A 288,358-nucleotide genomic window follows, 5' to 3' on the forward strand; every position below is an offset into this window, starting at 1 on the left:
GAGCCACTGAGCCCAGGCTCCCTTGTATTTTTAATAGAAAAGGTACACAGAAGAAGTTCAGTGATGGGAGGGAAGGAAGAATATTCCTCAAGTGTAATTAAAGGTAATAAAAACGACAGTTCTTTTGGAATCCAAGTTTGAAAATATTTGTTTTTAATGTGGTAGGATAAAACAACGCATAACATTAAATTGACCGTTTAACCATTGTCAGGTGATAGTTCAGTGGCTAAGTACATTCACACTGCTGTTCATCCGTCATCAGCACCTCCAGAACGTTTTTGTCATCCCATACTGAGCTCTGTACTCATTACACACGGAATCCCCATTTCCTCTCCCTACCCCTGGCAATCACCACTCACTTTCTATTATATCTCTGTGACTGCTCTAGGTACCTCACATAACTGGAAACCTACAGTATTTGTTTTTTGTGTGTCTAGCTTAGTTTAGCATAACATCTTCAAGGTTCATTCCTATTGTAGCATATGTCCAAATTTAATTCCTTTTTAAGGCTGAATAATATATATTATAATTATATATAATGTGTAACGTATACACATACATATATGTATGCATAACATATACACAACATACATATATATACACACATAATATATGCACACCATATTTTGTTTATCCATTCATCTGTTGATAAACATTTGGGTTATTTCTTTTTCTTTCTTTCTTTTTTTTTTTTTAGAGTTTCGCTCTTGTCGCCCAGGCTGGGGTGCAATGGCTTGATCTCAGCTCACTGCAACTTCCACCTCCCGGGTTCAAGCGATTCTCCTGCCTCAGCCTCCCGAGTAGCTGGGATTACAAGCGTGCACCACCACACCTGGCTAGTTTTTGTATTTTCAGTAGAGATGGGATTTCGCCATGTTGGCCAGGCTGGTCTCCAACTCCTGGCCTAAGTGATCTGCCTGCCTCAGCCTCCGAAAGTAGATAATCTTTATATAACCTGAATATTTTTTCTTTTATCTATTGTATATGTGGCAAATTATACACATTTAAAAATGTTTCCACATCATTCCAGATGAAAGTGCTTGTCGTGAGCTCTTCGATACTTTAAGGAATACTTATTGATTAGAATTATTATTATTATTATTATTATTTTTGAGAAGGAGTCTCGCTTTGTCACCCAGGGTGGACAGTGGCATGATCTCATCTCACTGAAGCCTCTGCCTCCTAGGTTAAAACAATTCTCCTGCCTCAGCCTCCCAAGTAGCTGGGATTACAGGCATGTGCCACCATGCCAGGCTAATTTTTTTTTTTTTTTTAGTAGAGACGGAGTTTCACCATGTTGGCCAGGCTGGTCTTGAACTTCTGACCTCAGGTGATCCACCTGCTTCAGCCTCCCAAAGTACTGGGATTACAGTCGTGAGCCACCGTGCCTAGCCATTATTATTATTATTGAGACGGAGTCTTGCTCTGTCGCCCAGAAACTCCACCTCCTGGGTTCAAGTGATTCTCCTGCCTTAGCCTCCTGAGTAGCTGGGATTACAGGCATGTGTCACCATACCAGGCTAATTTATTTTTTATTTTTCATTTTTAATTTTTTTTTTTTAGTAGAGACGGGGTTTCACCATGTTGGCCAGGCTGGTCTTGAACTTCTGACCTCAGGTGATCCACCCGCTTCAGCCTCCCAAAGTGCTAGGATTACAAGCATGAGCCAATGTGCCCGGCCATTATTATTATTTTTTTGAGACGGAGTCTCGCTCTGTCGCCTAGGCTGGAGTACGGTGGCGTGATCTCGGCTCACTGCAACCTCTGCCTCCTGGGTTCAAGTGATTCTCCTGCCTCAGCCTCCCGAGTAGGTGGGATTACAGGGGCCCACCAGCAGGCCTGGCTAGTTTTTGTATTTTTAGTAGAGACAAGGTTTTACCATGTTGGCCAGGCTGGTCTAGAACTCCTGATGTCAGTTGATCCATCTGCCTTAGCCTCCCAAAGTATTGGGATTACAGGCGTGAGCCACTATGCCCGGCTAAGAATTTTTATTATTATAAAAACAAAAGCACAGAAACAGGCAGCCATCTGTATGTGGCATAGGGCCTGCCTTATGGTAGGTGCTCCGTACATGTTTGCTGAATGACTAAATTCCTTTTGGAGGACACATGGTTTCATTTGTGTTTCTTTTTTTAGGATTTGCTATGATCAGTCAAATCCAGAAACTAAGTTAAGTTCTTCATAACTCTCTACACAGTTTTCCCTAAGTTTAACCTGGTCTACCACTCTCAGAAAAAGAAAATAAATTTTAGGCCAGGCATGGTGGCTCAAGCCTGTAATCCCAGCACTTTGGGAGGCCGAGATGGGCGGATCACGAGGTCAGGAGATCGAGACCATCCTGGCTAACACGGTGAAACCTCGTCTCTACTAAAAAATACAAAAAACTAGCCGGGCAAGGTGGCGGGCGCCTGTAGTCCCAGCTACTCGGGAGGCTGAGGCAGGAGAATGGCGTGAACCCGGGAGGCAGAGCTTGCAGTGAGTTGAGATCCGGCCACTGCACTCCAGCCTGGGCAACAGAGCAAGACTGTCTCAAAAAAAAAAAAAGAAAATAAATTTTTAAAAATCTGCTATAAAAATAGTCGATAATTCAAGTTTCTGCTATTTGAAAAGCAGTACAGGGAAACTGTACTGCAAATGGATTTGTCAAAATGAGAAGAGTTGGTGATCAAGTAACCCATAAATTTAAAAAAACCATGGTGGCAAAGGGACAGAGGTTCTTAACTTGTCCTCCCACCAATGTTTGGGGAAGGGTAATTCCAGTTGTAATGGCTACCATGTATTACAGGCTTACTATGTTAATGCCAAATAATTTGCTGAACACTAAGGAGCTATTATTTAATATCTGATTGAGTCTTCATAATAATCCTGCAAGTGAAGTATCATCATCCCCATTTAACAGTGTGGAGGGCTCAGGACAGCTGAGTCCCACGCTGAAGGTCACCATTGTGATAGACAGCGGAGCTGGGAATTCAGCCCTGTCCCTTTGGTGGAGGCACTGTTATCCTATTCTGTGCTCATGGAATCCCTGACACTGGATCTGGGGTATTACAAGAACCATGGCCAGGAATGGGTGACTTTGCAAGCATGTGTGTGTGCAGAAGGAGACAGCAAGGGGGTCCTGTGGTTTTGCTTGGGGCCCTGTGGTTGGATGCGGGAGCCCAGGTTGGGGTGGCTATGTGTCCATGAGCCCCAAAAGTCCACAGCCTCACTGGCGGAGCACCTCCTCCTTCTGGGACTGCCCTGGGGCTGGAGGAGCCTCGGTGACTGCACCGTGTCTCCAGGTTATCATTCCTTGGGAATGGTTCTGCTTATCTCCTCTGTGAAGCTGCCTCCTAACTGTAGCCCATGGAGATCTTTGTCTTTTCCAACCCTAACCACACCAGTTTGTAACCCATACTTAACCCTTTTCCCACTTGCCCTGAGAATACTCGCAGGCAGCGCTTGTGCAGTGTTTACCCCCAAGATAACTTTGCCACAATGTATCTTGCTTTTATTACTATTTTTGCATCGCTCTAATATATTGACTTTGGAAACAAAAGACGCCATTCTATTTTTAACATTCTGTTTTTAGTAATAGTATTTCCATTTACAAAATATAGTAATTCTCACTGAAAATGTCAAATCCTAGAAAACACAGCATTCCTACGTGTGATGTTAACATCATTCTGGAACAGTTGTTGGCTGGATGGTTTTGATGAATCCGATTTTTCTGAAATAGATAATTCTGATGATTCAGACAATTCTGATGTTAGTTCTATTTAGAAATAACTCTGAGAACAGCTTTTTTTTTTTTTTTTTCTTTTGAGACAGACTCTGACTTTGTACACCAGGCTGGAGTGCAGTGACGTGATCTTGGCTCACTGCAACTTCTGATTCCTTGGTTCAAGCTATTCTCCTGCCTCAGCCTCGCAAGTAGCTGGGATTATAGATGTGCACCACGAGGCCCGGCTATTTTTTTTTTTTAGTAGAGATGGGGTTTCACCATGTTGGCCAGGCTGGTCCTGAACTCCTGACCTCAAGTGATCCATCCTCCTCAGCCTCCCAAAGTGCTGGGATTACAGGCATGAGCTACTGTGCCGGCCTGAGAACAGTTTTTATATTTTATTTTTACATTGAAGTCAGTCAGATTTGCTTCAGCCTCAAACATCATGTTTATGTAAAATGAAATGAGTGCTGGCTGCGAGCTGCACTTTTGTTTCTAAATGGGAAAGAGTTAATAAGGGCTCATGTTCATTCTTGTATTGCTCTCTAAACTTTGTTCCTTGTCACAAAAGAAAAATAGTCACCCCTTTGAGGCCAGAGACCTGCGTTACATTTTTTTTTTTTTTTGTACACAACCCTTCCTAAATAGAGCACTAGACTCAACTATTAGTTGAGTACATTTGTAGTGGACAGCCATCTCAGAGCTTCTGGAAGAGTCAGCTAAGAATAATTGGTATGAACAGCTGTTCTCATAGAAGAGGAAAAAGAGGAGGACAAACCCCTCAAACTCAATGTTATGATTCCGGAACGAATGAAAGAATGCTGTGTATCTGTATTTATTTATTTATTTATTTATTTATTTATTTATTTATTTATGAGACTGGGATCAAGGTCCCACCAGCGCTCAGGCTGGAGGGGAGTGGCACGATCATGGCTCACTGCAGCCTCAACTTATTGGGCTCCAGTGGTCTTCCTGTCCCAGCCTGCCGGCTAGCTGGGACTACAGGTGCATGCCACAATGCATGACTCATTTTAAAATTTTTATTATGTAGAGTCAGAGGTCTTGCTTTCTTGCCCAGGCTAGTCTGGAACTCCTGGCCTCAAGAGACTCTCCTGTCTTGGCCTCCCAAAGTACTGGGATTATAGGCAAGAGCCACCATACCCAGCCTGTATCTATTTTTAAACGCAACCAGCAGAGCTTTAAGGGAAACCCTACCCCTCTTCACCCAACACACAATTTCAGCTATCATTTCTGTTGTTCTCATCCTAACTTCTGGGATGTAGCTAGTTTTCTAGCACCTCCTATGAAAACAGGGAGTGCCTTAGGGAATCTAGAAGCCATGGTGGCGGGAGTGGTGGCAGGAAGGTGAAGGGAAGGACCAGCATTTTCCTTGGAGCCCTGCAAATTATTTTATGCTTTTTTTTTTTTTTTTTTTTTTTTTTTTTTTGAGAGGGAGTCTTGCTCTGTCACCCAGGCTAGAGTGCAGTGGCACGATCTTGGCTCATTACAACCTCTGCCTCTTGGGTTCAAGCAATTCCTCTGCCTCAGCCTCCCAAGTAGCTGGGACTACAAGCATGCACCACCATGCCCGGCTAATTTTTCTTTTTTTTTTTTTTAGTAGAGACTGGGTTTCGCCATGTTGGCCAGGCTGGTCTAGAACTCCTGAGCTCGTGTGATCCACCTGCCTTGGCCTCCCACAGTGCTGGGATTACAGGCGTGAGCCACCCCGCGCCCAGCCTATTTTATCCTTTTGATGATCATAATTTAAAATAGTATATAGAATTATAATTCAAATCCTGTAGGGGTTTTCTCTTTTTTCAACTTTGTGAAACATTTGTTTTATTTTCTTTTTCAGACCACATTTTCCTTTTTGTGTGTGTGTGATTAAAAAATTTTTTTTTTTTTTTAATTTCCATAGGTTTTTAGGGAACAGGTGGTATTTGATTACATGAGTAAGTTATTTTGTGGCAATTTGTGAGATTTTGGTGCACCCATCACCAGAGCAGTATACAGTGAACCCAATTTGTAGTCTTTTATCCCTCTCTTCCCACCTGCTTCCCACCCTTTCCCCGCAGGTCCCCAAAGTCCATTGTGAGGCTGATGGGGGACTTGCTTTTCTGTGATTTGCTTGCAGATTTTTGGCCATAGAGATTTGTTGTGATTTCTAAGCCAGCTGCTCTCATCTGTGAAATTGTCCCCAGGCAATCTTCTGTTACCTGTATCAGTTACAGAAGTCCTCACTGAAAGAAGCAATGCACCTTGAAAATGGAATCCTCGCCAGGCACGGTGGCTCACGCCTGTAATCCCAGTACTTTGGGAGGCTGAGGCGGGTGGATCACCTGAGGTTGGGAGTTCGAGACCAGCCTGACCAACATGATGAAACCCCGTCTCTACTAAAAATACAAAATTAGCCAGGCATGGTTGTGCATGCCTGTAATCCCAGTTACTGGGGAGGCTGAGGCAGGAGAATCACTTGAACCCAGGAAGTGGAGGTTGCGGTGAGCCGAGATCGCACCACGGCACTCCAGCCTGGGCGACAAGAGTGAAACTCCATCTCAAAAAAAGAGAAGAAAAGGGAATCCTCTTTCTCTCCCCTTCACTCAGTCTTTAATAACCCAGTGTCTGAGGAGCCTCTTCCACATCGTCCTGCTCAGTACTGCACTCCTGACAGCACAGGCCCTGTGGCGCTATGATTAACCTTGCTAGGAATCCTTTGAAAACTTCGTAGCAAAGGAGTGGAGACCGGTCTTATTGCCTGTGGTAGCCATAACAGAAATATCTGACCCTTGCCCAGGCGTGGTGGCTCACACCTGTAATCCCAGCACTTTGGGAGGCCAAGGTGGGCGGATCACCTGAGGTCGGGAGTTTGAGGCCAGCCTGGCCAACATGGAGAAACCCCATCTCTACTAAAAATACAAAATTAGCCAGGCGTGGTGGCGCATACCTGTAATCCCAGCTACTCAGAGGCTGAGGCAGGAGAATCGCTTGAACCTGGGAGGTGGAGGTTGCAGTGAGCCGAGACGGCATCACTGCACTCCAGCCTGGGCAACAAGAATGAAACTCCATCTCAAATAAAGAAAAAAGAAAAGAAAAAAGAAATACCTGACCTCAACATGTATTTCCCTCCCAGGTGTGGAAGGCTCTTCCCCTTCAATTCACAGAGAACAAGGCCAAGTATATCTGATACTGGTGGGCTGGGGGAGGTCCCCAAATGCCAGTGGTGTCCAGGCTCTTGACATCCTGGTGAGAAGGAATTCAAGGATGAGTCAGAAAACAGTGAAAGTACAGAGATTTGTCTCAAAGTGAAAAATATACTCGCAAGAAAGGGAGGGCGGTGGACTCACGAGAGTCTCACAGTGAGGCTTAGGGTTTCTATTTTTATGGGGTTCTTTAACTAAGTGATGGATTTTTCATGAAGATTTCTGGAAAAAGATGGAGATTTCTTGGAATTGTGGGGCCATCTTTTTTTTTTTTTTTTTTTTTTTTTTTTTTTTTTTTGGTGAGGCGGAGTCTCGCTCTGTCGCCCAGGCTGGAGTGTAATGGTGTGATCATGGTTCACTGCAACCTCCGCCTCCTGGGTTCAAGCAATTCTCCTGCCTCAGCCTCCCCAGTAGCTGGGATTACAGGCGCCTGCCACCACGCCTGGCTTTTTTTTTTTGTATTTTTAGTTAGTAGAGGTGGGGTTTCACCATGTTGGCCAAGCTGATCTCGAAGTCCTGACCTCAAATGATCCGCCCACCTCGGCCTCCCAAAGTGCTGGGATTATAGGCATGAGCCATTGCACCCAGTCCAGGGCCACCCATTTTTACATCAAATATGGGTGTTCCCGGAGCCGTGCTGGTGCTGGTGGTGGGTGTGCATTTAGTATGTTAATGAGCATATAATGAGGTCCTAGGAGAAACCGAGGTCAAACCCAGTGCCATGTTAGACCCAGTCAGTCTTAGCCAGCATGGTCCACACCCCGGTTTCTCAGGGGCTTAGCTGTCCCTACCTTCTGCAGCTATTTCAGCAGTTTCCTCTTGCTAGTCATGTGAAATTGTTGCCTAGAATTTTCTATTCTCCTGCAACCATCCTGTCCTGTCTCATATTTACGCCATATTTGCCCAAACTGTGGTCCGCAGCAGAATGTGTGTGGAGAGACGTTGCCGGGATCAATCAAGGAAAACAGAAAAGACTGTGTTTCTTTTCATTGAAAAACCGCCTCAGGAGGTACTCAAAGGCTGGTAACTTGCAAAGAAGTCTTTCTGAAGCAACAAGGTTTCTGAGCTGACTTGTTCCCTGGCTCATAGCAAAGATCAGTCACGTCATAAAAGATGGGGCCTCCAATGTGAGAGCCACTAGCCACACGAGGCTACTGAAATTTAAATCAATTAAAGTGAAGTCAAATCAAACATTCAGTTCTTCAGTTGCATTAGCTACATTTCAAGTGCTCAAAAGCTCATGTGACTAGTGACTGCTGTGCTGGACAGAACAGCTATAGGGTACTTCCATCATTCCAGAATGTTCTACTGGACAGTGTTATTCAAAGGCAAACCACTCAGCAGAGGCTGTCTTACTGGTCCCAGCAGTGGTGAGCTGCACCATGGCCCCAGGACCCCTAGTGAGGCTAGAGTGAGATGTGGAGTCACAGTAATGCTACATGGATAGCACAGGTTTGGCCACTGGAATGAACACTTAATGACACTTTCAACTAACACCTATTTCTTAAACGTAGCACTTAGTTATATGTTATTCCAACAAGCATCAGAAACCCCAGTACTGTGCAAGACACAATTTCTGTCCCTTGGAGTTCATAACCTTCAAGTTGAGGTAGGAAATAAATAATAATAAGCTGTGATAAGCTGAAAAGTGAGCATTTGCCAAGGGGCAATAGATTTTTTGGAGAAAGGGATCAAGGAAGATTCTTAAAGAAAGGGCTATGTGAGCAGTTTAGAAGAGTGGCTAGAAATTTGTTAATAGGCTGGGCCCGGGACGCGGTGGCTCACGCCTGTAATCCCAGCACTTTGGGAGGCAAAGGCGGGCAGATCATGAGGTCAAGAGATCGAGACCATCCTGGCCAACATGGTGAAACCCCGTCGCTACTAAAAATACAACAATTAGCTGGGTGTGGTCGAATGCGCCTGTAGTCACAGCTACTCAGGAGACTGAGGCAGGAGAATCGCTGGAACCAGGGAGGTGGAAGTTGCAGTGAGCCAAGATGGTGCCACTGCACTCCAGCCTGGCAACAGAGTGAGACTCCATTTAAAAAAAAAAAAAAAAATTGGGGGGAGGGGGGAGGGATTGCATTGGGAGTTATACCTGATGTAAATGATGAGTTGATGGGTGCAGCACACCAACATGGCACAAGTATACATATGTAACAAACCTGCACGTTATGCACATGTACCCTACAACTTAAAGTATAATAATAATAATAAAAAAAAAAATTGTTAATAGGCTGGGGGAAATGTTCCTAGCACTTTGGGCGAATCACGAGGTCAGGAGATCGCGACCATACTGGCCAACATGGTAAAACCCCGTCTCTACTAAAAAATACAAAAATTAGCTGGGCATGGTGGCCCATGCCTGTAATCTCAGCACTGTGGGAGGCCGAGGTGGGTGGATCATGAGGTCAGGAGATCGAGACCATCCTGGCCAACTTGGTAAAACCCCCTACTAAAAAATCCAAAATTAGCTGGGCATGGTGGCGCATGCCTGTAATCCCAGTTACTCGGGAGGCTGAGGCAGGAGAATTGCTTGAATCAGGGAGTTGGAGGTTGCAGTGAGCCGAGATTGTGCCACTGCACTCCAGCCTGGCGACAAAGCAAGACTCTATCTCAAAAAACAAAACAAAAAAAAGTTTGGTGTTAGAGGAATGTGGAACAGGAGTGAGAGTGGCAAGATCGGCCACCACATTTGCGGGGCCTGTGCAAAACGCAAACTTGGAGACCCTTTTGCTCAAAAATTATTCAGAATTTCAAGATGGAGACAGGTGAGCATTAAATCCAGTGAGCACACAGGTTGCATGTTCATGAACCAAGCTATCCTGGTGGCAGGAGATGAAGTTAAAGAGAGGAAGGTAGGCCCATATTATCAAGGGCTTTCCCAGTCATGCTTTGGAGCGTGGGCTGTGTCCCGAAGGTGACAGAGCCATAAGAGATTCTTAAGCTGGGGTGAGGCAAGATCGGGCTTGCATTTTTACAAAGACCATGTTGGGGCAGCACGGAAGGAGCTGTCAGGAAGGCGGGCTCAGAAGTGATTGGAATGGTCTGGAGAGACAGGATGAGAACAAGAGGATGTCCCACCCTCCATGGGACAGAGAGGTGCTGAGGCTCTGAGAGCTATGTAGGTGGTGAACTTGATGCCAGGCCCCAGCTTGGAGAGCATACGTGCAGCCAGCTGCCTCCTGTTGAGATTTCTCGTGCCTCCTTTGCAAACTCTGGAGTCTTTGGGTTCCCACTGCCCACGCAGGGCAAAGGCCAAGGGTGCAGGGACAATGGGAAGGGCTGATGCCGCACTTGCCACAAACCCCTTGCCAGTAACTCTTTCAGGAATCCCCCTATTCTGTTTTCCAAGACCTTTTGGACTTTCCAAACCCTTTGGAAAACAGAGTAAATCTAAACGGAGCCAAAGAATGCCCCCTGTCCTCTCCAGCCCTGGAAATACAGCATTTTGAGGAAGCCAAATCATCGTCGCTTCAATAACCCCTCCCCTGGATTTGCATTTCCTGACTTGGATATTTGTGACATTCCAGGGGTCATTATCAGAAGGTTTCACTTTTCATTTCCTGGTGGAATCAGGACGTGCCCCTTTTGCGGGGAGTGGTGGTGTTGAGGGAGCCTGTGTGCAATGAGGTGTCCGCCAAGAGCACAGGGCAATTCCACAACACAGGAGAGAGGGGTGAAAAGGAAGTGAACGTGCCCTCCTCGACTACCAGACAAAAAAGGAAGCCAGTGTGTATTCAGTGCCAGGACTCCTCCCTTTTGATAACATCTCTCTCCTAATCCTCATTACAATGCCTGAAGGTGTGCATAACGAGCCTTTTACACATGAACGCACTCAGGCTGTCCCAGGACTGGAGCTACCTGCCCATTGTCACTTGTTGATGGGATGTGGATTAGAACTCTTGTCTTCACATTTCCGGATGGCCGCCCCACCCCCAACTGCCCCTCCCAGCTGGAGTCAGTGCCTAGGAACAACCATGGGTCATCCTGGGTACAAAATTAACCAGGCGTGGTGGCACATGCGCCTGTAATCTCAGCTACTCGGTAGGCTGAGGCAGGAGAATCACTTGAACCTAGGAGGTGGATCACCATTGCACTCCAGTCTGGGCAACAAGAGCGAAACTCCGTCTCAAAAAAAACTAAGAGGTGCAACTGTGAGACTGTCTTGGGTAAATTCTGATTGTCTTGTTTCTTTCTTTTTTTTTTTTTTTTGAGACGGAGTCTCGCTCTGTCGCCCAGGCTGGAGTGCAGTGGCCGGATCTCAGTTCACTGCAAGCTCTGCCTCCCGGGTTTACGCCATTCTCCTGCCTTAGCCTCCTGAGTAGCTGGGACTACAGGCGCCCGCCACCTCGCCCGGCTAGTTTTTTGTATTTTTCAGTAGAGACGGGGTTTCACCATGTTCGCCAGGATAGTCTCGATCTCCTGACCTCGTGATCCGCCCATCTCGGCCTCCGAAAGTGCTGGGATTACAGGTTTGAGCCACCGCGCCCAGCCTGATTGTCTTGTTTCTAAGATGAGGGAGACTTTATTTGAACCTTGCATGGAGTGGATGTCTCCATTAGGTATTTGTTTTGCTTTGTTTTTGAGACGCAGTCTCACTTTGTTGCCCAGGCTGGAGTGCAGTGGCGTGAGTGGCAGTGGAGTGCAGTGGTGGCTCGCTGCAACCTCCACCTCCTGGGTTCAAGAGATTCTCCTGCCTCAGCCTTCCAAGTAGCTGGGATTACAGGCGCACGCCACCACGCCCAGCTAATTTTTAACTTCTTAGTAGAGATAGAGTTTCACCATGTTGGCCAGGCTGCTCTTGAACTCCTGTCCTCAGGTGATCTGTCTGCCTTGGCCTCCCAAAGTGCTGGGATTACAGGCGTGAGTCACCGCGCCCAGCTCCGTTAGCTTATTTGTAAAAAAGAAATGAATAAGTAAAAGCTAGGAGTCCGGTCTGACCCGGAGAGAGGGAAAGGGGAGGCATAGTTAAAGCATTTGAGGGGAAATAAGAAGCACAAGCAACAGAGTGAAGCAGGTGTAAGTTGTGAATTGGCTGCACTGGGCTAGGTTGTTGGTTGAAATTTTTAAAGAAAAATGCATGAATGTGCTTGTAAGTTTGAGGTGGTGAGGTAATTCTGGACTTTCTAGAAATGTGGGGATGTGGTGGGGGCAAGTGGGAGAGGGAGAATGAACTTGGACAATTATGAGACCAGCCTAACTTCAGGGCGGCTCCCTTCCCCACAGATCGTTCCCTGTACCTTGAGCTCTAACAAGCAGGGGCCGGATCCGATTGTTGTAGGGATCTGGGGGGAGGAAGAGAGAGGGGGGAACGCCAGGAGAGAGGTGGTGTTTCCAGCAGGAGGGCTATCTGCGCGGATGCTCAGAGGAGAAGGTTGCTTTCTCAGGCCAATCGCTCATTTAAACTGGGATATTAATTTTACAGGTAGGAAAAGATCTCCTAGACATAAAAGTTTTGCTGACAGAAAAAGTCTACTACCCATGGGCTCTGGACGAAAGGCCTGGGCCTCTGGGGTTATCTTCTGGGCTGCAAAAAGGGCTAGGCTGCTCGAAAGGTACTTGAAACAAATAAAACAGTGACTCTAAAACGCACCCATATGTCACATTCTTAGAGAAAAGACCTTCTGTAATTAGTTACAAGCTTTAGAGAATAAAATCCAATTTACCTGTCAAAGAGAAAGGCTGAATTGCACCCCTCCCACACTGATTGTTGGCGGGGGGTGGGGGATATAGCTTGTAGGCCCCTCCCTCCCTATCCCCTACCTTTCTCCTCCCATCCCCTTTATTGGTGAAGACTGAAAAAAAAAAGTTGGAAAAATCCTCTAAAGACACACAGTGTTCCAAGCACAATCAGACCACTAATTACTGTTAAGCTCGAGCCCCTTTTTGTGCTCTGAGGGGGACTTCAGTGTGTAGCAACCACTTGGGTCTTTTCATGAGTTCGGGCTAACTCCTGAATAGCTGATTTTTTTTTCCTTCCCCTTTCAACATTTGCTTGCCACCGCCTTTCTTTTCCTTCATCTTCATCTTCACCTTCTTTTTTCTTTCTCTTTTCTTTTTCTTTTTTTTTTTTTTTTGTGCTTTTTTTCCCTTTCTCCTCCACCCCTGCCCCACCACCCCCCCCCTTTTTTTTTTTTTGCTTTTGGCTTTTCTGATAGCGTTTTTCTTCTGGCGTTGTGTTTTAAGTCTCTAAATGAAACTTGACTGTCCCCACGGCCGGTTGGAGAAGCACAAAGGCCTCCCATTCCACTGGCTACAGTAACGCCATTGTGTGTCCTAACAATGCACTAATTGGCGGTGACAATTGTGGAGCTGGGGAGGAAGAAGGGGGCCGCCTCTTCCAATCAGGGGGCCGCCTCTTCCAATCAGGGAGCCACCGAAATAAAAGGAGAGGAGGAGAAGGAGGAGGAGGACGGGAGGCCCAGGTTCCTGATAGTGAGGGGAATAGACCCACAGAGAGGGCGCAGGGCTCTGGTTTGTACTGGGCTTTCTAAATGAATAATAAAAACAAAGGAGAAAATCTTTTCTTTGGAAAAAAATATATTTAGATTTTTGCTACAGACAGCTTTAGACCCCTGGTGGCGGGGATGGGTGAACACCCCTCCAGGACAAGCCTATGGGAAGCGGGGTCTGAACAGAGCTGACTTCCATGGCCAGCGCTCCTGGGTCTCTGCAAGCCCATGGAAAAGTGGAAAGGCTGGTGAGAAAAGGCTCCAGGGAAAGTTCTCGACAGGATGGTGGAAGGTCAGGATGTTGAGGGGCATGGAGAAGTCCCCATTTCAACCACATTTCCGAATGGGGGGCAAGGCAGACAGGGTAAGGGTTTTGTCATTTGTTTTATGGTGTATTAGACTCCCAGGAAGTCCAGGAGATGTGGGAGGCTAATCTGACCTTTAAAATGACCGTAAAGAGGAGTGGGGTTGGATGGTAGATAAGAACAAATTCGTGGCCAGATCATGCTGCTGGGGTTCAGGGCCTGCTGGAGAATGCCGGAGAAGCCCTGCAAGGTCACCTGGAGTGACCTTCACACGTGAAGGTCACCTGAAGTCAGAGACTTCTAGTTCCAGCCTATGCCCTCCTTCACACGTGGTGACTCACCTTCCCAGACCAGCCCCCAGCGTGTCTCTCCGGGGCGGGGGGCTTTCCCTGGTTGGCTGCATCGACTCCCATCCTTTTCCATGCTCTCCCACTGCACCCTGAAAATAACAGACCCTGACATCGAATCCTTCCTGAGTGCCAGGCCTGGTGCCAAGTGTCTTTATTTCACTTAAATCTCACGACAGCCCCGTAACTTGATAACAGCTATTATCCCTACAGAAACGGCAAATGGGGAAACTGAGGCCTCTTAACCCCTTTCAGAAGTCAAGTAACTTGCTCAAGCTTACCCAGCATGAAAGTAGAAGAGCCAAGTGGTGGCTCATGCCTGTAATCCCAGCACTTTGGGAGGCCGAGGCGGGCAGGTCACCTGAAGTTAGGAGTTCAAGACCAGGCAGGAGTTCTCTGCCACCCAGGCTGAAGTGCAGTGGTGCAATCTCGGCTCACTGCAGCCTCCACCTCCTGGGTTCAGGCAATTCTCCTGCCTCAGCCTCCCCAGTAGCTGGGATTACAGGGACATGCCACCACGCCTGGCTAATTTTGTATTTTTAGTAGAGATGGGGTTTCACCATGTTGGCCAGGCTGGTCTCGGAACTTCCTACCTCAAGTGATCTGCCCGCCTCAGCCTCCCAAAGTGCTGGGATTACAGCCGTGAGCCACCGCACCTGGCCTAAAAATATTTTTTTTTGTAGAGACAGGGTTTCACCATGTTGCCCAGGCTGGTCTTGAACTCCTGAGCTCATGCAATCTGTCCCCCTTGGCCTCCCAAAGTGTTGGGATTCCAGGCCGGATCCACCACACCCAGCCTGTGCCTTTAAATTTCATTTCACGAATATTTAATACTCTAAACTCAAATACTCATCCAATTCAAGAGCTAAATAGCACTTGAATCCTAAACTCTTTTGGTGGGGGCAGCGCTGGACACAGGTCAGGAATTGGCTCAGGACGCCTGGGATCTCAACGTGGCGCGAAGGAACAGAGAGGCACTTTTGCACCCTGAGGTTCTCTTTCCACTCAGCTCTGGAGGAACCAACCCTACTTCTTGAGTAGATCGTTTCAATGAATCAAGTTATTTAACAGCCTTGCTAAGTCCCTGTGACTGTGTCAGCAATGTCGCAAGCTTCTGAAGTAGGATGTCTTCTCCATTAAAGAAAAAAAAAAAGCCGGGCGCAGTGGCTCACGCCTGTAATCCCAGCACTTTGGGAGGCCGAGGCGTGCAGATCACGAGGTCAGGAGATCGAGACCACCCTGGCTAACACGGTGAAACCCCGTCTCTACTAAAAATACAAAAGATTAGCCAGGCGTGGTGGCGGGCACCTGTAGTCCCAGCTACTTGGGAGGCAGAGGCGGGAGAATGGTGTGAACCCGGGAGGCGGAGCTTGCAGTGAGCTGAGATCGTGCCACTGCACTCCAGCCTGGGGGACAGGGCGAGACTCCGTCTCAAAAAAAAAGAGAAAGTTTTCCTGGCCCTGTTATAGCTTTGTGAATACAGAGGCCAGGAATGGTGTACCCTGGCAGGGTTCACTCTTGTTTTTTTTTTTTGTTTTTTTTTTTTGAGACGGAGTTTAACTCTTGTTGCTCAGGCTGGAGTGCAATGGCGCAATCTTGGCTCACTGCAACCTCTGCCTCCCAGGTTCAAGCAATTCTCCTGCCTCAGCTTCCCGAGTAGCTGGGATTACAGGCATGTACCACCATGCCTGGCTAATTTTGTATTTTTAGTAGAGATTAGGTTTCTACATGTTGGTCAGGCTGGTCTTGAGCTCCTCACCTCAGGTGATCCACCCGCCTCAGCCTCCCAAAGTGCTGGGATTAAAGGTGTGAGCCACCGTGCCCGGCTCACTCTTGTTGAATGTTCATGCTGCTGTGTCTATTGAGTGCATAGGCCAGAGTGAGACTGCAAAAACATAGAGCCAGGAAGGAAATCATAGTGAGAAATTGTACAGGAAAGCCATTGGGCTGGCTGACTTAAAGAGAGAACTATTTGTTGCGCAGTTGACACAATTTACGGAATAAAAAAATCAGGTCTTTGGAAGAAGAGAATTCAGGCAGTTTCAAGGGAGCAGAAACCAATGGACAACCTCTTCGCAGGCTGCAGTCAATGCATGTCCTTAGTGCTCACAAGATTCAAATTCCTGCTGGCCAAGCTTGAGCTATGGGTCCCACCCTGAAGGCAGGGGACTTTGCTGACAGGCCACCAGGACTACGTGGAATAAGGGTGGGATGGCTACTGCCTTCTGAGGGCAAAGTGGGGTGCCATTACCTTCAAGAAGGGGGTAGCATGCTGGGGAGACCCCACAGCCTATTACATTTTATCAAGCCTTCAGGAGGGGTACTCATTTTCCTACATTTATTTATTTATTCATTTATTTTTGAGACAGAGTCTCACTCTGTCACCCAGACTGGAATGCAGTGGCACAATCTTGGTTTACTGCAGCCTCTGCCTCCTGGGTTCAAGCGATTCTCCTGTCTCAGCCTCCCAAGTAGCTGGGATTACAGGTGCACACTACCACGCCCGGCTAATTTTTATATTTTTAGTAGAGACGGGGTTTTGCTGTGTTGGCCAGGCTGGTCTCGAACTCCTGACCTCAGGTGATCTGCCTGCCTCAGCCTCCCAAAGGCCTGTGATTACAGGCATGATCCACCTGTGCTGGCCTAGAAAAGACCATTTTTGATGCAATTAGATAAATTTGATTTGGAACTGAGATGATAGAAGGAATTATTATTCATTTGTTAGGTGTGTAATGGCATTGTGACTACACAGGAAAAAACCCATATTTTAGATGCATACTGAGGGATGTGGGGATAAAATGCCATTATATCTGGGATTTGCTTTGTAATATATCCTTAGAGAAGTAGAAAAAAAAAAAAAAGAAAAACGAGTAGATAAAACAAGGTGAAAAACTGAATAAACCTTGTTTTTGAAAATATCTATTGAAAACACCTTGTGTGGACTACATTTGAGCTGTTTCGGTGCCTGGGGGACTGGTTTGGGGCAATTTTGGTAGCACTAGTTTCTGGGGTTTGTCCACACACGCTGACCACAGCACTGGCATTTGGCAGTCTGTGAACTGGTGTCTGGCCTCTGATTTCCCCTTGTCGTGGAATTAAACACGCGTGAGCAGGAGCTCCTCCCTGAGACATCGGCTGTCAGGAATCTCTTCCGAGCACTACGGCTGCCCACAGCTGCTTCCTAGGTTGCCTCACTCATGGGCAGCAGTGAGAAAGCCGTTTGGGACGGTTGACCCAGTTTAGAATTCAAATTCATTCCCTGTCTGTGCAATTGGAATTTATTTCCTCTGCAAAAGGCTTGAATCTCAGAGCAAAATACCTGTAGCTGGGCTTGGGTGTGCATGTGGTGATCCTAATGGAGAAAAACCCTGGTTTATTTTCCTAACAACGTGTACCTTGCAGTATCCTCAGAGCCTGACATTATTAAGAGTGTGTTATCACAATACAGCACAAAATCTAAGGCAATTTGGATGTCCTTGGTCCTAGAATTAATATGTGCTTTGTATAGTCTTGTAATTTGGGAGGCAATTTTCCATAACACAGTGAGAGATGTTCCTTTATACATTTGAGATAATTTAGCTCAGTGTTCATTTGGAAAAATTACTGTGCTAATAGCAGCTCTTCAGCCTCCGAACAACAGACCGTGTTGGGAGAGTCTGGACAAAAGCTGGAGGAATTTCCCCCAGACCAACAGCTGCCTGAGGTTGTATGGCAGGATCTGAAATACTGTATGAACTCATGAACTCTAGCTGATTTGCTTAAAATCAATAGCCCTTAATGGAGGAATATGAAATAAAGGTGGAAAAATAATGAATTTCCCCATTGTCCAGGTAAACTGGATGTCAGTGCACATAAATCAGAATCTCTGTATGTTCAGCTATGGGAAAAATCTGGTCTTCCTGCCAGACTTCTCTGCCCAAGCTACAAGAGAATAGATGCAAATGAGGGAGAATAAACTATATCTTTCTCTTAGGTGTGTTTTGTCTCAGGCTTCCTAAGTATTGCGTACCAGGGACCTTTGTTATGTGGGGGAGGAATCTTCTACCCCAATTAGAATCCAATATAATAATGTAATAAATGCAAAATACTTTTTTCTCAATGAGGAATGTGGTTTCTAATGATGCTGCTTTGGAACAAGTCCCAGGTAAAGCCCCAGTAGACCCAAGTTCATTTCTAGTTGCATATCTGCCCTTTGGCACTTGCTTCCTACGAGGACTGAGAATCCAGTTGTTGCTGCTGTGGCTGCACCTGATATGCTCAGCATTGTGGGCATGGAGATAGAATAGCATCTTTGGTAGGAGACTCTGAACTCTGGCGAACTATTCCATCCATGAGGAATATTTGTCATTAGTTATTGACCTCATAAAGGGAGGAAAGGGAAAGAACTGCCTTTCTAAGTATCTATTCACCTGTAGCTGGCAGTTGAAGTTGAAAATCATCAGTTCAACAGATGCCTGGATGTGAATGAACTCTGGTTCTTTTTTTTTTTTTTTTCGAGACGAAGTCTTGCTCTGTTGCCCAGGCTAGAGTGCAGTGGTGCGATCTCTGCTCACTGCAAGCTCCGCCACCTCCCTGGTTCATGCCATTCTCCTGCTTCAGCCTCCCTAGAAGCTGGGACTACAGGCGCCTGCCACCACGCCCGGCTAATTTTTTTTGTATTTTTAGTAGAGACGGGGTTTCACTGTGTTCGCCAGGATGGTCTTGATCTCCTGACCTCGTGATCCGCCCGCCTCGGCCTCCCAAAGTGCTGGGATTACAGGCGTGAGCCACCGTGCCTGGCCAGGCTGGCTAATTTTTGTACTTTTAGTAGAGATGGGGTTTCACTATGCTGGCCAGGCAGGTCTCGAACTCCTGACCTCAGGTGATCCAACCACCTCAGCCTCCTGAAGTGCTGAGATTACTGCAACCTCCATCTCCTGAATTCAAATGATTCTCCTGCCTCAGCCTCCCGAGTAGCTGGAATTACAAGCATGAGCCACCACGCCCAGCTAATTTTTTTTTTTTTTTTTTTTTTTTAAGACGGAGTTTCACTCTTGTTGCCCAGGCTGGAGTGCAATGGTGTGATCTCCAGCTCACCGCAACCTCTGCCTCCCGGGTTCAAGGGATTCTCCTGTCTCAGCCTCCCGAGAAGCTGGGATTACAGGCATGTGCCACCACACCTGACTAATTTTGTATTTTTAGTGGAGACGGGGTTTCTCCATGTTTGTCAGGGTGGTCTCGCCTGGTGGTCTCGCCAGATGAATCTGGACATAGCTCAAGATTTTCTGAATTTCCTAAGCCTTTCTGGGCAAGAAGCACCTAGTGATTTTCTATTTTGTTTAATTAATTAATTTTTTTGAGATGGAGTTTTGTTCTTGTTGCCCAGGCTGGAGTTGAGTGGCACGATCTCAGCTCACTGCAGCCTCCGCCTCCCAAGTTCAAGCGATTCTCCTGCCTCAGCCTCCTGAGTAGCTGGGATTACAGGCACACACTACCACGCCCGGCTAATTTTTGTATTTTTAGTAGAGACGGGGTGTCACCATGTTGCCCAGGCTGGTCTTGAACTCCTGACCTCAGGTGATCCACTTGCCTTGGCCTCCCAAAGTGCTAGGATTACAGGCATGAGCCACCTTGTCCGGTGTGATTTTCTGTTTTAAAAACCACCATCCAGAGTGGTGAGGTTCACATTCATTGGATGGGCCTGAACTGGGAGCGGACTCTCACATGCATTTGAGGACCAATCACAGGATAACTAGGAGGAATGGAAAAATGAATGGGAGTGTACAAAGCTCCCTTTTTAGGCCAGCTTAGTTGCCTGCAGCTGTGACCTGGACACTTCTATTCACTAATGCTCTCTGGCAACGAGATATACTGATAAACACACACTAATCACACCCTGGAAGAAAATAAAGGGGGTGTAAAGGTAAGGTTTTATGTAAACAATTACAGTCCATGAGCAGCAAGTTCTAAAGTGCTGTGACTTTTGGGAAGAAGAGAAGCAACAGCTGTTAACTGCAGGGCAGCTACCGCCGTTCATCCCAATTCCTCTTGGCACTGTTCCCACTGAGGACCATGGATACAGCAAACAAATGTTTATTTCAAGGCAACTCGCTTCATTTAAACTAGTGGTTCTTCACTTCCAGAATGCATCGGGTCACCCAGGGAGCTTTTAAAAAATACAAATACTCAAGCCCTATCCAGAGAGATTCTGAGTCAATTGTCTGTAATGAGGCCCTGAGATTTTGCTTTTATTTCTGTGTTTCAAATGCAGGAACCATGGATTTAAACCATCATCTTGAGTCATCATCAAAGGACAGGACATGGGAAACAATTAAGGGAGATTCAATCATCCTCGTCTCCTGAGGTAAGAGATGAACAAAATAGTGTCTCTCTCCATGCTTCTGACATTTTTGCCTATCTCCTCTTTGATGTCAAAACTTCCTGGAGTTATCCAGCCTCGCCAGCTTCCTACAACTGGGGGAGAGCTAACCTGTCTTGTGTGATTCATCTGATTATGAATCCGGGCTCTGACTACATCGTATGTCTAGTTTGGTTCAGTGAAACATTAACCCGCTTCTCTTTATCGTGGATTGTGGCAGGTTTCGTGTGACGATGAAGTCCAGTTATTTCTTGGACAGAGTGGGTATGCGCCCAGGCTGATTTCCTGAGGGTGGAGTGGGAGGGGCTGGGCATAAACTTGTTTAGGTGTGTCTTAGGGTGTAAGGCTCAGGGTTCATCTTGGTAAATGTTTTACCACAAGAACCTGTTCTAGTCTCTTTTCCATGTCTTCCTTTGGGAAAGTGAGTTTAAACGGAGCCTTCTAAAGTTTCCAAGTGGATAGTTGTTGTACCCCTGGCTTTCTGAGTGGGTGAGGGTCAGCCCAGGCATGAGGCTGTGCAGATATTTCTGATCGTTTCTCAACTCCCAGAGAGCTGCCGTCTCAAGGAGGAAGTTTCTCTTTACTCTCCACTCTTTGCTTCTTCTTTGCTCCCAAAATATGGTCCCCGAAGGAAGGACCAGTGCTTTTGCCTAGCTGGCCACCTGGCACTTGGCCATCTAATTTGGAGAGTGCAGGAATGGTGAAATGGAATCAGGGCCAGAAGGCTTGGAGAAAAGCTTTGGTGGGAGAACATCCATGCATGAGCTTTGGCAGCTTTGTCTTGGAACTGAAAGTAATCATGCTTAGATTCAGCAAATAACACCCATGACACTACATCTGCATCTTTTTAAAAGTTACACTACATTTTTCATAAGCATGGAAACGGCTGATGAGAATGTTGTAGGTTGATGAATTTTTTAAAAAGTTTATCTGTGAGATATTAGGAGATACATTAAAAGTGGCTCATTTTCTTTTTTTTTTTTCTTTTTTTTGAGATGGAGTCGTGCTATCACCCAGGCTGGAGTGCAGTGGCATGATCTCAGCTCACTGCAGCCTCTGCCTCCCAGGATCAAGCAATTCTCCCTGCTTCAGCCTCCCCCGAGTAGCTGGGATTACAGCACCATGCCCAGCTAATTTTTGTATTTTCAGTAGAGAGGGAGTTTCCCCATGTTGGCCGAGGCTGGTCTCGAACTTTCAACTTTAGGTGATCCGCCTGCCTCGGGCTCTGCACCCGGCTGTGACTCATTTTCAATAAAGCTCAAATCTTGACTTTGAATTAATATATAGGGCTCACCTTGGGCTTTCACCACCCCCTCTACAGCAGTGTTTTAATGAAGTTGTTATGAGAAAGGAAAGTATTTTCTGCATTGTTTATTGAGAGAGAGAGAACTTTATACATTAGGAACTAGTGCACTTAAATTATGTGACAGATGACCTTAAAAACTAGAGGTATTGTCAACAATACAACTTCAATTTTATATTATTACAGTTACTGATGTTTTTAAAATAATGTAAACAAAAATGTAGATAAGTTATGCCAAAACAAAAGGAAATAACATCAAAAAAACAGAGAGAACACATATAAGTTAGCACATTAGTTACTACAAATAACTTAACACAAAGTGATATAACAACCCAGACCCAAAATTTTAGTCATTTCTGTACTGTGTGAGCAGATATAAGAAAAAATGGCATAGATCAGACCCAGGAGCTAGAGAACAAGTTGTGCAGAAGTTTTTTATGTCACCGTGTTCAATACTCTCCATTTGCAACCTAAGCATTTTCTTTTTTTTGCAACCTAAGCGTTGTTTTTTTTTTTTTTTTAAAGAGATGGGGTCTCGCTATCTTGCCCAGACTTGTCTTGAACTCCTGGGCTCCAGTGATCCTCCCACCCTGGCCTCCCAAAGAGCTGGGATTACAGGCGTGAGCCACTGTGGCCAGTCACTTTCCCTCCTTTGACCATTCCTTCTTTTAGCTACTATTCCTAAGAAACAGATTTAAAATATATATCTTCTAGGGTAGGCTAGTAGCTCTTCACATTAAGATTCTACTTCTTTTTTTGTTTGTTTTTTTGAGATGGGTCTCACCATATTGTGTAGGCTCCTGGGCTCAAGCCATCTACCCACCTCAGCCTCCCAAATAGCTGGGACTGTAGGCACATGCCACCATGCCCAGCGTAACAGTAAGATTCTGATAGGTGACCAAAGCTAGAACCTAGGCCTCCAGCAGCCAAAGCCTAATTTGATAGCTCAGTGGACACACAAAGCTAATTTGATAGCTCAGTGGACACACAAAGCTAATTTGATAGCTCACGCCACACAAAGAGACATTTTTATCACAATTTAGCTAAGAGGCTTCCCACTTCTTATTTGGAAAACAGGTGGCAAAATAAAAAGAAAACCTTCGAAAGGTGAAGGATAAGAAAATCCTTGTGTTTGTGTAATTTTGAACCTGAAAAGGTTAAGTTCACTGACTTTACAGATTCAATTCTGGATGGCTGGTTTTTATTTCTCTACCCATTGGCCTTGGTGACATCATGACATTCCCCAGTTTGGTTAATGAAAGCAAACAAACAAATAAACAAAAGAGCGATTTAAGAACAGCATAAAACAAAGTGAAAACATTACGTGGTTGCATCTATTTCCTGGTAAAAGTGCTAACGGCACTAAGAAGCCAATGTTTCTACCATTCCACTTTAACGATGTGTTTCCGACATGATTCCCTTTACTCCTTTACTCCTGAGGTTAAGGCACACCAGGCTGAACAAGGTGAGAGGTCTGACATGCATCACAGAATGCACAGGCTCCAAGAGCATCTATGTGAAGACTAGCCAGTGGGGAAGAAGCAAAGGGATCCAGGCTTTGCTTGGATCCCTTGAAGGGTCCTGCAGGCTTCAAGTGGTTCAGACAGACTAGACTAGAAGCATGAGACAATACTATAAGGCACTCCTACAAGAGACACAAGGGAAGGCCAACATGGAGAAGGAGCCACAGGTCCCAGCTGTCCACTAGCTGGTTTATTAGCCATGAGGCCTGCCTCTGGGCTGGGGCTCAGAACTAGGGGCAAGGAAGATCTGGGGAAAACAGAGAGGCTGGTTTGCAGCTTCACGGCTAATAGGAAGGAGGGAGCCCTCCCAAGAGTTAGGAGTTGCTGTGAGTTGCTGTAGGTGCCTGAATCTTCTACTCTGGGCAACAACCAGCTTCATTCAACGTCTCGAACTTCATTCAATGTCTTGTCTTTCTGACAAGACGAGCAGTCAATGGCTTCCCTTTTCACCGGGACAATCCGAAGCAAAATAGCAGTTGTCTCACTTGAGTTTAGCAATGCCTTCTGTCACACCAGTGGCCACTTACGAGGACAGTGCCACAAAACATGATCATTTGGAACCTTTTTTTTTGTTTTTTTTTGAGACCGAGCCTTGCACTGTCACCCAGGCTGGAGTGCAGTGGCGCGATCTCGGCTCACTACAACCTCCACCTCCCAGGTTCAAGCGATTCTCCTGCCTCAGTCTCCCAAGTAGCTGGGATTACAGGCATCCACCACAACGCTTGGCTAATTTTTGTATTTTTAGTAAAGAGGGGGTTTCACCATGTTGGCCAGGCTGGCCTCAAACTCCTGACCTCAAGTGATCCACCCACCTTGGCCTTCAAAGTGCTCGGATTACAGGCATGAGCCACCACGCACAGCCTAATTTTTGTACTTTTAGTAGAGACCTGATTTCACCATTTTTTGGCCCGGCTGGTCTTAAAACTCCTGCCCCCAAAGTGCTGGGATTACAGGCGTGCCACCAATCCTGGCCAAGTGGAACCCACTTTAAATAAAACTGACAACTACCGGCATGCTTAGGAGGGTATCCCATACTCTTGTCTTTTACCTAGAGTTTAACAATGACTTGGATTTTGCCTCACCCATGCATCCATTAAAAAGCACTAAGGAAAGACCCTTGAGTCAGAGATTTTTGAATCCAGTGAAATTAGAATCGTCTACCAATAAGGAGACTGCTGGGTGCTAGACTAAAGGAGACTGCTGGGTGCTAGACTTAACTGTCGAAACACCGTTCCACGTGACAGAAATCAACACTTGTCTGTTTACATTAACTCAGCAGAGCTTATTCACGCGTCACTGGATTCGACCTACTTGACTCAGGGTCGGAAGAGTGGTACAAGGTGTGCGACATACGAAGCTCCTAATGCCTGTCACTAACAAGTGACACGGAGGCAGGGGAAACGGAGAGTGCCGCTACGGATTCAGGTCATGCCAGGGAGGGGGGCTCTTTCAGTCTTGCTCCAACCTTTCCACATTTTCACATTATTTCAGAGTAAGAAAAGAAGTGGTGCAGCAAACTCAAGAAATAAAGTGGGCAAAAGTTATACACATCTCTATTTACTAGGAGAAGTAAAAAAAATAAAATAACCCCTGTGTTGAAACCAGGCAGTATTGGAATCAGGAGGTGAAGATTTGTTTCATAATCTAGTGATTTCAGGAGAGTGTCAGATCAACGGAGATGAATAATTCTGCACAAACACACGAGCAACAGCATTGGCTTGACTCTAAAGGAGGAGCAGAATGCCCTCTACTTCCTCTGCTAATGCCCCTCTGCAGAAAATGTTCAGTGTGTGTGGCATCAAAATTAATTTATGGACGGCCTTTTTTAGCCAATGGGTAGAGAACCAACTCCCAGATTTGCAAGCCCAACCTCTCTGAGGAAGCACAGAAAATAACTATCCAATGTCCACGTTCAGTGTGTACACACGACACACAGAGACAAAAACAGAGGCCAGGCTCCGTCAAACGACACACTCTGGCTGAGCAAAGGCTGCATTCGGCAACTAGCGTGGTATAAACACCTCGGATCTCACTGCAGCCGGAAGGAAGTCACGGCATAGTCCCTTTTCAGGAGTCTGAGGCAAACCACAGATCCCAAGTATTAGACGTATTCCCTTCTTGGTGGAGGCCTACTCTAGAAGAATCAAAAGTGATGACCCTCTCAGTGAATCCAATGGTAAAGCTCCTAACTAGGTGACACTTTAGCACTATAGACGTAAAAATGACTATGGTGCAGTCCCTAGAAAAGGCAGTGAAGCAAAGGGGGCCGCTGAGAGTTTACATGGTTTTCATATAAAGAGGCTTTTAACTTTGGAAAAAGCGGGCCTGGAAAGAACACTACTCCCATTCCAGTTGACTGCTTTTTAAGTACTTTGTGGCCTTCCTGCCGCGGTGCAAAATGAGGTCTATTTTAGGAACTGGCTTCTTTACTGCGGGGTTAGATGCCAACATTTCACCAGGGTTGGACGATCTCACACGAGTTTCTGGCACTTTTAGGAGGGATTTCCTCAAGTGATACACTAGGGAGTGAGCCTTTCAGCAAAAAGCGGTTCCCCGGAGTCAGTTGCCAGCTCCGGGAGATTAATTGGCCATTTTTTCATGTTTTATGTGCAAGATATTTAATATGGGATGAAAAATGGAACACGAGGAAAAGCAGGTATTAGTTGGGTCTGAAAGAGGTGGTAATCCACAGATTTGCTTTTGTTTCGACAGTTTCTAAGCAGTGGAACAATTACCTAACAGTGCACCAAATAATTTGTTAAGAGTTGAAAACAGTAAGGGCGTTCATGTGCGCCAAGGCATTCTGGGCTGAAAACAGCAATTCTGAATTTTCATGGCAGACCCAACTCCTAAGCTGGCTCCACTCTGTCCTATCAGATTTTGGTGGTGGTGGCAGAGAATGTCACAGGCTTGTGGCTGGCACCGACCAAGCTGTCAGGGTTGTATGAAAAGGAGAGGAAACAGGAGTAGCTGGACATGGATCCAGCTCTGGGTAGCTGATAGTGATAACACATCGATTTTTTTTCGCTTTTGAAAATAAGTAGAAAATGATGTGGATGGAAAGTCCTCGTTAGGAGTTTACAGGGACTGCTCATATTTAGCAGGGCCCTCTGAATGGGGACTGGTGAAAACAAAGATGTTTTGAACAGGGATCCAGAATTTCGCCCTTGACTCTCGGCAGGTATGACCCTGGGTGCCTGTGAGCTAGGAGAGGAAATTCTGTACGTTGGGCAGACTTGTTACAAGGGGAGGAGATGGCCCTGCACTTCAGGTCTCCAGATGTAGTGTGCTGGGAACGGCCTCGCTGACAGTTGGAATCACGGATACATTAATTACAGCGAAGGCAAAAGTAAGCTACAGTGACAGGGAACTGGGGGCGGAGGGAGAAGGCACTTTGCCATGGGAGCACATCTGTTTTATAATAAGCAGGTCTATAATTCTCTTGTGAAAGATCATGTTCTGCTATCTTCTCTGAGGCTGGAAAATATAAATACTGTATTTTACCAAGGGGAGGAGGAAAGGAGATGATCAAATTTGTTTGCCTGTTGCCAAGTGTTTGAGATTTTCCACCCTTTTTCTTTTGTGTGCAACGTTCTCTTTAACTAGAGTGGGGGGAAAGTCAACCTGCTTTTCTAAGGGTAAAAGGCACCGTGAGGCGTCTCATGAATAGGGCCCTGGCCTTTTAACAAGTTTTCAAGCCTTGGTTGCTGCTACTGTATAGTCAGAAAATAAATGCATGTGTGGTGCTGAGCTATTAAGGTGAAATGTGTGGTCTGGGGCCAAAGGAACTGGTGTGGGTTGAGAGGTAAAATGCTTACATCTAACTGCATGAAAGTCAGTCTGAAATATCACATCTCTAGATGGACGGAAGTATCATGAGTTGGGGTCTTGGGGAAGCGGGGTGTGGGGGAAAGCAGCAATGGGGTTGAATGTACCAAGTATTTTGTGAGCCACTGATCCTAATAGCAGCAAAACTACTAAACCATGAAGACATAGAAGGCATCTGCTCAGCACGAAAGATACAGAATCTTCTCATAACGTCTACTGAGAACTGTTTCATTATAAATGTATTTTCCTGCTCTAGAGAGAGTTAAGGGGAAAGAATGGGAGCTGTCAGGGTCCCAGGGCTATCCTACCTGCCGTTTTGGTCACAGTGACTGCCACGCGCTCTTCCAAGGGCACTGCAGCGGGAGAACGCTACCTGCCAAATAGCAAAGCAGCTCTCTCTCTTACTCCTATTGTTTATTTTAGCACTCTTTGCTTTACTTCAAGGTGGCAATTATATATGTGTGTGTGTACATACATATTTATTTAAATAATATTAGATCTAATTCATTAATTATACTTGTAAGTTTGGTATTTTCTTAATAGTCCAAAGTTGATATTTTGAAGTTCTACATTACTCTGATTTTTTAAACAAAAAAATGAGAAAGCAGGAACGGTTACATTGACAAAGGTCAAAATGAAAGTGCAGGAAGAACAATGAGAAATAAAGCACTTAAAACGAATAGGTAGGAACTGCCTACACAGGATTCTGAGAAAAGAAACTAAAACGACCCTCTCTGTGAATATACGTACCGTACAGCCCTATCTACCAGTCTACACGCCGATGTCTTTAATAACACTCCCAGGACATTTCCTCCGGCCAGCATCATGAGAATCATAAATACCAACCATGGTCACCCGTTGAAAACTGTTCTTCAGAAAGCCATGTGTACAGCCTGGAAAACATGGTGGAGTGTCACATCATCAGGCAGGTGTTGGGATTCGTACCGGCAAACAGACGGACAACACGCAGTTATTGGTCGCAGAGGTTTCTTCTCTTCTCGGGGAAAAAAATTCTGAGATTAACTTCAAAACCAGAACCAGCTCTCCTCATAAATTAGGGGTGTATGCTTTCTGTCAGAGGGAGCTTGGCTCCTGTTTCCAGCCATTCGGCTCTGCTTAGGTGATTCCCCGCCTCCGCGGGAGGAACTGAGGCGGGAGCGCCAGGGACAGCAGGTCCTGGAAGGACCCAGCCGTCTCTTGTGTTTTGAAGGTTTTCTTATGAAACAGATGATGATGGGTGCCTGCCTCAGTTACCTCAGCCTCTGTGAAGGCTAAAAATAAATAACACAAAAATAACCTAAATCACTGTTTTGTGCAGGAAATGCTTCCTCTTGTGTCTTGGGTAATAAAATGTCCCGAGAGACAGAAAAAAACGTCTGAACTATAAAGCATTGTGTAGACCACGTTTTGTCTGGGAGCAAGCAGCTGAAATTCTTGGCTAAGTGTAATCCAGCTATTGGTAGTTTCTCAAGCCACAGAGGTTCTGTGGATCGTTTGGACAATGATGTACACAGAGCATACGTACAGGACGTATAGGTATTTGTGCATATATAAATAAATATATATATCTCTCTATATCTAGCTGAAGAGGAGACATACTCTTCTTCCAAAGGGGTCTAACTGGCTAGTTAGGAAGCCGCTCTGGGGCTGATGGGTTGTTGACTGGTGCATCCCCGGCCTTCGGGGCGGCCGGAGTCAGGTGTTCTGGTAGGACAGCTCGAACATGGTGCAAGCCTCCTCTAGACTCTCGTCCATGTTCAGTCTCTGCCAGAAAGACTTCTGCTTCTTCTGCAGCTCTCGGCGAACACACCTCGGGCAGGGGACAGACTTTTCTTTGCATTCAGAATGGAAAACGGCTCCACAGCTTTCACACCTGCAAAAGTCAACCATGGATATGATGAGCAAGACTGAAGCCAGCAAGACAAACGGGAAGCCCTGTGGCCTCGGGTGCAGCTGGCGGCAGAATCTACTGTTCTGGACAACCCTGCCAATGGGAAGAGAAATGACTCACTGAAATGAACTGTTTGCTTTTCCAAAATGCTCAAGGTTGAATTTCACTTGAAAAACATTTTTGCTTTTCTGATCTGAACTAAGGCTTATGAGTCGGGGGGAGTCCGCAGTCACCCAGCAATTCTGGTCATAGTGACAATGGACAGAACACCAGAAGCTCTCCACTGAGAAGGGAGTGGGGCAGTGACTCTAGGGTGAAGTCACCCTAGAAATGAGGGGGGAGTGCCTCGTGAAAACGCTCGGCACACCAGTGACAGCCACCGCGTTACATCTGTGGCAAGGTAGCTTTCTACATCCGTTAACACGAGCTAAGTGGTTCTGTTAACTAGCTGCCTTTATTTGACAGTTTGAAAAGATAAAATGACACATTTTCATTTTCTGAATGACATCCTGTGGTCTATGAAATCTTGTGAGTTTTTTAAAAATTAGGAAAAAACTCCTACCTTTGTAAGTCTACTTTTATAACATGAGCGTGAACATTAAAGCAGGAGACAGTGGGGAGAACACATTTTCCCAACAATATGACAGATATTGTCATTTGTAGAGAGGAAACATTCCAGGTGGATGACTCGTTTGTTGTTCGGCTTGGTGGAAACCTGCACGGGAGTCTGAATAACTTGTTTTTACAGCGAAGTTTTTATTTATTTATTTATTTTTTTGGAGATAGTGTCTCATTCTGTCACTCAGGCTGGAGTCCAGTGGTATGACCTCAGCTCACTGCACCCTCCACCTCCTGGGCTCACGTGATCCTCCCACCTCAGCCTTCTGAGTAGCTGGGACTATAGGCACCCACCACCAAACCTGGCTAATTTTTGTATTTTTAGTAGAGACGGAGTTTTGCCATGTTGGCCAGGCTGGTCTGGAACTCCTGACTTCAGGTGATCCACCCGCCTTGGTCTCCCAAAGTGCTGGGATTACAGGCATGAGCCACTGCATTTGGTCTGCAAAGCTTTTAATAATGAGTAACTGACAAGCTCAAATACAGCTGCTCCAGTGAGTGGTTTGCCGATATGGACTGAGTTTTCATCCTTCCATAAGGGTAACAGGAAACTTGTACCAAGTCCTAGGAGCCCAGGGAATTGTGCCCGCGTAATTTTGTTCAGCCTGCAGCATTCAGGGAGGGTCCAGAACTGGACTGGGTTCAAAGAGGGTTGCGAAGGAACCAGTCCCGAGGGCTCAGCCTCAGGCTTCTTTTGCTTTTTCCATAGGTCTTGAGTTTCAGTGTTGGGTGCAGGATGGTCTTGGGGACATTATCTCCTAGTCTGCCACTGACATACCCCAGCACCATTCAGGACCCAGAGGGCTTAGTGAAAGGAAGATCTTTCTACCCACTCTCATACCTTGGAGAGGAGGCAGTGACTTGGATGGAGAGACACTGTTGTGAGGAGTGGGGGTTGGAAGGGGGAGAAAGAGAGAGAGTGTGTGCGTGTATGTGTGTATGTGCGTGTACACCTATTCCAGCGGAGGGACAGGAAGACAGGACTTCCTTCACCCAGCAGCTCTACCCCCAGCTTAGCTCTCTGGGTCAAGTGAGGCGAGCCGGCAAGGAGCTTCACATCAATTTCTGGCTGTGTGACTGCTATGAACTGAACTGTGTCTCTGTTATTCATATGTTGAACCCCTTACCCACAATGTGACTATATTTGGAGACACTGTGCTTAGGAGGCAATTAAGATTAAATGAGGTTGGCCAGGCGTGGCAGCTCACGCCTATAATCTCAGCACTTTGGGAGGTTGAAGCAAGCGGATCACCTGAGGTCAGGAGTTTGAGACCAGCCTCGCCAACATGGTGAAACTGCGACTCTACTGAAAATACAAAATTAGTAGGGTGTGGTGACGCACGCCTGTAATCCCAGCTACCTGGGAGGCTGAGGCAGGAGAATTGCTTAAACCCGGGAGGTGTTGGTTTGTGGAGAGTCAAGATCACGCCACTGCACTCTAGCCTAGGTGACAAGGGCAAAACTGTGTCTCAAAAACAAAAAAAGATTAAATGAGGTCATGAGGGTGAGACCCTGATCCAAGCTCATAAGTGTCCTTAGAAGAAGAGCACGGGGAGCTTGCTCTCCCCAACTCCGCATGCCTCAGAGGCAGTGCCATGTGGGCACACACAGAGAAGGGGTCCTCTGCAAGCCAGGAGGAGAGGCCTCGCCAGAAACCAACCCTGCTGGCACCTTGATCTGAAACTTCCAGCCTCCAGAACTGGGGGCAACACATTTCTGTTGTCTAAGCCACCCAGTCTGTCGTATTCCATGTGACAGTCTGAGTAGACTAATGACCTTAAGCAAGTCACGTTGCCTTTCTGAGCTTCCTGCGCTTCAGTGTCCTTATCAGCTAATTGGAGACTACATAGCACCCACCTCTTGCGGTGCTGCGAGCCTCAGGTAACATCATGGATGCAGTGTATTCCCAGTTCCTGGCCGTGGTGGGAAGTGCTTAGCAAACAGCAAGGACTGTTCCGGCCAGGGTGCCCCTCAGGCTGCCTGCTGCCTTCTGTATGGCTGCATTGCAGCCTGACTTCACCCGTGTCACTATGGAGACCTGAGGACATCTCAGTCAACCCCCTCCTTGCCTAGATGAGAAAAGAGACTCCAAGAGGGTTAGGGATTGCCTACCGGAGACACGGTGAGTTGGAGACAGAGTTGTGACTGGATCCCAGGGCTCCTGGCAGCCCAGCCAAGGCTCTTACCGAGCGCCACACTGCCTGGCTGAGGCCTGGCCATCCCAACGAGAGCAGGGAGTTATGGCATAGGGAAACGTGGGGCTTCTGGTCAGAACACCTGTGTCAAACCACAAATCCTTCTTTGTAGCTGAGTGACAGTGGGCAAGTTACCACTTAAGTTCTCGGTGCTTTGGTTTTCTCATTTGTAAAATGCTGCTCATGGTGAACCCTTTCCTACTCACTGGGTTGCTGTGAGACTAAAATGAGAAACATACTTGTGGCTCACGCCTATAATCCCAGCATTTTGGGAGGCCGAGGCGAGTGGATCACGAGGTCAGGTGATCCAGACTATCCTGGCTGACGTGGTGAAACCCCGTCTCAGCTAAAAATACCAAAAAAAAAAAAAAATTAGCCGGGCGTGGTGGCGGGCACCTGTAGTCCCAGCTACTCGGGAGGCTGTGGCAGAAGAATGGCGTGAACCAAGGAGGCGGAGCTTGCAGTGAGATGAGATCGCGTCACTGCACTCCAGCCTGGGTGACAAAGTGAGACTCCATCTCAAAAAAAATTTTAAAAAAATAAAAAAAAAAAATAAAGAGAAACATACTTGTAAGTGGAAGGACTATGCAAAGGCTGTGACGCCACCCCTCACAGGTGACTCTAGTACCCATCTCCTTGACACAGGCGCTATCCTGGACATGGCAGGGTCACCTCTAGCATCTTCCTCTTCCCAGTCCCCTCCTCCTTCCAGTGAGGATAAAGGTCAGACCCATGTCTTCTAGAGCCTCTCTCATCTGGGCCAGCTCCTTCCTAGTGGCAATGGCTTTGTCCCCACTGGTCACACCTCTGTAACCTTCTATCACTAAAGTGACACTAATGGTAGCTTTATCATATAAATTTCCTCCTTTCAGCCCCCTTTCCCCTGCTGGGTTAGTCAGTGATTTATACACCTAGGGATGTAGCCCCAGGGCAGTGATTGATAAGGAGGAAAACCCCTGGGTTCCTTCAGTACCACTCCCTTATCTCTGCTGATACCAGGCTCCAGTGAGTGAACAGATTGAGTCTTATCGGATATTTCTGGTGCGACAAACACCCATGGGGTGATGGAAGAGCTGAGCGCACCTGCTCTTTCTAACCAAAGGTCAGGAACTGAAAAAAAAGCATGAGATAAAAAAAAAAAATTAATGATTTCAAAATAGAACAAAATCCTATTTTCTAACAATTTGTAACCCAGCAGGTATCTTTTAAACTGTAGTATGGATAGATTGATCAATGACCTTTCCAAATTCTGAGAATCTATAGTTAATCCCTCCCCCAACCCTTTTCTCTTTAAAGGAAAAGAATAAGACGAGGAAAAGGAAGGAGAAAGGGAAATTGTTCTCTTACATAAGATTTATGGAGCCCTGTAATAAAAATGTAAAGTTCAGGATAAATATTTACATTAAAAAATGTAATATATGGGAGTGTTCCTCTTTGAGAATAGGATTTTATTTTCTTACTTTAAAAAGATTCATTGGCCGGGTGCAGTGGCTCACGCCTGTAATCCCAGCACTTTGGGAGGCCGAGGCAGGCGGATCACCTGAGGTCAGGAGATCAAGACCAGCCTGGCCAACATGGTGAAACCCCGTCTCTACTAAAAATACAAAAATTAGCTGGGCATGGTGGCGGGTGCCTGTAGTCCCAGCTACTCGGGAGGCTGAGGCAGGAGAATCGCTGAAACCCGGGAGGCAGAGGCTGTAGTGAGCTGAGATTGCACCACTGCACTCCAGCCTGGGCGACAGAGCAAGACACCATCTCAGGAAAAAAAAAAAAAAAAAAAAAAAAGATTCGTTGGTCCTCCTTAGTGCTCACTGAGTTCCTTGACTGTATTTAAAATATGATTTAGCACATACAACTTTTCAGGAACACATCTTTCATATAAGGCAAATCTGCCAATGTAATCATCTCTGCTGAAAATTGCAACAGGTAATGAAAGAGAAATGTCCCTTTGGTGTTCCTGTGTGATACATCAAATGAAAGCTGGTTTCTTCATTTCTGAGTCATCCAGTCCAGCGATGAGCAGTTCACTGCTTGCTGGATGTTGCTGAACATCACAGCAAACAAAGACCGACGTCCTCCCTTTGCAGTGTCCGTAACTGCAGGGAGACATTTGTTATTGACCAAAGTCACCCAATGTGTTTTTCTTTTTTTTTTCTTCTTGAAAACATTCATGGCCGGGCGCAGTGGCTCAAGCCTGTAATCCCAGCACTTTGGGAGGCCGAGGCGGGTGGATCACGAGGTCAGGAGATCGAGACTATCCTGGCTAACATGGTGAAACCCCGTCTCTACTAAAAATACAAAAAACTAGCCGGGCGTGGTGGCGGGCGCCTGTAGTCTCAGCTACTTGGGAGGCTGAGGCGGGAGAATGGCGTGAACCCGGGAGGCGGAGCTTGCAGTGAGCCGAGATCACGCCACTGCACTCCAGCCTGGGAGACACAGCGAGACTCCGCCTCAAAAAAAAAAAAAAACAAAAAACAAAAAGAAAACATTCATTGCTTCACTTTTTTTCACACCTAGGGATCTCAGTCTTGGCACCACTGACATTTTGGGTGATAATCCTTTGATGTGATGGGGTGTCCTGTGTATCAGAGGATGTGTAGCAGTAACCCTGGCCTCTATCGACTAGATGCCAGTAGCCACATCACCCCCTCCTCCCAGTTATGACAACCAGCAATATCTCCAAACACTGCCAAATGCCTCTGGAGGGCAAAACCATCCCTGTGGACAACCTTGACCTAATCTAGTGAAAAATGCATCACAGAGGGGGTACCCAGGTACACCATACTGAATTTGCAAGTGTCACCTGCTGGCTTACGTTCTTACCAACCAATAAGGTCCAGTGTACTGTACTTATTCATTTAACTTTCACAAATACATATGTTAAACACATCATTTGATAAAATAGTTGAAACCACTAATATTTTTTTTTTTTTTTTTTTTTTTTTGAGACAGAGTCTCGCTGTGTCTCCCAGGCTGGAGTGCAGTGGCGTGATCTCGGCTCACTGCAAGCTCTGCCTCCCGGGTTCACGCCATTCTCCCGCCTCAGCCTCCCAAGTAGCTGAGACTACAGGCGCCCGCCACCACGCCCGGCTAGTTTTTTGTATTTTTAGTAGAGACGGGGTTTCACCATGTTAGCCAGGATAGTCTCGATCTCCTGACCTCGTGATCCACCCGCCTCGGCCTCCCAAAGTGCTGGGATTACAGGCTTGAGCCACCGCGCCCGGCCGAAACCACTAATATTAATATTAACCAAACAGTGATTTCTGTTACTTCTAATGGCAAAAACCGCACTTGCTGTCGCACGAACCTAAATGGAAATCATTTAGAACATCATTTAAGAAGTCAATATCAGTGACACAATTCTGTGCATCACTCAGTCACTCCCTATTGACCCACTCTGATTTTTCTTTTTTTTTTTTTTGAGATGAAGTTTTGCTCTTGAGGTTAGAGTGCAATGGTGCAATCTTGGCTCACGGCAACCTCCACCTCCTGGGTTCAAGCGATTCTCCTGCCTCAGTCCCCCCAGTAGCTGGGATTACAGGCATGCGCCACCATGCCCAGATAATTTTGTATTTTTATTTTTATTTATTTATTTATTTATTTATTTATTTTTTTGAGACGGAGTCTCGCTCTGCCGCCCAGGCTGGAGTGCAGTGGCCGGATCTCAGCTCACTGCAGGCTCCGCCTCCCGGGTTCACGCAATTCTCCTGCCTCAGCCTCCCCAGTAGCTGGGACTACAGGCGCCCGCCACCTCACCTGGCTAGTTCTTTTTGTATTTTTTAGTAGAGACGGGGTTTCACCGTGTCAGCCAGGATGGTCTCGATCTCCTGACCTCGTGATCCGCCCGCCTCGGCCTCCCAAAGTGCTGGGATTACAGGCTTGAGCCACCGCGCCCGGCCAATTTTGTATTTTTAGTAGAGACGAGGTTTCTCCATGTTGGTTAGGCTGGTCTCGAACTCCTGACCTCAGGTGATCCGCCCACCTCGGCCTCCGAAAGTGCTGGGATTACAAGAGTAAGCCACTGCGCCCAGCCTGACTTTTCAATTCTATCTAAAAGCCGTCTTGGTAGCACATCTTAGTCCCATGTATTTGCTCTTTGGCCAGGAACCTCTGGGCTGTTTCTCTGTGGTATTTTCTGCTTCTTTATGTCCTACCTGGGCCATCTAGCAAATCAAAGCTAAAACTTTTACATCTACTTCATAAAATAAATTGCTTTTACGCAACTGTGAAGTTGGTTTCAACAGCTTTTTTTTTTTTTTTCTTTTTTTGAGGTGGAGTTTCACTGTTGTTGCCCAGGCTGGAGTGCAGTGGTGCGATCTCGGCTCACTGCAACCTCTGCCTTCCGGTTTCAAGCGATTCTCCTGCCTCAACCTCCCGAGTAGCTGAGATTACAGGTGCCCGCCACCACGCCCGGCTAATTTTTTTTGTATTTTTAGTAGAGACGGGGTTTCACTGTGTCATGTTGGCCAGGCTGGTCTTGAACTCCTGACCTCGTGATCCATTCGCCTTGGCTTCCCAAAGTGCTGGGATTATAGGTGTGAGCCACTACGCCTGGCCAGTTTCAACAACTTCTGCAATAAAACGGAGACCAATACTACTTCAATGGGGTGCTTACTGCAGAGAAGAGACCTCAGCTTGAGTGAGGAGCCCCGAGTCCTCGGCCCAGGTTGGCCTTGGTGTCATAGGGGTCTTCGGTAAGTTACTTTATCTCTAAACCTCACTCTCCACAGAAGTAAAAGAGAAGCTTGGGTTAGATGATATCTAAAGTTTCTTCCAACTTGCAGATTTTGTGCAGGATTTGAGGGGCTGAGGGAGCTACTCTGGGTCATACTCTCCTCTCTCCAAACTGTCTTGCTCCAAGGTCTGTGGGTGAATGAGTAGGAACGTAGCTTTGCCACCTCCCCAGAGAGTCTCAAACTCATAAGCTGAGACTGCATGAGATAAACCTTAAGGGGTAAAGTATTACTTTTTATTTTATTTATTTGCACTGATTAATCAAGCTATGAAATAGCTTATATGAACTAGTATATACAGCTCTGACTCTCAGGAATTTGGCCAAAAGGAACTGACTTTGCCCCTATTTAATAAAATTTCAATTAAAAATTAAGGGTTCCTTTTTAAGCCTTCTCCCAATCCTCATCAGTACCCCTTCTTCCCAAGCAAAAAAAAGGTAATTGTTAAATGTTGTCAAGTTTTTTTGGGGGGGTGGGGACGAGGAGGGCCAGCTAGAGACGACAGCCATTTACCAGCCTATGTGGAAGTATGTTTGTGTTTTAACTGTTGGGACAGCTGCACCAGAGTTAACTGGGTGCATGTCAACACTGGATACACCACAAGACATGGGACCAGGAAGCGGGGACTGGAGTTCGGCTTCTGTGGATGCTCTTGGGGGCACTCCTAATTATCTGTGTGTGCCCTGTCAAACTGGTCCCCTTCCTTGGGATAGGAGCAGCGGAATATCTCCCCCATTTTGGGGTAGCATAAATCTCACTTTGAATTTCAATAAAAGCACCATATGCATGCCTGGAATCCCAGCTACTTAGGAGGCTGAGGCAGGAGAATCACTTGAACCCAGGAGGCAGAGGTTGCAGTGAGCCGAGATCATGCCACTGCACTCCAGCTTGGGCGACAGAGAGAGACTCTGTCTAAAAAAAAAAAAGCACCATGGAATGAGACTATATATTTTATGAAGTCTTTGACCCAAACATTAGCTTACTGACCCATAGCAAGTGAAGAAGAAGTTCATACCCTGGAAATCTAATAGTCCATCACCAAGAGATAGGCCAGACATGATGCTCTTATTGTAGCTATTGAAACCAGGAAAATGAACCTGCTGCAAACTAGCAGAACTAAGTATGTGCAGGGGGAAAAGGTTTGCTTCTCAAATATTATGGCAAAGAAGCAAGAATTCCTGGCTGCAGACAGTTTCCTGTTGTGGAATGCTGATGATGTGAGACCAGTTAGAGACAGGCCCAATGGCTTTGTCTGCACCCTTCCAGATTCTAGCTGCACACAGGGAGGCCACAGGAAACTGCTAAAGGCCCCTGCCCCGTGTTGAGGTCACTGAAATGCTTCTGCTATGTTCATGTTGGGTTCTTCTCCTGCTGCATTTTTATTTTTGGCTCAGGCAATGGCCTCAGATATTTCACTTGGATTGAAATTCAGGCTTCAGTTTGGTTGGATCTCTGACAAGCAAAAGGACAGGCCTGCAGAGCAGGGCAGAGCCTTGGCTGGTTTCCACTCTGCAGAGCCCACAACGAATGGGGTGGGGCTCAGAAATAAGTGCACGTTATCAGGCATGTGAGTGCGGTTTTGCGTATGGTTACTATGCAAGGCACCCCATACAGTCACTAGCTATTGTTTTTTCCAAAAAACCAAGATGATTACTTAAATCTCTTAGCTAAGGAGGGTACTTACTGGATCCTGGTTATTTAAATGTTTTGGGTTGGTGTTTTCTTTTGTTATTGTGTAAGTAAACATAAGCAAGCAATTTTTAATTTGCTTGAATAGGAAATCAGCCAATATCATGTATAGTTTATGCTTCCATGTGAACCTATGTGCTATGCATGTACTTATAGACATATACAGGATACTAGACATTCTAAGGTAAAATGAATTAAATATGATTAATAGGATTAATTTAGCTGTGCCTGGCTAAATTAAGCCATAATTCCAGCACTTTGGGAGGCTGCAGCAGGCAGATTGCCTGAGATCAGGAGCTCGAGATCAGCCTGGCCAACATGGTGAAACCCTGTCTCTACTAAAAATACAAAAATTAGCCGGCATGGTGGCTCATGTTTGTAATCCCAGCTACTTGGGAACCTGACGCAGGAGAATCGCTTGAACCTGGGAGGCGGAGGTGGCAGTGAGCCGAGATTGCACTACTGCACTCCAGTCTGGGCAACAGAGTGAGACTTCATCTCAAAAAAATAAAATAAAATAAAATTACAACAGTTCTCCCATTGTGTGTGTGTGTGTTTTTTTTTTTTTGAGATGGAGTCAGGCTGGTCTTGTACTCCTGACTTCGTGATCCGCCCACCTTGGCCTCCCGAAGTGCTGGGATTGCAGGTGTGAGCCACGGTGCCCAGCAAGTTCTCCCTTTTTGTTTTTTTTGTTGAGATTACGTCTCGTTCTGTCGCCCAGGCTGGAGTGCAATGGTGAGATCTCAGCTCACTGCAACCTCCGCATCCCAGGTTCAAGCGATTCTCCTGCCTTAGCCTCCTGAGTAGCTGGGATTACAGGCGCGTGCCACCACACCCAGCTAATTTTTGTATTTTTAGTAGAGACGGAGTTTCACCATGTTGGTCAGACTGGTCTCAAACTTCTGACCTCGTGATCTGCCCGCCTTGGCCTTCCAAAGTGCTGGGATTACAGGCGTGAGCCACTGTGCCTGAGTTCTCCCTTTTTTTTTTTTTTTTTTCCTGAGACAGAGTTTCATTCTTGTTGCCCAGGCTGGAGTGCTGTGGCACAATCTCAGCTCACTGCAACCTCCACCTCCTGGGTTCAAGTGATTCTCGTGCCTCAGCCTCCTAAGTAGCTGGGATTACAGGCACCTGCCACCACACCCGGCTAATTTTTTGTATTTTTAGTAGAGACGGGGTTTTCCATGTTGGTCAGGCTGGTCTCAAACTCCCGACCTCAGGTGATCCGCCTGCCTTGGCCTCCCAAAGTGCTGAGATTACAGGCGTGAGCAATTTTTCCATTTTTATTAAGTCAGTCAGTAAGAAAATAATAGATATAATATAATATAATATAATATAATATAATATAATAACTGGAGGTTTATCTGGTTCCAGAGCTAGTAAGCCTACTTGATTCCAGTGTTCTCGTGAATGTGGCCCTATTTCTGTTACTAGCAACTTGGTCCTTTAAGTTACTCAACACGTGCCCAAATACCTGCTAAGACCCAAATCCGGGAAGAACAATTGGTATGTCCTGCAATGATCTTTTTATCTACACTTTAAGCCCCAGAGTTAATTAAGGAGAGGCTTTCCCTGATGGCAGCCCACAAAGCATTTGCACTTTTAGTTTGTAAACCAAGTTCAGCTAAATAACTTTGACAAAAGCTTTACTTAAATCTTGGCTTTAAAATAGAATGTAAATAAGGGTTAATTAATTCATTTGTTAATTTTGCTACCCTACTGGGGACGTTAACTCACTGTCATCTTTTGTGCAAATGCTTAATGAGTGCTTCTTGCTAATTTGTGGATGGTGACTGAACTTCTCAGTTATATTCTAAGAATGTGTATAAAATTATAATAGATTTCACCTTGATGAAATAGTTTTCTTGGGATAGGGAAAATGAATATTTCTGATGCTTCTAAGTTTTTATTTTAAGGTTCATCTGGTAATTAATATAATTCTCAAGAAACAAATACCCATCTTGGTATTTAGGCAAATCTGTTTAATATTAGACAAAGTAAAGGAACTGATGGAGGATTTAAACATTTTCAACCATTTCTGGGAAAAAGCTAGACTATATTATAATTGTAGCCATAGAGAACTATAAACAAGAGAAATGGTTTTCTGTAGAAATTCCTAAAGTGGTTTAAAATGCCTAAGAGCCCAAGGGGTGTTTAGAATTGTCTTGCTACATCTAAGATGAAGGGAGTGAATATGAGATTATTAGGCCAATGCAGATTCCAACAAATGATGTTGGTTTACATATGAACTTCTCATGATTTACCAGTCTACCTTTTTAATGTAAAATTGAAACATTTACCTGGCAAGTTTTTGAGGTAAGTCTTTTAAAAAGAAATAATAGAGTCCCATTCAGAGTCTTGGGTGGGTATCTTCCTGTTACATTATTATTTCTTTTTATGAGCAGCATGATTAGTTGCTTAGGAATAAGTTACTGGTTACTGATGTAAATTTAGGAGAAAGGCATTTAAATAAAAGACCTAAACTGTTTTGCCATTACTTTAGCTTATTCTATTTGTCTCTCTAAGACAATGCTCTTAAAAGATGGTAACTATAATTTTCTAATACTCAATTTATTCTAGGCTGGTTGTGCTGAAAGTGTGGTCCCTGGACCAAATGTGATGCAGCCAAGCCAGCATCACTAGAGAATGTGTTAGAAAGGAGTTCAAAACCTGGGCAACATAGGGAGATCCCATGTCTACAAAAATAGAAAAAAATTAGCTGGGTATGGTAGTGCACACCTGTGGTCCCAGCTCCTGGGGAGGCTGAGGTGGGAAGATTGCTTGAGACTGGGAGGTCGAGGCTACAGTGAGCCATGATGGTGCCACTGCATTCCAGCCTGGGCAACAGAGTGAGACCCTGTCTCTAAATAAATAAATAAATAAAATAAAGGCTAATTATTGGGTCTCCCTCTAGACTTAGTGAATCATAAACTCTGGGGTGGGGCCCAGCAATCTGTGTTTTAACAAGTCCTCCTCGGAATTCTGATGAACACAAAAGTTTGAGAACTACACTTCTAAGTCAATCATTGGTAAGGACAGCAAGACTCTTATTTGTCATATAATACATTTAAAACAAAAAATATGAACTTTGCAAAATGAAAATAGGAGGTGATATTAACTAATGTGGGTTTTGTTTTTTGTTTTAGAGACAGGGTCTTGCTCTGTTGCCCAGGCTGGAGTGCAAGTGTGATCATAGTTCACTGCAGCCTCGAACTGCTGGACTCAAGGGGTCCTCCCACCTCCGCCTCCCAAGTATTAATAGCTAGGACTACAAGTGTGTGCCACTACGACTGGCTAATTAAAGAAAACATTGTTTTTGCAGAGACAAGTTTCTGCTATATTGCCCAGGCTGGGCTCAAACTCCTGGCTTCAGTGGATCTCCTGCCTTGGCCTCCCCTAGTGTTGTGATAACAGGTGTGAGCCACCATGCCCGGCCAACTATTGTTTTTACATAGGACTTTACATTTCATATCTATTAATATTTTCTCATCATAGGTTAAAATCTAATTTTGCTTTAATTATAATATGGAGTTGTTCATGCAGTTTTTGGCCATTTGCATATTCTTTCAGTAAATCGGTTCATGTTCTCCACCCATTTTCTATTGATATTTTACAAATTTTTATTATTTATTTATTTATTTTTGAGACCGAGTCTCGCTCTGTCACCCAAGCTGGAGTGCAATGGTGCGATCTCGGCTCACTGCAACCTCCACCTCCCAGGTTCAAGCGATTCTCCTGTCTCGCCCTCCCCCAGTAGCTGGGACTACAGGCGCATGCCACCACACCCAGCTGATTTTTTATTTTTATTTTTAGTGGAGACGGGGTTTCACCATGTTAGCCAGGATGGTCTCGATCTACTGACCTCGTGATCCGCCCACCTCGGCCTCCCAAAGTGCTAGGATTACAGGTGTGAGCCACCGCACCCGGCTATTTTACTAATTTTTAAATATATCTTTCATATTAAGGAAATCAATACTTCGTCATGTGTTGAAATTATTTCTCCAAGTTTCCTGTTTGTGTTTGTCTTTACCTATAGAATTTTAAGCATTTAACACTTTTTATGTTTTTGTTTTTGTTTTTCAGACAGAGTCTCCGTTACTCAGGCTGGAGTGCAATAGTGTGATCTCGGCTCACTGCAACCTCCGCCTCCCGGGTTCAAGTGATTCTCATGTCTCAGCCTCTCAGGTAGCTGGGATTATAGGTGTGTGCCACCATCCCTGGCTAATTTTTGTATTTTTTTTTTTTGAGACGGAGTCTCGCTCTGTCACCCAGGCTGGAGTGCAGTGGCGGGATCTCAGCTCACTGCAAGCTCCGCCTCCCGGGTTTACGCCATTCTCCTGCCTCAGCCTCCCGAGTAGCTGGGACTACAGGCGCCCGCCACCTCGCCCGGCTAGTTTTTTTTGTATTTTTTTAGTAGAGACGGGGTTTCACCGCTTTAGCCAGGATGGTCTCGATCTCCTGACCTCGTGATCCGCCCGTCTCGGCCTCCCAAAGTGCTGGGATTACAGGCTTGAGCCACCGCGCCCGGCCTATTTTTGTATTTTTAGTAAAGACAGGGTTTCACCATGTTGGCCAGGCAGGTCTCAAACTCCTGACCTCAACTGATCCACCCGCTTTGGCTTCCCAAAGTGCTGGGATTACAGGCACCCGGACAACTTTTTATGTATTTAAAAGCATTTTGCTTCCATGGCTTAGAAAGTCCTTTCACACTTTAATATTTTAAAAATAATAGGCCAGGAGTGGAGGCTCATGCCTGTAATCCCAGCCCTTTCGGAGGCTGAGGTGGGTGGATCACGAGGTCAGGAGTTTGAGACCAGCCTGACCAACATGGTGAAACCCCGTCTCTACTAAAAATACAAAAATTAGCCAGGCGTGGTGATGCGCGCTTGTGATCCCAGCTACTTGGGAGGCTGAGGCATGAGAATGGCTTCAACCCCAGAGGTGGAGGTTGCAGTGAGCCAAGGTCGTGCCATTGCACTCCAGCCTGGGTGACAGAGCGAGACTCCATCTCAAAAAAAAAAAAAAAAAAAAAAAAAAAATATATATATATATATATATATATTCACCACCGTTTCTTTCTAGTACATTTCTAGTACTTTGTGGGCTTCATTTATTTTTACATTAAAATCTTTGATCCACCTAGAATTTATCTTGATGTAAGGAGTATGGGCAGCATTATTTTTCTTTTTCCAAATGGCTAATTAGTTCCCAATTCCTTTTATGGAATAATACATTTTTTTGTTCCACCAATTTGCTATGCCACCTTTATCATGGATTAAATTACCATATTACTTGGGTCTATTTCCATACTTTCTGAATCTTTTTGACTCTTGTCTAGTGATCTTTGTATCCTTATTCCCATTATATTGTTTGACAATACATTTTTATATCTGATAGAAAGTCTCCCTTCATGTACATAAAACTTCAAGAAGTCAAATTCTATATAATTGTATATTAAATATACTAGGGAAGTTTACTGCCCCGATCTTTATATTATAGTTTTATTTATAAGGTTTATTTAAAATGAGATGCATCTGTATAATAAACACTTCAGGTAGTTAAGAATTAATCTTGGCTTTAGATATTGGACTTTCTGAAAATCTCAGATGCTTTTCATTTTTATATAAGGATAAAGGTACAAGTTTGGTGGGTTAAACTAATTAGACTGATTGTTTATATGTTTATAAAATTAGCAAACATGGTTCAATTGTTTAATAATGTATACACTTTTAATAATTAAAATTACTCTACTTTGCATGAACCAAACATGTATTACCTTGGAAAAATACTGCAATAATGCTTTCAGCCTGATATATATTAACATTGAAGGAGGGAAGAAGGGACAGCAAAGCATGTTTTAGCAGTCCCTTTCATTTAGTGAGAACATTCGTTGGAACTTTTGTTTCCATTCTGCGTATTGGTAAATGTTGGATGGAACTGATAGTCACAATAATAAGAACAGTTCTGCTGCATGCCCAAGCCATAAGCTGATATGTAAGAAGTCACTGAAAACCTTATTTTTTTCAACACCACACATACTCATAAAACAGAAATATGACAGAGAAGGCTAAATAGCAGTATTTCAGCAAAGGAATCTCTCAAAGGGAGCAGCAGTCACATTGGGAGGCCAATTTGAGCTTCTAACTTAGGCTGAAACATCCAGCTGTGCTAAGTAAGAACTAAGTTTTTTCTATTTTATTGAGATAGGGTCCCATTCCATCGCCCAAGCTGGAGTGCAGTGGTGCGATCACGGCTCACAGCAACCTCCGCCTCCTGGGCTCAAGTGATCTTCCCTCCCACCCCAGCTACCAGGGTAGCTGAAGCTACAGGTGCACACCACCACGGCTGGCTCATTTTTGTATTTTTTTGAGAGATGGGGTCTCACCATGTTGCCCAGGCTGGTCTCAAACTCCTAGGCTCAAGTGATCCGCCTGTCTCAGCCTCACAAAGTGTTGGCCTCCTTTGGCCTCCGAAAGTGTTGACCTCCCAAAGTGTTGAGCCACCGGTGGCACCAGGGGCTTTTCCTTTTCATTGTCTTTGGGTAGCAGCCTGCCTGAGCAAACTCCCCAGACCGCTCTCTGAGAAAAAGTGAGGTAACAAACTAATGGCGGGGGGGTTAGCCTGGGAGAAGGAGACTTGAGTACTGCTTGTAGGTACTTTGTAAGTATTAAAGTCCCCCTAATTAGATCTCTCACTTTTAAACAGTATATCTTAAATGTGCTTTTAGGGAAGCCAGAGGAAGGGAAAAGTCATCTTGCTTGCTGCTTTGACATTCACATCATCTCTGTCCCTAAGCCCCTGAGCTGGTGCTTATGTCAAGCACTGCAGGAAAACCACGCTCCGCCCAAGAGGCTGTTACCTCAGGCCTCTGAGCTCATTCCATGCCGTGCTCCCTCCCCGACTCCTGTGTCTTCTGCTACCAAGGGAAATTTGCTTGTCTCTTTGCAATCTATAGAGTTTGAAGATTTTCTTTCCAATCATTGATATAAATTGCTTTTTCCTCAGTCTTTTCATTTAAATTTCCTTTCTCTCCACCATCAAACATTTGCTTTCTAGAAAAAAACGTGGAATTTGGGGCGGGAGTGGTGGCTCATTCCTGTAATCCCAGCAATTTGGGAGGCCAGGGCAGGAGGATTGCTTGAGCCCAGGAGTTGGAGACCAGTCTGAGCAACATATTGAGATCTTGTCTCCACAGATAAATTAACCAAGCATGGTGGCGTGCATTTGTAGTCCCTGTTACCTGGGAGGCTGAGGCTGGAGGGTCACCTAAGCCTGGGAGGTGGAGGTTGCAGTGAGCCCTGATAGTGCCACTGCACTCAAGTCTGGGCAACAGAGTAAAACCCTGTCTCAAAAAAAAAAAAAAAAAAAAAAAAAAAAAAAGAAAAGAAAAGAAAAAAAAAGTAGGACTTAACTCCATTCTCAAAGAATGGTCTTAAGATACTTCAACCTCCCAATTCTCAGAGCCAAACTAGATCTTTCAGTCTAAGTTAAATCAGTTCAAGTTAGTGGCTTCCAATATTTCCAAGGCAGTCTTTGAACCAGGTTCATTATTTGTGTACTCTATCATGCTATTGGTTTTATAAAATAACAATTCACACATTTATTTGTCATATGAATTACTTTTTAATGCTATCTTCCCTTGTTTTCTCATCAAAAGGCTACAAAATTCTCCCCATTAAATGTGGTGGTGATGATCCCAACTACACATCAACCACCACCGTAAGTGAGACTAGTTAAAGGTAGGGGGCAGAATCCTTTACCCTCTCCGGCTGGTTTGTGGGTTCCCAGATTTCAGCGCTACTGCAGTGACAAGAGGGTAGGGCAGAAAGGATTCAGAAGCCTGAATCTTCCAGTAGCTCCAGGTGTGGTTTGGAGGGGGATTCTGGCTTCCAAGGAGGTGGGAGACATGGGCAGAACATTGCTAAGCTCCCCCGGCTCTACAAACGTTCTATGCTCTAACTTCGTACACAGAGTTAACACGGGTTGCACCTTTCTCTCTATTTTAAGTGCTCTGAAAGCATCAGGAGCTGAAAAGATAATTATTAATGGTAGCTCTAGATAGTTGTGAAGATGTTTCCTGAAGTAGCATTGTTGAGTGGTTTAAATATTCAGAATTCTGCAGGGGCTTAGTAAAGGTATGATAATATATATTAGATACTTAAAAAAGATTTTCTTGAAAGACAAATTTAATGAGGTATTACTATTTGAACTCCTATAATTGGTTGTATGAAAGAAGTCTCAAAAATAACAAACATATGTTGACAAAACCAAGATACTATTGTATCCTTTGTAATTCTAAAGCATAGAACAGTTCATTTCAGAACATTTTGGTCAGTCCGAAAAGTCAACACATTTTGTTTGGAAAGGTAAATACTCCTTCTCTTCCCTATTGTGTGTTCAGGTTACTTATTTACAGTCCCATGGGGAAGAAAAAGCACATGCTAAGAACCGACCTAAAAGATGTTTTGAAAATGAAATTATCTGAGTAGCTTAGCAAAGCTTACATTTTTTACATCATCTCTCTCCTGACATTAAAGTCTCCATTGACCCAGTAAAACACATCTGTCTCTAACATATGATAAGAATGTTAGCCATCACTCAACAAAGTCACATATCTTGGTAATGCCTACTTAAATAATGAATTTCCTGAAATCACTTTAAAAGCCATTTAAAAGAAAATATGTTAATAACTACAGATTATAGTTAAAATTACAGAATAAAGCAAACGCTCTATTCATTCATGAATTATTTATTGAGCAGTTACTAAGTGTTGTCTTAGAGCAGTGACCAAAATATAAAAAGTCTATTTCCTCATGGTGCTTACATTATTTCAAAACGGTGGACTGAATTGCAATTTGGATTTGTATCTAAATCCCTTTTGGTAAATAGAATAAAAATCAGCCAACTTTACTGACAACATCATGACAAACTATGAAACACAAATACAAAATGCTGAGCAATGGAGCGGAAGCCAAGATCTTACTCCTTTTGTCAATAAAAGCTTAAAACAGTGCCATATGACCGCTATGAAGGTCCAGAGGAGTGGTGGCTTGTCAAAGGTCACACAACAAGTTAGTGGCTAGGAATGACATCGAGACTTCTTTGTTCCTATTCCAGTGATTTTTTTTTTTTTTTGAGATGGAGTCTTGCTCTGTTGCCCAGGCTGGAATGCAGTGGTACGATCTTGGCTCACTGCAACCTCCGCCTCCCGGGTTCAAGCAGTTCTCTGCCTCAGCCTCCCAGGTAGTTGGGATTACAGGTACCCGCCATCACACCCAGCTAATTTTTGTATTTTTAGTGGCGATGGGGTTTCACCATATTGGCCAGGCTGGTCTTGAACTCCTGACCTCATGTTCCACCTGCCTTGGCCTCCCAAAGTGCTGGGATTACAGGCGTGAGCCACTGTGCCCGGCCCAGTGATCTTTTTATGGACTGGCGTGCTTGTGTTTTATTTGACGGATCTTAATGATTTTAGAGCCAATTAAAATTGTTTTCCTCCAGCCTGGGCAACATGGTGAAAACCCATCTCTACAAAAAAATACAAAAATTATCTGGGTGTGGTGGAGAGCACCTGTAGCCCCAGCTACTTGGCAGGCTGAGGTGAGAAGATCGTTTGAGCCTGGGAGGCAGAGGTTGCAGCAAGCCGAGATGGTGCCACTGCACTCCAGCCTGGATGACAGAGCCAGATCCTGTCTCAAAAAAAAAAAAAAAAAAAATATATATATATATATATTTTTTTTCCTTTAAAAGTACCCATTAATATAAGTTTATAGATTAAATGTGACTATTTTTCTGGTTCTGATACAATGTGATAAAAAATGCTGGATATAAAATTGTATATTCAATATGATTCCAACTTCATTTAAAAATACAGATGTGTAGAAAAAATGGAGAAATAATGGAGAATATTTTCTTTAATTGTGTGTACTTTTCAAATTTTCTATAATAAATATCAACTAATTTTATAGTTAGAAACTTAAAATGAGTTAAACGATGAACAGCAAAAAAATTAAGCTGCCTGAAATGCGCAAAGCTAAGATGATCAACACAATATTAACCAGACACCTAACTAGAAGCTTGGTAAGAAATGTATCTAGGTGACAGCCATTTATTCAAGTGACCAGATGGCCTCAAAACACAATGGTGGCTTCAGCAGCTAGGACTGTGTTTATAAATGCACCATATTTATCAAGTGGCTTACTGGCATAAAGGGCCAGGTCAACCCTGAGGGTTTCACAAAAGTCTCAGCTATGTTAGCAGACATTCTGAAACATTTTGACGTGTGAATACAGAAGCCACCAGGCCAAGGTGAAATGTTATTTACCAAGTTACTCTTTGACCAAAGTTTAAAATCCAGAAAAACTAGCATTGTGCTGAAGCATTTTCATTAAAGAAAACTGTCATTGACACAATAAACACACTTAGGAGTGGGCAGTCAGAGCTGAAGAAGGGTCAAATTCCATCTGGGGAGTCATCACCCTGCCTCTGCCATGCACAAGACATGTGAGCTGTCTGGGCTTCAAGTTTCCCACCTCCAAAATGTCTAAAGGGTCCCCACAGTCCCTTCTATCTCTGTTAGTTTATAATTCTAAAACACAAGCAGGAGTCTGGTCCTCCACCACTGGTATTAGAGAACCACTGAGAAAGTTCCTCTTCAATTCCACAGAAAGAAAAGAACGATTAGAAACAAACAGCTCCTCTGAAAAGGTACTCTACAGAGGAGCACAAGTTTCCTTTAGCTGCTTCTAGGATCCCACACCTCACTGCAATACTCACTGAGTGGCTGCTTCCCAAGAAAAGCCACAGAAAGGAAATATCATTAAAAAATGGCATATACATTGGGGGAAGCTGCTCCCTCCCTGAAGCCCGGCCTAGCCAAGGCTGTTGTTCTCTATTGTTGAACAGGATGTAACAAGACTGCCAAGCGCAGCCCACAAACCTGCTAATTAGGTGCCCTGACAGTGTTTGTTTTGGAACCATTTACCAACAAAGGAATGTGTCAGGCTGATTAGGGAGAAAAGGGTATGTAATGTATGTGTATTTGAGTCCAGATGAGGGCATAATCCAGGTATTCAGTCTGTTTGTGCAAGGACTCACAAAAACGAAGGCCGAGCAAATAGGAAGCCATGGGGAAAGCCCAGCTTCTGGGCAGTGCTTCTCTCCCCTTCTCCTCAGGAGTTTTGTCCACCTGCCTCTGTCTCCACCCCTTCCCCACCAAAAAATTCTTGCCTAAACACTTAACATGAAAGTCTCTTTCAAAAAGTGACAAACTACAACTGGTTCCTCAGAAAAATGAAAGAGTCTTTGTAAGGTTACTGACACATCTGGGGCTTGATGGTTTTTTTGGCACCTATGTGACAACTTTAGGCAAAACCATCTCCACATTCAGCCTCCCTGGAGCCTTCTCCATGCCTTGTGCCCGGGGCAAATCTACGGGTAACAGGGCAACAGAAAATACAGCTCTTGACGGATTGATTGTTCAAGCTGTGCTGAGAACAATTAGGCATCTCAGCATCATCTATGGGAAGAAGTAGTTCTACATTTTATAATAAAGCAGATTCCTCTTTTTAAACAAGGCTTTAAAAGGTTTGAGTACAATTAGGTATTTGAAGCTTCATGTGTACATGAGCCTTAAAGAAGGGAAGAAAGTGCCAAGGCAAAGAACAAAGTCCATGCCCCAACAAGTTTAGGTCCTCAGAAGCAGGGTGGTATGGATTGCAGTGAAACGGAAAATGACAAAGACCAATTCAAAGCGTCGAGCGTGTTGGGAGGAGTCTCCATGTTCTTCAGGACAACCTGGACATTTCTGAAGTTTGGCCAGATGGATGAAAGCAATGGGGCTTGGACTAAGGTTCATGGGAGGCCTTCTTTTTTGGTAAGATTACCTGACAAAATAGATTTTAAAAATGAAAAAGCAGATAAACTCTGTTAGAAGCTCATCTGCTATGCACTTCTCCATGAGGCTGATGTTTGTTCTCAAGACTGATGTAGAAAATATTCTTTAAATGTGTGCAGGCTGGGCGTGGTGGCTTACACCTGGAATCCCAGCACTTCGGGGGGCCGAGGCGGGCAGATCACTGGAGGCCAGGAGCTTGAGACCAGCCTGGCCAACATGGCGAAACTCCGTCTGTACTAAAAATACAAAAACTAGCCAGGCGTGGATGTGCCCAATTGTAATCCCAGCTACTCAGGGGGCTAAGGCAGGAGAACTGCTTGAACCTGGGAGGTGGAGGTTGCAGTGAGCCGAGATCATGCCACTGCACTCCAGCCTGGGCCATGGAGCGAGACTCTGTCTCAAAAAAAAAAAAAAAAAAAGAGGTGTACAGACTAGATGTAGTAGTAGAGTATGCTAACTCAAGTGGTAAGCGGGTAAGAATTTGGTGTTAGTAAGTTCAATGCCCTGTGTGCCACCATTATTTCTTGGAAGAGGGGATGGAGTGCTCAGTTACTTGTGCATAAAGAAAAACTGGCAAGCAATGCTCAGTCTACACCTCTGAATTCCAGCGCTTTAAAAAACAACCCTTTTTCGAAGAGTAACCACGGAGCTGCCGATGCCCTGCTAACACAGAATACCTCCTCTGATGCCTTCCCTGGTGTCAGCGAATGTTGCTGACCAGGGCAGGCTTGTGCTGTCACCAGAGAAACACCTTAAATGGTACACCAATTGCTTCAACCTTATATAGAAAGCTGCAGTGTTACCTCAGACTTGTGTTATGCTCCTCTATCTTTGGAGGTATTTTATATTCCCTTAACTAATTAGTTTATTTAAAAAACACTGTCAGTGTTCTTATGACTGCATATATACTTAGGCAAGCTTAAACCAAACAGTAAGTATTTATGTAATGCTTAGTCCATTTCGTGTTGGTAAAACAGAATACCTGAGACAGGGAAAATTTATTTTTAAAGTTTATTTGGCTCCTGATTCTGGAGGCTGGGAGGTCTAGGAAACATGGCACTGGCATCTGCTCAGCTTTTGGTGAGCCCTCGAGCTGCATCACAAACGGCAGGGAAGTGGAAGGGGAAGCAGGCACGTGGAAAAGGACCGAACGCAGGAGGCAACTCGCTTTCTAACAACCCCCTATCACCGAACTAACCCATTCCCTCCAGAACTCATCCATTCCTGTCAGAAGGAGATTAATCCATGTTAACGACCTCATCACCTCTTAAAGGCACCACCTCCCAACACCTCTACACTGGGGACCAAGCTTCAACAAGTTTTTCTGGGGACAAACCATATTCAAACCATAGAAAATGCCTACCAGCTGGAGGATACTAAAATCAGTTTCAGTAGAATCTTCTCATAGAATACTCACATTTAAATACAGTGCCAAGTGGCATAAAGGTCATAAAGTCTTTAAGTGCAACATTCTTCAGAGTGAAAACCCTAAGAGGATGAGTTACATGTCACATGAAAACTCATGAAAGCCAAATGGACAGGACAGAAATGATGAAACTGATTTATCACAGTTGGTTTACTTTGTAAGTCCTATGTTAAAAATGCACACTGAGGGTTTTTAAGATGAAGTGTTTATGTACTTGTAATCTCGAAGCATTTTAAGATTCAGAAATAGCATCTTCGCAGAAATGTAGAAAGCAGGATTGTCTTCTTAGCAGCATTAGGAAGGGGATCTTAATAACGAGAGAAGATTAGGGATGTGTAAAGATGTCAGAAAGAAAGCTGCATAGGAGGCAATTTAAGGATTAAAAAAAAATCTAAATCCTGGGTCATTTTGCGGATGTATGTGACTTTTTTGCTTTTATATTCATTGTTTTCCCTTAAATTGTAGAGCAGTGTCAGGCTAATCTTCTGATTTGCAATTCTTAAAAGTTAGAGCCCTTCCTTCTTATTCTCAATCAAGGAGGGCATGTTTCGTCATTTCTATTTTTTTAGGACATGGAATTTTATCATTGTTTTATCAAAATGTTTATCTCTCCCAAGGCTATGCTTTCCTTGTAATCCTCTAGGAGGATAAACGCTTGATTAGGCTTTAGCAAAGCAGTTTTATGATTCAGGATATTCTTATTGTATTTAAAAATCTTGCAATCTGGGTTTTAGGGTTTTTCTATTTAGGTTAAAGAGAGGTATGTATTTAATTTGTGTTTGAGGTCCGGTGGAGTGGCTCATGTCTATAGTCCCAGTACTTTGGGAGGCCGAGGCAGGTGGATCACCTGAGGTTAGGAGTTCGAGACCAGCCTGGTCAACATGATGAAACCCAGTCTCTACTAAAAATACAAAAAAATTAGTGGGGCGTGGTGGTGGGTGCCTGTAATCCCAGATACACCGGAGGCTGAGTCAGGAGAATCGCTTGAACCCAGGAGGCAGAGGTTGCAGTTAGCTGAGGTCGCGCCATTGCACCCCAGCCTGGGCAAGAAGAGTGAAACCATCTCAAAAAAAAAAGTGTGTTTGAGAAGAAAGGATATCTCAAGGTAAAACTGTCAGCATTATCTTCTGAATGGAGGGGAGTTTGCTTTGGTGCAACAAACAGGGATTTGCCTATGGAAGTCCAGTTTAGGCAGATCCTCAGCTTCATAGGCACCCCTTGCAAAACCTGACCTGCCAAGGGATGCACAGGAGGTGGAAGCTCTGCTGTTGTCTCCACAACACTACGTTGGACATTTTACAGAAGGAAGGCATATCTTTCCCCCAAACCAATCTAATCATGGCTTACTGCTCCGAGTGTAAAGACTCCCAAGGCAGCAAATAAAATGACATTTCAAAATAGCAGTTTTGGAGAAGACTTCTTTAATGACAGAGGTACATACTTTTTTCAAATTGATTTGAGGGGGTATATGGCAAAATGTTTTGAAGACTTCAGGTACAGAAGGAGCAGTGAGATATAATGGAAAAAACATGGATTTTGGAGTCAGATGTATTTGGATTCAAGTTTTGGCCTTATCTCTAGGGCCAAGTTAATTGACTTCTCTGAACCTAGGTTTCTTCATTATTAAAATGAAAGTAACACTATTTCCTCAGAGGACTGGCAGAAAAATTAGATAAGATATATAAGTTGCTGGCACTAGTACTAATAAATGTTAGTGGCATTCCCTTACAATCCCAGCACCTTCTCTATATCTGCCAGAGGTGGGGTCCTAAAATACTAGGGGTATATTTTCAAATTACATAGTCATGAAACTTCCTCCTGCATAATAATTAATTTAACACGGAAAAGAAAGCCTGAAGGAGTTGACGAATGTTTGCTATATAGTCATAATCAAATGAACACGTTAAAACTGTGTATATTCTAGTACTGAAGAACATAAATCAGTGACTCAGAGTTCAACATAGACAGAGGGAACAATAGACACTGGGGACTCAAAAGAGGGGAGGGAGACAGGGAAAGGCTGAAAAACTTCCTGTTGGGTACTATGTTCACTATATAGGTGACGGGATCAATGAAAACCCAAACCTCGGCATCATGCCACATATCCTTGTAATAAATCCGCATATGGGTCTCCGAATCTAAAATTTAAAAAGAAAAAAGAAAAAACAAAACCAAAAAAACCTCCAAACCTAAAAAACACAGAGCTCCCTAATACTTTTAGAAACTGTGGAACGTCTTTCTCACTCAACATGCACATCACTTCTGTGGATGATGGAGCCCTTCTGGGAGCTTCGGGTCCATCCCTCTACTGTGCTCCTCCCACACGTTCATAGAACTGCCTACTGGCCTGTCTGTCCCTACTAAACTCAACTCTTTGTTGAGTTCACAGTTCATGCTGTGTTCACTGTGTCTCCAGAACCTAGCCCAATGCACATTACGTGATATACTCCATAAATTATTTATTAGGGTCAGGCTCACATTTGTAATCCCAGCACTTTGGGAGGCCGAGGCGGGTGGATCACCAGAGGTCAGGAGTTTGAGACCAGCCTGACCAACATGGTGAAACCTCGTCTCTACTAAAAATACAAAATTAGCCGAGTGTGGTGGCACATGCCTGTAATCCCAGCTACTTGGGAGGCTGAGGCAGGAGAATCACTTGAACCCAGGAGGCAGAGGTTGCAGTGAGCCAAGATCATGCCATTGTACTCCAGTCTGGGCAACAAGAGTGATACTTCGTCTCAAAAAAAAAAAAAAAAAATCATTTATTAAAAGTACAGGGCCGGGTGTGGTGGCTCACACCTATAATCCCAGCACTTTGGGAGGTTGAGGTGGGCAGATCACCTGAGGTCAGGAGTTTGAGACTAGCCTGGCCAACATGGTGAAACTCTGTCTCTACTAAAAATACAAAAATTAGCCAGGTGTGGTGGTGGGTGCCTGTAATCCCAGCTACTTGGGAGGTTGAGGCAGGAGAACCACTTGAACCCAGGAGGTGGAAGTTGCAGTGATCTGAGATCATGCCACCACACTCCAGCCCTGGCGACAGAGCAAGACTCCGTCTCAAAAAACAAACAAACAAAAACAAACCAACAAACAAGTACAAACCGTTATCATGCTTGTGAAATTTTTTTTTTTTTTTTGACAGAGTCTTACTCTGTTGCCCCGGCTGGAGTGCAGTGGCATGAGCTTGGCTCACTGCAGCCTCCGCCTGCTGAGTTTGAGTGATTCTCATGCCTCAGCCTTCCGAGTAGCTGGGATTACAGGTGTGTGCTACCACACCCAGCTAATTTTTGTATTTTTATTAGAGACAGGGTTTCACCATGTTGACTAGGTTGGTCTCGAACTTCTGACCTCAAGTGATCCAGCCTAGGCCTCCCAAAATGCTGGGATTTACAGGCATGAGCCACCGCGCCCAACCCTGAATTTTTTTTTTTTTAAACTGAACTGTAATTATGCTATTCAAGTGATATTTGGACCTGAAAGGATATTAAGTATATCTCTGAGGACACAAAAATGCCAAATTTAGCAGGATAGTCAAGGGTATGTGGTAACAAATTCACTAAATACCTTATTTCTAAAATTTTTACATACAGATTTTAAAACTTTTTTTTTATGGAAAATTTCAAACATATCCAAAAGTACAGAGAATAGTATATAACAAATCCCTGTGTACCTATCACCTAGCTGCCACAATTATTAATACACTGAAATTTCTTTTTTCTTTTTTTTTTTTGAGACGGAGTCTTGCTCTGTCGCCCAGGCTGAAGTGCAGTGGTGCGATATTGGCTCACTGCAAGCTCTGCCTCCTGGGTTCACGCCATTCTCCTGCCTCAACCTCCCGAGTAGCTGGGACTACAGGACTCCTGCCACCGCACCCTGCTAATTTTTTGTATTTTTAGTAGAGACAGGGTTTCACCACGTTAGCCAGGATGGTCTCAATCTCCTGACCTCGTGATCTGCCCGCCTCGGCCTCCCAAAGTGCTGGGATTACAGGCGTGAGCCACCGCGCCCGGCCAACACATTGAAATTTCTTTCATCTGTATCATCCCCCTACCCCATCATCAGATAATCCTGAAGCAAATCCCAGACATCATATTACTTAATCCATAAAGATTTCAATTACACTGAGATTTTAAAATTTACTTCACTATTCAAATCTATTTTTATTTATCACATTTATTTAAAACATTTTTATAGACATGTTTTGAATCAGCAACTCTATTTCTGACTAAAATTTTCTTTTAATAAATTTTTTATTAGTGTTTCCTTTTGCCTTGTCACAGGGTTGTATAAACCACTCTTGGTGTTTAACCGGAAACTGAACACCACCAAGAGAAAGCTCAACAGGTTTCTGAAAAGTGTTAACCTGGAATTCCAGGAAAGCTGGTCAATGTTCCTTCTGACTCAGACATTTGTACAAGCTTAGAGAACTGCATCTGATCAAGGAAGAAGGAGGATTCTCCATAGTTTTTACTACTGAGTAAAGGCCCCTATGAACCTACAGCTATGATAATGTGGTTATTTTGGTGAGAATCCAGCATCTTAACTATGACCACAGCTACCTTAGAGGAGTGATTCTTTTTTTTGGGGTGATTCATAATCATACAGAATCCTTGAAGATACAGATTCTGGAGTTTTAAAAGCCAAGTCTCAAAAAAGATTCTGATGTACAGTCAGAGGGCAGCACCTCTGCCCCAGTCAAGGCACAAGTCCAGGAACTGAGGGCTTTAAACATGTGTGCAAAACCCAGTGCCTAGATCTCAGTTTCTAATGTCATTCTTTAACAAAAGAAACCAAGGCTCCTTGGACACATGTCTGTTCCTAGGATTAGGGCAGGAAATAAGTAAGATGAGCCTGGTGCATCTGGTGGTGCCAAAAAGTAAGGAAATGCTGAAAACCAAACCAAATCAAAAACAAAATCCCATTTTTGCTCCCCCCAGCAAAAATCCCATAATGAGTGGGGTATGTCAAGGGAACAAAGGAGCCTGCTGAGAGCTTGAACGGCCAAAGCTGGGACAGTCTGAACAATAAAATATAGAACTGGACTGTAACCCAAAGTATAAATGAACTATGCACAAGTCCATACTGATATAAACAACTGAAAAAAATAAGTGAGGAAGAGACACATCTCCCGTGTGGAAGGATTCTAAATAACTTTATCCATACTTGGCTCCCAAGGGGGTGGAACATAACTCCCCACTCCTTAAGTGTGAGCTACACATAGTGACTTCCTTCCACAGGGAACAGCATGGAAAGAGGGGGAGGAAGAGGAACTTCACGTGGAGCATCCTGACACAAACACTACAGTGATAAGTCATGTTGATTGTATGCTCCCTTGATATGATGTGATGAAAATGGCACTACCTCTACGGCCTTCCTCCTCAAGCCCATAAAACCGACTCTACATGTAAGAAAAACATCAGGCATATCCAACAGAGATATTCTAGAAAATACTGACCAGTACTCCTCAAAACTGTCAAGGTCATCAAAAACAAGGTCTGAGAAACTGTCACAGCCAAGAGGAGCCTAGGGAGGTGTGACAACTAAATATAATGTGGTATCCTGGAACAGAAGGAGGATGGTAGGTGAAAACTAAGGAAATCTGAAAAAACTATGAACTTTAGCTACTAATAATGTATCAATATTGGTTCATTAATTGTAACAAATGTACTATACTAACGTAAAATATTAATAGGGGAAACTGAGTGTGTGGTATATGGGAACTCTGTACTATTTCTGTGATTTCTCCATGAGCCTAAAATTGCTCCAATAAGGTTTGGTAAAAATTGTTCATGTTTGATCTTAGAGTCAACTGTTCTATTGAACAACTTTTAAATTTTTATTAATAATAGACTAATTTTTAGAATAGTTTTAGATTTACAGAAAAATTGGGCAGAGTTCCCATATTCCACCCCACCACCTCCTGTTGTGTTGTCTTTATTAACAACATTTTGCAATCCTATGATACATTTGTTAGAAAATTAGTGAACCAATATTGATATATCATTATTAACTAAAGTCTGCCATTTAGGTTAAGGCTCACTCTGTGATGTATGAAACCACAGGTTCTGACAAATGTATAATGTCATGTATACACCACTGAAGCATCATATAGAATAGTTTCACTGTCCTACAAATCTCCTGTGTTTCACCTAGTCATCCCTCCCCAGCCCCCAAATCCCTGTGACCACTGATCTTTTTACTGTCTGTATAGTTTTGTCTTTTCCAAAATGTCATATAGTTGGAATCACATAGTACAGTGTGTAGCCTTCTCAGAATGGCTTTGCTCACTTGTGATATACGTTTAGGTTTCCTCCATGTCTCTTTGTGGCCTGACAGCTCATTTCTTTTGTTGCTGAATAATATTCCATTGTACGGATATGCCACAGTTTATGCGTTCAGGTACTGAAGGACATCTTGGCTGCTTCCAGTTTTCAGTGATTATGAATAAAGCATATGCTATAAACATCCATATGCACGCTTTTGTGTGGATATACGTTATCAACTTGTGTTACTTCGAGGTATTTTGTTTAATGTCCAAATATTTTGGGATTTTCCAGGTATCTTTGTTACTGATTTCTAGTTTAATTTCATTATGGTTTGAGAGCATACTTTGCATAATTTCTACTCTTTTAAATTTGTTCAGATTTTTTTTTATGTCCCAGAATGTGGTCTCTCTTGGTAACTGTTCCATGTGACCTTGAGAAGAATGTATATTTTGTTGTTCAATGAAGTATTCTAGAGATGTCAATTAGATCGGGTTAGTTGACAGTGCTGTTGAGTTTAACTATATGCTTACTGATTTTCTGCCTGTTGGACCTGTCAGTTATGAACAGAGAAGTGTTGAAGGCTCTAACTACAACAGTAAACTTGTCTCTCTCTTCTTTCAGTTCCATCAGTTTTTGTCTTACATATTTTGACTCTATTCATACATTAAGGATTGTTACATCTTTTTTGGAGAACTGACCCATCTTTATCCTTGGGGATTCTTTCTCTCTAATCTTCATTCTAAAAATGAATCTGGACACTCTTTGTTACCTAATATGGTGGAGTCAGGCAATTTTTTTTTTGCAACTCTAGTATCTCATTCTGAATATTTTACTCTGGATATCTCATTCTGGAGATAAAAGTAGTGAGTGAAAGTTTGTTATTATTCCTTTCAATATTCCGTAGCATTCACTGGTGAAGCCATCTGGCCTCTCTGTGGGAAGATTTCAGAATTACTAATTCAATTTCTTTACTTGTTTTAGGTCTATTCATATTTCTACTTCTTGTTGAGTCAGTTTTGGTAATTTGTCTTTCTAGTCATTTGTCCATTTCATCTAAATTTGTCTAATTTGCTGGTATAACATTGTTTATAATACTTTTATAATTCTTTTAATTTCTGTACCTCTTTTCATTCCTGATTTTTGCAATTTGTATCTTCTCTTTTAATTTCTTGATCAGGGTAGCTAAAAGGTTGGTAACTTTGTTGATCTCTCAAAGAATGAACTTGTGATTTTTCTGTTTACTATCTCATTGATAACTGCCTTAATCTTTATTCTTTCCTCTTTCTGCTTGCTTTGGATTTAGTTTGCTCTTTTTTTATCTAGTTTCGTAAGGTGAAATTTTATGATATTGATTTCAGAGCTTTCTTCTTTTCTGATACAGGTATTTATAGTTATAAATTTCATTCTAAGTGCTACTTCAGCAGTTTTTTATATGTTTTATATTTCATTTTCATTCATTTCAAAATATTTTAAAATTTCCCTTGTGTATCCTTCTTTGACCCATGAGTTGCTTAGAAATATATTGTCTAATTTCCAAATGTTTTGGGGTTTCATATATATTCATGTGTGTGTGTGTGTGTGTGTGTGTGTATGTATATATATATATTTTTTTGAGATGAAGTCTCACTCTGTTGCCCAGATTGGAGTGCAGTCGTGTGATCTTGGCTCACTGCAACCTTTGCCTCCTGGGTTTAAGTGATTCTGCTGCTTCAGCCTCCTGAGTACCTGGGATTACAGGTGTGCGCCACCATGCCTAACTAATCGTATTTTTTTCTACTGTGAATCTTTAATTCCATGTGCCAGAGAACATACTTGGTATAGTCTCAAAATTAATTGAGATTTGTTTTGTGGCCCAGTGTATTGGATATACTCAGTTAGAAGCATTTAGGCATTTAGAAATTCTTTACTAAACATGATTTTTTTTTTTTTTTTTGAGACAGTTTTGCTGTTACCCAGCCTGGAGTGCAGTGACGTGATCTCCACTCACTACAACCTCAGCCTCCAGGTTCAAGTGATTCCTGTGCCTCAGCCTCCTGAGTAGCTGGGATTACAGGAATTTGCCACCACGCCCAGCTAATTTTGTATTTTTAGTAGAGATGGGGTTTTGCCATGTTGGTCAGGCTGGTCTCAAACTCTTTTCCTCTAGTGATCCACCCACCTGCGCCTCCTAAAGCACTGGGATTATAGGTGTGAGTCACCATGCCCAGCCATTAAACATATTTTATTGCAATATAATTCACGTACCATAAAACTCACCCCTTTAAAGTATACAATTCACTAATTTTTAGTGTACTCATAAGACCACGCAACCATTACCACAATCTAATTCCAGAACATTTTCTTCACCCCAAAAAGAAATGTATACCCACGAGTAGTAACTCCTTTTCCTCCTTCCCCCAAGCCCTAGACAACCACTAATCTATTCTCTGTTTCTATGGATTTGTCTATTTTGGACATTTTATATAAATAGAATCATGTACTATGTGGTTTGTATCTGGCTTCTTTCCGTTAGCATGTTTTCAATGTTAATACATGTTGCAGCATGTATCAGTACTTTTTTTCTTTTTATAGCTGAATAATTTTCCATTGTCTGGATATCCTACATTTTGTTTATCCATTCATCAGTTGATAGACAATTAAGTTGTTTCTACTTTTTAGCTATTACGAATGCTGCTGCTGTGAGCATTTGTGTACAAGTTTTATGTGGTGTGCATTTTTTTTGAGACGGAGTCTCGCTCTGTCGCCCAGGCTGGAGTGCAGTGGCATGATCTTGGCTCACTGCAAGCTCTGCCTCCCGGGTTCACGCCATTCTCCTGACTCAGCCTCCTGAGTAGCTGGGACTACAGGCACCTGCCACCACGCCCGGCTAATTTTTTGTATTTTTAGTAGAGACGGGGTTTCACCATGTTAGCCAGGATGGTCTCAATCTCCTGACCTTGTGATCCACCCGCCTCAGCCTCCCAAAGTGCTGGGATTACAGACATGAGCTATTGTGCCCAGCCGCATTTTGTGTTTTTTTTTTTAGACAGAGTCTTGCTGTGTTGCCCAGGCTAGAGTGCAGTAGCATAATCTCAACTCACTATAGCCTCTGCCTCCTGGGTTCAAGCGATTCTCCTGCCTCAGCCTCCTGAGTAGCTGGGGTTACAGGTGCCTGCCACCATGCCCAGCTAATTTTTGTATTTTCAGTAGAGATGGGGTTTCACCATGTTGGACAGGCTGGTGTTGAACTCCTGACCTCAGTGATCTTCCTGCCCTGGCCTCTCAAAGTGCTAGGATTACAGGTGTGAGCCACCACACCTGGCCTGGTGTACATTTTTTAGAGGTAACTAATCTCTAGGCTATGGGCTAAGTTACTGTTCACCAGTGTCTTCTAATTTTACTCCTAGTGGTTCGTCCAGTTTGGGCCTTCCTCTGAGACTGCAATTTCCCACTGTGTCTCACTTGGCCCTAAAAAGGCTGTGAGGAGTTTCCTTCCTTTAAGAGGTAGCTAATCTCTAGGCTATATAAGCTCTATAAGCTAAGTACCTGCTCAGGAAACTGGAGGCTGAACTCTGCCTCTGTGTGTATGTGTGTGTGTGTGTGTGTGTACGTGTGTGTTTGTGTATCTGCATGTCTATGTGTTTACGTGTCTGTTTTTCTGTGTGTGGGCCAACCCAAATTCCTGCATGTTTACAAACAGTCTTTAGGTTTTAGGAGAGGCCAAAAGGGCTGAGTCAACTCTCAATATCTTAGCTCTACTCTACATGCTTCAACTCTCCCTGGCTACATGCCTTACCTTCTGTTCTGAACCACAGTATAAGTGAGCCCTGCAGGGTGGGAAATGAGCCATGACATTTATACCCAAAGAAGCCAGTGCACACACATACCGTGTAGATTTCTATTGCGCTTTTGGGATGAAAGGAAAAGTGATATGTATCATTTTGTGAATCATCCATCAATCCATGGATGTGATGATGCCCAAATATTACTTTGGTTAGAAAAATCATCCCACATAAACTCCCACTTTTCTCTCCTTTGGATCCTAAAACTTTCATCGCTCCACTGCAGTATATGCATCTGCGGAGAAAAGCACATGGCCAGGCAGTAGCTGCTCACCAGTGTCCTCTAGTTTCACCCCTGGTGGTAGGTCCAGTTTGGGCCTCTGAGACTGCAGTTTCCCATTGCCTATCATTTGGCCCTTAAAAAATTATTAAGATGCTTCCTCCCCAATCTTCATTCTAAAATTGAACCTGAAGACTCTCTGTTACCTAATAAGGCGGAGTTCAGCAATGTTTCTTTGCAGCTCTGTCATCTCATTCTGGATAAAGGTAGCGAGGTCAAGGGGTGGAAATAAATATGGGAAACCAGAGGGGGAAACATGTTCTCCAAGGACAAGGAAAACCTGATCCAGGGTGAGAGACAGAGATACAGTACTTGACTAAAAGTTGGCCTGATTTGGCCAAAGAAAATGGCATATTACACATTCGGGTGTTCTTTTATGAAATAAGATATTCTGTACCTGCTTGTTGAAATATCCTCAAAAGGGTAGAGGATCTCTCCATTGTTACAGATTTCGCAGATGAACCCCTTCTGGCTACAAAGACTGCAGCTGTACACGTGTGAGGTGGCAAATTTAATGACCTTGCCCAAGAATGGAGCCAGCTTTCCCTCTATTACCTGCAGAAAGAGAAATGGGACAGGGAAGCACATTTATTGAGAACAGAAGTCTTGTACACACAGGAAAGGAAAGGAATTCCTTTCCTTTATACAACAGGAAAACCTCTAATTATAATTTCTCAGCAACTCTGAGGAAGAAAAGACATAGTAGTTCTGCTCCAAAAGAACTTTCTGGTTTAAACCACTGGAGGTTGTAAATTAAGATGCTGAAACTTCTTTTGTATTCCTCTTGCTTTGCAGTGTGGTGTAGAAAATTGAGGCCCAACAGATGGGGAACCCTACTTGGATAGACCAACTTCACAGTGAGGGTGTGGTACAAGAGGAGTGTGGTAGGTTTCCTAAAGTACACTGAAAACATACAGAGTAAATCTGGATGCATAAGTTTGTGTTGTAAATGCAATAATACCTTTTCTCTGATGAATTAATGGGATAGTTTTTTCACCATCTTCCCCAAGAACATACAGTAAATGGGGAAAAATAGGTTTCTTTTGCTGCTGGTAAGTATAGCAAAAAAAGCTTGCAATTTGGCAGCCTAATGGCCATTTTCAGCCTGTCGGTTTTTTTTCTTTTAACTCGTGGTGGTTTTTAAAATGAAGTAATTTAAAAATTGGGAAATTTTACATAAAAACCCAGATTTTTGGAAAAATCAGATGATCCAGCACAACTAGGCTTGGATTCAGCGTGATGAGGACCTGGCCATGCGAGGGGCTGCCTGTTTATGCTGAGATATCCGCTCTCTGCCTGACAGCTGTTCCCACCAGGCCCCAGGGTCTTGCATCTGCCTGCCTTCCACAGTGGCCTCGCCTGTTGGCGTGCATACATCCCTGAGTTTGGAACTCACGTTCTGTTGATCATTTCTCACTTACTAATACCCATGGGCTTCAAAGACTTCAGTATTTCACACGCCAGCTAGATAAAATCTGCCTTTACTTCTAATTAATGCAGATACAAATACATGCTGGTTTTGATATAAGAAAATAATTGAAGATTACATTTAATTTGGAAATAGCTGAAAATAGTTTCTTTCAAATGAATATAGTTACATTATAATTTTTCATAAAAATAATATCTGAGGGAGGCCGGGTGCTGTGGCTCACACCTGTAATCCCAGCACTTTGGGAGGCCAAGGCAGGTGGATCGCCTGAGGTTAGAGGTTTGAGACCGGCCTGACCAACATGGCAAAACCCTGTCTCTACTAAAAATACAAAAAATTAGCTGGGCGTGGTGGCAGGTGTCTGTAATCCCAGCTACTCAGGAGGCTGATGCAGGAGAATCACTTGAACCTGGGAGGTGGAGGTTGCAGTGAGCTGAGGTCATACCATTGCACTCCAGCCTGGGCAACAAGAGTGAAACTCCCATCTCAAAAAAGAAAAGAAAAAGAAAAAAATAGTATCTGAGGGAAATGTAGTATAAATCATACCTAAAGAGAAATTACAATGTCTAGGTGAGTAGGTAGTAGTGACTGGTAATACAAAAACAAAAGACTACAAAAAATGTAATCATGCCTTTTGCAAAAAATGAAGCTATACATAATAGCTATATATAATACCGGAGATAAAAACTGAAGTGGTTTTTAAACATCATGGAATGATCCATGTTTTAGAAATAAATATAATGGTGGTTCCATTCAATTGCCAGACAGGGTACCCTCCCATGGGTGGAAACAAGTCTGCTCCAAGCCAAGGCTAGGCTTTAGGTCCCACGAAGATGATTTCTCTGGAAGGCTGTGGTGAGGCTGCACCAGGAGGCGCCTTTCCCTCTTGCCTCCCACCCTGGTCATTTGCAAGGGAAAGGAGCTGGAGGTACAGGGAGAAAGATCTTCTTCAATTGAAAGTGCCTCCCCTTCAACACTGGGGAACTGAGTCATGCATTTCTTCGAGGTCCAAGGCCATGCTTAGTGCGTAGGCAAGACTTGCTTCAGCCCCAGGTGTGGTGACTTAGACTTAGGAAACCAATTATGAGTGGAAAATGAACCTCTAGTTCAACTGTGCCAGATGAAGCAGCCCTCCAGTGCCTACCCTGCCTTGCCCTTCCCCATCATGTACTGTGAAAACCCCTCTGATGGCCTCAAGGCAGTGCCTGCAGGCCAAGGCCCTTCTGGGGGTTTCCATCTTTCTTCCACCAGACTCCAAGCCCACTCTCCTCCGAGACAGTGTTGTCTTTTCTCACCCAGAGTATTAACACTACTAAGTCTTTCACCTTAATTTATGACTCAGGATTTATTCACGTCCTGCCCACTCTAGGTTCACAAAAATAAAATCAAGTGCTAGACACACTGGCTGCCAATAAGGCACTAGCCTTATTGGGTGCCACCTGGCGTGCTGGGACCTGGCAGTGCCTCTGCTGATCGAGCCCTTTCTCAGTTAATGGGTGTCGAGTTGGGTCATCTGTCCACTGACCCTGACTTCATGTAAGCAGCCGTGGGTTGTGGGCAGACAGGAGCTCAGAAATGCAGCATGAGGCTTTTTTTTTTTTTTGAGACAGAGTCTTGCTCTGTCACCTAGGCTGGAGTACAGTGGCACAATCTCAGCTCACTGCAACCTCCACCTCCCAGGTTCAGGCAATTCTCCTGCCTAAGCCTCCCGTGTAGCTGGAACTACAGGTGCTGGCCACCATGCATGGCTCATTTTTGTATTTTTAGTAGAGATGGGGTTTCACCATGTTGGTAAGGCTGGTCTTGAACTCCTGACCTCAGGTGATCCACCCACCTCAGCCTCCCAAAGTGCTGGGATTACAGGCGTGAGCCACCGTGCCTGGCTAGCATGAGACTCTTAAAAAAACCTGGCCATTTGCTTCCTCTAATTCCCTACACTTTGGCATATTGGGCAATGTATTACCTCCTTAAAATAATAAAAGAATAACTTTTCTATGAAAAAAAGATAAATAGGGCCAGGCGCGGTGGCTCATGCCTGTAATCCCAGCACTTTGGGAGGCCGAGGCGGGCGGATCACAAGGTCAGGAGATCGAGACCATCCTGGCTAACATGGTGAAACCTCGTCTCTACTAAAAATACAAAAAAATTAGCCAGGTGTGGTGGCGGGCGCCTGTAGTCTCAGCTACTCGGGAGGCTGAGGCAGGAGAATGACATGAACCCGGGAGGCGGAGCTTGCAGTGAGTTGAGATCGTGCCACTGCACTCCAGCCTGGGCGACAGAGTGAGACTCTGTCTCAAAAAAAAAAAAAAAAGAAAAAAAGAAAAATAAATGTAATGCTGGTTAACTCTAGGGAGGGCAATAAGTCAGAGAAGCAAAAACACAACTATATACAAAGTTGTATTTTATATATACACACACACACACACACACACACACACACATGTATAAGCTATCCAAACTCATTTTCTATTTCTTAATATGTAACTCCTGGTGCAAGTAAATTGTCACTTTGTATATAGCTGTGTTTTTGCACTTGAAAAAACAATGTATAACAATTTTGCATTAAACTGCAGAAGGTGAACAGAAAAATCAGATTTATTACTTTGTAAGAGTAGAGTTTTTTTCTTAGTAAAGGGGGTAGAAATTATCCTGGCTGTTTTTAGTCAACCATACATTTCCCACCATTTTTCAACTTACTTTCCTCTCCATTACCTTTACGAAGCCATAGATAGACCTTCTTTTATTTATGTTCTCTGAGGAACCATTAACTCCAATAAACCCCAGTAAGGCATGCTCCTAATACCAACACATGATATACACTTTCTAAGAAACAGCCATATATCCAACCTTTCTAACAAATCATATATCCAACCACCAGTAAACACTTTTCAATGCGTGATGGGGTTATTTCTAAATCGTGATGGTAGCACTTCAGTTGAGTTTGGTTTTCCTCATTTTACTCTTCTCTAAACAACCAAACTGAATGAGGCATTTAAAGAGAGGCACTAACAAACTATAGTCCATTTAGGGGGAAACAACCAGGATAGAGAACAGTCTGGAAACCAGGTGAGTAAAGGTTGGTGAAACTGGGAAGAAAAGACCTTGAGGAAGACATGAGAGTTATCATCCAGGATCTAAAGGAGAAGTTTGAGCATCTTGTGCATAAAGTTTTTTCTCTATTTAGATTTCCTTGGAGAAAGGGTGTGAACATTTTGAAGGCTCTTGAAATATTTCACCAAATTTACACTGTCAGCAATGTATATTTATTCTTAAATAGGGACCTTAATAAGCTCTGGGGATTGATATCTGTATAATATTCAGTCTTCCTTTAAAACAATGTGATACATATCTGCATTTCATTAAATCTTCACTTATTATTGCTTAATACAAATTTATTTCCTTGTACAAGCTACTGACATTTATTATTTAGTTTAAGGTTAAACTTTTGTATATTTTTCTCATTAGCTATTGCTGGTATATTAGAATATATTGACATTTGTGTGCATGTTACTATATGACAGTAATTACTGAATTTCCATTGATGCTAATTACTTTTAGGTGATTCTTTTGTTTTTTCTAGTACTGTATCTCTTGTTTATGTTTCATTTCTTGTTGCACCACCCAGGGCTCCTAAAACAATATTAATAATGGTACTAGTGGTTATTTTTATTATTTCAGGAAGAATCAAACTGGAACTTATGGAGTTTATAGTGAATGACTAATTTTCTCCATCAAATATGTATATCCTGTCATTCACCACATTTCATTTATTCCCCCTCTTTAAATAACAGCTATACTGAGATATAATTCACATACCATGTGATTCACCTATTTAAAGTCTACAATTCAATGGTTCTTAGTTTATTCACAGAGTTGTGAAACATCACGACAATCGATTCTAGGGGATCCCACTAACCCTCTGAAAAAACTCTATATCCATTAGTAGTCACTTTCCCTTTACCATGCCCCTGCAAGCCCAAGGAACCAATAATTTACTCTCTGTCTGGGTGCAGTGGCTCACACCTGTAACCCCAGCACTTTGGGAGGTAGAAGCAGGCGGATCACCTGAGGTCAGGAGTTCACAACCAGCCTGGCTAACATGGTGAAACCCCATCTCTACTAAAAATACAAAAAAATTAGCAGGGCACAGTGGCGCATGCCTGTAATCCCAGCTACTCGGGGGGCTAAGGCAGGAGAATTGCTTGAACCCAGGAGGCAGAAGTTGCAGTGAGCTGAGATGGTGCCACTGCACTCCAGCCTGGGCAACAAAAGCAAAAACTCCATCTCAAAAAAATATATATATATACTTTCTGTCTTTATAGATTTGCCTATTCTGGAGATTTCATGTAAATATGATCATATAATATGTGGTCTTTTATGACTGGCTTCTTTCACTCAGCATAAAGCGTTCAAGGTTCATGCTGATTTTCTTTTAAATGCCTTCACTATAAGTCTCTTTTTTCCATCTTACCCTAGACTTTTATCACTCCTCTCTAGATTAATAAAATAATCTCCTAGTTTTATTTCTAGATGTCAGTCTTTTTTCCTAGATCCAGCATGCATACATATTAATCAGTTTTAGACACCACTTTCATCGTGTATCATCTCTTCCCTCAAACCTTTGGTGAATTCTTCATTTTTGAGATGGAGTCTTGCTCTGTCACCCAGGCTGCAGGGCAATGGTGTGATCTAGGCTCACTGCAACCTCTGCCTCCCAGGTTCAAGCGATTCTCCTGCCTCAACCTCCCAAGTAGCCAGGATTACAGGCACGAGCCACCATGCCCAGCTAATTTTTTGTATTTTTAGTAGAGGTGGGGTTTCACCATGTTGGCCAGGCTGGTCTCAAACTCCTGAACTTGTGTGATCCACCTGCCTCGGTCGCCCAAAGTGCTGAGGTTATAGGCGTGAGCCACTGGGCTCGGCAAATTCTTAGTGTATCATCAATCAAAACTCTTTGCTCTTTCATTTCATAAAATTATATTGAGTTACTATGTACTAGACACTCAGTGTAGAGTGAACTGCACAAAAACTGGAGCTTACATTTTACCTGGTATGCAAGTGGATTCCATATTAGCCATTCAAACTCATTTTGCATTTCTTAACATGTACCTCCTGTTGCGAGCACATTTACCCCTACGTAGAACATGCTTGCTCTTGCTCCTGTGCCTTCGTCCATGTCATTCCTCTATCTGGAGTTTCACTTTTCTTAACCCTTACTTAAATTTCATGTAGGCTTCATGGCTTAGATCTACCCTGTCTTGATCTAGAAAGCCATCTTTGGCTACTTCAGACATCACATGTCATTTTTTTTATTTTTTAGTTTTTTAAAGGAAGGCATCAAGTTGTTCGTCTGTTTGGATGGGATCAGTAGAAATGAATCTAAAGCAGTCACATCCATTTCTTTTGATATTGCTGTAAATAAGAGAACAGGGCTTGTACAAGCATACTTACTTTTGCCAAGGCCAAAATGCTAGGGGGAAGACATTTAACACAGCTCAAACTTGATTTGAATCACTTATGTAAGATAATATCTTAGCAACGCCTGGAAATTGTGTCTTACTCCTTTCCTACTTATACTTAAATTAGTCACAGGCTAATATAACTTTATAACAACCCCTCAAAAGTCAAAAGGACACTTCATCTTTAGCATTAGAAGGCCGGTAGTTTTTAGTTTAAACCAGGTGGTCATTCGGTATATTAGTGATAGTGAAACAGACCTGAGATGAGGTTTAGTTATCTCTATTTATTCCCTCAAAGTGCATGTCTACGTGAACAAAATCATGACAGCGTAATTAGAAGGAAACACGTGTAGCTCTTTCCCCATTTCCTTGCTTCCCTGCGCTCAACCCCCTTCCCTTTCTCCATATACCAAATTGCCCTATCTCCTTGAGAAAAGGCAGATGTCCAAAATAGGGTGAAAGTTTGTTTCTGTTTTCCATTAAACTTAATGTCTTGTACGAAGGAAGGTACTAGTCTGATTTATTTACTTGGGGAGTGTGTATATATGACTGTTTCAGAGGTGTTATACTAACTGGATATTCAAAGAATACACATTTCCATTTGTAACAAAATTAGGTCACCTTATTGCCTTGTAGCACAAGGACAAAATGTAGCAACAAGCTGATATCTTCTTCCAGATTTCTCTGTTTTTCACTTTTGCAGTCTGTCTATAAATTCTTTTCACCATCATTTTAGGTACTTCTAGAACTCAAGGAACTGTCAAATATCACTTTCCACCATCCAGTCCCTGATAAATATGCCAAATATGCTTACCCTTCTTGTGTGAAAGAAGCCCATGAAAGCTGCCTGGTTGAACTTCCAGCTCAGGGATACACACATTTTGCCTCCCTCTTCTATTCTGGTCAAGATGGTCAGCATTGGAATTTGAGGCCTATGGCTTTCTTGCAGACTAAGACAACAGACTTTATTTGATTTACTTTCTTGCAGACCAATCAAAAATTACAATTAAGTTAAAAAATAACCTAGTGCTGCCTTCCCCAAACCACAGTTTCAGAAACAGCTGCTTATTACTCATGTGTGGCACCAGGAAATTGCAGTGTCATGTTCAAGGTCTGCAGCCAATAGAGATCTGTGGGATTGGGAAAAGGGCACAAATGAATCTTTTATGTTGGTTACCTTCACTCCCTTGGAACCATCACAAAATTCAAAATTTACGGGCTGGGGGAAGACAGAGCACTAGTAACCTGGACAAGAAAAAAGAAAGGAAAAAGCTCTTTCTCATCAAATTTCCTTATGCATCAGCTAATTCCTTCCCTCTGATTTGTCAATTTACCTTCCATTTCAAAACAAGCTTCCTTAGCCATCGTGTAACATCTGGATTCGGAACAACGGTTGGGAATGCTTTGGTGAAGAGGGCTACTGCACTTGACAAACAACTCCATCTCTGAAAGTCTAACCAAAAGACCCAATTCATGGTGAACAGTCACCTGTCACTCACTAGGAACAGGCTGGCTTGACGAAATGGAAGAATCAAAATTGTCACATATTGTGAAATAATTTCCCATATAATTTAGTTGCATTTGCCTGGCCAGACAACCCTGAAAGGTTGCATTTTGTCTCTAGTGTCATTTCTCAGTCCATTTAATAGGTAGGTAGAGTGAAGTCTAGTGGCCTTGGCCAGATGAGTTCATGGGAAGTTAGGAAAAAACAGGCTGTGGATTCTGCTCAAGCTTGAAAACCCTAACACACCTCACGAGACTATTCTGAATCCTCATTCAATGTTAAATTTTACTCCTCTTACTCATAAATCCTTAAAAATAGAAAATAAAAAGTAAGCTGGATGTAGGGGCTGATGCCTGTAATCCCAGCACTTTCGGAGGCCAAGGTGGGAGGATCACTTGAGCCCAGGAGTTCCAGACCAGCCTGTCAATGAAGTGAGATCCCTATCTCTGTAAAAAATAAAAAAATTAGCCGATTGCAGTGGTATGCACCTGTAGTCCAAGCTACTTAGGAGGCTGAGGTGGGCTTTCACTACAAAGCCCAGGAATTTGAGGTTGCAGTGAACTATGAGCTATGATTGGGTCACTGTACTCCAGCCTGGGTGACAGGGCAAGACCCCGTCTCAAAATAAATAAATATCACCAAAGTATATGGGATATTCCTATTCCAAAAAGTTGTTTAAAACTCACTTTTCCCGCCGGGCGCGGTGGCTCAAGCCTGTAATCCCAGCACTTTGGGAGGCCGAGACGGGCGGATCACGAGGTCAGGAGATCGAGACCATCCTGGCTAACACGGTGAAACCCCGTCTCTACTAAAAAATACAAAAAAAAAAAAACTAGCCGGGCGAGGTGGCGGGCGCCTGTAGTCCCGGCTACTCGGGAGGCTGAGGCAGGAGAATGGCGGGAACCCGGGAGGCGGAGCTTGCAGTGAGCTGAGATCCGGCCACTGCACTCCAGCCTGGGTGACAGAGCGAGACTCCGTCTCAAAAAAAAAAAAAAACAAAAAAAAAAACTCACTTTTCCCATAATTAACCTTTGAGTTCTTTATCATGGCTCGGTGCTGGGATGTTTGTACATAAACATAAAAGTCTCTCTTTTCTAATTAGCTGCTCCTCACCATTCCCAATCCATTATGGGACTGCTCTAACAAGACTTAAATTTTGGCTAATCAAGCACTTTACTGAGGGTGGATTGTGATGCCACCAATTAGCTCTTATCTGATCCTCTCCCAAAGGTGATAATTTCTACTTAGAGCTGGGAAACTATGTGATAATTTAATCCGGTTTAATGTAATTGGGTAGATTTATGAGTGGCCACCATAGTTCCTATCAAATTACATTTTGCTCCCTGCTAACTAGGTCTTAAGGAATAAGAGATTTTAAAAATTTCAATTTCATTTTTCTCAGTGGCTAGAATGGCAAAGACGAAACCAAGAATGCAAATTTCTTATCCAGAAAAATATATGGGATGGGGTCTACTTCAGACAGTTTTTCTGCACTAAGTGCCTCAAGGGGTGTGGCTTAGTCAAACCACATCTCCATGGAACTTAATGAGGCATTTGCAAAGAGTAAGTACAAGAATGTGGTCCAAATATTCTGAGCCCAAAACAGGTTATATGATCTGATACAGGTACATGTGTTTTATTTATGAGGAAAATAAACTACAATATTTTAAATGGAGACAATTCCAGAAAATTCTCATAGATGGTCAGCAGATTTTTGCTTCTCTGTTGAGTTAATTAGTTACATGTTTGAAATAAATCTGATTTAGGTCTCTACTATTCCTTTTAGCCTGAGTTCTGACATTATTGACTCATTGAGCAGTAAATGAAGAAAAGTCCTAAGTGGACTTTTTAACTCACCTTCCTTACTTAATATATGAGAAAATTGAGCCCAGAGAGGTAATGCGCTCTACCTAAGATCACCCAGCTGATTAGTGACAGCTTCTGACTCGCTTTCTTAAGCACCCTTTACTATTCCAAGGAAGGAGCCTTTCTGAGGGTATCTGAGGTCAGAGTGTAGCCCCAGGGTTTGGTTCAGCCCAGGAATTCTGAAGTCACTGGATGCCTACTGACCCACCTTGTAGAAATGGAAGATTTCTAATACTGAGACCCTGCACAGAAGCAGGATTGTGCAGACGAAATTAGTCCAGGTTTAGATCCACAATTTTGATCTGAACTGGATCTGTCTTTGGCTTACTGAAAAATAATACCTCTAGTCCTTCTATGAAGTTCTTGTATAAAAATTCTCTCAATGGTCACATCTCATGCCATTTTCTGAATATGAAGATGATCTTTAACAATATCTGATTGGCTAAACTACTAGGAAACTCATAAAGTAATGCAAAATTCTGTGACAGAAATGGACTTATCATCAACTTAAACCCTAGGCAGCCGGGCGCCGTGGCTCATGCCTGTAATCCCAGCACTTTGGGAGGCTGTGGGGGATGGATCACCTGAGGTCAGGAGTTCAAGACCAGCCTGGCCAACATGGCGAAACCCCGTCTCTACTAAAAATACAAAAAATTAGCCGGGGGTGGTGGTGCATGCTTGTAATCCCAGCTACTCAGGAGGCTGAGGCCGGAGAATCACTTGAACCCGGGAGGCGGAGGTTGCAGTGAGCCAAGATCGCGCCATTGTATTCCAGCCTGGGCAACAGAGTGAGACTCCGTCACAAACAAACAAACAAACAAACACCCTAGGCTATTTGCCAAAACTAGAGAAGTAGCTTTATTAAAACGAGAAGCAACTACAGTTGAGGAAAAAGAAAAAGCAAAACAAAGCAACTCCCTGTATGTACATATGTGGGAGAAACTAAAGAAATATGGCTTTTCAGAAACAGAGGAGAAACAGAAGTAGCATTACCTGATCACGTGGGGGAATGAACCATAAGAGTGAGGAGAGACATAAAAGGCTGAGAACAAAGAAGGGAAGAAGTAGGGAAGGATGAAAGCAATAATGATAATAACAATAGTGATAATTTAAGAAAGAAAAAATTGGGCTTGATGGTTCTGTGGCAATTTTTTTTTAAGTTTAAAAAATAGAGAATACAGATGCTTACAAAGAGGGAAGAAAGTTTCATTGCTCAATGACGCTGATTGAGAACTTAAATGGGAGGGTGAAATCTTGGTTTCTATTCCCAGTTATGTCCCCAGGAAGCTCTACGACCTTTTTTGTTAACCACTTAACTTCTCCATGCCTCAGTTTCCTCATCTGCAAAATAAAGTGATTCTATTCAGTCATTCAAAACTAGATGATCAATAAGGATCTCTTTCAATTTGAAGATTGTATGATTTTATAATGAAACAACAAGGAAGACATCAAAAGAAACTTGTTGAATAGCTCCAGGAATGTTGCAAGGGAATATCTGCGGAGCTAGATAAAAGGTGAGTTTAACCAGACTAATTAGAAGATACTCCAGGAAATTTTCAACAAAAGTGAAATAATGTCACCAGCTTTTTGTTCCCCTGCCTGCTGAGCTCCATTCAAAGAGGGAAGTAAGGCCTTCTAGGAATCATCCCCTCACAGGTGTGCAACCAGATACCAGTTTTCCTGAAAACCTCTGCAAATCCCTTCCTTTCATCAATGCATTTAATTAGTTAATGTTTAGATAGCACTTTTGGGATGTAAAGTACAATATAAGTGCTCAACATTATTATTACTTAACAGCTTTTATGGGACCAGCCATTCCTGAGATTAAATGAGAAACTAAAGTGAGTCCCTGGTTAGAAGGCTGTGATCGAATACATTGCTGGCTCACTGATGAGGAAAAACAAGCCCTGCATATACACTGAAATAGGTGCTTTTATCAGCCTGCATATCGTTGTCTAAGATGGTTGGGGATTTTTACTCTTTGCTTCAAGGTCCACAAGTAGAAGCCACAACTTACAACACAGTAGTGATTATGATTTCACATGTCCTGTATTTCTAGAACATTATCTGTTGTGTCTGCAGTGTCTGTATGCCTGGGCACCTGTACACCCAGAATATGGATTCAAATACATGGGAATTTGCTATACAATAAAGGTGGGGAAGATGAATTTTTTAACAAATGATGTTGGGGCAAGTGGTTAGGCATCAGGAAAACAAATAAGCTGGATCCTTAACTCATCTCATAAAAACTGTATTTTCAGGCCAGGCATGGTGGCTCACACCTGTAATCCCAGCACTTTGGGAGGCCGAGGTGGGCGGATCACCTGAGGTCGGGAGTTCGAGACAAGCCTGACCAAAATGGAGAAACCTTATCTTTACAAAAAATACAAAATTAGCCAGGTGTGATGGTGCACGCCTATAATCCCAACTACTTGGGAGATTGAGGCAGGAGAATTGCTTGAACCCGGGAGGCGGAGGTTACCGTGAGCTGAGATTGTGCCATTGCACTCCAGCCTGGGTAACAAGAGTGAAACTCTGTCTCAAAACAAAACAAAACAAAAACACAAAAACTATATTTTCTTTTCTTTTCTTTCTTTCTTTCTTCTTTTTTTTTTTCAGATGTAATCTTGTTCTGTTGCCCAGGCTGGAGTGCAGTGGCACGATCTTGGCTCACTGCAACCTCCGCCTCCTGGGTTCAAGTGATTCTTCTGCCTCAGTCTCCTGAGTAGCTGGGACTACAGGCACACACTACCATGCTCGGCTAATTTTTGCATTTTTAGTAGAGATGGGGTTTCACCATATTGGCCAGGCTGGTCTTGAACTCCTGACCTCATGATTCGCCCTCCTTGGCCTCCCAAAGTGATGGGATTACAGGTATGAGCCACTGCGCCTGGCCTTTAAAAACTGTATTTTCTGATAAACTGAAGACTTAAAATATAAAAAGAAAACCATAAAAGTATTTTTAAAATTATAACAAAATATTAGGGAAAATATTAGAAATTTAGAATATTAGAAAAATAGAATTTGCCCCATTTATGTGGGGTAAATATTTTATAATCTTAGATGCTATAAAAGAGTAATAAATCTAAATATATAAAGTAAACAATTAGTTCAATATAAAATATAATTTAAAAGTCAAATGACGGAAACAAAAAAAAATTCCTATTTATATGAAAAAAGTGCCAATTTCCTTAATATACACAAAGGTCTTTTAAATTAATAAGGAAAAGACCAATGATATAACTTAAACACAGGTTAATAAAAAGGCAATTCAGAAAAACTACAAATGGCCAATAATGATATTAAAAAGATGCTCAACTTTACTTCTCATGGAAAAAATGCAAATTAAAACAACACTGTGAAGTTATTTGTTATTTATCAGATTGTCCAGGATTAAAAATATTGTTAATATGGAAAATTAATGTGTGTTCAGAAAAACAGGCACTCTCAAGACAGTGAATGGAAGTATTAAATTGGTTCTACCTTTTCAAAAGGCAACTGGCAATACTTATCAAACTGCAAAGCATGCATACCCTTTGACCTAGCAGTCTCACTTTAATGAATTTACACTATAGAGATATTCACACAAGTGTACAGGGAAATGTAGAGGGTGTTCACTGCAGTATAGGTTCTCAAAGAGAAAGACTGGCACAGCTTAAACACACACACACACACACACACACACACAACTTAGGCTTAGCTGGGCGTGGCAGTGTGGGTGGTGTGTACCTTGTAGTCTCAGCTACTTAGGAGGCTGAAGTGGGAGCATCCTTTGACTCTCAGATTCTGAGGCCAGGTGGGCAACATAGTGAGACCCTGTCTCTTAAAAAAAGCAAACAACAACAACAACAAAACAAGTTTAAGTTACCTCGCTTAACTTACCTAGCTTCCACCTCAGTTACTTTAGATATAAGATAACTCTGTTATGCAGCCAGTAAAAAGAATGAGGTAAATCTTCATGTGTACTAAATGTGTATACATGCCCAAATGCCCACAGTGTAACATGAACTGGAAAAGACAAAGCACAGAAAGATGGCATAGTTTGATCCCATTGTAAAAATGTAACATTTGTAATTGTGTACAATTGTCTGGAAGGACACAGACTGGCTACAGTGAAGAAAAGCTACCACTGTAGTGGGATGTAGGGGAGACAAGGGCTGACTTGGAAAGCTCAGGCGATCCTCTGCCTTAGCCTCCTGGGCAGCTGGGACTACAGGTGTGAGCCATTGCACCTGGCTGATTTCTAAATAATGAATATGAATCGTCACTTTTATAACAAATATTTAAATTGTTAAAAAAAAAAAAAAAACCAATGACAGTTCTACAAAGCATGGCTTTAGAAGTAAACAAACATAATTTGCATATGCATATATATAAACATTATAAAAACGTAGAAAACCTTGATTTTTTTGGTTTTAGATGACCTGTGTTTTCACTTGTCCCTAATAACATCTTTATTTTCACAAAAGTACTTGAAAATTGCCTATCAGTGAATCTGTCATGACTACATCAGGCTTGTTTGCTTCCCATGAGCCTTGTCTGCCTAATCAGAATGTTCCCTTACTTATGGGTCTCTCAGGCTTCTAAGGTAGCCCATTCAATTAGAATGACTTATGCAGTGTCAACAGCCATATCTAATACCAGGCGATTTAAGGATGGTTTTTGTTTACATGATTAACACTGAATTCTAGACACTTAATCTTATCTCTTTAAACACTTGCCTGGGACTTAAGTAACCAGTTAGGATGCATATTGCTGTTTTCTATTAGGAATTCGCTCACATGTTTTAAATGCCCTCTTCCAGCCAAGATTCAGGTTTGCTCCTCCAGGGCTTTTTCCTCCCTGTCCTAACAGAGATGACCTACTCTTACTGGTTCCATCCCTTCAGGCACATTTGTGATGAACAGTAAAAGGAGGAGAAACAGTATTGGTATCAGATTTTTAAATTCCTTTCCTCATCTACTCAGAGGTCACAATAATTTCATACCACTCAAAGTATTGTGCCAAGGAAGTATATTACCCAGTCTGAAGATTTTTTACCACTTAGTTTGAGGCCAATCCAAGGAAAAGTCAATGTACTGACCCACCTGCCTTAGACTTGGCCCGAAGAAGGAAACGAAAACCATGGTTTTGCAATAGGAGGGCATTCAAAGATAAGACTAGTTTCAAAAAGAAAAGCATTTTGAATAGCATGCCCACCTGAGACATGTTCAGAGGTTCAGTAAAATCTAAATAGAAAAGAGTCCTAAAAAAGGAAACAGCCAATTTTCCTGAGGGTTGAGGGCAGACAGTCTGTGATCTGGCTCAGCTCCTAATGTCCTTCTCTGCACCACCTTGATCAGCTGCCTTTCCCATGCTAGCTTCCCTGCAACACCAGCCCAGAGCGAGGGAGAGCTGGCGCCTATCTAGATTCATTTGCTCCTGCTAGCAGCTCTAGCAGAGGGAAACCATCCACTGGGGCACAATTCTGTAGGAGTTGTAGAGGTTTCAGTTTTCCTTGGGCTCCCTGTCCTTCATGAATGTGGCTAATTGAAGAAAAAGGATTTTACTTCGCTCCTCACGGTCCGTTTTCTTTTTTTTTTCTTTCTTTTTTTTTTGACACGGAGTTTCACTCTTGTTGCCCAGGCTGGAGTGCAATGGTGTGATCTTGGCTCACCACAACTTCTGCCTCCCGGGTTCAAGTGATTCTCCTGCCTCAGCCTCCCGAGTAGCTGTATTTTTAGTAGAGACAGGGTTTCTTCATGTTGGTCAGGCTAGTTACCAACTCCCGACCTCTGGTGATCCGCCCACCTCAGCCTCCTAAAGTGCTGGGATTACAGGCATGAGCCACCACGCCCGGCCACTGTCCATCCATTTTCTTAAGTGAAGAGAACTCAGCTAGTTGAAACTCCAAGCAGCTGTAGACTAGCTTACATAAACTGAGAGAAGAGGTTTTGTTGGTTATCTTTTTTTTTTTAAATTACATTAAAAAAACTGAAGTATAACATATATAAGGTAAAGTGCAAAAATCTTAAATACATAACTCAATGAATTTTTAAACATGTATGTGAAGCTACCACTGTCTTATCTGCTCTCCTGTCCTCTAGTTGCAACCATTCCAAATCGTTCTCGATGCCATCACCAGAAAGATCTTATTAAAAGATAGATCTGACCAAAGAATACTAATAATGACATCAGCAACAATTACCACCATTCCTGTAGCACCGACTGACTGTTTGATATGTGCTCGTCACTGCTCTAGGCTTTTATTTATTTATTTATTTGAGATAGGGACTCCCTCTGTCATCCAGGCTGGAGTGCAGTGGCACAATCTTGTCTCACCACAACCATCTCTGCCTCCTGCACTCAAACGATCTTCCCACTTCAGCTCCCCCAGTAGCTGGGAATACAGGTACATGCCACCATGCTCAGCTAATTTTTAAACATTTTTTGGAGATAAGGTCTCCCTATATTGCCCAGGCTGGTCTTGAACTCATGGGATCAAGTGATACTCCTGCCTTGGCCTCCTAAAGTGTTGGGAACGCACCCAGCCTTGCCCTACGCTTTTAATTCAATGCTCATTTATGATAATACATGCAAAGCACTTAGAACACTGGAAGGCACACAGTGAGCATTGAAAAAATACTATTATTTCTGGCCGGGTGCAGTGGCTCACGCCTGTAATCCCAGCACTTTGGGAGGCTGAGGCAGGCGAATCACCTGAGCTCAGGAGTTTGAGACCAGCCTGACCAACATGGAGAAATCCCGTCTCTACTAAAAATACAAAATTAGCCAGGCGTGGTGGTGCATGCCTGTAATCCCAGCTACTGGGGAGGCTGAGGCAGCAGAATCGCTTGAACCCGGGAGGTGGAGGTTGTGGCGAGCCAAGACTGCGCCACTGCACTCCAGCCTGGGCAACAAGAGCGAAACTCTGTCTCAAAAACAAACAAACAAAACTATTATTTCTGTTATTCACAATAGTTCCAAGACGTCAATATTTTTGTCATTACCAATTTATAGGAGATAAAACTGAGGCTTAGAAGGCTTAAGTCATGTGCCCAGGGTTGCCCAGCTTGGAAGTATAGAGTAGGGAGCTGGACTCCCAGAGCTTAAGCCCTAAGCACTAAGCTTTACTGTCTTGCTAGAGCTGTTTTTTTTTTTTTTTTTAATGAAAAGCCCCTGAAGCCTCTTCTGCCCCTGGAGGATGAGGTTTAACTCCTCAGCATGCCCTATAAAGTCTTCCCCAAGCTAGGGACAGCCTCTTTTTCCTCACTTGCTTCTAGTCTTTATCTACCACGTATTCATATTCTGCATTCGTGTTGCCTGCCTATTCCCTGAAAAATCTATTATGATAGTAAGTACCACTTATTGCTATTACCATGTATGAGTTCTGGGTGCTTCCTGTATTTCATTCCAATTCTCTCTGTAACTTCTCCAAATGAGTATTATACTCATCTTGCAGATAAGTAAACTGAGACATAGAAAGATTAAAGAACTTGTTTATGGTCAGAGAGCTAATATGCATCAAAACTGGAGTTTGACCTCAGGCCTGTCTGATTTTAATGCTCGGTTCTTTCTCCTTTCTCCTTTATGCAAATTCCTCTCAAGTCACACTCTTTCACATCTGGCTCAAATGTCACCTAGTTCCTAAGGCATTTGTGACTTTGGTCACCCGTTTGCCTCCTCTTGCTCCACTGCTATCCATAGTTATGAACAGATCACTTGTTAAGAAAGAAGTGTTCTTGCCTAATTTCTATTCTAGGCCTTTCCAAGTGCATTCAACCTTTGCATTCAAAAAGCTAAACTAAGTATTTCTGGAACATTCCTACTGCAAGCCCTGGATCCAAACATTTAAATTGCGACTTTGTCCAAACAAAATGGCAAGTCTTTGACCAGACGGGGTTACGGCCTAATGGCACGAACAGAGGGCAAATGGAGAAGTTGCTGCCACTCGAGCACCACATGGACTTCAGAAGAACCTCTGGGGGATGTATGATTCCCAAGCTCCTGGGACATGGGTCATTCCTGAGGAATGAGCTAGCCAGCTCTCTAAACAAGAGGACAATGGAGGGTGGATTCTGTGGGCTGCCAGAAAGGCCATAATGGGCAATTTTTAAATTGATCGTGAAAAGCATTTTATTATTGGAATAGCTAACATTCTTGTTGATTATGCAGGGTAAAAGAAAAATACCCTAACATTTGAACATTTGGTACATGTTCAGCTCCTTCTGTATATCAAAAGTGAATATTAATGTACAATCTATACAAGTCTCTCGACTTGTCAGGAAGTGGTTCTGTAATTGCTTCCTGACAAGTTCTGGCAGCATTTGGTTGTCATCACTCAATCTTACTTGTATTTAAGATTATAAAATAAGTTAATTGTTTAACTAAAAAAATTCGCCTGCTCCCAAATGGACAAAAGATATAATCAAACAATTCGGGCCGGGCATGGTAGCTCACGCCTGCAAACTCAACACTTCGGGAGGCCGAGGTGGGAGGATCACTTGAGGCCAGGAGTTCGAGACCAGCCTGGCCAACATGGCAAAACCCCGTCTCTACTAAAAACACGAAAATTAGCTGGGCGTGGTGGCATGTGCCTATAATCCCAGCTACTGGGGAGGCTGAGGCACAAGAATCACTTGAACCCAGGAGGCGAAGGTTGCAGTGAGGTGAGATCATGCCACCGCACTCTAACCTGGGCGACAGAGTGAGACTCTGTCTCAAAACAAAACACAACAAAACAAAACAAAACCCAAAATTGATGTAGTAATAAACATATAAAAAGTTTAGCTTCACAAATAAAAAAGAGATGCAAAGTCAAACAATCATAAGAAATCTTTTTTTTTTTAACCTCCAAAATGACCAAAGATTTGTGTTTTTTAATGACAACGGTTATGCTCTAGTGATATGGAGAACTTGCTTACACTGTTGATGGGTACAGATAATTGTTCCAGAGCTTTGAAAAGGTTCAGAATATAGTAGTTCTGAATATAGAAACACTCTAAATATAGTAGATCCTCTTCCGAATTTATCTTAGTCAGAAGGTAAATGGTTTTACACAGATATATATATAATAGTATTATTTATAATAATACAGAATTGGAAACCTAAATACCCAATACAAATGAGAAGGTTAAACTAATTATGGCAATGGAATCTTATACAGGCATTCAAACTAGCTAATTCTTCTGAAGATTATTTAGTAAGTTTTTAAGAAGGCAGGATAAAAACTGATGTACTATAAAGAATGAGCCATACTTTAAACCTACACATTCACAGAAAAGAATAAGCGGGATGTGTAACATTAGATAATATTAACCTTGGTGCCATCATAATGATTATAGCACTGGCAGCTAGCCTCTGCCAGGTGTTGATCCCATTGAATCCTCACCACATCATTACGGGGGTCTTACTACTCCTGTTTTATAGATGAGGATGCTGAGCAGAGGAGGTGGGACTCAAACTCAGGTCTACCAAAGGCTAAGTAAGGTCTGAATCTCTGCCATGCTGCCTGGAGGGTTATTTTCTATTCAGTAACGATGTGTGCTTCCCAAATTCTCTGTAATCAGCATACTTTTATAATCAAGAAAAAAATAACTTTAAAAATGGGAATTAGGGCTAAGAAGGCCCTTTGAAGTTCTGTGTTCTGTCCCGTGACAGCCTGCGGTATGGTGGATAGTCCACCACTGAGTCTTCTTACTCTTCTCCTTGGCTGTGGGCTCCCTTCCTTCAATTTCCCTTCCCTTTCTCCTACTCTTTCCAGTGAAAATCATGGAGCTACTGGGCCTAGTGAGGGAGGGAAGCCCTTGCTGTTTGGAGGCACCATCCTGGGGTCAGTCTGGCCTGCTGGTTTTCTCCCTCCTGCCTGCCCTTAGGCTTTCTACCACCTCTTGGGAATAAGCCTGGTTCAAGGTCCTGGTTTAACAAAACAACACAGGGCATCCTGGGGTTAACTCTGGGCTTGGCCTTTCACAGTTCTATGATTAAATTGCATTTTTCAGTGGTTCTGCCTTTAAACTCAAACCCCTTTAAAGAGAAATTTAAGGAGAGCAAAACATAGGAAACAGTGCCAAATGCCAGTAACATATTTTAGTCGTTTGGGGAATGGGCAGCTTTAGAAACCACAAATTCCCACTTATGCAAGGGCTACTTGAGCTTTTTTTCTTTATTGCTTAGTGACAGAAACCTGGCTCTTAGACCATGGTCAGAGTTGCTCTCTCTTGTTTTCTCTTCTCTCTCTCTCTGAAAACAGTTATAAAAGGCCTGGGTTGGCCGGATGCAGTGGCTCACGCCTGTAATCACAGCATTTTGGGAGGCCGAGGCAGGTGGATCACCTGAGGTCAGGAGTTCGAGACCAGCCTCACCAACATGGTGAAACCCTTGTCTCTACTAAAAATACAAAAATTAGCCGGGCATGGTCATGGGTGCCTGTAATCGCAGTTACCTAGGAGGCTGAGACAGGAGAATCTCTTGAACATGGGGGGCAGAGGTTGCAGTGAGCCCAGATCGCATCACTGCACTCCAGCCTGGGCGACAAGAGCTAAACTCCATCTCAAAAAAAAAAAAAAAAAAAAAAAAAAAAAAAAGGCCTGGGTTATCACAATGGGAGTTGGTTAATCCTATAGTGTAATCAAATAGTAAAAGTCATTGTCTACTGATGATGTTGTTTATTCAGACTAAAAGGCAGACTACGTCTATGTCTAAGTACCTGTTATACAAGCTAGATAAGCTTGGTCATACTGAACTACATATTCTCAGCCAGTAATTATAGTTTTTATTTATTATTTTTTCTTTTTTCCCGATATTCTTGTGCCTCAGCCTCCTGAGTAGTTGGGATTACAGGTGCCTGCCACCATGCCTAGCTAACTTTTATACTTTAGTAGAGACAGGGTTTCACCACGTTGCCCAGGCTGGTTTTGAACTCCTAACCTGAAGTGATCCACCCACCTTGGCCTCCCAAAGTGTTGAGATTACAGGCATGAGCTACTGTGCCTGGCTGAACTACACATTCTCAACTTAGGAGGCTCCACACCTGTGACGTTACCATTGGTTGGCAAGGCTTTGGTACCATGTGCTCAGCTGAGTGTTCTGTCTCCTTCCCCCTAAAAGAAGTGGCTGAAAGGGGAAGATGAGATGAGAATATTGTTTTGTGACTATACTTTCCAAAACCATGGCTGGTGCAATACGAAACTGAAAGAATTTCAGATAGCTCTTTTCTGTGGCCTTAGATTTGTTCTGACTACCAGGGACTAGGCATCAAAACATCAGAGTCCAAAGGTGAGGTTCTTCTTCTCAAGCTCCTGCCATTACAGTTAGATTAAGGTATAGCCCAGGCGGCCCCAGCACACAAACTGGTAAACTGCATTAAATCACCACCAAATAATTGGAAATAAGGTGCTAGTGAGCTCAGGTTTTCACATATGTTCCTTAAATTACTGGCAAAAGAGAACTAGTCTCACTTGAGAATAAGAAGATAGCAGTGAAAGTGTTTAAACATTTCTTTATATAGTGAGCATTCAGCATTTTGGTGGTGAGCATGTGTAAGGTGTAGAGTGCAAATATAAACCAGAGAAGCAGCCCTGGAGTGAGGCAGCTGACTGTCATCTGAGTCAGCAGTCAACTAACATGGGTCCAGGCGACTGGTTTTATTACATAAATGTTAAAATGGACTGATTCAGTAAAAATTGTGAAGAAAAAACTAGAGAAAATAACTACATAAAAGATGGAAAAAGATATAAAAATCCTCAGCAAAATACTATCAAACTAAATGCATCCGCATATAAAAAGAATTATACACTATGACCAACTGGGATTTGTCCTGGTAAAGCAAGGTTAGTTTAACATCTGAAAATCAAACAATGTAACAGACCATATTAATAAAGATCATCTCAATAGACACAGAAAAAGCATTTGACAAAATCTAATATCCTTCTTTGATAAAAACACTCAACAGGCCAGGTGTGATGGCTTATGCCTGTAATCCCAGCACTCTGGGAGGCCGAGGTGGGAGGATTGCTTGAGCTCAGGAGTTCGAGACCACCCTGGGCAACACAGCGAGACCCTGTCCCCACCCCCCTCAAAAAAAAAAAAACACTCAACAAACTAGGAATAGAAATGAACTTCCTTATCTGATACAGGATATCTGAAAAACTCACAGTTAACATCCCACTTAATGGTGAAAGACTCAATTTTTTTCCTAGGAAGATCAGGAACTAGATACGACGTCTGCTCTCACCACATCTATTCAATATTTTACTGGAAGTTCTAGCCAGGGCGATCATGCAAGAAACAGAAACAAAAAAAACTCCAGAGTGGAAAGGAAGAAGTAAAACTATCTCTAGTCTCAGATGACAAGCTCTGGTATACAGTAAAGTGGGAAACATTTTGATGATACAAAAGTTAGGAAAAAAAAAACTTTTAAATATATTTGGAACAAGATTTTGTAACTATATCCATGTATATTGCTTCTACTCTTGAAGAGACTAAATGGCTAACCCTGTCCAGCTCAGAGTTATGGAAAAGCTTATTAAGGAATCTCATTCCAAATAAGTCAAAAAGTTAGTGTTACTGTCAGAGCATGTAATACATTCTTCATTTTCAACATAAAGATGATGTATATATATTTTATTAATAGAAAATCAGTTTCTCTTCCCCTATCTACTAAATATATTGAATACTATTTAAATATGTATTGAAAATATGTTTAAAGGGTGTCAAAGTGCAGGATGTCAAATGACCAGCCTTCCTGGGTGCCCACATAGTTCAGTCTGGCCCTGCCTACTCCCAAGGGAACAGACGATATTGGTCTGATAGGCCTGTTCCAGGTCCCTTTGGAGTGGACCATGAAAGGCTCCATATGAACACGGGGCCTAGAGTAAGATCAGAAACAAGCCATCATCATGTGCTGCTGAAACTGGGTTCCTTGGGTAGATGAAGCTGAGAACCTGCCTGTCTCTCTATGAAAATCCTTTGAGGCACAAGGAAAGTCATGGAAGGGATAGGGCCATTCAGACACCACAGAGTTAGTCAAATAAAAGCTGCACACCAGCTAGTCATATCCACTGAATCTACGGAGCGACCTGGTGGTGTGGGAATGCTTTGGTTTGAAAGCTCTGACTAGTTTCTACTCTCTGGAGGCAGTGATCCTGTTGCTCTGGGTTTACTGGCGTATGTTGGCCTTGGCTTTGACAGATCTTCCCTGACTAACTCAGACAATTACATATCCTGACAAACTGCCTTAAAGCTTCCTGGAGTTCTTGAACTTTGCTTCTTGTTTGTGTTTCAGCCCTGCTCTTCTAACTCTAGCTTGCTTGACATGGGGCGTTTTGGGCCTTTTGCAAATCTGTCGGCACCTCCAAATGATGTCTTTCTAGACCAATTCTGAAATCCCATGTAAAATAATGTGTTCATCAAAGCAGGAAAGAAAGAAGCGGATGGAGAAAAGATAGTTTTTAAAAATTTTCTTAAATATGTGCAAGATTTTGTAGCTTCTCTATTCTCCTAAATCCCAGTAACATTAAAGAAAAATAAAAACAAAAACCAATGACTGTTTAGGTTTTTCTCAACTGTGCTATGAACTTTCCATTTTGGAAGAGTGTATGAAATAGACACATCTTAGTAAGTACTGTGTAAGTATTCCAGTGGATTGATTGCTCACAATAATTAGTTATCTCAGATACTTAAAAATGATTTTATTAATAATTAGGATTGGCCGGGCGCGGTGGCTCAAGCCTGTAATCCCAGCACTTTGGGAGGCCGAGACCGGCGGATCACGAGGTCAGGAGATCGAGACCATCCTGGCTAACCCAGTGAAACCCCGTCTCTACTAAAAAATACAAAAAACTAGCCGGGCGAGGCGGCGGGCGCCTGTAGTCCCAGCTACTCGGGAGGCTGAGGCAGGAGAATGGCGTGAACCCGGGAGGCGGAGCTTGCAGTGAGCTGAGATCCGGCCACTGCACTCCAGCCTGGGCGACAGACCGAGACTCCGTCTCAAAAACAAAACAAAACAAAACAAAACAAAAAAAATAATAATAATTAGAATTGCAGTTCTGATGGGAAAATGATAAACCTAGGGTAGTAGATATAAGAGAGTTTCATAAGCAGGAACTCTTTAACAATTTCCCTGAAGAAAATGCTTGAGTATACTTTAGAAAGAAAGATTAGCGTGAGTCCATATCATCCTTCCTGAAATATTCAAGAATGCTTAGGCAACTGGGAGGAATCATATCTGAGCAGAGAGTGACTGAACAGTGGCACCCCAATTTTTTGTCTTCTAGATCAGCATAATTTTTTTTAAGTTTCCAATTTTAAATTGGCCAAGTAAAGATGCTAAAAACAAAACAAAAGCTACCATATATTTTCACCATTATTTCACAAAAAAGGGGATTTTAACACCAAAAAAAGTGGAAACAGTATAATTTTTAAAAACAGGAATATTTTAAACTAAATACATGTGATATTATTAAAATTTGGTGAAAACTCCATCCCAGATGAGCCCCAAGCCCACAGAGGGAAATGGAGAATCTTTGTAATAAGAGCCCAGGGGATCAAAACAAGGACAAAGAAATAACCTATAGATTAAAGGCCATTAAAAGTAACTGAAAGACAAAGTCATTGCATAGAAGTGAATTTCAAAACAGAAGAAGCAGGACAGTGCTTACAACACTGTCAAGGTGTAAACACCTTTACAGGTATTGTCACAACTGCATTCCACCTGTGTTATTTATTTAATGCTTTATTTAAATTGAGTCATTTACTTTTAAAAGTTTATTTAAAATGAAAGCCTTATAGAAATACCATAAATGGGAAGCCAGTATCCCTTGCCATAAAATGAAGCTAACACAGATGCTGGAAGGCCCTGAGCCTGCAGCCAACTCTCTGTTGAAAAGGGAGATCAGCAGGTGTTAGGGGTTCCAGTCACACCAGCACCAGAATGAAACTTTCTGTTTGATTTAACCTGAAGGGCAGAAAGACAATTGAAGGGGTAATTTTCTGTGCCTAAGGTTTTCATCTACCAAGTGGGGAAAATAATACCCACCTCATAGATTCACTGTGAAGATCAAATGAGTACAGTATATACAGTAAAACCTTTAGAACAGTAAATAGCACATATTAAGAGCTGAAAAATGTTAGTTATTATTCTCACTATCCCACACTTTGGGAAACACCAAATTAGGATACTTGTCTACGCCTATGTTAGACTGTATCAGGCATACAGTAATACAGCAACACATTTCTGGAAAGAACATATGGCTAGGGAATAAGAATGACAATTCTTTTGCTGATGTAAATTTAAATGAATAACTTACAACAAATGCATCTAAGGCAATTTACTGTTCATTTTGCTCATGTTTCCTTCCATGCCTCATTTACTTGACCAACAGCAAGTCTGAATGATATATTATTGCCTTTAGGGCATAGTACGCGATGCATTTGACACAAAAATGTCACACCACAGAGAAAGGATTTTAGGATCTTAACTGTAAGTCACTATTTAGGTAAACAAGGCTGCCCAAATATATTAGCTGTTAAATTATGAAATCAATGTCTCATCTATTTGAAGCAAACAATAGAATTAACATAGGATTTAATTGTCAGAGTGGCTACACATGTTATAATTTAATTCATGTTATGAAATACAGTAAGGGAGGATTTACTCATCAGTAAACAACCAAATAAATATGCTAACATCAAAAAGCAGTAGTTCTAGGGGGCTCCAAAGATGGATTAGTTGGTCCTGAACAAGAAAGACATATACTAACATATCTAAGCTGTTGCCTTTCATGTGTCTCATCCCTTTTGTCCCTGGAATTATATTTAGTACACAGAGAACAACAGCACTGCCAGGGCAGTCAAGTAGAAAGAGAGGGCATTAATTTAGTAGAAGCTGGTCAAGGTTAGGGCAGGAGATAGTGGACAAGTAAATATTTGGCTTATTGAACTACAAGATAAGGTTATATTGGAAATTTATGGCAATCTCTAGACCCTATATTGGGCCTATGTTGATGGTGGTCTCATTCAGAAAGATCTGGATTATAAAAATATCTGTCTTTCTTAGTCCCTGTCCATTCATTGTAGGACAGTTTCTTCCAGCTCTGCAACAGGCTTCTTGGTAACATCTTTACTACTTCCCTTTTCTCTCCACTCAGTTCTGGCTCTTCCTTCCTCCAGCATCTCAAGGTGTTCCTTTTTCTGCTGTTCCTTTTTGATGTCATGATCCTCCATTTTTCTCCAGACCTCTTCATTGCTAGGCTGCTTCTCCTCTGAGTGGGTGAAGTTACTATCCTTGCTTGCTCTGTTTTTTCAGGCAGGACCCTCAGCTTTTCTACTGAATTGTGCATCACACACTAACTATTCTTTCTTGATGAATGTTGTCTGCCTTTTCCTGCTTTTCTACACACACACACACACACACACACAGACACACAAACACACTTGGATAATTCCTTCACTCTAGTTCTTTTTTTCTTTTTTCTTTGAGACAGAATCTTGCTCTCTCGCCCAGGCTGGAGTGCAGTGGCGTGATCTCGGCTCACTGCAACCTCCGCCTCCTGGGTTCAAGTGATTCTCCCACCTCAGACTCCTGAGTAACTGGGATTATAAGCGCCCGCCACCAAACCCAGGTAATTTTTGTATTTTTAGTGGAGACAGGGTTTCACCATGTTGGTCAGGTTGGTCTCGAACTCCTGACCTCGTGATCTGCCTGCCTCGGCCTCCCAAAGTGCTGGGATTACAGGCATGAGCCACCGCGCCAGTGCCTTCACTCTACTTCTATTACGTTTATAAGTAATAAAATGTTCCAGACTCTGACATGAATTACAGTCTACTCCCCTTACTTGGTAGGCCACATTGTACCTGTTCCCTAGGACCTATTTCTCTTAGAGGCTTCGGTACTTGAGGATACCAAAAAGTGCAGAATAAACTCAGAGGCAATGCAATAAACTCTTTTCCCTGTCTGTTACTGTGTTTGCACTGGTCTGGGTACCAAATCAAAATGAGTACCCAGGAGTGGAGCTCCCTAAACTTAACTAGTATTAGCGGTGGCTCCAGCTTTTAGTGAGTTCCACACTCTACCTATAAATGGCCTCTATGTTCTGGGGTAAATCAACTTTTTTGGATCTGTCCAATTACTTTATGGTGATCTGAATGGGTCATTTATGAAAGTAAGAAGTGTCCTAGAAATGTCACTTTGTCACCAAAATAGGGAGAAAAATCTCCCCATACATTCAGGAGGAGCTTGCAGTATGCTTGGCACTGTTGCACATGCTGGGGATGTAGGTGAACAAGCCAGACAAGGCCTTGCTATGGTGGGGCCATGACTTCCTATTGAAAGGCCAAGGAAAATGATTGCAGTCAACCCTGGTCAAGGAAATCAGGTTAAAAACACCTTAGAGAGGAGGAGAGGACCATTTCTTTGGCAGATAGGCCACTATGTTAACAAAGCTCCACCTCCCTCAACTAGGATACACATTTAAGAGCAGGCAGAAGGTTTTTTTCAACATACACACACACACACACACACACACACCCCTAACCAAACCCAAAAGATAATGGGAATCATGTGTTCTGCTCTCATGTGCAAACCTATAATTTATGGAAAGATGGGAAAGAGAAAGTCCCTTAGGAGGCCTAGCCAAGTTCTGTGGTGAAAATTCAAGTGTACTCAAAGCTCAAAGCTCAGACTGGAAGAGGTGGGGGTGGAAAGGAGCAAGAAGCCACAGCAAAAATAACATGTCTTGGGGGCAGTCAGCTCTCTCCTTTCTCCCCATTTCCAATGCCATTCCTGGGCCAAGTTGCTTTCCTCCCTTCTTCCTGCCACCCTCAGCCCTCCTACATTCACACATTTTCCCTCTTATTATTCATTCTTTTTTTTTTTTTTTGAGACAGAATCTCGCTCTGTCGCCCATGCTGGAATGCAGTGGTACGATCTCAGCTCACTGCAACCTCCGTCTCCCGGGTTCAAGCGATTCTCCTGTCTTAGCCTCTCGAGTAGCTGGGACTACAGGCGCCCACCACCACACCTGGCTAATTTTTTGTATTTTTAGTAGAGATGGGGTTTCGCCATATTGCCCAGGCTGGTTTAGAACTTCCAAGCTCAGACAATCTGCCCGCCTCGCCTCCCAAAGTGCTGAGATTACAGGTGTGAGCCACCGCGCCCTGCCTATTCATTCATTTTTTAAGAATTGCAAATTGGCTTTAGTGCTCATAATTCCTGTCACGAGGTGATGTCAGAAGAATAAATTATAGGGCATCCTAGAAAACAGGTAGTTAACATCAAATGAGAATGTGTGTTAATAAAACAAAATGGAGTTACCAGAAATTTTCAAATTATGGAAAGGAAATGGTTTCCTTAAATACATGACTGTGAATAATATATATTAGTAACTTAATACTAAAGAATAGAGCTGGGCGCAGTGGCTCACGCCTATAATCCCACCACTTTGGGAGGCCGAGGTGGGTGGATTACTTGAGGTCAGGAGTTGGAGACCAACCTGGCCAACATGGCCCCATCTCTACTAAAAATAAAAAAATTAGCTGGATGTGATGGCGTGCACCTGTAGTCCTAGCTGCTTGGGAGGCTGAGGCATGAGAATTGTTTGAACCTGGATGGCGGAGGTTGCAGTGAGCCAAGATGGCACCACTGCCCTCCAGCCTGGGTGACAGAATGAGACTTGGTCTCAAAAAATAAAAAAACGAAAAAGCAAGAATATACTATAAGACCTGACAATAGAAAAGGCCATCATTTAAGGGCTCAGTTGCTAGCAATATCATCTCTGATACTGAGTTTCAGTGTATATCATGATGGCTACATATTATTTTTGCTTCTTCTATTGGGCCATTGTCACTTAGCTTTATAGTGTTGCTTTTGGAGGATATGATCACCAAAGCAAATCAACTACTATTTTCATTGTATTTTTTAAAAAATGCCAGCATAAGTAATTCTTGCTAGGCCATTTGAAAAAGCATTTTTATTACACTTTATTATTGGCTAATAAACTTTAATAAAATTTTAATACATATTTTATTAGTTTTCCTATCAGTAATGTGAAATAAATTATTATCCATGTCAGAGATGGAAAAATTGAGGTCACCGAAACTAAAAAAGATTAGTAGTGGTGGTGGATATGAAATAAATGTCAAATTGCTCATGTAAGAAATACCCTTTGTAACATTTGAGATAGTTTCTAACATCACTCAAGGTGTTCTTGCTATCCAGGGATAGTTTTAACTGCTGGTCAGAATGCAAACCGGAGAGAAAGAATCTGTGGTCATGGGGGTGTGATAAAGCCTCATTACAGCTGTAAATCAAGTGACTCTTGTTAAGGGACTTTGAATTGCAGCCCTCATAGGGCATTCACTATATGCCAAACACTCTTCTAAGCATTGTACATATTTGTAACTCACTTAACCTCACAACCTTGGGAGGTAGGTAGTTTATCCTCATTTTGCAGAAAAGGAAACTGAGGCATGATAAGTTTAAATAAATTTCTCAAGGTCACACAGCAGGTAAGGGGTGCTGGCAAGATACAAACTCAAGCTGTCTGGCTCCAGACTCTCTGCCCACAACTATTATGCTAAACTGCTTTTCAGAGGCCATGCTGAAGTTAACCAATAGACCAGGGTTATTTAAAGATTTACTTGAAAGTCAATTGTTTACTTGAACTCGGGACCAAGCAGTCCTAAAGAAAAAAACCAAAGAGGTTTTCAGTTCGCAAATGCTCACTTACGCAATAACACAGTTTGAGTGAACAGACAGCCCCCTTTGAGCTCATTCTTACCCTCACCACCTCTTCCTATAACTGATTCATTCATTCACCCCATATTTATGAGGCACTTTTTCTTGCCCAGGCACTGCTCCTGGGATTGGGGTCCAGGATGGATAAGATCAAGACTTGCTTCCAAGGCTGAATCTTTCATTTATGGATTATTTTTAAAGGCTCTTGCAAGCACGCCTGAGAACGAAGTAACTCAGGTGACATTTTATTTGGGGAAGGCATAACACAGTCCTGGCAAGAAACATAAAACTGTACCCTCTTAGACTCCCTGGCCTTGAAACTGAGGACACCCTTCAAGGTGAGCTCCTCCAGAGCCTGGGTATGAGGGGCTGGTGATTTTCTCCTAACTGTATTCCTCTCCTCTCAGTTCAGAGGACTCTCAGCACACTCCCACCTAGAATGTGTGTCTTCTCTTCTACTTTCTTTTCAAATTCACTGCCTCACAGTACATTGTACCTAGCACTTAACAGATACTGAAAAGGCTGTGAAATAGACTCCATAAGTCATGCAGTGCCAGTACTTTCCTGCGGTGCTCATAATCATTTTTGTAAAGGGGATGATATTCTTTTTCTTATTGTGGTAAATGTACACAGCATACCATTTTAGGTGCATCATAATCATTTTTGATTGGTTACATTTCACAGATTGCATTTTAAAATACTATAGCTTCTCCTCCACTGTTAACCATTTCATGGGTAATAAAATTGCAGTTGAGACAATAAGCTGGTTTTCCTAACCAGCACGGCTGGCCATATCAGTTTCTCAGAAAGACTTCAACTTCTCTCCTACGCTGAGGTGATTCAATCCTGTGGACCGCTTCCCTCTCCACCCTTGACAGATTCAGAAGCTAACTCCAAGGTCCGAAGTTTGCCTCCCTCATCCGAGGCAGCTGAATCAACTTCTCTCGCCACCCCTTTCATTATCCCATTCCATCCACCCCACTGCCATCGGTGGGGTGGAGACTCACTGCTTAAAGTGTGCTGAAGAAAAACCCAGAAGCAAGAAACTAGAATAACTTGCTCCTGTTAACAAAACAAACCAGAAAACACAGTAGGGGCCAAGACCTCACAGTCGCCGAGTTCCAAATCCTTCCTTATCCCAAGGAGACAGACTGCCTGCCTCGCTATTCTAAGCTCAGGCAATGTGGCTTAAGCAAACTCATAGAAGGAATTCAAGCCTCAAGATCCATTTTCAGCCTCCCCCAGCTACCCATGTGCCTTTTTATCCTTACTCCATCTTGCCCAGACAAACGTGAAAGCCTGTGTAAAGACCACTGCATGTCTCACTTTGAAAGGGCTTGAATACCCTCACGAACTAACTCCTGGCTCCAATCTTTGGTCTCATGGAGACAGAGAAAGCAGCAGCCAGTTGGAAAACAAAAAAAGGGTTGTTATCTCTATGTTAAATTAAACTCAGATTTACTTAATATCCCAGCCAACTTATGCCACAACTATTTTGGCCCTTTCTGCCACCCCAAAGCCTTTTGTGGCCAAAATGTACCATTGTGCTGCTGTTTGACACTGCGTGCCAGCAGGCCTCTGGGCCAAAGCCAAGGAACACCCTTCCTTCTTTGGGTTTTGGGGGAGCAGGGGAGGGCTGCTAATTCCTTTTGTGACCACTGACTAAAAGCTGAGTGGTCAACAATTTGTTAAATTATACACACACCTAAAATGTCAGCTGCATCAGAGATTTTTGCTATCTTTCGCGTGGCTGAAGAGAACCTTCAGGCTGATGGCAATTTTAGAAGTTGGGTTTTTTAACCATAAACTGGGGGATGGATGCTAGCAGAACTCCAGACACGCGGGATCCTGGGTAGCAAAGACTCATCTTTGATAAATGTATATGTCAATAATTCAAACCAATGGAAGGGGATAGGAATTAAAATTAGTCACAGTTATAAATACGTACACATACACATGCATGAGAGAGAGAGACAGAGAGAGCAGCTCTACCTCAAAAGTCCTTTTTGGAATCATGCCAGCTCTAAATACAAAACCACACACTGACACGGGTCAGTCAAAGCTACAGATACAGAATGTGCTAACCTGAAAATTTTGAAAAGCAAAACAAAACAAAAACAAAAAGCAAGGCCAGGTGCAGTGGCTCATATCTGTAATTCCAGTACTTTGGGAGGCCGAGGTGGGAGGATCACTTGAGCTCAGGAGTTCGAGACCAGCCTGGGAAAAATAGCAAGACCTTGTCTCTACTAAAAATAAAAAAATTTAGCTGGGTGTGGTGGCGCACACCTGTAGTTTCAGCTACATGAGAGACTGAGGTGGGAGGATTGCTTGAGCCTGGGAAGTCGAGGCTGCAGTGAGCTGGGATCATGCACTGCATTCCAGCCTGGGTGACAGAAAGAGTCCTGGTCTTTTTTTTTTTTTTTTTTTTTTGAGACGGAGTCTCGCGCTGTCACCCAGGCTGGAGTGCAGTGGCCGGATCTCAGCTCACTGCAAGCTCCGCCTCCCGGGTTCACGCCATTCTCCTGCCTCCGCCTCCCGAGTAGCTGGGACTACAGGCGTCCGCCACCTCGGCCGGCTAGTTTTTTTTTTGTATTTTTTAGTAGAGACGGGGTTTCACCGTGTTAACCAGGATGGTCTCGATCTCCTGACCTCGTGATCCGCCCGTCTCGGCCTCCCAAAGTGCTGGGATTACAGGCTTGAGCCACCGCGCCCGGCCCAGAGTCCTGGTCTTAAAAATAAACAAACAAAAAAGCAAAAAGCAAATTTGCAGCATCATAAATCCATATCTAATTAGGCTGCATTCCCTTGTGGACTGCAATATATTCTGTGGGTTATCCAGTTCCTTTGTTCTAGCATCTTGCTGTTTTTGATGACTACAGGTCATTGGTGTAGACAGAAGGAAATATTTTGACCACCATGGCACCAGTTAAAACTGACCTGTAAATAATTTTAGGGGTTACAGTCTCTTTGGGGGAAACTGGGCAGGAAGCTGGGCCTGACCGATAAAATCCCAATATCTACAGAGTCTCTCCAAGCACTGGGTTTTTTGCTATGCATGGTGCTGCCACTCCAGGGCTAATGATGGGTGCATTTGCCCTTTCCTTTCCCCCGCTTTGCCCTATTATTCCTGCCTTCCACCCAGTGGAAAGACATGGTAGTTTCAGAAATGGTGGTGGTTAGGGTGAGGGGTTTGCTTTGCTGCCAGGTAGATTTGATAGCAGTTTACCTCCAGAAATAGAGAATGTGCGTGCTGGGAGAAAACAGTCCAATTTAGTGGTTCAGAGTGTGTGCCTATTTCTCTAACGAAGGGAGTCCTTCCACTGCAGGAGCAACTGTGCAGCTGGAAGTATTCATTCTTCTTTCTTTTAAAAAGTTTGAAACATTTCACACAAAATTGAACAAAAATAACAAAACAGGACTTGTGCTAGAACAGGATGGGTTTGAATCCCAGCTCCTCCACTTTAGCTGGATGACTTTGTGCAAGTAAATCTCATTGGTGAAATGTGGATAATAATAGTACCTGTTAATATAGGTATATTATATAGGGCTATTGTGTGGATTAAATGAGATAATCCATGTAGATTTAGGACAGGGTCTGGCCTAAAGTAAGCACTCAATAATAAAAGTGAGTAACATTTTTTGAGCATATGATAAAAGGGAGCTATTATTAATCTAATTATTTAGTACAACCTTCTCATTTTACAAAGAAAGACTTTAAGCAGCAGAGGTATTTTGTGACTTGCTAAAGGATAAACTGTTGCTGTCATCCTGGGTCGTGGGTTTTCTGACCTCTCCCTCTCTCCTCTTGGCTAAGTGCTACAAAATGAGAGTGAAGCAGGCAGGCCCCTTGCCTTCCAAGAGACTGCACCATACCAAGCCAGGGGTGGAGCACACAGGCCGAGGATCCTGCCCCTTTCAGCATATCTGCCTGTCTGCCAGATGATCAGTCCCTGTCCCCAGCAGGCAGTAGGCAGAGAAAAGAGAAAAAGGTGAAACTCAAATCAGTAGTTTTATTACCCGTGATTGCCTAGCCTACTTTCTCTCTGTGCCCTTGACCTCTGCTCTAACCAAGAATCCTTTCACAGTCTCTTTCCCCTGATTTCCTTTGTTGTTCAGCTCTAAAGCTTCCCTTATGGTGCCCCATTCCCTTAATGTCCCTTATAGCCCAAGTTCTTAAATAGTTCCACCTCTTGCAAACCTCAGCGGCAATGGGCTCTCTGCTGTTAGCCCAAACACAAATGCCAACTCACAGTTCACCAGATAACCTGATTGGTGCTGCTCGTCTTAGGAGGAAACCCACTAGGTGGCATATTATCTTCTGCACATTTTTATTGGCCAACTTTTGTTTGCTGGGCATTATTTTAACGGCCACTGAATTGTAAGGTATTAAGATGACAATTTGTCTTTAAGGAAAATATAAAATCAATATATTTAACTTGTTTTAATAAGCTGTCCTTCAGATCATATTTGTCAAAATGCTTAAAGCTGCTATTTCCTGACAAAAAGTTGAAATAGTTGACCTTTGGCCAATGGAAATCCAGCCATTTGTCAGTTAGAACTGAAGGTGCTGAGCTGACACTCAGCGGCCTGGCTCGCATTCTAGGTTCCTTGCTGCACCCAGAAGCCTGGATACTTTGTGCAAACTGGCTGGGAGGTCCCCGAAAGCAGATACATGCAGAAAGACTTCCACAATTTCATCACTTCTCGAGGTCTATGAAAGCACAGAACAAGGGCCCTAGAGCTGGAAGGGGCTGTAAAGATTGTTTAATCCAATCCTCTTACTTCATGAATGAAGAAACTGAAGACTTGAGAAGTAAAGTAATACAGTTTCCATCCAAATACATGCCTGTGGTCCTCTTCCTGGGAAACGATATAGTTGCAAGGCCAAAGTCAGAATAAAAAGTGACCCAAATGGGCTATACTGTATGAAATTGTCATTTACAGATGCCATACATCTTTAACAGAGGTTAACAGGATGGAAAATAATCCCTACCAGGGTTAAGTTAAAAATTCATTTTTTAAAAAGAAAGAAACTCAGCCTTTACAAAGTGATGAGAAATGATAGGGATTGGGATATTTTCAGAGGTAAGCTGTGCCTCCACTTCTGACTAAGACTTAATGGAACAAATGCATTCAGGGAGATGCATGGAATTTAAACACAATTCAACATCAGTTAATTCTAAGAGTAAAGGCCCTTCAGTCCAGCTCCCTTCCACCTCAATGTTATAGGAAGCTAGAAAGCCAATTACATTCACAGCAGGGCCTCTCCCCTACTGCAAGGGAAGAATGTACTGCAAATTCTATGTGTGCTTTACAAGCTAGTAAAACTATAATTGCAGGTGGGAAGGAACATGGCGTCTCTTTGTTTCTGCCAACATTTCAGTCTGGTGAGCTCTCTCTGCAGCTGCAGAAAGAGTGTGGACTCCATGGTTTTCTTTAAGCACAAAAATGTGTACTCCAGGATTCTACAAAATTTACAGAAAGACTGCTTTCTGTTAAAATTGAAAAGATGTCTGTGCATAGCCCACCAAAAGGTCATGCATTCTTCCAAGAAACAAGTGCTGAAGGTGCTTCCCTTTTTCAGCAAGCCAAAACCCACCTTCGGGTGCAAGCTCTGAAGACCTCTCTCAGCAAGAGCAAAGACAGGTGGCAAGGTTCAGAGGGTAGGTACTACCACTCACTCAAGTGCAGGACTAGGGACAATACCCTGGCTCAAGAGGGAAGGGGCTGTCTAGGTGCAATTCCCCTGTGGAGCCACTGGGGAGGTCTGGTCTAGGACCATCCTGGAGGCAAGAGGAAATGAGGCTTTTCTGCGTCCCCTACCAAGGTAATGCTCCATATGGTGATTGTATAGCTGCAGCTATAGCAGGTGTCTATGGCCTAGATTCCCCTACAGAACATGAGGGGCAAAACTGGGACGCAGCAAGCATTACTTTTGTGGTGATGGTTGTCGTCTAGTGTCCACAGATGCAGTGTCTTGATGACGCCGAAGAAAGCTCCCAGGAGTCATTTATACAAGGCCCACACCTCACAACAACACTAATAGCAATACTCTACCCCTAGTAAAGCGCCTATCCCCTAAGCCCTTAAGTGACAGGCAAAGTTCTAAGTGCTCTATGCATACTAACTCTAAGGCCTCACAACAACTATTATCCTCACTTCAGAGATGAAGTGCTTAAGGCACAAAGAGAAGTGACTTGCCCAAGGTCACCTAGTGTGTCTGGGGTGAGTTGGCATTTGAACATGGGCAGGTGGCCTCCAAAGCTCCAGTGTGCGACCGCTGCAGTGGCCAGCACCTCTGCAATGCCCAATGTCGGATATCATCATCCCTTTGGAGACCTTTGCTCCAGGCAGAAACTCCATCCCATGTTCACCTCACACTGGCGTGCTGGCCTCCTAAAAGCTCCTGACAGCCATCTTAATTTTGATTTCTATTTAATTTTCCACCTCACAAAGCAATGCCAGGGAGAGGGAGTCTGGTGATACCTTTAGAATATGATTTATCAACCAACAGCTTAAGGGAATGCAGGGCTTCCTTGCTGCCACCTGACCTTTGTCTTCGGCCTTCCTAATGTTTGCATTGCTGCCCTGACCTTGCAAAGTGACCTGGAATAGCTTGGCTGTTTCCTTGTGTGTGTCCACTTTCAGAGCCCAGCTGTCAGCCTGTGCAAGTCTGTCAATTAGTATCTCAAGGGTTTGGGATGGGGTCTGCCGCCTTTTGAGGAGCACAATCTAACACTAACCTCCAAATTCCTTCTCGTAATTGAGCATTCATTAGTTTGACGGAACAAAAGCAGGCATTCTCTATTATAAAGCAGAGGTCAAAACTGGTGGCTGTGTTTTGTTTGGCCTGCAGAGTGTTTAAATATTGAGAAATTTCACATAAAAATACAGATTTCCGGCTTCTCTTGGAAAACGGGAAGAGCAGACAACTCTGGGGCTACTGAGTAACAGCTGCTGCCTTCAGATATGGAAGCTCTCTCTGGTTCATCTGCCCAACTTGAGTCTCCCCTTGGGCCTGCTTCAGGCACAGATGCCATTTGCCTGGTCTCTGCAGGAATCCCAGTCAACATAGCTCTGTTCTAGAGCCAGAATTCCCTCCTTTAAAACGTGAGATGGGCCAGGCGTGCTGGCTCACGCCTGTAATCCCAGCACTTGGGAAGTTTGAGGCGGGCAAATCCCTTGCCCAGGAGTTCGAGATCAGCCTGGGCAACATGGCAAAACCCTGTCTCTACCAAAAAACCCCACAAAAATTAGCCAGGCATGGTGGTGCAAGCCTGTAGTCCCAGCTATTCAGGGGACTGAGGTGAGAGGATTGCTTGAGTCCAGGAATTCAAGGCCAGCCTGGGCAACATAGGGAGACCCCCATCTCTACAAAACATTTAAAAAATCAGCCGTGGCGTGGTGGCGCATGCCTGTGGTTTCAGCTACCTGAGAGGCTGAGATGGGAGGATTGCTCGGGCTCAGGAAGTCAAAACTGGAGCCAGCCATGATCATGCCCCTGCACTCCAGCCTGGGCAGCAGAGTGAGACCCTGTCTCAAAAAAATAAATAAAATAAAATTCCAGGAGCAAATGTGTTGATGGTCCACTAGGCTTTAGCCAGAAGTTCAAATAAAAGCCAAACAACAATATGAAAAGCTGCCCCCATCAGCCTTCTCTGTTTCCCCACAAGGACGGGTGTAATGTTGTTCAAAAGCTGCAAGTTCCAAATATGGAAGGAATTGCAGGCCACTATCACATGGAGACAATGATGTCCGCTAAGACACATGTGGCAATGCTGTCTTCTGAGGCTGCCATGCATCCTGGTTACATTTCTGAATTGGGTGAAGTGCTGGAAACCTCCTCAGCCCTAAAACACCTGAATAGATAGTGCCTTCTGGTTATCCCTCTGGTCCCTTGAAGACCAACTATGGGTGTGGTGGGATGGCTAGTCCAAGGCATCAAGGGATGAAATCCCACTGGACATCACCAAGTGGAACAGAATCATGAGCAGCTTTGACTATAAGTTCCTGGCACACGGACAGAGTGCAGGAATTTGACCATAATCAGTAAGAATCACCAGTCCGTTTCTGAGAAAATGTGCCCTTTCAATGTCAGGGGAAACATGGCTCCTGATACATAGTACATGCTTAATAAATATTTGCTGAATGAATAAATGAATAGGGCGAAAACACCCAGTGAGGGGCTTGATGACAGAGTCGGGCTCATATTTCAGGTGCACAGGTGGGATGGAAAGATTTAAAACTCAGTTCCTCGTTCTTTGCACCTCAAGGCACATCCCAGAATCTTTCATTTCTGAGGGAAGTGAAGCAATACCGTTTTACTCATCCTATGAATATTTCATTGAGACAATTTATCAGAATAATCCTGAAGCATGCGGACAATGTTAAGAAATGTCACAGTTGGCCGGGCGCGGTGGCTCATACTGTAATCCCAGCACTTTGGGAGGCCAAGGTGGGTGGACCACAAGGTCAAGAGATCAAGACCATCCTGGCCAATATGGTAAAACCCTATATCTACTAAAAATACAAAAAAAATTAGCTGGGCTTGGTGCCTCGTGCCTGTAATCTCAGCTATTCAGGAGGCCAAGGCAGGAGAATCGCTTGAACCTGGAAGGCGGAGGTTGCAGTGAGCCAGGATTACGCCACTGCGCTCCAGCCTGGCAACAGAGTGAGATTCCATCTCAAAAAAAAAAAAAAAAAGTCACAGTTGGTAGTAAAAATTTTCTTCAGCTTGCCCCCATGGAAGAAACACTGTAGATCAGATCATTAGAATGGTTTAAGGCTACCAAGGCCTCAAAGTTCTCCTCTTAGTCCTCTCTCTTTGCCTTATGATTATGGGCCAAAATTTTAACTTATAGCCTCTAAGAAGCCTTCCCTGATGGCCAAGTTACTGGGTGTTCTGGTTACTATTACTGCAAAACAAATTACTCCAAAACGTAGTGGTGAAAAAAAACCAACCAACAAAAACCTAGTGGTGCAAAACAATCATTTATTATGGGCTCACACATTTTGTCGGTCAGGACTCCAGGAAGGACACTATGGAGATGGTTTGTTTCTGCTCCATAGTATCTGCAGCCTCATCTATAGGCTCAGGTGAGAAGACTTGAAGGCTAGAGCAGCTGGAATCATGTGGGGTTGTCTCCACTCATCTCTCTGGTGGCTGATGATTGCTGTCAGCTAGAACCACCACCATGAGGCCTGCTCATGTGGTTCTTCTATGAGGGCTCATCTGACTTCCTTACAACATGGCCACTGGGTTGCCATGAGTGAGCATCTCCAGAAAGCACCAGGTTGGACCTATATTACCTTTTATGACTTGGCTTTGGAAATCACATGGCATCACTTCCATAGTCACAGGCCTGCCCAAATTTGGGGAGAAGGAACACAGATCCCACCACTGAATAGGAGGAGCAACAGAGTCACAGTGTAAAAAAGACATGTGGGATGGAAGATACTGTTGCGGCTATCTTTGCAAAATACAATCTGCCACATACTTGGTCAGATGTATTCCCCAAGTACCCTAGGTTCAACTCCCCTGACTTAATGCCTCTCTGCCTCTCTCATCAGACTGTGAGCTCAGTGAGGGAAGGGACTGTGGCTTAATCACCTTTGCCTCCTCTGTGGCTAGCTCAATGATTAGCACACAGAAAGCATTCAATCAATACACACTTGTTGAATCAAACTGAATAGAAATGAAGAACCAGAAAGACTACTGGGTCCCTTTCACAATGGCTGTTGGTGGCATAGGTTTCTACCACTGGCGAGACCGACGCTAACCTTACTCTATATCTTTAAGTAAATGTTCTTTGAAAACAGGCCCTCACTTTGTCAGTATTATGATTGCTCTTTTAAAATATGAAACAACAAAAACCCAACAACAACAGCACTCAGATGGCTGCATGCCAAAGGACTCCCAGGAGAGTAATTTCAGCGCTGACTAAACACCATCCAATTCCACAGCTGCAGCCTCAACCGGTATTGTGTTGTCTCTACCTGAGGGGCTAGAGTTGGCTCCTGGAATCCTTATCTCAACTGAGCTCCTTCTCACCTGGGCAACAGGGCTCTCTATCCACCACTCACAACGCACAGTTATCTTTCTGATCTGGCTTCCACAAAAGGTAGTGACTTTGTCCTTAGCTCTGCACATTTTCTGCCACAGCCCATGCCGAGCTCCCCCGATCCTTCAATCATCTGTGGAATTTGGCTGCGGCGCCTGGGTCTGCAGAACAGAAAAGTCAGCTTGCATAGAGAACAATCTGCACCAGCACCTTGCTAATCACCTGCTTTAACCCACTCAGCTAACTGGTTCCATCATCAAAACATCAGAAAACTAGTAGTTATGCTCAGCAGGTAGTAAAGATGTCAAGACTGAAAGTGAGGAGTCAGAAGACCCAGCTCCAGTCCTGGCACCTAGCAGCAGTTGTCACTCTTCCCTTTCCCCTCCCTGTACAACGTGAAACACCCTGGGAGACTGAGTGTGAGGCATGAACTGTTCGGCACCCACTCAAGATACACCTGCTCTCCTGAGGAACAGGGCTTTTCCATTTGCTCCGCTGCCTGCCTATCAAAACTTCAAAGAATAACACTCAATCCCTTCCTCCGCCCCAGCAAGATCTTAGCCTGTGCATTCATTTTTTGAAAACCCACTTGTTTAAAAGGCATAATTTGCTCCCCAAATAACTTACGGTCCTCTTTCCTAGCTCATTAATTGGTTGGGAGAGCTGTGGCTAAAATAGCTAACAGAGATTTAGTGATGTTTTAATGGAGGCCTCGCTCCCGTCTCGCCCCAGATTACGTTCAGGGGTTTCTGAAGGCAGTGCCGGCTGCAGCGGACACAGGCACAGGCCATGGAACAACACAAGCGAGCTGTCACGCTTTGTTTTTCTGCTTGTTAAATCCGAATGCTCCTAATTAGTTATCCTGGCCGCTAATGCCTGGGTGGACAATGGTGTAGGGATCAGGGCTGCTGAGAAGCTATGAATACAAGTTCCTTGGGCTCCTGAGGCTTGGGACTGGTGACTCGGTTGTGGGTACTGAGGCGCTGTGTTCCTGTGGGCTGTGGATTCAAAGATGTCAACCCCTGTGTGAATAAAGGTCATCACCTGTTACTTCTTTGGTGAAAGGGCAGCTGTGCTGGGTGCCCACTTAGGCGTGGCCTTTGTCTGCTGACTCTGTGAAGAGCGTCCATAGAGAAAAACGTTCTCTGATTATGGGTTTGCTTGGTGGGTCAGGGCCATGCAAAATAACTCACATCACTTCCTTGAAGAATTCAGTAAAGCATGTTGTTTAAAAGTGGCCTTGAAATGTCTTAAACATTGCCTTTTTGTGATCTTACCAGCTAGAAAACAGTTGAGGTAAGACCACCGTTTGATTTATTTCTTCAGGGGCCAATTCTAACAAATGTTGAGGTCACACGGATGACAATTCCTAAGCTCTGTGGGTATGCTGGACTAGCAAAAAAGTTAACCGAAGAGTTAACTGTTCTGGATATGGAGTGAGTGTTCAGAAAGTTTGCAACACGAAACAACTCACTATTATTCTGACATAAGCAGATATTTTTATTTTGTTTTAGAATTCTGTGCATTGTTATATTTCATAGTCAGCATTTCTAATTTTGTTTTGTTTAGCGACTGCTGTTAAATTAACCAGTTTGCTTTGCTTTTTAGGGGAGAGAGAACCAGTGAGTTCACGATACCGTATGTATGAACATATGTACATATACACCTTTGTCACCCATCCATCCACCCATCCATCCATCCATCCATCCACTGGACATTTCTATGTTGCATAAGTTACATCAGTTGCTGAGTGTAAGTGTTTATTGCTTTAGTATTAAACAGTTTAGGCAGTGCTAGGCAATTCCAGAAAGGTAGTGTACATCTGGTCACTCCTCTCTCTTTTCACAGCTCTTGAGTGCTGTGGGTCCTCCCACCTGGCATCCTTCCCACTTCACAACTCTTTAGTAAGCACTCCAAATTCCAGACTTTCCTGTCCTTTTTCTTTCATAAAACTTATCTGTTGAAATGTCTCCCCACCCTCAATATCATGCCATGTTTTCAAATGAATTTCTGCCAAAATAATAATTTATTTTTCTTGGGTAATATATTTCCTATTAACTACAATCTAAATGCCTTCACCTAAAGGTAGGGTCTCATTTGGAAATGTAGGGCCCAGGGAAGGTGAATAATGAGAAAATTAGCTCCTTAGGTTGTCTCACAAGAGGGGTGTGTGTGTGCGGGGGTGAGGTGGTGGGCAGTGGAGGGAGTAGGGTGGAGGGCCTACTCTAACCAGCCACCTCACCCATGGGATCATCCAGTATCCTTTCTCATGAATCGCCACAAATAGAATCATTCAATGCTTAACTTACATATGCCCCCAAAGGTGAGTAATACCAGAAGAGCTAGTCATTAATATACATTTTAGGTTTTGTCACAAGAGCACAGGTAGCCAAAATTTAGAAGTCAAATCTGACCTTTTCTTTCAGCAAATAGAAGGAACTTTAGAATAAACCTGCTATCATTTACACAGTCCAAAGAATGACATATTAAACCAGACTTCTGATTTGCTCCTTAAGAACAACTAAGAACTCTTGACCATTTATTTATATATACTAATGTATTCTACTGGTAAAATCTGGAACCTTTTCATCAGTGTTAAAAGCGCCAAGGGGAGTAAGGAGATGGTTTGTACATACTTAACAGGGAAAGCAGATAGCTGACGCCGAAGGTTAAGGCACTGAGAGTTACGGTACAACTCTCTCCATCTCAGGTGAGCATATCTTTTTATTGCATTCCTGTCTTAAAGCCTTCTCATGGATTTGTGATAATGCTGGATAGACTGAAAATAACCAAACACAAATTCTATTCTATTTATTCTTCCCAAAGTAACTAACCAAGGAAAAGCTCTTAAAAAGCAGTGCCTCAGTTTCCCCATTCAAAACATGCACCAATACTAGTCCGTGCATTCACACATGCTGAGTTGTTGCCTTCTACCTCCTTTACAAGGAAGCACTTCGTCAGTTCAAAAACCACCATGCATTCGTACCTCCTGAAAGAAAATTTGTAAGATTTTATTTTTTAAAAAATGAACAGTACATTCTGTCAGAGTTACATTCAAAGAGTATGGAATTTAATATGTTTTTCTTTTTTTTTTTTTTGAGACAGAGTCTCGATCTGTCGCCCGGGCTGGAGTGCAGTGGCCAGATCTCAGCTCACTGCAAGCTCCGCCTCCCGGTTTATGCCATTCTCCTGCCTCAGCCTCCCGAGTAGCTGGGACTACAGGCGCCTGCCACCTTGCCCGGCTAATTTTTTGTATTTTTTAGTAGAGATGGGGTTTCACCGTGTTAGCCAGGATGGTCTCGATCTCCTGATCTCGTGATCCGCCCGTCTCGGCCTCCCAAAGTGCTGGGATTACAGGCTCGAGCCACCGTGCCCGGCCTTGAGTATATTTTTTTAACAATATCGAGTTCGCAGAACAGAAATTCACCTGGAATTCTAAACGCAAGAAATAAGCAAAGGAAGGCCATGCTCCCTGGAGCTCCTAGGATTTGGAGAGCCTCTGCCCCTGTCTTATGCGTCTTCCTTGGCCCTGCTACCAGGCCAGGTGTACCTGGCTCTATTTTACAGGTTATGGCTAAATGCTACCAAGTGACTGTAGTCAGATAATGACTATATACAACTACTACTTTTTCGATGTGCAAGTCATACCAGTGAGCAATTCAATCACTGGTGAAACAGACAATTAGGGACTCAGTCTGAGCATTAATTTTGCCAATAACTGGTACTCAGTGAACAGTGAGCAGGTGACAGCCCTTCCTGAACAACTGGAGGGAATGTCCTTTGCAAAGCAATTGTCAATCCTTGCTATTTCTTTCCTCACATCTAAATGTACAATAGTAAAGGAAAATGCATGCAAAGAGGACAGTAATTCAAATCATGAAAAGGGGGAAAAGTGTCTTGAATGTAACAAAAGCAGCGGTAAGGCAGCTTGAAATCTTCAGCCAAATTGTTGAATTGAGTCTATCTGCGAAAATTTTAGGGATTGTTACTTATAAACATAAAACCAGACAGAGACAATAAGATTGCAATTTTTTTGGTACCAGAATTCTTTCAGCATCTTTAAGTATTATTAGTGCTTTGTGTACTATATTATTTTAAATTATCTCTAAATTATAAATCTCCTTTCACCATGTTTATTAAATTCTTACCTGTTTTTTTTTTTTTTTCTTTTTGAAGAAGAAAATGGCTGTTTTGCTTTTTAAATAAAAGCTAATGGGAAAAATCAAATTAACAAGAGAAATCTTAAAGTAGACAGGAATCTGTGCATTTAAGAAGAATATCCATCTTATTGTTTTTCTCTGACTTATAACTCTTGAGTCACTTGCTTTAGTTTATTTTCCTTTCCCCTGCAAAATCTGAACATTAAAAGCCCCTTTTCTAGAGTTACTTGATATGACAGACAGGTCTGTTTTTACAGAAACCTTTAGCAGTGAGGAGAAAAATCAAACAGGGGAAAATAATTTACTCTAAAACGCCTGACACTGACAATAAGTGGGATGATGAAGCAGTCCAGGAGAGGCCAAAATGGCCTAGGATGCCATCAGGCTGGTGGTTGGGTCAGTTAGGTTGGGTTTCCCCATACCACTACATGCCCTTTCACAAAGCAATGGTATTTTTTGTTCTTTCTCCTTGTGTCCCTTCCCTTACATATTTGCAAGAACAATTCAGATCTAGAAAACATGCTTGTTATTTACTCAGAAACCAACGAAAGATGAAGCAGGGGATGCCCTTCAGTGCTGATAGCCAAGATGCAGACAGATCAAAAGCTAAATCCAATTTAACCCACCTCAGGCAGAAAAAGTAATCGAATTAGACTTCCTCTAAATATGATAAGTTTGGGGCTCTTAAAGCCAGGCACAAAGAACCAGGTTAGAGTGAGCTGTTAAGTAAATGGATGCATTGAGCTCTAGCTGCCCCGCCCACAGCGTGTTTGATAAGCTGTTGATTGCCTCGATCGCTTTACTACCCAGGCTGACAACTGATTAAGCTGCTTATGGGGCTCCAGGGGCTAATGGCCTGGCCACCAGGAATACCCCTGCCACTGATTTCAGTAAGCTGCTTGGCATGTATAGTTTGATTATTAAAGGAGGAAAAAAAAGAAAAGGGGGTGGAGGGAAAGACAGCAGGGTATAGGAAAGCCTTAAAAAGCAGGCTGTACGATTCCAAATGGATACATTACTTTGACACCCTAAAATGAATATGGAATTACTCTGATTCTTTCTCTTCGTCAGATATCGAAACTCACGTTTGAAAGGCTCCTTCAAAGAGTACTCACTTTGGAGCCCACCTATTCTATTTTAAACCAGCTTTACAAGAATGTTCAGTGCCTTTAAACATACTTCTCAAACGATAGAGTCTGTGTCCTCAGGCACTATGATCAGGTGGACTCCAGAAAATAGATAAATGTATAACAAGTGTTTTAACCAACTCTTCCCCTTGAACAACAATTTTAAGTAAAAATATACCTCTTTCCACCCTTGCCAGCAGACCACTGCTGCCTGACTATGTAGTAAAGATCAGGCAGGACCGAAGAAGTTGGGAGAGCTGGTATGTGCAAATAGGTTTCAACTTGACACATAAATGGAAATGAAAACCTTAGTCTTTTCTTAGAGCTCTCCAATTAAATGCTCTAACATCATGTCTGCCATTTAATTTAAAATAACTTTCTGGCAGGGAGCAGAGGCTCACACCTGTAATCCCAGCTCTTTGGGAGGCTGAGGCAGGTGGATCACTTGAGTCAGAAGTTCGAAACCAGCCTGGCCAACATGGTGAAACCCTGTCTCTATTAAAAATGCAAAAATCAGACGGGCCTGGTGGCACACGCTTGTGATCCCAGCTACACAGGAGCCTGAGGCACGAGAATTGCTTGAACTCAGGAGGCTGAAGTTGCAGTGAGCCAAGATCACACCACTGCACTCCATCCTGGGCAACAGAGTGAGATTGTCAAATAAATAAATAAATAAATAAATAAATAAATAACTTTCCTAGCTCTGGGGGGACAAAAAGAACATAAAATTCTTAAGTTATTAAATTAAAAGACACAAAAAATCCTTGAAAAGTAATTTAAAGCCAGAAAAATGACTGAAGTTATTATAAGTATGGTTTTTAAGTTGACCTAAATTCTTCTGGATAAAACAACCAGAGAGGAAAACAACAACGAAAGAACAGAATCACAGCCGTTTGAGATACACTGAAAGTTGTCACAATTATTATTATTAGTTAATGAACTCTTAAAATAATCATTATCTAGTGTCCAACAGTTCTTAGGAGTGAGTTGTTGATTTAAATGATTAACCAAAGCTTAACATATTTAGAATTTTGGGCTGAACACACAAGAGGCCAGTTTCTTCCTAGCTGCTAATCTGGTCAATCATTAAAAGTACAAGTGTGGCCAGGCGTGGTGGCTCATGCCTGTAATCCCAGCACTTTAGGAGGCTAAGGTGGGCAGATCACTTGAGGTCAGGAGTTCGAGACCAGCCTGGCCAACATGGTGAAACCCCATCTCTACTAAAATACAAAAACTAGCCAGGTGTGGTGGCACATGCCTGTAATCCCAGCTACTCAGGAGGCTGAGGCAGGAGAATCGCTTGAAACTGGGAGGTGGAGGGTGCAGCGAGCCAAGGTCACACCACTGCACTCCAGCCTGGGCGACAGAGCAAGACTCTTGTCTCACAAACGAAAGAGAAAAAAAAAAGTACATGTGCTAATAAAAGTATAAAAGGATGATTTCAACTCTTACATGCTATGTTATGTTTTACTAAACTTTAAAAGCCATTCAACTTTTTGGCTTGAGCACAAGTCAAGGGCTTAACACATTCAATGCCTTTTACATCTTTTCATACAAATTTTTAATTGGTAAAAGTCACACACCGTAAAATTTACTCTTTTAAAGTAAACAGTTTAGTGGTTTTCAGAATATTCACAAGACTGTACAACCATCACTGCTGTCTAATTCCAGAACACTTTCATTAGCCTCCAAAGAAACTCTTTATCCATGAGCAGGCACTCCCCATTTCTTTACTCTCCCCAGGCCCTGGCAACCACTAACGTACTTTCTGTCACAATGGATTTGCCTATTCTAAACATTTCATGTAAATAGAATCATACAGTATGTATTCTTTTCTGTCTGGCTTCTTTTACTTAGCATGATGTTTTCAAGAGTTATCCATGTTATAGCATGCATCAGTACTTCACTTCTTTCTATGGCAGAATAATATTTTATTATACGGCTACAAAACATTTTGTTCATCCATTCATCAGCTAATGAACATTTGGGTTGTTTCCACTTTTTTGCTATTATGAATAATGCTGCTCTGAACATTTGTGTACAGGTTTTTCTGTGGACATATGTTTTCAGCTGTCTTGGGTATATACCTAGGAGTAAAATTGTTGGGTCATATGGTAACTCTATGTTTAATTTTTTAACTGTTTCCAAAGTGGCTGACGTACTTTGCATCCCATCAGCAATGTATAAGAGCCCCAGTTTCTCTACATCCTTGCCAACATTTGGTATTGTCCTATATATCTTTTTATACTAAGTTTTCCCCCCATTCTGAATAAGAATTATCAGGGTTTGTGATGAAAACTACCCCAATGATGGCAAAGACCAAAGTCGACAAAGAGACTTCTCCAGGAAAACAACGAAAATGAAACAGCCCCTCTGAGTGCTTACCTGTTGCAGGTCGGCGAGGGAATACAGGTGGATCTGTTGAAGGAGGTATTCTCTGGGGAAAATTCTGAAAACAAGGGCAGATAGACAAGTGAACTGCGGTGCTGCCAAAACACACATTTTTCTGATAAGTTTCAAAGTCTCATTCAAGAATTCCTTTCCTCTGCCCTCTCTACTTTCCACCTATACTTTTCCTCCTAAGCCTTCTGAGAAATATATTTTTCTCAGATATTTTTCTTCCCAATACGACACCAGAATGGAGGTAAAAGTTTGATCTTTGACTTCTAATGTAATCTTAAGAGCTACAAGCACTGTGTAGTAGCCCAGGCCTGAGGACCAGAACATCAGGTTTCTTGTACCAGCTGTGTTCATAATAAGCTGTGTGATCTCTGCCAAGTCCTCAAATGCCCACCTGGCTTCAGCTTCTTCACGCAGAATGAGGGTGGTTTAATGTGATGTCTCTAAATATCTTTCTAGCTGTATTATTCTATATCTAAATATACTGATTTTGGATTTCAGAAAAATTGGAGTGGCCACTCGTGTCTAGAGGCTTCTATGGCTTTCATTAATGAGGAGGAGTGATACTGAATATCACATTAATGAACTATCCTCTCATATGTATAGTGATGGCAATTTTAGAACCTCTGTACAAATGAGAATAATGGGACAAGACATTTTAAATTAGGACTCTTCAACAAAGTCCAATATCTTTAGCTGCTGTCTGTTCACAGCATCTGAATAGATGAAAATGAATGAACAGAAAAAAATAACCCATTATGGGCAAGCAAACAGGTTACCAAAGTGTAGATGACTGGAAAACAACATACACACAAACTAAACCCAAAACAAAATCCATGATACTAGCATTTTTCTCTTTGTCTTATTTGGTACTATGCAATTTTCTTGGGTCTTAAATGAAAGAAACCACCAATTTATCCAATTCACATTTATGACTATTCATTATATGCCAAGCACTATGCCAGGCATTAGGAAGACAGCCCCAGTATGAGGCCAAGGAGCATAAAGTCAAGTGAGGGAAAGACACAGAAGCTGATAATTACAATACAATGTGGTAATTGAAAATGATAAAGAGTTATGCATGGGGTACATATTTTTTGAGTAGTCTAACACGGTGGATTCCAACCCTGGCTGTCTATTAGAATCACTTGGAGACCTTTTAGAAAACAACAGGGTATATGCCTGGGTAGAGCTCATAAATCAATGTTAAAGAAAACAAAAACTCTCTTGGTGATTAGTACAGTCAAGGTTTAGAACCACTGGCCTAATAATCTTGCTCATTGGAAAAGTCATTATTCAGTCTTTCAATTAAGTATGCATTAGTTGCCAAATCCTAGATATTAAATCATTCATCCTTCCATCCATCCAGTATTGATTAAGCACATACTGCATATCGGGCACTGTATTAGACTACTGAAAATGGAGCACTGAACCAATTAGACGAAGTCCTGACTGGACGGAGGACTGGGGTAGGTGTATTCTAGTAAGGACCTCTCCTGGAAAGTAGGAAAGTCGCTGAAGAATTCTGCTGGAAAGCACTGTTTCACCCACAGGAATGAGACAAGTGACAAGGGCATTATATTCTGGGAAACTGAATGCAGTTCCTAAGGCTGGGCTCCCTTCACCTCTAATGGTTCAGGGCTGCACTTGTGACAGGAAGCAGAGCACAGGCCCAGCACAGCTGGGTAGGGCATAGGAAAAGTACTCAATTCCTTCATGTAGGATTAGGTTCTCCACAGGAAGGCCCCTGTCATGGAAGGTAGACCATGGTCCCTGGAGGAACCATGAGATGTAATCAACCTCCATTTTCAAAAACACAAACACATGACAGAAATGATCAAGGGATGTCTTCCGAGATTCAAGGCCAGGACTTTCTGACTCCAAAGGCCTACATTCCTTCTAATTTCTTGGGGCTAGGGGTGGGGGAAGGAGGGAGGTAGGTTTGAGCTGACCATCTAATTTAGTAATATCATGCACATCTCTTCTGGATGGATGTTTATTACTGTAGTTTAGGCCGGTAGCAGTATAGAGCCACTGATGCTTTTTGAGGCAGGAAAGCCACACTGGTATGCCTCTGAAGGCAGCAGGGAGGGTGGAGAGACTACAGACAGGTGACAAAGCATGTGAGAGTCTGTTCTAGGGTAGGCAAGCGGACAGTGAAAGGAATGAGTGGGTAGATGCCGGAGACTTTTTGGAAGAAGTGAGAACATTGGGAATAAGTGAAAAAGGAGAAGGGGGTCTACGATGACCCTGAAGTATAGAGCCTGGGGATCAGAATGGTGATGCCATTGGCCAACTGAGGGTAGGCTTCCAGGGGAGGGAATAAAAAACTGAGCTTCCCATGTGCCGAATATCCAGTGCCTGTGTGGGGAACGACAAGCATGGATCTGGGCCTGAGATGTAGAAGACTCAGAGCACTTCTGATGGGAGCACAGAGTGGACAGCTGAAGCCAGGGGAATGGAGGGAATGGAGTGAGGAAAAACCTGAATGGGAAGGTGGCTGAACCCAGACGAGGGTTGTTTGTTTTTACTTTGTTTACCTTACAATCTAGAACTATCTAAAAGTGTACTTTGGTAGTCTGCAATTTTCTCATTATATTTTGAAAAGTATGTTTTTGAAAATAACTAGAATGTTCACATATGCTTCCACAGTTTTTAACATTTCTCTGTATTTGTAAAATGTTCATACCTTCATACTCTTTATCCAGCTTCCCTTAATGCTTACATCTTACCCAACCATGGCATATTGATCAAAAATAAGAAATTAACATTATGCAAATTATAGACTTTATTCAGGTTTCACCAGTTGTTTCACTAATGTCCTTTCGCTGTTCCAAGATCCAAGGACCCAAACTTATCTGCAGGAAAGGAAAACTAGGGCAGTGTTTCAGTGGGACTCAAGGGGAGCAGGGTATGACAATATGAGAGACAGAGGATGTTTAGGGGTGATTAAATGGAAGGAATAATCTTACTGAAAGGTAAATGCTTAATAATGAAATCCCTTAAATAAAGTAAAATGAAAGCAATGTGGCAGCAGTGCTAAGAAATGGAGTCCAGTAAGAAGGCTGCAAAATCATTTCAAGACTAGCTCCTGCCTCTTCTTCAGGTTTGTAGAAACATAGGTCAGCTGGAGAAAGAGTTAAAAGGAAGATGAAATGATCTATGGCAGGGACAAATGCAGGAGAGCATATCTGTAATGTTTCGCTACTTAAAAATTCTTTCTGCTTTAAAATTCTAAAGTTTTTATGATTAGGGATATACAGGATATCAGACTTATTTACAAATTTACAAACCAAATCATACTGGCATACTCTTCCTGGAGTACTATGCCCAGTCGATAATCATATAGTCAACAAGTACTTACTGAGTGTCTAAAATAAGGCATTGTGCTACATGAATACTTCAATGAATACAACTGATGAACAACAAAGAGAATTTCCAATTTCTCCTTACTAGGCAGGGTCCTTCTTGCTTCCAAACACGATTCATTATTCTTCTTACAAAAATTAACCAACTTTGGTCACGATCATCTCTGATATTCCTTCAACATTATTTGTACAGTAAGCTAAAGTGGCTATGTATTTATTTAATGTTTCTTTGTGTATATATATTTCACATATGTTTATTTTCTCTCTCCTTTTATATGAGATTCTAAGCCCCTTCAGAAACACTTCCTCTACTGTCTTCTCCATCACGCTTCAATGTCTAATACTATAATTTACATGAGGTCAGTCATAACAGACACAAAGAACTGGAAAATGCAATATATGCAGGAAAGATAAAGGAACCCAGCTTATTGTGTCTGGAGAAGATGTTGTGTCCAAGAGATTTAGTGGTGGCCATTAAAAATAAAGACTTTTAAGAGAGATAATGCCAATCATCTTTTTTTCCTCCCTGGAGGACGGGAGTTGTAGTATGAAAGCACTAAAGTCAAATATGGTAATATATTTCCTGAGAGGGAAGACTGGTAGGTATTAAAATGCATCTCTTATAGTAATGCTTTTTAACGTAAATAAAAGAAGAAAAAGGTTTTTTTGCAGCTGTTTAGAGATCGGGACTCAGTCTTCTGCTTAGAGGAGGTAAGGGTTTCCAAGGCAGGGCCAGATAACTTACGCTCACTGCCATTTATTCCTCTTTCCCCTAAGGCAGACTGAATTTGCAAGACATTCTCTAAATATTTTCTTTAGGAAGACCAAACACAGGGAAACTCAGGGTAAATATGGACCTAAAAGCCAAGCTTGGGAAAGCGTGGGCTGCGGCAACTTCCCATCTGGGTGACTCCAAGGGCTTTCCTCTGCTGTGGCTGAGGTCCTACAAGTGGGCCTGACGGGAGTCCTTTAGGAAATGAATGGGAAAAGTAGATTCCCAGAGCCAGTTTGCCTTAAACTCTGATTAGTAGAAAGGGGTCTGAAAAACAGGACTAAGGAAGAGGAGTTGTCTTGGTGGGGGACAGGGTAGCTCAGATGTTGGAACTGTCTTTGGAAGGCTCAAGTGGAGTCACCTGTGAGTCCAAGTGCGTGATTTGTGGGCCCCCAGCTTATAGGTTTTAGGTGAAGCCCTGAGAAAAAGTGATAGCCCAGGGGGGCACATGCTGGGACATGAGAAAAGACTGGCTCCGGGTGAAACAGTACTACTAATATTTAGGAGTAGATAAACAGGAAGAGGACTGGGAAGGAGTAGGTTGACAGGGAGGAGAAAGAGCAGAAGAGCCAGCACCAGGGAAGCCAAGGAAGGAGATAATTTCATGAAGGAAGAAGGTGGTCAATGGCATCAACAGTAGTGGAGAGGTCAGATAACGTGAGGAAGACTCTCATGAGGCCTGGAAAGTGCCTGCTGGCAAGCAGGAATCCATCAGTGACCTCAGACAGGGTGGTTTCAGTGGAGGGGGAGGAAAGACTGGAGAGGGGTGAGGATTGTGGGTTACTCTTTTATGAAGTCAACTTTAAAGAAAAGGAGGGAAATCAGGCCACAGCTAAAGAAGGATGTAGGACTAAGAAAGGATTTTTTTACTCAGGAGGCTGAGGCAGGAGAATGGCGTGAACCTGGGAGGTGGAGCTTGCAGTGAGCTGAGATCCGGCCACTGCACTCCAGCCTGGGCGACAGAGTGAGACTCCGTCTCAGAAAAAAAAAAAAAAAAAAAGAAAGGATTTTTTTTTTTTTAAATAAGAGAGACTTGGGCATACTTAAACGCTAACATTAAGAAGCTACTGGCCGGGCGCGGTGGCTCAAGCCTGTAATCCCAGCACTTTGGGAGGCCGAGACGGGCGGATCACGAGGTCAGGAGATCGAGACCATCCTGGCTAACACGGTGAAACCCCGTCTCTACTAAAAAGTACAAAAAACTAGCCGGGCGAGGTGGCGAGCGCCTGTAGTCCCAGCTACTCGGGAGGCTGAGGCAGGAGAATGGCGTAAACCCGGGAGGCGGAGCTTGCAGTGAGCAGAGATCCGGCCACCGCACCCCAGCCTGGGTGACAGAGCGAGACTCTGTCTCAAAAAAAAAAAAAAAAAAAAAAGAAGCTACTATAGAAACAAAAGCAGAAGACACAAAAGTAGAGATAATTGATGAAGACTGTTCTTCAAAAGGCCTAAAGGAAATGGGATGTGGACCCAGCTGGAAGCTCTTTCAAATACACACATTTGCACATGTGCATGTGCGTGCAGGAAAACATACAGACACACACTCCCCCCACAGTGCGCACGTGCGCGCACACACACGGACACTCCCTACACACAGTATTTTATTAACTGAAACGGTTCAAGTTGTTACTAAAATGTTATATAAAAAAGATTAATAATTACTCAATGGGGCACAGTGGCTCCCACCTGTAATCCCAGCACTTTGGGAGGGTAAGGTGGGAGGATCACTTAAGCTCAGAAGTTTGGGACCAGACTGGGCAACATAGCAAGACCCCGTCTCTACAAAAAATACAAAAATTAGCTGGGGGTCCAGGAGCAGTGGCTCACGCCTGTAATCCCAGAACTTTGGGAGGCCAAGGTGGGCTGATCATCAGAGGTTGGGAGTTCGAGACCAGTCTGATTAACATGGAAAAACCCCATCTCTACTAAAAATACAAAAAAATTAGCTGGGCATGGTTGCGCATGCCTGTAATCCCAGCTACTCAGGAGACTGAGGCAGGAGAATCGCTTGAACCCAGGAGGTAGAGGTTGCGGTGAGCCGAGATCGCGCCATTGCACTCCAGCCTGGGCAATAAGAATGAAACTCTGTCTCAAAAAATAATAATAATAATAATTAAAAATAAAATAAAAATAAAAATAAAAATAAAATAAATTAGCTGGGGGTAGTGGTGAATGCCTGTGGTCCCAACTACTCAAGAGGCTGCAGCAGGAGGATCAATTGAGCCCAGGAGGTTGAGGCTGCAGTGAGCCATGATCATGCTACTGCACTCCAGCCTGGGTGACAAAGCAAGATCCTGTCTCAAAAAAAAAAAAAAAGTAATCACTAATTTATTAAATTTAACCCATAACCTTCATTATATTAAGAACCAAAAGCTACAAACTAACTGAAGGTTATCTGGTTTAGCAGTCCTTTAGTAAACAGGATCCTTGTTGCATATGAGGCTGCTGTGTTTAGGGCCTTCTGTGCATTAACTGACTTCACTGTATTGCAGGGCTATTAATCATCATGTCTGGCAGCATTTCTGCAGTGGGCAGCCCTGCTTATACCAATGCAAGCCCTGACACCAGAGCCAAAGAATAAATAAGAAGAGTCAACTCCACACTTCACCCACCCATCAAAGGAAATGGTATCACTAGCAGGTAGCACTACCGAGTTTCCTGGTAGCAAAAAACATTGAAGAAACGTGCTAGAAGATCATGAAAACCAACTAGCACGATTGCTTCTAGTGCTAACATTTTCTATTTTATCATCTTCAGAATCGCCTGACACACTGGGAAGGTAACAGGCTTCATTTATAGATTGCTCTAATGAGAAAGGTGAGAAAAGATGAAAATTAAAAAGGAAAAAGGTCATATATGATTCAGAGCCTTTATATGATGTAGCTGGTACTTGGGGTTAAAAATGCAGAGATAATTGCCTATGAAATCAAAGGCAGTAATCTTAACAAAAAGGTAGAAGGGCCTCATTCCATTTTGTTCCATGACATTAAGTCAAATAAATCAAGACTCATTTAACTTGACTAATTTCTGAGAAGTTCAACTCAGCTCCCACCAAGCCCCAGTGCTCACGAGAAAAAAGGGATTGGGTCAGGCTGTGAAGTACGCAGACCCTTTGCAAGGTTCTGATAGATTTGATAATATTACCATTTTCCTGAAGCTCAGTTCTTAGAGATGCACAACCCGCATTTAAAGACTCAATGATTAAAATGGGGGAAAAATTTGCAATGGAAATATCTTAGGCTTTAAAGAAAAGACCCACAACACACACACGTAAAATTAAAATGATAGCACAACACCAAAAGCAAACTCCACAATTTGATTCTAAATGATAAGGGTCTAAATAAAGAATATGGATAAAGATGCATAAGGAATAATTTTAAAAGGGAAACCATTTATTCATGTAGTTTTACTGTCTTCCAAGAATATGTGCTCCAGGGTAGGTAATTTGTACTAAGTCCATATGGCCAGTGTCTTTCCTTTGGAGGGCACATACACCCACACCGAAATCAGCAAAAAGCACTACGAAGCATCCCCAGGGAGATGCAATTTGGTGTTCTTGATATGAGCTGCAAACTCTTTCTGAAATAGTTACATTAGGCTGGATGTGGACAGGACTTGTATGTCCAGCCATACTCTGAGCTAATGGAAAAACAATTTTAAATCAAAGGCACATATTTCGATAGCAGCCTATGTGAAAGAAACAAGCTTCAATCACTTTTCTAGGTACCTCATTTTGCTAATCTCATTGGCTGAAAAAATGGCAAGATTGCACCAGATATTGTATCTTGGCAGGTAGTTACAGGAAATAAGGGTCTCTTTTACCTGCTCATTCAGAAATCGTACTTAAGTTTCTTAGCAACAATCTAAAGCCTTGAGTGGAAATATTTGGGATGTAATTTTAATTGTGATTATTGTGGCATCTGATTATAAAAATGATAGATTATATCATAGCTGTTATATACCTAGCTCAAATTTTTACGGTGTTTAACAGTTGCAAGAATATAACACTTGTCCTGCAATGAGTTTTATTTTTGTTTTCTCTTAGAAAATTATTTTAGAGGCTGAGCATGGTGGTTCACATCTGTAATCCCAGCACTTTGGGAGGCCAAGGTAGGTGGATCACCTGAGGTCAGGAGTTCAAGACCACTCTGGCAAACTTGGTGAAACTCTGTCTCTTCTAAAAATACAAAAGAAAAAAATTAGCTGGGTATGGTGGCTGCTTACACCTGTAATCACAGCTGCTAGGGAGGCTGAGGCAGGAGAATCACTTGAACCCAGGAGGTGGAGGTTGCAGTGAGCCAAGATTTCACCATTGCACTCCAGCCCAGGTGACTGAGTGAGACTTCGTCTCAAAAAAAAAAGGAAAAAAAAGAAAATGATTTTAGAGAATTTATATATTTCATTTAATCTCAGAATAAGAGAAAATAACATCCTGGCTTTTTGAAAGATCTCTGAGTAAATAAAGAGCTATGAATCTATGCAGATTAGTAAAATTAACATATAACTTCCCAGAGTTCCTTTTGAAAGTTTTCAAATCTGTTTAGTCGTGAATGACACTGCAGACAGTCTGTAGCACCCTTTTACAGTGCTGATACTGGTATATACATAATTTGGTGAATTAGATCTCTGGAGAAAAAGAAGGGAGAGGGAGGAGCTATTAGGATATCAGGAAGATAGATGACTCGAAAACCACACTTTTAGAAGTCATCTAATGGAAAAGAATTCTTGAAGTAGAATGAGAAGAATGGTTGCTATCAAAACTACCAAAATGACCTCCTTTATTTCTGAGTCCTGATAGATTCTGCAGCTAATCTGTTAAGGCTAAAGCCCCAGATGCAGCTGATGAAATTTTTAACTAGCTAACTGGAAAAGTAGCCACAAAAGTCTGAGTAACCTTAAATCTTACAGAAAACATAAAGACTTGTTTTCATTTACTGAGCTTAAAGAAGTGTTATCAGCAGGTTTGAAGAGCTAATACTTACTGGTCTTTAATGAGACTAATTTAGTGCTAATATTTTTGCTAAAATAGACTTATTCTTCTAAAATTCAGTATTAACCAGACTTTGCACATTTCAGTCTCAGATTTTGCTTGTAAGATATTCCTCATATGCAGTTCAGAGACATTGCAACTCCAGTCTGTGTAGATTGTGCTTTTAGAGTTAGGCCGCCTTGGTCAGGCAGGGTGGCTCATGCTTGTAATCCCAGCACTTTGGGAGGCTGAGGCAGAGGATCCCTTAAATCCAGGAGTTTGAGAGGAGCCCTAGCAACATAGTGAGACCCTGTCTCTACAAAAAATAAAAAATAAAAAAATTAGGTGGGCATGGTGGCACACACCTGTAGTCCCAGCTCTCAGGAGGCTGAAGTAGGATTGTTTGAGCTTGGGAGGTCGAGGCTGCAGTGAGCTGTGGTCATGTCACGGCACTGAGCAACAGTGATACCTTGTCTCAAAAAGAAAAAAAAAACAAAACAAAACAGAAAATTCTGCCATAAGTGATGTGCTCTTAATAAACTGCCCTCCCAGATCAAGTGTATTTGATTTACAACAGCATGCAATCTTTTCTCTCTGTATTAGATATTCCTTCTACCTAATATATTTGATATTTTAGGCGGTGAGGGGAGAAGAGGGGGTGTTGATATGAAGTGGTTCTACCAGCTCATTTAGTATTAGATTGCTCATGCAATCTTTTGTTGAGTACACTGAATAATCCCCACCTACTTCTTCCAAGATCAATGACATGTAGGTATGCCCACATATCAAAACACCATTTTCACTCATTTCATGATGTTTAGACAAATATTTATCAGCATAAAAATGTTCACAATATACTAAGTGAAATGGTTAAGGATAGTATGTACAGTATATACTTTCAGGCCTGGGTGCGGTGGCTCACACCTGTAGTCCCAGCTACTCCGGAGGCTGAGGCAGGAGAATGGCATGAACCTGGGAGGCGGAGCTTGCAGTGAGCCGAGATCGAGCCATTGCACTGCAGCCTAGGTGGCAGAGTGAGACTCCATTACAAACAAACAAACAAACAAACAAAAACAGCTTTCATGGGGAAAAATCATCTGCAGAGGAAAAGGTCTGGGAGGATATGCATCAAAGTGGTAGGATATGGGTGGCTTTCTTATTTTTGTTTTCTATGATGAACAGTATTCTTTTGTAATAAGAGAAAAAATAAGTTTGGCCAAATTGGGCAGAATCTTCATTCATTTAATTAATTTATTCACCAAGTATTTATTAGCTCCCACGATATGTATAGCTCTAAGCAGTGAATATAACAGATAAAAAGTCATGACCTTTCGTAGCTTACATCTAGTAGAAAGGGCAGAGCCAGTGCATGTGGCTGCATAGTTTGAACAAAGCAAAACGTCTACATTCACACCTGATGGCCTAAGAGATGGAGACAGACAAAATAAAATACCAGGTTTTATGGTGATGAGTAAGCAGAGAAAGAAGACAGAAGGCATGTGTGGTGGACAGTGGGGTGCAAATAGACACTGTGTTGCCATTTAAAACAGAGTGGTCAAGGATGCTTCATTAAGTGATGGCTGCTCAAAGACCTAAAGGAGTTAGGAAGCAAGCTTGGTTTCACACTGAGAAACAAACCGATAAAAAAAAGAAAAAGGAAAAAAAAAGGAAGCAATCTCAGCAGTTAGAGGGAACGGAAAAGCAAGGATGGAAACTCAGGTAGCAGCCAGCTTGGTATGCCCAAGGACCAACAAAAAGGCCAGTGTGACTGGAACAAAGTGAATGAGGGCAAAGTAGTGGGCGATGAGGCAGAGAGGTAATGGGAGATGAGACCAGGTATGCCCTGGGCTTTCACTTGGAGCGTGAGGTGAAACTATTCATTTGGGCCAGGAGTGACTCATCTAATTTATACATTAGCTATAGTCTTAAGAACAGACTGAAGGGGGCTAAGGGTGGTGCAGGAGACCAGTTACTGGAATAATTCAGGCAAAAGGTGATGGTGGACCCCACCTGCAGCAGTGCAAGTGGTGAAAAGTAGATAGATTTTGAAGCTGAAGCTGACAGGGTTTGCTGACTGGATGTAGAATATGAGAGGTGTTTGGTTTGAATTACTGGATGGACAGAGATGCCATGAAGCAAGATGGGAAATACTGCAGGAGGAGTGGTTTGCAATGTGAGTGCGGGTGGGTGGGAATACTAGGAGCTCAGTTTTGGACATATTAAGGTTAAGACGTTATTAGACGGCCAAAGAGCATTCCAACCTTTGGACTTAGCCTCAGCTAAGTGAACTCACTAGAAAGACAGTTTTTTTTCTGGCGTAACAAGGGAAGGAGGGAGAAGGCTGTCTTGGTAAATCAAGTGACATTTATGGAGACGGGTCTAAGAGCAGAGTAAGCTGCTAAATTTTGCTTGGAGGAAGAGGAAGCACCAAGAGTCTGTCAGGACACACACACACACACACACACACACACACACACATATACACACACACACCCCACACACATTTTTTTTCTGGTATTCACCGGGACAGTGTTAATAAAAATGGCAATCTTTATAATAGAAATTTCTCACCATTCGGTAAAACTGATATTTCAGTGGGAACTCCTGCTGGATATAATCATAATTTCAAATAAAATGTGAGACCAAAGACAGGAAGAGATGGCTTAGAAGAATCACTTTGGGTATTCTCTTGAGACTCTCAAGCCAAGCCATTAAATTGCTTCGGAATGGTCTAAGTCAAGGACTTAACCTGACAAACATGTAGGAGCAAATGCTCCCTGAGAACACAATTCTGTCCTAAGCAACCAGGGAAAGAGGCCTAATATTGCCTACTGCCCTTAACTAGTGCTGGAGAGAGATGAGTTTTACATTTATACCATAATGGGTTGTGGATTTGTCAGGCACCCCAAGCCCCCAAATCACATTTTTGATGATTGAGAATGTGAAATACTGAAGCATCCACATAAATTTCCCTGGGCTGGATTTCACTTCAGCACTCAGAAGAGAAAATACGACTTAAACTGGGATTTCTGAAAAGCTAGTCCAAACAGCTGGTGTCAGTCTGGTGATGTTTTTAGCAGTCCAAAGAAAAATTTTAGAGAAAAAAAAAATGTAGAACAATTTCTAAATCTACTTGATTTTAAAAAGCTATTTGATTTCTAAAGCAGTTTGCCTATTTTTTTTTCTAGTATTACTATGTTCTTATGTGAAATGATGGTGAGAAATAGAGGGTCACGTTTTTATTTCTGTTTTGGCTAAAGATATTTATACGGCAATCCTATAGTTATCTTCGCATTTTTGTTTTAAGTTTACAGGTATGGGACGTAGGAAGGTCTGGCAAATGCTGACCTGGAGTAAATGCATTTGCTGGCACTAACCCAATTGTCATGCCTGGTTCTCCATGGCTGATCAAGCTTGCCAACGAGCACAGGAGTGGCTGTCTCAGCTATCCGCCTCCCTGTTCAAGGGACACCACTGTCTGTCACCTCCCTGCCTTCCTTTACACTCTCAGAGTGTAGCATCTTAGAGTCATAGTTCCATTCCTTCCCTCCCTCCCTCCCTCCATCCCTTCTTTCTTTCCTACTTTTTTTGATGTTGTCTCACTCTGTTGCCAGGCTGGAGTACAGTGGCGCTATCTCGGCGCACTGCAACCTCCGCCTCCTGGGTTCAAGTGATTCTCCTGCTTCAGCCTCCTGAGTACCTGGGATTACAGGTGTGTGCCACCACACCCAGCTAATTTTTGTATTTTTAGTAGAGATGGGGTTTCACCATGTTGACCAGGACGGTCTCAATCTCTTGACCTCGCAATCTGCCTGCCTCAGCCTCCCAAAGTGCTGGGATTACAGGTGTGAGCCATCGCACCCGGCCTCTCTTCTTTTTAAAAAATTATTATTAAATATTTTAAATTGACATATGACTATATGTATTGATAGGGTACAATATACTATTTCAATACATTATACAATGTATAATAAATCAGGGTAATTAGCACATCTATCATCTCAAACGTTTATCATTTCTTTATGGCAGGAACATTCAAATGTACTCTTCTAGCTATTTGAAAATATACAACAAATTATTGTTAACTATATTCACCCTACAGTGCTATAGAATGCCAGAACCTATTTCTCTAACTGTAATTTGTATTTGTTAACCAACCTCTCCCTAACCCTCTCATCCCTCTACCCTTCCCCACCTTTAGTGACCACTGTTCTACTCTCTACTTCTATGTGATCCACTTTTTGAGTTCCTGCATATGAGTGAGAACATGGAGTATTTGTCTCTGTGCTTGGCTTATTTCACTTAACATTGTCTAGGCTCATCCATATTGCTGTGAATGACAGGATTGCACTCTTTTTTATGGCTGAATGGTACTTCATTGTGTATATTTACCACATTTTCTTTGTCCATTTGATGGACACTTCCACAGTGAATAGTGGGATCCCCACAAATAGGAGGATGCAGATATCCATTTGACATAATGATTTCCTTTTTTTTTTTTTTGGCTATACACCCAATAGTAGGATTGCTGGATCATATGGTAGCTCTATTTCTAGTTTTTTGAGGAAGCTCCATGCTGTTTTCCATAGAGTCTGTACTAATTTACATTCACACCAACAGTTTATAAGAGTTCTCTTTTCTCCACATCCTTGCTGGTGGTTGTTATTTTCTGTCTTTTTGATAATAGCCATTCTAACTGGGGTGAGATGGTATCTCCTTGTGGTTTTGATTTGCATTTCCCTGATGCTTAGTGACGCTTTCTCTTCTTTCTAAATACCATCTGCCCCACCTATCTAAAAGGGCTGCTGTAAAGAACAAATAATATATTTAAGGGAAAGTACTTTGTGACTAATGAAATCATAATTATCTTTATATACAGTAAACTATTCTACACATAATTACGATTATTAACAAGCTTTTATTGCACCGCTAGCATGTGTGGTCTTCTATTTTAGGTTTCGAGGACAATCGTGGCCTTTAAGGGCCTTCTGATCTAGCCAGCAAGAGAGGATATATACATAAGGAGATGAAAACCATCCAAGCCCTTAAGTGCCAAATGTGTGGTCCAGATGATCACTGCTGGAAGAGACCAGAGAAGGGATCAGCTACTGAAGACAGGTGGGAAGAGGCAGCACTTGAGTTGGCTTTAAAGTAAGAGAAGCCAAGTCAAGTCGAGTTGAGAGGACTGGGAGGCAGCTGGTGTCAAGGAAATGAGTATGTCACTTTGGCTGGGCTGGGGTGGCTGTGGTCCATCAGGAACACAGTGGAAGATTCTGGCTCGTGGTGTGATCCACATAGGAACCATGTGGATGTTAAAGTTGTGCATGTAGGTCAGGGTCAGATGACAGAGAACCTTGAAAACCCATCCAAGAGTGTTGCTTTATCCTGTAGGTAGCTGAACTACTCACTGTCTAATAAGACCATTTTACAGTAGCACATATGTTAGAGGGACTGAGGAGGGGTGCCATGGGGAGGTAGGATCCCCAGTTAGAAAATTATTAAAATTAAAAAAAAGAAAAAAAGAAAATTATTAAAATAGCTGGGCACGGTGGCTCATGCCTGTAATCCCAGTACTTTAGGGGGCGGAGGTGGGAGGATCACCTGAGGTTGGGAGTTCGAGACCAGCCTGACCAACATGGAGAAACCCCATCTCTACAAAAAAATACAAAATTAGCTGGGTGTGGTGGCACATGCCTGTAATCCCAGTTACTTGGGAGGCTGAGGCAGGAGAATTGCTTGAACCCAGGAGGTGGAGGTTGTGGTGAGCCGAGATGGCACCACTGCACTCCAGCCTGGACGACAAGAGTCAAACTCCGTCTCACACACACACACACACACACACACACACACACACACACACACAAAAGAAAAGAAAATCACTGAAATAAGGTGATGAGAGTAGAGACAAGGGGGATGGCAATGGGAATGAAAAATAAGGGAAGAATTTGACTGGCTCTTAGAGAACCTTAAAGCAAAACTTTTGAACTATGTCAAGGTTCAAACTAGGGGAAAATAAGGCAATAATGCCATGATTAACTGAACACACCTGACCACATGGATACACACACACACACACACACACACACGCACACACACACACACACATATATATATTTTGAGGTCGAGTCTTGCTCTGTCTCCCAGGCTGGAGTGCAGTGGTGCAATCTCGGCTCACTGCAACCTCCACCTCCCAGGTTCGAGCGATTCTCCCGCCTCAGCCTCCCGAGTAGCTGGGATTACAGGTGCCTGCCACCATGCCCTGCTAATTTTTGTATTTTTAGTAGAGACAAGTTTCACCATGTTGGCCAGGCTGGTCTTGAACTCCTGGCCTCAGGTGATCCACCCACCTCGGCCTCCCAAAGTGCTGGGATTACAAGTGTGAGCTGCTGCGCCTGGCCCACATGGATGTATTTTTCAGGGAAAAGATAATTTCAATTTGAAGTGGGGATGTCCAGTAGGCAGTTGGACATAACAAACTAGTGAGTGATCTCCTCAAGGAAGAGTGCTGGGCCAAACGTTGTCACCTTATAGTCAGTGTCGATTTACAGAGGGACCATGACTCTGTCCCTGCAGATGACAACAAAGTGCCCTGATAAGGCCCGGTGTACAGCTCATGCCTGTAATCCCAACACTTGGGGACGCCGAGGCAGGTGGATCACTTGAGGTCAGGAGTTTGAGTCCAGCCTGGCCAACATGGTGAAACCCTGTCTCTACTAAAAATACAAAAATTAGCCAGGTGTGGTGGCGCATGCCTGTAATCCCAGCTACTCAGGAGGCTGAGGCAGGAGAATCGCTTGAACCTGGGGGGTGGAGGTTGCAGTGAGCTGAGATCATATCACTGCACTCCAGCCTGGGTGACAGAGAGAGACTCCGTCTCAAAAACAAAACAAACAAACGAACAAACAAAAAAACAACAACAAAAAACCAAGTGCCCTGAGAAAGGGGCACCTTCTGCCAGTTCACATAAAGTTGCCACACTGGCTGCTATCAAGGCTGGAGGATTATGCAGAAGGGCAGCCGAGGTGCTGGGTATTCTTAGTATTAGGGAGCTGGAGGAGGATGTGGAGGCAGTGAGGGCAAGGAGAAGGGGGAGACCCGGACAGGACAGAGTGCAGAGAAGGACAGGGAGAAGGAGGTCTAGGAGAAATGGTGACCAACAATGCCCAGGAAGCCAAAGAAACAAGGGCCTCAGGAAGTCAAGGTGTCAGAGAAGAGTGCAATCCACAGTCAGCCTGCAAGGGGCCACGTCAGAAGTGAGTAGGGCAAAAGGGAAATGGAGACAGTTCTGAGTGCTTAAGATGGGATCTTAGGTGGTAGTACGAACAGGGGAGAGGTTTTTTTTTTAGTGAGAGGGCAGGTAAAAAAAACTCAGAGTATGACATTAATTAAATATGCTAGAAGCAGGGAGGGAGGATTAAGGGGCATGGTCCCTAAAGGATCCAGGTGGATCACTACTGATGGGCCAGAGTCTGCATCTCATAACTTCTACTGATGCTGTGTGCTCTGCACAGAAAGGCATGGCAATTCCCTGAATCCCAGGCTCTTGGAGGCCTCCAGGCTCATCTTCCTTTTGCCTCTTCTCCCCTGTTCACCTCCTGGCTCCTCCTGAATTATGATCTGCTTAAAATAAGAGTTATAGCAGCTAATATGTCCTGAGAGCTTGCTCTGTTCTGGGCATTAACTCCCTGAATTCTCGCACTTTCCTTATGAGGTGGTATTGTCTCCAGGTGAGAAAACTGGCTCTGAAAGCTATCAGAGACAGAAATACGCTCTGAGCTCAGGCAGTCCAACTTAACTCAGGGTTTTTAATAAACCACCTCCATTTGTGTCCTCACTTGTTTCTTTTTTCTCAGTTTGCCCCACCTGGGCTTGGTAACCCAGCTCTAATCTTTAGCTCTGTGGTGAGGCTGCTGCTCCAGGTAATGGTCCCTCCCTCAAATCACTGGACTGCAACTGCCGGAGGGGCGCGTTGTAACGGCCTAGCCCAAGCCTTAGAACACCCCAACCCATCTTCTGAGGAACTTTGAAGTCGACCTGGTGTTATTTCTTCTAGTTCTACAAGCCTCTTCATGTCTGTCTTTTGACAGAACCACATCTAGACGTTCGGCATCCTTTGAGATGGACTTCCTGACTGAGTTATGGATCTAGTATCTGAGACATCTGCAAACTCTATTCTTAATATTTAATTACATGGCCTTGGAGTTAAAACCTTAAATGCCTAGGCCGGGGGAACCATGATAAATGAATTAAATGGGCTGGAGATGAGAAAAACAGGGCAGCAATGTGTTATATGCCAAGTGGCACTGGGTTTGGGGAGACAAACTAGAGCAGAAGAAGTTACGGCAAAGCGGAGAGTCGAGTGTCTAAAGCTGATCTCTGCTACGCAGAATGAGGGAAGCTCTGTGTAATCAGAACTCATTTCCCAAGAGAAACCAGAAAGCTTTACTTTGTGTGTGCATGAAAACGCCTGATTTTTTTTTTTTTTTTTTTTTTTTTTTTTTTTTTTTTTTTTTTGAGACGGAGTCTCACGCTGTTGCCCAGGCTGGAGTGCAGTGGCGCGATCTCGGCTCACTGCAAGCTCCGCCTCCCGGGTTCCCGCCATTCTCCTGCCTCAGCCTCCTGAGTAGCTGGGACTACAGGCGCCCGCCACCGCGCCCGGCTAATTTTTTTTTGTATTTTTAGTAGAGACGGGGTTTCACAGTGGTCTCGATCTCCTGACCTTGTGATCCGCCCGCCTCGGCCTCCCAAAGTGCTGGGATTACAGGCTTGAGCCACCGCGCCCGGCCGAAAACGCCTGATTTTTTAAAGTTGGCAACTATTTCACAATTTCAAAACTTTGTAGGGCCATCCCCGTAAGGCCAAACAAAACATGTCTGCTGGCCAAATCTGGCCTTGAGGCGACACATTCTACTGCTCCTGTGTGTGACATATCCTGCCGTTCCCGTGTTCAGCCAGAGCTGAGGCTCTTCCTAGCAGTTCTTAACGTCCCTCCCAGACATTTCCCTAACAGCTGCCGATCCGGATGTGTCCTGACATTGCCATGTATGCCCAGATTTTCCACAGAGTTCTTCATGCACCTTCATGTGTGGACACTGTAAATAACTCTTCTCATGAAAAGTTAACTAGACCTTGAACTAATTCAGCAGGGCCGCCATCTGGGAGTCCTCAGAAACAGTGAATTGTCAGCACTGTAAACATTTTAAGCTTCGGGGAGGACACTGACTTTTTCTAAACTAATCACCCCTGCCAGTCAAAATGTGCAGCATGGGTTCAAGAACAAGGCGTTCATTTAACAACAATAACAAAAACAGTGAGGATGAAAACCGGACAGCCATCATAATGAAAGGCCTAAAAGCAAACTGTGACTTCCCTAATAAGGCGACGGCCAAAGCTGGCTCCCTGGCGGTCGAGCGCCAATACAATTAATCAGTCTGTTTTCAGTTTTCTCACGACAGCAATATTAACAGTTTGCTTTATTCTGTTTATATGGTGCTGACAGGTCTTCGGCATGTTGGGCCTACTTGCTGGAGATTAATGGCCACTCTCATATTGAGGTAAAAACCAGGCAGGAAGAGAATGCCTTTTACGACTAGATAAGAACTAGATTCTCTTGCTTTTTTTTGTTCCCCATCAACTCCTCCCTCTTTTAATTTCTATCAGGGATATATAAGATTAGTTAAGTCCAGCAAGTTCACCTCAGTGTTTAAACTCCCCCACTTTAGATGTTGTATCCTCAGGTAAAACAAAGGGAGCCTTAGATATTGATTTTGGATAAACTCATTACATATAAAGGTATTGGTGACTAACTTTGTTTTTAAGAAGTCGTATTCAGCCTGGGCAACATGGTGAAACCCCATCTCTACTAAAAATACAAAAATTAGCCAGGTGTGGTGGCGGGTGCCTGTAGTCCCAGCTACTCAGGAGGCTGAGGCAGGAGAATCGCTTGAACCCAGGAGGCAGAAGTTGCAGTGAGCCAAGATCATGCCACTGCACTCCAGCCTGGGCAACAGAGTGAGACTCTGTCTCAAAAAAAAAAAAAAAAAAAAGAAGAGTGGCTGGCCGAGTGTGGTGGCTGACACCTATAATCCCAGCACTTTGGGAGGCTGAGGTGGGCAGATCACCTGAGGTCGGGAATTCAAGACCAGCCTGGCCAATGTGGTGAAACCCCGTCTCTACTAAAAATAAAAAAATTAGCCAGCCGTGGTGGCACATGCCTGTAATCTCAGCTACCCAGGCGGCTGAGGCAGGAGAATTGCTGGAACCTGGGAGGTGGAGGTTGCAGTGAGCCAAGATTGCACCACTGCACTCCAGCCTGGGTGACAAGAGTGAAACTCCGTCTCAAAGAAAAAAAGTGTGGCCTGGCTGCAGGAAGTATGGACACCCCAGCAAAACTCTTGGAAGTTATTTCACTAAATAGTCATATTTCAAAATAAATCATCCCTGGTTGTTTAGTGGCTAGAAAAACAATTTTTAAAAATTATATTTTAAATTTTTTAATAAAAAAGATTTAAAAAAATTCAAGACCAGCCCCCTCAACTTACCTCCTCCCTCAAAAACTGTAAAAGTACTACTTGTTACCGGCACACTTTTCTCTGCCTCAGGTTTGAGAGAAATGGTAACCCTAAATAATATTTTAACAACATGTAAGCATAGGAAATCCAAAATAACAAAATTGAAAATAAAGCAGTGCTTCCTCAGTTTCCATAGGAATCAATGTCTCATTGCTGGCTCGTAGGGAGACACCTCCACCCATTTTATGAAAGCGGTCACATGGAGAAGCATGCACTGTATAAGCAGAAACTACAGGCCTGGGCCCAGCTAGCGTTCCATCCGACTCTCCCTTGCTCACTCCTTTCTTGACATAGCAGCAGGAAAAGAGGATTAATTCTAGTAGAGAGAATAACAGGGGGTGGCTTTTAAGTGCAATATTTTATCAGATATTTTAAAAGTCAAATATAAGAACAGTCTAGGATAAGAAAGTGATATTAATAGCAATAATAGTATTTACTGTGTGCTTACTATGTCCAAGCACTGTTTTAAGCACTTCAGTTGTGTGGACTCATTTAATTCCCACAAGGGAATGCCTTGAGAGCAAAGTAATAATTTTTGCCGGAAGGGCAGGGTATTTGAGAGTAGAACAATATACTGGGTTAGACTTAGGCAGATCTTGAATTCTATACTTCTATTTTAAATAATTTATCTAACGCAAAGGTTGGATTGAAGAGGGAAGAAATGTTAGGCTAGTTAGAAGGACACTGCAATAGCCTTGAGATTCTCAACCAGGGTAGTGTATTAGAAGTAAACCGGAGAGGAAAGATTTGAGAGTTATCTCAGAAACAGAACCATCTAAAATTTTTTGGACTGATTTGATGGCTCCTTCATTCATTTGCTTATTCACTCAACAACTATTTTTCAGTGTTTTGGATGGGTCAGACATTATGCTAAGTGAAAAATAAGAAGGTAAGAAAAAGAAGACCCTGAAGATGATTCCCTCCCCAAAATTGGGCTACTAGCCATTACTCAGTGGTCTAAAGTGACGCTTAATATACATCCATCCCTCCCTCCATCTAGCCATTCAGTACTTACTGAACACCTACCTTGTGCCAGGCATTGCATTATATAATGGTTATGAACAAGTCCAGGAAAGAAAAATATAGGGAAAAGGGAGAATGAAGGGGAAAAATGCTGTCTTCATTCTCATAGCTTTGGGAGTGCCTTGTTTCTAGAACTCCCATCTTTTTCCTGGTGGTCTGGCCATAAGGCACAGTACATGGTGGTAAACCACCAGACTGCTGGAATTGAGTAGAGATTCTTAGTCATCCAAATGAGGAGAGGACCTTCTATTTAATTTCTAAATGTGTGCCTTGATTTGGCATATTTTAAGCAGAGCAAAACATTATACCACAAAGGTATCTAACATGATTCCCATGTACAGATTTTAATATTGTCTAGAAATACAGGCACAAGAAAAATAAGCTCTGAGCAAAGCCAAAAGGTACTGAAAATAATAGAACATACTTTGAACATTAAAAATCTTGTATCTGGTTTGGTTGGTAAATTAGTTTGAGACATATAATTCTACCGCCTTCCAAGGAAAGCCTTGATCTTTTAAAATTAAGATATGCCTAGACTTTATAAGAATAAATCCTGACCACTTTCTGTGCTTTCTGAAAAACAACTAGGTAATAGAATGACTACCACTGAGAAGTATTTTGCTTTATGGCAGCTGTCTTTTCATTATTATTTTATGAGAGCTAGTCTAGATATTATATATCCTTCACTATCTACATTTAGTTCTTTTTAGATGCCTGGGGTTATGTCAGTTTCTTTGGATCTAACTGGATCTCAAAACTCCATCACTTCAATACTTTCCAAAGGTTCTTAGGCAGGTAGGCTTACCTCCAAAAACATTAACATGACTAATGCATGCGGCTGGTCATTTCTATTAAAACAAAAAAATTAAAAGGTATTTTTAGAGACTTATGAACGCCATCAACAATTATTTCAAGTATAAGCTAGTTTGTATACGCCAAGGGTGAGACTTTAAATGCCTATAAAATCTGTCTGTAAAAAAGGAATTTTATGAGAGCAGGCACATTTTAGTTTCAACTTTAAGGATCTGAGCCTGCTTTGGACTTGGTGTTCTATGAACTATGAGCTAACTAAGTTACGGGAAAGCAGCCTGCACCCATGGTAAGATGAAAAGGCAGAATCCTGGGCCTGTGCATTTTAATTATAGCTCTACTGCCTGCATCATTGACCAAGTTTGGGTATTTGTTTCTGCACAGAAAATAAGATTTGAGGCCCACACAGTGGCTCACGCCTGTAATCCCAACACTTTGGGAGGCTGAGGCAGGAGGATCGCTTGAGTTCAGGATTTTAAGACCAGCTTGGGCAACAGAATGAGTCTCTGTCTATATTCTTTAAAAAAAAAAAAAATAATAAATATATAAAATAAAATAAAATTTGAATAACCATTTACTTATTTCCCATTGAAAATGCTTTTTAGTTATGAACTATTTTAAACATGCTTATTTTTTGCTGATGAGAAACAGGAATTGAAATTGGAAAAAGTATAAAATACTACATAAGTGACCAATATAGATACTTCCATGATTATTATCTCAAATTAACATATTGGTAAGAGAAGCCTTCACCGTCCTGGGCAGTCGATCCATGGGTGAAAGCCTTCAGTAACGGTGAATGTTATTTTCATTTTGCTTGGCTTAACCAAATGGGGACCTTGGAGTAAAAAAAGTAAAAAGATGAGCCCAGAGAGAGGCTGGCAGTGGAGAGGCGGAGGGAGAGCCACAGAATTAGAGGCGGTCTGTGCTGGAAAGGCCCTTTGGAGATCATCTCACCACCCTCCATGGGCGGGAAAGAAAAACAAACGGGAGCCGTCTGAGATTTATGACTCTTACCTGCGGCGGAGATCCTCTGCCACCGCTGCCCGGCAGCTGAACAAATAGGCTCGGAGCGACTTCAGCCGCTGCCGCAGCCGCAGCACGGCGGCCAGCGGCTCTGCGTGGTGGTACAGCATGGCGTTCTCCTGCTGGATGTCGATGAGCGGCTCCTCGTACACGTACTCCAGAAACTCCTTGGCCTGCTTCGACACCTATAAAACAAGCGTTGTCAGTCAGTCCTGGAGAAGCACCTGGCTCTCCACACTTGCTCAAACTAGGAACCATAGCTGATATATCAAAGGAACACCATTATTTTCTGAATACAGACAAATGAAAAAGTCTGTAGTAGAATTAAATGTAAATTTTGACTTCTCTCTCTTCCAGACATTCAACTGTAAGCTAGGAAGGAATTTATTAATTCTGCATCTTGACTGCAGTGGTGATTATACGAACCTACATATGTGATAGAAGGGCACAGTATGGTGCCATTACACTGACCCATTAGACCAATGTCAATTTGCTGTTTTTGTTTTTGATATTGTACCTCAGTTGCCTAAGATGTAGCCAAGGGAGGAAACTATGTGAAAGGTACACAGAACCTCTCTGAATTGTCTATGCAATTTCCTGTGAATCCACGATTATTTCAAAATAAAAAAGGAATTAATTAAGAAGACTGTCTTAATATAAATCCAGATTTTTTTAAATGACATAAATTTATATGTGCATATATATGTATGAATATTCCATAAGACTTTTAAAAAGTAGCCACTTAAAAAATAGGCAAATCAAGGCCGGGTGTTGTGGTTCATGCCTGTAATCACAGCACTTTGGGAGGCTGAGGCAGGCAGATCACTTGAGGTCAGGAGTTCGAGACCAGCCTGGCCAACATGGTGAAACCCCGTCTCTACTAAAAATACAGAAATCAGCCAGGCATGGTGGCACATGGCTGTAATCCCAGCTACTTGGGAGGTTGAGGTGGGAGAATTGCTTGAACTCGGAAGGCGGGGGTTGCAGTGTGCCAAGATCATGCCACTGCACTCTAGCCTTCCAACAGAGCGAGACTCCGTCTAAAAAACAAACAAACAAAAAAGAGTAAATCATGTACATATTACAACATTCAAGAGGGATAAAAGGATATTATTTGCAGAATAATCTGACTGACTAGCAAACAAGCTCAAATATCCTGCTTCAGTGACCAGAAAGGAGTTGCTCTTATTACAACTTTGAACTTGGGCTACCTCCAGCCAATATATCCATCCAATTCTGTATCCACCTCGAGTGGTAATCCATGGTGATCCACAAGACTATGAAAGTTCATTTTATAATGTCATTGTCATCAGTAGAAATAAATAGTACATGGAAACACAATGTCTCAGATATACAGAGGGAGTGGCTTAAATAATGTATAACGTGAGGGTAATTTTTCAGAATCTGTACATATCAATCACTGATAGTGAGATGTAGATTGGCTACAAATACATAGAAAGTTGGCTCAGTTTCTATTTATGGAAAGTAAAACCTCTCTAAAAAGTTCCCATTAAAATCTCTCTAGGAGCAAGGTTAGAATTCAACATTAAAATAAAAAACTTTGCTTATTAAAAAGAAAATAAAAAATCTACTATGTTTCATATGCTAGGCTAGAAGTACATTAATAAAGATATATAGGATACAGTTCCTACCCTCAAGTGGCTCACTGTTTAGTATGAGACAAATATTTAAAACAAAACCGCATGTAACATGCAGCATGTAGCATGTAGCCTGTCATCTGCTACAAAAGAGGTATGGATGGGGCCCACTGGTAGCTTAGAGGAGGGAGAAATCAACACTCCTGGTGGGGAGAGGGTTGGCAAAGCAGGTGGCACTGGATCTGAGTGTAGAAGATAAACAGATATTCACTTGCTGAACAAATGCGGGACAGAAGAGAGTACAACAGGCAGAAACAAACATAACAACCCCTCTGTATGTATATGTGATAATTAAATATATGGCTATTATATGTTGATTATAAATTTCTTGTACATAAACATAGAATTCAATATGACCATTTTCTTATATTGCAAAGCTTATATCAAAGTTTTTGTTCTTTATAGGAATGCAAAAAAATACATCATTTAAAAAATAAACGTCTAATTTTTTTCCTTATAAGCAATTATTTTTGAGGTACCTGTTGTGTTGTGTGATCCTATAGCATCCTGCAGAGTTAGAGTTACAGAATTAGAGAAGTTTACAGTCTCTGAAAATCCAGGCCACAAAGAGGCAACTAGAATTAGCCAAAATCTTCAACTATCTAACCAGATTGGAAATAACAGTTATTCCTCACTTTTATTTTTGAGGCATATATGAATAGACACAGGTACATGCCAGATACCATAGCAGGCATTAGGCATCCAGTGGAGAATAAAACAAGCATGGCCCTGTCTTTAGGTATAAGAGCCCACAGTTCGGTGGGAAAGAAAGAATTGGGTTTAAATATTTTATTTATCATGATTAAATATTTGCGATATTTAAATATCTTAAAATGAGGAAAAGACTGATGGTGTTTTGGGAAATGAAGTACAACCCACTTGAAACTGTTGCTAAAAAATGATGTATTGTACAATTCAATTAGTCTTCCTGGCTCTATTGAGCAGTGTTTATATGGAGTCAGGGCCCTGCTGAATTAGGTTAACAATGCTACCTTTTAGTAGGTGAACAGAGCGACAGAGGGCACTGGCCAGTCTCCCAGGCCTTAAAAGGCTTCTCTCTTCAGGTGGTACTTAAGCCCAAAAGGAAGAAAAAAATCTTTTACAGAGAAAGTAAAAGCAGTGAGACAAATGGAACAGCAGCCACTGACATCAGTATTCATAAACTGAAATTACAAAAAACAAAAACAGAGCTCTTTTCAACCATGTCGGAGGCGCTGCCTTCACCAGTTGTTACTAGTAGCAGGCATACGGTGCACATCGCTACCGCTGCTGCCTGAGTACGTGAACAAATCCCCACCACGTTCAGCCATTTTTGGCAGCAAGGCTGAGCGCATGAGCTCATTTTTGAGAATCAGCCACTAACAATCGGTGAGGGAATTTTTGAGAGAACTCAAAATCTGGCATGGGATACTATTTTTGCAAAATAGAGCATTGTATCCCCACTGATTTCCTAAGTTCTAAATGACCCTCTATGCTGGCATGAGGATTGCACTCTCAAACTCAACTCGAATTAAAAAAGAAAATGTTAAAAAAAAGTTACTCAGGAACAAAAGCCAAAGATATTCTTAGGTGATAAAGTTTATGTGAGAAAAAGTATTTTGTTAATATAAATATTACATGAATTATATGTGAACACTGACTATGTTCCAACTAAGAGCTAAGAGCTACTGTCCTACTTCTTGCCAACCAAACTATGAAAAACCTAAAAAGCCTGCTGCCAATTCTGATGTAAAGAAAAATTCAGCTCATAGTCAGGTGCACATGAATGAGCTCAAAACTCTATTTTAAAAAATGAATGGTTTGGACTGGCACTCTTTTCCACGATACCACTCCATTCACATTAGTATTAGTATTGACCTATTAGTATTTTACCAAATAATATTTAATATTTATTAATGATATTCATTCTATTCATATGAATGAATTTCTTTCCATAGCTTTTGTAGCTTATAAACAGAATAGTTTGAGCTATAAGAACTCAACACTGTAACGGTGATTATGCCGCAGTTTATGAACTGATTATTTCTTCGCAACCCTGCAGACTACATGATTCAAGAGAAATGAGAGAGAGGAATCCAAGAGGAAACAGGCCTCCTGCCCTACCTCACATTCAGGAGGAGTTGAAGAAAATGCCAAAATCACATTATGATTAGCTACAAACTAATAATTACCATTTACACATATACATTTATAAGTAAACACATATGTCATTTGACTTGAACATTATTAAGTATCACCAGTGTAGATTCAAACACAATACAACTTTTGTTACGTTGGTGACAGCCACCTCTTAAAAACAAAGTTCTTGAATGTTGTTCAGGTTTGCGTAATCCTGAGGGAGAGTGTTCTGGTATGCTCCCCCACAAAAATAGCCCCTGGTGATAACGCAATGGGGCAAAGGGAATGTTTAACCATAGATAGCAATTTGGAGATGACATGGTATTATGGTGGTGGTATATAAAGGAGGAAAACGTATCAGAATGAAACATGAATAAGAAGGACTCATAGAATAACAGACTAGTAAAGATAATCTAATTCAATTTTCCTCAATTTGCGTTCCAAGGAACACTAGTCCCACAAAAAAGTCGTTCTGAGGTCCAATAAGATGTATGCCACACACCACTTTCTTTCCTTGGAGATTCAAAGCACAGCATGTTTGCATATTAAAACTGAGACATCTCGTACCGAAGAAAACCTGCTTAACCCAGCCACTTCTCAAAGCTATTTGACTATAGACAGGGCAGCTGTTCAGTGCTGCACAGGATGCATGGGCGGTGGGAGTGTGAGAGATAAGATCCAGCCTGGACCCCCACTCACCAGCCAGAAGAAAGGGTATCTTTCTCTACCTCGCTGCATCCTCTTGCTAAGCTATGAGTTTGCTGAGCTGTGTTCTGAAGGCGCCCTTTTCCAATTCCCGTAAAGCTGGCCTAGCTGTGGCCCTCCTTTTTGTGTAACACCTACTAACACGAAAGAATCTGGTGATGCTCCATGGAATACACTTTGAGAAACACTGAACTAATCCATTGCCTGTATTTAGCAGAAGAGAAAATTGAGTACAAAGAGCGTAAGTAACTTATTTGTGGTCATGTCATGGTAGAATTAGAGCCAGAACTCAGATCCCTGGATACTCTGCTCTGTGCTTTTTAGCATTGTTTACATTCACAATTCTTCTTATTATTATTTATTTTATTTTATTTATTTATTTATTTTTTTGAGACAGAGTCTCGCTCTGTCACCCAGGCTGGAGTGCAGTGGCCGGATCTCAGCTCACTGCAAGCTCCGCCTCCTGGGTTCATGCCATTCTCCTGCCTCAGCCTCCCGAGTAGCTGGGACTACAGGTGCCCGCCACCTCACCCAGCTAGTTTTTTGTATTTTTTAGTAGAGACGGGGTTTCACCGTGTTAGCCAGGATGGTCTCGATCTCCTGACCTCGCGATCCGCCCATCTCGGCCTCCCAAAGTCCTTACAGGCTTGAGCCACCGCGCCCGGCCCACAATTCTTATTTTTTTAATCATGTTACCATACTCTATCAGCTTATCACTCCATAAAACAGTTTTCCTGCCCCTTCTCCATCTTACAGCAAGTAGGCGACAAAAGATGACTAACCTATAATGTGATTAAGCAGGACACTGACACGTAGGATCCCATTTGATTTTAACTTTAAAATAAAACTGAAGTTCAGTAACATTTCATTTATATAAAAGTTACTTGTTTGTGCAATTTATTTTATTTTATTTTAGAGACAAGGTTTTGCTCTGTTGCCCAGGCTGGCTGGAATGCAGTGGCATGGTCAAAGTTCACTGTAACTTCAAACTTCTGGGCTCAAGGGATCCTCCCATCTCAGCCTCTGGAGTAGTTAGGTAGGACTACAGGTGCATGCCACCATGCCTGGCTAATTTTTAAATTTTTTGTAGAGATGGCGTCTTGCTATGCTGCCCGAGCTGGTCTTGAACCCCTGGTCTCAAGCAAATTCTTCTGCTTCAGCCTCCAAAAGCACTAGGATTACAGGCATGAGCCACTGCGCCCAGTCTATTTGTGTATTTTTTTTACTGTCTTTCTCGTTTCACTGGAATAAGAGCATCCATGAGGGCAGAAACTATGTCCCCAGTGCCTAGAACAGTGAGCACAATAAATATCCAATAAATACTTGTTGAACAAATGAATGAATAATTTACAATGCTCGGGCCATAACTTTGAAGCACACACTCTTGCTTTAGACATAATTCCTAGAGCTTGGTTATTTGTTTCTAAGTTCATAACATATTAAAATGCAATGAACTTAGAGTCAATAAAGAAGAAAAGATAGCTAGAGGCAGCACGGAGACAACAGAAGTGACCGCTGACATCCTGGCACCAAGAGAAGAGAGGCAACTACAGGAAGCTACAAGGTGAAAACAAAGAGCATACAACCCTGATTGAGGGCAACTTGGCACTATCCATCAAACTGACGAATGTACATACCTACATCTAGGAAGTTATCTACAGACAGTTTTGTTCATCAGTGAAAAAAAATTATATTCAATATTATGTAGAAAGTTATTCATTGAATTACTGTCTATAATAGCAAAAGATGGGAAAAATCTAAATGTCCATTAAAAAAAAGAACTTGTTAGACAAATTAGTGTGTGTGTGTAGGATTCATGATGAAATAATTTAAAAAGTGCAAGGAAGAGTTTTATTATCTAAATGGAAAGCTCTCTAAGCACAGGGTGTATACTATATTGTCATTTTTGTTTGAAAAAATACATGTATATAAAATATCTCTGGAAGGATACATGAGAAAGGAGTGTTTTGGTTGCCTCTGAGAAGAATGGGGTGAGTAAAAAGGAGATTATTTATATATGTACACATGCCCCCTTTTACTTTTTGAACCTTGAACTTACTGAAAGTATACTATATTCAAAAAAGAAGAATGAATAAGGCTGGGCGCAGTGGCTCATGCCTGTAATCCTAGCACTTTGGGAGGCCAAGGCGGGTGGATCACGAGGTCAGGAGATCGAGGCCATCCTGGCTAACATGGTGAAACCCTGTCTCTACTAAAAATACAAAAAAAAAAAAAAAATTAGCCGGGTGTAGGTGGTGCCATGCCTATAGTCCCAGCTACTCGGGAGGCTGAGGCAGGAGAATGGCATGAACCCAGGAGGCAGAGCTCGCAGTGAGCCGAGATCATGCCACTGCACTCCAGCCTGGGAGACAGAGCGAGACTCCAGCCCCTCCTTCCCCAAAAAAGAAGAATGAATAAAATATAGCAGTGCAAGGCATTTAGGGGAAAAACAGCCTCACTTACCACATTAAACCCTCAAGTTATCTATCACAGGACAGAACAATCATTTACATTAATAATTCTGGTCCAGGCACAGTGGCTCACACCTATAATCCCAACACTTTGGGAGGCCAAGGTAGGAGGATTGCTTTAGGTCAGGAGTTTGAGACCAGCCTGGGCAACACAGCGAGACCTTGTCTCCACCAAAAACTAATTCAGAAATTAGCCAGGTGTGGTGGCATGCGCCTGTAGTCCCAACTACTCAGGAGGCTGGAGTGGGAGGAATGCTTGAGCACCAGAGTTCAAGGCTGCAGTGAGCTACAATCATGCCACCTGCACTCCAGCCTGGGTAACAGAGCAAGACCCTGTCTCTAAAAAAAAAAAAAATTATGATTCCAAGGCATTAAAAAAGTTAATTTTTAATATATATATTTTTAAATAGAATATGACAGTTAAAATTTATAAAATTATAAAAGTAATATAATCCCATTACTGAAAATTTGGAGAATAAAGATCAACAGAGAAAAAATATATCTATAATGTTACCACAATAAAATAACCACTTATTGCTTTGGTAAAACATTTCCTTCCTGTATTTATTCCCATCTCTATCATAAAAATTCATAGCCAAAATCATAATAAAATCAATTCTAACGGTAACGCTTCTTAGTCCTGTTAAAATAGTCACTGTGGGCTAATGGAGGAGGAATTAGGAAACCTTCAGTTTAATTACAATTTGTTCTCAGAATCTCCAAATGACTCTGATCAAGAGGTTTTTCCCATCAGTGAGCTTTTCCTCAGCTCCGCAAGGGCAGTAGGGCTTGCTTTGAATACCTCTCAAGATATAGAGATAGGAAATGGTTTATGTAACATGGAAAACCCCTAGCTAAATGGAATGTGAATATTCAAGCTAGGATACAAACAATTTTTTTTAAAAACAAAACTAAGGGAAACTATTTGGAAGAGTTGGGGTTGTTTGATTTCCTTCCCATCTCTTTGCGACGCTTGATATTTTTGATTAGGGGGACAGGGAAAGTTATCTTCAAAGAGATTTTATTAGAAAATGGCTATAGAAATTGAGGATAGGGTTTAGCTGCTTCCTAATCTTGGAGCTTAATTCAATCTTCAGTATAACACCAGAAAATAGACGAAATACTGCTTTAAAAATAATTAGGATTATTAATATTCCAGAGGGCAGGCCAAGAAATGCTTCAGATGACAGATTTCATTCTGTTCAGCAAAACCATTTTTTTACTCTTTTAAATGGATATTCAAGCCAGTCACATACTTGCTATTAAGGATAGCAGGCAGATCTAACAGAACAATGTCTGGTCTTGAAAACTGATAGGTCTGAATTGATCCTCACAATTAGGAGAATTAAGTTAAATCCTGATATCTGAGCAAAGACAGACAGACACTGGACTAAATGGAATACAGTTACTTAATGCCAGTAAGAGATGATCCAGATAAAATCCACCAGTTCCCTTTTTGCTTTAAAACCTTCCTTGGTCCACTAAGAACTTGGGAAGGAGTGGTCTGACAAAGGAGATTTTCCTCATGTGCAACATGGAAAAAGCGAGTGTACCTAATATCTTCAATTACCTACCTATCCTCTCAAAATCAAATCTAATTACTTGAATGACCACCACAACAAAACATCCTGCTTTACAGAGAGATTTTGAGTGTCAATGATGGCTAAATTGGTGATTTCTGTGACCTTCAGAGCTCATTGCAAACAGACTCGGATCTCCTCCTCCATTTCATGCCTTCATCAGCCATGCTTCCATTTTCATTTTTCTTATTCAGTGCCACGTTTTCTGCTTTTGCTTTACTAATTGGTGTGTACTCTGGTGGCAGGTACTACACGCCTAAACTCTCAATGGATCACAGGGCTGGGACTGCCTCACTTACTTCCTCTCTAGACACCTCTCATAGTTGTCAAAGCCCCGCTCCAAGCAGATTAATCCAAAACTTCTAAGCCAAGCTCAACTAGCATTCTTTCCCTCTAAATAATTTTTTATCTAATACACACATGGCAAATATATTTATAGTCTATATTCAAAGTGTCAAGTACAAGAAGCAGAGGATAGAATGATAATTTTGTCTGGCAGAGAAGAAAGAAAGAATCAGGAGAGGAAAAGAGGTTTTAAGCTGGGTTTTAGGATTTGCTGTTGTGGGTGAGGGCAAGAGGAAGACAAGAGGTATGAAACAGCATGGCATGACAGGGATATAGACGGATGGCTGTAATATTAATGAAGAGACTGGTGCTGGGAAACGGTTATGGATGAAGGAGCTAGGAAGGCAGGCAGGGGCTAAGGATCACGGAGGCTAAGAGAATTGTATTTGTCCTGTATACAATTGTAGTAAAAGCTAACCATAACTGAGGGCTTATGATGCACCACACCCTGTGCCAGGTGCTTTCTGTGAAATCACTTATTTAAGCAAACAGCAACCTTATGAACTGGGCTCTATTATTATTTCCATTCTAAAGTTGAAGAAACTAAGACTGAGAGAGAGTAAGAAACTTACTTAAGGTAAGATTAGGACCTTTCTTTTGAAATATACTAACCAGCGAGCGACGCTTAAAGGCAGGAAGTGCAAATAGGAGGCTCCTAACTTCCTTCATGTGAGTGAGACTGAGGGTTTGAGTTAGTGTGGTGGGACTGGAGTACAGTGGAGAGCATGGTCTCAAGAGCTAAAATGAAGGCTTGGTTTTGCTAACTGCTTAGGCAGCGTAGGTGTGGCAGAGGGAGGAGTCCAGGATGTCTCCCACAGCTGGTAGTGGTGACTGTGGGCCATTCACCAAGACAGGTAATGTGCACTCGGGGGAACATCTGGTGAGAGTGATGTGATAAGGCCAATTTGGGAAATGTTGAGTTTGATGTTCCCAGGGGACAGGCTTCATGCTTTCACTCATTTAATATACATTCCTGCTTATCTACTATATGCCAGAACTGTGCTAAAACACATTCCGTATGCCCAGAGAGCTCACCTTTATAGAGAAAATAGACAAGCAACTAGCTGTTATAGAGATGTTATTATGATAATGAAAACAGTAACAGCTTCCATTCATTAAGTACTTATCACAGTCATTTGCTAAGTGCTTTTCTTATATTATCCCAATTCACACAACTCTTTTAGGTAAATATGTGAAATGATGATGGGAGCAAATGCTTATTTGGTACACACTATGTGCTAAGCACTGTTCTAAACATGACACATGCATTAACCCATTTACCCAGCAGTAACTCTATAAGGCATTAATATCCTCATTTTACATATGTTTCATATTTTCAAACTTTACATATGTCAGTTTCCACTGACACCTAGAAAGTCTAAATAACTTGTCTAGGTTAAACAGCTAACTAACAAGTGACAATGCCAAGACTTGGGCCCTGGCAGTCTGGGCTGGTTTTACAGATTACAAAACTGAGGCTCTAGGAAATTCAAGCAATTTGCCCCAACAAATCAAGCGCCTGATAACAGGTAGAGGTTTTAACTCCAAGTTCCTGCTATTAATCCCTTAATAAGTGCAATTCTCGGCCGGGCGCGGTGGCTCACGCCTGTAATCCCGGCACTTTGGGAGGCTGAGGTGGGCGGATCATGAGGTCAGGAGATCGAGACCATCCTGGCTAACACAGTGAAACCCTGTCTCTACTAAAAATACAAAAAAAATTAGCAGGGCGTGGTGGCAGGTGCCTGTAGTCCCAGCTACTCGGGAGGCTGAGGCAGGAGAATGGCGTGAATCCAGGAGGTGGAGCTTGCAGTGAGCCGAGATCGTGCCACCGCACTCCAGCCTGAGTGACAGAGTGAGACTGCATCTCAAAAAAAAAAAAAAACAGTCCAATTCTCAAGGTCCACATGACACGATGGTGGCACGAAGAAGAGAGCCAGCAATGTAGTCAACGGGGAATGGTAGGGAGCAACAAAAAAACTGTCACCACGGAGGACATGCCTTCTTTAGCTCTCAAAGAATAAGCAGGGATTCCCCAGATGGATAAAAATATCTGGAGCACAGGTGGAAAGATGGTCACTAAACAAGAGAAGGGGTTCTTCTTTCTCTCAAGTTAGGAGGGAAAACAAGATAGGTACAAATACAGACAGATTTGTAGATATTCATATTCATATTTCATAACTTCATTTTTCTCCTTGAATAGGAGACAAGGTCATATGCTGAGAATAACTAGGAAGAGGCATCTTGAAAACAGTGAAGATTTAGATGATTATTGGGTAGAACTGGAAACAGAGTTGCCCAGGGATATATTAGAAAAGGACATAAGCCAATTGACCACTCACAATTTTCATGTTTGTTTTATAAGACTTCAAAGATTCCAGGTAGGGGACAGCTCTAGGACCCTTCCCCACCTACTTTCTCCCAGGTAACATAGCTCCAATGAAAGTAAGTCTCAGACATCTGTTAGCAAGGTGGCATCAAAACAGACATACACACACAGACCAATGCAACAGAACAAGAACCCAGAAATAAATCCACGCCTTTACAACCAACTCGTTTTCAACAAAGCTGCCAAGGACCTACACTGGGGAAAGGACAGTCTCTTCAGTAAATGGTGCTGGGAAAAGTGGATATCCATATGCAGAAGAATGAAACTAGACCCTTCAGGATATACAAAAAATCAAATAAAAATGTATTAAAGACTGAAATGTAAGACTTGACAAATAAAATGACCAGAAGGAAGCACTGAAAAAATGCTTCAGAACATTGGCCTGGGCAAAGATTTTTTGGGTAAGACCTCTAAAGCACAGGCAACAAGAGCAAAAATAGATAAGTAGGATTACATCAAGCTAAAAAGTTTCCACATAGCAAAAGAAACAACCAACAAAGTGAAGAGACAATGTACCAAATGGAAGAAAATATGTGCAAGCCATTAATCTGACAAGGGATTAATAAACAGAATATATAAGCAACTCAACCCAATAGCAACAAAAATAAATCTTATTTTAAAATGAGCAAAAGATCTGAATAGACAATTCTCAATAAACGCATACAAATAGCCAACAGGTATGTTAAAAAATGTTCAACATCACTAATCATTAGGGAAATGCAAATCAAAACCACAATGAGATATCATCTTACTCCAGTTAAAATGGCTGTTACTCAAAAGACAGAAAATAACAGATGCTGGTGAGGATGTGGAGAAAAGGGAATGAATGCTCAGACACTGTTAGTGGGAATGTAAATTAGTACAACCACTGTGGAAAACAGTCCGGGAGTTCTTCAGTAAACTAAAAATAGAACTAACATATGACCCAGCAATCTCACTGCTAGATATATATCCAAAAGAAGGTAGATATGGAATCAACTTAAGTACCCATCAATGGACAAATGGATAATGTGGTATATCTGCACAATGGGATATTATTCAGCCATAAAAAAGAATAAAATTCTTGTCCAGGTGTGGTGGCTCATGCCTTTGGGAGGCTGAGGTGGGAAGACTGCTTGAGATCAGGAGTTCGAGGCCAGCCTGGGCAACATGGCAAAACCCTGACTCTACAAAAAATATAAAAATTAGTCAGATGTGGTGGTGTGCACCTATGGTCCCAGCTAGCTGGCAGGCTGAGGTGGGAGGACTGCTTGAGCCTAGGAGGTCAAGGCTGCAGTGAGCCATGACCGTGCCACTGCACTCCACACCTTGAGTGACAGAGTGAGACCCTGTTTCAAAAAAAAAAAAAAGAATAAAATTCTCTCATTTGCAGCAACATGGATAGAACTGGAAATTAAAGTGAAATAAGTCGGCTCAGCCCGGTGGCTCACTCCTGTAATCCCAGCACTTTGGGAGGCCAAGGAGGGTGGATCACAAGGTCAAGAGATCGAGATCATTCTGGCCAACATGGTGAAACCCCGCCTCTACTAAAAAATACAAAAATTAGCTGGGCATGGTGATGCATGCCTGTAGCGCCAGTTACTCAGGAGGCTGAGGAATGAGAACCACTTGAACCTGGAAGGCGGAGGTTGCAGTGAGCCGAGATCGCGCCACTGCACTCCAGCCTGGAGACAGAGCAAGACTCCGTCTCAAAAAAAAAAAAAAAAAAAAAAGAAAGAAAGAAAAAGAAAGAAAAAAAGAAATAAGGCAGGCACAGACAAGACAAATATCACACATTTTCACTCACATGTAGGAGCAAAAAAATTGATCTCATGGAGGTAGTGAGTAAAATGGTGGTTACCAAAGGCTAAGAAAAGTAGGGGGAAGAGGGGAATGAAGAAAGGCTGGTTAATGGGTATAAAAATATAGTTGGAAGCCGGGCGCGGTGGCTCAAGTCTGTAATTCCAGCACTTTGGGAGGCCGAGGCGGGTGGATCACGAGGTCAGAAGATCGAGACCATCCTGGCGAACACGGTGAAACCCCGTCTCTACTAAAAATACAAAAAAATTAGCTGGGCGTGGTGGTGCGCGGCCTGTAGTCCCAGCTACTCGGAGGCTGAGGCAGGAGAATGGCGTGAACCCGGGAGGCGGAGCTTGCAGTGAGCCGAGATCGCGCCACTGCACTCCAGCCTGGGTGACAAAGCGAGACTCCATCTCAAAAAAATAAAAAAATAATAAAAATATAGTTGGAAAGAGAAGTTCTAGTGTTTGATAGCATAGTAGGGCAACTACAGTTCATAACAATTTATTGTATATTTCAAAAATAGCTAGAAGAGAACATTTTGAATGTTCTCAACCCAAAGAAATGATAAATATTTTGAGGTGATGGATAATCTGATTTAATTATTACACACAGTATGTGTGTATCAAAATATTACGTATACCCCATAAACATGTACAACTATTATGGATCAATTTTAAAAGCAGTCATACAGCCTGTTTCCATATTGAAGCACCTTGCACAGAAGGTACATTCAAGGCAAATGTCACAACATTCTGGCAGAAGGATCAGAAAAGCTTCTGGTCATATCAGAATTGATATGAATTGAAGTATGTTATCTAATATGTGTGTAAGATGCAGGATCATAACAGAATCCTAAGCTTAGAGTGCTACCCCAGTAGAGAATTAGATTCCTGGACTCGCCAAATTCTACTACCTTTGTTATGCAAGGGTTGAAATGCTGTACCATATAGCTAACCAATTTATATATCTTAAAGACTACTAGGTTGAAAAGAAAGTTGAGATGTCCAATAGGCAATTAAAGCCACAGATTTCAATATTAGTAGCAAAACTGGAGCTGCAGATAAAAGTAGGAATTATCAGCATAAGAGTCCTTGTAGTTAAAACCATGTAAGTGAGGGAGAGGCCCAATAGAAAGAGTATAAAGTGGGTAACAAAATAATGATCTTAAGGAAGCCCACTATTAAAGGTATAGGCAGAGGATGAGAAATTAGAGAAGGTGATTGAAAAACAAGAGTTAGAAGGAGGAGAACTGGGGGTATGTTATCAAAACCAAGGCAAGAGAATTCAAAAGGAGCATGGTCCATCTGGTCAAATAGTGTATCCTAGAGAAGTCCAGTAGAATAAGAAACTGCCAAGGATCAACAAGATTTGGCAAAATTGTGATGGAGACGAGACGAGATTCGGCAAAACTGTGATGGAGAAGAGAGGAGAAGACCATGAACACAGGCAGAAGGGATAAACTTTCATAAGACAAGTAATGTTTCTTTGGTGGCTGGAAAGAGGACAATGAGGATAGATGCAGATGTAGGCACATTAATAGGTCAGTTGACAGGATTATTGCATAATCACCCCTATTTTCTCTATGAAGTAGAAGATAACGGCACTTCACAGGGTAACTTGGACTGGGTATTTCCTCTCTTTAAGATCACAGATGCTGAAATAAAAGAATCTGATGAAAGCTACTGAATATAAATGGAATACAACTTCAACAACCTTCCAACATCACATCTAAGTACCTACTGGCCCCCAAGGCCGGAGACAGCTTTTTTCTCCTATTCCATGCTCCAAGCAATAGCCAAACCCTTCTATCGTTCACACAATTCCATCATTCTCACTGATTCAACCATATCATTCTAGCAATTCTCTCTCTTCTGGGTAGTTTACATCAGCATAGAAAACATACGGTTACTTTTTTCCATTAAAACAACACAAAAAATCAAACTAACTTGACCCCACTTCCCTTCAAGTTACTCCTGACTTCTCTTCTTCCCTTTATAGCAAAACTTCTCAAAAGAGTTGTCTATTCTTGTTTCTTGTTTCTCTCTCTCTATTCTACGTTGAACCCATTTCAATCAGACCTTTGCTCCCACCACTCCATTCAAACTGCTTTCATTAAGGTCACTAATTACCTCCACATTACTAAAGCCAATCGTCAGTTCTCAGTGCTCATCTTATTTGACCTATCAGCATCTGTCACAATTCATCTGGAAACACTTTCTTCACGTGGCTTGTCAGACACCCTGGGATCCTTCTACCTCACTGCTCACTCCTTCTTGGCCTCCTTTGCTGGTCCCTCCTCTTGCCTCTAGGCTCCTAAGTTGGAGTGTCCCTATGCTTACTATTCCTTTTCTCCTCTATTGACTTGCATTTTTATAGCCACTAAGACTGCTATTTATACTTCCTGAATAGCCTCCTTGGCTGTTAGCAGTTACTTTGCAAAGCTATTAGCATATACCTGAGATTCTCACTTGCTCTCCTTTTTAAAAAACAACAGTGCTGATGAAGGCCTGAGGATGGCTTGGTGTACTGTTCCTTGCTGTTCGCCCCTACTCAGAAGTCTTCATAGCTTCTCTCAAAGTTCTGGTTCTAGTTCCAAAGGCCTGGATTTGCTAGAAGACTGACCTTCACGTGAGTAGGAGCACTACTCTACTATAGGAAATATCTCGGGCCACAGTGGCTCACGCCTGTAATCTCAGCATATTGGGAGGCCAGGGCAAGCAGATCACTTGAGGTCAAGAGTTTGAGACCAGCCTGGGCAACATGGTGAAACCCTGTCTCTACTAAAAATACAAAAATGAGCTGGGCGTGGTGGCATGCGTGTGTAATTCCAGCTACTTGGGAGGTTGAGGCACAAGAATCACTTGAACCCAGGAAGTGGAGGTTGCAATGAGCCAAGATCATGCCACTGCACTCCAGCCTGGGTGATGGAGTGAGACAATGTCTCAAAAAAAAAAAAAAAAAAAAAAAAAAAACCCAAAACCCCGACACAAACAAATGAACAAAAACAAAACAAAACAAAACAACAAAACAAACAAAAGAAATATCTTGGATTATATAAGTCCTTGCCTAGAAAGATCACTAGCATGCTCATGTGTGTATTATTTTCCCATTTCTATCTTCCCATAGTGTTGTGATGTTGGAGATCAAATAAAAAATAATAAAAGAGGCTCCTCTCTCAGAATTCTCTTAGCACCAGAAGTAAAAACTGCTCTACATGTCTTTTTAAATGAGGAAACTAATAAGAGTCATACTTAAGAAGCCTTTCAACTGTGAGATATATAAGAAGCATTAGGTAAGGTCTTGCACCTTTTATGAGACTACCTAATCATATCTGCTTCACATTGTTTGATCACCATCTTTATAATCCACCTGAGAACATACGAACGCCTGAATTATTATTATTAAGTGAACTGAGTTTTTGTACCTACCTTATATTTTGAAGTATCCCAGTTGTGGACTATGCGTGCTGGGATGAGAAAGCTGTCATCCACGTGGCAGCTGCTGCAGTAATACCACCCACTGTAGTTGCACACCTTGGCCTTCCCATTGGAAAGACCTATGGATCGCTGGCAGCCTGTTCAAGGAAAAAGAAAGAATCTATGATTGCTGCTGTACTTTTAACACGACAGAACAAGGTTATAGAGCTCTAACATCATAGAACAAGGTTATATTTCATTTACCTCAAGGTAAATGAAAGTCTGCAACAAAAAAAGAAGTTACAGAGAATAGAGTTGTACAGTTGTGTCCTTTTCTTCCTAGTCTGACAGCCTGTCCCTTCACCTCCTAGGGTATTGCTGTAAGGGTCAAAAACTGGTCCCGTCTCTGGTTTCTTCTGATTCCATCTCTTCTGCATACAGCTGCCAGAGATCAGTCTTCCTACAACCCCACCTTTACCCCCTCACTGCCCTGCTCAGAACTCCATTTCCCCCAAGCACTTTGCTGAGGGCATCTCATACAGAATCTTGTTTAACCAGCACAACTTCTCTATGAGGAAGATATTATTGACTCTATTTTATAGATGAATAATCTAAGATTTTTATGAGGCTAAGTATCTTGTCTGAGTTCACCTAGCCAAAAAAAGCCAGAGTTTGGATTTGGCTCTAAATTTGATGCTAAAATAATCCCCAAAACCGATATGTAGCCTTCCTTTGCTTACTAAATCATCGTAAGGAATTTGGCCTCTGATTGGCTCCACCTCACCTTTCTAACTTTCCCTCCCACTACTGTCCAATGGGAATGTAATCACTTTATTCCAGTCAGAGAACTCTCCTCATTGTTCCCCAAATAAACACAGCGTGCTTACTCCACCCATCGTATATTAACACGTATTACTTCTCCTTACACAGCACCCTCTTCTCTGCTCTTTACTTCAACAAATCTTGCCCAAGACTACTGGTTGCCTACAATGTCCTTTTCAGATCCAAGAAAGTCCATGACTGTGAGCGCTGTCTTGGTACTCTCAGGAACCTGGGAATAATCACAGCCCTTCCAAAGGAAAGCCATTCGTTTTCTTTAGATAGGAAGAATTACCTTCTACTGAGTATGTAAATTCCATCACAATCATCCCCAAGGACAAAATCCCAGCAGATCCAGAACAGGTAATCAAGAATACACAAACAGCATCATTAATCTGACATTTCCGGTCTACAGTTTTCATTTTAGAAATCCTTCCATGTGGCCCATTTTATGGTTGGGTGCCAAGAACTACATGAATCAAAGAGATCTGACACTAAGCCTATTTCATGAAGTGGGGCAGAAATGAATTACTCTTTCAATACTACTACAATTACTGCTACGACTACGACGACGACGACTACTACTACTGCTACTAATATAACGATCAGTGTTGTAACCCTTTTCCACTTTAAGGAGGTCAAACACATTTATTTAACAAACTACCAACCTAAGAAGATTCTGATTCACATGAGCTCCATGAATGAAACTATCACAAGACTCAACAGAACTTTCATTTTCATCACAAATACAATGGCATCAGTAATTAATCAGTTTCCCAGTGCATCCTCTAGAAACAGAATTAGATCTCATTGTTTTTAAATACATGAGAAATGGGAAGAAGATAAGTAAATATACCGGTATTAGGCTTCCAGAGCTTGATCCAGTTCCTTTCTAGAATGGCTATTTCTTTACTATTGAGCAGCAAAAAAATCATAATAAGCTCCTGTTCTTCAGACTGGCTGAGGAATGAGAAATGTGTGAAAGATGAGTTAGAACCAACAAACATGTAGCTCCTGACTGATAAAGGAGACCTTGCCACAGTCACAGGGCTGTGAATGTTGGAATGCTGTTCACTGCACTCACTGACTGCATTACTCATTTGGCATTTAGCACGTGCCTCTTTAAATTATCATGCCTTTTTATGGGCTTGTCCAACCAGCACCACGCTAGAATCTCCTCAGATTTTTTTTTTTTTTTTTGAGACAGAGTCTCACTCTGTTGTCCAAGCTGGAGCACAGTAGCACGATCTTGGCTCACTGCAACCTCCACCTCCCGGGTTCAAGTGATTCTCCTGCCTCAGCCTCCCTAGTAGCAGGGACTACAGGCACGCACCACCATGCCTGGCTAATTTTTGTATTTTCAGTAGAGATGGGGTTTCACCATGTTGGCCAGACTGGTCTTGAACTCCTGACCTCGTGATCCATCTGCCTCGGCCTCCCAAAGTGCTAGGATTACAGGCGTGAGCCACTGTGCCTGGCCCAGATCTATGTTTTTATCCTCAGCACTTAACACAGAGCTTTACGCATAGCAGACAATCAATAAATATTTATGTTAAAGGGATGATAAACTGAGTACTATGTACACTCACATAAACTGTATATATAGAAATTTTAATTTTCCATAGTGATTCCAAAACTCATCCTCTTAACCTGATCACCTGCTTCTGAAAACAGCCTTTCATTAACATCCCTGTTAAAATATGTTGCCCATTCTAAGGACTATATATTATCCGTGTTCACATAGGAACTGTGGAACTGGCCAGGCACGGTAGCTCACACTTGTAATCCCACCACTTTGGGAGGCCGAGGCCAGTGGATTGCTTGAGCCCAGGAGTTTGAGACCAGCCTGGGCAACATGGTAAAACCCCGTCTCTACAAAAAAATTAGTTAGGTATGGTGGCATGGGCTTGTAATCCCAGCTATTGGGAGGCTGGGGTGGGAGGAGCACTTGAACCCAGGAGGTCAAGGCTGCTGTGAGCTGTGATCATGTCACTGTACTCCAGCCTGAGTGACAGAGGAAGGCCCTGTCTCAAAAGAAAAAAAAAATTAAAAAAAGAAAGAACAAACTGTGGAATAGAGTTCTGTGGAACTTAACATATCCTAGACAGTGGGATACTGTTTCTAAAAATCAGTAGACAAATTGACTGAACACTAAAATGACACTGAGTAGAATCCAATCTTTCCTAATGACTTAAAAGGTGATCATGATCTTGCAGAAATTCAGGATCATCATTATAGTTTAAATTCTCACCAAAGAACACTAAAAAAAAAAAAAAAAAAATGGATATAACAGACATCAGTAAGCATTTGCTGGATATTTATATATTCCCTAGTAGGCACTACTGGGTTTATCTGTCTATAATTTTAATGAGCTTATTCTAATTTTCTGGATGCAACACACATAGGCAATGTTAACATACACAAACACGCATTTTAAGAAAGCCTATAGCCTAAGAATGTTCACATCAACCAAGCACACAGATCCAAAGCTCACCATGCTGGGGGATCAACTCAGTTAACTGAGTTAAACATCCTTGCAACTGTGCACAGGTCTCCAGGCTCATAAAAGACAGAGGGATGAGAGAACGTGGATAGAGTCCATTCAGGTTTTAGTTTAGACAAAAGCAGCAGCACATAAACACCTACCTTTAGTCCTTGGGTGTCTTTACTTTTTTTTTTTTTTTGAGACGGAGTCTCGCTCTGTCGCCCAGGCTGGGGTGCAGTGGCCGGATCTCAGCTCACTGCAAGCTCCGCCTCCCGGGTTCACGCCATTCTCCTGCCTCAGCCTCCCGAGTAGCTGGGACTACAGGCGCCCGCCACCTCGCCCGGCTAGTTTTTTGTATTTTTTAGTAGAGACGGGGTTTCACCGTGTTAGCCAGGATGGTCTCGATCTCCTGACCTCGTGATCTGCCCGTCTCGGCCTCCCAAAGTGCTGGGATTACAGGCGTGAGCCACCGCGCCCGGCCTGGTGTCTTTACTTTTATACCTTATTTAGAACCAGGCTATCCTACTCTTGGTGCTGAAATCACCCTAATGACCCAGAAGTAGGTATGAACCTGTCTGCATGCTTAAAACTACTTTAGGCACATGGTATACAGACCATCACTAGTCTAAAGGCAGGAAGCCTGAGTCTGTTCTTGCCTAAGCACCACTGTGACCCTGCCCATGAAATTCTCTAGGCCTTGCTTCCTCACCACAAAATAAACTTGTTAGCTTTAATTGGTGAGTTGCCAAATTTGAGTGAGCAATGGAATTTTCTGGAGATGTTTGTGAGAAATGTGGACCCTTCTTCCCACTGAGATGATTTTGACTCTGTAGATCTTGGGTAGGGACCAAAAATCTGCATTTCTAATGAGCATCCTCTCCCCTCCCATCCTATCCCCAACTCACACCCGGGACTTTGATGGCTAAAAGCTGAGGATTGCTCCCTGATTTCTAGGTGACCTCTAAGGTCCCTCAAGCTCTAAAATTCTGCTTCTATTCAACAAAAGTGCAGAGGGTATGCAGACTGCTCAGTGAAAAGCTCAGAATTTGTCACACAGTTTACACTCTAGGCTTCAAAAAAATCAATACTTTAGGTGCTTAGTCAATTTCTTAAAAACTGGCTATGTAGAAACAACCTGACTTCATTTTGCCAGTGTTTTTCCAGAGCATTCTTGTCTCCACTGGGAGTATCCTATTCACTTTAAAAAGAATGAAAACTTTTAACCCCCAAATCCAAAGTATTTGTATTTGAAAGAACACAGAATGGTTGGAAAAGAAGATTAGAGGCTAGTTAGTGGCCTGATGTAGATTCATTTTCTAAAAAACAACACATGCCATTTATTTGAAGAAGGAAACACGAGTTTTTTCAATTAACTGCGAGATTTCCTTTACCATCACAGTAGCAAATCATGGACTAAGAATGTCTAAAACAATTCCCCATAAAAATATACAATCTGGGATTTTACTTTATCATTGTGGGGTTTTTAACAGAGGAAAATTTTTTCTTAATAATCACTGTTACAAAAAACCATTTTTTTAGAGGGTGCCAAAGCTGGACTCTGAAAAGCGACATTATGGGGAGAAAAATAGAGCTGTAAAGTAGAGACAAAAAGTAATTAATTGAAATAACTAATTAGGGCTTATTTACATATTATATTTTTACATACTTTCAAACAGACTTTTCAGCAATGTTTCTAAATTAAAGGGCATTTGTAGTAAAGAACACTCCATATGTTGGATCAAAGCAAATACATTCTTCCCAGACTCTTTTTGAAACTTTTCAGAGTGTATTCAATTCATAGGAACAAAAAACTATCTCACCAGAGAACCCACTGGCCTTTTTTTTTATTATTGCTTCCCACTCCACTTCAAATCTTTAATGAACACATGCTCTGAAGAGCTTAGCCTCCCCTCTGATACACTCTTGGAAACAAATGTCACCATTTAACCAAAATCCTATTTGCTGCATGTACAGTCCATTTCCCAAATGGCCTTTCACTAAACACACCAAAAAGAATCTGTTGCTGAGGATTGTGGAAAACTTTGGCATACTTCTCCGCAAAAGCACAATCTTTCTTCTAACAAGTGTACCTAGTTAGCTCAACTGGCTGCAGTTGTTGTTACTGAAGCTGCGATCTTGAGGAAGAGCCAGCCACCTTCCCTCTACTTTATGACTATTATCTTCAGTTCTCCTTTCCCTGACCAGCAGTCGGAAAACTCATGGGCATAAGAGGGAAGAACAAGAAAGCCATGGCTGGATCCAAGTGAATCTCTCTCACTAAGGAAGGACCTCATACAGTGCTAAGTGTGGTCAGTTATGCCACTCACTTTCCATCTCTTAAAGTAAGCTTTTACCTAATTCAGTAAGGTAAATCCAGTCTTTTGCATTTAGAAGGCAGAAATGCTCTAGGAAAAGAACAAGGGCAAATAGAAAAGAAGAGAAGGTGCCTTTGTAAAAGGAAGGAAAAGAGATAAAGAGGGCGAGAGGACACATTGTCGTTTTCTCTGTAAAAATAGAAAAAAAAAAACCAAAAAAACTGGCGAGTTTCACATCTTCTTTTACTTTATGCACCAAGTAGGGAGAGATGTCCACAGGAGTGAGCAACGAGACTTTCCTGTCCCTCCTTCCATCCCTCCATTTTCCTGGCTGGGGACAGTGAGCTGCAGTAAGCACTGTGTAAAATATTGCTTAAAGGCCTATACGTTAATCATATGCTCTTTAGACCAGATTTCCCAAAATGAAGAAAAATAGACATGCAGGTTCAAGGAGTTGCTATTTTGCAAGAATTAGGGGTTAAAGTCATAAAGAACTTAGCTTTCCTAGCTTATAGTCTCTAACAATTGCCTCACTAAGTAGTCAAATTTTGAACCTATAGTTTAAAAAATAAGGTATTACATTTGGTATACAATTCAAAGTCCTCCCTGGGATTAGCACAAAGTTGGGCATAAAGAAAGGATTATTTGACACAGGGCACAAGCAATTTTTGCAATGTAGCTTTGAGGTCCATTAAAAGAAGCAGAGGCAAAGCAAACCTGAGCCCCAGACTTGCATCCTCCACTGTCAGAGGGAACAGAGATAAAGTTTGAGACTGACCACACACACATATGTACTCTGAAGTTAACATGGGGAAACTGAGGCTACAGAATTCTATGTAACTGTAGAGTGGAAAGGGCATAAAGAGTGGGGGCCATTGAGAAACATCTACTCAAAAACCAGTGATCCAAAACTTTTTGCATCCCAAGCATCCAAGTTATTTTGTCTTTGGGACAAGGTGGTGATCCATAAAGTAGGAGCTATCTATTTAGTCATAAATCAATTAAGACATTAAACATTTGGATGGAGAATCAGGCACATGCCATTAAGTATGCATTCTGTCAGTTACAAAGCAAATAGTATCTACAGCATCTCAAATAAAACTAAAGGAACAATAGGGGAAATCCGGAAAAAAATCAATTGTGTGCCTCGTGTAATTGCTAATGTGGATAGCATGACATACAGCTGACAGTCTTTGGGTTGAGTTCATGGACTTTAGACTGCAACACTTCAAAATTATTTTCTCCATAAGGCTTTAAGTCCCTTCATAGCGAATTCTCTTCCCAGGGGACGAAAACTTCACAGTTGGGAGGAAATACACATGCTCAAATACAATCCCGAAATCTACTGATGGTTGTTTCCAAAGCTACACAAAAGTTCATTTCTGTTCATCAGAATTTTTTTTTTTCTGATGGGCTTCGTTTTATGTTCATCTACAAATTTTTTTTTTTTTTTTTTTTTTGAGACCGAGTCTTGCTCTGTCACCTAGGCTGGAGGGCAGTGGCGTGATCTCAGCTCACTGTAACCTCTGCCTGCCAGGTTCAAGCGATTCTCCTGCCTCAGTCTCCCGAGTAGTTGGGATTACAGGCATGCGCCACCACGCCTGGCTAATTTTTTGTATTTTTTTAAGTAGAGACAGGGTTTCACTATGTTGGCCAGGCTGGTCTCGAACTCCTGACCTCAGGTGATCCACCCGCCTCAGCCTCCCAAAGTGCTGGGATTACAGGCGTGAGCTACCGCGTCCAGCTTCATCTACAAATTTTATAGCAGTGAGAGATTATATATGAGAAATTGTCATTCCTTGTTGGCTGAAACTGACTCATAAAGTTCCACTGCACAAGTCGGGTGTGGTGGCTCATGCCTATAATCCTTTGGGAGGCCGAGGTGGATGGATCTCTTGAGGTTAGGAATTTGAGACCAGCCTGGCCAACATGGTGAAACCCCTACTAAAAACAGCATGGTGAAACCCCTACTAAAAACACAAAAATTAGCTGGGCATGATGGTACATGCCTGTAATCCCTGCCTCTCCTGGGGCAGTAGAATTGCTTGAACCTGGGAGGCAGGGGCTGCAGTGAGCTGAGATTGTGCTTCTGTACTCCAGCCTTGGCCACAAAGCAAGACTCTGTCTGGGGAAAAAAAAAAAAAAAAGTTCCACTGCACAGAGAGCTGACACATGTTAAAAAGCATGTTCCTACCATGGGTGACACACATTTAGGTTAACTTCAGCTGGTACTTGTAGAATGGACTGCTGCTATAGCTAGGACAGCTCTGTCCTTAAGAATCTCAGAGAAGTAAGTAACTCCTCCTGGACACAATGAATGTACCTAACCAAAGAATTTCCAGCCGGGCACTGGTGGCTCACACCTGTAATCCCAGTACTTTGGGAGACCAAGCTGGGAGAACTGCTTGTGGCCAGGACTTCGAGGTTATAGAGAGCTATGATCGTACCACTGCACTCCAGCTTGGGCGACAGAGTGAGGCCCTATCTCTATAAAAAAGTTTCTAAAAATTAGCCAGGTGTGGTGGTCTGCACCTGCAATCCCAGCTGCTTTGGAGGCTGAGGCAGGAGAATACCTTGAGCCCAGGAGTTCGAGGGTTCAATGAGCTATTACTGCACCACTGCACACCAACCTAAGTGACAGAGTGAGACCCTGTCTCTAAAAACCCTGTCAACACAACGATATGGCAAATATTATGTTTGTAAAGTATTAGTACTGTGCTGAGACACAGTGAATGTTCAATACACATTACACCTAGAGAGACAGACAAGAACAGACAGATGCATGAAACAGAGATTAAAACCAACAGACATAAACCATCCAAGACAGAGGCCATCGATGAAGTATAATCATGTTATTACTAGAGTATACTTGCAGAACTAAAGCAACCAAAAAAATAAAATCAATTCAGATTAGAAACTCCAATCTGAATACTAATTGGTTTAAAATGTAAAGTAATTACATAAGCTGTTAAGAGTTATTTGGGTTTTCCCCCTCTGAATATTTAAATAGCTAAGTCAGCTTTGACACGTAGGACCTATGTTGTGTTAACAGTGCTAGAGGTACTATATGTAAGTAAGAAATGAAGTGAAAATCACATGTCAAGTAATTACTGCTGACTGAAAATATAAACTTGCTAAACTCTACAATGTTTATTTAATCTCATGGAATGTTGTTATTAAGATTATAAATCGTGTGAAACAAATTAATAAATACCAAGTAGATTCCAACTCAAGTTGAGAAGTGTCAAGATTTATTGGTCTTTCAGGTAAACAATGATTGAGAACCTAAAGTCAATATTTAGTCAAAATTTATCTTGAAAGGCAATAAATCTTGATTTTTGCTAAAGCACGTAAGTAAATATGTACACCATTTTAGAGAATCTGACTGCTTTCTATCTATGAAATATCCACCCCAAAAGTTGTAAATATAATGATCTGTAACACAGATTTTCACTTCCAAAGACATGACTTGAGTTGTTGAGTTACTTTTAATTTTTCTTAGGATAAGATGCTTCAATAGTGCTTTTATTGGTGTCAGGTAAGTTTAATATTAATAATAAAATCTTACAAATTCAGCTTCTAGTTTATTGAAATCAGTCTAAACTTAGTATTTTTTCATCCTGTTTTTCCCTAACAGTCTATGACTAGACTTTCTCATTTACTTCTGTGTTCTTTCCCCAAAGTCTTTCAAGAAAATGGTAAGCAATTTAAAAATAAAAATAAAGAAATAAGCAAATGGATAAACACTTACATTATAAGCAAACATCTTATGTAAGACAGGCTTACCATAAGCCAGGCACTGTCATAACTACCTTACATATACACAAATGAACATATGTAAATATATGTGTATGTCTATATTCATTTAATCCTCATACCAATTATATGAGGTAGGTATTATGCCCATTTTACAGAATAAGAAACTGAGGCAGAAGGTGAAAAAGTAATTCTGTCCACAGTTGTACAGCTGCTTAAAAGGCAGAGCCTAATAAAAGTGGCAATGTGGCATTTTATGACTAACACCAATCAACTATAAAGGTGAATTTCCAAGTAGTAATCTTCCTTTGTAAGACATTATAAAAACTGTCCCCTGCAGATGACAAAACAACAAGGACAAAAAATATGAATCAATTTACATAAAAGAACATAATTTAGCTCATCAATGAATATAGCCTGGGACCTCACAGGCATTAGCATCACCTCTGAAGATGAAGGGTGAGGGGAAGAAGAATACAAATCTATAAACTAAACAGCAGAAGGTAAGAAACGAGGAAAGGAGGAAGCAATCACTGTTAGTTGTGAAGATCGAGGAAGGCTGTGTAGACATAGGGGCATTTCAGCTGGGTCTTGAAGAAGAGAGGAGATTCATTCATAAAGGCTCAAGTCAGAAAAATGGGAGCATCTTTGGAAACACTGGATATTCTAGTTGTCTGAGGCTTATAGATAGAGGAGTATGAAGAGAAGAGCTTGGAATGATAAAGTGAAGCTAGAACATAAGAATCCTGAGTGCTCAGAGTGAGGGGTCCTAATTAATAAGATATAGCACTTTGGGAGGCTAAGGCAGGTGGATCATGAGGTCAGGAGTTTGAGACCAGCCTGGCCAACATGGTGATGTGAAAAATACAAAAAAAAAAAAAAAAAAAAAAGTGCCGGGCGCAGTGGCTCACGCCTGTAATCCCAGCACTTTGGGAGGCCGAGGCGGGCGGATCACAAGGTCAGGAGTTCGAGACCACGGTGAAACCCCGTCTCTACTAAAAATACAAAAAAAAAAAATTAGCCGGGCGCAGTGGTGGGCGCCTGTAGTCCCAGCTACTCGGGAGGCTGAGGCAGGAGAATGGCAGGAACCCGGGAGGCGGAGCTTGCAGTGAGCCGAGATCGCGCCACTGCACTCCAGCCAGGGGAACAGAGCGAGACTCCGTCTCAAAAAAAAAAAAAAAAAAAAAAGTTAGCCGGGCATGGTGGCGGGTGCCTGTAGTCCCAGCTGCTCAGGAGGCTGAGGCAGGAGAATGGCGTGAACCCGGGAGGTGGAGCTTGCAGTGAGCCAGGATCATGCAATTGCACTCCGGCCAGGGCAACAGTATGAGACTCCATCTCAAAAATAAAAATAAAAAAAGACATAGGAACAACCAGAGTTTGAAGCAGAGTAGCAATGTAAACTTATTAAAAAAAAAAAAAGTCAGGAAACAACAGGTGCTGGACAGGATGTGGAGAAATAGGAACACTTTTACACTGTTGGTGGGACTGTAAATTGGTTCAACGATTGTGGAAAACAGTATGGCGATTCCTCAAGGATCTAGAACTAGAAATACCATTTGACCCAGCCATCCCATTACTGGGTATATACCCAAAGGATTATAAATCATGCTGCTATAAAGACACATGCACACGTATGTTTATTGCGGCACTATTCCCAATAGCAAAGACTTGGAATCAAGCCAAATGTCCATCACTGACAGACTGGATTAAGAAAATATGGCACATATACACCATGGAATACTATGCAGCCATAAAAAAGGATGAGTTCATGTCCTTTGTAGGGACATGGATGCAGCTGGAAACCATCATTCTCAGCAAACTATCGCAAGAACAGAAAACCAAACACTGCATGTTCTCACTCATAGATGGGAATTGATCAATGAGATCACTTGGACTCTGGAAGGGGAACATCACACACTGGGGCCTATGATGGGGACGGGGGAGGGGGGAGGGATGCCATTGGGAGTTATACCTGATGTAAATGACGAGTTGGTGGGTGCTGATGAGTTGATGGGTGCAGCACACCAACATGGCACAAGTATACATATGTAACAAACCTGCACGTTGTGCACACGTACCCTAGAACTTAAAGTATAATAAAATAAATAAATAAATAAATAAAAAATTTGGAGAAAAGGTTTTACTCTGTCACCCAGCCTGGAGTACAGTAGTGCAATCATGGTTCATTGCAGCCTCAACCTCCTGGGCTCAAGTGATCCTCCCACCTCAGCCTCCTGGGTAACAAAGGTTACAGGTGCATTCCACCACGCCTGGCTGATTTAAATTTTTTTTTTTTGCAGAGACCCAGGGGTCTTGCTATACTGCACAAGGATGGTGTTGAACTCCTTTCCTCAAGCTATCCTCCCGCCCTGGCCTCCCAAAGTGTTGGAATTACAGGCATGTGCTACCATGACCAGCTGCAATGTACGCTTTGAAAAGATTAATTAGCAAGAAAAGCTGGAAGGGGAGGGAACTAGTTAAGTTACTGCACCAGTTTGAGCTTGATTAGGTGGTGGTCTTGGAAACAGGAAGAGAGAAAGAGAAGGAGACAGCATGGGGACAAACTGCAGATGATCTGGCAACTGACCGATGCTGGGGGCACGCGAAGGGACTGTTAAAGAGGCTCATGATGTTTCAAGCCTGTGACTCCTGTGAGAAATCCATCAATTAAAAGGAGCAGATGGTTTGGGGGAGAAAATGCTATTTGAAGCATTTAATCAAAAAAAAAAGTTCGAAAAATTTGAGCTACCAGATCTACTGATGCCTAAATCTCAGGTGATTGAGAATAATTCCCCTTATTGTATAAATCAGTTTGAACTGTATATTCTATTAGTTGTTACCGAAAGCATTTGATATACCTGATATCAAATGATGGTTGGTGAAGGTCCTGTTTTTATAACCTACTATTTTTACTTAAATTTACCTAAGATGCAGAGGTCTCAGATTATAAAATATTATGTGGTGGCTGGGCGCGGTGGCTCACACCTGTAATCCCAGCACTTTGGGAGGCTAAGGAGGGTGGATCATGAGGTCAGGAGTTCAAGACCAGCCTGGCCAACATGGCGAAACCTCATCTCTACTAAAAAATACTAAAAATTAGCCAGGGGTGGTGGCGGGAGCCTGTAATCCCAGCTATTTGGGAGGCTGAGACAGAAGAATTGCTTGAACCCAGGAGACGGAGGTTGCAGTAAGCCAAGAATGCACCACTGCACTCCAGCCTAGGCGACAGAGCAAGACTCTGTCTCAAAAAACAAAACAACGCCTGTAATTCCAGCACTTTGGGAGGCCGAGGCAGGCGGATCACAAGGTCAGGAGATGGAGACCATCCTGGTTAACACGGTGAAACCCCATCTCTACTAAAAATACAAAAAATTAGCGGGCATGGTGGCGGGTGCCTATAGTCCCAGCTACTCGGTAGGCTGAGGCAGGAGGATGGCATGAACCCGGGAGGCTGAGATTGCAGTGAGCCGAGATTGCGCCACTGCACTCCAGCCTGGGCGATGACAACAACAACAACAACAACGACAACAAAAATTATGTGGTAGAAATAATCAACATCTATTTCAGCAGAAGACATTTATTAATTTACAAAGAAGTGAGAAAAAGCTGGATGAAGAAAAGAAGACATCATTGGTAGGCCTTGACCTTTGGTAGCACAGTGGTTCTCAACCAGGGGAGATTGCTGTCCCAACAGGGGATATTTGTAATGTCCGCAGACATTTTTGGTAGGGTGGGTGGGTGAGCTACTGGTATCTTATGGATGAAGGCAAGGAACACTGCTAACTATCCTACAATGCACAAGACATCCCTCCACAACAAAGAAATATCTAGCCTAAAATGTCAATAGTGCCACTGTTGGAAAAACCCTATGACAACAGAAAGACAACAGGGCAAAATAAGAGATCAGTATGCTGACCCTACTCACTCACTTTTCTCTGCCAGCAATGGATATACCATTTATTACAGGGAGGAGGAAAAGCCCTTTCACCAGTTCTACTTTCTTACCTTAAAAAATGATTTATGCTGGTAGGTTAAATAGTGCCATGAAAAAGAGGCACCATCCTCCACTAGACTACCTGCTAGTAACATCTGCTCCAAGCTTGGCTCTTTTCTTCACAAATTAATTTTGGTGAAACACTGCTCAACAAGAACTGTTACTCGAAAAACAAGTGCATAATCAGGGCTTGGTTGAGCTGATTTCAGACATGAAAGCTGCTAGTGGTGGATGGAAAGAATGCTTCTTGTCACAGTTGATCTCCCTCTTTCTCTATCAGTTCTATCTTCAACATGGGGCTACCAGGATTCTCTATATATTCTCCTGCAATCCCAGATAGGGAATGAAGGTCAACCTCACCATCCTTGAAACAAGACAAATGCTGGGCTGGGCTACTTGGAGTACTGAGAGCTTCAGAGGAAGATGTCTAATTAAATAAACTGTCTCGACTGGGTGTGGTGGCTCACGCCTGTAATCCCAGCACTTTGGGAGGCCGAGGTGGGCAGACCACCTCAAGTCCAGAGTTCAACAGCAGCCTGGCCAACATGATGAAACCCCATGTCTACTAAAAATACAAAAATTAGCCAGGCATGGTGGCACCCACCTATAATCCTAGCTACTCAGGAGGCTGAGGCAGGAAAATCATTTGAGCCCATGAGGTAGAGACTGCAGTGAGCTGAGATTGCACCACTGCACTTCAGCCTGGGCAACAGAGTGAGACTCTATCTCAAAAAATAATAATAAAATAAAATAAAATAAAATAAATAAACTATCTTACTGGAATGTTTCTCTGAACCAATGCCAAGCCATATTAGAACCCAAAACAAAAGGAGAAATCAGGAATTCTCATCCTGTCTCTAGTTAAGCTTTTATATTTTGTTCATCATGGACTTTTTACATTAATTTTTATTTTTAAAGAATATCATATTAGGCCAGGTGCGGTGGCTCACGCCTGTAATCCCAGCACTTTGGGAGGCCGAGATGGGTAGATCACGAGGTCAGGAGATTGAGACCATCCTGGCTAACATGGTGAAACCCATCTCTACTAAAAATACAAAAAAATTAGCCGGGCGTGGTGGCGGGCGCCTGTAGTCCCAGCTACTTGGGAGGCTGAGGCAGGAGAATGGTGTGAACCCGGGAGGCGGAGCTTGCAGTGAGCTGAGATCACGCCACTACACTCCAGCCTGGGCAACAAAGTGAGACCCCGTCTCAAAAAAAAAAAAAAAAAAAAAAAAAAGAATATCATATCAACATATTTTTAAAATCTTGATTACTAAGAGTTTTTCGGTACTTCCTTAAATTCTGTACTCAAAGTACATGCCTCGCTTGCCTTACCCTAGTCCCAGTCCTGTTCTGAACACTTTTGCCTCAGAGAGAATCCAATGTATGCTGCACTTAACATTTTCTACAGTGATTTCCCCTGGTATTTAGCATTATATTAAACCACCACTCTTTTTATGATTCCCCAGTTACATCTCTCTTTTATGATTGCTTCAAAAGGCCAAGAACCTCCTATTGGCTTAGAGGTTCAGATTATTTTTGGGGGTTACCTGAAAAGCAACCTGTCTTTTCTTACTGTTTCTGGAACTTATATTTTCTCCCAGCTTGGATTTAGAAGTCGCTTCCTACATCAGTCTCCTCCACTCTGTAGCTTCTATCACATACAGTGTCCTACCAGGGTCCCTTCTGACTTCTCTTTCACGCCACTCCCCATTCCTAATGCCTGTTTCTCTTTCCTCATATTTTACAAGAATCTCATCTCTTTGAACTTTACAGTATCCTTAAAACAAAACCTGTCCTCTTCTTTGCTAAAACCTCCTAAAAAACCCTGACGGCATTTCTTAGAGTAATTCTACTTGAGCCATTTTGGTAATGATAACAATTTGATAAAATTAAAGTCATGAGAGTGGATCTGAGTAGTGCTAGGAACAGTCTCAAAGTGAAAAAGATTACTTTCATCAGCTTCCTTTAAATCCACGCTTGAATTTCTTCATTTTTACCCCAACCAAATTCTTTATGTTGTACCAGGTTTAGGAACTGTCTTGGTCTATTTTCCCTTCCTTTATTCTTTTCCTTTTTGTCTTCTTTCCAGGCTTTTCTATCTCCTTAGAAGCACATGTTTGTGAACACCTCCAAAGCTAATCTTTTAACTATATGTTTAGTATTTGCAGATAAGCTATTTGTATCAGGTTATTTAGACTTAGTAGGCAAGACACAAGCGGAAAACTCCTATTATCTGGAACTCCTGCTTCTGGGGAATTCCCCAGAGTGATAGTCCTAGCTTCTCTCCCCGTCCCTTATCCAACTCTCCTCACAGATGGAGAAATTAGGTATCTGACTGCCGAGTTAAGAAGAAGGACCCAGGCATGCTCAACTTGGCCTTCAGGAAGCAGGTTTCTGTCTGCTGTGATAAGAGGACATCATGGCCTTCAGGAAGCAGATTTCTGTCTGCTGTGGTAAGAGGACATCATGCCCTTCAGGAAGCAGGTTTCTGTGTGCTGTGATAAGAGGACATCATGGCCTTCAGGAAGCAGGTTTCTGTCTGCTGTGGTAAGAGGACATCATGCCCTTCAGGACTCCAGCTGTGGCCAGGTGAGTAAGTCCATCTAATTTAGGGGTCCACTCTACAAAATAAATGTGATCTATAAGCAATATATGTGATATTTTAATCCCCATCTTCCTGTCTCTTGGCATAAGAAAGAAGAGGTATTATTCATTTATTAACCTGTAAAACTCCTGCAAGGATGGTGGCTCACACAGACAGCATCTAATAATGGGAGTAGAGAGGAAAGGGAAAGGCACTCAGACGCCATGTCGGTGGGTGACATTATTGAGAGACGAAGATCACACAGGAAAGTTGGGCTAAAGGGGCTGCCTGGAAACCTTTACCATTATCAGGAACATTTTACTCAAGTTAAAACTCCCTATCCTAACAATGGATGAGAAATGTCATTTTCCCAAAGGTTTTCCATCCATTATTAGGCCATAGTAAGACTTCTCTTTATCTAAGAGATCGTTTGGGAAGCCTCCCTGTAGTTTCTGGGGGAAAAAATTGCAGTGATGTACTAATTACTGAATTAGGATATGTCACTTTTGGTTCAACTGATATTTTGTAACATTTGAATTGTACATAGTCAAGACAGTTTAATCTTCCCTCAAAATAGAGTGTTGAAGAGGCTGACCCACAAGACTGTGAAAAGGTTGGCTCGGGGCCATATAATAAATCAGTGGCAGGACTATAAACAGAAGACCGAGCTCTTGTGCTCCTAATTTATTACTTATCCCACTGAGTGTGGATGCCTCCCAGCCACTACATCATGTGTGTCTATTATTTTGTCTGGTCTGGGGCTCAAGAAAAACATCTTTATTGATGAAGATGGAGAAGGAGACCAAGACTCAAACTAAGTCAATCCTCTGTGTCAGAGGTACAAGTCTGCTGATTTAAAAGGGAGCAATTTTCAGCAAAGTTTTTGGTTCAGCCCTACATTATTTACTTCCTTCATAGAAAAAATATGGGTAAGACACAATCCTTGGTACACTGGTATATACCTGGTTAGAATGTGATTTTTCAATCTTTTGGAAATTGATATAAACCCGTATGTCTTAGGTTTTAGAATCCTAGTTTCCTTCTGGAAGTGGTATATGGTAAGTACTACATTTTTTTTTTTTTTTTTTGCAGTTAAAGGTAATAAATAAAATCAATTTTGTGGTTCCTTTTATATCCATTTAAGAAAGAAACACCCTCTATTTTTAGCCAAGATTTAAGAGTGATATCTGGGTTAGACAGTGGAGATCACAGAGTCACTAAGTGTGCCTGCCCATCATCCCACCACTCTGAGTTGGGGCTCTGAGAGGGCTGCAGACAGGCTGAGCAGTCCAGAGCTGGTCAGTTTCTTGTCTGCTTGGTCCCAGAAGCAGCCAAAAAGATATCACCAGAAATCTCCCTTCCCCAGGTGGATGCTGTCAGTGTTGGAATAGCTGACTGGAAATGAGGAAACAGGGCAAGTAGGCCAAAGCTTCCTCATTCTCTGGGGAGGAATCACATCCATCATTCATCCTCCTTTCATCCAGGTTCCATTTTTGCTGTGGAAATGTCCATTCAATGTCCTGGGCTATTGTATAACAATTTGTCTAGTCTTTGTCCCTGATCTCTGGCAGGAAGCTTCTAAAACCCTTGGAATTTCCCCAAGTGATATGAACATCTTTGGTATTCATGAGCCCCTAAAATCACACCTGAGTTTCTGCTAACAGTGAGTCATAGTGGACCACTAAATAGCTTCAGAATGGGGGGTGGTCAACAGAAAGACCAACCCATGCAATTAGAGGGTTGGGACTTTGAGCCAGCCTGACCTCCAGGAAGGGGAAGGGGAAGGGGGCTGGATATTAAGTTCACTTGCATGGCCAATGATTCAATCCATCATGCCTACATAATGAAGCCCCAGTAAAAACTTAGGACACTGAAGCTCAGAGGAGCTTCCTCATTGAGGATCGTATCAATTTGATGGGAAGGTGATGCAGCCCGATTCCACAGAGAGAGGGCACAGAAGCGGTGCATTTATGGCCCTCCCACACCTTACCTTCTGAGTCTCTTAATTTGGCTGTTTCTGGGTTTTATCCTTTATAATAAAACTGCAATTGTATGTATAGCATTTTCCTGAGTTCTGTGAATTGTTCTTACAAATTATCAAACCTGAGGAGGGGTAGGAACCCTCAGATTTGTAGCCAGTCAGTCCCTGTGCAGGTGTCCTGGGAACCCCTGAACTTGCGCTGGCATCTGAAGTGGGAGCAGTCTTGTGGAGGGCTGAGCCTTTAATTTGCCAGGTCTGTGCTAATTCTGGGTGGTCAGCGCCAGAACTGAACTGCAGTATCCAATTGGAGTTGAAACAGATTATGTGCAAATAAACCATGCAAATAAACTCTGACAGTGCATTGCCCAGAGTAGGGGATTGTACCTTATATCTGAAGAATCCTAGTCCTGCAGATGAGGGTATTATGGTTAAGTAAGTTAGGAAATGTTGTATACTTTTATCTCACATTAGTAGAATAAAGGCTCTAAGAGGTCCTACAGTCAAAAATTAAAAAAAAAAAAAAAAAGTGCCTGGAAACTTGCAAGATTGTAACTGGTTTGCTAAATAGGAAACATGTTAACTGTATCTACAGATGACTCCAACCTAGGATTCCTAGAAAAGATGGTGAAAGCAGGAAACCTAATGGTGGGTATGGGGATGGCAGTTCGAGCATTACAGTGGAGAGAATCTGATAGGTCCTAAGTCGGTGTGCTGGGATGGAGAGGGTGTTCTTGAGAAAGTGACATTTAAGCTAGTGGCCTGAAGAATGAGCTGCGGGTCGTGCTGGGGATGGCAATACTCTGAGGAGGCAACTGCACATACAAAGGCTCTAAGGTGGGTGAGCAGAAAGTGGTGCATTTGAGGAACAGAAGAAAGCCAGTGTGGCTGGAACAGTGTGTAAGGGAGAAAGTGGCAAGAAGGCGAGAGTTGAAACTGAGGGGGTGGGCAGGGTCACTAAGGATGCTGGTCTTCATGCCAAAAGAAGTGGGAAGCCACTGAAGAATTGTAAAGAGAGGACTACCAGGGGTCAATCTGAATTTTAATAAGATCACACTTGCTGCAGTTGAGACAAGATTTAGAAAAAGTCAGAATAAAAGCAGGAAAACTGGTTAGAAGACCACTATGGTCATCCTGGTGAAAGATGACCCAGTTGCAGCAAATAAAGTGAGGGAGGTAAAGGAGATCTCAAAACTCAAACGCCAACTATGTTTACCGAGTATAAAATAAAAATTAGGCATGACATTAGGATGTATTAAAAAGGAAGCTGAATTCGGGCTAACTCCTTCCTTTCTTCGTACTCGCTACCAGGTAGACCCTGTCAGAACATCATTGACATTTCCAGAATGTAAGGAAAACATGGAAACCTAGAGATGTTTCAGCAGATTGATACCCCAATGGCTAACATATTAAATATATGTAGAAGAAATAGTTAAAGGAAATGTGCCTATAGAAACTACAGAAAACTGAAGTATGGGTTGACCCATTCACTAAGAACATCCTGGCCAGGCGCAGTGGCTCACGCCTAATAATTCCAGCACTTTGGGAGGCTGAGGCAGGCGGATCACCTGAGGTCAGGAGTTTGAGACCAGCCTGGCCAATATGGTGAAACCCTGTCTCTACTAAAAACACAAAAATTAGCTGGGCATGGTGGCACGTGCCTGTAGTCCCAGCTACTCAGGAGGCTGAGGCAGGAGCATCACTTGAACCCAGGAAGTGGAGGTTGCAGTGAGCCGAGATTGCACCATTGCACTCCAGCCTGGGTGACAGAGTACAATGGCGTCTCAAAAAAAAAAAAAAAGAAAAAAAGAAAAAAAGGAACATTCTATGGGCCAAACCATTGTTTCTCAAACTTTGTATGTACACAAATCAATAGGAAAGCTTGTTAAAAAATCCCAGAGATTTTGATTTCAACAGGTCTCGGGAAGGGTCCAGTTATCCCTACTCAAATCACACTCATGATTTTAATGTAAATGGTACTCATATCACACTTTGAGAGATCCTGGGGTAGATACACTGGTGCTGGGGCCCTGCCCTCACAAAAGTAAAACACAAAGTCATAGGCCCATGACAGGAGTCCGTTAGAGTGGAGGAAGGGAGGTTGCAAAGGATAAATGTTCGATTATATCTGGAGCATTAGAATTAGGGGTGGAGGGGAGGGCAGTCAATAAAGTCTTGCAAAAATGTCTTTAGGGGTGTAAAAGATTTTTCACACCCAGAAGTCTTCAACAAAGTACAATCCAGAACCATAATCAACATGGTCAAACATCAGCTGTCCTCCTGATCTCACTGCTTTTCAGGCTTGCTCCATTTTTCACCTGAAAAAAGGGAAGGAGTTTCACGCTCTTTGGTTTTTTATTAATGTAATTTAATTAAAACTTTTTTATGTTAACATATTTCAAGGTAAAAAGATGGATAGGCATACATACAGGCATCTATCCTACTGCAAAATTAACCTGTACTTTACCCCTACACCTCAATTTCTGGGACTGTGTGTGGTCCAAGTTTGCTGAATATATAAATGATTAGATGAAAATATTAATGCAAGAAATAAATTGGTACTGCTATATTACTAGATTTCTTTACCTAGTGATATATTTTAAAATGGCAAGTTTTTCACTTAAGCAGGTTTCTGTCTTTAGGGAGTATAATAGATTTTAGAAAACCTCTCAGGCTTTTATTCTTAGGTCCATGAAAAGCTTAGTTTTTCAAGGAACTTAGCTAGAAATTAAGGAGAATCTTAACCTACCCAAGTCTATCTTAAAACTGTACCTACACCAGTTTCTCTCCCAGTGAAAGGTCAGTAAATAAAAACTTTGAAGTCAATGTGGAATCCAATGGTACATTAACACTCTCTTTAGAAGTTACGCCGGAAATGAACACATGATGAGAACAATGTTAACCAAAAAGGAAGCTACAAAAAGGGACAAGAACTTTCCAGACCAAAGTATAGCAACAAAGACTACGAGAAATGAACGGCTTAAAAAAAAAAAAAAAACGACAGCACAGCTATGGCCTATGAAGTTCAGGAAGGTCCATCAAAAGATCTGTATCTTCTGAAATTCAAAATGATTTTATTCTTCTGAAACATATCAAAGACCAACATGTGACTTCTATGATGAGAATACCAGGAATAAATCAAAAAAGCAAATTTATATCCTATAAAATCAAAGGGCCTACTTATATAATGTGATCAAATCTCTTTGAATTTTAGGATATGAAATAGTTTAAAACACAAATTATATAACATTCTTCTTCCATAGACTTGCATTACTACTTTAATATGTATTCATATTCTTCTTATACATTTATTTTTATTTAAAATTATTTCCTGGCCTAGAAACTTAGACTGCAAAAAGTAATTTATTTAATGATAGACATCAGAGCCAGGAAAAGAATTCCTATGTCCTGTCTCCTTAGTCAACTGATATTTCTACTAGTTTAAGTTCTCTTCCCCAAAGGAAAAAGGTATTCCTTATTAAATAAGGTTTAAACGAAGGACCACATTAATCTCATTTTCTCTAACTGTCTATAGACATTCAAAGGATCACAAAATGAGAGATAAAAGGAACCACACAGACCAAAGTCGGTCCCTCTAAAATATGCCAGACAGAGGTGGAAGAGTTGGAAGGAAAGTCTAACATCTTTGAGTTCAACTGTGTGTTACAATTACTTATTTATTTGTCTGGCTTCCAGTTTTCAAATTTTGTAAGGACACAAAATGAGACTGATTGCCTTGTTCACTCTGCAGAAAGCATAGTGCTTAGCACATAGTAAGGCTTCCATAAACATTTGCAGAAAGGCTGAATGAATAAATCTCTATCTTGCAGAGGAGAAAACTCTAGATCAGACAAATTAAATGACTTGTCTTGAGGTCAAAATTCCAGGCCTCTTGCCATTCTACTCATTTTCACCCACTCGTGGCCATCAAGTTTTCTTAAATAAGAAAAAAATCCAATCCACTCTGGATATTTTTGTTACCTTGGCCCAATGGGATTACACATAGTAACCCTCTTTTCTCCTGTAAGTGACAGCCTTCAAATATGAGGGGATAATACTTGTGTCTTCCCTATTCGAGGTTACATTGATTTGCAAGCTATGGCTTTTAGTTCCTTCACTACCACACATCAATAGATGTGGATGTGTGTGGTTTTTTGTTTTGGTTTTGTTTTTGTTTTTTGACACAGAGTCTTGCTCTGTCGCCCAGGCTGCTGGAGTGCAATGGCGCGATCCTGGCTCACTGCAACCTCCACCTCCTGGGTTCAAGAGATTCTCCTACCTCAGCCTTCTGAGTCGCTAGGACTACAGGTGCCCGCCACCATGCCCAGCTAATTTTTTTTATGTTTAGTAGAGACGGGGTTTCACTGTGTTGGCCAGGTTGGTCTCGATCTCCTTACCTCGTGATCCACCTGCCTCAGCCTCCCAAAGTGCTGGGATTATAGGCGTGAACCACCGCACCCAGCCTAGGATGTGTATTCTTAAAGTACAGCATACATAACTCAAATTTCCAGATACGATCTGGCCAGGGCAGATAGCAGTGAGAATATTATCTCTTCTTTCTGGACCGGTTTTGTAAAAGCTTTTCTTTTCTTTCTTTTTTTTTAGACAGGATCTCACTCTGTCACCCAGGCTGAAGAGCAGTGTCATGTTCATAGCTCATCGCAGCCTAGAACTCCTGGACTCAAGTAATCCTTTTACCTCAGTCTGCTGCATAGCTGGGACTACAGGCATCAGCCACCAGGCTGGGCTATTTTTTTTTTTTTTTTTTTGGTGGAGACAGGGTCTTGCTACGTTGCTCAGGCTGGTCTGAAACTCCTGGCCTCAAGCAGTCCTCCCACTTCAGCCTCCCAAAGTGCTGAGATTATTGGTGTGAGCTACTGCACCAGTCTTGTAAAAGGTTTTCATGTAGCTATGCAACATAAATCCTGGCTTCACAGCTGCCTCATTCATATGCCCACATGGGCTGTTGTTAGCTCAGGTTTTCTCTACCTTCTATCTTTGTGGTTAATTTTCTGAATACAAATAGAGGACTACTTCTCCCTACTAAATCTCATCTTGTTTGTTTTGATCCATCCTCTAGCTTACATTTCAGAATCTCAATTCTGTCATTCAACATATTAGCTCTCCAAACTAGTTTTGTGATAGCTGCAAATTTGATAAGTATGCCTATGGTATCTTTATCCAGGTAATTATAGTGGTAAGTGAGCAGATACCATTAGGTTGGTGCAAAAGTTATTGCGGCTTTTGCCATTAAAAGTAAGGGCAAGAACCACAATTACTTTTGCACAAACCTAATAATAACAGCTAGCCTTATATGACACTTCCTATGTGCCAGGCAGCGTTCTAAGTCCTTTAACTCAATTTATTCTCACTACAGACTAATAAGGCAGATGTGATTATTTTCTCACATCTGATGAAACAGTGGAGGTACAGAGAGGTTAAGCAGTTTACTTAGGATCGCAGAGCTTGTGAGCAGAACTGGAAACCCAAGCAGTCTGGCTCCAGAATCCTTGCTCTTAATTACTAAATTGTGCTGCTTCTCATTATTATTGTGTACCTTTACTGACAAACTTCTAGACTAAGAGGGAACCATTAGACAACAATCGTTGAGTAAAACTGCCAATTATTCACAAAACAACACACATACTACAATCTCTGATAACCCAAGTTAACAGAGATTGTAGTATGTGTGTTGTTTTGAGGGCTTTGCCAAATGCTTTTCTGAACACTAAGTGCTATACAGCACAGACCTGACCTACTTATCCAGTATTCCTCAATTTCTGTTGTGTGCCCTCAGACTGTAAAGTCTTGGGAGTTACAGACCACAACTACACTTCCTCTTATATCTCCCAGAGCACCTACTACATCATGAACACACAACAGAAAGTTTTATCTTTGACAGATGGTAGCAAAAGCCAAGGAGATTTTCTCCGAGTTAAATTCTGTGGGAACTAAGCACAAAGTTTAAAGCGGAGTTGGGGGCCGGGGGGGCCACTTTAGCTCTTTAGCTTTCAAATTCTCTAGTACAGATTCCCTGACATAAGGCAGAGACAAGGATGTAATGGTCTCCAAGCCACTGGCCATGATGGCTTGACCCTTGGTCACCCTGTCCCATTCTTCGGCTCACCCCCTTCAAGCCCTCCATAGCCTTGCGGGGCTGGGTGTTTCTGTAAGTATTTGAAGAGCACAATCTGCACCTCATTCTTATTTGCATATCCCAAGGTGCCTGTCAGAGTGGGTGTAGCACACCAGAGGGGTTTGAAAACCCCCAACTAAAACTTCACTTAAGGATTTTACTTATAAGCAACCCCTCCACGGTTGTATTCAAAGTTGGAAAAATAAAATTTAGCCCTTTATCACACATAAATACCTAGGGATTTCTCCTCTGGGAGACAACAATCCAAAACACTCAATGAGAAAATGACTTAGACAATACAACATAAGAAGCAACAATGCACTAAACATTTCTCATGTATCAAAGCTGTTTATATGTTTGGGGGAGGGGCATATCTGACTCTTCCTTTGTTGTCTTTTCCTCCCCCAATTAGCTACATACCTATTCCCTAACTCTAATAAATCTTCACCTTATTACTTCTAAGTGGGAGACAAATTTGAAAATAGTAGTAAAGATAATAATTGGAGATACCAAGGAAAGTCAATTTCCTTATTTCTACCTCTCATTTCCTTAGAAGATCTGGCACTTTGGCTACTAAAGGACCCCCTAATTTTTCACATGGGAATGAAAACAGATTTTGGCTACCCTAGAACTTCTTGTTTTTCAAGAGCATAATACACAATAACCCTTCTGGGCACTTAGAAACCAACAGATCTTTCCTCACCTAGACTCACATGCATAAGAAGTTCCCAAATTCAATTTCCCTTTTTCTGAAGAATTGCTATTCTACATGATTTACCCAGAAGCCAATAAGTAACTAACTAGGTCCAAACCAGAAATACTGCTTACTTCCAGACTGGCAGCCATTTAATGAGTAATTAACCACCCCATACTTTCTATCAAGGATGCTTGTATTGCTAGGGTAAAGGTATCCTTTATGTTGAAATGATGCCATAAAACAGGCCTTTGCCAGAAATACACCCTCATTTATCATATGAAATGCCATGTGGTATTAGCAAGGTCGATAATGTTTGTTCAATATATTTTGCTTTCATAGGAGCTTGAAATGATTTGTTTTTGCAGCTGTAACAGAGTTAAATTAGGGATTTAGTTTCAGCTTAGCTGGATGAGCATATATAACTAGGAGCTATTAATTATCTGCCTAGAAGCCTTTGGTCATCTTCCCACAACTTACAGCATCCTTGGAGGACTAAGTTACACCAAAAGCAGCCAGATTTTATCCTCGAAGAATTAATCTTGGCTTCTTGGTTACTAAGGGGAGGCTAAAAATTTGAGTTTTTATTTCTTATTCCACAACTCCCCCCACTAAGCATATAAATGTTATTAGTACATAGATTTTTTTCTAAAGTTGAGCAAGGAATTTAAGACAAAATCTTAGTGCAAAGTCTAGTTTCAGACATCCGTTCCCACAAATAAAAAACTAAAAAGCACAACTTTTCTGGCCTTAAAGCACCAATAATCAGGCCCCTTCTCTTTTTCTTTCTTCTCATACTGCTGTTCAGGCTGAAACAGAGTACAGGGAGAGGAAGTTAGCTACGAAGATAAACTCATCGAAAGCCTGCCCTACAATTCTAGTTGCCCTCTACCTGTTTGTGAATGTTAGCTGGGAGCAACCGCTGAAAAGCTTTGGGGGGAAAAAAGCAGGGAGGAAGATAAGGCAGGGGAGACAAGAGAGAGAAGAAGGGAAAGAGGGGGTGGGGTGGGGCAAAGAAAAACTAGAGAGCAATTCAAACAAAAATGAAACTCTCTCTTTCTCTCTCTCTCTCAAACACACACAGAGGAGGAAAATGCCCCCACACCCCCTACCCCAGGTCCTAACAACATACTTCTTTATCAGAGGTTCATTGTCAATCAATTAGCCCAGGCAGCAGGGGTCTGTGAAGGGGGGGCACCCAGGGAAACAATGGACAGCCCTGTTGTATTACTATTTAATCACTTTTGCTAAATAAATAGAGCAGCCCCGAGGTGCTGTCATGTCAAGGGAATTTATAACAAAAAAAACTTCATTTTTCATTGGTCATTACTTTTTTCCCTTCAGGACAAGAGAGGGTTATTACTGTAGCCTTAAGTTCCATCTTTGTGTTTCTTGCCTTTGATTCCCACTCAGACCCTGCCACTTTCTGGCACTAATTTGTCAGCCTGAACAAAGAGGGGATTTGTACCTCCTGTAAGGTCTCAATTAGGAATGGCTTCTGCTGTATTATGTGCCATTCAGAGAAGACACAATGCTGGTAATTACAGGAATTTGCACTAAATGGCTGAAGAATTCACAGCAAAACTTCTCCCCACCACCTCTTGGGTTTACTCCTCCCAAGGGTTGGAGGGAAAAAAAGGAAAGCAAAAAAGCTCTTAATGCCAGAGAGATGTAATTACCAACAGCAGTCCCAAGAGGTTAAACAGCAGCCAAGGAGTAAAACCATAAAACCTGACACAGTGAAAATGGCATAGAGGATCTCCCAGGCTCACTGTTTTTCTTGCTGTCTTTGCTGTTAACATGTTCAAATTCGGTTCAGAATTGGGAACACTGCCCTACAGTGGGCCATCCAATTCCATCTCCAGATTACAAAACAGTCAAACAGAGAACACTTCCAAAGGTGAGCTTTGCATCTCTTGTCACACTCAGAAACAAGTCCTTGGGCCCTTTTATTATAGTAATCAATTGCTAGGTTTCTTGATTGCTGGGAAATTTTAGGAAAAATATGTGTGTGTGCTAGTGCCAAGAAAACCATGTATCTATTAAGTGCAAATAGGTAGGTACAAATGTCAAATTCCTAAAGAAAATAGAGCTGCTTAGATAGGAGGAACAAGTTCTAGTGTTCAATAGCACTGTAGGATGACTATAGTTAACAATAATATGTAGTTTCAAATACCTAGAAGGGAGATACTGAATGTTCCCAACACAAAGAAATGATAAATGTTTGAGATGACGGATATGCTAATTACCCTGATCTGATCACTATGTATATGTATTGCAATATCACTGTGTACCCCATAAAGATGTATATTGTGTCAATTAAAACTTTTTTTAACTAAAAAAAAAAACAAAACAGAGCTATTGCCTTAATCTAATTTCGGAGCATTTTGTGAATAGCCTAATTCAGAATCACATACAGGTACGTAATTCATAAAGACTTTAATAAGCTGTATAGTCATTTGTTTTAGCATTAATATTATAACAGCACAGATTCCTCATTGCCAAATATAATTTTAAACCTCAACCAGTAATTTCACTGAAGAAGCATGCCTCATTTGCTGCTACAGAGGTGTTCCTGAAAAGCTGTACCACCAAATTAACTGTTCCTAAATACCATTCCCATCAAGTGCTTCTCTGCTCAAGAACCTTCTGTGACTTCAGGGTCAAACATTAAATGTAATCTGAACTGTCTTTATTTTTATAGGTCAAAAATGACTGAAAATCTGCAATTTCACATAGTTCTACCTGGCACCATCTCTGAGAGTTCTCTAACCCAATGCATGGCCTCACATCTGTAGCAATTGTCACAGCTGCCTTTTGACATTCACTGATGTGATTATTTGATTCATGTCTTGTCTTCCCTAGTGGACTGCAAATTTCATGAAGGCAAGGACCATGTTGGCTTTCCTGCAGCACTGACCCATCTAGGTGCTTCCAAGTTTCTGGGCACACAACAAATAATATAATGAATGAAATAACTAAGTTTTCAAATTTCAAGAAGTAGAACTAGCAAAAGTGTAAGGGTCCTAGAGGTAGGCATGATAATAGTAGGTTCCAGGAACAGCAAGAAGACCACTATGAGGCCGGGCGCAGTGGCTTACGCCTGTCACCCCAGCACTTTGGGAGGCCGGCGGGGGGGGGGGGGGGGGGGCGGATCACGAGGTCAGGAGTTCGAAACCAGCCTGACCAACATGGCGAAACCCCGTCTCTACTAAAAATACAAAAATTAGCCGGGCATGGTGGCACATGCCTGTAATCCCAGCTACAAGGAAGGATGAGGCAGGAGAATCACTTGAACCCGGGAGGCGGTGGTTGCAGTGAGCTGAGATCACACCACTGCATTCCAGCCTGGGTAACAGGGCAAGATTCTGTCTCAAAAAAAAAAAAAAAAAAAAGCAGACCACTATGGCTGGGACTTCCTAAGCTCAGTGCAACCCTGGAGCTGCAGAGGAAGCCATGGAACAGTCACGCATAATCAGATACAACTATCAAAAATCAAGTACACATTTAAAACATACAGTTATGTATCAGCATATATTTTTAAAACCATAACCTCAGGCGTTTTTGGATAACCATGGTCCATTTTTTTCTGCAGGGGCTGTTTAAGTTTTAAAGAAGGATATAGAAAATTCTTCACTTACAGAAAGAATTTAATGAAATAAGGCCAATTGCACTATTTTGTAGATTTAAAAGCCAACATTTGTGGCTCCCCTGAATAGCAAGTAAATGACATCATAATAAAGAGCTACTCTGTGCAATCTTCCACTTTAAAAGTTTATTCATCCAAACTATTTAAAGGGGGAAGAACTAAGTAGACATAAAAACTTATAGTATAAAGGGGCACACTAAAACCACGACATACAGTCAATATGCCTCTCCTTAAAATAGTACATAAAGCCAAAATTCATCAAAAACAATGTGCTGAAGATTTTGGCATTTTGGAAGATCAACATGCAATGCTACCAGCTTCTTCACTGAAGGTGTGTTTTTATGAGGATGCAAAGTTAGAAGACATAGGTACAAAAGGAAGAAGCAGCTGGTTTAGATTAACTGTGTTTGTGAGAAACACAGATCAATTTTTAACGTTCCATCTGCTATAATAATCTCTGATATAATGAACAGTCTCCCAGGTAATTTAAAAAACATTTAGAAGTTTGCTTAACAGGTTTTTGCCTTTTTCTTTTGAGACTCTGCCCCCTACAGGAGATGAGGAAATAAAGTATTCTTACCTAGAAAACCACAGTTCAGCTGGGCACAGGCGGTGGCTCACGCCTATAATCCCAGCACTTTGGGAGGCCAAGGTGGGCAGATCACCTGAGGTCAGGAGTTCGAGACCAGCCTGACCAACAAAGAGAAACCCCATCTCTACTAAAAGTACAAAATTAGCTGGGTGTGGTGGCACATGCCTGTAATCTCAGCTACTCGGGAGGCTGAGGCAGGAGAATCATTTGAACTTGGGAGGCGGAAGTTGCAGTGAGCTGAGATTGCACCATGGCACTCCAACCTGGGCAATGAGACCGAAACTCCATCTCAAAAAAGAAAGAAAGAAAGAAATCCAGAGTTCAAGTGCTGGTACAAAAACAACCTGGTAAACCACAAGTATCACAAAGCAACTGAATATAGCACTTTCTGAGGGAAGAAGGGGTATATAAATGGAACAGCTTTTCTTTCTTTCCTTTTTTTTTTTTTTGGAATGTGCCATACTATACAAATTAAGACCAACTTCTCCCTGTCCCAAATTAGAAACCTGTCTCTCTCTGCCCCATTCATCAGAACTCCGAACCAAAGCACAAAGTTAAAAGTCGAGCAGTGCAAATGAATTTTAGACTGCCTTCCTCCCCTGATTCCCTACTACTACCCTTATCCAACCTATCCTCCACAAGCCAAATTTAGTGAGCACAAAATCTAGACAGCAAAGGGAAGCATCCTATCATATGGAACCTAAGGCAGCTGCCAGAAAGTTCTATTCCTGCCCATTATATAATATGTTTCCTGTTCTTTTCTACTCAGCTTCCTTCTCCCTCTTTTGCTCACTTTTCTTTTTTTCCTGATTTCATTTCTCCAGTTCCCGGATGCGATGAGCTTGCTGAATGGCACCTTCTACCTACATTTCTCCTTCCTCTTGAGTGTCAGGAATGCTATGAATGCAGTGCAGAGCATGGGCAGTGCACCCTCCATCAGAAGGCACACTTCTGAGAGGGAGGTGAATTAGGCAATACCTCTTGTGAAATACCTGAGGCTTTTCTTCCCTCTTTTACTAGAAAGTTTCTTGATTCAGCTACTCCAATCTCCACATCTTGAGAACTAAGCTGAGCTGTTCTTCCTTACTCCAATAACACAACAGATTTGCTGACCACATCTGTAATCTAAAGCCACGGAAGTGTACCATAATTCCAGGATGTCCAGAGTAAGCACTTAGTAAATTATTATTGAATGCCTGAACTTAAAAAAATATATACTAGTATAAAACACTGAAACGTCTATTTTTTAAAAAACTGCTAAAACTAGTATCTCCTTATTTCAAAACCATTTTCCAAAAGTATCTGGGTGACTTAATACAGGTGTTTCATACCTACAGATACATCTATATAAACTAGTAGAGCTTCTTTCTTCTTCTTTTTTCTTTTTCCTTTTTTGGAGATGGAGTCTCACTCTGTCACCCAGGCTGGAGTGCAGTGGCATAATCTCGGTTCACTGCAACCTCCGCCTCCCAGGTTCAAGTGATTCTCCTGCCTCAGCCTCCTGAGTAGCTGGGATTACAGGTGCCCACCGCCACACCCGGCTAATTTTGTATTTTTAGTAGAGATGGGGTTTCACTATATTGGCCAGGCTTGTCTCAAACTCCTGACCTTGTGATCTGCCCGTCTCAGCCTCCCAAAGTGCTGGGATTACAGGCATGAGCCACCACGCCAGGTCTAGTAGAGCTTCTTAACTGGCTCAGTGTTTCTGGTCTCTCCAATCCCACCCCGCAAGTTTCTGGTCCACAGTCACTGAGGTCCTTGAGTCAAAGCAAGGATGATTCACTCAATCCTCACTTTGGGTAATTTATTTTCCAACAGAAAAGACCAGCATCATAACTAACCTAAGTTCAAAACGTGGGTTTTCAATGTGCCACCCCTATTTGGCTTTTTTCAATGCAGGAGCAAGGACAAAATTTTAAATGTGGTTTTGGCTGGTGGTGAGCTTCTTGATCACTTTTAAACAACATACTTAAATCTAATAGACTTGAATTAAAACCTTCCAAATCAGGTTTCCATTTAAAGCCATTCTCATGGTAAATTTAATGTCACAAACTGGGGTTTAATGAAAGGAAAATAATTTGATTTAGTTTATAACAGATATCTAGATCGGGTTCAGTGAAGTTTTAAAACCTTTTTTTTTTTTTTTTTTTTGAGATGAAGTCTCACTCTGTCGCCCAGGCTAGAGCACAGTGGTGTGATCTGTCTTGGCTCACTGCAACCTCTGCCTCCTGGGCTCAAGCGATTCTCCTGCCTCAGCCTCCTGAATAGCTGAGATTACAAGTACCCGCCACCATGCCTGGTGAATTTTTGCACTTTTAGTAGAGATGGGGTTTCACCATGTTGGCCAGGCTGCCTCAAACTCCTGACCTCAAGTGATCCGCCTGCCTCGGCCTCCCAAAGTGCTGAGATTTCAGGCGTAAGCCACCGTGCCTGGCACAATTTTTTTTTTTTTTGGTAATTTTACTGTTTTAGGAAAGGTGAAAGAATGGGCAGTAGAGGAAAGATGCAGTAATAAGCTTTTACAAAATAAGATTGTTGACCTCAAACTCCTCTTTGCATCTCATCCTTACATAGCAGTTCCAGAAGCCCTGGGCTTCCCATGATGGGCATAAGCCCGTAGTGACTCAGCGGTCATCTGCTGAATCATCATCTACCCTGCTTTTAGCCACCCCCACATTTTCTGTCAAGACTGATTTTCTAGATTTCACCTTAAGAGGATTTGACAAGGTCAAGATCAATGACAGTTACTGACCGTGGCCATTTTCCTTGCCTAAGGAGTTTTAGTAGTCAGCTTTGGACTTGAATGTCTCTTATGAGACAATTTGTGACATGCATATTCACAGTGACCTTTATTCAAGAAGGCAGAGAGAATAGAATCACGTCCGACTCAGGAAGCCTAAATTCTAGTCTCGTTAGGCTCTAGCCAAGTCATTTTGATTCAACGGGGTTTATCATAGCTGCTTCTATTTACTTCAACAGCATGGGATAAGGATGGACGGATGCTTTAACATAGTAAGCTCCTCGAGGAGAGATGCTTTCTATAAACAGGAAGTGGCTGTGACTAGCCTTTTAAGGGGATTTTTAAAGTGAATTCCAATTGTGGGGTTCAGGATTGTTCTTTAATGAGCTTTAGGCTGAAAATCTGCTTCATACCTGCACATTTGAAACTCTGAGCAGTGAGTCCTCGTTCCAAAGACAAAGTCGTCAAAATGCTCAGGAAGCTGGTAGTCACAGATTGGCGTTTATTCTTCCTGAGTTCATGCCCACCCGTCTGATCCTTGGGTTTGTTCCTCAGTGTGACTTGCAGGTTTTGCTCTGAACTCCTGGCCGCATTGGCAGCTGTCTTCAGAGCCTCCATCCATTCCTGAGCTCTCTGTCGGGTCTCAGCTCGGAGGCGAAGGACATCCTGGGGGAAAATGACTTGAAAGCAAGAGTCGCAGCCATCCAGGTTGTCCATCTGGACAGCCAGACACACATCCACATTGTAGCTCAACAGTGGATCCTCGTCTAGCTTGCCGGGCTGAAAAGCCATAAGGTAGGCCCTGCTCAGCACAAACGTAAATGCCTTCCAGTTGTTTTGGACAGTCAGCCTGTAGAGAGTCCCTGATTTGAGGATGTTTTGGTACTGTTTGGGGCTATCTAGTACAGGGGACGGTGACAGCAGCCCACTGGCTTTCTTCTGGAAACAATGATACTGTGTATAGTCATCATGATGGCCAAGCCCTGGTGAGATTGTCAGCTCATTCTGCCGCCCCATGTAACCAGGCACAGCAGCATGCACGACTTCCCAAAGCTTCTGCCCCCAGTCCAAAGCCTCCCATGGTGACTCTGCCTTTAGCTGTAGCTGAGTGTTGTCATACAAAACAGTATCCACCATCCTGGCCTCCAGGTTGCCCAAAACAGATATGCTCTGGAAGTGTGAAAGCTGGTACGTGGCATAGAGGTTTTGATTCCCACTGCTGTCGAGGCTGTAGAAGTATAAGTTGTAAGGTGAAAGTTCTGCATAACAGCTTTGCCAGTAACTGTCATGGTCCTTTCTAATCTCCAGGTAACCCTTCTTTAGAATGTTTGGGAATGTCTGCTTGTGTTCTAGAAAGAAAAAGAAAGGCAAAGTATTAATTAGAATTAGTTAGTTATAAGAAGGCAGGCCCAAGAAACCACACAGATCAGGGACTGACAGTCTTCTGGTTCAAATTAAACAAAGTAAAAGTAGCAGAATCCCAAGATGGTACCTAATTGGCAAGAAATAGCTGGGGAAATCTTGAGTCTAAAAACTTTAATTAGCAGGCTGGGTGTGATGGCGCACACTTCTAATCCCAGCATTTTGGGAGGCCAAGGTGGGAGGGATTGCGTGAGCACGGGAGTTCAAGACCAACCTAGGCAACATAGTGAGAGCCCATCTCTATAAACAATTAAAAAATTAGCTGGGCATGTGGCACATGCCTGTAGCCACTGTAATCATGCCAATGCACTCCAGCCTGAGAGACACAGCAAGACTCTGTCTTAAAAATAAAATAAAAATAAAAACTAGAACTAGGGTGGAATCGCATGTACGAGAATAAGTATGGGGCATGGAACGTGCAACACCAATGGAGTGTGCAACATCAATGTGAGATGCAGAGGTCTGTGTGGAAAACAGAAATACTGGAACGGCTGTGACTAGTTATGCCTTGTGAATCTAGGAATCAATCACACTTTGCCAGGGTTCCATGTTTTCTAGGTAATAGACTATTAACAGTCTATTAGTCTATTAACAGTCTATTTCTACCATTACTTTTAATGGTAAAAACCGCAATTACTTTTGCACCAACCTAACAGTACCAAATACACAAGAGAGAACGTGCCTTCTGCCACTGGACCTAACTCTCTGCTAATACTCTTATCTTTTCTCAGGTTGGTAAAGCGAGGAAGGGTCAATGAATAGGAGAGAGCATAAAATGTGCTGCTCACAAACTCTCATTTCTCAGATACCTTCAGCAGCCCTCAAGGCCAGTTCATGGGCCTTCTGTCTAGGAACCAGAGATCCAAGCTTGACCCGACTAGCTCACTTTTTAGGTCTCTGCTTAGATGGCAGTTTTCTCTCTGAGCCTGACTGTGCTTATGCTATCCCCTGAGCTTGCAATGCTCCTTCCAAAGGCTTCAATCAGCAACTGCACACTTACCCTCTTTCAGAAAAAGAGTCTGTCCTGATTCTCCCAACCTCACCTACACACATGCATGCATGCCTGAGTCAGTATCAGGTATCACTACTAAATTATTCTTCTATCATGGGCTCTTAGCTCAGGCTATATTATAATAGCTTATTTACATGTCTGAACAAATAAAATAAGTCTTAAATTTTTTTTAAGACTGTCTTTCCTGCTAGACAATCAGTTCCACTGAGGGCAAGGGTAAGGTCTCTCTTTTCATTCTTAGACCACAGCACACTGAACATTGCCTTGTACATAGTGGGTGCTTAATAAGTACTTGTTGAATTAGAAATAAAGCACCTAGCACAATGCTCAGCACATAGTAGGTATAATTCCCCTCCTATCTTCTTTTCTCTCTTTCCCACTGTTTTACTAGTCATGCCATCCATAATCAATGATTAGCGCAATATATACTAGTTTAGTACTTAATAAAAGGGGACTATCATTTCAGAGATTTCCTGACATTCTTATCAGACATGAAAATGACATCCGGCCAGGCACAGTGGCTCACGCCTGTAATCCCAGCACTTTGGGAAGCCGAGGCGGGTGGATCACCTGAGGTCAGGAGTTCGAGACCAGCCTGGCCAATATGGCGAAACTCGTCTCTACTAAAAATACAAAAATTAGCCAGGCATGGTAGCATGCGCCTGTAATCCCAGCTACTCAGGAGGCTGAGGCAGGAGAATCACTTGAACCCAGGAGGCAAAGGTTGCAGTGAGCTGAGATCATGCCATTGCACTCCAGCGTGGGCAACAAAAGTGAAACTCTGTCTCAAAGGAGAGGAGGGGAAAGGAGGGAAGATGAGGGGGGAGGAGGGGAGAAGAGGAGAAGAGGAGGAGAGGAGGAGAGAAAGAAAGAAAGAGAGAAAGAAAGAGAAAGAAAGAAAGAAAGAAAGAAAGAAAAGAAAAGAAAAGAAAAGAGAAAAGAAAAGAAAAGAAAAAATGACATCCATGTAAGAGATGTCAATCATCTCCTCCCTGGTAGAGATTTTAATTTCTGAAATGTTTCTCAATCTCTTTGCCGACACACATTGGAGACAGTCATAAACTAATTGACTCATTCCCTAAAAAAGATAAATCATACTGCCAAAGGGTATGATTTCTGCTTTTGGCTAAAGATTTCTGCTTTTGGCTAAAGAAAAAAAGAATAATATAGGTCTAGATCTTAAAATAGCAAACCAAAAGAGAGAAGGAGAGAAATGAGGCTGAGAAAAGCCAGTTTTACCTGCTTTACATCTCTGGTCCTGACATTCATTAGTATTTCTGTGGTAACTCAAAAGCCATTAATTTCTTGCAACCCACACTAATCCCTTTGTAGAAAGAGATAATGGATGCCTATTTGCAGGTTATCTTTTTCTTCTGATAATGCAATAAGGGAGGCAGTGCTGTTAGCGACACTGCTGCCACCTCTCCTGGTCTCATTTCCATCAAGCACTGATGATAGTTCAATCTTTTCCATAATAAGACTTAAAACTATGTGTCCCTCTATCCCCATCCCCACTGTGACCCGACGGCTCAGCTGAGTCCGCGGAGTAAAATAAAAACCACCTCTCCTGCTTTTCGCTAGGACTTTTCCTCCCCTCTTCTTATCTCTCTGCGAGCTTTTAACAACAGCTCCCAGGAATTAAAAATTCTACTTTAATTGGGCCCAAACCAGCAGCAAGCCCGGCTAAAACCTCACTCCTTTCTAACTATAGAAGGTATGGTGGCAGGTGCCAGCTTGGGTGGACTGAATGAGAAGACCGGCGAGGGAATTTTCAAGGTTCCCTCACCTTCTAGATGCAGAATAAGAAGAAAAAATGCACTGGGTTCCAACATTTTTTCCCCACTCACTAAGCAACATTTCCTATCTCTGTTCTCCCAACTCAGCTTCAGCCCTCTTTAAGTGGTACATTAAATCGAAACAGAAAAAAAAACTGTGAATCCTAGAATCCTAGGAAATGGCTTTTTTTTTTTTTTTTTTTTTTTTTTGAGACAGGGTCTTACTCTGTCACTCAGGCTGGAGTGCAATGGCATGATCATGACTCACTGCAGCCTTGACCTCCCAGGCTCAAGCAATCCTCTCACCTCAGCCTCCCAGCCAGCTGAGAATACAGGTATATGCCAGCATACCTAGCTAATTTTTGTATGTTTTTAATAGAGACAGGGTTTCACCATATTGCCCAGGCTGGGGAAATGGTGTATTCTTATAGGCTGCTGTTTGTCATGTAATTTCTTGAAAAATAAGAATCAGCTGGGCGCGCTGGTGCACCCCTGTAACACCAGCACTTTGGGAGGCTGAGGTGGGCAGATCACATGATGTCAGGAGTTCGAGACCAGACTGGTCCAACATGGAGAAACCCCATCTCTACTAAAAATACAAAAATTAGCCGGGTGTGGTGGTGTGCACCTGTAATCCCAGCTACTCAGGAGGCTGAGACAGGAGAATCCCTTGAACCCAGGAGGCAGAGGTTGCAGTGAGCCGAGATCACGCCACTGCACTCCAGCCTGGGCGACAGAGTGAGACTCCATCTCAAAAAAAAAAAAAAAGAAAGAAAAGAAAAGAAAAGAAAAATAAGAAGAAAAATAGCAAAGGTGATCAGGAAGCTATTTTCTGCAGTATCCATTCCTCTCTGGAGGACCTGTTTATACCATACCTTATTAATATATTGTGTGTGATATAAAAGTTACATATCTGATCATAAAGTGCTAGAGAACTACCATTTCTCTAACAACTCTTTCTACTGGATCTGAAGTTTATTTATTTAGTTGAGACAGGGTCTCACCCTGTCCCCAAGGCTGGAGTACAGTGGCACAATCATAGCTCACTGCAGCCTTGAACTCCTAGAGGCTCAAACAATCCTCCTGCCTCAGCCTCCTAAGTAGCTGGGAGTATAGGCGCACATCATGATACCTGGCTTATTTCTTTATTTCTTTGTAGAGAAGGAATCTCACTATGTTGCCCCAACTGGTATTGAACTCCTGGCTTCAAACAGTCCTCCCACTTTGGCCTCCCAAAGTGCTTCGATTATAGTTGTGAGCCACTGCACCCAGACTGAAGTTTATTTTTAATATTTTTGCTACTAACAAATCAGAAGCTATGTATTTAAATCTAAGTTTTCATTAATTCACCATAGTTCACCTTTTGTTTCTCTGGGCTATATCATTTCAACTCATTTAATTAACCCCACACATATTCTTTTAAAGTATTCAATTTCATAAATAATAAAATCTCACAATGACTAATTTGATAAATGAATATCATATAATAATGAAGTGAAAGTGTTTGACTTCATAAATGAATATCATCACAAATGAATACAGTTGACTCTTGAAGAGCATGGGTTTGAACTGTGCAGGTCCACTTTTACCTGGAAAATCTTCTATCTCTGCCACCACTGAGATAGGAAGAGCAGCCCCTTCTCTTCCTCCTCAGTCTATTGAACATGAAGATGAAGAAGATGAAGACGTTTATAATCTACTTCCACTTAATGAATAGTAAATATATTTTCTCATCCTGATTATTTACTTATTTTATGTAGATGGCTATGGCCACCATGGTGCACCTGTCAGCCTGTTTGTCATTTCCATCCTTCCTCCCTCCCTCCCTCCCTCCCTCCCTCCCTTTCTTTCTTGAGATGGGGTCTCACTCTGTCACCCAGGCTGGACAGCAGTGGTACAAACATAGCTCACTGCAGCCTTGAACTCTTGAGCTCAAGCAATCCTCCTAGATCAGTCTCCAGAGTGGCTGGGACTACAGGTATGCACTGTCGCACCTGGTCCATTTTTTAATTTTTTGTAGAGACAGAGTCTTGCTATGTTGCCCAGGCTAGTATCAAACTCCTGGCTTCAAGCAATCCTCCCACCTTGGCCTGCCAAAGTGCTGGGATCATAGGTGGGAGCCACTGTGCCCGGCTTTGATTTTCTTTTCTTTCTTTCTTTCTTTTTTTTTTTTTTGAGATGAAGTCTTGCTCTTGTCCTGCAGGCTGGAGTGCTATGGCATGATCTTGGCTCACTGCAACCTCCGCCTCCTGGGTTCAAGTGATTCTCCTGCCGCAGCCTCCCAAGTAGCTGGGATTACAGGTACCTGCCACCACGCCTGGCTAATTTTGCATTTTTAGTAGAGACGGGGTTTCACCATGTTGGCCAGGCTGGTCTCAAACTCCTGATCTGCATGCCTCAGCCTCCCAAAGTGCTGGGATTACAGGCATGAGCCACTGCACCCCGCTTGATTTTCTTAATAACATTTTCTTTTCTCTGGCTTACTCAATTGTAAGAATACAGTATATAACACATATAACATACAAAATGTGTGTTAATTGACTGTTCATGTTATCAGTAAGGCTTCTGGTCAACAGTAGGCTATTAATAAAGTTTTGGGGGAGTCAAATATTAAACATGGATTTTTTTTTTTTTGAGAGGGAGTCTTGCTCTGTTGCCCAGGCTGGAGTGCAGTGGCGCGATCTCGGCTCACTGCCAGCTTCGCCTCCCGGGTTCACGCCATTCTCCTGACTCAGCCTCCTGAGTAGCTGGGACTACAGGCGCCCGCCACCACACCCGGCTGATTTTTTATATTTTTAGTAGAGACGGGGTTTCACTGTGTTAACCAGGATGGTCTTGATCTCCCGACCTCGTGATCTGCCTGCCTCAGCCTCCCAAAGTGTTGGGATTACAGGCATGAGCCACCACATCCAGCCCAAACATGGATTTTTTACGGCATGAGGGACTGCCACACCTAACCCAAGTTATTCAAGAGTCAACTGTAATATAATTTATTTTGCAAATGAGTAAATTATCTAATATCACAAATGATCCAGATAGGATCACTGACAAAGAATATCATCATTTCCCCAAAGAAAACAGAGAAAGGCGAGCAAAACAAATCACTGTACCCGTGAATTTCATACTGAAACCACAAGACAAATTCCTCATGAAAAACAAAACAAACAAACAAACAAAAAAAAAACAACTATTTCTCCATTGCTTTCTACTGTGGCTAACACAAAGACTTGGTTCTGTTCCTCCTCAACGAAGATCCCCTTTTCCTTCTCCTCATCCTTACAGTATCCAGTGCAGTGGTTTCAGGACAATAAATGCTAGTTACTGAAGAGGAAGAAGGGAATTTTCCCTGTCATGCACCTGATTCACTTCTCTACTGCCAACACCCCAAAGAGTTTCTCTTTTGCCATTATTTCCTCTATCTGTTCTCAAAAAAGTTTCCATGCTCATGGCCACCTTCATCAAGGTTGAGTCCTCCTCCTTCCTGGCCATTTCACCCATTGTTGCCAGGCTAAACTCTATGGGTATCTCACAGTCCCTCTCACACCCCTCCTCAGGCTAACACTCTTCACAGGTTTCTGGGTGCCACACAGTAAAGTCCATACTCCTTGGCTTGGCCTTAAACATTTCATTATGGAAAGTTTCAAACACACTTGAAAAGCATGTAGAAGAGTAAGATGAACACCAGGTACGCATTGTTCAGTTTTAAAAATCGCAATTTTCTGCCATTCTTCTTTCATCTCTCCTATCCCTCTCCAACTCTTGCTTTTTATTTGTTTTTCTTGCTGGTATGTTTGAAAGCAAATCACAGACATTAGTTTCATTTCACCTGTAAATACTTCAGGGTATATTTCTAGTCTAACAGATAAGATCTTTAAAATATATACGATACTTTTTCACACCCAACAAAACTGATAATTCCTTATCTAATACCTAGTCTGTGTCTAATTTTCCCAGGTTGTCCCAAACATTTTTCTTTTCTTTTCTTTTCTTTTTGAGATGGAGTCTCGTTCTGTCACCCAGGCTTGAGTGCAGTGGCACAATCTCGGCTCACTGCAACCTCCACCTCCCGGGTTCAAGCAATTTTCCTGTCTCAGCCTCCCAAGTAGCTGGGTTTACAGGCGTGTGCCACTATACCCAGCTAATTTTTTGATTTTTAGTAGAGACAGGGGTTCGTCATGTTGGTCAGGCTGGTCTCGAACTCCTGACCTCAGGTGATCCACATGCCTCGGCCTCCCAAAGTGCTCGGGTTACAGGCATGAGCCACCACACCCAGGCACATTTCTTTAATATAGATAGTTTGTCTGAATGAGTTCATATGTTGATTTCATTGACATGTCTTTTAAGTTTTTTAAAATCTATAACAGTTCTCTCTTCCTCCTTTTTTTACATGCCATGTATTTCCTGAAGAAGCTGGTTCATTTATCCTGCAGAATTTCCCACATTCTGGATTTGGCTGAGTGTATCTTCACAGAATTACTTCAATGTTCCTGTTTCCCACGTTTTCTGTCAACTGCTACTTGAACCTCAAGGTTCAGTGAGGTTTTTTGTGTTTTCATTCTTGGCGGCTTTTTGGTTTTGTATCTGTTTTGTTTTTGCAAGAGTATGTCACAGGTGGTTGTCCCACTTCTAGGGATGTTAAGATAATTAGGGGGTTCAGGGTATATTAGCCTGACCCCTCCATCATACATTTCCTCAGAAACCCCTCACACAGTGCTGCCCCTCTTAACTCCACCATCTTTCTGTCAGTTGACCAAATCACCGTTTTCATGGCTCACCTCCTCCTGACCTTCATGCATTTTCTCCACAGTCCCCCACCTAGATCTTCCTTCGTCTCTGCTTGTCCGAGTTCTCCCCATACTTGAGGGCTACGATAAAATCTCATCCATTCCTGAAGCCTTTCTTCATCCCTTCTAGTTGAAAACAATTGTGCTCTGAACCTTCACGGCTCTATGTCTATACCATTCTGATGACTCAGAGTCATTTTTGCCTTCAAATACTATTTCATGCTCATCAAATATTTATTAAATTTTATAATAAAAATTATTCCCCTTGCCGGGCGCGGTGGCTCAAGCCTGTAATCCCAGCACTTTGGGAGGCCGAGACGGGCGGATCACGAGGTCAGGAGCTCAAGACCATCCTGGCTGACACGGTGAAACCCCGTCTCTACTAAAAAATACAAAAAACTAGCCGGGCGAGTTGGCGGGCGCCTGTAGTCCCAGCTACTCGGGAGGCTGAGGCAGGAGAATGGCGTAAACCCGGGAGGCGGAGCTTGCAGTGAGCTGAGATCCGGCCACTGCACTCCAGCCTGGGCGGCAGAGCGAGACTCCGTCTCAAAAAAAAAAAAAAAAAAAAAAAAAAAAAATTATTCCCCAAATCAGTAAGAAATGTAAAAGGAAAAAAAAAGTTTCCACTTCTACACCCTAGCACCCACAAAATTCTCCTGCCCAGACTGTATACTTTTTTTTTTTTTTTGAGACGGAGTCTCGCTCTGTCACCCAGGCTGGAGTGCAGTGGCGCAATCTCGGCTCACTGCAAGCTCCGCCTCCCGGGTTTACGCCATTCTCCTGCCTCAGCCTCCCGAGTAGCTGGGACTACAGGTGCCCGCCACCGCACCTGGCTAATTTTTTGTATTTTTAGTAGAGACAGGGTTTCACCATGGTCTCGATCTCCTGACCTTGTGATCTGCCCGCCTCGGCCTCCCACAGTGCTGGGATTACAGGTGTGAGCCACAGCGCCCGGCCTGTATACTGTTTGATATGAACCCTTTAGACATTTTTTATAAATATATACAGATTAAATAATTAGGTTTGTTCACATATATTAGCATATATAATTATTGGACTATTAATGTGCTTTCATTTTGATTACTTTATAAAATTTTGCCTTTTTTAAAAATACAATGTTCCAGATCACAATAAATGAAATGTTTAGGTAACTACTTTACCAGGAAAATCTGGACTGCCTGAGTCAGAATAATGAATGAACCCACAGGAATAGGATTCTGAAGATCAGGGAATAGTTGGAATGAAAGACAAAGTGCAACCTTTTAATGTTTTCAAAGAACTCAAAAGCCATGTGGTGCCAATATTCCAAATCAAAATTATCTAGGAAAATTTAAATGAAACACTTATTATAATAAGATTAATAAATGTGAAAAGAAGCCAGAGCAGAAAGTGGATGCAGTCTTAGACAGGCTCACCCGGACTGCTTCTCTGTCAAAGTTTAGAAGATCTATGACACTTCTTTCACTGGATCATCTTTCTTTTCAGTTTCTCTACAGGCTATCCAGGCTATAGTAAGCTGAAAGGATAAATGATATTATCTGGAAGTCAGGAAACAGGATTTACAACTGTTATATAGGCTCAAAGACAAGGAAGCAAAGCAATTTGACCCGCATTTATGGAGCACCAACTACGTGCAAAGCAGGGCACTAAGCTTTGTTGGAGACACAAAGGTGACAGAAGTTCTTAAAGTCCTTACAATTTGGTTGTGGTAAATTACTCGAATATAGACTTCTCCATCATTAAAAACATCATTTGGTTTTTTTTTGAGACAGGGTCTTGCTCTGTTGACCAAGCTGAAGTGCAGTGGCATGTTCATGGCTCACGGCAAGCATCCACCTCCTAGGCTCAAGAGATCCTCCCACCTCAGCCTCCTGAGTAGGTAGGACTTCAGGTGTGCGCCAACCACGCCCAACTAATTTATTTTTATTTTTGTAGAGACAGGGCCTCGCTATGTTGCCCAGACTGGTCTCAAACTCCTGGGCTCAAGCAATCCTACCGCCTTGGCCTTCCAAAGTGTTGGAATTACAGGTGTGAGCCACCACATGAGGCCTCCATCAATATAATTGATTAGCTAAAGATAAAAGAAAAGATATCTTTGCAAAAATGGATAAGTACAAAACTTGATGTAAATTGTACCAATGAATATGTAAACATACAGTGACAACATTAAACTTATAAAAGTGTAAAACTTAAAAAAAAAAAAAAAGAAAGAAAAGAAGCATCACTTCAGAACAAAGGTATTCCTCTGATTTGGCTCGTCTTCACTTATGGCCAATACCAACAATCTGTATTCAACTGCTACTTCCTCTTGCCTTTTAGGCCCCATTTCCAGCTTTGCAGACACCATGCCACTTGGTTCAACCTCACCTAACGGCTCTGGCCCAGGTGCTGCCAGCACTGCACTGACAGCCTAGAGCAGGAGAGAAAGTGGTTAGACTTCCTGAGAACCATTCAACCACCTACCAGCCCCACTCCCTCCTCTAAGGCTGTGCACTTCTCCAAGATTAGTTACACCCTCTAGATTTCAAAATTCCACTCTAGCCACAACTCTAATTCCAGGGGACTACTAAACTTCATCTCTTATACACTGCCCCACTGTCAGCTCCACCCACTCTTGGTCTCAAGTAACAACCCCTCGTGGCACTGTCTAAAGCAAAGATAAAAGTCAGTTTTCATCGACTGCTATTGACTTCCTGGAACTCTGCACTGAGAAAGATGCTGAGACCACATGTGGACTCAGTGGGAAAGAACCCTGGGGTGTTGCTGTGGTGGGTAATAATGTGAGTTATGCATTTGCCCTGTGGTTTTAGGATCTTGACAACACAGTTCCTTACCCTCTTTGACTCCAGAGACAAACTCTGTCTTCCCCAACAGTAATATCCTAGACCTTTTAGAACTCTTCATAATAAAGTTCTTATCAATTCCAACCTGGTTCTCCTTCATTCTTTTTTTTTTTTTTTTTTTTTTTGAGACGGAGTCTCGCTCTGTCGCCCAGGCTGGAGTGCAGTGGCCGGATCTCAGCTCACTGCAAGCTCCGCCTCCCGGGTTTACGCCATTCTCCTGCCTCAGCCTCCCGAGTAGCTGGGACTACAGGCGCCCGCCACCTCGCCCGGCTAGTTTTTTGTATCTTTTTAGTAGAGACGGGGTTTCACCGTGTTAGCCAGGATGGTCTCGATCTCCTGACCTCGTGATCCGCCCGTCTCGGCCTCCCAAAAGTGCTGGGATTACAGGCTTGAGCCACCGCGCCCGGCCTTCCTTCATTCTTTACACAGGCATTTTTCTCAGTCCACCTCACCTGCCTTCCACTCCATCTTCACGAGGGCCTTCAATCACAAAACTCTTCCACCTCACCCCGTACAACCTCTTCCCTGTTTCACTGGATTCCTAGCTTCTCAAGATCTGTGGTCAGTAGTTTAAACTCGTTTTCTCTTACCTCTCTGATTTAATCACCAATTCTGGATCACACCATCATCTATATTCTCTATTTAAGTCTAGCTTTCTTGAGCAAGAGATAGAAGTGCTAACCCCAGGAAACACAAATTCATATTGCTCACCTTCTATCATATCTTTAATCCTGATAATCTATTCTTTTATTCATTTCTGTGGATCTGAAACACAATCCCCAGAACAGTATTTCCATACCATCTTCACTTTCCTCAAACACCTAATTCCATGGTCTCTTTCTCTGTGCACTGTCGGGAGCTCTTGTATATATAAGATATTTGACTTCACTTCAACATCATACTAACCCATGTCCTGTAGAAGTGCCACAGAGCTTAGTGGTTAAGGCCTCAGTTGCTGGAGCAACCAGCCTAGGTTCAACTCCCAATTCTGCCCTTACTGCCTACGTGACCGTTGACAAATTATTTAACCTGAGTCTCAGTTTCCTCATCTTTAAAGTGGCGCTATCATAGTAGTATGTACCTCAGTGTACTGTCGTGAGGAAGAAATAAGTAGCTCTTAGGACAATGCCTGACACTATATAAGTGTTCAATAGATGTTTTCCGTTTCAGCCTTTTAGTATCAAAAGAAGAAACTTTTTGCTTCCTTGCTATAGCAGACCCTTCCACCTCTACTGTTAACAAGCTCCTTCCTACTTCTCTAGAATCCCTTCGTCTATAACATGTTGCAGTTCTCTCTCTACTAACCTCCTTTCCTCTATCTTCCAATATCCTAAGGTTTACTGTGTCTATTAAAAAATTATTTGCTTGATCCTACCCCCTTATGGCTGAAGTGTCTTTTTCCTTCAGATTCCATACGCTTACAATGCCTCTTCTTCCTGGTCCACATGACCTGGCCTCTGGCTATTGCTCTGACCTCATCTCACATCATCTTATAACCCTTCTCTCACTCCAGCCACAATCCTCTCTTAGGTCCCTTGAACAAGCCAAGCACATTCTAGCTCCGAGGCCTCTGAGTTGCCATGTTCTCCATCTGGGGCTTCTCTCCCCAGTTCCACTACCTTATTTGCCTCTCTCAGTGTTGCACCTCAAAAGTGCTATCCTCAGTGAAGCCATCCCTTAACCACTCAGGTTAAAGAGCCCCTCAATTGTTCTCCATCACACCTCTTGCTTTATTTCCTTCAAAGAACTCTCTCCTCCTGAGAACAGGGACCTTGATATCTCTCTCCTTCCTGAATACCAGAGACTGGCTCCATAAATATTGTTGACTGTATCAGCAAAGGACTTTGCTAGAATCTGTGGAGATACCAAACCAATCAGACACAGATCCTATCAATAGAGTTTATAGCCCATAGTGGGGAAAAGATGGGCCCCAAAGTATCTGCAATATGCAGCAAAAAGTACTCAGAGCCTTCTAACATGCAAGAGAAGAAAGAGAAGGCTTTTGCCTGGGGAGTTCTTAAAAGTCTTGAGAAGGAGGTGGCATCTGAGGTAGACTTTGAAGAGAGGGTAGAATTGATACTCAGAGATGGAAGGAAGGGGTAAAGAGCATTCCTGATGGTGGGCCTTCACTTAGATTTTCTCTTTCCTTTATCCATTATCCTCCATCTATCCCCAATTACAGCCCTTCTTTTCCTTTTCACAAGTCCCACTTTCTCTTCATTGTCACTATCACCCTAATTTGAGTCCTCATCACACATCATGACGCCTGGCAGACCTGATTGGTTTCCATCCCTTAGTTCTTTCCACCTACCAATCATTCCATGTACTGCTGGGGCCTGAGGAGACCCATTGAAGAGCATTCCTTTTCCTCACCCAACTTTTGAACCAATTGAGACGGACAGAGGGTGGCCAGATACATGGGGATCGAAACATCAGCCAGTTGGAGGATGCAACTTAGTTGCGTAGCAGCAAATTGAACCCCAGGATTTCACAGACTTACCTCTGAGTCACAAGCATCACTGGATAGCCAGAGGCCTTCCCTCCTGGGAAACTGCCCATGAAGGGCTGATGGCATGGAGGAGCAGATCTGGGCGAGTGGACCAGAATTAGTGCTCTTAGGAGAGCAGCTGAATTACCTGGTTCGTCTCCTAAACTTGCCAATAAGTCACTCCTCCTTCTCATGGGTGGAGTGTGCAAAGGGATGGAGAGAGGCCAAGAGTACCATTCTAGCTGATGTCCCTTTACATGGACACATAAGGCCACTGAAAATGAGGGTCCCTACTACCCTATCACCACCTTTCACCCCACCAACTTCCACATTTCTTATTAAATACTCTTTAATTTTGAGTCTCAAGATATGTACGGGTGCTTCTTGCCAAATATATCACAGTAAGTCTATTCGTATGGCTTTGAAGGTCCTCCAAAGTCTCAGCCTACTACTCCAAAATGTCCCCCTGTTCTAGGTTAGCCTCCTGACCATCTCATACATACGCTGTGTTCTTTCCACCTTGACTTTGTGCTCAACCCTCAAAGTTCAGCTGAAATAGCCTTTCCTCAATGAAGACTCCTCTGGCATTCTGAATCACAATCATCACTCTTTTCTTTGATTCCTGGTTAATAAAACACAGTTTTCCAAGTCAATTTGTTTCATGTTATAGTACTCAACTATGTTTAAGCCAGAAACAAAGGGAAAAAAATGAACTAATGTTAGGTCTTTGTCCTCCTCGTCACAGGCACATCAGGGCACACTAATCATGACACTGACACACATGTCCATAGCAAAGAACATGAAGAGAATGATACTACAGCAACCAAAGCCGGACTGTGTCTTGCACATATTAAATATGCTCCACAGGCCCTGCTACAGTGTTGGCCAGTGGAGTTCACAGATGGTATTCCACAGATATTTTTATTAACAAATTTGTTCTGGTAGAAATGAACTAGTCTTTTCTATGGCTACTTTGGAGACTTTCTTTTTGGGTAAAAAGAGGATATTCCATTCATTTTCCCCTCATAAACCTAGAAAAAAGATTACCTATGTCAGCTCTAGTGGAAACAGACCTGTAACATATCTGGCTACATATTAGCTAGATATATCAGTTTAGGGATCTCTTCCATCCAGTTCTTTGCAACAGTGATAGAGCATAAGTCAATACATTCCTGGCCAATTTTTCTCAAGTGTGAACCTGACTAGGAGATCACAGACCCAACTTTTTAAAAGCAGAGTTTTTCTGTCTTCTGTGATGAGGGCAAGCCCTAGCCTTTGTTGAGCTTTTTGACCCAGGAAACAATTCCAAACATCACCTTTCATACCATGCTTATTCTTTGCCATGGTGAGCTTTTGGCTCTATATCTCCAATCTATAGGAATTAAATATAAAAGACCCTCCCATACTGAGGCTGCTGGATTTGAGGCATAAATGGCATTCCATTACGATTTCTTGATGCAGCCTACAGAATTAGAGACTTAGAGCCGGAAGGGATCCTAGAAATTCCACTAGTACATCCACATGTGAGGCAGAACCTGTCAGCTGCCTTCATCAACAGAACCTAATTTTGTTCAGGTATGGGGGCAATATGCTCAGGAACGATGGCCTCTCCCGTGCCCTGTGAAAAGAATAATAATTTGTTTAATCCAATCACAATAAGCCTATTTTCCTTTGCCAGAGATTGCCTTAGGGGTGGACATGTGACCCAGTTCTGGCCAAGGAGCGGGTGCTATTGGGAGCCTCTGGAAAAAAGACCCAGAAGAGATGCCCTGCTTTCTTTCTTCCTGGCTTTTACTGCTGGTATTTAAGAAAATGATCTGAACACACTTGGGAAGTTAGGAAAAATTTTTTAAAAAATGATCCTTGGGGCAGCTGTGGCCACTTTGTACCAACGAGGGGAGAGAAGAGAAATCACCAATATACCAAGGACAACAAAGCAAAAAGATGGAAAGCCTGTAGGTCCTGGATGACCCCAAGACCACCTACCCCTGGGTATCTTGTTAAGTGTTCATTGCATAAGTCCTCGACATTCACTAAGTGCTCAATAGTTATCTGTTAGATAAAAGAAAAAATACAATGCTATTTTGGCCTTACTATTTGTGCCACTTTTGGTTGAGTACTTTGTTACTTGCTTCTGAAAGCATTCTAACTGACTGAACACATTTGGAAAGAGGTTCCAGGAAGCAAAATGACTTGGCCAAGGTTATACCATAAAGTGGGCAAGTTGAGAGTAGAACTCCAACCTCCAGACTTTAAATCTAGATCACACTATGTTTTATTTGTGGTGGAGGGCATGAGTCCTAGCCTTCCTCAGGCTGGAGAGGCAGTGTAACACAGTGGTTATGTGCAGTCTTGGAGTTAGGCTTGGCTTAGAATCCTAGCCCTGCCACATACTAGTTGCATCTTCTCTAAGCCTCAGTTTCCTCCTTTGTAGATCAGGATAATATCATCTATTATGTTAAACTGTTGTGATTATTAACTAAGATAATGAATGAACACTTCTCAGCACAGAGCTGGGCATAAAATTATCGCTCATTAAGTGATAATGTCTTACTGACAGTAGTAATAACAACAAACTTCATTCAACTTGAATCAAGCTGTAACTAAGGAGAAAGAAAGAGAAGCCCTTTCCATTTTAAATAAAAAACAAAACATCACTATTCTGTCCTGACTTTTAAGCACCAATACACAGAATTCAACTTTCCACGTGCTCATGCTTGGTACAGCAGAGTTTTCTGAAATACAGCTGATACCTTCAAAGGACTTCCAATCTGGTATGGGAGATGGATGGACAAGCAATTATCTATCGTGCACAGCAGAGTAAAATGTGCCATGGGAACATAAAGTGAAAGGGGGAAAAAAAAGAATTTTAATTGAGAAAAATCTGGAAAGGTCCCAGGGAGGATATGGCATTTGAATTGGCCCTTGAAAGATAATGGAGGACTTTTGGAAAGTGAAAAGGGCAGGGAAAGTATTCTGGGATGAAGAGGCAGCAAAGGCCCAGGAGCTTTAAAGCACATGGCACTTTCAAAAATGGCAAAAAGGCTCAAAAGGAAGAAGGTGTAGGTGATAAGGTTGGGAAGATACCTGGATGCTTTATAAAGTTTACACTTGATTTTGTAAGAAATGGGGAACTGTGGTTCACTTTTGAGAACAAAGTAATATGAAAAGATTTGTGTTTTAGAAAGAAAACTTTAGCAGTTTATGAAATTAGTAACCACAGTTTTCCTTAGCCAAAAAGAAAAAAAAATAAATTAGTAGGACAACCGGGAAAAAATATCAGACATTTTGATTTAAAGGTTCCCATAGAGAAGTGTTATGAATCAGAATGTGGGCTGTCAATGAGGCATATTGGGTTTCCAAATAGCTGCCACAGGCCAACATTCAATAATGTAACCAATGGAAACTATACGACCATATAAAATCAATTTTCTGTGACCTATTTTAGCAACTTCTTTGTACTGACTAATCTTGCTGAAGGGTGAATCATAAATTCAGCAAGAGACCATGTCCTGGTGACCTCACTTGTTCTTAGCCTGCAGGAATATTCCCACCTCTACTGGCTCCAAGGCTTTTGAGAAACATCATAATTGAAAAAGCAGTCATTTTAGTATAAGTCCCAAATTTGGCTTTTTTTTAAAAAAAAAGTGAAAGATGGGGAAAAAGGGAACCGAAACAGAGTAACACAAAACCTGGGATAAAGAAACTCTACTGCCATGGTTTTTCTAGCCCTAAAGAAAATCTCTGCTTGAGACCTTCTCCTGAAGTACTTAGAACAAGAAAATACAGGCATAGGGATGGTACCAGGTCAGCAGAGAGTGAAACCGACGGAAACAAAAGCCCAGTTGACCACTGCCCTTGCCAAGCAGATGAAAATGTGAACACAGTCAGGAATGGAAAAGTAAGTTAGATTCTGGCAGTTTGTTGAGTTTCAGAGCTCTGTAGCTAATGCAAAGAATTTCTTTAAAATTTTTTTATTTTAAAAATTGCAACAGCGGTTCACCCAGAAGTAGAGTTACAAGACACACAGAAATCTTTCTGTGTTAAATAATTTCAACCGTACTTACGTTTTCATTACAATTTTTTATTATCTGACTACAGTAATTAGCTTCCACACAACCATGAGTCAGGGTCAGTTCAAATACATCCTAGAATGATATAATTTTGGAGTTGGGAAGGACAATAGAGATAATTTAACCTGCCTCAGTAGGTTTGTAAACCAAACGCAATAGACAGTAAAGTTGTCTATATACAGCCTCACTTCCTCTATGTGTCTATACTTTGTTATAAGTGTGTGTGTGTATAACCTATATTTCATATATATGTCCACATGTTCACATGACTTTTTATGTTCTTACCTTATGATACGTTTATGTTTAGATTGTAATTCTGAGATGTTAAGACCTTGTTTTCTTTATCCCACAGGGAAGTCCTTGGTGCTTATGATTGTGTCATTACTCAATGAACAAGAACAGATAACAGTGATGCAGAGGGAAAAGGGTTTAGTACAGACACTAGTGAAGAGCATGTCTTTATACAACTAAGACTAGTGCTAAGACTAGAAATCAGCCATTCTTTTTTTTTTTTTTTTTTTCATTTTCTGGAGTTGACTTGTAAGAAATCAGCCATTCTAGTAGTAGGATCAGGGCCCACTCTCAGGGCTGGTTCCCAGTCATACCTTGCTATAGCTACGAAGGGCATAGCAGGCATTGGGATGGCAGTAAGGAGAGGCACTGATCCTGAGGAAGCTTTGGTGTCCACCACCTACCTTGAGGTTCTTCAGAGATAATTGCCTCTGCTGTCACTTTGCCTTAGATCTATTTCTTCCCATCATCACTTTATGATTTAACCCTGAGACAGAACTACTCAATCCTCAGATGATGGAAATGGTGTTAACTATTTAAGATAGGAAAAAAGCCACATCCCATCAACTGGTGGCAACCTTCATCCACTAGCACAGCCGACATTCCTTCTTAAGAAGTCAGAGCTAGGTCGGCCTCTGCCTGAGGCAAGGCAATCTCCAAAGTAAGACAGTTAAAAAATGGGCCAAACACGTGTATACCTATGTAACAAATCTGCACGTTCTACACATGTATCCCAGAACTTAATGTATAATATATTTTTTTAAATGGGGCAAAACCCCAAAGCTCTCCCTTCTATGCTTACAAACCCATCGGGGTCGGTTCACTTCAGCTGTTGCCACGCTAACATTAAACAGTATGAAAGGCAAAGTGACTGTCTTCCTTTTGCGGATTCATTGGTCTCCCAAGAAGCTGTGACCGGCTCTGTGTCCGAGTATTTCAGCGAGTAAGTTAAATGTAGGAAACAATTCTTGCTTAGCTGGATTGCTTTGGCGTGCCTCAGTTTTTCTGAACCAGTGATAGAGTTACAAGGCACACATAAATCTTTCTGTGTTAAATAATTTCAGCCATACCTAAGTTGGTTAATTTTAGTTCAGTGAACATTATCGTACTGATCCCCACCAACTACCCCCATAGGGATTTACTGCCAATGAGGTTTTCAAAGTGGAGGGCTGTGGAGACTGAGGACCACTAGCTTCCAAAGTAAGGGCACAGCACCAGCTTAGTGGTTAAGAGCCTGGACTCGGACGAAGACTGCCTAGATCCAAATTGAGGCTCCACTTCTCCCTCACTGTGGGAATTCGAACAAGTTACTTACGCTTCCTGTGCCTCAGTTTCATCATCCTTAAAACAGGACCAATGAAAAACCCATGTCACAGGAGTGTTCTATAAATTAAATAAGCTGCTATCTATAAAGCACTTAAAATTGTCAATGAACAAAGTGTTAGCTGCAACTGCCACTGCCATTATTATTTTTTTTCCCCTCTCTTTCCACCTGGGCTCTCTCACTCACCCTGAGAACAAACACACTGGGTGCTCAGATGTTGGCTTTGACAGTAATAAACAAACTGTTAATCTGGTTCATGTATTCTGCTCTCAGATACCCCTTTCCCATTCTAGGAAAGCAGTGGTCTCCAAATCCAAAGCAATAATCTTCCGTAAAGAAACACAATCAAGGAAGAGAGAAAAGTTGAAAAACGTTATAAAATTATCTCAAATGATTGCCAACTTCAGAAAGACTAAAGGGCAAACCACAATGATCTCACCAGGCTTTGTGCTCATCAAACAGCAGTCAGATTCCTGTAAGAAGGGAAATCTTAATTGTGCCAACGCAACTCAGGAGTCTGAAATGGTATCTAAATAGCTCTCCAAGCTCTCCAAGACCAGAGTCACATTCTTCCAATGTTAGGGGCACTTTGTAAGCCACACACAGTCAGGGAGGGGAAAGTGAACACGGGGAGAGAAAATCAAAAGTGTCTGATTTTCTCTTATCAGGGCAGCTTTTGAGACAAAAGCCTATCTTCATTTTTCAGTATTTACTGCTGCTACAGAGCTTCACAGAGAGGGTGTACAAATGCTTAATGTTGATGTGAAGGTGGAGAAAGGGAGGATGTCAGAAAAGAGGGTGGAGTCATTTTTTCTAGAAAGACACAAACCAGCTAAAGGAGTTAATGTCTTTAATTTATCAGCTTAGTTCTTACCAGGATTACACTCATTTTACATTAAAAAAATTTTCGAGCACATATTTTTGAGCACATGTTCAAAGCACTAAGTTAGATACTGAAGATAAAACAATGGGTAAAATTCTCAGGTGAAAAGTAACTTTAAAAAGAAAGAAAAACAAATGGGTAAGAAACAATCGCTTCCATCAGTGACTATAAACTCTGGTGTGAATGACAATTAAGTAGCTGATCACAAATCAGTATGAGAGAGGGAAAGAATGGTCTATTTCCCATTAACAAACCAGTTAATAACTATGAGAAAGTATACCACAGGAAGGCCAATTCATTTCAAGAAATATTTATTGTGAGGCCCATTTTATAACAAAAAAAAAAAACCTTGAGGTGCTTGTTAGTGTCACTTTGATTCTCACTGATGGATTTCAAATTCAATTTATAATAGTAACAATAATATCATTCAATGTTTACAACTTTTATTAAGTGTTCAAGCATACTGAACATGGTTCTAAGAAGCACTGTAGATGTTTTAACCCATTTAATGACCACAAGAAATTGAGGTCAGTACTACCATTACCTGATACTTTATGTCCAAAAAAAAAAAAAAAATTAACATGGGGGTACAGAGTGATTAAGAAACCTGCGCTATGTTATACAACTAGTAAGTACTAGAGCAAAGTTGGAAACTCTAGCAGTCTAGGTTTAGAGTCAGTGTTTCTAACAAATATGCTACTTTGTTTGACCAGAAGGCCTCCTTCAGACCAGGCTTCCCTATTAGCAAAATAGCTGCTACACACTAGCTACCCACAGCCCTCATTATACCTGAGCCCAATTTGCTTTATGTACCCAAAATAGCATTTATCCTCAGAAAGGCTCAAAAGCCTGATTATTCATCACCAATTGAGACAGAAGATGCAGAGGCCCTACCTGATGAAGAAGACCCTCTGACTTGTTACAGGAGGAAGGAAAGGGATGAAGCGGGGTAGGAAGAAGGAGCAGATGAGGGAAGACGCACTTCGATAAGCCTTTAAGCTATTCAAGGTGAGTTCAGAAAAGGAGCTAGGTAAAAAAATGAACATTAACTGGAGAAAACATAACCATGCAGTAATAACACCCGCAAGTAAGAGAATGACTGGGCTGGACACAAAACCTCGTCAAAAGAAACACACTGACAAAATTTTATTTCTTCTGAGGAGCCCCCAGCCTTTCATTAACCCTTGTTAACTAAGAACAGCAGGAGTGGGAGAAAGGAGGATTATGAGTCATTTGAGATACTTTGAATTTGAGGTGCCTGTGGTACATTCCAAAAAAATGCTCACCAGGCAGTTGGAGATGCGAGTCTGCAGCTCAAGGAAGAGGTCTTACCTGACCCCAAATCTCCTGGGTCCTCACCTCCAGCTCTAGCCAAGGTACTGCACTGCCTCCCTCTGCTTTTGGCATATTCCTCAGGAGAAACAATGAGTCTTTCTTCAGTTCGGATTACTAACTTAAAAGGTTTTAAAGTAAATTTTACTCAGAGATCTTGGCTGATTTTGACTAGCAGGCACCTGGATATTGGCACACCCCTCCACGAATGCTTGTGAGAATACCAGCTTGTGATCAGCCATGCAATCTAGAACTGCAGCCTGAAAATGGGTGGCCACTGCTTGCCCCTGCCCTTCAACTGATAGGCAATAGGAACATGATTTATCTTGCCTGCTCTCCAGAGAATGCCAGAAAGAAAAGGTGTCAAAAACTTGGCATGCCATTTACCCACATTCGCTATCTCCTGGATGACTAAAAGGTGGCAATAGCTGGGAGCAGTGGCTCACGCCCGTAACCCCAACAGTTTGGGAGGCCTAGGTAGGAGGATTGCTTGAGCCCAGGAGTTTGCGACCAGCCTGGGCAACATAGCAAGACCTTGTCTCTACTAAAAATAATAATAATAATAAATTAGCCAGGCATGATGGTACACGCCTGTAGTCCTAGCTATATGAGGTGGAAGGATTGCATGAGCCTGGGACACTGAGGCTGCAGTGAGCTATAATTTACACCACTGCACTCCAAACTGGGCAACTAAGTGAGACCCTGTTGGAAAAAAATTTAAAAATAAATAAATAAATGGTGGTCAGAATGTATTATATTGATACTTGCAAATGCCATTTGTTATAGTTGACTTTTCAAAATACCACTCAGTTCTCATATTTCAACATAATTTAATATTAAACTTTTTTAAACATGAGAATTAAATAATTTATTTATTTATTTATTTTTTTTTTGAGACGGAGTCTCGCTCTGTCACCCAGGCTGGAGTGCAGTGGCCGGATCTCAGCTCACTGCAAGCTCCGCCTCCCGGGTTCACGCCATTCTCCTGCCTCAGCCTCCCGAGTAGCTGGGACTACAGGCGCCGCCACCTCGCCCGGCTAGTTTTTTGTATTTTTTAGTAGAGACGGGGTTTCACCATGTTATCCAGGACGGTCTCGATCTCCTGACCTCGTGATCCGCCCGTCTCGGCCTCCCTAAGTGCTAGGATTACAGGCTTGAGCCACCGCGCCCGGCCGAGAATTAAATAATTATCATGGTCTGTAGAGCACTCAAAGGAGCAGTTCAGGTCTTTAGAGAGCCTAAGGAAGGTTGAGTTCTTGTATTTACAATCAAAACAAGCTAGGAAAAATAAAATTGGAAATATGACACCCTCTTAACTTGGGCTACACCAGGGATTTAGGATGGTTAAGGAGGCTTTGTGATTAAAAACCTAAATGAATGCCAAGAAACCAAAAAAACTACTGAGGTTATTTGCTAATCAGAAGGTGCAACTGCTTGTACATGAGCTCAAGGCAAAGCTATCATTCTGCTAGGCACTGGGCTTACAGCAACTTGCATGTCCCTTAACATTTTTTTTTTTTTTTTTGAGACAGTCTCCCTCTGTCGCCCAGGCTGGAGTGTAGTGGTGCGGTCTCACTGCAACCTCCACCTCCCAGGTTCAATCGATTTTCATGCCTCAGCCTCCCAAGTAGCTGGGACTACAGGAGCGTGCCACCAAGCCCAGCTAATTTTTGTTCTTAGTAAAGACAGGGTTTTGCCTTGTTGTCCAGACTGGTCTCTGACCTCAAATGATCCGCCTGCCTCAGCCTCCCAAAGTACTGGGATTACAGGCATGAGCCACCGTGCCCAGCCATGTCCCTTAATATCTAATCAGTCATCAAGTACTGTGCTTTAAAATATCCTTTTTTTAGCCAGGTGTGGTGGCTCATGCCTGTAATCCCAGCTACTTGGATGGCTGAAATAGAAGGATTGCTTGAGCACAGGAACTCAAGACCAGCCATAGCAACATAGCAAGACCCCATCTCTAAAAAAACCTGAAAAAATTAGCCGGGCCTGCCTGTAGTCCCAGCTACTTGAGAGGCTGATGTTGGAGGATCCCATGAGCCCGAGAGTTTGAGGCTGCAATGAGCTACAATTACACCATCGTATTCCAGCCTGGGAGACAAGAAGACCTTGTCTCTAAAAAAACGGATTTTAAAAGAAGAAAAAAAATATATAATGTCCTTTTCTTTTCACTCCCATGGTCACTACCCTTGGTTAGATGTAAGACTGGTGAGAGCCTAGCAGAGAAGACAAGGAATTACAAGTCATGAATTAGAGTGTAAAAAATAAAGGACTTGAAAAGGATGAATTTCAGGAACACTGCATTTCCTTAACAGACATACTAAACTATATCCTTGCCTTGGGTTACACTTATAAGCTAATTTTTATAATTAAAATGTTGAACGCATCAATAGAATACCATGCAATGATAGAAATTGAAGTAATAGGCCGGGCGCGGTGGCTCAAGCCTGTAATCCCAGCACTTTGGGAGGCCGAGGCGGGCGGATCACGAGGTCAGGAGATCAAGACCATCCTGGCTAACACAATGAAACCCCGTCTCCACTAAAAATACAAAAAAATTAGCCGGGCGTGGTGGCGGCGCCTGTAGTCCCAGCTACTTGGGAGGCTGAGGCAGGAGAATGGCGGGAACCCGGGAGGCGGAGCTTGCAGTGAGCTGAGATCGCGCCACTGCACTCCAGCCTGGGCGACAGAGCGAGACTCCGCCTCAAAAAAAAAAAAAAAAAAAAAGAAATTGAAGTAATACTGAAACAGCAGTGAAGTACCAAAAATGGTCTCCCAGTTAATTGAGTAGAAGCCATCTACATTAAAGGTTGAGTAGGGTGACTGAGAGTCATTAGTAACAAAAATTGATAGCCTGTATAAATGAGGTTATCTCAAAGGAAATTCTGGGGAAAATGGAGAGAGAGTTTGTTGTGTCTCACAGAAGAGCAAGTTCATGAGTACGTATTCATGTGCACACATATGCGAATAAAGTATGAGGAGAAAGGAAATTTAAGACCCTCTGCCATGAGGGAGGACCTAACCACCCTCTCCAGCCATTTCCTGTCACTGCTGGCTACAGGGTCCTTTGCTCTACTTGCCAGGGTCTGCTTGCTCTCTTCTGCACGCTCTTCTCCCCATCTTTGTTTACACTGTAACCCTGACCAAGTGCCATGTCCTGTGATGTTCTGTCTGCATCTTAGTGTCCTTCCAGATGTAGCTCAAGTTCCATGTCCCCTTGCAAGCCAAGCCCTTCCTGAGAAGCCCAACCCACAGTGTCTTCTCCTTCTGTCCTCTTACGGTCACTGCCACTCACTCTTATATGGACAGTAAAATGAAAGCCCCTCCCACACATTTCAATGGCCCATCTACTGTCTCTCATTACCAAGTACCTTCTTGAGTCTTTGCTGGTGTTGGATCCCCTCAGCTAGATGAAAAGTTCTTTAGGGCAGGGATTGTGTCTTCACACATCTTTAAATCCTTCCTAGCATATGCTCAGCCCAACGTACGATCTACTGTAAGAATAGGCAGTATCATACAATGTGCACAGGAAAATACTATTAATACATTAAGTATGACAGTATTCTGATTCTAACATACAAGATTAGAAAGGGAGAATTTACCATAATTGTCTTTTCACTGAATACCTCTTAGGAAGATACTAAGACTGTTGACTTGAGGTCTGGTAAAGTACATAAGAAAATGGAAGAGGGAGCTTAGATAAGCAAGGCCAGATGTGGATGCTGGAGCGTAAGATTCTCGTGAGGCAGATTAAGAGAAACAAAGGAAAAATCAGCAATGATTCAGTAGAAGTCAGATATAAAAACATATAAGCTTATCTGAGTCACAGCCCCAAAAGAAAAAAAAAAAGGAAATAAACAAATAAAATTTAAAAACATACCGGTATTTCCTTGAGCATCTTCTATCTTATTTGGTGAGGGCAACAGAAAAGATGGCCTGGTGACGTGCGGGCCTTGAAGCGATGGCTGCTGCTGTTGCTGCTGCTGCAGAGGCGTGGTTTTGAGGACCACCCTCCAGTCCACTTGGGTAATATCTGATCGTGATCGAGCATGCCCTGGCTTGAAAGTTGAGGTCTCATCCAGTAAGTCATTTACAGAACGAGGCCGGTCCCTCCGACGCTGACAGATATTGAAAAAATTAAAGGTTGATGCTTCCTTTTGTTCCATCCAGGAAAGATTATCTGGGGTTGTCCCTCTCTGGACCATAAACTGTTCTTTGGCAGGGAAGACATTTTGAGCTTTGGTTTCTAAGAGCCTGCTCTTACAGTGGTCCCAAATCATGCCCCCCTTGCCCAGGGAGGTGACATTTCTCATAGCACCATTGTCTGTTATGTTACTGAGTACCTCATGCCCCACCAGTTCAGGGACTTCCTGGATCCCATAAACCTCTGCTTGCTGCACAGCCTTTTCTAGCTTACTATCCAAAGTACTAAAGAATTCCTCCGTAACTTCTAAGGCCGGGCTGATATCATCCACTTCCAAAGCTTCCATGTCACAGGCTCCAGGAGGCCTCAGCCTCCTAAGCTGGTTCCAGAAATGGCTTCATGAACATTCACCCAACAGGGGTGCTTCAGCAATACAGCTATGGAAACAACTGGAAGAAACCTTCATTGGGCTTCCTGGAGCAGGCCAAACACAAAGGTGGTTGATGTTTTCCCAGTAATTAAAAGCATTTGCTACTAGCTAATGGACATTAACAGATGTATAGGGAGACCAAATGTTCCTTTGAGATTATTCTTCAGCAAGACCTCTGTGAAGACAACAGGAAGTACTTGTCAAAGCAACGCCATGCCAATCCTTGATTTCCTGGAAGAAAATAAACAGGATAACGTTGGCACATGGTTCATTGTATTCTATAGTACACAAATCTGCCGAATTGCTTTCCCACTTCTACATCCATCCGTTCTATGGCAGTCAAGCACAAAGGCAGACAACACCTACACAGAAGTGCCATTGTCAGGAATACATATCACTACCCGCTTTGGATAAAAACTTAAACGGAGCAGGGAGGAGCACTTGATAAGAGGAATTAAGGTCAATAGCTTTTACTCACACAGAGAAAATGCTTTGAGAGCATTTGTGAAAAGACTGCCCTGGCAAATCTCTGATATGCTGACCTAAAATAGTAAGCAAAAGAGACCAGGAATTCTGTGACTGGGACTATATCGTAATCAGTCTAAAAGTCATAAACACCTGAGTCCTTTCACCAACTTTGAAGGCACTGATGATTTGCTGGGTTTAAAGGTGCCACAGGGAAGCAGAGAAGAAGGTTCTGCCCTTTTTTTAAATCCAAATGTGACTGTGCTTGTGCTTCTTAGACTTAGATTATATAATGCTTGATGATGACTCTGGACTTCAGAACTGCTCTGGCGTTCTTAGAGTTTCAGGCTTCAAACTCCCCGAGACTTCCAGGATCGGCCTCAGAGTATGGGTCCGGTCTGCAGGGTGTCTAAGAGCTTAAGGTGAAGTCACGGCCTGAGTGGCAGGCTTGAGTTCATCCTTTTCTCTCTACAGAACTCAAGTTCCAAACCTTACATCTCTACCTGGGCAGAAAGAATCCTACATAAGTAGTAACCCGTGCTTTCAAATACTAGATTACCAAGGCCGGGCCAAATTAGAGCAGACCTTGACAGTGATGCTGTCCAGTACAGTAGACAGCAGCCATTATGACCATTCAAATTTAAATTTAGTAAAATCAAAGTTCCTCAGTTACACTAGTCACATTTCAAGTGTCCAACTGTCACATATACCTTTGTACCTTTACCAAAAAAACAAAAAAAACAAAAAAAAACAAATAAAACAACTAGGCAAGGGCTTTTTAAATCCTTAACTACTTACAAGTAGGCAAAACTAGGCAACTAGCAACACCATTATATATTGACATGGTTTGGCTGTGTCCCCACCCAAATCTCATCTTGAATTCCTACATGTTGTGGGAGGGACCCAGTGGGAGGTAATCAAATCATGGGGGCAGGTCTTTCCTGTGCTGTTATTGTGATAGTGAATAAGTCTCACGAGATCTGATAGTTTTAAAAGAGGAGTTTCCCTGCACAAGTTCTTCTCGTCTGCTGCCACATGACACATGCTTTTCACCTTCCACCATGATTGTGAGGCCTTCCCAGCCATGTGGAACTGTAAGTCCAATAAAACTCTTTCTTTTGTAAATTGCCCAGTCTAGGGGTATATCTTTATCAGCAGCGTGAAAACGGACTAATACATACATGTTGTCACAAATGTACATGGATGTGGTTTCTTTGTAAAAACTTCACAATTTTTATGATTAAATTCATTTTTTCCACTTAGGTCATTAAACCATTACATTTATATCAACAGCACCAATCTACTTAGCTTAACATATGTAAATTAAACTCATATATACAGACCTTTATTTTAGATGTATCAAGGAGGTTTGCAGTTCATAGGATCTCTATAGAACCTCCTGCAAAGTGATAATGACTATGAATTTGTCTACTTTTACATATTTTGATATTTATTATGTTAGTACTTCATGAAGCAAGGCATAGATTTATTTTTAGAACTATATACTAGTTATAAAACATTTCTAGCTGTAAACAGGGTTATTTTTTCTGAGTCTAAAGTTAAACCTTCAGTCTCTCCAACTGTGTAACAGGGTTTTAGTGCTTCTATAATTTTGAAACTTGGGATATTTTTCAATTTCATCTTACATACCAGAGACAGAAATATACATAAATATAATAAATCTTAAAACTTTTCATTCTTTCCTTACTAAAAACTGAAACAAACATAAACAAAGTACAAGTTTCCCAATGTATAAGAGGCTCCAAGGTTCAGAGTATTAAGTTGTTCACTGAAGATTACTGATATTCCTTTTCTCATCCAATGTTTCAAATTCAGTCTTTACTCATGACAGAGAAAGTGTAAATAACCTTCAAAGTAATTGTTTCTTTCTCTTTTTTTTGATTTATCGAACTATCTAGATATATTATTTTTTATGCTTCTGGCTTGGTATTTGCAGGCTGGTTAGAAGTATATAACAGGCCAGGTGCAGTGGCTCATGCCTGTAATCCCAGCACTCTGGGAGACAGGCAGATCACTTGATCCACCAAGAGTTTGAGACCAGCCTGGCCAACATGGTGAAACCTCATCTCTACTAAAAATACAAAAATGAGCCAGTCATGGTGGTGTGCACCTGTAGTCCCAGCTACTCAGGAGGCTGAGGTGGGAGGATCATTTGAACCAGAGAGTCGGAGGTTGCAGCGAGCTGAGATCGCACAATTGCACTCCAGCCTGGGCAACAGAGCGAGACCCTGTCTCAAAGAAAAAAAAAAAAGAATGTATATAACCATTGTTGGCCATGCTGGTTGGTGGAATACTTCTAACCCACATGGTCTAAAGCCATAGACTGTTAGACAAGGAAACTGGCCTTTGGGATTATCTTTTCAACCTTAGTATTTCATAGAAGAAGCCACTGAGGCCCAAAGAAGGGAAGAGGATGTTCTTAAACATGCAGGCAAGTTTTCACCTCAGGGCCTTTGCATTTGCTGTTCCCCCAGACACCCCAACATGGACAACTCTCTCCTTAGCTAACTGTTCATATGACCCTCCCTGACCACCCTCTTTAAAATCATAATGCTCTTCTCTGCCCTAGACTCTTGATCTCCCTTACTCTGCTTTTGTTTAAATAAACTTTTCATTTTAAAACAGTTTTGTTTGTTTCTGTTTTTGTTTTGAGACGGAGTTTTGCTCTTTCACCCAAGCTAGAGTGAAGTGGCACAATCTCAGCTCACTGCAACCTCTAGCCCACCGCGTTCAAGCAATTCTCCTGCCTCGGCCTCCTGAGTAGTAGGGATCATAGGCGTCCGCCATCATGCCTGGCTAATTTTTTTATTTTTAGTAGCGACGGGGTTTCCCCATGTTGCCAGGCTGGTCTCGAACTCTTGAACTCTGGTGATCTGCCCGCCTTGGCCTCCCAAAGTGCTAGGATTACAGGGATGAGCCACCACTCCCGGTCAACAGTTTTATATCTATAGAATTATTACAAAGATAATACACTCAGTTTCTATATACCCCATGCTCAGTTTCCTCTATGTAATATCTTACATTAGTATGATACATTTTTCACAATTAATGAACCAATATTGTTACATCATTATTAACTTAAGTTATACTTTCTTCAAAATTCTTCAAATTTCCCTAACGTCCTCTATCTATTCCAGGATCCTATACAAGATACCACATGACATTTAGTTGTCATGTTTCTTGGGCCTTGTCTTGGCTATGATAGTGTCTCAGACTTTACCTTTTTTTGATGTCTTTGACAGTTTTGAGGAGTACTAGTCAGGCATTTCATAGAATGTCCCTCATTTTGGATTTGTTTGATGTTTTTCTCATCACTAACCCAGGGCTATATGTTTTTGAAGTACCATTCTCATCATATAATATTAAGGATATATACTATGAACATGACTTACTACTGTTCACGTTAACCTTGATCACCTGTCTTGAGGTATCCTTTTTCCTTAAGCATTTACCATCTTCGAAGATACCATTTAATTGACTTATTTAACATTTAGTATTTCTCTCCACTAAAATACAAGCTCTACGAGTCCAGGAATTTGTGTTCATTGTGTTCACTAATGTACCCTCAATACATGGAATAGCGTTCGGAGCGCATGCACACACACACACACGTACTAGACACGTGTTGAACAAATGTGTTGCTGTTGTGTTGCATAAGAGATAGCGCCTCATGACCTATCCACTTCTCCAAGTTAAAGTTCTTCACCAACACCCACCTGTTTCACGTGTCCATGTGAAGAGATCACCAAACTGGCTTTGTGTGAGCAACATGGCTGTTTATTTCACCTGGGTGCAGGTGGGCTGAGCCCGAAAAAGGAGTCAGCAAAAGTGGTGGGATTATCATGAGTTCTTACAGGTTTTGGGATAGGTGGTAGAGTTAAGAGCAATGTTTTGGGGACAGGGGGTGGATCTCACAAAGTATATTCTCAAGAGTGGGGAGAATTACAAAGAAACTTCTTAAGGGTGGGGGAGATTATAAAGAACCTTCTTAAGGGTGGGGGAGATTACAAAGTACATTGATCAGTTAAGGTGGGGCAGAAACAAATCACAATGGTGGAATGTCATCAGTTAAGCTATTTTCACTTCTGTGGATCTTCAGTTGCTTCAGGCCATCTGTATGTACACGTGCAGGTCGCTGGGGATATGATGGCTTAGCTTGGGCTCAGAGGCCTCACACCACCCACCTTGTTATTTTACTCCTCCATGCTTTTGTCCAAGCTGGGGAGCTTTTCCTAATTGCTCAGGTTCTCATAGCACCCTGGGTTTGCCACATTGTACTGAAATGATCAGCCAATCTCTCTAGATCCTACTCTAAACTCTGAGCTACTTGACTGCAGACACCATGCCCTTCTTACTTATCCTCCTATATACTCTCTGTCTTCATTCTTTTAGGCTCTGTCTTCCAACCTTACTCTTTGGAATTTCATCTTTTTCCTGAGCTCTATAGCTCTCAAATTCACTACAGTACAAGAGTCTGATGTCAAGTTTAATTTCTATAATTGAGTAGTTCTTACTAGCTTGCCTCATTTGGTTTTGAAATTAATCAAAATATAATAATACATTCAGATAGGTCAAAATATAAAGGGGACCTTCATCTGACAAAGTGAAGGGAATAAGATCAGTATGTGGGGGCAGTGTGGTTTGCCTCAGTACAAAATTGGAAATCAGGAGCTAATTAGAACTGTGTTCTAAATCTGGCTCAACCATTCACTTGCTGGGTGGCCTCTAGCAAACCATTTAACCTCTGCATGCCTTACTCAGCTACCTGTACCCCACAGAGTTGCTAATATCAAATTGCTTTGCGTGTGGATCATTCACTAGGTAGCTGCTCCAACATGCCTTTACAAATGTAAACTGCTACATAATTATGGAGCACTCCACCGGACCTCACCCATTCAACAATCACGTGTTCCTCATCTCTCCCTGGAAGTCCAACAAAGGTCTGTCAGTCCAACAAAGGCAAAGTCAGCAACGAACTATTTATAATACACTGCCTTTCAGCCAAACTCAGTGACCTATAGACATTTTATCTTATATTTGTATAGAATGCCCTTTCTGTAAGAAGCGGTATTTCCCCTATTTAATAGATTGAGAAATTGAGGAAATAAAAGAGCTCAACCCAAAGAATCCTATGCATGCGTCAAAACGAATCAGTGTATTGCTATTTTCTAACTAAGAAATCTGTTGTTTACATGATCGTTATGCAAGGCTAATTAACAGGATGAATACAGTAGTTCTCCCACACAGAGACAGAAGCACTTATGAGTAATAATTCTACCCTGACTCACACAGAGATGCCGTGTCCTCCTGAGCTGGATGGTAAAAGCACTGACTTCCTCCTTCTTAGCTAAGTGACTCAGAATATTATGAGGGCCATATTATTTTAGAAGCAGCTGGACTGGGAAGAAAATTGCAATGGCAAAGATACCTAGGACAACTTATGTCTGTCCATCAATTTGCAAAAACAAGAGCCAAAGGTGATTACAAGGATGGTCCACATTGAGGGTGCTCACCTGGTCTTCACTTTGGTTTAAGGTTGTGGCTGACTGAGAATTTTTTAAGAGTTACATAATGTGAAGGATACACCACCAGAGGATCTGCCCCTAGTAATATGGCCTTTCTGGACCACAAGGCTACATGGTGATGTAAGGATGTGGATGGAGCACAGGCATGCCACAAGCAGCAGAAAAGGAAATGGTGCCAGGGTGGACCTCATAAAAAGAGCTCAGAAGGCTGTCAGATGAAACAGACAGCTAGAAACACAGATGGAATCCCATTTTCATAGGTTTGGAGCAAACATTAAATGGCTACATTATATCTAAGTTTAAATGAAAGAGAAGACTATTGCCACAATACATAAAGAGCATACCATTAAAAAAATAATTTGGGCTGGAGGTGGTAGCTCACACCAGTAATCCCAGCATTTTGGGAGGCTGAGGCAGGAGGATAACTTGAGGCCAGGAGTTCAAGACCAGCCTAGGTAACACAGTGAGACCCTTTCTCTACAAACAAAAAATTAAAAATAGGCTGGGTGCGGTGGCTTATGCCTGTAATCCCAGCACTTTGGGAGGCCGAGGTGGGCAGATCACGAGGCCAGGAGATCGAGACCATCCTGGCTAACATGGTGAAACCCCGTCTCTACTAAAAACAGAAAAAACTAGCCGGGCGTGGCGGCAGGTACCTGTAGTCTTAGCTACTCGGGAGGCTGAGGCAGGAGAATGGCGTGAACCCGGGAAGCAGAGCCTGCAGTGAGCCAAGACTGAGCCACTGCACTCCAGCTTGGGTAATAGAGTGAGACTCTATCTCAAAAAAAAAAAAAAAAAAAAAAAATTAAAAATTAGTCAGGTGTGGTGGCATGTGCCTGTAGTCCCAGCTACTCAGGGGGCTAAGGCAAGAGGATCCCTTGAGCCCAGGAGTTCAAGGTTGCAGTAAGCTGTGATTGAACTACTATGTGCCAGCCTGGGTGACAGAGTGAGACCCTGTCTCAAAATAAATAAATAAATAAAATGAAAATAATCTATATAATTTTTTTCCAGTTCTAAAAGTAATAAATACTTGTAGAAACTCTGGAAAATAGTGACAGACATGGAAAAGGAAATAAAAATCAGTCATGATCTCATAACTCAGTCAAAGTAAATCAATAGGTAAGTGTACTTTTGTCCAATATTTAATTGGAATCAAAAACTATATATACAGTTTGGGTACACTGTTTGTTTAAATGTATGCGCCAAAAAAATCAAATACCAGTAAATACTAATCTTGCCAAAAAAAAAAAAAAGACAAAAAGAAATGTCCCAGGGAGTGCTGTGCCTACTTACATCTTATACCTTACAACCTGACACAAGACCCCACTCAATTGAACTTCTCTTCTATAGCTACCAAGGGACCTCCTTGTTACACAGCCATTAGTGTTTTCCAAAGTCCTTAACCTCCTTGTGCTGTTAACCAGTCCCTTCTTAAGTTTCTTCCCAGGGTACTACATTCACCGAAGTTTTCTTCTCATTTCTACCCACTTAGTCTCCATCTTCTTCCTTCCCTTCCTGGTCTCATCAAATGGGGGCGTTGTCTGAGTTTCTTCTCTGGCTAGAGCTACATGATGTTCTCCTTAAATCAATTTATCCACATGTGTAACTCCAATAACTTCTTCTACATGCATGCTGTTCAAATTTCCACCTTCAGTCTCAATCTCAGAATTGAATTCTGGTCCTATGTTCCCAGCTATTTGTAAGACATTTCCACCTGGCTTACTAAGCTCCATTTGTCTAAAATTATACTCATTTATTTATTCAATAAGTATTTGCTGAGTGCCTACTATGGGCTGGACACTGTGCTGGGCACCAGGGAAACCCTTCGATGAAGCTCCCATTGGCAATAAGGTTCAACTCTTTAACCTGACATTCTAGGCCTTTCACAATCTTGGGCTAGTTTGCCATTCCAACTTTCTACTTCAATTCACACACTCTTTACCTCCAAACTGAACGCTATTGCTCAAATGTTATGCTTTTCCAGTTATTTCAGGAAAGGTTTACAGTTATCTCTGAAATACCCTCTTCCCACCTCAACCTACTGAAATTCTATTCTTCAAGGCCCAGCTCAAATGCCACCACTTCCGCAAGCTTTTTTGGGTCCCTGATCCAAAATGGTCTGTTCTTTCTTTAAACTGCCACAGAATATCTTTGGTACCTCCCCCATAACATATACTGCATGCTGCATGTTCCCTCTCAAATGACAATGATGACAATAGTTACAAGTTATCAAAAGCCTATTTTGTGCCAGGTATGTTGTTTGGTATTTCATATCTCTAAGCCCCAAAATGTATAATGTGAGTACTATCACCCTCATTTTACAAATGAGGAAGCTCAATTATATCAAGTAAACTGCCTGATATCAAGTAACACGACTACCTACTGGACTTAGAGGAACCTGAAAGCAGCAATTCTGCCCTCTTCCATTTGTATAACTCTCATTGGGTACAGAATTGTGGTTAGTACACAGCGGGTACTCAGTAAGCATTTGTTGAATGAATAACTGAATAAACAGTATATTTTTAAGCCACTAACATCTGTAAGTATATATACCACTCTAGTTTCCTGGCAAAATTATATTTGAATTCCTTATAGGCTCGTTTCAGTAAAATTTGACATACTTTCCAAAACGTTATGTTGAACTCAAACTTTTACATTTTTTTCTTGGTAGAAAAGGCTTCCTAGCTATTAAAACCTGGGCTTAAAAATAACATGGCAAAGATCAGGTAGCAAAAACCTCACTCAGACCTTTTATAGAAACCAAAGCACCTTTGCATTACTTAGGAATTGTCCTGTGAACCACTACAATATCAGCAACTTGGCTGGGTTCATTTTCCAACAACTTAGAGCTCAAGCTCTTTACAACACCAGTGATGAGATGTTCCCTTTGAAATAGCCCCAACAATCCACTTAAAGCATTTTTCAGCACATCTCTGCACATGTTTATTGTTTGCCACCTGCAAAATCATTGAGACATTTGCTGCCTCAGAAACCTAACTAAATATAAGCATGGCACTTTAAATCTCAGATTGCTTTGCGACTGAAGGCAGCAGTGTTACTGCACCTTTATGTCAAATTGGAAAGCCAAAGCTTCTGGCTGGGAAGCCCATTTTCATAAAAACCACCAGAGATCCAGTATGTCCTGCTCTTAGAAACAAAGCAGGAGGACACAAACTTCAGTTATGAAATGTCTACAAATGCAGACTTGATGTTTTCCATCTCCCTTTGCCTCCATGGCAGAGAACATTGACTAGAAAACAAAGGAACCACTTGAATTAGCTTTATCTTGGGACTGAGAGGAAGAAGGCAAAAACTTCCATGATAAAAACCATATCAGCCTCCAACTGCAACAGGAGTAACTGGTGAGGTACAAGTAGGTACCATCAGAGCCAAGCCAGCTAGTGTGGCTGACTGCAACAGTGAATGTAACAACAAAGAAGTACAGTGAGACCAAATATGCAAGATACCCAAAAAGGGCTGGGGAAATAGACTTAAAGATGTCATCAGTTTATATAACTATTTAGAATCTTCTACTTGAGCCTGCGTAATAGAGGTTGTGTTTCTAAATTCAATACAGGACTGTGTTTATCTAATTATCTCACAAACCTCCTAAAACTGAGGTAATCTCAGGAAAAAATCACTTGGTTTTTACAGAAAATAATCATTTTTCACATGCATGGTTTAGAATAAAGCTTATAAAGTGCTTGATAACAAATGGCCAACACACATATGAAAAAATGCTCAACATCACTAATGATCAGGGAAATGCAAATCAAAACCATAATGTGATAACACCTTACTCCTGCCAAGAATGGCCATAATCAAAAAATAAAAAAAAAAATAGATGTTGGCGTGGATGTAGTGAAAAGGGAACACTTCTACACTGCTGGTGGGAATGTAAGCTAGTACAACCACCATGGAAAACAGTGGGAGATTCCTTTAAGAACTAAAAGTAGAACTACAATCTGACCCAGCAATCCCACTACTGGGTATCTACCCAGAGGAAAAGACGTCATTATACGAAAAACACACTTGCACATGCATGTTTATCGTAGCACAATTTGCAGCTGCAAAAATGTGGAGCCAACCCAAATGCCCATCAATCAACGAATAGAAAGAAACTGTGAGATATCTATATATATAATCTATATATATAGATACATATAGATATAAATATATGTATATGATGGACTACTACTCAGCCATAAAAAGGAAACAATGGCATTTGCAGCAACCTGGAGGGGTTTGGAGTCTACTACTCTAAGTGAAGTAATTCAGGAATGAAAAACCAAACATCACATGTTCTCACTCATAAATGGGAGCTAAGCTATGCGGAGTCAAAGGCATAAGAATGAGAAAATAGACTTTGGGGACTTAGGGGGAAAGGGTGGGGAGGGGGTGAGGAATAAAAGACTACAAATCCGGTTCAGTGTATACTGCCTGGGGGATGGGTGCACCAAAATCTCACAAGTCACCACTAAAGAACTTAGTAACTAAATATCACCTGTTCCCCACAAACTTACGGAAATGAAAAAAAAATTTTTAAGTGCTTGATAAACTTCATTTTTCTTTTTTTTTCTTTTTTTTTTTGAGACAGTTTCACTCTTGTTGCCCAGGCTGGAGTGCAATGGTGTGATCTCGGCTTACCACAACCTCCGCCTCCTAGGTTCAAGTGATTGTCCTGCTCAGCCTCCCGAGTAACTGGCATTACAGGTGGCCACCACCACGCCTGGCTAATTTTTTGTATTTTTAGTAGAGACAGGGTTTCATCATTTTGGCCAGGCTGGTCTCGAATTCCTGACCTCAGGTGATCCACCCACCTCGGCCTCCCAAAGTGCCGGGATTACAGGGGTGAGCCACCGCAACTGGCCTTCTTAATAACTTCTTAATAAACACTTGTAGTAATCTCAAAAAAGAGAGGTGAGTAAAGTACTGGCACTATTTTAAAGATGATGAAAGAGAACCCAAGATGATTCATTTATTGTCAATTGTGTTCCCGAAGAGAAGAAAACGAAGTTCCTCAAATTCTTGTCTAATTACTGAGTCCTTTGGGCCACCCAAGTTCAATTACATTTTAAATCACCTTAAATCACACAGGGGCCCTGATGTTGGTAGAAGGACCATAAACAAGGAGTGAGTAGGCTGAATCCAACCCCTGAGCTACTCAGACTACGTATTGAGTTTGTTCAGTGTGAGAGAAGTGTGGCAATAGGAAGAACATAAATTTATAACACCAGGAAAGGGTCATGTCCCCACACTGCCTTCTAAGCTAACTGACATCCAGCAAGTCAGGCTGACTCAGGGCTTCTGTGCCCTTCTTATCTGCAAAATGGAAGTCCTGCCAATGCTTGCTGCCTTCTACCTGAGAAAGCAGAGAAGCACAATATGGACAAACATGTGAAAGTTCTTTATTAACTCTAAAACAATGACTATTCCTATTAGTTAGCTGATTTCTAACCACATAACCATTTATCCTCAACAAGCATTTATAGAGGACAGACCAAGTACCCAAACACTATGTGAGATATTAGAGACACAAAACACAGCTCCTGCTCTTGAAGAGCTAAATAGCTAGTGGAGAGTGAGACACAAAACCAAGTATAAAAAGCACTTCAACAGAAGTATACAAAACGTGTTATATAAGCACAAATAAGGAATCATTACTAACTAAGGGACAATAAAGATTCTTACAAGTAACAGAACACAATTAAATGACAATGATAGATATACAGAGATTACTTTAGTCGAAAGAAATCAGAAACAAAGGAAACAAAAACATACAACAAAACCAATCATACCTGCTCCAGAAATCATGCTGCAGGCCAGGCATGGTGGCTCATGCCTATAATCCCAGCACTTTGGGAGGCCAAGGCAGGCGGATCAAGAGGTCAGGAGTTCCAGACCAGCCTGGCCAACATAACGAAACCCCATCTCTACTAAAAGTACAAAAATTAGCTGGGCATGGTGGCATGCACCTGTAGTCCCAGTTACTGAGGAGGCTGAGGCAGGAGAATTGCTTGAACCCGGGAGGCGGAAGTTGTGGTGAGCCGAGATCATGCCACTGCACTCCAGCCTGGGCAACAGAGCAAGACTCTGTCTCAAAAAGAAAAAAAAAAACAAAACAAAAGAAATCATGCTGCTTCTGGCATGAAGCTGTCAGCCTACAATAACAACCTCAAAGGTTCCACTAAAGAGTGAGCACTATGTGAACTAACCACACGCGGAAGGCAAGCATGCAAAGGCCTTCTTCACAAGCTGTTCAAGTCGTTCTGACCCACAGACACATTCTTGTCCAATAGAAGGCCTTTGCTGGGTGGTGAGGATGTCATGGCAAATGAATAATTCCCTCACTTCCTGTTGACTTTAACTCTTTTGGTCACTGCAGCTCACCAGCAGAAGGGAGAATACTTACAACTTTAACCTTCAAAAAAACAACCAGCTTATGGCTTAGCACACACTCACAAAACCAGTTTCCATGGGCATTCAGAGTAAATGTATGAGAGAAGTAATTAGTTGATTTATTTTCTGTCTCTGCTGAACTCGAACCTGCTAAAAAGTAAGCCTAGGTCTTTGTTAACTGGCATCCCAAGAGTACTAGACCAATGGTAAGATCTAAGCAAAAAGGTGACTCACCTCTTGTTTGAAAGGGCAGACATACTCAGCAGTGATGGGCTGCATCTATGACCTCTCCCTCCCTTTTGGACTTAATCTGTGACAACAACCTTGGCTACCAATCAGCCTCTTAACTAATTTAGTCAGGAAACAAGCAAGGCTGGCAAAGGCAGACAAAACACTGTCTCTGACCCTCAAAGATAAGCACAAGAGAAGGCAAAATAACAGAATGAGTCTCTGTCATTTAACTATGTACAAATTGAAGGACAGAAAAATCTCTGCCCATCACACAGGACAGAAGAAAACCGTATAAGGTATGAAGGATAAGAAGAGTAGGAACTGGCCAGGTGCAGTGGCTCACGCCTTTAATCCCAGTACTTTGGGAGGACGAGGCAGGCGGATCACCTGAGGTCAGGTGTTTGAGACCAGCCTGGTCAACATGGTGAAACCCCGTCTCTACTAAAAATACAAAAATTAGCTGGCCCTGGTGGCAGGCGTCTGTAATCCTAGCTACTCGGGAGGCTGAGGCAGGAGAATCACTTGAACCCGGGAGGCGGAGGTTGCAGTGGGCTAAGATTGCACCACTGCACTCTGGCCTGGGCCACAGAGTAAGACTCCATCTCAAAAAAAAAAAAAAAAAAAAAGAGTAGTAGGAACTATGTTTTCATTCCCCTAATCTGGGTTTACATTAAAACAGTTTCTGAATATCTTTTATTAGGGACTATTACCGTTAGCATGGCATAGATTTTATCAAACAATGTGTGAACATTCTGGAGTTGAATTCTGGAGCTCTGATTGATCCATACTTCTTGGATTGTTTTGCTCTGACATCAGGATGATAGGCATATGATAGCTGGGAATAAATAGCTGAATCAGGCACTGCTATGGCTATGCTAAACTCTTTAAACATGTCCTGCAGAGGACTCCTTCAATGTGGATGGACACATTTTAAAGGTTGAATGATGTATTTGATAAAATGTTTAACAACAAAATATAGTCCTAATAAGCCCTAATCTAAGACCAAGATTAAAAAGTTATAGCTAATATTTATTGCATACTTACTAAAGTACTTACTACTTAACATATGTTAAGCCCTCTACTGCATTATCTTGTTAAATCCTCACAACCACCCTATTAGAAAGCTGCTATTATTACTACTTTACAGATAAGGAAACTGAGATTTAAAAAGATGAAGTTACTTGTCTAGGAAAATATGGTCAGTGAGTAGAAACAAGACTCTAAGATACACACACAGCCCCATATGACAATTCAGAGCAAATTAATTACCCTGGGATATGGCTAAAATTTTAGTACATGAACATGGTGCTTCAAATTTTAGTGTCAAATGCCAGCAACTATATTATTTATTTCCAAATATGTTTCTTAATCCCATGACCCAGAGAGTTAATTGCTAAATATCACATTTACACCTGGGGAAGTAGTTTATACTTAATTTAAAAAAAAAAATCACCTCTATAATACTTCTATGTTATTATTATAAGTTCTCTAAGGGAATGGTAGAAGACAGGTTCCTGAACAAACACAGTAAAAAGCTGTTCTCTAAATAGCTAACCTCAATTGTCTTAGTGACCTTGGACACATTACTTGGAATGTTTGCAAGGGTATAATAACTGTGACTTCATTTAGGCGAAACAAGTGCTTCTGCAAATGTTTACATGGTCCTAATTGCCCAAACCTTTTACTAGTGTTTCCCTGCGACATCATTTTTCATTTAGCCAATAAATAGAAACACTTGTAAAAATGTTTGCTTAAAACAACCTGCAAACAAATGTTTCTGTCAAAAGAATTAAAAGAAATATTTCAAATTAGATGTTACGATCAATAATTCAAACATATTTTGATGATTAAGGCATACTGAAATAAATTGCTGACCAGGCACAGTGGCTCATGCCTGTAATCCCAGCACTTTGGGAGGCCAAGGCAGGCAGATCACCTGAGGTCAGGAGTTCAAGACTAGCCTGGCCAAAATGGAGAAACCCCGTCTCTACTAAAAATACAAAAATTAGTTGGCTGTGATGGTGGGTGCCTGTAATCCCAGCTACTCAGGAGGCTGAGGCAGGAGAATCTCTAGAACCCATGAGGCAGAGGTTGCAGTGAGCCGAGATCACGCCATTGCACTCTAGCCTGGGGGACAGGGAGAGACTCCATCTCAAAATAAATAAATTAATTAATTAAATAAATAAACTGCCTCCTTCTAAAACTAACTTGACTTTTTTTGGGGGGACAGGCAAATATCAATGTATGTGGGGTTCAAACAAAATAACAAAATTGACCCACAACCTTCTGTCTTGTTTCTATGATCTACTAAAAGATGATATGCTGGCTGGGTGTGGTGGTTCACACCTATAATCCCAGCACTTTGGGAGGCGGTGGCAGGTGGATTTCCTGAGCTCAGGAGTTCGAGATCAGCCTGGGGAACAGGGTGAAACCCTGTCTCTATCCAAAATACAAAAACTTAGCCAGGCATGGTGGTGTATGGCAGTGGTCCCAGCTACTCAGGAGGCTGAGGTGGGAGGACTGCAGGAGCTTGGGAAGCAGAGATTGCAGTGAGCCGAGATCGAGCCACTGTACTCCAACCTGGGTGACAGAGTGAGACCCTGTTTAAAATACATATATATATATATATATATGCCCTGGTTTCATATTACCATACTACCATGAAAATACAGAGGCCATAGCTAACCTTTCAGCGTAGGGCAACCACTTTTGAACCACAATATTTGGAATTAGCCAATCTGGGCCTCAACTTTCTATGTATCATTATGAGAAGTTTGATTCTGGACAAGCGACTTGAATCTGAATTTCAGTTACTCTGTATCCATGGGGGACTGGTTCCAGGACCCCCTCAGATACTAAAATCCACAGATGCTCAAGTCCCTTATAGAAAATTGTGTAATATTTGCATATAACCTACGCACATCCTCCTGTAAGTCATCTCTAGGTTACTTACAATATCTATTACAGTGCCTACACATCCTCTCATCTGGTGGAGTCAATGTGGTATTCAGCATTTAGCAAACTCAAGTTTTGCCTTTTAGATCTTTGTGGAATTTTTTTTTCCTAATATTTTTGATCCATGGTTGGCTGAATCTGCAAATGTGGAACCCACAGATGCAGGGGGCAAACTGTAATTTGTCTGTGATGTAGGGCAAATAAGGATACCTCTCTCACCTTTTTCAGAGTGCAAATCAAATAACATAATGTAGTGTTTTATGAACTCCAAAGCAGTGTACAGGATGCCCATCAGTTGTCTGATACCAACGAAAAGGTCACCACATTCTCTTTGATCTCCATTATAAATCAACGAACTGGTGGAGGGAGTGGCGACAGCACTCGGTTTAGGAAGCTTCGAAATAAGGTTTTAATCTACTCAAGGTTCCTCCAGCATTTTCAAGGCAGTAGGAGTTGCTGTGCATCAGCTTTTCTGGTGGTCTTGGAAAGGACGGATTCAGTGGCGCAAGTGTTGCAGTGTTGCATAAAAATTCAAAAGGATTATCTCTTCTCAAAAAAGTAAAAAACGAATAAAACCCATCTTTGCCGCCCAAGTTTCCCCACAGCTAGGATATTTTCCCCTTCCTCTCTTTTTTTTTTTTGTAAGTTTCTTGAAGAAACTTGTTCTTTATACTTTCTGACTCCATTTCTCATTGCCCATTCATTCTCCCCTCAAGAAGCAGTCTGATTCTGCCCCAGCTGAAACTTCACAGGAAAAGGTCACCAATGATTTTCTTTTTGCTAAACCCTAAAGACTTTTCACTCAGCATCTGACCTAACCACACAGCAGTATTTGACCTACTGAACACCCACTCCTTGCACTCTCTCATGAATTCACGGATGCTCTCTCCTGATATTTCTCCAACTCTGGAGGCTCCTCCCACTACCTTCTATGGGCTCCCCTTCCTATGCCCATATTGTACATGTGGGTATTCCCGTTTTGCCCATAACCCTCTTATCTGGTTCCTCGTCTGCCCTCCCTGAGTGATCTTCATCCTGTGGCTTCAGCTGCAATTTACGTGGCAGACAAGAAACATATTACTCTCCGGCCAGGCACAGTGGTTCACGCCTGTAATCCCAGCCCTTTGGGAGGCCGAGGCAGGTGGATCACGAGGTCAAGAGATCGAGATGATCCTGGCCAACATGGTGAAACCTCATCTCTACCAAAAATACAAAAATTAGCTGGGGGTGGTGGCACGCGCCTGTAGTCCCAGCTACTCGAAAGGCTGAGGCAGGAGAATTGCTTGAACCTGGAAGGCGGAAGTTGCAGTGAGCCGAGATCACGCCACTGCACTCCAGCCTGGCGACAGAGCGAGACTCTGTCCCAAAAAGAAAAAAAAAAAAAAGAAACACATTACTCTCAAGCTCTAGACCTGCATATGCAACACTGAACTCATCTTCTCTCAAAACTGTCCCTCCTCTCAGCATTCACCATAGAGTAAAGGACATATCCTCTGTCGCCAAAAGATAAACATCATTCTTGATCCTTCTGGCTCCCTCACCTGCAATCACTCCAAATCAGCAAGTCATATGAATTCTCATCTACAGCATTGGCCACATCTACCCATTTCTCTGTCTCCACTGCCTTCATTCAATCACCACCTTCCAATCTTCTTCCCTTCAGTCTTACCCTCCTCTAATCCATTCACCACACTGCAACCAAAATGTTCTTTCCAAAATTAAAACCTATTGCCATTTGGATAAACTACACACATCTTAACATTACCTGAAAGAGTTTATGGCCACCTACCTTCTTGGCCTTATCTCTTTAATCTCTCTCTCTATCCCTACCCTCACCCCACACCCACTCCCACCTCACTCCCACTCTATATCTACCTATAAAGAATTTATACAGGCCAGGAGCAGTAGCTGATGCCCGTAATCCCAGCACTTTCAGCTGTGATTGTGCCACTGCATCTCAAAAAAAAAAAAAAAAGATTTATAGAAACTGGAACCAGGTGCGGTGCCTCACACCTGTAATCCCGGCACTTTGGGAGGCCAAGATGGGAGGATTGCTGGAGGCTAGGGGTTCAAGACCATCCTGAGCAACATAGTGAGACCCCATCTCTACAAAAAAATTTTTAAAAGTTAACTAGGCATGGGGGTGTGAACCTACAGTCCCAGCTACGCAGTAGGCTGAGGTAGGAGGATCGCTTGGGCTCAGGAGTTTGAGGCTGCAGTGAGCTATGATCACGCCACTACACGCCAGCTTGGGCAATAGAATAAGACCTTGTCTGAAAACAAAACCAAACCTGGAATTTTCCACATGCTTTCTTACCTATCTTGTTTCCTCTGCCTGGAACACTGTTTTCCACCACCATCACCCTCATCTTCTTTATCACCAGTCCCCTCCTTACCTCCCACCCACACACAAACAATCTGGCTAAGTGTAATTCAGCTGTCCGGTCCTTGATGAGGAATCACATCTCTCCTGACCTCCAGGTCCATTTTGAATGGCCTCTTATATGCTACCACAGCACCCAGATTTCCTCCACTATTATGCATCTCAAGCTAGTTTTTTTTAACTTTATAATTTTTTACCATTGGTATAAACCATACACATCTTAACATTACCCGAAAGCGCTCTTCACAGATTTGCATGTCATCCCTGCACAGAAGCCATGCTAATCTCTGTGTTGTTCCAGTTTTAAGGTATGTGCTGCCGAAGTGAGCACACAAGTTATTTTCAAATGGCTTGTTTACTGTTGGTCTCCCCCACTAGACTGTAAACTTCATGAAGGCATGGACTGTGCCTGTCTTGTTCATTCCTACCTCCAAGTACTGTGCCATGGCACAAAACAAGTGCTCAATCCTTACATGCTGAATCAACAAATCAATGAATCCCTGAAGGTGGAAGAGAAGCTGTTCTGGAAAAGTGATAGTGCTGGTAAACGTGGATCAAGAACATGTAGGAGGAGATCATTCAGCTAATTTCCTGGAACAAAAAATCTGCTAGTTATATATCTGATGTTTCTAACCTATAACACATGTTTTTTGTTCTGTGACTGAAAAATCAACATTTATATAATCACACCTACAGAATACAAGGTGAAGTGGATATTTAACAATCTCCCAGTTATATAAGTATTCACAGGTAAACTGCATAATGCCAGATAGAACAGCTTTAGTTTGTACTGAATTATAAACTGGTTACACTAGGCAGGAGAACTGGATAAATAAATCTCTACCATGGTCACAAATGTGGCATATCATATGATTGGGGGATTCTATTTGAACCACATAACTCAAATGAACAATTAATGAGTGTATGAAAAACAAACAAAATGTTAATGAAAACAGCATGCCTGCCATCTTAATGCAATGGCCTCCATATTTTGACTTTGGCTTTTGCTCATAACTCATACTGTCATCAAGATTAATTACTTATGGAACAAATAAAACTTTTACCTTGTCAGCACGAAGGCAAATTATGCATGTTTTTCAATGTCTGGAATGATCCACAGTAGCCAATGAAACAGAGCAAACATAACGCATGGAATTTATTGCTGGTGGTCATTTTTATCACACTGTCACTCAGCACTGAGTTCTCTGAATTAATTGGCTTGCGTCAGAAACTCCAAGCTAGGATGTAGTTCAGTTCCTTATGAATCAAATGCCAAATGTACTCTAAAAGGAGAAAGCAAGAAGAAAAAAGCAACTCCTTGCTATCTAGATATCCCTGCAGACTTTTTCTTTTAAGGGCTTAACATTTGCTGAAGCAAATCAGCATTTGGCCAGCAACTGATGGGGCCACAGACACTCTCTGTACTTTTCTAGGGGTGTTGGGGGACAGGGTGACGTGAAATAGGATAGGATGACAATGGGAAAATAAAAGTAACAGCAGCAGTAGCTTGGTGCTGCTGGTAACTGTCTAGAGATAAAGAATCCTAAAAAACCTGCCCAATCTAACCTTCTCCAAGTTCCCATTAAAGTCAGGTCTTTTGAAACCAGTAATTAAATTAGTACCTGTCTACCTGCCTACTTTTTATATATGTAAATGAATGACTTCAAGTCTTTTTTTTTTTTTTTTTTTGAGACGGAGTCTCGCTCTGTCGCCCAGGCTGGAGTGCAGTGGCCGGATCTCAGCTCACTGCAAGCTCCCGCCTCCCAGGTTCATGCCATTCTCCTGCCTCAGCCTCCCGAGTAGCTGGGATTACAGGTGCCCGCCACCTTGCCCAGCTAGTTTTTTGTATTTTTTAGTGGAGACAGGGTTTCACCATGTTAGCCAGGATGGTCTCGATCTCCTGACCTCGTGATCCGCCCGTCTCGGCCTCCCAAAGTGCTGGGATTACAGGCTTGAGCCACCGCGCCCGGCCGACTTCAAGTCTTAAGCAAAGGCTATATACAAGATTAAACTGTAATAGAGTATGTCAAGTATCTCATAAATATTCAGTAAATATTAGCCTTGGATGTTTTTTAATGAAGACATTACTGGGCTAGGGCCAGCTTGGTTTTCCTAATCAGGCACCATTTTTTTCCGTAAATGGTTACATATTCTTCACAGTTGTTTTCCACTAGTATAATTAACCTGAGTCCTTAGCCCAAAACCTACATCCATCAATCTATAAGAAAACAAAATACTTTTAATGAACATTCAGCTATGTGCCTACTTTTTCTATTATTTCTATGTGACATTCAGTGATCCTTCTACCACGAAACTTTCACTTATTACCCTACTGAGAAATAAGTTTCCAACTTTATTTTCAATCTTTTCAATAATAATGTTTTCTATATCTTGTTTTCTTTAAAAAATCACTTTCTGCCACATACTTATCTATGGGTTTTATTATCTCCAGTATTTGACTGTATAGTGTTTTATGGTCATTGTATTCCCCACAATGTAGAGACTTAACAGCTTTTAAAATAATGTTTATTGAGTTCTGTGATTATAAATAAGTACTACATGTTCATTGCTTGTCATTTTGAAAATATGGAAGAGAATAAAGGGCAAAATAAACAACGCCTATTCACCCTCCACTGGAAAAAAAGCACTGCCCCGTTGTGGCCCTTTCAGCCCTTACGTAGATTTTGTTTTTTTAAACATAATTCAGAGCTTACTATAGATACGCATTTTTTCCCAACTAGCAATCATTTCCACAACTAGCAAACACCTTTCCACACTTTTAAACTTCATTAGGAAATCCTTGGCTGAGCGTGGTGGCTCATGCCTGTAATCCCAACACTTTGGGAGGCCGAGGCGGGCGGATCACAAGGTCAGGAGTTCAAGACCAGCATGACCAACATGGTGAAACGCCGTCTCTACTAAAGAATACAAAAATTAGCCGGGTGTGGTGGCACACGCCTGTAATCCCAGCTACTTAGGAGGCTGAGGCAGGAGAATCACTTGAACCCGGGAGGCAGAGGTTGCAGTGAGCCAAGATTGCACCACTGCACTCCAGCCTGGGTGACAGACTGAGACTCTGTCTCAAAAAAAAAAAAGAAAGAAAGAAATCCTTTTGGCCGGGTGTGGTGGCTCACACCTGTAATCCCAGCACTTTGGGAGGCCAAGGCAGGTGGATCACGAGGTCAGGAGATCGAGACCATCCTGTGAATGGTGAAACCCCGTCGCCACTAAAAATACAAAAAATTAGCCAGGCGTGGTGGCGGGTGCCTGTAGTCCCAGCTACTCGGGAGGCTGAGGCGGGAGAATGGCGTGAACCCGGGAGGCAGAGCTTGCAGTGCGCCAAGATCGCGCCACTGCACTCCAGCCTGGGCGACACAGCGAAACTCCGTCTCAAAAAAATAAAAATTAAAAAAAAAATCCTTTTTAGTGTCTATATAACACTGTATCTATTGATGACACCATAATTTGTTCCCCTGTTTTGGGGCATTCAGGTTATTACACATGTTTTTTTCTAAATAAAGTTATATTGAGCATCTTTGAACATTAACTTTTAAAATATTTCTGAAAAATTCCTTTGGATGGACTCTAGAAGTGGAATTAAGAAGTGGGTCAAAAGGTAGGAGCATCATTGAGGCTTTTCATACATTCAGCAATGAGCTGTTTGGAAAGGTTACAGCAATTGTGCATCCCTCCTAGCATTTGCGAGTGTCTGCTGCGCTGCACACTAATTGGTGTGGAGGAGTTTTGAAAATTTATGTTAATTTGAGATTTGGAAAAAATGATACTTTCCTATTGTTTCAATTTTTCTTTCTGTATTAGTTTTCTATGGTTGCATAACAAATTTCTACAAACTTAAGTAGCTTAAAACACCTATTTATTTTCTCACAGTTCTGAAGGTCAGAAGCCTGGATGGGCTTGGCTGGGTTTTCTGCTCAGATTCTCTCCCACAAGGCTGAAATCAAGGTAGTGGCCAGGCTGGGTTCTTATCTATTAATAGAAACTCAGGTAAATAATCCAGTTATAAGCTTATTGGAATTGTTGACATAATCTAGGTCATTGTGGCCTATGTCAGAGGTCCCCATTTTTTTCTATGCTGGTTGTTGCTGGGGCCACCTTCACCAACTTTAGGCCTCCAGTACTCCTCGAGGCTGCCCAAATTCCCTCTCAACAGTTCCCCTCCACCTTCGAAGCCGCAACACAGCATGTTGAGTCCTCCTGCTTTAAGTCTCTCCAATTTCCCAGACAGAGAAAGCTCTCAACTTTCATGGGCTCCTGTGATTAGATTAGACCCACCCAGAAAATCGCACCATTTTAAATTCAACTGTGCCACATAACATAATCAAGAAAGTGGCATCTTATTATATGCACAGGTTTCACAGATTACAGAGAGCAATTTTAGTAGAGAGGCATTTTTAGAATTCTGCCTGCCACAGAGTCTTAGGTGTTGTTTCTTATCATTTGTTTGTGTTCTTTATAATTAAATCTCAATGACACAAATCTACTAAAAAAGTGAATCTTACTGATGACTGCAGAAGCTGCATTTCCATAATGGCAAAGGCAACTAACTGTGAATGGGACTGCAGCATGCTAATAAAATTTTGAAAACATAAGTTTGCTAACACTGGTATTTAAAAGTTTTAAACTGTTGTAAAATACGTATAATATGAAATTTACCATATTAACCTTTTTTTTTTTTTTTTTAAAGACATGGTCTTCTCTGTTGCCCAGGCTGGTGTGCAGTGGCGTAATCATACCTCACTTAACCTCCAACTCTTGGGTTCAAGCAATGCCCCTGCCTCAGCCTCCCAAAGCACTGGAATTACAGGCCTGAGCCATCATACCCAGCCCCATCTTAACCATTTTTAAGTGTACAGTTCAGTATTGTTAAGTACATTCACACTGTTGTGCAGCCAATTTCCAGAACTTTTCATTTTGCAAAACTGAAACTCTATACCCATTAAACCAGGGGTCCCCAACCCCCATGCCTGCAGACTAGTACTGGTCCATGGCCTGTTAGGAACTGGGCGACACGGCAGCTGAGCAATGGACCAGCCACACATTACCGTCTGAGCTCCGCCTCCTAACAGATGGGCAGCAGCATTAGATTCTTTTGCAAACCTTATTGTGAACTGTGCATGTGAGGGATCTAGGTTGCACACTCCTTATGAGGATCTAATGCCTAATGATCTGAGGTGGAACAGTTTCATCCCGAAACTATCCTCCCTCTACTCCCCGACCCCACGCCACCCCCTCTGTGGAAAAATGGTCTTCTGGTCCCTGGTGCCTAAAAGGCTGGGGACCGCAGCACTAAACAACAAATCCTCCATTGCCTCCCTCCCTCCAGGCCCTGGTAATCACCATTCCATTTTCAACACTGGCATATTTTTATTTTATATATTTATTAACAAACATGTATATAGCAATTACTATATGCCAGGTACTGTTCTAAGCCTTGAGCTCAGGAGTTCAAGACCAGCCTGGACAACATGGCAAAACCCTGCCTCTACCAAATGTACAAAAGTTAGCCAGCTGTGGTGGCGTGTGGCTATGGTTCCAGCCACATGGGAGGCTGAGGTGGGAGGATCGCTTGAGTCCAGGAAATCGAGACTGCAGTGAGCCATGATGATGCCACTGTACTCCAGCCTGAGTGACAGAGTAAGACCCTGTCTCAAAATAAAATAAAATAAAATAACAATAATAAAAACCCTAATGAGGTCAATACTGTTATTATTCCCATTCTACAGATCAGGAAACAGAAGAGCTAAGTAAACTGCCCAAGATTACACAACTAGGAAGTGACCAAGCAAGAATTCAAACTGAAGGAGTCTGGCTTTATAGTTTTTGCTATAAACCATGACAGTGTAAAAATATTCACTGTAAAGAAAAACTCATCAGGAATTAGTATCATTTCTTCTATGTATATCTATCTATTGTAGGTGCAATTTAACTTAATATTCATCTCCTGTCTAAAAGACTATGTGACCAAGGTTACAAATGTCAATTGACATTTTTAGAGACTATATATATATATATAGCCCAGCTTTTGTTAAGGCATTTTCTTGAAGTCAGTCAAACAAAAAGTGCCTTGTATTTTAAGTATGCCAATTATAATTTACATGTAGTATTTTATAATAAAAGACTTTATAAATACAAATCACAACTCACTACGATTACTTAAATTAAAATACAAAGAAAAAAAATCCAGCTGTTTCTCTCTGGTCCCTTCCAAGGAAGAAAAAAGGAGAGAAATAAACTTCTAAATAAGTTTACAACAGCATGGCTCAATCTCAGCTTAACCTGGTAAATTCAAATTTGTCTTGCTTTACAAGGTGTACATCCAGACCAGCCTCAATTTGTCATCCAAATATATATCTCAGTAGTAACTTATTTTTATTTAAGGGATGGGTGTGAGATTTCCTTCTCTTGATTTTTTAGCTTAATAATTCTTTCCTACAAGATCAAACCATGCTTGTCATCAGTCATGTGGTGTCATTTACTATACGTTAAAAACGGACAGAGTCGACAGAAAGAACAATCGTTTTCTGGAAGCCCCAGTCTGATGTAGGTTAAAAGCTCTGCTGGGGTTTGGTTTTATAATCCCCAGGAGGGGATAGCAGGGGTACTAATAACGCACTCAACGAGATCACGTACTATTTCAACTACTTTCTCCTCCTATTATATACCTGATTCACAAAAACAAGCAGACAATGCATCATGTAATCTCCCGTCACCCATTAGCCATTGCAATGTGGTACAATCTCCAGCACGAAATAAAAACCTGGGCATGGGAGAAACAGCAAAATCACCGCTACCCCGGGAGCTGCTCAGATATTTACAATGCTGTCGTCCCCACCCCATCCCCCAAACTGGCCGGCCAGGCAGCACAGAAGCAGACGGATGCTCACCCGGGCGCCGGCTGCTACTCTCCCTTCACCTGCGGGGCCTGCAGTCCGCTGCTGGCGGGGGCTTGGCTCCCGCAGCCCGCCGCCCGCCTCTCGGTGACAGCCAGCCCAGCCGCTGACCATCCCGGCCCGGCTCTGTTTACAAGCGGCTTCTCGCGGTTCCACTCTGAAATGCTTCCGCCGGCGGCCCGGGCAGCCAGAGCCGGACACACAAGGTTCCAGGCTGCGAGGACGTGTCTTTCCTGCCCGAGGGACCGGGCGGCTCGGCCGGGCCTGACCGCACCCACCAGGCCTTCTTATTTCTTTGCTTTCTTATGTACAGTTCCTCTCGTACACATTGTGAAAGCAATGGCGTGCGTCGCGGAGCCTCCTCACTGCTCCACCCAACGCCAAAATGGGTGTTTGCGATTGGAAAATGTCACTTAGAACATGTCAGGGTCGGGCTGGTTTTTAGCATCTTCCTTGTCTAAGGGAATTAATTACTCAAAGAAATAAGTTATTTCCAAAAGTGGGACTATTAGAACCTGGAGATTGCTTCTCATTTCCGGTTTTGGGGCTGCAGTGAAAATCCGTTTTCACCGTCCTTTCCTACGCAGGTTGAAAAGGGGTGGTTTTGAGGTGAGGTCTTCACCCCCACTTGCGGATTCCCAGCAAAATAGAGTGTGCATGTGTGTGCACACGGGCAGGACTGTTGAGTAAGACCACCCACACCCCACCCATCGTGACTGTGGTCGCTTTGCAGGGATATTGCTGGTCTGATTGGACAGACCTTCCTTGCAGTTTCCTGTCTGTTTTCCATCATAGCACACTTCTTAGCCATTTTCTCACTGTATAAGTACACATTTATATATTTTATTGGTCTTCCCACGCTCACGCATCTCACCTACAAACTCCCAGAGGGAGGGCACTATTTCAGTTTCACTCACCACCATCTAGTAGGCACCTAGCACAGGTCCAATGTATATATATCTGAATAAATGAATGAACAAAGGAATGAAAAAAAAAAAAAAGTCAGAGGGGTCAGGGATGAAACACAGAAATCTAAAACTCTGATTCCTCTTCCCACCCTCTGGAAGATTGATAAGCAAATCTTTAACAATTGAGTTAAGAAAAAATTTCCTTTGGTTGATGTTCGAAGTTTAAATAAACTTTCTTTAAACCCTGCAATTTGAGGTACTTTCTTTTCTGTTTTGCTAGAAACAGGATCTCACTCTGTGCCCAGGCCAGAGTGTAGTCGCACGATCATAGCTCACTGCAGCCCTGAACTTCTGGGTTCAAGGGATCCTCCCAACTCAGCCTCCTGAGTAGCTAGGACTACAGGCGCGCATCACCACAACATGGCTAATTTCTTTTTTCTTTTCTTTTTTTTTTTTTTTGTAAAGGCAAGGTCTCCCTGTGTTGCCCAGGATGATCCTGAACTCCTAGCCTCAGGTGATCCTTCTTCCTTGCCTTCCAAAGTGCTGGGATTACAGGTGTGAGCCACCTCACCTGGCCAGGGGTACATTTTTTTGTTTTGTTTTGTTTTAATTACCTAAACTTGCAGTATTCTCTTTTGCCTCAGGACTTTGTACATGTGATTCCCTCTCATGAGAGTTCTCAATCCTGGCTCATCCTCTTACTTAGCCTGGCTAATTTCTCCTTGCTCTTTAAGAAGCGGGTGACATGCACTTGGTCTCTCAAGTCACCTGCTTGGCCTTCTTCCAGGTGTTCTTTTCTTCTTTTACTTCCCTTCATTACTACTCTAAAGCTTTTTAATAAACTTTCACTCTAAAAACAAACAAACAAAACAAAACAAAACAGAAAAGGCCAGGCACAGTGACTCGAGCCTGTAATCCCAGCACTTAGGGAGGTCGAGGCGGGTGGATCGCTTGAGGCCAGGGGTTCGAGACCAGACTGACCAACATGATAAAACCTCATCTTTACTAAAAATACAAAAATTAGCAGAGCATGATGGTGCATGCCTATAATCCCAGCACTTTGGGAGGTCGAAGCGGGTGGATCGATTGAGGCCAGCAGTTCGAGACCAGCCCGGGCAACGTAGTGAAAGCCTGTCTCTACTAAAATGAAAATTAGCCGGGCATGGTGGCGCACGACCTGTAATCCCAGCTATTTGGGAGGCTGAGGCACTAGAATCATTTGAACTCAGGAGGCGCAGGTTGCAGTGAGCTGATATTGAGCCAGTGCCCTCCAGCCTGAGCAACAGAGCGAGACGCTGTCTAAAAAAAAAAAAAAAAAAAAAGCGGCAGGTGACATTACACCTCTTCTGGAAACTTTGCCTGACAGGGCAACCTGCTCCTTTTATGCACTCCTAGAGGACCTCATGTGTTCCTTTATAAATGCACCCATTACATTGTGCTACACAGATCAGTCTTCCGTTGAACTGGTGGTTCTCAAAACTCACATGGAACAGAATCTTTTAGGATGGTGTTTCTCAAACTTTAATGGGTAAGAATTCTGTCAAAATGCAGATTCTGATACAGTAAATCTGAGATGGGGCCTCTGCAACAGTCATGATCTTCTCGGTGATGCTGCATTTTGAATGTCAAAGTTCTTGAATGCTGTTAAAAATGCAGATTCCTAGGCCGGGCGTGGTGGCTCATGCCTGTAATCCCAGCACTTTGGGAGGCTGAGGAGGCCGGATCACCTGAGGTCAGGAGTTCAAGACCAGCCTGGCCAACATGGTGAAACACTGTCACTACAAAAAAATACAAAAAATTACCCAGATGTGGTGGCCAGTGCCTGTAGTCCCAGCTACTCGGGAGGCTGAGGCAGGAGAATTGCTTGAACCCAGGAGGCAGAGGTTGCAGGGAGCCGAGATCACGCCATTGCACTCCAGCCTGGGTGACAGAGTGAGTGTCCATCTCAAAACAAAACAAAACAAAAAACAAAAACAAAAACAAAACACAAAAAAAACACAGATTGCTGGGTCACACATTCACAGGTTTTTATTCTGAAGGTCTACCTACATTAGGGTGCTGAATTCCATAATTTCTACAAGGTCCTCAAGTGCTTCCCATGTAGGTGATCCATGGACCACCCTTTGAGAAAAACTATTTCAAGCTAGCCTTGAAGTCTGAGGTCAGGAGTCTGTGATTTGTCATTGTTTTTCATGGATTAAGCATGAAGTCTGGGACATAAAATGCATTTAAAAAGCTGCTTTTGGCCTGGTGCAGTGGCTCACGCCTGGAATTCCAGCACTTTGGGAGGCCAAGGCAGGCAGATCACTTGAGGCCAGGAGTTCAAGACCAGCCTGGCCAACATGGCAAAACTCTGGCTTTACTAAAAAATACAAAAATTAGCCGGGTGTCATGGCACACGCCTGTAATCCCGGCTCCTTGGAGGCTGAGGCAGAAAATCACTTGAACCTGGGAGGTGGAGGCTGCAGTGAGCTGAGATCATGCCACTGCACTCCTGTCTGGAGATAGAGTGAGACTCCATCTCAAAAACACAAACAAACAAAAAAAAGAATGACTGATTTTATTCACTCTCACAAATACAGATCCTCAGCACCAGAATTAAGGGGATAATCCCAGAAAAAGGATGAAAGATTTAGGGCTGAGAATAATCTCAGCTAGGCAGCCACTGGCTCATGGGCCTCTGTGTGTCAGCTGGGAGCATTTTGCCTCTCTAAATATAAAATATTTAAGTTCATATCTCCATTCAAAAGATTATCTGTAGGCCGGGCGCGGTGGCTCAAGCCTGTAATCCCAGCACTTTGGGAGGCCGAGACGGGCGGATCACGAGGTCAGGAGATCGAAACCATCCTGGCTAACACGGTGAAACCCTGTCTCTATTAAGAAATACAAAAAACTAGCCGGGCGAGGTGGCGGGCGCCTGTAGTCCCAGCTACTCGGGAGGCTGAGGCCGGAGAATGGCGTGAACCCGGGAGGCGGAGCTTGCAGTGAGCTGAGATCCGGCCACTGCACTCCAGCCTGGGCAACAGAGCGAGACTCCGTCTCAAAAAAAAAAAAAAAAAAAAAAAAAAAAAAAAGATTATCTGCTAACAGCAGTCCCACCATCTTCTTCTGTCTTTTTTTTTTTTTTTTTTGAGATGGAGTCTCGCTCTGTTGCCCAGGCTGGAGTGCAATGGCATGATCTCGGCTTACTGCAACCTCCGCCTCCTGGGTTCAAGTGATTCTCCTGCGTCAGTCTCCTGAGTAGCTGGGACTACAGGGATGCGCCACCACACCCAGCTAATTTTTGTATTTTTAGTAGAGATGGAGTTTCACCACATTGGCCAGGATGGTCTCAATCTCTTTTTTTTTTTTTTTTTTTTTTGAGACGGAGTCTCGCTGTGTCGCCCAGGCTGGAGTGCAGTGGCGCGATCTCGGCTCACTGCAAGCTCCGCCTCCCGGGTTCACGCCATTCTCCCGCCTCAGCCTCCGAGTAGCTGGGACTACAGGCGCCCACCACCACGCCCGGCTAGTTTTTTGTATTTTTAGTAGAGACGGGGTTTCACCATGTTAGCCAGGATGGTCTCGATCTCCTGACCTCGTGATCCACCCGCCTCGGCCTCCCAAAGTGCTGGGATTACAGGCTTGAGCCACCGCGCCCGGCCTCAATCTCTTGACCTGTGATCTGCCTGCCTTGGTCTCCCAAAGTGCTGGGATTACGGGCATGAGCCACCGCGCCCGGTCTTCTTTTGTCTTTTAATAGACTATTTTTTAGAGCAATTTTGGGTTCACAGGAAAATTGAGCAGAAAGTACAGAGTTCCCATGTATGCCTTGTTCCTGAAACCCACAACCTTTCCCACTATCAATCCTGCACCACAGTGGTATACTTACTACAATCAATGAACCTGCACTGACAGTCACATCATTACCACCCAAAGTTCATAGTTTACGTTAGGGCAACCATTTTTTTGACTTCTTTATACCCTAACATTCAGGAAGGCCTCTCTTTCAATAATCAGAATGTTTTTTTAACACGGAATGGAGCCTTATGCTGTAGCTCAGTAATTAAGGTTTGCTGGGGGCAGTGGCTCACACCTATAACCCCAACACTTTGGGAGACCGAGGCAGGAGGATCACTTGAGCCCAGGAATTAGAGACCAGCCTGAGCAACATAGTGAGAATCCATCTCTACAAAATTTAAACAATTAAAAAAATCAGCCAGGTGTGGTGGCACAAGATTCCAGCTACTCAGGAGGCTGATACAGGAGGATCACTTGAGCCCAGGAGTTGGACACTGCAGTGAGCTATGATCACACCACTGCACTCCAGCCTGAGCAACAGAGTGAGATCTTGTCAAAAAACAAAAAAAAACAAAAAACAAAACTAGAATGAAATGAAACCTAGAAGATGATCTAGTCCAATTGTTAATCCCCATCCACTTTCTTACTCCAACCTGAGCAAGAGTGAGATCTTGTCTTAAAAAACAAAAACAAAAAAGCACCCCAAACCTAGAATGAGATGAAACCTAGAAGATTATCTAATCCAATTGTTAATCCACAGCCACTTTCTTACTCCAATACTTTTTTTTTTTTTTTAAGACAGTAGTCTAGCCCTGTTGCCCAGGCTAGAGTGCATTCAGTGGCATGATCTCAGCTCACTGCAACCACCACCTCCTGGGTTCAGGTTATTCTCCTGCTTCAGCCTCCCGAGTAACTGGGATTACAGGTGCCTACAGCCACGCCCAGCTAATTTTTTTTGTATTTTTAGGAGAGGTGGGGGTTTCACTGTGTTGGCCAGGCTGGTCTCGAACCCCTGACCTCGTGATCCACCCCCCCCCCCCTCGGCCTCCCAAAGTGCTGGAATTACAAGCGTGAGCCACCGCACCCGGCCTCCAGTACTTTTAACAGCCTCCTATTGCCAGAAGGAGTTCAGACTTCATGGCTTGACCTTGAGGCTCTCTACGTTATTGGCTCCCTCCTACATGTGGGGACATCTGTGTTTTTCTGCACTCAGCATTCCTACCTCCTTTGGGAACTTCCCCTACCTGTAAGACACAGGGTAAGTATGTGATCAATGCTAGGCCAGTTCTACTAGTCACAGTACCCTAGTCTTTTGGCTACAGCGGTTGAGCCAGGATGGGCATATGACCCAGCCAATCAGAGTCCCTCCCTGGAATTTTCATCTCTGAAGCTGTGGAAGGAGCCTTGCCTATTGGGTTACAGGACTGGAAGGATGTGAATTGGAGGCCCCTGATGGCCATCTTTCCCACCATGTGAGAATGCCTGTCTGCTGAAGAAGGGAAGGAAGGTGACAGGGGAGAGGAGAGTAACACCAAAGGAGGGATGAAGATTTTGTGTGAGGGGAGTGGGAAGGTGTGGTGGGACAGTAAGAGCTAATGACCTTGCTTGAGTCCCAGGATCTCCTCAGGTCTGGAGCTAACCTCACCTCCTAGACCCCACAGTTCTATTATCAATTAAGCCCATGTTATCTCAAGGGAGTTTGTGTTGGTTTCTGTCATTTACAACTGAAAGTGTCTTGACTGACACTTCACCTTTCCAGACTTATCTCCCACATACCCCTTTATTCCCATTTTATAGTCCAGACACCTATTTTTTTGCAAAATCAGTAGGTCTTTTATTGCATCATTTAAATATCACAAATAGGTCTTAGGAGTCTTCCAGCATCTTGTTTCTGTAGCTGGACAACTCTTAGATCTTATTCATCAGCCTGCTGAACTGTTCCTTTTTCAGAGACATAGGTACCATCCAAAATTTTTCTGATATCCTTATTTTTAACTTGTGACTTGCTGAATCGAAGCAGCTGAATTTGAAACAAGCTCAACGTCATTTCCTTCAAGGATTAATTCATCTTTCTGGGCTTGAGATACCAAACCAGCAACACCTGACCTCCTCCGAACCCTGGGGATGTATTTTTCACCAAAGAAATTTCAGATTTCAATACGAGACCCATTCTCCTGGATAACGACGTTAATGGGGAAGTGAGCAGACACAGACCTCATCTTGTAACGGAAGCCCAGTGTAACGTCCTTGATCATGTTCTGTGTGTGACTATAAATAGTCTGAACGGTAGCCAGTTCCTTTCTGTTGCCCCACCATTTGTCAACCCAGAGCCTCTTTCTTCCCAAGAAGGTTGAGTTTTACATTGACGTGACTGAAGTCCCTCCACAGGCCTTCTCTGGGGCCCTTCACAATAACTGTGCTTCCCTTCAGAGTGATGTCAACATTTTCTGGAATGTCAGCAGTCTGGTTGCTGAGAATGATCTTCATTCTTGCAGTAGATGTGGCAACAACAAAAAAAAGCCTTTTTTTTTTTTTTTTAACCCACTCCTGGAAACGCTTCTTTTCCAATTTTAGGTTCCCCATTTTTAATTAATTAATTGATTTTTTCCCAGCTTTACTGAGGTTAATTGACAAATACAAAGTTTCCCCCATCATATTCCCTTCAGCATCCCTGGCAGGGCAGGCACCCTATCTTGTTCATCTTTGCATTTTCCTCAACAAGTATTATGGTACCTAGTAAATGATCTCCAAAAATGTTAAACGTCATATGAGGAAGTACCATTATTATATACTTTCATTAGATATTTTCCTTTTAGACTTCATTTACTAAAGTAATGCTCAAGCCAGGATTCAAAAAGATCAATGCTGTCTTCCAATAAATAAAACAAAAATCTCATCAAAAAGTGTTTTAAACTTGATCAGAACCTTTTTAGTGCTATTTAGAGCTTAAAATTTGCAAGCCAAGTATACCTCACCCATCTCCCAAAATAAGCCCAAGTAAAAATGATTAGGATATTTATTAAGATCAACATAGTATAATTACTGTTGTTTGTCTTGTTAGGTAAATTAAAAGCATAGGAGATGTCAAATATTGAAGTCACAAATAGAGTTATTCCTTGAAAGTATAAATGAACCTGCTATTCAGCTGGAAGGCACCCACAAGGACATACCTGCTGTTAAAATACAGTTCCATTGAAACAGTTCCATATGGGTTGGTAACTAGCTTCTGTCTCTAAGCATTCTAAGTATCCTAAGGTCTCTTTACAAGGAACCTCCCACATCCTAAGATCCAACACACAGAAGATTAATATCTGACCCTATTTTGCTGAAATGGTGGGTATCTCTAGGACCCTACTCTTATATTAGGGCAAGGATTCTTTTTTTTTTTTTTTTTTTTTTTTGAGATGGAGTCTTGCTCTGTCGCCCAGGCTGGATGCAGTGGTGTGATCTCGGCTCACTGCAACCTCCGCCTCCTGGGTTCAAGCGATTCTCCTGTCTCAGCCTCCCAAGTAGCTGGGATTAAAGGTACATACCACCACATCTGGCTCATTTTTGTATATTTAGTAGAAACTGGGTTTCACTGTGTTGGCCAGGTTGGTCTTGAACTCCTGACCTCAGGGGATCCACCTGCCTCAGCCTCCCAAAGTGGTGAGATTACAGGTGTGAGCCACTGTGCCTGGCCTAGGATTCTTTTCGATTAGTTGATGGCCAGGCCATATATGTCTTTAACTCTTTTGACTATCTCTCCTACAAATAAGTTAACAGAAAAAAGCGAAAAGCCATTAGCAAAGCTAACTATTCAATGATTTCCCACCCCACCACCGACTACCAAGGCTTTTTAAACTAAATAAGTTTAATCAAGAATAAGTGATAGAATTTACAGAAGACATCAATAGAGCAATTTGAATGTGGTCATTCAACAAGCATTTACTAGCTGGGTGCAGTGGCTCATGCCTGTAAGCCCAGCACTTTGGGAGACTGAGGTGGGCGGATCACGAGGTCAAGAGATCGAGACCATCCTGGCCAACATGGTGAAACTCCATCTATACTAAAAATACAAAAATTAACTGGGCGTGATGGCACATGCCTATAGTCCTAGCTACTCACGAGGCTGAGGCAGAAGAATCACTTAAACCTGGGAGGCAGAGATTGCAGTGAACTGAGATTATGCCACTGCACTCCAGCCTGGTAACAGAGCGAGACTCCATCTCGAAAACAAAACCAAACAGAACAGAAAAAACAAGCATTTACTACAGGAATTCACTGTCCTCTAGGTATGGGGTTCATTGATTCTTGGTGGCTTGTATAATGGTCAGTACTATCCAGAGGCCTCCATTAACAGTTTATAGATGAGTGAAACCGCCTTTGTGGTTTCAATTATGACAGTAAAAGAAATTTGACATAGTTGACACCATTCTGCTTCTGACCTTCAAAATATCTTTGGTCATTTCTGGCCATAGGCCAAGATAACCTTGGGAGGGATTTTGTTTATAGTTTAACTTGAAAGCAAGCATGATAATAGTCCCTCCCTAAAATGCCCCCTCCTTGCTCAGCGACAGAAACCCACCTTTGTAAGACTAATGAAAGGCCACAGAATAGGATTATGGAAGGGGCTTGAACTCTGATAAAATGTAGAAGTAGTTTCTATAATCCTTTACTGCCAGGAGTCATGTGGCCAGGAGGCCACAAGATTTGTGACTTCCCCACTTGCTCCTATAGATAACATCACTATTGTAGAAACGAATACTGGGTTTATAGCTGTTTCAGACTGACCTCACCTGGATTTGTGACTTATAACTCAATTGGTCATATGGCCCCACCCAGAGGTGCACTGAGTGCACCAGAACCTTTTTCCACTCCTTGATGATTTCATCCCCAACCAATCAGCAGCACCCATTCCCTAGCCTCCTGCCCACAAGATTGTCCATAAAAACCTTAGTCTTCCAGCCTTTGGGGAGATTGATTTGAGTGATAACTCCAGTTCCTCTGCATGAGCCAGCCTCATGTCAATTAAACTCTTTCTCTACTGCAATGCCACAGTCTTAGTATATTGATTTTATCTGTGCAGTGGGCAGGAAGAAGCCGTTGGGTGATTACAAGAGAATCGTCCAGAAAGTTAAAATATTACAAAAGAAAAACTGTCTCAATCTTGATGTGGCTTCAGCATAGTTTATGTGGAACCAAGAACAGTGGTGTACTGGTAAACTGACTGAAAAAGTAAAAGTTCTGATTTTTCAGAGTTTGCCAGTTTTCACAATATAAAAATCCCTACCGTGCCTAATTTCAAGCTCTGGATGTATCATCACAGAACACAGAATTGTAAATGTACATATTCAAGCCTTAAGAATCAGTAGAAGCTGCCTCCAGCACACCACTGACCCAGATGGCCAGGATTTTATATTCCCACATCCCTTAGTCATTGGATATGGGCCACTCTAGGGCAAGGTGGCTCTATGAAGTTGAGACAGTCTCTAAGAAAAATGGCCACTGATGGTAACCTGCTGACAGCACTCCCCAAAGCTGGAGCAACAAGTCCTTTTTTGATGGGGGATCTGGGCAGTACATCACAGAGTCTACCATACTTGTGATGGGAAACCAGTCATCTGCCTACTCAACTGTCAGTCTAGTCACCTTTCACCTAAACATTTTTTTCAACCTGGAACATATACTCTGAGGCCTTTTACTTTAGATGTTGGAGCTAATAGATACAAATTTGGAAAGATTTCCAGCAGTTTCAAACAGTAAACATCCAGGGAGGGATGAAGGCAAAGAAAAGTCCAGAAGTCCAGAAAATCAGATGGATCTGCTCAGATAGGCTTCTATAAAGAGGGAGGGGTTGAGCTTGACCTGAAGGATAAGTAAAGGTAGAAAAGCAGAGAAGATTGAATAGAAGTAGCATTGCACTGTGGTTAGAATCTTGGCTCTACCACTTTTTAGTTTTCAGGCATTGTACAAACTACTTTACTTCTCTGTGCCTCAGTTTATCCATAGGTAAAATGGGGATGATGATGACATAATAATAGTAATAATCTTATCTACCTCAAAGTGTTGTTGAAATGAGTTAATTCACATTGAGAGTTTTGTTTTTTGTTTTTTGGTTTTTTTTTTTGAGACCGGGTCTCGTTCTGTAACCAAGGTTGGAGTGCAGTGGCATGATCTTGGCTCATTGTAACCTCCCAGGTTTAGGTGATTCTCCTGCCTCAGCCTCCTGAGTAGCTGGGATTACAGGCACCCACCACCACGCCCGGCTAATTTTTTGTATTTTTAGTAGAGATGGAGTTTCACCATGTTGGCCAGGCTGTTCTTGAACTCATGACCTCAAGTGATCTGCCCACCTCAGCCTCCGAAAGTGCTGGGACTACAGGCGTGAGCCACCGCACCCAGCCCATATTGAGAGTTTATAACAGTGCTTAGTAATATTTGGCCTCTGATAAATAACCTTTTATTTCATGCAGCAAAATGGAGGTATCATATTGCAGAGTAGTGCAAAAAATAAAAATAATGAAAAAGGATGTACTGAATTTTAATCAGAAATGATGACCTATTTTCCCTTCTTACAAAATGTCCTATCAAGAGTGAATCTTTGGGTTGAGCTTCCCTGGTATCCAGGCGTGGTGGCTCACACCTGTAATCCCAGCACTTAGGGTGGCAGAGGCAGAAGGACAGCTTGAGCCCCAGAGTTTGAGATCTACCTGGGAAACATTGTGAGACCCCATTCTCCACAAAAAAATAAAAAAGGAAAAACAAAACAAATTAAAAAACCAAGTTGAACTGCCCTGGCAGCCAGAGTATAACAAAACTTTGATATTGCTCAAAACTAAACTGCCAGGAAAAATTCAAAGAGCCAAGTTTCACCTTGCCAGAACAGGTCCTTAATGGCAGGCACACCCCTGATAGTTACAAGGATTGGGGGAAGAAAACAAATGGTTGCCCTCAGATTCCCAGCCTAGACCCTGTCCTGCACCACAAGGACCCACATGTGTATGCAGATACCTCAGCTGCCATGTCCTGACTTCACCGACCGCTTCCCCAGAGGAAGTCACTCCTCAGGCCTATGATGACATACTGACAGCTGGGTCAGCCCCCAGGGTGACAGACCCTGGGGAAAAGGCCCATGCAGCCCTAGAGGCAGACTCTGAACTTTCGGGGCAGGGAGTTGTGAAGCCCCATGTACCTGATCTAGAAGGAGGGGCCTCCAGGTTGCTACCTTCTAGGTGCTATCTCGGCTCACTGCAACCTCAGCCTCCTGGGCTCAAGTGATTCTCCTGCCTCAGCCTCCCAAGTGGCTGGGGTTACAGGCACCTGCCACCACACCAGGCTAATTTTGTATTTTTAGTAGAGACAGGGTTTCTCCATGTTGGTCAGGCTGGTCTCAAACTCCCAACCTCAGGTGATCCGCCCACCTTGGCCTCCCAAAGTGCTGGGATTACAGGCGTGAGCCACTGTGCCCGGCCCAAATGAGCTTTTATACCATTCATTCCTTTTCACCAGAATTGGAATCACTGATACAAAACAACCTGACACCCACAACACTGAGTTCTTCAGCTCCTGCTGGATGTTGCCTTATTTCACACATTTTAATTCATTGTTATGCAAATAGTTGTTACCCAACAGATAGGTTGCTAATGGTCCATGTACAAGAAACTAATCTCTCTCAAATAATTGTTTGTAAGTTTATGCATTGAACAATAAATAACATAAAACATTTAAATTAAATTATACAGAAGGAAGCTGAGTTGTGGTGACGCGCGTCTGTAGTCCTAGATACTCGGGAGGCTGAGGTGGGAGGAGAGCTTGAGCCCAGGAGCTTGAGACCAGCCTGGGTAACAGAGTGAGATCCTGTCCCTAAAAGAAAGAAAAAGTAATGCAGAAGGAGCCCCACACATAAGCTGTTCACAGGATCTGTTCAAAATTTAATTTTAAATGAAAGGCACACAGCCATAAAAAAGAATGAAATCATTTCCTTTGCAGTAACATGGATAGAGCTGGAGGCCATTATCCTAAGTGAACTAACTCAGAAACAGAAAACCAAATACTTCATGTTCTCATGTTCTCTTTTAACTGGAAGCTAAATAATGGGTACACATGGGCATAAAGATGGAAATAATAGCCACTGGGGGCACCAAAAGGGGGGAGGGTTGAAAAATTACCTTTCTAGTACAGTGTTCACTACTCAGGTAATGGGTACACTAGAAGCCCAATCCCCACCAGTATGCAATCTACCCATGTAACAAACAAGCACAGGCACTCCTTGAATCTAAAGTAAAAAATGAAATTTTAAAAAATGAGGCTGGGCTTAGGGTCTCATGCCTGTAACCCCAATAATTTGGGAGGCTGAGGTGGGAGGACTGCTTGAGCCCAAAAGTTTGAGACTGGCCTGGGCAACATGGTGAGACCCCATCTCTACAAAATTAAAAACACGAGCCAGACATGGTGGAGTGTGCCTATGGTCCCAGCTACTGGGGAGGATGAAGTGGGAAGATCCCTCGAGCCCAGGAGTTCGAGGCTGCAGTGAGCTGTGTTTATGCGCCACTGCACTCCAGCCTGGGTGACAGAGTGAGACCCCGTCTCAACAACAACAACAACAACAACAACAACAACAACAACACATGCAGATCAAAGTTACAGAAAGTAAGAAATAAGTGGAGCTTCTTTTTAGTTTTCCCAAGTAAACTATTTTTTGGTCTAGGATATCTTTCTAGAACCCAGAACCAGAAAATGGCTCTTTTATGCTGTTGGCTTCAGTATAATCATTCTTCCTAGGAGGCATATGATGTGGGTGATGGGTGGGTATGTGGTGGGGAGAGGCCTTGTGATACTTAATGAGCTGCAAATAACTCACTCCCATGTATTTGTGTGAGTGGAGTCACCCTACCTACTTATGCTAGCCTGTTTTCACACTCAGTTGATTCAAAAACTGTTGAATCAGACCATTCTGGAGCCTCTGAAAAAGTCCTCCAGACAACGGTGGGCAGGAGCAGGTTGCAACCAGGTTCCATGTACGGCAGTGTTTCTGAGTGTTGCTTTGTACATTTTTATTACGAAAGAGTTCATGATTGAACTTATTCACATTTTCATGTTGGAGCACTTGATCCTTCCTAAATAAATTAATGTTGCCCTGTTTCCACATTCTCTGTGCCGGATGTAATCTGTCTTCAAATATAAGTAAGTATTCTCATTATCAGAAAAAAGAGTTGCAAGGCATCAGGAGAGAAAGCCACAGAGGAAAATATTCCAAAGATCTTGGCATTCCTTCCTATAACTTTTGTACCCTCAATCTTTTTCTTCCACATTTATGAAGCTTTTAAAACATTTTCCAACCTGAGTGGCACACATTTACTGGGGTGACTTTACATTGTTTGCATTATTGTGGTTCCGGGACGTGAATTTCTTAGAGGACAGGGGCATGTTTAGAATCACATCCTACAGAGAAGTGCTTAGTAAGTAGGAATGAGAAACATCATCCGCAAGCATTTAAGGGAGTCTGTTTCCATTTTCAATAAGGACAGGTTGTCACTTAACAGGCAGATGACCCAAGAGACACAGTGGTGTGTCTGGTTCCTGGGAGGGATGAGTATGAAGAGAAAGGGAGGAAAAGAGGAAGAAAGCAGCATTAAGCCTGATCCCTGCCATAAGCTCAGCTCCTCACCACACACACATATGCGCACAGACACACACACACATACACACACTCGCTCCTTGGCACGCAGACACACACAGAGCTTTGCTATTCTTTGGCTAATGGGATTGGCACCGCTTAAAGCAGACTGCTAGGTCATTGTCTGCGACCACAGCAAGAGAAACATTATTTAAAGACCATTCAGACCCTAAAAGAAGCGGCTGAGCAGAGTAATTATCGGAGACTCTCCATTAACTAGGGCATCTTTGCTCTTTGTCTGGGTTGGTTTAATAAGGCCCGCTAATGGGACTGTACAGGAGGGGGTACACTAATGGTTCTAAAAAAAGCCTCTTTTGGCCCTTTCATTACTGGGGACTGTCTTTAGAGATGCTGACAGTAAAGCAAGAAGTTACCATACTACAAAATGACCTTCCCAAAAATTTGATTTGGACCCTTGTAGCTTAGAACTCAGGTTTCCAAAATTAGAAAACATCTTTGTCTTCCCCACTTTTTAAAACTCTAAGGTGGTTTTCCCCCCCGATTCCTCTTACCTTACTGGGCCCTTTGGTTTCTTGGGAACTTGTCATTGGAAACAGCAGCACTCAGTGGTGATAAAGCAGAATGGCACTCCTGAGGAATTTCTCCTTGAGTTGGCTGCTTCTACTCACTCTCCAGGACTCCACTTCTCTGGAAAAACTGCCTGTCCCATTATTGCTTTTAAAATATGAAGCTAAAAGTCAATCACATGCTTACAAACCTAATACGGCCACCTACATTCAAACTACTGTTCCATAATCAGTTAGCTTTGGAACAAAGGCTTCAAATGCTTAGCTGTCCTAGAACCTTGCATCACATACGGGGAACTCTTCTGTGCAGAGCTGTCTACCTCTCTTCATTTCCCTTCTCCCAAACCTAGACCAAGCTTCCATCTTCTCTCCTCTGGGTGACTGCACTTGTCCTGCAATCACCTCCTAGCAGCACTATTGGCCCTTCCAATCCATTAACTCTACAACAGCTAACAGCCAGCGTAACTCTTTCAAAACAGAAAACTGCTTAAGCATTTCAGTAGCTTCCTATTGCTCATAAGAATTCGCACTATGATTTAAGAGACCCAGACGTGGTCTGGTCCTTTCTTCCTCTCTAGCAACATCTTGTACCACGCTCCCCCTAGCTGTCTGCTTCAGTCACTGCAGCCTTCTTCAACGCTATGAGCAATTCATGCTCATTCCTGCCACAGGGCCTTTGCATATCATTCTGTCTAGAACACTCTTTACCCTAGTAGTTTCCAGTCATCCTTCAGCTCTCAGCTCAGTAGTCAGCCCTTCAGGAAAGTTGTCCTTTAGTGCCCGTTCTAGGTTGACGACGTCTGTATCATGCAATTATAGCACCATATGCTCTTCACAGCATTTACGATAATTAAACTTATACTTGTCAGAATGCTTGTATATTAATAATTACCTTGCTGGAAACTGTAAGCTTCATGAGAATAACCACATGCTCCATAAGCAATAATTATGCCTATTTTTGTTGTATCATCCTGTCCTCAGTGTCCAGTACAATGTGTTGTGACCTAAGTGCTTAATAAATCTTTGTTGCATTGTGTATAGTGATTCAAAATACTGTACCCCGTTCCTCCTGCCTGTTTGCAATTTTTTTTGTTTTGTTCTGTTTTGTTTGAGATGGAGTCTCGCTCTGTCACTCAAGTGATTCTCCTGCCTCAGCCTCCTGGGTAGCTGGGACTACAGGCACGTGCCACCATGCCCGGATATTTTTAAAAATTATTGTTAATAGAGATGGGGTTTCACCGTGTTAGCCAGAACGGCCTCAATCTCCTGACCTCATGATCTGCCCCCATCGGCCTCCCAAAGTGTTGGGATTACAGGTGTGAGCCACCGCGCTCAGCCGCCTGTTTGCAATTTATCAGCCAAAGTTTGTTCCCTGAGAGGTTCCTATGACTAGTATATTTGGGAACTACCTATATTCCATATTTTCTCAGATCAGCGTAAAAGGCCAGGTCTCTTTTCCTATGGGATTAAAGACTAATTTTCTAGTTTTATGGGTAGAACTAGAAGCATATTCTTATTTCCCTTTTGAGAGCATTTTTATCCAATAACAGACTCACAAGGCACAAGTAAACACACACAAGCTTTAGCGATGCCTCCTGTCTTCTCAACACCCAGTGGGAAAGAGAACAGAGGGTCTATCCAAAGAAGAAGTTGAAGAATTAGAGTGTCTCAGCACTCCAGACTCGCCAGCACAGAGATAGGTGAGTGGAATTCTTCCAATTATTTATGATCCCCAAGAAAACTGGGGACTTTCTCTACTGTTTGGAGATGGAAGGGTGGGCTTCAGTAGATGCAGAGTAACAGCATGGATTGGTGTGTATTCTGTTGCCTTCGGCTGCCCTGGAGAGAAGGCCATCAGGCCATACACAGCCAACTGAATGTACCATGACTCACACTGAATGGGATCTGGCATTCATACAGTGGGCTGACTGAGGCCATGTATCCTATCACTCCTTTTAAAACTATAATACTATAAGCCCGCAAGTTTGAGACCAACCTGGGCAACATAGTAAGACCCCATTTCTACCAAAAACTTAAAAATTATTCAGATGTGGTGGTGCACACCTGTAACCTCAGCTACTTGGAAGGCTGAAGTGGGAGGATTGTTTGAGCCCAGAAGGTTGAGGCTGCAGTGCACTGTGATTGCACCACTGCACTCCAGTCTGGGCAACGGGGTGAGACCCTGTCTCAAAAAAAAAAAAAAAAAAAAAAAGCTAGAAATTGATGGCATACTTGTATTTTACACTTAGTATGGCCACCTAGACCCAGACTGCTGTCTTATATTTTTTTTTTTTTTTTTTTTTTTTTTGAGACGGAGTCTCGCTCTGTCGCCCAGGCTGGAGTGCAGTGGCGCAATCTGGGCTCACTGCAAGCTCCGCCTCCCGGGTTCACGCCATTCTCCGGCCTCAGCCTCCCGAGTAGCTGGGACTACAGGCGCCGGCCACTGCGCCCGGCTAATTTTTTTCTATTTTTAGTAGAGACGGGGTTTCACCGTGGTCTCGATCTCCTGACCTTGTGATCCGCCCGCCTCGGCCTTCCAAAGTGCTGGGATTACAGGCGTGAGCCACCGCGCCCGGCCAAGACTGCTGTCTTATAATCAAGTTGCATCACTCAGTCTCAGGACTGCACCAATTTAGGGACAGTCTGGAGACCAAAGAAAAAAAGTCTTATTATAAAATTGTGTTTTCAGAAAATCTGAGGCCCATAGAGAATTGTCCTCCCAAGCCAGGTGAACACAAAGCCACATGGTCACACCTCATGGGTTCCAGATGCATTCACGTTCAGAGCCAGTGCCAGGAAATTTTCCAGAGCTGGTACTACTGGAAGAGACTGCTGCAAACACATAAGCTTTACCCCATCTAAATTATGAAGAAAATGCAAACCTCCAGCCTCAATTAACACATATCCTATGAGCATCTCTTGGCACTCTTGTACTGCAGAGGATAGAGGAGTGTGAAACAAGATTCCTGCCCTCAAGGAGCTGACAGTATAATGAAAGAGATATGTGTTTCATAAAATGAACAAAGCAACAGAATATACGTTCTAAATTATTGAGTTCTGGACCAGTGTCTCTAGAAGTGTGACGCACAACCTGCATGCAGCAGCAACATCATTTGGGAATATTGTTTGAAATGCAAATGTTGGGGCCCTACACCACCCTATTGAATCAGAAGCTCTGGGGGTGGGGAAACAGGAGCATTAACAATCTCTCCAGGGGATTCCTATACACACTAAAATTTGAAAGGAATTGTACAAATTGAGAAAAGAAGTGGTCGGAGTGGAATGAGAGCTGAAGGAAAAGTTTTTGTTTTTTTTTATTTTTTGAGACGGAGTCTCGCTCAGTCGCCCAGGCCGGAGTGCAGTGGCCAGATCTCAGCTCACTGCAAGCTCCGCCTCCCGGGTTCATGCCATTCTCCTGCCTCAGCCTCCCAAGTAGCTGGGACTACAGGCGCCCGCCACCTCGCCCGGCTAGTTTTTTGTACTTTTCAGTAGAGACGGGGTTTCACCGTATTAACCAGGATGGTCTCGATCTCCTGACCTCGTGATTCGCCCGTCTCGGCCTCCCAAAGTGCTGGGATTACAGGCTTGAGCCACCGCGCCCGGCCGGAAAAGTTTTTATACATATTTTCTATTTTAAAAAATAGAGATAAGGTCTCACTATGTTGCCCAGGCTGGCCTTAAATTCCTGGTCTCCAGCAATCGTCCCACCTCAGCCTCCCAAAGTGCTGGGATTACAGGTGTGAGCCACCGCACTTGATTTGGAAGAAGAGTTTCAAGGAGACTCTTGGACTCCTTGAAGGGCATTTGGGTAGAATTTGTAATGATGAAAGGCTCAGGGGAGGGCGTTCTGGGCAGAAGGAATAACAAGAGTAGAGGTGAGGAAATGAACATGGCAGGAGGGAGGCTTATTGAAGCTGAAAGTCTGGGAGTGGTATGAAGCAAGAGTGAGTAGGAAAGCCAAGGCCAGATCTTGTAAGAAAGTGAATTTTATTTATTTACTTATTTGTTTGTTTATTTATTTGAGATGGATTTACTTGTATTTTTAGTAGAGATGGGGTTTCACTATGTTGGCCGGGCTGGTCTTGAACTCCTGACGTCAGGTGATCCGCCTGCCTCAGCCTCCCAAAGTATTGGGATACAGGTGGCCGGTCGAAAGTGAATTTTAAAAACATGTTGCACATAAGACATGAATCAATGTATTTTCCTGATTTCAAAGGTTATATATTTTTGTATAAAAGTATAAAGCATTAGAGAAGCATATAATGTAGGAAAGTGATCTTCTCCCCAACCAAAAATATATATATATGTATATATGGCATTTTGGTATATGTTCCCTTAGAATTTTTTTTTTTAATCCATAGTCTAATCACGTCTCTTCCACACTATTCTCTCCAGCCCCTTCAAAAAACACCACATATAATTTTCTATTCACAGCTTTGCAACTTCCTTTGTTCACTTCATAATATATTCCCCCATACCTCTGTCAGTCTTTCTTTTTTTTTTTTTTTTTGAGTCTCACTCTGTGGTGCAGGCTGGAGTGCAGTGGTGCAATCTTGGCTCACTGCAACCTCTGCCTCCCAGGTTCAAGCTATTCTTCTGCCTCAGCCTCCTGAGTAGCTGGGATTACAGGTGCGCACCACCACTCCCAGCCACTTTTTGTATTTCTAGTAGAGACGGGGTTTCACCATGTTGGCCAGCCTGGCCTTGAACTCCTGACCTCAAGTGATCCGCCTGCCTCAGCCTCCCAAAGTGCTAGGATTACAGGTGTGAGCCACAGTACCTGGCCCTACCTCATTCTTTTAAATGGCCCAGTGGTATTTCACTGTGTAATGACATATTGCCTAATGAAGCACCACAATTTATCACTGTTGTTTAGTCTGGGAAGAATATGGTGCTAGGGGTGTTTGAGAATACAGTTGTGAAGATGGCCGTTATATGTAGTATGCACAAACTTTGTGATGGTCAGCTGCAGTGGAGGCCTAGGTGTTCAAAGTGGTGTGCAGGTCTTCTCTTGGGAAACTTAGTCCCCATGTATCTATACCTACCTATATGTATCTGTCTGTCCTTACCTATCTCTGTTAATATATGTATATCTTTCTGTATGTATATGTATATCTATTTCTATTTGTATCCACATCTATATCTACATCGATTATATCTCTGTCTATCTAGCATGAAATCCCATGTAAAAGCAAAATGAAAGGCCCTGGCCCAGACTTTTTTGTTTGTTTGTTTGTTTAGACAGCGTCTCACTCTGTCGCCCAGGCTGGACTGCAATGGCATGATCTCGGCTCACTGCAACTTCCGCCTCCCGGGTTCAGGCGATTCTCCTGCCTCAGCCTCCCAAGTAGCCGGGACTACAGGTGCCCGCAACCACATCCAGCTAATTTTTATATTTTTAATAGAGACGGGGTTTCACCATATTGGCCAGTATGGTCTCGATCTCTTGACCTTGTGATCCGCCTGCCTCAGCCTCCCAAAGTGCTGGGATTACAGGCATGAGCCATCGTGCCCGGCCCAGACTTTTTTTTTTTTTTGAGATGGGATCTCACTATATTGCCCAGGCTGGACTCAAACTCTTGGACTCAAGTGGTCCTCCCACCTCAGCCTCCTGAGTAGCTGGGACACGTGCCACTGTGTCCAGCCAGAGTTTTTGAGAAGTGTGTTTTTTTTAGAGAGACTATGAATTGCATGAATTTGTCTCCAAGTGGCAGTTTCTTCAGCTAGGTAGTGGAGCCTGTCAGCCTCACTGTACCCTCCCTAGACAGGAGCTCCTTTCCTGAGCCCTTCCTTCAGACCGCACTATTTTCTGAGGTGGGAGACAATAAGAAAACAGGTATGGCCAGGCATGGTGGCTCACACCTGTAATCCCAGCACTTTGGGAGACCGAGGCAGGTGGATCACGAGGTCAGGAGTTCAAGACCAGCCTGGCCAACGTGGTGAAACCACGTCTCTACTGAAAATACAAAAATTAGCCAGGTGTGGTGGCTGGCGCCTGTAGTTCCAGCTACCCAGGAGGCTGAGGCAGGAGAATCACTTGAACCCAGGAGGCGGAGGTTGCAGTGAGCTGAGATCGCGCCACTGTACTCCAGCCTGGGCGACAAAAGCGAAAACTCCATCTCAAAAAAAAAAAAAAAAAAAAAAGAAGAGAAAACAGGTATCTGATCTTGAAACTTTTCACCAACAAATATGTTATTCACCTCAATGAGGGCAAACTAAGAAAACATGGGTCTGCTACAACAAGGAAGTAGCTGGATTAGATGAACATGAGAACTCAGTGTTAGGGAGCCTTGGCGTTAAAAATACCCAAGGAACGACCATTGCTTCCATCATGCCCTTCCTTTCAGGAGTTGCTGTGCAGTGGGACTAATGACCTAAGTAAATGGTAAATAGTTAATATTGCTGCCGGGGCCACTGCTGCTTTCTGCTTTAGGCAGATTCAGGAACTTGAAAGATGACTGGGTGGAAAAAGAAGGGTCAGTATTTGCCTTTGGAGTAGCCTGCTTCTAGTTTTAATAGTCTCTAGACCTTGTGATACGTATTCATGGTGATTCAATATGATAATATATTTTAACCTTTCTTGGTCACAAAAAAGAAAGGCGACATAAGTGAAAAAAATATTAAAATACAAAAAGTAGAAACATGAAATGATTTTGGCCCAAAGTAATTGTGGTCTCTATTGCTCCATAGTTAAGCATCTTTCTTAATGGATCTTTCTCATGCTGTAGCACTGGAACTGTTTAAAATTATAGTGATTCTCCACCACAAGTTTCTCCTTATGGGAAGTTCAAGTATACCCCGTTTATTTCTGTACCTTTTCACAACTGAAAGAATTCAATAGCTAGCATTTAGTTTCCAGGCAGTTTATCTAAATGATATCCATTCCCTCTCACCAAAAGAACCCTAATTTTATTTGGGGTGGCAATGAATCCAGCTGAAATAAAAAGGCTGTATTTCTCACTCTCTCTTGCACGCAGGGATGGCCTGTATGGTCAATGAGATTTCAGGAAAACCCTGGTAGATGAGACTTCTAGGAAAGCTATTGTTTTCCTCATAAAAAGGGACAGATTTAGCTTTGTGAATATTTTGCTTTTGCTTTTTCTGCTTCTTCCTGAGTGGAAAGTCCGCATGACACATTGAGGTTCAGCAGCTGTTTCACAAGCTTAAGGAAGAAAGACAGAAGTGAAGGGTGTTGGAACCAAAAGCCAGGGAAAGCATACATCACTGCTGGCAATGAGCAGCTGCTCTGCCAACCCTGGGCTGTCTATTACACAAGAAAAGGATTTCCCTCACTCGCTTCAGCCTTTGCAATGACTTTCCTTTACATACAGTGGGAGCATAACCCTAAATGATTAAACCACAGTCCTTTCTTTGGAGAAAAATTCAAAAAAGAGCGACCCAGGATCTGGCATTCAGTTTTCCAGCCAGATTTACCAGAATTATTATTATTATTATTATTAGAGACAGAGTCTCACTAGTTCTCCCAGGCTAGAGTGCAGAGGTGCAATCTCAGCTCACTGCAACCTCCACCTCCCAGGTTCAAGCCATTCTCCTGCCTCAGCCTCCCAAGTAGCTGGGATTACAGGAATGCACCACCACACTTGGCTAATTTTTGTATTTTTAGAGACGGGGTTTCACCACGTTGACCAGGCTGGTCGTGAACTCCTGACCTCAAGTCATCCATCTGCCTCGGCCTCCCAAAGTGCTGGGATTATAGGTATGAGCCACTGTGTCTGGTGTCTGGCCTACCAGAATTATTAAAGCCAGTGGTAGACCAAGCGTAGGGCAGTGGGAGCAGTAATAAAATCAACTGAAAGTTGGGCTGTGCTTATCACCATGTGCTAGCAAATGTAAACAAAGTCAATGACAAAATATTCCTCCCTGAAAAAAATATTCGGCCTAAATCTGAACAATTGCTGAGGTTACTGAGTTTTAATAATGTGCATGTAAACTTCAACTTAGCGTATTTTGTTACTTATCCTTCAGCAAACCCAGTGTTCTACATGGAAGTAAATTACAAGAGTTTCCAGTTATTCATTCGGTTTCCAACACATGGGACTCAGCAACGCAGGCTCCTTTTAAAGTAAGTTTATAATGGACCAGATGGTTCCAGCTCACTTTGGGGACCTAGTTGTGATTTCAGCCCTAGTGTACTACAAACGCCTGTCTTTAAAGAGTAGATTTGAAATAATAGTGATTACAAAGAAAAAAAAATCAGAATATGAGTTAACTTTAGTTCTGTCCTTCTTTGTGACCTTTTGGACTTTTGATATTTATAATATGAAACAGTGAAACAATGCAGACTACAAAGTGAATGTATGTGACAGGCAAAAATTTGATTACAAATTTTCATTTACACATGAAATATTGCACTGAATTTGAATCAAATCTTTACAATTGGAATTTATTCTTGTTTTCAACATGTTGGCCTTTTGTAATTATTATCAAACTGTAATGCTATATCCATTACTGTGGCCAACCAGTATGTAGGCACAAAGTTACAAGATTTTGCTTTTATGAGAACAAAAACAAAAATACATCATTGTAATTAAAAAGCATTAATCCATATTTTCCTTTTTTGTAATGTAATAATTTTTACTGAAACAAAGTTTAATAAAATATTTCACTTTTTGCATTTCTTTTCTGAGAGATGAACTATTATTAATGTTGTTTTACTTAATGATTTTTTTTCTGAAATTGATTTTGTTGTATAGAGAATAGGAATCTGCTGTGCCACTGATTATAAAACTATCTCCTTTTTTTTTTTTTTTTTTTTTTTGAGACAGTCTAATTCTGTCATCTGAGCTGGAGTGCAGTGGCATGATCTTGGCTCACTGCAACCTCCACCTCCCTGGCTCAATCCATCCTCCCACCTCAGCCTCCCAAGTAGCTGGGACTACAGATGCACGTCACCATGCTCAGTTAATTTTTGTATTAAAACGATCTCAATTTTAGTTGATAAATACTCATCACCATGACTTGCCAGTTTATAAGTTTGTTACAGTCCATCTCACGTAATTTTGAAAGAAGAGTACAGAGGTGGCATCTTTCCAAGTGCTTTTGAATTGCAGGAGTCTTTATGTTGCCTTTTCCTGAATGAAAATGTGGCTGAATATTATTTCAACCTCACTTCTCAGCACTCTGTAAACATTGTTTCATTGTGTCCAGTATTTTATGTGACACAAAAATAGAAGCTTGTGACAATATTAATTTTTCTGTTTGTTTTGGGATTTTTCTTTTTATAATGAGAAAATATGCTGGCTTTTTTTTTCTAAATTCTGTGGTTCAAATATTTTGTTTAAATATGTCTAGGTGTATGTTTTTCTTTTTTTTTTTTTTTTTTTTTGAGACAGGGTCTCACTCTATCACCTTAGGTGGAGTGCAGTGGCATATTCATAGCTCACTGCAACCTTGAACTCCAGGGCTTAAGCAATCCTTCCACCTCAGCCTCTGGAGTAGCTGGAACTATAAGCGTATGCCACCATACCTGGCTAATTTTCTTTAATATTTGTAGAGATGAGGTCTCACTATGTTGCCCAGTCTGGTTTCGAAGTCCTGAGATTTATTTCATCTGGAACATGTATTAGTACTCTTGATCTAGTTAAACTTCACTCATTCATTCATATGCATTCATTTTCTTATATCAGACTTCTATTTTACAGTGGTTCTGACTTATTTTTTTCCTAACTCAACTGAAGCACACAATACAGTCCAATTAGCAGACACTAATTACTGCAATTCAAAAGCACACCAGCCCATCCGGGGCCATTCTCATCATGTGCCCACTCAGGCTGTTATCACACACTCTCATCTCCACCCTCCAGTGGAGAATCACTCTCCTCTCATACCCTTGGTGAGCGTGTCTTTCCACTGATTCTGAGTTCTTAAGAAACGTCCTCTGTTTTTCGCTCTTTAGCCTTCATTTCTATCATCTTATCTTTATCATTCATTGTCCTTTTTTCCCCCTGTATTTTGGGAAAGTTATTTAACTTGTCCTTGTCACTACAGCATCAGTTTTGCTACACTTCCAACATTGTGGTGTTTTGTTTTGTTTTTGAGTTGGAGTCTCACTCTGTTACCCAGGCTGGAGTGCAGTGGCATGATCTTCAGCTCACTGCAACCTCTGCCTCCCGGGTTCAAGCAATTCTCCTGCCTCAGCCTCTGGAGTAGCTGGGATTACAGGTGTCCACCACCATCCCCGGCTAATTTTTGTATTTTTAGTAGAGACGGGGTCTCACCATATTGGCCAGTCTGGTCTCTTGGCCAGGTTGGTCTCGAACTCATGACCTTGTGATCTGACAGCCTTGGCCTCCCAAAGTACTGGGATTACAGGTGTGAGTCACCGTGCCTGGCCTGATTTTTTGTTTTGTTTTGTTTTTAATTCCAGGACATAAGAATTTCCTTGCAATCTTTCTTCATTACATCATTCTTCCTTTAATAAAAATCTTGTTGTGGCCAGGCATGATGGCTCACACCTGTAATTCCAGCATTTTGGGAGGCTGAAGTGGGAAGAATGTTTGATTTCAGGAGTTCCAGACCAGCCTGAGCAACAGAGTGAGACCCCATTTCTGAATAAAATAAAATAAAATAAAATAAAATAAAATATTAGCTGGGTGTGGTGGCTCATGCCTATAGTTCCAGCTACTTGAGAGGCTGAGGAGGGAGGAACACTTGAGCACAGGAGTTTGAGGCTGCAGTGAGCCATGATCGTGACGCTGCACTCTGTCAAAAAAAAAAAAAAAAAAAAAAAAAAAATTATCGTATGGTATGGTCTGAACGCTTGCATTCCTCAAAAATTTATATGTTGAAATCCTAACCCTCAAGGTGATGCTATTAGGAGGTAAAAGGCCTTTGGAAGGTGATTAGGTCATGGGGTGGAGCCTTCATGCATTGGATTAGTGTCTTAATAAAAGAGGCCTGAGAGAGGCCCTTCACTCTGCTTCTTCAGCCGTGTGAGATTACAGTGAGAAGACGGCTGTCTGAAGGGAAGCAGGCCTTCACCAGACACCAGATCTGCCAGTGTCTTGATCTTGGACTTTCAAGCCTAGAGAACAATCAGAAATAAACTTATGTTATTTAAAAGATACCCAGTCCATGGTGCTTTGTTAGAGTAGCCTCAACAGATGAATACATTGCATTTTCATTTCATCCTTATGTCTTCATTTTATTCCCCTCTTTTAATAACTCATAGCCCTTCCCTTAAAAAAAAAATCCATCTTGTACCTTTGCAGGCTACCAGTTTCCTGAATTTTCCTTCTGTATTCTATAGTAGATCAATTCCTGGGGCAAGCTCTACCCTGGAAACTTCTGGAGGTTGTTTCCTTTTTCCTATTCTGCAAGTGTCTCCAAGGCTTCAGCGTTTTGCTGTCTTTACTCATCCTTGAATAAGGTAAGCTATGTCTAGACCGAAGGTTTATCATCAGACAAGCTCTTGAATCCTTTCTCTGTCAAGTGGGATAATGCTGGAGCCCTCCTCTCAGACACATCCGGAGAAGAGGTCACCTCCGTAGCTATCAGGTCAGTTTCCAGATTTCAGCCAGCTTTCCCCTATGTGCTCTCTTGTAGCAGCTTTCACTGGTGCTCCCTCCTTGATTATGCCTCAACCTACCCCACCCTTTCTTCCCCTCAGAGCTAACACTATTCCCATGTTTGTCATAATCCTCTCTTTGCTTTTCTTTCTTTTCTTTCCTTCTTTTCTCCTTTCATTTTTTTTTTTTTTTTTTTTTTTTGAGACAGAGTTTTGTTCTTGTTGCCCAGGCTGGAGTGCAGTGGCACATCTCTGCTCACTGCAACCTCTGCCTCCCTGGTTCAAGTGATTCTCTTGCCTCAGCCTGCTGAGTGAGTAGCTGGAACTACAGGCGTGCGCCACGCCTGGCTAATTTTGTATTTTTAGTAGAGACAGGGTTTCACCATGTTGACCAGGCTGGTCTCCTGACCTCAGGTGATCTGCCCGCCTCAGCCTCCCAAAGTCCTGGGATTACAGGCTTGAGCCACGGTGCCTGGCCTCTTTGCTTTTATTTCTATAGTTGTATCACATCACTTAGGATGTGATAATCATCCCTAAATAATGTAATTAGTATTTCAAAAAATTTGAATGCAAGTTTATATTTTGCTTTTTTTCTTCTGATTATTATTTTTATTTATTTTTCTAATCATTCCTATTCAAGGAAGTTTATACTTTGGGGGGACTTGCTTCTTTCAATTTAATATGCCAATGCCCTCCAGTCCAACAGGAAAACTCCTACAGTCGAAAAAGTTGAGTTCGTTACTCATTATAGTGAGGGGGAAGCACAGCATGGGGAAGGAGGGGGCATCTCAGTAACAGGGTGTCAGGACATCTCAGTAAGAGGGTGTCAGGACATCTCAGTAAGAGGGTGTCAGGACTCACTGTAGGATTTGGGCTTCTGTTAGGTAATTTCGGGGAGAGTTTAAGGAACAAGGACTTTGCTCTGGACTAGATACTGTCAGGAGCATTGAGTATTGCACTAAATCTTATCTAGAAGGAGGGAAGGCTAGACCAAGGCTAATGCTGTAATTGAGAAAGAAGCAGCAGTCCCTCATTAGCTAGAATAAGAGGGTACTTAGTCATTTTTGTGGTCTGGGCAATATCCATGTTTTGTCTGTGGTCAGATGTGATTACAGAGTAATCTTGTTTTTGTCTTTATCATGGTCACGGGGTGGCTTTATCTGGTGTAATGTTACATGAAATTACTTACTTTCAACAGGTGAACACCAATGTTTAGTTGTGAGCGGCCATCTGATAGCACGAGCACAGCTGCTGAATATTAGGGGTTGCTTTTCCTTTTCTTTTTCTCAAATGTTGATGGGATTCATCCATGTCGTTACATGCAGCTACGGTTTATTCATTTTCACCACTCAGTATTATTCTCTTGTATAGAATACTATTAAGCACTCCATATGCAGCATAATACATTTATGTGTATTACAATACAACCATTTTTATTTATTTGCTCTACTCTCGATGGACATTTGAATTGTTTGCAGTTTTGGACTGTGATAAGTATGCTGCTATGATTATTCTTGTACATGTCTCGTGGTGCACACATTCAAGGAATTCTATAGAGCATATATTTAGGAATGGAATTGCTTGGTCATAAGGATATTACAACAGTCCCCCCGTACTGTGGTTTTGCTTTCCGTGGTTTCAGTTACCCATAGTCAACATCTGAAAATAGGTGAGTACAGTACAATCAGATATTTTGAAAGAGAGAGACCAAATTCATATAACTTTTATTACAGTATATTGGTATAATTGTTCTATGTTGTTAATTATTGTTGTTAATCTCTTACTGCAGCTAATTTATTATTCATAGGTATGTATGTATAAGGAAAAACATAGTATACACAGGGTTTGGTACTATCCACGGTTTCGAGCATCCACTGGGGATCTTGGAACATACCCCCTGTAGATAACGCCCCAGGGAACACTCTAATCTTCAACTCTTTAATGTCAAACTGTTTTTCCAAAATACTTGTTACCGTTTACTTCCCTCTCCCCACCTGCCCACTGCTTGACTGTCTGATACTTGGAGCTTAATGCAGTACATGGAAAATTGCAAACCCTAGAATTCACAGTATCCTGGGGCTTGCAATTCAGTATTCTCAGCACTTTACTTAGGGGGACCAGAACTTTCACTGCCACATACTTTCTGCTTCATTTATAATAGGAGACTCTTGAAAAGTTTTAAATGGAGATGGGAAGGAGCCAGTAAAGAGAGAGAGACTGAGGATACAGGGGAGAGAGAGAGTAATCTGCAGAGAGAGGATCCTGCTCAGGTGAGAGAGGACAAAATTGAGTCATTGGCATTTCTTCCATTGCAAAGTAAACCATAAATAATGCCGGGATGAGCTTACAAGGAAGTCGCCATAACTATGATTACCCTTACTAGAGTAGGGATGGTCAGGGAAGGCTCTCGATAAAACGTTGTATTGAAGTTGGACTTCGAAGTCAGGCTATAATGGATATGGGCAGAAAGAAAGGAATAGGCTGATTTAGGGATAAAGCAAAAATCTCACACAGCAAATGCTGGTGTGGAGGGTAAAGCCGTGGGAAATAATACTGGAAAGAGACTTTTTTTTTTTTTTTTTTTTTTTTTTTTTTACAGAGATAGAGTCTTACCATCTTGCCCAGGCTGATCTTGAACTCCTGGGCTCAAGAGATCTTCCCACTTTGGCCTCCCAAAGCGCTGAGATTACAGGTGTGACCCACTATGCCCTGCCTGGAAAGAAAGATTTGAACAGACCAAGGAAGGTGTGAAGCCTGGGCTGAGGATGAAATCTTTACCTGAGGGGAATGATACGGTTTGGCTCTTGTCCCCACCCAAATCTACCTTGAGTTGTAATAACTTCCATGTGTCAAGGGCAGGACCAGGTGTAGGTAACTGGATCATGGGAGCGGTTCCCCCGTGCTGTTCTCTAATAATAAGTCTCAGGAGATCTGATCGTTTTATAAGCATCTGGCATTTCCTCTGCTTGCACTTGCTCCGTCCTACCACCCTGTAAAGGAGGCACCTGCTCATCCTTTGCCTTCTGCCATGATTATACGTTTCCTGAGGCCTCCCCAGCAATGTGGAACTGAGTCAATTAAACCTCTTTCCTTTATAAATTACCCAGTCTCAGGTATTTCTTTACAGCAGAGTGAGAACAGACTAATACTGGGAGTTTGAAGGCTTTTGTGCAAGAAAGTAATGGAATAAAACCAGTGTTGAATGCTATACTAGAGTAGTCTAGATATAACGTAGCTATACTGAAAAAGAAGGGTCAGGTCTTAGACACCCTAATAAGGGAGAATTAACACCTTAAGAAGGGAAAATTAGGTCTGTAAACTGGTTATTTCATTTAAGTAAAATATCAAAAGAAGGACAATTAGTCATTCAGTTTTAGACATGTTGGGTAGACCTTTGATTTTCATATCTAAAAATGTCAGGCAAATCAAATTATGGATTCAGCAATCTGCTTCCAGTCAGTAACAGAGACTTTAGACCATGAAACATACAAAGTAAACACTAACAACTCCCTCCACTCCCATCCCTCCATTAAAAAACAAACAAACAAACAAAAAAACCCCACCTCATTTTGTAGCTTGTGTTGATTTGCCTTCTAGTAACCAATAAGGAGGCAGTTCAGTACCTCTCTCTTCAAACAGTTACTTATGTATGCTCCTAGAAAGAAAAAAATAACTATGAAGCCATATTTATATAGATCTATATTTTTAAAATTTATTCAAGCGGGTTTGAATTTTGTGTCTATCACTTAGTTACTACGCAATCTTGGGCAGGTTGCTTAAACCTATTTGTGCCTCTCAGTGTCACCATCTAGAAAATGAAGGTGATGATATTAAAAATATAGGGTTCCAAAGAAGATTAAGCGGGTTATTGAATGTAAAGGACTTAGAAGATTGCCTGTCACATAGCAAAAGCTCGGTAAATATTAGTTATTTTTACTGTTTTCTTGGAGATCCTTTCATAGCAGTCCATATAACTATAATATTTTTAAAAGGCTGTGTAAAGCCAGGCATGGTGGCTCATGCCTGTAATCCCAGCACTTTGGCAGGCCGAGGCAGGTGGATCATCTGAAGTCAGGAATTTGAGACCAGCCTGGCCAACATGGCGAAACCCCGTCTGTACTAAAATACAAAAATTAGTTGAGTGTGGTGGCACATGCCTGTAGTCCCAGATACTCAGGAGGCTGAGACAGGAGAATCGCTTGAACCTAGGAGGCAAAGTTTGCAGTGAGCCAGGATCGCTCCACTGCACTCCAGCCTGGGTGACAGAGCGAGACTCCGTCTCAAAAAAAAAAAAAAAAGGAATAAAATAAAAAATAAAAGGCTGTGTAATATTCCCCACAATGGCTAGCTCCAGATTTTCAGATTTTTCTATTGTAAACAATATACTTGTATATCTATATTGGCAAGTTTTTGCAAGTATATCCATATGATAATTTTTTGAATTGCAGAATTAAAGGATATGGTATATTTAAATTTTGAAGGCTATTGCTGAATTGTCCTCAAAAAAGTGTACCAATTTGCACTCCTACCAATAGAGTATGAGAATGACTGTGTCTGTATTCTTAACAACATTTATTGTTATCTAGTTTTGTCATATGATGAACAAATTCAACATAGCTCATTGGTTTTTTTTTACATAAGCTTTTAAAAAATAACAGCTTTATTGAGATATAATTCACATGGCAGGAAGTTTATCCATTTGAAGTGCACAATTCAATGGTTTGAGTATATCACAGGGTCGTGCAAGCATCACCACAAACAATTTTCATGACCTCCCCCCAAAACTGTATCTATTAGCAGTCACTCACCATTTTCCCTCTAGTCCCACCCCTGAGCCCTAGGCGACCACAAACTCACTTTCCGTCTCTCTGGATTTTCGTATTCTGAGCATTTTATGTCATTGGAATCATAAAACATATGCTCTTGTGTCTGGCATTTTTCACTTAACATAACGTCTTCAAGGCTCATCCATGTGGTAGCATGTGTCAGTTTTTCATTCCTTTTTATGGTTGAATAACAGTCTATGGTATCGATATAGCACATTTTGCTGCTCCATTCATCGGTTGATGAGCATTTTGGTTATTTACACTTTTTGGCAGTTATTTAATAATGCTGCTTTTTATTGCCAGATAACATTTCATTATATGGATATGCTCATTATTTTACATGCAATTATTCAATTGTGAATGAGACAAAGATTTCAATAGATTTGGCCACTTTCTTTTTGTTTTGTTTTTACTTGCTGAGTTGTACAAGAAGTTGTATATTAATGATTTTCTTTGCTTGTCAAATATGTTGCAATATTTTTTCCACTTTGTATATATTCAAATTTATTTTTCTCTTCCTTTAAGACTTTAGGATTGTGTGTCTTGCCTAGAAAGTCTTTTTATATTACATCTGTGTAGTGTGGGTATAAAAAAAAAAACTAAAAAAAAAATGAAGAAAAAGTTAATTATTTTATTTTATGTTTTCTTTTCCTTTTTCCTTTTTTGAGACAGAGTCTTACTACTCTGTTGCCCAGGTTGGAGTGCAGTGGCACAATTATAGCTCATTACAGCCTCAACTTCCTGTGTTTAAGCCATCCTCCCACCTCACCCTCCCAAGGATCGTGGACTATAGGTGTGTACCATGCCCGGCTGGTCTGCAACTCCTGAGCTCCAGCAGTCCTCCCACCTTGACCTCCCAAAGTGCTGGGATTACAGGTGTGGGCCACAGCGCTCAGCCTAGAAATTATTTTTAAACTCCTGGATTATATATAAATAAACTCACCAATAAATGAATAAATTTATTTATATATATTATGTATAAATAAATTCACTCCAAACTCCTAATTATATATAAATTCACCAGTTTTTAAAAACTCCTAGATTATATACAACTCCTAGATTATATATATTTCATACTCCAGATTATATATAAATTCACCAACTATATAATCTAACATATATAATAGTAGTTCAAAACTAGTATATGTAACAAGTGTAATATATACAGTTAAGTATATATGTGTATATATATGTACTTATGTGTGTGTGTGTATATATATACACATATATACACACATATATACACTTACTTGTTTATATTACATTTCTCTCATCCAAGTATTAAGCAGCCCCCTAGGCCTAACCCTGCTTATCTTCTGAGATCAGATAAGATTGGGGGCATTCAGAGTGGTATGGCTATAGATTATGTATAGCTTTCTTTGAACCCTCTGGAAATTTTGGGAATATAAAGAGCATGGTAAAGAACCCATTTTATTTTATTTTCCATTCCTAGCCAGTTTTCTCATTACTATCTATTGACTAATACATCTTCCCTTCTCCCATCCCTCCCCTATAAATTTGACTCATCTACCTTTTTCACACATTAAATCTGTATACGTATTTGGGTTTATTTCTGTTCATTCTCTTCTATTCCATTCTATTCTATTTAGCTATTCTATTTCTTCTCTAGAATAAAATATTTTAATTATTATAACTCCATGATACATTTTAATATATAGTTATATTAATTACCCTCTCACTACTCTTGTTTTTCAGAATTTTTCTAATTGCCCATTTATATGTCTTGAAGAACTTTAGTGTTATTTTTGTCAGGTTGAAAAAAATCACCTTGTTGTTTTATTTGGCTACACGTTGAATTTATAGATCAATTAAGGAAATCAATGTCTTTATAATGTGAATAGTCTCTCTTAATGCTGTAGGCAAAGAGGGAAAATCTGAAGAGGAAAAGGAAGAGGAGGAGAAGGGGGTAGAGGAGGGGGAAGAGGGGTTTAAGAAAGAAAAAGAGATAATTTCCTTCATAATTCACATCCTAAAATATAATGTAAATTGCATTTCCCTCTGAATAGCACAAAACACTTTTAAAACATTACCTCAGTCTCTAAAACATCCCAGCAGTATGCAATTACTATTGCTAATTGATAGGCTAAAAGTTCAAGGCACAAACTTGGCCGTGTTCTTTAACTTATATAATCATTCTAAAGTGATTTCTTTTCTTTTGGGTACTTATGAGGAGCTGAGTGTAAATCTTTCCTGCCTACAGGTTTTTGGTAGCCTCTGCTGGAGTAAGATTATGTAATGGATAGGTGTAATAGCTCGCATATCTATATGTAAGCAATCTAATGGATGGCAACTTTATTCTGATATAAGCTACTTTGTGAAAATTTGGACTCTTACCGCAACTTCAACTTTTATCCCACTGTCAAAATTATTTCCAGATTATCCAAAGCGATAGGTAGTAAACAGAAAAATAGATTAACACTCATTCTTAGCTTCTTAGACCTCTTAATTTTGAACAGTTTCCTTTGGAGAATTGTAAAATTAAAGGTTATTTTCCTGCAATTTTTCTCCTTCTAAATATTTGGATAACACACTAGGGTGACTAAATGGATAGTTCGAGCCTGCCACGAAGACAGCCAATCTGCAAAGCAAAGCTAAGAGAACAGGGAGTCCAAATGCACTTGGAGTACCTGGAAATTATACCTGGCAGCCAGCAACCTTTTGTGCTTCTTTGTTGTACTATATTTTCTGGCAGCAGGCTTTCAAGGGTACCTTTATTTCACTGATTACTAAATTAGTGTTGGATTTAATGAGAGAGATCTGTCCTTTTATTTGTGCCTTTTTCCCTTCTTCTTCTTACTTAAAAAAAAAAAAAAAGGATCAGCATCACAAAAGCTTTGTACATTTCTAGTTTGCTTTTGATGATGTGACCGTTTGCTCCCATCTATCTCCATGGTAATAAGCTGTCTCTACCCCCACTTTTTGAAGCCTCAGATACTTAGGAAGCTTCAGGACTCGAGAAGAGTTGCATGTTAAAATAATGCAGAGAAACAAATTGGTCTCTGTAAATAGGCCCCATCTTCAAAGCCTTCGAATTTTCTTCAAAATGTGATCCATTTTTCTTAGCTTGAAAACAGGTGCATTTTAGATAAAATATTTGAAAGTAAATTTGCATCTCAGCAAATGCATCTCAGTAAGTGCCCCTATTCTAAAATAAGACTTGGGTAGGATTTTAAAACTGGAAGAGGCCTCAGGCTTCATTTAGTCCAAGATGTTTATTATATACTTGAGGAAATTCAGGCTCAAAGTATTTCGCAGCCTTGTATCTAATCATAACTTTGAACTGGGAGTTATGCCTCCCAGCAAGGCATTCTTTCTTCTGTCACTAATATGTCAATGATAATTATTTTTATGTTAATAACAATAGCTATTGTTAATAATAAAAGAGATAAGTCACATAAGATGCTATAAAATGCCAGTAATTGTTGTTATATCTGTGCTAGGCAACTTTCCCAATAACAAAGGTTTTCAAAAGTTGATCTTTTAGTTTTCAAATCATGTTCTCTTAAAGAATACACTCATAGAAGTCAATATTTCTAAAATATGATTATATAAAAATATACACACACATACACATATGTATTTGTAGTATATAAATAAAATATTAATAATGATTATCTCAGTAGTGGTTAAAATTAATTTAAATGTTATTTAAAAAAAATATTCTGGCTGGGCATGGTGGCTCATGCCTGTAATCCCAGCAGTTTGGGAGGCTGAGGCAGGCGGATCACTTGAGGCCAAGAGTTCGAGACCAGTCTGGCCAACATGGTGAAACCCCATCTCCACTAAAAACACAAAAATTAGCCAGGCATGGTGGCAGGCGCTTGTAATCCCAGCTACCCGGAAGACTGAAGCAGGAGAATCGCTTGAACCTGGGAGGGAGAGGTTGCAGTGAGCCGAAATCACGCCACTACACTTCAGCCTGGGCGACAAAGTGAGACTGCCTCAAAAAAATAAAATAAAATGAAATAAAAGTTCATATTTTTAAATTTTCTATGTAAAACTTGTATTACTTTCCTTATAATAAAAGAATACTTTATATTTTTGGAAAAAAATATTCACACATTTGATGCTTAAAATGTAAATCATTCCTTCCTGGCCCAATCACACTGTTCTTTTCCCACAAAATTCAAAATAATTTCATTCACAGTAGCTACAGATATTCTGCCCTGCTCTGTGTACTGTGACTTAGTGCTGGGGACTGGAATGACTGTGTCCTCTCATCATTCACAAAATATCAGGGATTTTCACTTAGGCAGGGAGAATTGACTGCAGAACCCAAGGTGTTTTTTTTTTTTTTTTTTTTTTTTTCCAGTTGTCAAATGATCCTTTACTGAAATATTTTCCTTTGTGCTTCTTAACTAGCTAGGCATTCCACAACAACACTGTTGATGCCATCTATGATGTCATGAGGTTGGTGGCCATCAACATTATGGCCCATAGACAGGGCAGTCTCCCGGATCTCTTTAATGGTTCCAGAAAGTTCTCTGGCTAAAGATGGGTGCTGCACCTGTCAAGCAATGTTGACGATCTCATCACAAGTGATATTCCCACTGTGTTTAATGTTTTTCTGTTTCTTTCTGTCTCTTGGTGTTTCCTTGAGGGCTTTGATGATCAGGGCAGAGGCAGAAGGCACCACCTCAATCTGGGCCTGTCTGTTCTGAATGGTCAGTTTCACTGTAATTCTCAGGCCCTTCCAGTCACCCATTGATGGCAATGTCATCACCAACCTTTTATGGAGACAGACCCAGGGGGCCGATCTTGGGGGCCAGTGCAGACGTGGCCCCGACTTCACCCCCGATGCACCTCAGGTACATGACTTTGATCTCGTTGGGACTGAACTTCTGCAGCATGGTGGAGGCAGCTGGTGTTGGATTAACCCGGATTTGGGACGATGGAAGAAAGTTGCACCTTGGCCTCCTCCAAGCCAAGAGCTGAAAGAACCCAAGGTCTTTATAAAGTATATCCCTCTCACAGCTTTTTGTGGACTCATGTTTTACTTATTGTTTTGTTAAAAGCAATGGCAACAAAAGCCAAAATAGACAAATGGGATCTAATTAATCTAAAGAGCTTCTGCACAGCAAAAGAAACTACCATCAGAGTGAACAGGCAACCTACAGAATAGGAGAAAATTTTTGCCATCTACCCATCTGACAAAGGGCTAATATCCAGAATCTACACAGAACTTAAACAAATTTACAAGAAAAAAACAAACAACCCCATCAAAAAGTGGGCAAAGGATATGAACAGACTCTTTTCAAAAGAAGACATTTATGCAGCCAACAGACACATGAAAAAATGCTCATCATCACTGGTCATCAGAGAAATGGAAATCCAAATCACAATGAGATACCATCTCACACCAGTTAGAATGGTGATCATTAAAAAGTCAGGAAACAACGGGTGCTGGAGAGGATGTGGCAAAACAGGAACGCTTTTACACTGTTGGTAGGAGTATAAACTAGTATAAACTAGTTCAACCATTGTGGAAGACAGCGTGGCGATTCCTCAAGGATCTAGAACTAGAAATACCATTTGACCCAGCGATTCCATTACTGGGTATATACCCAAAAGATTATAAATCATGCTACTATAAAGACACATGCACACATATGTTTATTGTGGCACTATTCACAATAGCAAAGACTTGGAACCAACCCAAATGTCCGTCAATGATAGACTGGATTAAGAAAATGTGGCACATAAACACCATGGAATACTATGTAGCCATAAAAAAGGATGTGTTCATGTCCTTTGTAGCGACATGAATGAAACTGGAAACCATCATTCTGAGCAAACTATCGCAAAGACAGAAAACCAAACACTGCGTGTTCTCATTCATAGGTGGGAATTGAACAATGAGAATACTTGGACACAGGGCGGGCAACATCACATACCAGGGCCTGTCATGGGGTGGGTAGAGGGGGGAGGGATAGCATTAGGAGAAATACCTAATGTAAATGACAAGTTAATGGGTGTGGCAAACAAACACAGCACGTCATGTATACATATGTAACAAGCCTGCACATTGTGCACATGTACCCTAGAACTTAAAGTATATATATATATACTTTAAGTACATATATATACTATATATATAAAGTGTGTGTGTGTATATATATATATATAAGAGCTACTTTTAAGTAAAAGAATAATAATTAGTACTACTGAGAGCTTTTCACCTCAAAGCACTGCACATGCCTTAACCCCTTTGTGGTCTCATTGAGGTATGTGTTTGCTCTTAAAGACTTTTCACAGTTTCACAAGCAAAACTCAAATGATCCATTGTATCTAAGAAGTCAAGGGAACCCCTCTGGGAATAAAGAGCTGCCTAAGAATAATAGCAGGGCCACCATATGAGACATGGTGAAAGTCCTGGGCACAGTGTCTTGTGGATGGCAGATGCTGAATAAAGGCCCCATGTTTCCAATGCAGAGATCACAATAGGGCCTGGTTATGTCTTTGAGGCCTCAGCCCATGAGGCCCACCAGGTAACCAAGCACTGTTATCATGCACCATCAGCCTGAATGGAGCCACTTGCAAGTTATAACTTTATCTCTGCTCCTGATCATGTGAAAAATGGCAAACAACTTTGTTTAACCTCCATTCACTTTTTTCCCTCCTTGACTATAGTTGAAATCAATGTATTAGGCCATTCTTGCATTGCTATAAATAAATAGCTGAGACTGGGTAATTTATAAAGGAAAGAGGTTTAATTGGTTCACGGTTCTGCAGGCTGTTCAGGAGGCATCGTGCTGGCAACTGCTCAGTTTCTGGGGGAATCCTCAGGGAGCTTTTATTCATGGTGGAAGGTGAAGTGGGAGCTGGCCCTTCACATGGTGAAAGCAAGAGCAAGAGAGAGAGAGTGAGGGTGGGGGTGCCACACACATTTAAATGATCAGATCTCATGAGAACTTACTCGCTATCTCCAGGACAGGTCCAAGCCATGAGAAATCTGCCCCCATGACCTAAACATCTCCCACCAGGACCCATCCCCAACACTGGGGATTATATTTCAACATGAGGTTTGGGTGAGGACACATATCCAGATTATATCATTAACTAGATCCAAACAGCTTTTGCTGTCAATGACAATATTTATTTAATCCCTCCCCCATCCTTTTTTTTTGGAGACCGGGTCTCACTCTGTCATCCAGGCTGGAGTGCAGTGGCGCGATCACAGCTCTCTGTAACCTTTGCTTCCCAGACTCAAGCGATTCTCTAGTCTCAGGCTCCCAAGTAGCTGGGACTACAGGTGTGAGCCACCATGCTTGGCTGATGTGTGTGTGTGTGTATGTGTGTGTGTGTTTGTGTGTGTGTGGAAATGGGGTTTCACCAGGTTGACCAGGCTGGTCTTGAACTCCTGAGCTCAAAGCAGTCTGCCCACTTCGGCCTGCCAAATTGCTGGGATTACAGGTGTGAGCCACTCCACCCGGACTATTTAATCCTTTTTGTTTGTTTTTTTTGAGACAGAGTTTCGCTCTTGTTGCCCAGACTGGAGTGCAATGGTGTGGTCTCGGCTCACTGAAACCTCCGCCTCCCGGGTTCAAGCGATTCTCCTGCCTCGGCCTCCTGAGTAGCTGGGATTACAGGCATGCATCACCATGCCTGGCTAATTTTGTATTTTTAATAGAGTCGGGGTTTCCCCATATTGGTCAGGCTGGTCTGAAACTCCCAGCCTCAGGTGATCTGCCCGCCTTGGCCTCCCAAAATGCTGGGATTACAGGCATGAGCCACCTCGCCTGTCCTTATTGAATCCTTTTTATAGAACGATAATGCTTGAGACCTTCAGAAATGATCAAATGATGATTGCTGTATCTTCTTTTACATCTAGGTTAAACACTGTCCTGGGAACAACTCTAATTGAGGATGAAAGAAGAATAGAAAAGGGCAATATAACTTATGCTAGGTTATTAAAAATTAGTGGGAAGTAACCAAATATCTTGAATAATGTGTCTAAAATAGATCTCTATGGTTTTGCCCCAAACCTGCTCCTTCTCCAGTAGTTACCTCTTTTTAATATATGGTACTGGTATTCGCCCACTTACTCAAACCAAAAACTAGAGAGCCACCTTGGGCTCTTCCTCTCCCTTCACTCCCAAATTCAGTTCATCTGTAAGTCCCGTTAGTTTGTCTTCCAAAAAAATTCCCACATTCTTCCACTTTGCTGCTTCTTTTTTTGTCCACTGTGGTCCCCCGATCCAAGCCCCTGCCATCTGTCACATGATCAGCACAGTGACTTCTGACCAGCCTCCCCCTTTACCCCTCACTACAGTCCATTTTCTCCATGGCAGCCAAATTTAAAACATAAATCAGATCACACGTGTCATACCCCTGCTTAAAAGCATCCTTTCTCACAGAACAAAATCCAAACTCCTTTTGGGGAACTTGGAGTGCCTACCTGATCTAGGCACCATGCACCTGAAGCCCTTTTTCTCCCTGTCTCTCCCTTGCTTTATCTTCTGGCTTGTGGGCCCCCGGGGTCTGCAGATGCTCCTTGTGCATGGCAGGGTCTTCTCCAAGAACCTTCATGTGATTCCCCCAGTCACATTCAAGTCTGTCCAAATTCTTTCTCCCCAGCAAGGCTTTCCCTCACCGTCCTATCCAAAATTGCACCTTGCCCTTTGTCTCCTTTCCCTGTCTTCTTCTTCCATATAGCCCTCCTCACCCTGCAATTATGTTGTATCACTTAACTTGTTTGTTTCCGCCTGAACTGTCTCTGTCTCTAGAATGGAATCTCCCCAAGGAGGGATGCGGTCTTTCTTGTAACCTATTATGAGTTCAGCTCCCAGACCAATTCTTCACATATGAAAGGTACTCAAGGAATATTTATAGAATAAATGAATGGTCTCATCTTAATCTTTTCTTCTCCTATGAGAGAGAACATTTTGGGGGTGAGGATCAATGTTAGACATGATCAAGATCCCTAGAGAATAAGAAGTTATAATAACATGCGGCAGATGCAAGAAAAAACAAATTTCATTTTTGCCATGGATTGCTGTGGATATATCCAAGTGCTGCACATGGATATTTGGGCTGTAGATTTCTGTGACTCAGAGAGATGCTCACCCTGAAAGACACTGCGTTCAATCCTGTGGAGGCTCACTATAATCATTAAGTGCTTATCGCCCCCTTCAGGTGCTTATCTTCTTGAGAACAGAGACCGTGACTCATGTTATATTTTATTATAATGATTTGCAAATAGCAGGTAATACATAAATATTTGCTAAATTGAATGACATTGATCCTTTCCACATCTGGAATAAATTTTTAGGTTCTGGTGTGCGTGTGTGTGTGTGTGTGTGTGTTTACATTCAAAATATCTATTTTGAAGTGATCAGACCTGGGGGCCTTGTTACTTCTCCCTAAGTCGATTTATCACAGTTCCAATGAAAATACCACCAAATTTTTTATGGAGCCAAACAAATTAATACTAAAGTTCATATTTTAAAAATAAGCAAGAATAGTCGGGAAACCAATAAAAAAGAAAAACTTTTAGCAGGGAGTAGCCTGCCACATAGTAAAATATTCTATAAAGCCCCTAATAATTAAAACATTTCCTATTCTTGGATAGGGTGACTCAGCAGCACAAAGATGTCAGTTGTTCAAGTCAATTTATTACCAACCATAATCCCAATAAAAATAGCAACGAGCTTTTTAAATGAAGCCATACAAGTTGATACTAAAGTTTATATGGAGAAACATTTAAAAATAGCCAGGGAAACATTTAAAAACACACAAAACTTTGAAGTAGACGAAACAGATATTAAAATATACTATAAAGCCTTTTATAATTAACACCCAGTGGTACTGTCTAATGCAGCAGAATTAAAAGCGCGGAAACAGAAAGAAACACATATGGTAACTGACTATGTGAAGAACTGGCACCTCAAACCATTGGGTCAAAGATACACTTTTATTATTATTTTTTAAAATCTACCAGTTATCCTCAAGTTCTACAATAAGCTTTTAAATAAATGGTTCTGGGACAGATGGTACATTTTGAAAAAGATAAAATTAAATTCATACGTCACACCATATTGAAGAATAAATTCAAAATAGGAATCTAAATGTAAAATGCAAAATCACACAAGTGCTAGAAGAAAACATGGGTGAGTTCTTTAACCTTGGTATGGAGAAAGCCTCAAAATCGAGAGGTAATAAAAGAAAAGGTTAATAAATTTGACTAGATTAAAAATAAAAACAATTTTGGGGGAGCATGGCTAAATACCCCACTATAAACAAAGTCAAAAAACAGTGAGCACAAGCCAGGCGTGGTGGCTTATTCCTGTAATCCCTGCACTTTGGGAGGCCAAGGCAGGTGGAGCACTTGAGGTTAGGAGTTCGACACCAGCCTGGCCAATGTGGTGAAACCTTGTCTCTACTAAAAACACAAAAAAATTAGCTGGATGTTGTGGTGGGTGCCTGTAATTCCAGCTACTGTAATCCAGCTGAGGCAGAAGAATTGCTTGAACCCGGGAGGTGGAGGTTGCAGTGAACTGAGATCTTGCCACTGCACTCCAGCCTCGGTGACAGAGTGAGACTCCATCTCAAAATTTAAAAATGAAAAAAAACCAGCTGGGCATGGCAGTGCATGCCTTTAGTCCCAGCTACTGGGGTGGCTGAGGTGGGAGGATTGCTTGAGCCCAGGAGGTTCAGCTTGCAGTGAACTGTGATTGTGCCACTGCACTCCAGCCCGAACAACAGAGTGAGACCCTGTTCCCCTCAAAAAGAAAAATAAAACACAGTAAGCAGTGAAATATATTACAGATAAAAGGATAATATTCTTAATATGTAAAGAACTCTAAATAAATGGAAGGACAAAGGATCAAAAGCCTGATTTTAAAAATGGGAAAACTACATTAATAAACAATTCTGAGAAGAAAAAGGCTGATTATGCCTGTAATCTCAGCACTTGGGGAGGCCGAGGTAGGTGGGTCACTTGAGCTCAGGAGTCTGAGACCAGCCTGGGCAACATGGCGATAACCCTGTCTCTGCAAAAAATACAAAAGTTAGCCAGATGTGGTGGCACACACCTGTGGTCCCAGCTACTCAGGAGGCTGTGTTGGGAGAATTGCTTGAACCAGGGAGGTGGAAGCTGCAGTGAGCTGAGATTACACCACTGCACTCCAGCCTGGGCAACACACAGACCCTGACTCAAAAAAAAAAAAAAAAAAAATTAGGGAGAGTTTCAAAGTGTTAGTTATATCAGAAGTAGACCATCTGTATCAGTCTCTGTCGGTGAACAGAAGACCCAAATAGGATAATTTAGAGGAATTTAATGAAGAATCAGGTTTAAGGGAAACTCACAAAGAATGGTGCAGTATCCTGAAGTTAGCAAGAACCAGGAGGACATTATTGATCTAGGCCTGAACTAATTTAGAGAGAATATGGTGTAGCTAAATGGAGAATGCTGCCTGGAGAAACAGAAAGCCAAACCACAATGACTCAGCTGGGATGAAGCTGGGGAATAAATCCAGCACCCTCACCCTCCCTTACCTCTTCCATGGAACTTCTGTTGTCATCCAGTGGCTGAAATCAACCAGAAGCCAACAGGGAAAGACCTGCCTCCTGAGACACAGAGCAGGTGAGGAAGGGACAAAGCATTACCCTAGAGAGATGAATGAAAACTATTCTGCACACCAACTGTTTCAAATGGTGTGCTTTATATGTGGAACTGAGAGTCTCCAAATGATCACAAGACACCACTGTGTAGAAGACAAGGAACTAGAGGACGCCTCCTTTTAAGAGTGGGTTTAAGCAGGAGTTAAATAATATCTGAATTGGCCAGGCACAGTGGCTCATGTCTGTAATCCCGGCACTTTGGGAACACAAGGCCGGAGGATCACTTGAGGCCAAGAGTTCAAGACCACCCTGGGCAACATAGCAAGACCATCTCTCAATAATAATAATAATAATAATATTCATGATGTTTTGGCTAGGCATCGTGGCTCACGTCTGTAATCCCAGCACTTTGGTAGGCCGAGGCGGGTAGATCACGAGGTCAGGAACTCAAAACCAGCCTGGCCAAGATGGTGAAACTCCGTCTCTACCAAAACTACAATAATTAGCCAGGTGCAGTGGCAGGTGCCTGTAATCCCAGCTACTTGGGAGGCTGAGGCAGGAGAATCGTTTGAACCTGGGCGAAAGAGGTTGTAGTGAGCTGAGATCGCGCCACTGCACTCCACCCTGGGCAACAAACTGAGACTCCCTCTCAACAATAATAATAATGTTTTATAATCTATGTTATCACAAAGCTTTACCATATTATTATAACCGTAGTAAAATAGGTGAACAGTAATAGATGAAAGACAACGACACCTTCTTTGACACTGCTCGCATTGAGAAAGGGGACCTACGTCTCCTCTCCTTGAGTCTGACTGCTTTGACCAGTGGAATATCCGAGGAGTGGCGCTGTGCTGGTTTCCAAGCTTGGCTGTAAGACACTGGCAGCTTCCAGTTCCTGTCTGAGGACATTGGCTGGAGCCCCGAGCTTCCCCGTGAGAGTCTGACTACCCAGAGGCTGCCACCGAATAAGGAAGCCTGAGGTAGCTGCAGGAAGAAACTCTGTGGAAAGGCGGGTGGGGAGGGACAGAGAGACCAAGGGAGAAAGAGAAACAGATGCCCAGCCAACTCCTGGTTGTTCTAGTCCCCCCACTACTCCAGTCTTGCAGCTGAGGCCCCAGGCATTCTGCAGCAGAAATGAGCCGTCCCTTGCTGTGCCCTGTTTGAAGATCGTCATGATAAATGGTTGTTTCAAGCCACTGCAGTATTGTTCGGTAACAACAGATACTTGGGCAGAATTTGGTACTTGGAAGTGGGGTGCTATCATAACGAATACCAAACCATGCGGCACTGACTTTGGGACAGAGTGTCAGAGAGAAGCAGAAAAGCCAGGAGGAGACTATAGGTGAGGGTGTGAAAGACTGAGGAAAGTATTTATAGAGGCTGGAAAACAGAGGACTCTTTTTATGTAGTGACAGGAAGTGTGAGGACACTGTCGCCTATGGGAACGTGGAAAACAGAAAGGGTGCTTAACAGCTTGTGGGGTTGGCTAGAGAGATGTCCAAGCAGAATGTAGAAGATGCCAACCAGCTTTTTCAGTTGCCTATGACAAAATATGAGACAGGAGAGATGATCTAAAGAAAAATTGTGGGCTGGGTGCGGTGGCTCACGCCTGTAATCCCAGCACTTTGGGAGGCTGAGGCAGGAGGATCAGAAGATCAGAAGTTCAAGACCAGCCTGGCCAATGTGGTGAAACCCTGTCTCTACTAAAAATATGAAAAATTAGCAGGGTGTGGTGGTACACACCTGTAGTCCCAGCTACTTGGGAGGCTGAGGCAGAAGAATTGCTTGAACCCTGGAGGCGGAGGTTGCAGTGAACTGAGATCACGCCACTGCACTCCAGACTGGGCGACAGGGTGAGATTCTCTCTCAAAAAAAAAAAAAAAAAGAAAGAAAGAAAGGAAAAGAAAAAAAGAAAAATTGTTCAAGTTCTTAGCAAAAATGGTAAAATACAAATATTGGATTATAAAATAAACCTGTTGCTTATCCCTGGTCTCTCCCATTAAAAGATTCCCAAATAAAAAATATCTCTGGGGCCTAAGGTCAAATCCAGAATAAGATGCTTTGTCAGAAAAATTTAAGGGCAGGCCTAGTAATCGCAAGGATGTGCCTCATAGACCATCTCAGTAAACAATAGAACTTTGAACACTCCTAAAGGTGTTGTCTTACAGGAAGGAACCTCAAAGGAGATCCAAGTATTTCTAACATGTAAAATGGGAACATTTGCATCTTCACAGGAGTCCTGTGACTATTAAACAGAATAATACCCATTCTTCTAAATATCTGCTGATGTCTACTCTATGCCAGGCATTGTTCTAGTGTTTGAGAATTTCTAAGAGTTATTAATCTTCAGGATTCGGGAACAAAAAATTAGAATTCTTGAGAATTCTTGGCAATCCTCAAAATCATAAGTTATTCTACATTTTTCCATAATGACTTCTTGGTATGTTTTTAAAAACAACAACTGACCACACTAGTAAACAGCGAATCATTTTTCTGTGATGGGATTATACAAAAAGTTTCTAAGGCTTTCTGCAAATAAAACTTCCCCCAGAACAAACAAGAAATCCCCCCAGACATAATAAATGAATGGGTTATATGGTTTATTATTATTATGGACATATATATATTGAGACAAGATTACACTACATTTCAATGACACGTAAAAATAATTTCTACCTGAGTTAGACAATAGAATATATTAAAAGAAGGGAACATTAACACAAAATAATGCCAAATAAAATGATTCAAATTGTTTCAATTCAAATAATTGAAAAATAATACTGCAAACATTTAAATTTTAAACGTTATTCTTTTCTGGAGACGGAATCTTGCTCTGTCGCCCAGGCTGGAGTGCAGTGGTGCGATCTCGGCTCACTGCAACCTTCACCTCCCAGGATCAAGCAATTCTCCTACCTCAGCCTCTCGAATAGCTGAGATTACAGGCTCACGCCACTGCACTGGCTAATTTTTGTATTTTTAGTAGAGACGGGGTTTCACCGTGTTGGCCAGGCTGGTCTCAAACTCCTGACCTCGTGATCTGCCCGCCTTGGCCTCTCAAAGTGCTGGGGTTACAGGCGTGGGCCATCGCGCCCGGCCAAAAGTTATTCTCAAAAATGAAACGGAAAAACACATAAAGCACGAATTGCCCTGAATGTCTTGGTCCTTGTTTCCTGACAAATATTCCGGGTGCAGAATGTTTCTTTCATTCTATGTTAATGTTAGTTTATTATTACTAAGAATGTGTCTACAAGCATCTTTGAATTGGGCGTTAGGGTACGTGTTGGTTATTATAAACTCATTCACTTTTCTTAATGATGAAAATATTGTCTTCTTTCACTGGTTTTGATTGTTTCCTTGAAGTGTATATTATCTTCGCTAATTCAGATTTTAGATGTTTCTGACTCCGTGATGGAGTAGTTCCCAACAATATTCACTCTTCTTTGCATTGCTTCTGATAAAGCATATTTTCCTCCACAAAAGTCCTTCCTTAATGATTTTGCTAATTAAGCCATTTCATTTTTGTTTCCTGAAGCAAAAAGATTTGGTAACCTCATATAAACTACTAACTGCTGAAATATTTAATGAGAGATGAGATCTTTTTTCTGCATTAAGTAATTTGATTCTAATTTCTTTTAAAAGCATGCTACTCAAAGCACAATTCTGTTTTCGATTAGAAGATTTGCGTCATGATTACTTAATGCTTCAACTACTAATCAAACAAGTTTTAAGCAAGTTATTGTCTCTCTCACAAATTTACAATATTCCATTTTCTCTCTCCTTTCTTCCTCCCCTCCGCCCCCCACTTCCTCCCTTCCCTCCTTTTTTTTGAGATGGAGTCTCATTCTTGTCACCCAGGCTGGAGTGCAATGCAGTGATCTCAGCTCACTGCAACTGCCGCCTCCCGGGCTCAAGCAATTCTCCTGCCTCAGCCTCCCAAGTAGCTGGGATTACAGGCATCCACCACCATGCCGGGCTAACTTTTGTATTTTTAGTAGAAACGGGGTTTCACCATGTTGGTCAGGCTGGTCTCGAACTCCAGACCTCAGGTAATCTGCCCGCCTCGGCCTCCCAAAGTGCTGGGATTACAGGCATGAGCCACTGTGCCTGGCCCCCTTTCTTCTTTTTTTAAGACAAGGTCCCAGGCTGAAGTGCAGTGGCATGATCATAGCTCCCTGCAAGCTTGAACACCTGGGCTCAAGGGATCCTTCTGGCTCAGCCTCTTGAGTAGCTGGGACTACAGGTGTGCGCCACTACATTCAGCTGTTTTTTATTTTTCGTAGAGACAGGGGCTCACTATGCTGCCCAGGCTGGTCTCAAACTTCTGAGCTCAAGTTATCCTTCCATCTTGGCTTCCCAAAGTGCTGGGATTACAGGTGTGAGCTGTTGTGCCTGGCCTGTGTGGTTTTTTTTTCTCATTCTTTATGCAAAAGAGAATTTCTTATTGGAGAAAATGTAAACAGTTTTACCACTTTTCTTTTTCTAAAAATTGCCAGAAAAACACGACCTTGTAGATTATACTGACTGGCTCCAGCCACATAATCTGAATCAGAGTAATTGCTTTCATCTGTCTCATAGACAGACTACACTGTGTTCACCTCCTCTGCCAGTTGTGTCTGATGCTGTATCTTCCAGTTTTTGAGTAAAACACTTTTGTTACAGCAAGGAGAAGGAACACACTTGCTGAAAACTGTCCAAATTTTTTCATTACTGCTGCATCACCACTAGCTGTTGATATTGATGGAATTCCTCACCAGTAACATTTCCATGAAGATCATGACAATTTATTTCTTGCAGGAAGAATTAGAAAACTTTCCCCTGTATTTTAAACTGATTTTTTCCTGGGATTCAGGAAAATATCAATTCCCCCCAAAATTCTGGGAAGGCATGGAAACATACACCGCAGCAGGTGCTGGGGACGCAGCAATGAACAAGACAGACCAGATCCCTACTCTCAGATAAACACAGTGATCCGGGTATTTCCAATAGGGAAATGACACTGATGAAATAAGGTGATGTGTCTGGGGATGGCTGCGATATTTTTAGTTAGTATTGAGGTTTGGCGGCATGTAACAGTCAAGCTGCAAATAACAGTGTCTCAAATTAGATAGAAACTTGTTTGTTTTTCTCACATCAAAGTTATCTAGAGGCTGGTATTGCACACTCTACCCTCATCCCACAGTGCCATTAGCCAGGCCCCAACCCGTTCTTTCCTCCCGTCCTCACTGCCATCTCAGCATCCAAGGTGTTTTCAGGAGCTCCAGTGATCACACCTGCATTCCAGATAGCAGGAGAGGGGAAAATAGGAAGAAGAGCTGTTTGCTTCCCTTTTTTACTTTCCACCTTTTTTTTTTTTTTTTTTTGAGATGAATTCTCACTCTGTTGCCCAGGCTTGAGAGCAGTGAGGCAATCATAGCTCACTCACTGTATCCTTGAACTCCTGGGCTCAAGCCATCCTCCAACCTCGGCCTCCCGAGTACCTGGCACTACACATGAACCACTACACTTGGCTAATTTAAAAAACAAAACAAAACAAAACAAAAGAAAACAAAATTAAAAAACAGGCTCGGCATGGTGGCTCACGCTTGTAATCCTAGCACTCTGGGAGACTGAGGTGGGCGGATCATGAGGTTAGGAGATCGAGACATCCTGGCTAACACGGTGAAACCCCGTCTCTACTAAAAATACAAAAGAAAATTAGCCGGGCATGGTGGCAGGCACCTGTAGTCCCAGCTCCTCAGGAGGCTGAGGCAGGAGAACGGCATGAACCCAGGAGGCGGGGCTTGCAGTGAGCCAAGATCGCTCCACTGCACTCCAGCCTGGGCGACAGAGCAAGACTCTGTCTCAAAAAAAAAAAAAAAAAAAAAAAGTTTATAATTTGTAAAGATGGGGTCTTACTATGTTGCCCAGGCTGGTCTCAAACTCGTGGCCTCAAGTGATCCTCCCGCCTCGGCCTCCCAAAGTACTGGGATTCTAGGCATAAAGCATCTCCTCTGGCCTGTCTGCTTCCCTTTAAGGAAGCTTCTAGGAAGTCCCACTGAACATATCCACTTATATCCCATTAGCCAGAAACATGACCACATCCTGCTGCTAGTGAGGCTGAGAAATATAGACTAATATACAGGAAAGTTTCCAGCTAGGTTGGGCATGTGGGCTCACACCTGTAATCCCAGCACTTTGGAAGGATGGATCACCTGAGGCCAGGAGTTCGAGATCAAACTGGCCAACATGGTGAAGCCCCATTTCTACCAAAATACAAAAATTAGCTGGGTATGGTGGTGCATACCTGTAATCCCAGCTACTTGGGCGGTTGAGGCAGGAAAACTGCTTGAACTCGGAAGGCAGAGGTTGCAGTGAGCTGAGATCATGCCACTGCACTCTAGCCTGGGCAACAGAGGGAGACTCTGTCTCTGTCAAACAAACAAAAAAACCCAAAACATTTCCAGCCACAGATCAGGGTTCTGTTTTGCATGTTGGGAAGGGCAGACAGGAATGAGTGGTCAAAGAGGTCTTTTCCTAGGAAGTAACAATTTGGAACTTGAATGACAAGAAGCCTCTGGTTAGATGATGGGAGCAGAATGTTTCAGGCGAGGGAAACAGCAAATGGAAAATGACGATTTCGTGGAAACAAGAAAGCCTGAAACATAATGAGGAGGAAAGGAGATTAGTCTGGGAGATGGGTAATGGCTAGACCACACAGTCCTTTACCTGTCAGAGAATTGCTTTCATTTTTTAAAAAACTGAAAAATTTTAATCACACTGGGATTTTTTTTTTAAGCAGAGTCTTGCTCTGTCACCCAGGCTGGAGTGCGGTGGCACAATCTCAGCTTACTGCAACCTCTGCCTCTTGGGTTCAAGTGATTCTCATGCCTCAGCCTCCTGCATAGTTGGGATTACAGGTGTGTGCCACCATGCCTGGCTAATTTTTGTATTTTTAGTATAGACGAGGTTTCATCATAATGGCCAGCCTGGTCTCAAACTCCTGACCTCAGGTGATCTATCCACCTTGGCCTCCCAAAGTGCTGGGATTACAGGTATGAGCCACTGCACCCAGCCTGCAGTGGGAATTAATTTTAAAGGAAGGACATGACATGCCTTAGATTCTTGCTAGTGCTGACATATACTAGATGTTAAAGAAATCTATCCTTAAGTACACTGGAAAATCTTGGTTTTTAATCCTGATTACATCCCTGATCATTTAATGGGATGTGGGAAATTATTGATTGTTTTGCCTTATGTCTATAGGCAACATATAAAATTATATTTGTTCATCAGCTGCCTGAATAAAACCAATAATCCACGAAGCAGATCCACAGTAGAATGCTTTCTGTAGGGGATGTGGGGTACAGCAGATATGAGCCTCTTGTGTATTTGCGTGGCATGGAGGGGGGTACTAATAAATAAGAAAAAGTCACATGTGTATGTATCTGTGCTTGAGGCAGCTCTTTGAGGATGTGTGCAAATCAAGAAAAGGGCTTTAATTTTGATTCCTTTAATCGTGCCTTATTAACATTTTTTCTTTTTTTTTTTTTATTAAGGTCACTAGGCATTTGGTAGGAATCTGCATCAAACTGTTGGGCAATGCTAGACAGCAACATTGACGTTTGTAAATTTACACTTGGATTCTTAGTTTCTGGTGAGTAATTTGTGCTCCTTCAACACTCAATGAGAGATGATGATAAGCAAACCTTCAGCCTTCAGCCTTCCTGATGCGGTAGGAATTGCCAGAAATGCCTGTCTGTGGTCGCCCTCTACTGGATTAGTTAAGCCTAACGTGTAAAAGCCACCTGACCACGGTTCCCTTTCTAATATCCTCTTCTGCCAGAGCCTACTCACCCTTTAGGTCTGAGAGAGGCCTCTCAGCATCCCCCCTTTCTCTCACCATCTCTGATATGTGTGTTTGTATGACTATTTGATTGACATCTGTCTCCTCCCTCTCTACATAGGCTGTAGTCTGCATGAGGGCAGGGACTCTGCCTCCGAGTGCTTGACACCATTCTTCAATAAATATGGGTTAAATGGATGAATAAAGGAGGAATGAAGGGCCCGAATGTCAAGAGTGAGCCTTTCACACTTCACTCTAGCTGACTGCAGCGCGTAGGAGAAAATGTAAATTCAAGGCATCTGTCCTGGAAATTTTTTTCAAGCAACTTATGCTACTCTTAAAAACCCTGTTTATTAAAATATTACATATATACAGAAAAGTGCACAAATTGCAAGTGTCTAATTCAATGAATTTTCAAAAACTGGTCACACCCCTGTAACCAGTACACAGATTAAGAAATAGAATATCACCAGAAACCCAGAAACCCACCTGTGCCCTTGTGATTTTAATAAAGTTCTCTTGCATGTTTTTATATTTTATAAAAATGAAATCATACACTATGTACTCTTTTGCATCTGGCTTCTTTTCTTTTCTTTTTTTTTTTTATTTGAGACAGAGTCTCATTCTTGTCGCTGGAGTGCAGTGGCATGATCTTGCTCACTGCACCTCCTGGGTTCAAGTGATTCTCATGCCTCAGCCTTTTGAGTAGCTGGGACCACAGGCGTGCATCACCACGCCTGGCTAATTTTTGCATTTTTCTGTAGAGATGGGATTTCACCATATTGCCCAGGCTGGTCTTAAACTCACGAGCTCAAGCAATCTGCCTGCCTTGGCCTCCCAAAGTGCTGGGATTACAGATGGGAGCCACCACACCCAGCCTTGGAAACACATTTCAATATTTTGGTAAAGATGAGCAGAAAAGGGCCGGGGGTGGTGGTTCATGCCTATAATCCCAGCACTTTGGGAGGCTGTGGCGGGCAGATCACGAGGTCAAGAGTTCAAGACCAGCCTGGCCAACATGGTGAAACCCCGTGTCTATTAAGAATACAAACATTAGCCAGAAGTGGTGGTGCGTGCCTGTAATCCCAGCTACTCAGGAGGCTGAGGCGGGAGAATCACTTGAACCCGGGAGGCAGAGGTTGCAGTGAGCTGAGATCACACCACTGCACTCAAGCCTGGGCGACAGAGCAAGGCTCCATCTCGGAAAAAAGAAAAAAAAAAAAAAGGTGAGCAGAAAAAGTTAATTGTGATTTTCGTTGGTAAAGCCTTAAGGTTTATACTAAAATCATAATCATAGAGCAGATGGCTGGGATAATACAAGATAAAGTTCACTCAACTTTAACAGTGCCTTCCCAATATGGAAGGGAAAACAGAAGCTTCTTTCTCTTGGGGAAGGTGATTGTGTTGAGGTGACAAGGGGGCACTAAACTTATGATCAGAAGAACTAGGACTGAGTTTTGTTGTTGTTGTTGTTGTTCAGGTTAGATGGCTAATGTGCCAATGCTGTAACAAGGTTCAGAGGGAGGCACATAGCACACTTAGGCATAAACACCAAATCATCATGCTCCCGAACTACAAAAGGACTGAGTTTTACTTGGCCAATTACCATTTCTGAGCTTTGGGTAGATCATTCACTCTCTGAGTTTCATCTGTTAAAATGGACATGCCAATATCTGTCCCATAGAATTGTGTAGGGGAGTAGAGTGCTACTCTTTCTGATTCTTAGCACAAAAGATGGATTAACAAACTTATTTAAATTTTACATGACATGGGAAGCTTCATAAGGAAATGAAGACCTAAAGAAGCAGTTAAATGTGAGCATTGTTTATAGTAGGTTTAGTGAAGAGTGGACCACTGTGGAGAAATGTGATAGGGCAAAAACGGTGTGATCTAATGGTAAGGAACGGGGAAACACAGCAAGGCCTGTTTGTTCACTTCAAAAAAATGTTTTGTAAATAGAGGGTCTTGCTATGTTGTTCAGGCTGGTCTCAAGCTCCTGGGCTCAGGCCATCCTTCTGCCTCAACCTCCCAAAGTGCTGGGATTACCGGCATGAGCCACTGCGCCTGGCCCTCTGTTTTCCTTCAGACCAAGAAGTAAGACCTAGAGTGTTGAAAAAAAGGATAGTACTGATAGGGTAAGTGGTTACATAAAACTACATCGCATAAATTACATAAATATTTCCTGGAAGCTCTGAGCCTGTCAACTGCTCAGCGTGATTCCTCACCCTGCCCCGTTCTGCATTGTGGCAACCTTTAGTTTGCAGGCTTCCTTGCTCCGTGAGTTTTGTATATTCTGCTGGGGACAGGCATGAGTGAATGGGTATTTCTCCTGCCTCTCTGTGCTTCCTGTGATGTCTTCCACAGCAGCAGAGTCTCTTTCAAGGCTCTAACTCCCGCTGAAAGGCCCTCCCTCCATGGTCCAGACCCCCGCAAGGGAGCCTCTATAATGGTTCTATTTCCAGCCAGACAATCCTAGCTTTTAGGCTCTGAGAATAGCATCTCTTCCTACTGTCCCTCCATCCCATGGGTGTTAGCTGATTCTTGCTGTCGCTAATCTCCGGGTTACGTCACCACCCTGTTTGGCATCTCAGCTCTTCTATCACTTTTGTAATCTATTTCCTGAATTAAATTCCCTTGGATTGAAAGAGTGGTTTCTGTTGTCCTGACTTGATACGTTCTGATTTCATTCCTCTTCCACAAAAATGCTCAGTTCCTCACGTTTATGGGAATATTTTTCTCCTTCACATGTTTTCCTCTTCTTCTCTCTACTGTGGAGGAACTAGCATGGATTTGGAATTGGCTGGGTTCAGACTTGGGTTCTGTTATTTCAGAATCATATGACTTGGGGTAAATTGCTAGCTTATAATAAGTGCTGAATAATTATTAATGAATGAATGATATTTAACCATTACAATGCCTAATGAAGATTTAAAAATTATTTTTATTTAAAAATTTAGTTTGAAAGGACACGGTCTTGCTGTGTTGCCTAGGCTGGAGTGTAGTGGCTACTCACAGGCACAATCATAGTGCACTACAGCCTTGAACTCCTGGGCTCAAGAGATCCTCCCACCTCTGCTTCCTGAGAAGCTGGGACTAGAGGTCCATGCTGCTGTGCCCAGCAAAAATTTTTGAGTGGTATAAATACAAAACATTAGTATTATACAGTTGTTCTAAAAGGACTCATTTTAAAATATTTTCTAAAATTATGTATATAAAGAATTTGGTGCAATCCCAGCACTTTGGGAGGCCAAGGCGGGCGGATCACGAGGTCAGGAAATCGAGACAATCCTGGCTAACACAGTGAAACCCTGTCTCTACTAAAAATACAAAAAATTAGGCGGGTGTGGTGGCGGGTGCCTGTAGTCCCAGCTACTCGGGAGGCTGAGGCGGGAGAATGGCATGAACCCAGGAGGTGGAGCTTGCAGTGAGCCGAGATAGCGCCACTGCACTCCAGCCTGGGTGACAGAGCGAGACTCTGTCTCAAAAAAAAAAAAAAAAAAAAAAAAAGAATTTGGTCTTCAGGAAAACCATATTCAGGAATATGTGGTATTTGTTGAGACATTAGTTTCATCACATAACAAGCCATGAGGGTTTTTCTCTTTTGCATTGTAATTATCTCATTTACTGTTATTGTTCTGCCTCCCTCCCTCTAGACTATAAATCTCACATAGTACTTGGCACATAGAAAGCTCTCAAGGAACACTTGTTGAGTGAATGAATATGCTATTTGATGTCTTATGTGCCTGTGTCCTTAAGCCTTAGCATGCATGGAGGACCTGAGCCATAGTAGATTTTGAATAAATGTGTGTTGTGTTACGAATCCAGTATTTAAACGAGTCCAAAGAGTTTAGCACTAGTTTCAATGATGAAATCAGGCAACTTTTATTTTTAAACTGGATCTCAATCACTAATCATTTGCTAATCACTAGTTTCTAAACTAGGAAAGAGAGATGCTTTGGTCCAGAGGTTGTTTGAGTGAAGTAAGCATTTAGGTACTTGTGCACTCAGTACTTCTAGACTTCCATCAAAAATGCTTGCTCACTACAACATTGCACTTCAGGGGTATTTCAGTCATCCTTGTGTGGCTGAGAAAAAAGTCCTAAAAAGTGGCAAGCTAGAATGGAGTAGGGATGTCACTCTTTCCAAGATCTAACAGAACAAAGAACAGCATGATTTTGGGGGGCTCAGCTGCTTTGTTTGCCTGTGGTTTGAGTTTGGCCAAGGGTGAATACCATGAAGGGATCTGAGAGTGGGAGAAGACTGAGGCCAGGATATTTATTCACCTGTTTCCCTGTTGCTGTGTCTCCACAGGTTGGTTGCATCCTTCTGAAGGCCACTGCTCTTGTCAGAAGCCCTCTCTAGATGGCTAAGCTCTCTGGGTTGCGACAATTGCTCTTTTTCCTTGAGCCTTAGGTTAGGGGTCTTCCCAACCCCCTAACCTAAGTAATAGCTTCCCCCACTGCTAGTTCCAGGGTGCTACACTTTCTCTTTCTGGTTTCCCTAATCTGGCTTCCACCATTATAAATAGACCCTTTATTAAAATATCCTCAATTTATCCATATTGAGTGTGCCATCTGTTTCTTTTTTGGATGCTGACTGCTTCAAAGTGATATGGGAAAGTATCCCAGACATGTTTGTCTCATTCATCACACCCAGAAAGATAATTTAGGATTTGATGATGAAAGATCATGGTAGAAAATATAGTATACAAAGTTTTTCCTTGGAAGACAATCACTGGACATTCTCAAGAACGGCAACAGAAGGCATAATAAAAATAGCTGCCAGATGGGGGACAGGACTGACTTGCAGCTCTCACTTAGACAGGCAGAACAGCATGCGGAGACTCACATCGTGAACTTTTGCTCCAAGAACTACCGCAGGAACATACCAGGAAAACCAAAAGAATTCACAGACCCTTTGAAAGAAGCGGCTTGCCGCTGCAAACTCCAAGACACAGCTGAAAAACTGTGAGTGGCCAGAGTGTGAGGGGGGAAAGTCTCCTTCCAAACACACATCCTTACTGGGGAGCCTGAAAATCCATATTATGGGAGAAGGATTTAACCTTACCTAGAGCTGAGCAAAATATAAAAGTAGAAGCAGCAGCAGGAAGAACCCTGTAGGCACTTCCGGTCCCCAGGGAAGCCCAGAGACCCCCATTTCTGACTTTATCTCACAGGCGCCCTTGTGGGGAGGGGACTGCCAGTGGAATTAGGGAGAGCCCACAGGGAGAAGGAAACTTTCAGCTTAACTTTATAGTGATTTCGAGCATGAATTTTCCAGAGCAGAATCTGGGGTTGGGGGCAAATAGGAAGTGCAGATAGGAGCACAGAAGCCGCAGCGAGGAGGGGGGGGCCTGAAAGCCCTGCTTGCTTTATTAGGCGGGAGGCTTGTATGGTGGCGGGGGGGGGAGTTCCCAGCCCTGCTCACTGGCTGCCTAGATATAAACTTGGTGCTGTTGAGGAGCACTGGGAGAGCGAGACTGGCCTTTCAGGGTGCGTGGGAGCTGGGTAAGGCCTGTCACTGCCAGTTTTCCCCAACTTCCCTGGCGACCTGTATGACAGCCGAGGCAGCCATAATTCCACTGAGAACCTACGGCAATGGCCTGAGAACCACACCCCTTCCCCGACAGTGGCCGCAGCAAGCCCCGCCCAAGGAGAGTCTGAGCTCAGACCCGCCTGACTCTATCCCCACCAGATAGATGATCTTTCTCTACCTGCCCTGGTAGCCAAAAACA

General features: G+C 42.4%; 1 protein-coding gene, 1 long non-coding RNA gene, 1 other non-coding gene and 3 pseudogenes across 13 annotated transcripts; all 6 read right to left on the reverse strand.

Moving 5' to 3' along the window:
- Positions 1-23,924: 23,924 nt before the first annotated feature.
- On the reverse strand, positions 23,925-232,127 carry PLEKHM3 (pleckstrin homology domain containing M3). Of its 11 annotated transcripts, XM_045367600.3 has the most exons (10): positions 231,988-232,127; positions 228,969-229,069; positions 226,147-226,365; positions 206,410-207,334; positions 180,713-181,648; positions 148,567-148,712; positions 132,085-132,278; positions 109,543-109,606; positions 62,235-62,392; positions 23,925-28,895 (listed from the first exon to the last, which is right to left on the reverse strand). In XM_045367600.3, the coding sequence occupies exons 4-10, from the start codon at positions 207,017-207,019 to the stop codon at positions 28,718-28,720; spliced, it is 2,286 nt and encodes a 761-aa protein (XP_045223535.1). In that variant the 5' UTR covers positions 207,020-207,334; positions 226,147-226,365; positions 228,969-229,069; positions 231,988-232,127; the 3' UTR covers positions 23,925-28,717. The 11 variants fall into 11 exon arrangements, with proteins under 11 accessions (XP_045223535.1, XP_045223536.1, XP_045223537.1 ...); XM_045367601.3 differs by lacking the exon at positions 228,969-229,069; XM_045367602.3 differs by lacking the exon at positions 226,147-226,365.
- LOC123568122 (U6 spliceosomal RNA) lies at positions 225,315-225,413 on the reverse strand (annotated as a pseudogene).
- Positions 232,128-238,487: 6,360 nt separating the features above from the next.
- On the reverse strand, positions 238,488-239,165 carry LOC102144667 (large ribosomal subunit protein uL6 pseudogene; annotated as a pseudogene).
- Positions 239,166-244,337: 5,172 nt separating this feature from the next.
- On the reverse strand, positions 244,338-247,415 carry LOC135966449 (uncharacterized). The gene is made up of 2 exons (XR_010579769.1): positions 246,849-247,415; positions 244,338-244,523 (listed from the first exon to the last, which is right to left on the reverse strand). It is a non-coding gene; the product is annotated as an uncharacterized lncRNA (long non-coding RNA).
- A 20,176-nt stretch (positions 247,416-267,591) lies between these two features.
- Positions 267,592-268,087, reverse strand: LOC107127012 (large ribosomal subunit protein uL11-like; annotated as a pseudogene).
- A 16,016-nt stretch (positions 268,088-284,103) lies between these two features.
- LOC123568191 (small nucleolar RNA U13) lies at positions 284,104-284,208 on the reverse strand. The gene has a single exon (XR_006691408.1). It is a non-coding gene; the product is annotated as a small nucleolar RNA U13 (small nucleolar RNA).
- Between the last annotated feature and the right edge of the window lie 4,150 nt (positions 284,209-288,358).

Source organism: Macaca fascicularis, chromosome 12 (genome assembly GCF_037993035.2).
Source record: "Macaca fascicularis isolate 582-1 chromosome 12, T2T-MFA8v1.1".
Taxonomy (NCBI): domain Eukaryota; kingdom Metazoa; phylum Chordata; class Mammalia; order Primates; family Cercopithecidae; genus Macaca; species Macaca fascicularis.

What these genes read in the sequence shown, in the direction of transcription:
- PLEKHM3 (XM_045367599.3), bottom strand. Translation starts at nt 207,019, where the DNA reads ATGGAAGCTTTGGAAGTGGATGATATCAGCCCGGCCTTAGAAGTTACG. An exon ending in AGATGCTCAAGGAAATACCG is followed by an intron (nt 181,649 to 206,409) that starts GTATGTTTTTAA and finishes TTTTCTTTCTAG; the next exon opens with AACACAAGCAGACATTCCCA. An exon ending in GCAGAGGATCTCCGCCGCAG is followed by an intron (nt 109,607 to 132,084) that starts GTAAGAGTCATA and finishes CCTTGTTTTCAG; the next exon opens with AATTTTCCCCAGAGAATACC.